This window comes from Stigmatopora nigra, chromosome 5, assembly GCF_051989575.1.
Source record: "Stigmatopora nigra isolate UIUO_SnigA chromosome 5, RoL_Snig_1.1, whole genome shotgun sequence".
Classification (NCBI taxonomy): Eukaryota; Metazoa; Chordata; class Actinopteri; order Syngnathiformes; family Syngnathidae; genus Stigmatopora; species Stigmatopora nigra.
This window is the reverse complement of record NC_135512.1, coordinates 5,815,608-6,061,219: the sequence shown is the minus strand read 5'-3', so window position 1 is coordinate 6,061,219 and position 245,612 is coordinate 5,815,608. Positions and strand designations below refer to the sequence as shown.

The following is a 245,612-nucleotide window of genomic DNA, read 5'->3' as shown; positions in this document are numbered from 1 at the left end:
CATAGGTACCTATGTCGTTTTCTCTATCAAAAACGACACAAAAACGACATAGGTACCTATGTCGTTTTTATTGAAAAAACGACATAGGTACCTATGTTGTTTTTTCTAAAAAAACGACATAGGTACCTATGTCATTTTCTCAATAAAAAACGACATAGGTACCTATGTCGTTTTTTCTAAAAAAACGACATAGGTACCTATGTCGTTTTCTCAATAAAAAATGACATAGGTACCTATGTCGTGTTCTATAAAAAATGACATAGGTACCTATGTCGTTTTCTCAATAAAAAACGACATAGGTACCTATGTCGTTTTCTCTATAAAAAACGACATAGGTACCTATGTCGTTTTCTCAATGAAAAACGACATAGGTACCTATGTCGTTTTCTCAATATAAAACGACATAGGTACCTATGTCGACTTTTCTAAAAAAACGACATAGGTACCTATGTCGTTTTCTCTATAAAAAACGACATAGGTACCTATGTCGTTTTTTCTAAAAAAAACGACATAGGTACCTATGTCGTTTTCTCAATAAAAAACGACATAGGTACCTATGTCGTGTTCTATAAAAAATGACATAGGTACCTATGTCGTTTTCTCAATAAAAAACGACATAGGTACCTATGTCGTTTTCTCTATAAAAAACGACATAGGTACCTATGTCGTTTTCTCAATATAAAACGACATAGGTACCTATGTCGTCTTTTCTAAAAAAACGACATAGGTACCTATGTCGTTTTCTCTATAAAAAACGACATAGGTACCTATGTCGTTTTTTCTAAAAAAAACGACATAGGTACCTATGTCGTTTTTATTGAGAAAACGACATAGGTACCTATGTCGTTTTTTATAGAGAAAACGACATAGGTACCTATGTCGTTTTTTTAGAAAAAACGACATAGGTACCTATGTCGTTTTCTCTATAAAAAACGACATAGGTACCTATGTCGTTTTCTCAATAAAAACGACATAGGTACCTATGTCATTTTTTTTAGAAAAAACGACATAGGTACCTATGTTGTTTTCTCAATGAAAAACGACATAGGTACCTATGTCGTGTTCTATAAAAAATGACATAGGTACCTATGTCATTTTTTTTAGAAAAAACGACATAGGTACCTATGTTGTTTTCTCAATGAAAAACGACATAGGTACCTATGTCGTGTTCTATAAAAAATGACATAGGTACCTATGTCGTTTTCTCAATAAAAAATGACATAGGTACCTATGTCGTTTTCTCTATAAAAAACGACATAGGTACCTATGTCGTTTTCTCAATAAAAACGACATAGGTACCTATGTCGTTTTCTCACTAAAAAACGACATAGGTACCTATGTCGTTTTCTCAATAAAAAACGACATAGGTACCTATGTCGTTTTCTCTATAAAAAACGACATAGGTACCTATGTCGTTTTCTCAATAAAAACGACATAGGTACCTATGTCGTTTTCTCTATCAAAAACGACACAAAAACGACATAGGTACCTATGTCGTTTTTATTGAAAAAACGACATAGGTACCTATGTTGTTTTTTCTAAAAAAACGACATAGGTACCTATGTCATTTTCTCAATAAAAAACGACATAGGTACCTATGTCGTTTTTTCTAAAAAAACGACATAGGTACCTATGTCGTTTTCTCAATAAAAAATGACATAGGTACCTATGTCGTGTTCTATAAAAAATGACATAGGTACCTATGTCGTTTTCTCAATAAAAAACGACATAGGTACCTATGTCGTTTTCTCTATAAAAAACGACATAGGTACCTATGTCGTTTTCTCAATAAAAAACGACATAGGTACCTATGTCGTTTTCTCAATAAAAACGACATAGGTACCTATGTCGTTTTTTCTAAAAAAAACGACATAGGTACCTATGTCGTTTTCTCAATAAAAAATGACATAGGTACCTATGTCGTGTTCTATAAAAAATGACATAGGTACCTATGTCGTTTTCTCTATAAAAAACGACATAGGTACCTATGTCGTTTTCTCAATAAAAAACGACATAGGTACCTATGTCGTTTTCTCAATAAAAAACGACATAGGTACCTATGTCGTTTTCTCAATAAAAAATGACATAGGTACCTATGTCGTTTTCTCAATAAAAACGACATAGGTACCTATTGTCGTTTTCTCTATAAAAAACGACATAGGTACCTATGTCGTTTTCTCAATAAAAAAACGACATAGGTACCTATGTCGTTTTCTCAATAAAAACGACATAGGTACCTATGTCGTTTTTTTTCTAAAAAAAACGACATAGATACCTATGTCGTTTTCTCAATAAAAAACGACATAGGTACCTATGTCGTTTTCTCAATAAAAAATGACATAGGTACCTATGTCGTTTTTTCTAAAAAAACGACATAGGTACCTATGTCGTTTTCTCAATAAAAAACGACATAGGTACCTATGTCGTGTTCTATAAAAAATGACATAGGTACCTATGTCGTTTTCTCAATAAAAAACGACATAGGTACCTATGTCGTTTTCTCTATAAAAAACGACATAGGTACCTATGTCGTTTTCTCAATATAAAACGACATAGGTACCTATGTCGTCTTTTCTAAAAAAACGACATAGGTACCTATGTCGTTTTCTCTATAAAAAACGACATAGGTACCTATGTCGTTTTTTCTAAAAAAAACGACATAGGTACCTATGTCGTTTTCTCAATAAAAAACGACATAGGTACCTATGTCGTGTTCTATAAAAAATGACATAGGTACCTATGTCGTTTTCTCAATAAAAAACGACATAGGTACCTATGTCGTTTTCTCTATAAAAAACGACATAGGTACCTATGTCGTTTTCTCAATATAAAACGACATAGGTACCTATGTCGTCTTTTCTAAAAAAACGACATAGGTACCTATGTCGTTTTCTCTATAAAAAACGACATAGGTACCTATGTCGTTTTTTCTAAAAAAAACGACATAGGTACCTATGTCGTTTTCTCAATAAAAAACGACATAGGTACCTATGTCGTTTTTTCAATAAAAAACGACATAGGTACCTATGTCGTTTTCTCAATAAAAACGACATAGGTACCTATGTCGTTTTCTCAATAAAAAACGACATAGATACCTATGTCGTTTTTTCTAAAAAAACGACATAGGTACCTATGTCGTTTTCTCAATAAAAAACGACATAGATACCTATGTCGTTTTTTCTAAAAAAACGACATAGGTACCTATGTCGTTTTCTCTATAAAAAACGACATAGGTACCTATGTCGTTTTCTCAATAAAAACGACATAGGTACCTATGTCGTTTTTTTAGAAAAAACGACATAGGTACCTATGTCGTTTTCTCTATCAAAAACGACACAAAAACGACATAGGTACCTATGTCGTTTTCTCTATAAAAAACGACATAGGTACCAATGTCGTTTTCTCAATAAAAAACGACATAGATACCTATGTCGTTTTTTTAAAAAAAACGACATAGGTACCTATGTCGTTTTCTCAATAAAAAAACGACATAGGTACCTATGTCGTTTTCTCAATAAAAACGACATAGGTACCTATGTCGTTTTTTCTAAAAAAACGACATAGGTACCTATGTCGTTTTCTCTATCAAAAACGACACAAAAACGACATAGGTACCTATGTCGTTTTTATTGAAAAAACGACATAGGTACCTATGTTGTTTTTTCTAAAAAAACGACATAGGTACCTATGTCATTTTCTCAATAAAAAACGACAAAGGTACCTATGTCGTTTTTTCTAAAAAAACGACATAGGTACCTATGTCGTTTTCTCAATAAAAAACGACATAGGTACCTATGTCGTGTTCTATAAAAAATGACATAGGTACCTATGTCGTTTTCTCTATAAAAAACGACATAGGTACCTATGTCGTTTTCTCAATAAAAAACGACATAGGTACCTATGTCGTTTTCTCAATAAAAAACGACATAGGTACCTATGTCGTTTTCTCAATAAAAAACGACATAGGTACCTATGTCGTTTTCTCAATAAAAACGACATAGGTACCTATTGTCGTTTTCTCTATAAAAAAACGACATAGGTACCTATGTCGTTTTCTCAATAAAAACGACATAGGTACCTATGTCGTTTTTTTCTAAAAAAACGACATAGATACCTATGTCGTTTTCTCAATAAAAACGACATAGGTACCTATTGTCGTTTTCTCTATAAAAAACGACATAGGTACCTATGTCGTTTTCTCAATAAAAACGACATAGGTACCTATGTCGTTTTTTTCTAAAAAAACGACATAGATACCTATGTCGTTTTCTCAATAAAAAACGACATAGGTACCTATGTCGTTTTCTCAATAAAAAACGACATAGGTACCTATGTCGTTTTCTCAATAAAAAACGACATAGGTACCTATGTCGTTTTCTCAATAAAAAACGACATAGGTACCTATGTCGTTTTTTTTCTAAAAAAACGACATAGATACCTATGTCGTTTTCTCAATAAAAAACGACATAGGTACCTATGTCGTTTTCTCAATAAAAAACGACATAGGTACCTATGTCGTTTTCTCAATAAAAAACGACATAGGTACCTATGTCGTTTTCTCAATAAAAAACGACATAGGTACCTATGTCGTTTTCTCTATAAAAAACGACATAGGTACCTATGTCGTTTTCTCAATAAACAACGACATAGGTACCTATGTCGTTTTCTCAATAAAAAACGACATAGGTACCTATGTCGTTTTTTCTAAAAAAACGACATAGGTACCTATGTCGTTTTCTCTATAAAAAACGACATAGGTGCCTATGTCGTTTTCTCAATAAAAAACGACATAGGTACCTATGTCGTTTTTTATTGAGAAAACGACATAGGCACCTATGTCGTTTTTTATAGAGAAAACGACATAGGTACCTATGTCGTTTTTTTAGAAAAAACGACATAGGTACCTATGTCGTTTTTTATTGAGAAAACGACATAGGTACCTATGTCGTTGTTTATTGAGAAAACGACATAGGTACCTATGTCGTTTTTTATAGAGAAAACGACATAGGTACCTATGTCGTTTTTTATTGAGAAAACGACATAGGTACCTATGTCGTTTTTTCTAAAAAAAACGACATAGGTACCTATGTCGTTTTTTATTGAGAAAACGACATAGGCACCTATGTCGTTTTTTATAGAGAAAACGACATAGGTACCTATGTCGTTTTTTGGGGGGAAAAACGACATAGGTACCTATGTCGTTTTTTTTCCCCAAAAAATGACATAGGTCTTTCCTTAAGAGATATATCAGCAAGACTTTCATTGTCATGCGTGCCAGCTGAATTCATTGAGTAATGGATAAAGGTTATATTTGCTAAAGGATGTTTTTACTATGCATGGTCTTGTTTATTTTAGAAAAAAACGACATAGGTACCTATGTCGTTTTTTTCTAAAAAAACGACATAGATACCTATGTCGTTTTCTCAATAAAAAACGACATAGGTACCTATGTTGTTTTCTCAATAAAAACGACATAGGTACCTATTGTCGTTTTCTCTATAAAAAACGACATAGGTACCTATGTCGTGTTCTATAAAAAATGACATAGGTACCTATGTCGTTTTCTCAATAAAAAACGACATAGGTACCTATGTCGTTTTTTTTCTAAAAAAAACGACATAGATACCTATGTCGTTTTCTCAATAAAAAACGACATAGGTACCTATGTCGTTTTCTCAATAAAAAACGACATAGGTACCTATGTCGTTTTCTCAATAAAAAACGACATAGGTACCTATGTCGTTTTCTCAATAAAAAACGACATAGGTACCTATGTCGTTTTTTCTAAAAAAACGACATAGGTACCTATGTCGTTTTCTCTATAAAAAACGACATAGGTGCCTATGTCGTTTTCTCAATAAAAAACGACATAGGTACCTATGTCGTTTTTTTTAGAAAAAACGACATAGGTACCTATGTCGTTTTTTGGGGGGAAAAACGACATAGGTACCTATGTCGTTTTTTTTCCCCAAAAAATGACATAGGTCTTTCCTTAAGAGATATATCAGCAAGACTTTCATTGTCATGCGTGCCAGCTGAATTCATTGAGTAATGGATAAAGGTTATATTTGCTAAAGGATGTTTTTACTATGCATGGTCTTGTTTATTTTAAAGAAAAAGTCTTTTAGTTTCCCCATACAGTGCGGAAAATACGTTGCTACAATACACTGAAGGAGGCTGAATGCAAACTGCAGCAAAGTAGAGAATGTGGCTGGCGCTTGACACCAAAGCATCGAAAGTAAAGACTCAGCGACTAACGGGCTAATATTTTCATTTCGATCATTTATAGCTCCTCAAATTTTAGAGTGGTTCACCCAATGTGTCTTGGCTCGAGGACGCTTGGCACTTTATGTTGCCCAAAGCAAACTGGTTTAGGTTTCATGGGAAAGGAAGCAACCATGAGAGACTTTTTTCCCCCCTCTAGTCTGTCAGGATGATAGATGGATCCATAATGCTGCGTCATTCACTGTGTGGAGAGTATGGCATGCTAAGGGCACAAAAGGGAAGCCTGGGGATGAGAATTAAACCCCTCTTGGGAAGGTTTGACACTATTTCAAGTTGGCCTTTCCGGGTGAATTGACTTAGCGTAGGTGCAAGTGAGGTTAACGTTACCTCCATTGTGGCTCTGGACATGGATTGGTTCAGTAGATACCACAAAAGCCGATAAAACAGATAAAATATCCAGGCTAAGGTTGGGTAAAAGTGGTCAGACAATGACCAGAACAGTTTTAAAGGCCGGTTCAAGGCCAGTTGTGGATAGACCGCTTATTCAAATCCACTGCCTGTGTGGCCGCCAGACTCCATATCATTATGGGATTTGCTTGAAAAAGTAATGCTTGCTTATAATAACGCCGAACAGAAGTGATATGCCCCTCGAGGTTTGAACAGTTTTGCGGTTTGCTCAAGGAATAGGAAGAAGAAAGCCTCCGAGGCAACGAGAGAATCATTACTAACCGTTTGGTAAATTACAGCCACACCGAAAAGAGTCAGAAAGGCTGTGCTCAGAACCCGAGGGGCTCTTTCAAACTGGACCTGGCTGGACTTGGACTTCACTGAAGTATCGTACAGTGTGAAGGATTGCGTCATTGGGTTTCCCAAGTGGTTGACTGCCAGCCTTTGGTTTACTTTTGTTTGGTTTTCAAAAATGGGCAAGTCCTACAGACAGTAAAAAAAACTATGGCGTGGCAGCTTGGTGCTCGGATGTTTGGTCGCTGGTTGTCAAATGTTCCCTAACCCTAACCCTTACCCTAACCATTTTTTTATTTAAACATACCCTAACCCTAGCCATTTTGTATTTAAACACACCCTAACCCTAAACCTTGGACCCTAGGACTCTAGGACCATAGAACAAATGTGAGAATTTAGATATAAAATGGGTTTCTACTTACGAAAAATCCAAGTTAGGACGCACTTCTGGAATGAATGAATTTCTGTTCTTATAGTTGGTATATGTGAGTCGTTTCTCCCACACTGTCAAGTTGAGCTATGGACCCTCAATGTTGTGTCGTTTCCGGCCTGTAGATAAAAAAGAAATAAATCATTTTAATTTATTTATATGAATGACTTTGGGCTTAACTGTATGCATCTGCACGATAGCTGATGAAGCCAAACAAAGGGGAACGTTGGCAATTTTCAATTATTTTTTATCTCCTTTTTCTCCATAATGTCTGTCTATGGAAATACTATCTAGGCAAGTCTCTATTAAAGGATTAGAGATCACTGATGCTCCCATCTCAAGTCGCTGGTGGACTTGATACGATAATAACGTAAAATGTGAAACACATTTCAAAATGAGAGACTATTCCCAGCCTCAATGGACTGAGGTTTTGATGTTGATGTTTGATATTTTAACGCATCAAAAATTTTAAGGACAACAGAGGAGGAGAAAATGGAGATGTGAGCTTTCCTGGGAACATCTGCCATCGATACGCTGTTATGTACTGTATTCAAAAAGAAAGGAATGTAATATCGCAGTGAGAAATAGCAATGTGGTTACAACAGGTTTTGGGTTTTGAATCCTGTTCCAGATCACTCAAGACCCAAAGAAGTACAATTGGCGTAAAAAGGCAGGGAATGGAGAAAATGAATTTATTGCTAATCCAGAAAATACTATGATGGCTAAACCGAAAGTTAAAGATGGATGAAATGTTTTCAAATTCACAGATTAATACCGCCATTTTTTCATCTCCCAGTTCAAGTTAACTTTCAAAAGATGTTCATTTAACTAAATCACAATTTTTTTCATATTTCGATAGCCAAATGCTAACAAAACTGATGGATTATAAAGATTTAAAAAACAATATTTCAACATTAAAATGCCAGACGTGTTGACAGATGATAAAACACTACTTACATATTGTATTTAAACCCTTTTGCAAAGAATAAACAATATTCTGGATTTGACGAAATTTTGTTAGCTTGATGCTAACAACATTTTTAAACAAAATTGTTGGATTATAAAGGTTTAAGCAAGCAAAATTTCAACATTACAACATCAGACATGTTGAAAGATCATAAAACACTACTTATATATTGCATTTAAACCCCTTGCAAAGACTAAACAATATTATGGATTCGACAAAATTTTGCTAGCCTGATGCTAACAACCTTTACTAACAAAATTATTGGATTATAAAGGTTTAAACAAGCAATATTTCAACATTACAACACCAGACATGTTGACAGATGATAAAACACTACTTAGATATTGCGTTTAAACCCTTTGCGAAGAATAAACAACATGTGGCTGGGTTAAGAGTGTGATTACACACCAAGGATATCTCAAATCTGAAATCTCCCCCTTAATTTGTGAGCCTTGGCTTAAGAATGCCAGACACCTGGGAGTTTTAATTCACGGAAAATGGCAATATGAATAAATCTGCGGCTTGGGCGATGAGGGGAATCTGTGGTTTCGGAGCCTTAGAGAGACTTATGAGGAATAAAATCCAAACATGGCCCCCTAAGAACAGTACAGGCTGTATCCACTACGCTCAGATTACTTAGTAAATGTTACTCTGTCAACTTTTGTGGAGAGCGTGCAATATCAAAACAGAATCCAGTCATCTTGTGGGTGTGCGAGCCGTGATGAATGAGGGTCCCGTAGAGCTTCGAAAGGGACTTTCAATCACGCTGTGCACCCCAAAAAAGGTGAAGCGGTTTGTAAATCAGACCACTGTCTTACCGTGTCGATTTAGAAGTTTTAAGCACCGCCAAGTGTGACTCACTCAAATACTTTGTTGCTTTATATACTGTGGGAGTTCAAAGTATCTGTACAATACTCCAAATTTGGGCTTTTTTGTATTTTTTTTGGTGAAAAATAATGTTGCTTTGTGGCTATGATAGCGCAGTATTGCCTAATATAATTATTTAGTTCAATATGCATGTACTTTTCTTTCTATTGTGCATTGTGGCGGTTTCAAGATTGTATCTAGCAAAACAACTAAGGAGAAAAGCTGCATTTTTTTTACTTCATAGAGTATTTCAGGTCATTCTGTTTATTTCTATGGCATGAGGTCCTGACATGTTTGGAAATTTCTGAAAGGCCAAACCAAGACAAGAAGGTGGTGACAACGGGAGGGTGAAACCACACACAACGCGAACTAGAACTCCGATCTTGTAGCTCAAGCAAGACTACATTTATATAAAGTTGGTGTATTTTCTTTTGTCAGTGACCAAAAGTAGAGATCACATCCTAACACATGTTCCAGATCAGCTGAAGAAGCAGAAAATGACTTCACTAGATCTTTCCTATGAGAGTTCCTTGTGTGTGTGTGTGTGTGTGTGTGTGCGTGTGTGTGTTCTTTAATGGAGAGCCCTCCAGTCATACAAGGCTTGCTGTTTAATATTCTTTCCCTCACTGGACCTCTCTGTGCGTTTGTTTTTATGGTGCCTTTAGAAGCCGTGCTGCTGACTGTTGACGTGTTTCATCTGCGTGCGTCTGCGTTGGCGCTACGGCACGGGCACGCGCTCTGGCGTGTGCGTTTGTACATAGCACCCTCACGCCAGAGCGTTTCCTAACAGGCTGCCGGTCTGTTGACAGCCCTTCTGCTTCCTGTCAAGTGCCAGAACAGCTCCATGTGTCGTTGAAGAGTCGATAGAAGAGGGATGCTCATATTGGAGAGAGCGTGTGTGTGTGTGTGTGTTTATCAGAGTCTACGGTCGGTCGGGTTATTATTATTACGAGACGCAGCTTGAAATGCTCCTCTGCCCACTTCTTGCACACCATCCATTATAGTCACTTGAAAGCAACATTTAAATCAACGCATTATGTTCGGCCCGACCTGATGACATCCACGTCAAATCAGACCCGTTCGTTCATTCATTTTATGAACTGCTTTATCCTGACTAGGGTCGTGAGGGGTGCTGGAGCCTATCCCAGCTGACATGGGGCGTGACCGGACATTTGGTCGCCGGTGACAGAGTTTACTGTTGAAACCAGCTCTCAAAATTATATTCATGAGAAAGAGTTTAATATCTAAGTACTGTTTAATATCTAATTACTGTTTAATATCTAAGTACTGTCTAATATCTAAGTACTGTCTAATATCTAAGTACTGTCTAATAACTAAGTACTGTTTAATATCTAAGTACTGTTTAATATCTAAGTACTGTTTAATATCTAAGTACTGTTTAATATCTAAGTACTGTTTAATATCTAAGTACTGTTTAATATCTAAGTACTGTTTAATATATCTCAATATCTTCAGGTTGCCGAGTAGGTAACGCCTCAGCCTCATAGTTATGTGGAGTTTGCATGACCTCCCGGGGCTTGCGTGGGTTTTCTCTGAGTACTCTGGCTTCCTCCCACGTCCCCCAAAACATGCACGCTTAGGCTGGTTGAACACTCTAAATCGCCCCTGGGTGACCTTCTCCTGTCATGTTGGCAGAGAGCAGATTTCCCGGCTGCTTCCTATGAAAAAACTTCATACGCGTAGAAGCTTTGATCCCAAGCAGTCGGCATACGTGTGCCATAAAAGCCCCTTCAACGAGATAATCTTCAAAAGAAGCATGATGCCCATCTTCAAAAGAAGCCCAAATCCCGACTTTTGCATCTTATACATGAGTTCATATGGGAGTCACGTGTGCAATCCACAGAACATATGCTATCGATGCTACGCTCTCCCCACCCCAAAGCTTTAATTTGCCACCGCCTATGCGACTGAAGTCATTTCTATGCTTCCTATTACCATAACATTATGACATAAATAGCCTCTATTGTCCACTACCAATACATATTGCAATGACAGGAGGGGAGAACATGATTACTCCTCCATATCTTTTCCTCAAAAAGCCGAAAGGTAAATTTGCTTTAACAGCGGGACGGCCCTTTTTCACTCGCCCGGCGACAAGCAGGAGGTGAGATACCCTCTTTACTTGTGGGATAATACAATTACTCACAATGGCCTGTGATCAGTGGGATTGAAGAAGAGCCATCATGGGGAACCCTTGCCATCCAGCTTTGATGTGTAGCTTCATTCATTCATCCCTGTATGAAAAAGAGGTCCAAATTGTATAAAGAGGAAAAAGCAGGGGGAAAAACACTACTATTATCAACCAAGCTAAGGTCAGACTTGGTATAGTGATTGTAATAGTACTTTTACAGTGTGTTCTGCTAAAAAAAAGAAGGTACAGTATCAAAACAGTCAACCCTTTTAATGATTGCAATTCTCCTTGATAAGTGATAATAAATCGTACAAATGCAGGTACATATTTACTCAGATAGGGCGTACTTAAAAGTTTGTTAAAATTTCCCCCAAAGTGGATGGGGCGCCCAATCAGTCAGTGCGCCTTGTGTATGTAAGAAATTCAAGATTAAGCTAAAAACTCAGTGGTTTATAAGGCGCTTTGTCGATTTTGGAGAAAATTTAAGGCTTTTAAGTGCGCCTTATAGTCGTGAAAATATAGTACTTTAAGTTTTTCTCCCTCGTACAAAAGTTGTTATACAGCGTACACATTGAAATTACCAAAAAAACATAAAATACTGCATTTTTTTATCATAAGTTGACAGGTACTGTGTTCAAAAAACTCATTTATGGTAGTTCTAAAAAGGGGCTTCTTAATGGAACTTAGCCTTTTTACAATAAACATTTTTTTATATATACTACTCTCACATTTAAATTTGACGTGAACCCTTTCTGATGGGTGTTTTATTAGCTCAATATGGCCACCACCACATTACGTTGGCCTAAAACAACACTTTGTGGTTTACTTTCAATAGTTGCTAATGAAACTATAACAAATACTTCATGTTATAGTATCCTGACCCTAGCATTGAAGTATGGGATGAAAAAATATGCTAGTGAGGCATTGCTTTGGAAAAGCAAGCCGGAGTTTGACCTCTGTCACTTTATCTCTTCCCTGTCCTGCCTTTCGTCATGTTGACCCCTGCAAAATGAAGATAGACAGACAGGCATCCTGTGTGTGTGTTGACATGCCCTGCAGGGCAAAATTGCGCTGGGATTGGGAAACTAACTCAATTAAAATCGTAGATATCAAAACAATTAAAATCAGCCTACAGAGAAGTTCAATTTTTAACATTTTAAAAATGTAACAGCATGTAATCAATCGTAAAAAGATCCCTTAATCAGGAGCCAGGTATCAAACCTGAACGTAAATGAATCCAAATGATTAATCAATGGTGTCATTTTTTGAAAAATATGCTATTCAGTGCATAAGGGTGGTTTATACTTAAAATAAAATTGTCAGAAACATTAAAATGTCTTTGTATTTCTTATTGTTTTGTTGAACTGTAACTTGTGAAATATGTACGAAATAACATATTAAACCACTCGGTTAGCGCAAAAACAGATGTTTTTGAGTTAAAAAGCCTCCAAATCAGCAGAAAGCGACAAACAAATAAGAAGTATCGTGGAAAATCCCTCAAACTCAATAGGAAATGAGCCAAAATGTACTGGAAGTGACCTGTGAGTACCCAAAATGGATAAATAAATTAATTCCTTGCCTGCTATTGACAATGATAGATGTCCAATTCACTTAAACTGGCTGTGGATGCTCATCTTTCAGTGCCATTGATAACATTTGGACTAGCAGGAACAATGGCGGCATGACTGGACGCTTGGTCACCGGTCAAATGAACTTAGATATTAAACAGTACTTAGATATTAAACACTCTTTCTTGGATATTAAACTCTCTCCCATGAATATAATTTTTAGAGCTGGTTTCAACAGTAAACTTTCTGTCACCAAAAGACTGGCGACCAAACGTCCGAGTACCCAATGGCGCCCATTCACGACCAAAACTAAACTGGTTCGGCCCACATGACATCTAGTCCACCTGAATACCAGTCAAAATGCATTGGTCATCTACTGCGATAATCTCTACCAATGACTACAACACACTGACAAAGATGTTTAACAGCTAATTATTTGTATACAGCAAAACTCAATAGATTTATTCTGAAGTACCTGTCTTCAGCCGATGGACACCTTGACTCCCATCCTGACACCGTCCTCCTCCTCCTCCTCCTCCTGGTCCGCCATGTCCAAATTCTCTCCTTTCCCAAGCTATCTGCGAAGGGAAACCACAATAACATTTCACCGGAGACTTTGTCAATATTATTCTTTGACATCTTCAAAGTGGGACAGAGGATATTGGAGCCCAAGCTGGAGACGGGTGGAGATAGAGTGTGTGTGTGTGTGTGTGTATATATGTGTGTATGTGTGTGTTTTCCTGCTGAAAAAGGACAGAGAGGCCGTTCACTTGGGCCGTCTCGGCAATTGGTACTTTCCCCGCTCAAGTATGGCTGCCTGAAGCTACCAGCCCCTCCTTTGGCATCAATCATCTCCAGCGTCTCTTTGAAGCTCTATCTTTGCACCCCGGGGTGAGTTAGCCACATATCCTCAATTTTTCAATCTGCAGCCTGCTGAGCTCTCCACTAGGGGGCCCCGTGCTTGGTACAAAGCAGTCTCATGCACTGTGGTTTCGAGGGTAATAGAAGAAGCGCCTCTTTCATGACAAGTTATGATTTCAGAGGCGGAGGCGGTGAGATACAGCCACATTTTTTTGAAAGAATTCTTATTCCGTATGAAGCTCGAATACAATAATATGCTCCATTTTTACCACCACATCCTCTATGTCCATTCTCTTATTTAAACTGGGGGGATTTTAGCAAACAGTGTGTTCTGGAATAAAAAAGGGCTATGACACATTTTTACAAGGGTACACCTTCTTTATCCTCTGCAAAGAATAATTTGTTTTGGCATCAAAAATTACTTAGTCTTAAGAAAATTACATTTGAAATAAAAGTGTTTTGATATATGGTTTTGGGCATGGAATGAATTGGACTTGCATCTCAAACCCTGTTTATGTCTGAATTTAAACTTTAATTTGACCTTTGTATTTAATATATATCATTTTTTTAATTTCATTTTTTCATTGTTGAATTTCTACGGATTTGCCTTGTTTTGCAATCTGAACTAGCTTTTGTCTAAACATTGTCAATAACACGTATTAATAACAGAAGGATTGTCAAAATGTTAACATTTTATGGAACGTTACATAAAAAGAAAAGGTTGAATTCAAGCACCCACACAAATTAAAAAAAAAATGTATTTTTTTCTAGTTTTTTTCTTCTAGTTTTTGCATGATGTGTCTCACTTACAAAACACCAGGAAAACATAAACTCTTTATTGCAGGTAATTACTCCCCACAGGAAAATTCTGATCCCCTTTATTATTCTTTTCAAGGCCTCAAAACCTAAGATCACTCCCACATTTTCTTTTTAATCAGTCTCCAGAAACTTCATCTTCTAGTTTGTGAATATTTGTCCAGTCCTGACCTTCACATCTCGGTCCTTCCAAACTAGTCAAAATTGCAATGGCTCCAGTTGGCACTCCCAAAGCCAAATATTGGTTCAAAGTCTTAGTAGTAGACAGGCTCTCTCACAACATCCAAATTTGCCCAAGTCAATGTTTGGTCCGTGTAATCTCCACAGCGGTCATTCCTGAATTTTGGTCAACAAATTCATGATCCTCGGTTTCTTCACTCTCTCCAGCAATTGTCTTAACGTTTGTGTTGTGGACATTTAATCTCCCCTGCAATCAGTTCTAACTTCCAAAAATGGGTTGCTAGCTAAAATCTTTTAGGACATTGTGGGCCTATATACATCTCTTTAAGCATAAGCCATCGTTTTAGTATATTTTTAAGTGGTTAAATAAAAAAATTATTGTATTTTTTACAAAATGTACGGATGTTTTGAATATATAGTGTTCCTTCTTGTATTATAACCAATTTGGCTGTAAATTCTGGTGCTTCAGAAAGAGCAAAAACACAATCAAAAAGGTCAAGACAAAAAAAATCTTGAATTACATAAATAGTCCATGACTGACTGGCGACCAGTCTACAATGTGTGCTCTATCTTTCACCCTAAATCAGCACAGATTGGCTACAGCACCACGCGAGCCTGACACGGACGAGCGTTCTTGAAAATGAATGAATGAGCCCATTTTAAAAAATATAAATTTAAACCTTCCCATCCTCCCAAACATGTGTTCGCTAAGTGACTACTTAATACCTACATTTTAAGTTTAAAGTGTATTTTAGTGGCTGGCTGGTACGCAGCATGTCGTAAGGTCCTGGAGCTCGTCCAGAAATCAACCAGCGGTTTTAGAAGCCCACTTTCTAAGCGGCCAAGAATGTACAAGGGCTCCTTCAAAGGAGCTAAGTGTGGTTAAAGCAGGTACTATACCCGAATCCACAGGTGCCCACATTAGAGCTGCCGCAACCACTAACTGTAAGCTCACACCTGTAGTAGAACAAGAACTAAAGTATGACCCAAAAAAAAGGCAAAGAATAAGAAAGCCGCAGAAGAACGCGGTTGACTTTCTGAAATTACTCAGTAAATGGTGCCCATTTACAGAGAGACTAAAGAAAAGGTGTCAAATGTGTGACCCGTGGGCACTTTGTAGCTCATTCATACTTTTGGTCACGTGTCAAAGTGGCGGCCCGGGGGCCAAATCTGGCCCGCCGTATCATTTTGTGTGGCCCGGAAAAGTAAATCACGAGAACAAACTTTCTATTTTAGGATCAAATTAAAATGAAGAGTATTGATGTATATTAAATTTCCTGATTTTTCCACTTTTAAATCAATAACAGTCATTTTTTAATCATTTTTTCTTGTGTTTTTAGTTCTAAAATAATTTTGTAAAATCTAAAAATATATTTAAAAAAAGCTAAAATAAATATTGATTTATGTCTATACAAAACTGGATATTCAGTGCTTTTAATCCAGTTCTTTTAATCAATTAATAAAAAAAATAATAGTATATCTAAAATGGTCAGATCTACATGAGATCTACTTAACACCATAACCAACATTAACCTGTAAATACATCAAAATCAGCAAAAACCGACAGACTGAAGAAAGGCACCCTGAAATGTCCCTCAAAATCTCTTAAAAATGATCCAAAATTGACCAAAAATATACAAAAATGTAAGCGAAAAAAAAAAATCTGCAAAATTAACCTGTCTGTGGATACTTATCTCTCAATAGCATAAATCTACCTTTTAATTGCCAAAAAAATAAACTGATCCGACCCACACGAGATCTAGCAAGCCCGCGAACCCTACTGAGTTTGACCCCCCCCTGGACTAAAATGTCAAGAGGTCACTGTTTTTTCTCCAGATTGAGACAGTGTTAAAAGACAAGTCGGTCAAAAGAACACGCAGTGAGTTTCACAGCGGGTCAAAAAAGACGCAAGGAGAACACGACCCGGGACAAAGAAGTGCTTGTACCACGTCCGTCAGCTTTCCATCCGCTGGGAGGGGGTCCCAGGGTCCGCCAGTGAGAGGCCTCTATGTGATAAATGTCCCCGCTACTTGAGTCTGTCACCGGGGCCTCGGCTGGGACAATGGCTGGGGTCAAAATGGAGGAAAAGGGGGTCTCTCTCGCTCTTTTTCTCCCTGACTGTTTATTCCAAAAGGGGGTCTGCTCCACATCAGGACTACGGCGGCGGAGAGAATAAACAAAACACTTTGCACTGTTGCCTTTACTCAAGCCTGTTTATTTGTAACCATTCATCATCTCTGCGTGCTAGCCTGGCTTTAACGCCGCCGGCGACCAGTCAAATGCTAACGGACAGAGATGAATGAAAGGTTGCCGTGGAGGAAGCACACGACAACGTTTGATATATGAATTATTTACGTTTGGGGAATGCCTTGCAATAAGTAAAGGGCTCATATATCGTAAGCATGAAAGTTATATATGATGATGATTGTGAAAAGTCGAGATAAAAACCTATTTTTAGACTTTTTCTGAATAGAATTTTGGGTTGGGAAATCAAAATGACTGTAATAAAGTGGCTGTTTAAGTGGGCAGAGTCTATAACAACTTGGATATTGTGTGGGTAGGTTCACAATTGCCCTAATAAAATGCAAACGTGTGTTAAATGAGAGTTTGGAAAAAGCTGGCACCTTTTCGAGTGGATTTTAATCATTTTCAGGGGTTCTGAAATATGAACATTGATGGTTCGTCCTTCCATTTTAATGAATTGGACATTTAGCAGCTTGAATGGCATGGAATGAGTTAAATACTATTAAAAAATACACTTTAAGACTAATACTCTGGGCTGTTATTGTGTTTAACTTTATTCATTTAATTATTATCTTTGTATGAATTTAACTCATATAGAATACAATACATATTTATAATAAAAATAATAAAAACTATTATTAACCATAGCTTTAATTAAAACTAATCTATAAGTCATTTTTCATTGTATTTACGCTGTATGAATTTATAAGCCCATTATGAAAAATTATTAAATAAAATACAATAATTTATAATAAAATATAATCAAACTATATGCTAAACCATCATTACAATTAAAACGAATCTAAGTCATTTTATTTATTAACATGAATTATTAAACTTATGAAAAATTACGACACAAAATACAATGATTTATAATATAAAAATACCTAAAACTATTAACTATAACTAGCCTCATCAACAAGACATTGTAATATAATTAACAAAAAATAGCCACTTGCTCCCCCTCCCCAAAAAATACTTAACCAAAAATGGGCCAATTGCTCCTTTAAAAGGTTAACTGCAACATTTTTCCTGATATTATGAAAATAAATAAAATTATAACCTGCCTTCATACACATGGAAAGGTTAAAAGTTCTTAAAATATGAAATCCACCACATTCAGAGTTTACAGCAAAGCTGTCATCGCCCTCTTAACCTGCACCCACTCGACTCCCCTCTTTTAAAGGAAGAAGAAGAGGTGGGGTGACGGTAGGGGTGGAGGGGTGGAGGGGGGGGTCCGCCCCTTCCCACCCCTCCGGCGTAGACACGCTCCAAACTTGTTGAGCGCACCGACAAACTTTCCAAAAGACTTTGCGGCGCACAGACAGGAGAGGAGAGAAGACACGTTTTGGGGGTGTTCAAAGCAGGGTAGGGGATGGCGATGGTTGCACCCACGTGCGGCTGCTGTTGTGAGGTGACACAGACGGCGCTGTGAAACACCAAGAAAAGACAGACAAGAGACCAGAAGAGAAGAGAACAAGCTGTCCGTCAGCTGGACACTATGTTGCGCGTGCAGGGGCTGAGCTGGCTGCTCTTAAGCGCCCTGCTGTACCCCGCGGCGCCCCGGGCCACTCGGCCGGCAGGCAGACCCAGGCAGTGCGACCCCCCCGAGGCGGTGAGTGCAACGCTTTTGGCAATTATGACCATTCTTCTTTAAGGATGGACATTTGATTTGGTAGTAATAACATCAGATAGGGGGAATTTATTCAGAGCACTATTATCAAATAGAATGGGATTGTTATGATGTTCATAATTGCATCTATGAATATTGATGATGTATTGTCATTACCTAAAAAATATATAATATCTACCTGTGATATCATTTGGTGAGGAAGACTAATGATTTTTATATGAATTTTGATTTTATGGAAGAAAATTAGAAATAAATAGGTATGATTTATGTAAAAAAGTTTAGAAAATGTATGAAGTAAAAATTGATTTTGCAATAATATCTGTATGGACTTGTGATGAAATAAATTTGATATAAAGGGGATTTGAATTTGAGAAGCATAAACTTCATAAAAAGTGATTTCATATTTCTGTATGCATATATATATAGTATATCTATATTAAAAATATTGTTATTGTAAGGGCAAATCTACATTCACAAAAAAATGAAACTTTTATTTTCTATTGTGTCAAGCAGCAATTCAAAAATTGCAATAAGGCACCCCCCCCCCCAAAAATGCGATTTTTTTAAAATTGGGAATCACTAAATCTATACAATATCTTTACAACCCCAACAAAAACCTGCAACAACAATTACCACTGTACTGCTATTATTTTTAATTCCAATCCTTCAGACTGTAAATGTTATCCCATTCTGTCAAATCTGCACAAATTCTCATCCAAAAAACACAAAACTCATTCATCCCAGTTCAAAAAAAAACTGCTTAACTGACAAGTGCAACTGGTAAACTTAAATTAATTTAGAACAATGTTTTGTTCATCTTTCAGAGACATTCCAGCTCTGTGTGGCTTATTTACAAGAAAAACAATAGACAGACATATTTGTATGTTCCGCTCAGTTCATTCAACTGCAGCTGTGGTTAAAAAAAAAAGAAAAAAATAAATAAAAAAGACAAGCCCTTTCTCCAAGTGGACACAATTCATCCAAGATGATGATGAGCTTTAGGAGCCGGCGCTCCATAACTTTGCACGACTTCTAACGCACAACGCCGCACTCTGGTTTGTGTTAAGAGTAATTACCGCCATAAAAAAAGGAGCCCAAACGCGTCAAGCCTCTGCGGAGAAGTCCAGCACATAAGATCACCACTTTTCCATGTCTTTAAGTCTTCTCCTGCAAGTACACGATTTATTTTCCCCTTTACGTACAATACAATGACGAATGGCAACGAAAATAATGAAAAAAAAAAAAAAAAGCGTGCCGTAATAAAAATGCCACTCACTTTGTCTGAAACTGAAAAGGGAATTCAAATTGTATTTCTGCAAGACGTTCTGGATTAAATAAAGCGCCCAGGATTTATTTTGTCTGGGTGGCAACCGTGCCAGATATTGCGATGTGTTCATCACACTTCATTTCGAGGATAAAAAAGCAAGCCCCCGAGAAAGGATTGGACTTATTTTTTGGCGGACGTTCCCACCCGAGGACAAACGGGGCATTGGCAGGGGCGCTATAATTGGAACTGAAGGAAACCTTGGTCCGATATTTTTTTTTTTTTTTGAAGTGCGCAATTTCAAAGAATAACTTGAAATCCGGGCAACGGGCTTGATCCCTCAAATGCCTGATTACACCGTGTCTCCGAAGCCAGAAGATTGTTTATAAAAGCCAAAAACGGCCACGGTGCCAATAGCAAAGTCACAGCACATGCGCTCACGCCGGGTGCGCTTAACAAGAACCATATTCAAAACGCAATATGGCTTTACGCTGATTTAATTTGCTGTAACATAAGCGCAACAAGTCACAAACAATGCAGTGAGTATGGCTGTCAACGGTCGAGGCCCCCTATAGTGTCAGAAATGTCACAAACCGATTTTTTTCAAGCCGAGAACAGGCTCTTTTCAGCTTTTCGGACTTTATGAGCTTCATTCAGTATATTTGCAGTGCCGTTTTCAAACGCTTCCAGGTTCCAGAGGGGCTTTGGCCAGCCAGCTATACCAAGCTCGACAATAAACGGAGGTCTGTTTACAGCCAAGAGGGCCTCTCTATAAACGGCACCATGGCAGCGCAACCTAACGGGGTGCCATATCGGCTTTGCGTCCCCCCCAAAATGATATATTGGGCTTATGTAAATGCATGGGCATGGCAACCATACAGCAATGAAGACCATGCTAAGAATAGAAAACGGAATTTCTGGATAAAGAAAAACAAAAGTGTGGATTTTGGGACACAAGGTCATGTCTTAGTAATTTCAGGTCACTTCTAGTTGATTTTGGTTCACTACCTGTTACAGTTGGGGCAATTCCAGTTCACTTCTTGTTATTTTCTGGGGTACATTCTTTTGATTTTAGGTCCTTTTGATTTTAGGTACTTCTGACTTTAGGTCCTTCTGACTTTAGGTCCTTCTGACTTTAGGTCCTTCTGACTTTAGGTCCTTCTGATTTGAGGTCCTTCTGATTTGAGGTCCTTCTGATTTGAGGTCCTTCTGATTTGAGGTCCTTCTGATTTGAGGTCCTTCTGATTTGAGGTCCTTCTGATTTGAGGTCCTTCTGATTTGAGGTCCTTCTAGTTTGAGGTCCTTATTATTTGAGGTCCTTCTGATTTTAGGTCCTCCTGATTCTAGGTCCTTCTGATTTTAGGTCCTCCTGATTTTAGGTCTTTCTGATTTTAGGTCCTCTTGATTTTAGGTCCTCTTGATTTTAGGTCCTCTTGATTTTAGGTCCTCTTGATTTTAGGTCCTCTTGATTTCAGGTCCTATTGATTTTGGCAACATATAGGAAAAAAATGTGTTTCTTTGATTCCTGTTGATAAAAGTTTGATGGGAATGACTTTATATTTTAAATATAGGGGAGACTTTTAAATGAAAACATTTTGAGCTAGTGGTGCGCTGCTTGAATCCACCTGTCTTATTTATTTATTTTGATCTCTGCTTCTTCCACAGCAAAGCGACATGAACTCATTCCTATGGAAAGTAAAGCGCCCTCCCCCACACCCTCCTTCCTACCTGTACGGAACCATTCACGTACCTTACACCCGAGTGTGGGATTTCATCCCCGACGTTTCTAAGCGGGCATTCCGCAACAGCCACAATGTTTTCTTCGAGCTAGACCTAACCGACCCGCTGACCGTCTCCAAATTGACCAGCTGCCAGCTGCTCCCCCACGGGGAGAACCTCCAAAGCCTTCTACCTCGAGACTTGTACCGCCGCCTAAAACGCCACCTCGATTACATCAAGCACATGATGCCTTATTGGATGACGGCGGACCAGCGAGGCCGAGGCCTCTACGCCGACTACCTGTTCAACGCCATTGCGGGAAATTGGGAGAGAAAAAGGCCTGTGTGGGTTATGCTGATGGTCAACTCTCTGACCGAGTGGGACGTGAGGTCCAGGGGGACGCCGGTGCTGGACTTGTTTTTGGCTCAGGAGGCCGAGAGGATGGGGAAAAGGACGGGGGCGGTGGAACGAGTGGAGGAGCAGTGTCACCCCCTAAATGGTCTTAACTTTTCTCAGGTAAGAAAAGATTTGATTTGTTTTGTACCTGTGGGATGATAAGAAATGCTTGTTTGCAGTTTTTTTGGTGGTGGGGGGGGGGGGGGGGAGTAACGTTTTTGGTCCCTCTACTTACAAGTGCTTTAAGTTACAAATTTTTCAAGTTGCGGAATGCTCAAATATATATGTTACTGTTCCAAAAGATGATCATTTGTCCAAGTTAAGATCATCATATAATTATAACAAGGACATACTGCAACACACGCCACTTTTCTAAAGCTATAATTTTTGTACTTTTATCATTTTTAAAAGGTTTATAGCATTAAAATATCTGGAACAAATTTTGCCAATTGAATTCAAATTGACCTGTATTGCATTCAGCAAAAGAAAACTAGCTCAAACAGGTTAAAAATACTAAAAACACAAGCTACCTTTAACCGGTTCAATTAAACACACTTCCTTTCTTTTTCTACCACTTAAAACTTTCTTATTATACAGGATTTATTCCACAACTTGCGTCATTTGAGGTCCTTTTAGGAACAAACAAAAAAAAACAAGGTTTTGTTGTAAGCCAAGAATAGTTCAGATCAGTTGTATTTAAGTCCTTGGATACTAGAAATAGCTTCCAGGATGTCCCCCGCAGCCGGTTTCATTTAGTATTATGAAATATTAGTGCCATTGTTCATCATGGCTTGTCAGAGAAAAATGTCTCAAGAACATATGCTTAAAAAGACACAGGGAGTTCATCTCAAGTTTCTTAATTGCAGCGATCCTAATTCCTCAAAACTTTGAAGGCCCCCATGGAAGTTGTTCTACGGCCGCCATATAACGGAGCAGCTTAAATTTCGTAAAACGCACAGTTTAGCCAGACTATCTTAAATCAAAGAACCTTTAACCTAACCTGTTCAAAAATGATGATGTCAACTAATCATGATTGCCAAAACTTCTAAAACTTGGTTACATTTGATTTGAATTGACTAACATTTTAAATATTAGGCATGAATCGAGGTTAGAGTTGATTTGCTTCAGTGTTGTCAGACATTGTCTCGTTTCTATGACATCAACAAGAAAGGATTGCCTCATTTCTTTAAACATGAATCTCCTCGGGCAATATTCTAGTCTCCTCACTGTGGAATTTCTGGTGGGAGGCGCTAGCATGTAAACAGAGGAGCGAGGGCCGAGGAAGTCGCAATTAGATACATGAGATGAAACCTGGAAGTCAGCTATTTTGGGTTGAAGTGGCCTCTTAACCTCTTTACTTTGGCAAGGTCTAGCAGTCCTTTAAAACCTGTTGGCTTATCAAAAGACTCACATTTTCCCTGATTGTGGGTGATGGTAACAAACTTTGACGTAAACAACTTAAACGTGCTAAAGGTTGCAATGACATGTTAGACCTTTAGAGGGCATGACAAGCAGAAATGTTGCACTTTTCCAAAGAAAAGTAGAAGGAAAACTTTAGCAGTGGAAAAAACGTGTAAAAAAGTAGATGAGAGCATCACTGTTTCGGATTTCCTTGCACCTGCGTCGGCTAACGTTCAGATCGTTGTCAGCAACAAATCGGAAAAAGTTGAGAAGAGAACAAACTCTTCCCTTTAAAGAATGCAGATGCATTCCCCTAAATTTTGGCCGGGAAAACTTGTGATCAACAACCCGAACAAACAACATGAACAACACATCAATTTTCTATTCATCGTTTCGGGATGAACAAATTAAGGGTGGGTACTTTGAATTAAAAAATGAGCAATGCTAATTCTAAAGTATTTCTCTCGTGGGAGGTCCCATAAAAATCAGCAATCAGCTTTGACAACATGAGGAAGAGGCTGCGCTGTAATTTATATTCTTGCTCTTTGATCTGCACAGACGGGGAGAAATATCCCAGTCATGCAAGTCTCCCAGTCCAAGACAGATGCTTTGCATGCACACCACATAAACAGACACATACACACACATGCGACTCTTTTCTATTGCTGAATATGTAAGGGCCTCAACCTCCATGTGATAGGTCAAAGGGGATATGGGGGTTAATTTTAGGAAAAAACACGCTCCAAGGGTCTTCTTGGCTTTCAAAAGACCCTCCTAACGACGCTGTCACAGAAATACTGTACGGCAGCCAGGAAGATTTGCAACATACTAAATATGCTCAAATGTCCACACCATTGCAGGTTCTACTGTTTTATCGACATGAGGGGTAAATTTAGTGCAGTTTTAAGACGAGAATATAGACAAACATATTATGGCAGGGAGGGTGGAAAGCAGGGGTCGGCTACCTTTTTGACACAGAGAGCCATAAACAATTCTTATTTTCAAATTTTAAACCGAGACAAATTTTTGGGGGGCATTTGACCACTTTTAAAGTATTAAATCAATTCTTCGGACAACACTGTTACGTAGTTGCTAATACTAATGCTAGTGCTTAGATATTAAACGGTAATTAGATATTAAACAGTACTTAGATATTAAACAGTACTTAGATATTAAACTCTCTCTTACATATTAAAATCTCTCTCTTAGATATTAAAATCTCTCTTTTAGATATTAAACTCTCTCTCTTAGATATTAAACTCTCCCTCATGAATATAATTTTGAAAGCTGGCTTCAACAGTAAACACTGGCACCAAAAGACCGGCGACCAAAAGACTGGCGACCAAAAGACCGGCGACCAAAAGACCGGCGACCAAAAGACCGGCGACCAAAAGACCGGCGACCAAAAGACCGGCGACCAAAAGACCGGCGATCACTTGCTGCCATTGACAGTCAAAATAAATAGCACTGAAAAATGGGGATCTACAGCCAGTTTAGGCCAATCAGACATTGATCAATGTCAATAGCAGGCAATATTTAAATTCTGCATCACTTTAGTTTTTGCATTTAGGGTACTCACCTGTCACTTCTGGTCAATTTTGAATCATTTCCTTGTGAACATCAGGGACTTTTTCCGGGATGCTTCTTTTCCGTTTGTGGGTCGCTGATGATTTTTGGGTATTTCCATCTTATTTCAGTGGAACAGTTGATTGAAGATGTCCCAGATTTCCAAATATGTAAGAGCGAGCCCAACTGAAATGGAAACCATTATTGTCAATTATAATAATTTGTGATTTAATCTGAAGACTTTGCTTGATTGTCTCGCCTGCACGCTTTACTGTAAAAGGTCAGAGGATAAACATAAAAGTAGTGAGTGGGAATCAAAGGGAAGAAAGCGAGATAGAGAGCGACCGACGACGCTTGTGTGGTCACTGCTTGAACTAATCTGGAACATGAGCTACGTTAAAATGGGAAATCCGCGTTGGGATTGCTTCCAAACCGTGCCGGCCAACATGTTATTTGTTCCTAATAAAAGCAGCTTACAATATCCTGTAACTGACTTTCGCCAGAGCCTCTTTAGAAACTTGAGTCGAAATCATTCATCAAACACAAGCACCTGGTCTCCCTTCTGACACTATAGACCACCGAGGGACCGGCAAACTCAGAGGAAGTCGTTCTTCCTGACCCGTTGGATTGTTTGCAGGGGCCAATCGCCGGTGTATCAAAGCCGTCGTTGTGGTCTAAAAACGGCTAAATAAGACGGAAAAAAGCCAAAACCTGCTATAATGTGCAAGCACAAATTGATCGTTGAAGTTCCTCAAGACGTTATTTTTGGAGATTCCCCAACATACTCGAATATTTTGTCCATACAGACACCGGAGCCGTAATTTGGCTGGAAGGTTACCGTATTTCCGCACCATAAGGCGCAATCAATAGACGGCAGTGCCAACTAACAACAAATTTAACTTTGTTGAAAAGTTGACTTATTTTGGCAAGTACCAAAAACACCATTATCTTTATATAATTATTTCGTCACTAACTTTTTAAACCTAACCAAGGTAAAATATTTAACATCCCCATGTTTCTTGCAAGGTATATTTTTCTCTGGATATCATCCATAAGAACTGTTATTATACTATGTAAAACAGTACTATACTAAAGTACTATTTTGCCCAATAAGAAACAGCGGTTAGGACAAATGACTTGTATTTCCATTCAATTCAATGATAGATGATTAGAAATATCACGGTTTTTAGTCATAAAGTATTCCACTATTGCTTACCATATCACATTGTAATATTTAAATCTGAGCATTTCAAAAAGATCTTTTCCATAAATAATACTGTACGGATAATGATTCTACAAAATAGTTGGTGTATTTCCAGTGTGGCTCCAGTTTCTGGGCCTCCCACCAAATAAACACCTTTCCTTGCTGGGTCACGTTTCAAGCTGAGGCCACTGGCCCGTGTCCAGGAACAAAAAAACAAAACAAAACGCATCATATCTGTGGCGCCTGACTCCTGGACAGGGGTTCAGGGGTCGCGTGGAAGGTGGTATGGGAGTCAGCGGGGCAGAGCCCAGCGCCTACGAGACTGGCAGTCTGCCGGGGTCAGCCTGAGCGGTGAAGCAAGCAGGACAAACCTTTGAGCAAACTTCACACCAGTGGGGACATGGAAAAATGGGGCGACTTGTTGGGAGACGAGTGCGGGTGTCATCCTACTGGGGCAGTGGAGCTCAGTTTAGAGATTTAGATGAGCATCGGCTTGGGGTCATGGGTTCTCTGTGGGATCAACAGCAGAAAGCTGGAGTCCAGAAAATAATAGATGATGAATTGACATTTTTTGCTCTTTTGATGATGTTTTACAGTAAGAGTGTCAGACTCAGACTTAATTTCACATGGGCCGGCCCATTTTAGATATAATATTTAGATTTCATTTTTTATAAATGGATTAAAAGAACTGGTTTAAAAGCCCTGAATTTTCAGTTTTTTATAGATCTAAAACAATGTTTATTTTAGCTTTTTTAAATATATTTTTAGATTTTACAAAATGATTTTTGAACTAAAAAACACAGAAAAAAACTGATTAAAAATTACAATGATTGATTCAAAAGGGAGAATATCAAAAAAAATAATATAAATCTATACTCTTCATTTTAATTTGATCCTAAAAGAGAAACATTTGATTTTTGCATACTCTGACAAAATTCCATCAATGTGTGTAAAATTTGTGATATTGGGACTTTAAAAAAGGTCAACATAAACCACTCTCATATCTAAGGGCAATTGTAATAAATACCATAATGAGTTTTTTTTCTTTCTGTGGACTGGCTGGAGCCGACAGATGTCATTAGATTGTTTGATTGTTGTACCCAATGACGTGTGTGATGAGTCAGGCTTTACAGAAGCAACAACAAAAAAAAAACACTGAACTGAACCTCAACTTCTTGTGGTTCCTCCATCATTCCGTCTGACATGTCCCCAGGCTGGCGTTGTCCCGCCGCTCACCCTCCGCTCATCCGCACACATCAACACGTAGACGCACACTGGAAAAAAAAAGGGGATGACAGAGGGGGAAGATTAGCTTTTAAAGTGTGTAGAATGACGTGTCTCCTCCTGAAGCGGGACGTCTGAGGGTGGTTCACATCCAAACAGTAATTACTGTAGCAAATATGTGGAAAAGCTGAAAGGCAGCGCGTATCAACCCCCGATCACCTGCTTGCGTCGGCGGACAGACGGCGGTCCCACTGTTACGCTAATGACTTAATAGGTGCCCTTAATGACCAAATAGCCCGTTGCCATCCAGAAGCACTTAGACAATTACATGCTGGCCAGGACTCGGCAGGCTATCCGCGAGATGGAGGTGCTGAGAAAACAAGGGCCCCGATGCTAAATCACAGGCTTTTCACATGAATTGTAGAAAAACACCAGATTGGTATGAAAACAAAGCCAAAGCCAGAAAAACCTTTGAATGCGGGTATTAGAAATCAGTGGAGCATCAAGGAAAAAGTCAATTTGCAATTTTTGGTATTGGGAAAACAACTTATGGAAAGTCAAGAGCTCAATTAATAGAAAAATAGTGAGAAGAAAATAGTGACAGAGTTTACTGTTGAAACCAGCTCTCAAAATTATGTTGAGTGTTTAATATCTAAGAGAGTTTAATATCTAAAAGAGAGAGTTTAATATCTAAGTACTGTTTAATATCTAAGTACTGTTTAATATCTAAGTACTGTTTAATATCTAAGTACTGTTTAATATCTAAGTATTGTTTAATATCTAAGTATTGTTTAATATCTAAGTACTGTTTAATATCTAAGTACTGTTTAATATCTAAGTACATTTGACCGGCGACCAAAAGGGACCAAAAGACCGGTGACCAAAAGACTCATGGCATCTGTAAAGCTGCGACCAGTTAAAAAGATGGCAAAATGCTCTCATATTTAGCGCCACACAATGCTTCAAATATGGCATAAACATTTTAGAATCACTTTTTTTACACTTTACAACAATATTTAGGAATTTCAGTATTTATTTCTCAATAGGTGCTAAATTCTAAATTCAATGGTAAGGATGAATACAATTTTTTTTCGATAATGTAACCTACTCCACAGAGCTCCGCCTGTCTATTATTTTGGTACTTCTCGATGAGCATATTGTCTTTTAAACCGAACACCCCATATTTTTCTACAGTTAGATTCCAAAACCTTAAATTCCCCTCAGGATTAAAAGCATAAGCATCCATTATGTACACTATCTTTCTGCTTTTCTAATCAAGGTGACACATCAGCCAAAAGAGGGTGGTTGTTTTGGGATGGAAGGCCAGGTAGTTTTCCAGAAGGGTTGAGGTTAATCTCAGGTTGTCTGGGCCACAGGCTGATTGATCACAGGCTGGAATGTGACTGACTGGTTTCTTCCGAGACCTACTTGGCCCCTCTGGAATGTTGTTGTCTTCTGGGACATCAATGTTTTATAAATTTAGTTCATCTTTGGTTGAAGCAGATTAGTGAGGTCCTAACCGAGGGTAGCACCGTTTGATGTGGGTTTATGCGTGGATTTTCTCCAGTTATGTGTGCTTTTCTCACAATGTAAGAAACAACAAAGCAAACCTTGAAAATGTGGACACTTAAGTGGTTCAACAGAATAGCATAATGTGGAAAGAACCCAATTTAATTATGTAGACACTCATTCCATGGTCTTTTTAGCTATTTTTTTTTCTTACTATCCTCCACCAGCTCTGTCTGGACTTTGGTTTCTTTTAGCCTATATATATATATTACCACTTTAAGAAGTAACATTTTGTCAATCTGCATTTTGATCGGTGGTTTTGATATGATTAGGATTTGGCATACTAGTTCGTTAACTTACTTGACATTTAGTACATGTACCATATATTTCAGACATCTGGTTTGTTATATTTTACTTGACGTTTAGTACATGTACAGTATTTTTTGGACAATTAGTCGCACCAGCCAAATAATAAACAATGAAGAGGGGAAAAAAATCAATAAAAATCAATATATAAGTCGCACCTTGCATTTTTCGTCGACTTATGTGTTTGATTTTGTGTCTTTCTCATGTCCAAGGTAGCTAAAACTTGACAACTGGAATTAAACTTATTCTATTTCCAATATTAATCATGTGAGAAAAGATGAGAAAAAATCCACAAAAGTCAGACAAACCTAGAATTTCAGGGTTAATTTAGGCTTGTCAAAGGCAAACAGCGTTTTGAGCCCTAGTAAAAAAGCGTGTGCACACCCATCAGGTGTGTGACGAAAGAAAAAAAAGTTTTCCAGTATGCCTCGGCATGCGACTTTCCATGTCACACACTTGTTGGTCTCACATGAACTCAGCGTCCTAGTCCCCGCATAGTAACCCACCACACTCTCACTCTGGCACCCACGCACACAGACATTTACCGGCAGTCATAAATAGGTGCCAGCAGAGAGTAAGTGTGTGCGTGCACGCATGTGAGGCAGGCTTGTCGAGGATTAAGTGGAATTAGCAAAGCCCTCTCACTGAACCCACTTCTAATGTGACCCATGCCTCTCTTGTGGCCCTTTACGTTGTCCCCATTATACAAAAGCCAGTGGAGCGCTTCAGCAACACTTTGCTCACCTCTCGACATCGTTTTCACGTTCAAATTGTGCAACCCTAGTTGCGTCACAACGTTTATTTTTAGATAGCCAGTTATTTTGACTCGGAGGTCTGCAATCAAAACCTATTCACATACCGATGCAAGTTTCAAAACCATGCAAAATCCATTACGTAAATTCATCACGATACATTTTGATGAAAAATTATACCACGTTTACAATTGTCATGTTCCCAAAAATTCCAAACACAATATTAATACCAGGTCGGAAACAGGTTAATTTTGACGATCATTTTGGAATGTAAGCGAAACGACGTATTGCTCTATATTGAAGCCTGCCTCCAGAGGCCATCACTGGTACAGCAGTACCAGCTACGTGCCAATCACAGGACAACAAACAACAATTCTTACAATTATACAGCAATTAGAGCCAATTACGGTCTGAAACTTTAGATTCAGTGTTTCTTTTCTATGTACAAGCAAGTGAATAGTAATAAAGAAGAATGCTCTAGAAGTACAATACAGAGCATGTATGACACGGAAAAGTGAGTATCTAAGATTTGTGCTCTTTGAAACACTACGAGGCCGTGTGAAATAATAGAAAACACATAAAAAACCACAAAAAACAAACAAATCCAAACCAGAAGCCAGCTGTCTGTAGTAGATGCACTGCCTCACATTACATCACCCTTCGCTAAAAACCGTCTGACCCCATTGGTTAACGACTATATTTTTTAACGCTTTACCCAGTGTAAGATGGAAAGGACAGGAGTTTTAAAAATGTGTCTGGTGAGAACCTTGGTTCAACCTTTAAAATTCCCAGAACTTTTTCTCAGTCTGATTGACCGAAGGGGGCGGTCGCCTTCATCGTTGTCCTCGGTATGACCCCACCATCCCTTCGGCTAAAGCCACAGTAGCCCCTTAACTCTCCCTCTCAAGCAGCTCAATGTGCAACGACACCGACCTGAGCCAATTAGTCTGCCTAGATGATGTTTAATAGGATAAGCAGGTGGGAGAATAGGATAAGCAGTGTTGAAAGTGTAAGAATGAATAAAAGCAAAGGTAAGTTGATCAATGTGTATCGTGAGAGGGAAGGAATTGTGAGAAATGAGGAATAGAAAGGGAAGTAAAGGAGGACAAACCAACACTCAGAGATTGACAGGCCCTTTGAATACCTGGTAAAAATATGATATTACATGAGTGGACTTTTACATTTACGAATCTCTTAGGCAAGGGTGGTTCGCGGGCTGCATCTGGGTCAATCTGGATTTGATATTCTGAAGGATGAGTTTGTATAATTCAATGTTTTAGTAGAATCCTACAACGTGGTTCTACTAATTAAACTTTTTCATGGACATATTTGTACATTAACTACCACTGAAAACAGCCAAAATGACTATGAAATATTGGGAAAAAATAAAATTGGTTTCAATGTGGGATTAAAATCAAGAGCTGACCTTAGGGAACTGGGTTAGTACAATTTAGCTTCTCATAGTCCGATCTCAATTCGCTGGTACGTAAAGAAAAACATGTTACACACCTCGACACATGTACAGTGTGATGCCACGCTGGTTTCTGACTGCGTTCTCTTTGTCGCCCAATGTTTTATTTAAGGCCATTTTCTCCCCTCGCCCACCCTTACATCACGCTCAATTTCACCTGTCAGTCGATAAGGGAGGCTTTTCCAGCACTGGAACAGTTTAGACGTAATATCGCACACATGGCAGAGTTTACTAAGCGCAAATGAGACGAGGAATTAAATGTACTTAGCGAGTCGTCTCCGTTTTCCGGGAAGGACAGGCGAGAGGACGAAGATGGGAAAGATGAGACGGTGGACGATGAAACTCGGTGGGTGGCGCACCTCTCATCTTTCTCCATCTTGCGTCACTTCACGCCGACTACCTCTGTGGACCTTTAGCCTTTTGTTTATCAGGGATCGGTTGGTTTCACATGAAGCCGTTCTTTCCACAGAACCATTCCAGGAGATTATTTGTTCTTTGTGATCCTGTGCCAAATGAGGACGTGTGTTTTAGTGGGGGTTTTACCCAAGAAAAATGCACATCTTGATAACCTTTTCCATATATGCAGTTTGGCGACAAATAAGACCTACCATATGCATGTACATCTGTATATGTATGTATATGTATGTATATATGTGCTTATATATGTAAATGTATATATATATGTATATTTCAGCAACATGCTTATTTATTTATATATTTATTAACTTACTTATGACCTATCTATTTATGTCTAAAATGCCTTTCCTATTTTTTTCGGCTATAATTATAAAAAAAATGTAAATATGTTACATTGACAGATGCTTAATTTGACTGTTGTTTCCTATTACTTTAACATACAATGTAATTTATACTCCAGTGCAACTAAAATATATTTTTCCCTTTTTATTGTGCCTTCTTTGGATAATGCGACTTACACTCAGGTGACACATTCGTTTTTGCCTTTCATGCTGAATTTTTTGGCTAGTGCGACTTATAGTCCCAAAAAAACATGGTAATCCATTTCAACTGCAAATGATCACTGCCAAATAAAATTGAACGTTTTGAACAGTTAATTATAAATGCAAGTTTACCAATGCGGACCAGTATTGACAATTGAATAAAATTTCAATGCATTACACAAGTACAATAAGCTTTAAAGCTTCATCTTTAAAGTACCTACACATAAATAGGCCTAAAAAAAAAAAAATTATAGCACCGCACCACGTGCCCGAGCGTGCGATTGGCCAGCGGTTCGTGGCAAAGTTGTGCAAACAGATTAGCGGCAAGCATGTCAGCATGCCGAGGCTCCAACCAGATGAATGCATGCGCTGTGGCGTTCACACACGTGGGATTGTACGCTTCTGATGGGGCGGAAGGCGCATGATTGACGAGCAGGTAGGGGGTTGAGGTGGGGAGGGTCTTTAGAACGTTTACTGTCTTCGAATAAAGACGCGTCTATTAATACGCAAGGATTTTAATAGAGGAGCGTAAATCACGTGGCGCTCATATTCCACCGCGTCTCTGCGGTTTTGCGGCCTTCAGACAGGCAAGAAATCACAGCCTGGAAGTTATGTGCAAAAGGTCTCCGACTACATGTTAAAAAGCGCTCCTGTGCGCTGTGGTACCGACACTCAGCAGCCACTTTGTTAAGTCCACCTGCACAATGTAAGGCGATGCCGATTGGTAAGTGAGCGCCAAGGATGGAGCTCCAATTCCTTGTTTTCTTTTAATAAAGTGGCTTTTGTTGACACTGCCAGAGGTGGCAATAATTCTACTTGATGTTCATCAGCGAGTGGCGAATGGGTGGCTGGCCATTGGCCTGTCGTCCCCACAGAGTGGAATTTTATGGAGCTGTTTCAAGTGTGCTGCCAATGTAACGTAAGAAAAATAAGAGTAACACCTCAAGTCTGTCCGAACTGTAGTGCCGCTATAAAAATATGAATTTTTTTATAGACTAATCCAGTCTGAAAAACTGGTTGTCAGTGATGTTGGCCCAAGACATTGCTGCATTTAAAAAAGCTGGGAAGTTCCAACCTCAAAGCGTTCCATGAGACAAAAACCATAGTTTGTGAATAGATCATTTGAGTGTCAGCAATGTTTGGAACCAACTTATAATTAACTCTTTTTCACTTGCATTTCACTTCAGGGCTTAATACAGAAACAACATATCTATATAAAAAATGTCAAAAATCAGCAACGTGCTTATTTATTTATATATTTAGTCATGTATTTATTAATTAACTTATTACCTATCTATTGATGTCTAAAATGCCTTTCCTATTACTGCATCCTCACCCTCTTGCTACTGTGACAACGAAATTTCCCGAATACGGAATGAATGAAGTTATCCAATAAAGTTATCCAATCCAATAACAGTAAAATTCATATATCTTTATATCTGATAAGGTATAACCCTAAAGTGTGACGAAGGAAATTTCCCGAATACGGGATGAATAAAGATATCCAATCCAATCCAATTTGGCAGTAAAATAATCCTGGCATCCCTGAAAAGGAATTTCTTGCTATTTAAAGGAGATGACAGGATCCTTTCTGATTGGTGGCGGATGGAATCGTTAGATTCCTTACACCCTTTTTCACTTACACTTTCCCGTGTGAAGGCCACAAAACATGAGGCACAAGAGCAGGACAGTTTAGATTTTTACGCCAGAAAAATAAGAAAATCGAGTCTCTGAACGCTCTTCCAATCCACTTTTCCTCAACATTATCTTTCTTTCCAGTTTTGTGGAACAAGGGCGATATTCTTGCAACAGTGAGGACTCCTGGTCTACAGCTGAGTAGACTTGAGAATCTGAGAATAGCAGATCAATCAAACCATCATTCCGTATAGTTTAACTTGGCGGCACGCACATGCTTTTTACTTCTTGATGCGTATGTCAAATCGCTGTGCCGGACCACCCGCAATACAGTCCAGGCAATATCCCATTGGGTCATATTTTAACCGCTGACTCCTTTGGCTACATTGTACGTGACTTTCTTTTCCAGTGGGTGACTGTCAGGTTTAGCTCAAAGAATGTTTATGTGATCCAGAATTTCCTATTAAAGTTAAAAAGAAATTATTATTTTTCTTTGACCGAATCATAACATAAAACTGAAAAAAATGTCATTGAGTTTTCATGTGTTTGAGAATTAAATGCTAAGAAATACATTCGTTTTCTATAAAATTGCATGTTTTAAGGTTCATTTCAAATATGAAAGATGTATATTTGTCCAAATTTACGTCACAATCAGGAAAAGTGTAGATTTTTTAAGATAAAAAGTGGTATCATAGTTTTAAACTAAAGTCGAAGTAGAAGAAGAATATGAAAGGAGCAGTTTATAAGTATAGGTTACAAAAATAATCAAATAATATGCCACATGAGGACTTGGAAGAAAGTTTTTCCAAATAAAAACATTAATATTTCTGACCAAAAACATTTATCCTGGCATTTTTCCATCTTAATTTTCTATTGTGACTATCATAAATAGAATAACGTGCTCTATCGCACTATACCTTTGAAATTATGCTGATCTGTAATGTATGTCTGGAAGAAATCACAGCTTTTCCATAGAATTCTTCTCCCACTATTAGTTGATTGTCAAAGATAATGGTTTCAACACATCAGGAGACAAGATGCAGGCGAGCGTGCTATTGTTGACAGCCAACAAAGAAATAAAAAAAGAATGTTCTTTGTTATATAAAAAAAAAAAAAGTTCACATGGGAAATGAATGTTGGAGTGGAAACACAAGTGTTTGTCATCAAACTGTCATCGTGCAGAAAGGTGGCGAAAACATGAAGGTTAGCAATTTGGAATTGAAACAACGTGAAGTTACACTAGACTTGGGGGAGATGTTGGATTATTGCACTTTGCTGTACATTGGGAGACCAAAGGATTGGATTGGACATCTGTTTTGGCCTTTGAGGAGTTTTTTTTTTGGTTTTTAAGTTCGCTACACCACAAACGATGGCGCATGGTTGTCTTCAAAGAAGCAACACTTGTAGTACTACGTGTCCTAAAACAGTCATGATTGAGATACATGTTCCCAAATTGATGAGATTCTACAAATTCGCATTTTTTTTTGCTTTGACCAAGCATGCAAAAAATCTTACAAACTATTTATCTGTCATGGGAAAACATATTTAAGGAATTTTGTGTTCTAAGCAAGGTGAAAAAACATTGTATCTCAAGGCATTTCTCTAGTATGACCTTTACTAATCGCATGATATACATTTTTTAAGGTTTAAATATTTTAGCATTGCTGAGATGGCACCAATAAACTGAAAATTTCAGTTCATGAATTGCTTGCACAGTAAATTAAAGTATTTCTGATAGCCCAAGTCAATGTTGATCAGATTGTATTGAAGTGGTGACAATATTATATGATTTTTAATTTGTATTCTTGCCAGAAGAACAGAGGTTAGACGGATTGCAGTACTACGTTAGTACTTCTGGCTCACACAGTAGCCGATGTCTCCGTGGCCTCGCAACCACAAACAAACGATTGCTTACAGTTTCTTGGAAGAAGAAAGAATGAAAACATCCTTGGGCAGTGAGCCACAAACTGCATCAAGTTTGAGAGAAATACATTATTATCTGATGACATTGGACATTTCCATTTCAATTGATAAAGGCTTGCCAGGTTTAATTGGAGGCAGACTAGATGACGTATGAATGTTCGCTAATAGCCAAGTTCATTGGGGTGGGAGATATGGGAAAGAGTGATAAAGTCCTGGCCTACTTGTAATTATTTCCCGTAGAACATTAAAAAAAAAAAGAAATTAACCATTTGTTCATTACGAGTAGATTTTCCAACCATTCTGAGGACGAGTGTCAAATTGTGAAAACCAAACTGGAAAATGCTACCAATTTTGATTTAGGTACCGTATTTTCCGGACTATAAATCACAATTTTTTTCCACATTTTTGCTAGGGCTGCAACTAATACTCCAATGTGATTGTTTGTTCTTCTTTTTCCAATTAAACAAAAAAAGTGCCCTCTAAAAAATGCAATTTATACTTCTGTGCAACTTGTATATATTGTTTTTTCTCTTCGTTTTGTATTCATTGGCTAGTGCAACTATAATAGTTAGAAAAATACATTAATTATGGAAAGCTTTTGGGGAGAGCATACTATATTTCCCAGATAAGTGTGGCTTAACTAATGATTTTTCCATGTAAAAAGTGACTAGAACAGCATCACCATGGCGGAAGACCTTAAACCCAACATTTTCTTTGAATTGAAGTCCCTTTTTCGTCAGTGCCTTCAAATTTTACCCACAAAGCTGACACATAGGACGACTCACTTATATGGAAATCAAAGCGGTAATTGCCTTCCCTGCTCTCTCAACACACACAAATGTAGATTTATTGACTGTGGAGAAATGAAATCCAACCAAAGTTTGAAGTTAAACATAAGATCAATGACAAAAATCTGACACATTTGCACTCTTGGTTTGTTATTGCTAGTGTTGGACTGATGTTTTAAAAGTTTGATAGTCCCAATAGTGAGATGATTTCCATTTTCCTACATCTGGTGAAAGATAGAGCACATGGCTTCCATTTTTTTTCTTCACTTTTCAAGCCATGTCCTCACACTTGGCTATTGATGGACAACTGTAAATGACGCTGTCTTCACATGAACGACTGACTGAACACGTTCTAATAATAGATTTAACAGCATGCTGTGTGCAAGTTTTTGGGAGTATTTTGACACCCGCGTTGCTTTTTCTTGGTTAGACTTGCGTTTTAGTGCCAAGGTAGCAAAGTTGTGTCATATTTATTGACTTCTGGATAATATTATTGTTGTAAAAAGAGTTGGAAATCTCTAATAAAATCACTTATGGTATGAAGACAAATATATATGCATGAGAACAAAAAAAATGAACTTTTCTTTCACGCTAAGTGCTGTTTGCTTCTAAATGACCTGCTTTGAACTGAAGAAATGCTAAGCATCACCCTTGGAAACTGAGACAAGGAAGAAAAAAATGATTAGGAAAGGAAAGAATGACAGAGAGAGAGAAAGAAAGAAAAAAATGACTGATCAGGCTGATAGTGTGAGGCTAATATGAACAGAACTTGAAGACAACTCAACATATGGAGACAGACACTTCTAGTCCAAATCTGACTAACTGTCATGTTCTCAAATTAGTACGATTTTGTGCAGAACATTATTGCACAAGTTGAGGAATTTCTCTCATAAAAAAAACCCAAAAATCTATCTTACCAGCAAGCTATTCCACTGGCTAGTTATACACGGCTTTGGGCTTCATATAAACAAGCTGGCAGTAGTAAGATAAAGAAATTCTATCCATGTCCAACAAATGGAATGAGATTTTTAAACAAATATTGAGTTTGTTTTTAAAGAGGTCATTTCCAAGGTAGAAAACCAACGTTTTCTTAGCGGCAGGGAAAATAACCTTAAAAGCGACGCCCGTCTGGAAGGGTCCTTGGCTATGGCAAAGGCATCAATGACTGTGGATGAAATCACTATGACGGATGTCTGTTCTGATTCGGCTCCACTGCGGCCCCCCACCCCTGCCCACCCAGGACGACGAGCCGCCAATGTGGCTCTTGTCCTTAAAAAGCAAATCCATTCCACTTTTTCCCCTTCATGGAGAAACACAAATAAATTCATTTTAATCAACCGTGAGTTCTTCAGGGGGCTCCTTTGGAAGGAATGTAATTGAAACTGAAGGTATCCCAACACTATTCTAACGCAAACAGGGCAACATCGATACCCCCAGGGGGCGATTGAGTGGACCTGATGAAGACGTGGTGGTTCCAAGTGGCTCTAAAGCAGCATGGTCAAACTACGGCCTGCGGGCCACATCCGGCTCGCGGGGCGTTTTAATCTGGCCCGCCGACGTTGTTCAAATTATTTTTTTCTATTCCTCAAGATGGCGCCGTCATCCGGAAGCCAGTGGCAGTAGCTCTGTCCACTCTTTTTTGTTTTTCGTCGTTTTACAGCCCCTCTATCTTTTTTAAATGAAATTTTAATATTTCTTAATACACTCCTTTTTACTTTACTTTGTACTTTATACTTTTTACTTTAATGATGAGAATGTTAATACTTTAGTCCTTTGTTCTGTTTACGTTTCATATGTACTGTTAACGGATGCACTTTTTTATATGTATCGTATCTTGTGCTGACCTGGCCCATCTGTCAAATTTTTAAAGTCAATGTGGCCCCCGGGCCCAAAACTTTGCCCACCCCTGCTCTAAAATTTAAACGCCAGTACAAATCATGCGCGATATTGCGGCAAATGACTACAATAACGAGAGACCCTCGGCGCTCCCTTCCTGTCTGTTCTCTTTCCTCCACGTGTTGGCTCTCGTCACTCCCTGGAAGTTCCTGATGCAGGGAAAAGGTTCTCCTCTGAAAGGAGATCCAAACCACAGGAACAGAAACGCCAAGCCTAACAGGCTCTGACAGCTCGTCGCACTGAGAGGCGCTTATGTGCGTTTTTAAGGGCCACAGCCAGTGGGCCAAATATCTGTTTGTATTGGTTATGAAAAAGGCAAACATCCCTGGAGGAGCTCATTAACTCACTTTTCCTTTTTGGGGTTTGTTTGCTGGTTTTCCACAAGCACGCATGTAGGAATGTCTCCCCCACATAAAAAAAAAAAAAAAAAAACAGTTGTTTGGTTGTTCCTACAGTCCGAATCTGCGAGAAAAGGCTAAGTGGCTGACTTTTCTATCTCATCCCAGTCCCTCATGGCCACAAGCAGCAGACTCTTTGTCGTGATGAGAAACAGATGGAATTTAGCAAAGTGAAAGTCAGAAACAAAAAAGGAGAGGAAGCGAAATAAAATGGACCCGAGTTAAAACGGACATAAGTCAAAGGAAGGCTGAAGGGTGAGCAGATAAAGGCAAAGCCAGGGGGTCGGGCAGGATGTAAGTGAACACGCAGCTGCTGAGACGACTACGATAACAATTTATGTGCGTCTATGTATCTGCTGCAACTGACACGCATGTGATGATACATGCTGACAGCATGTTGGCTGTTTTGCCAACACCAAAATGGTAAATCTAGAACCGTGAGTGTTTGCTGATACAAACCATCACAAGATTAACACAGTAGAAGATAGTAACTTGTCACCTGTGTTCCAGTATATGGTCGCTACATGGCCTGTTATAATTCGGATGGCAATTTTCGATAGTTAGAAAAAAAACAACATAATACAGTTCATATGAACAGTCATACTTACAATCAAAATGTACTGCTGCAATGTGTACATTTAAAACTAGAATGTTTTGTGGTGTTAGATTCATGCGACAAGTTCATAAGCATTATGTGAAATACTACATACGTAAAATGTTTTTGAAAGGTAAAAGAATGGGTTTAAAATTGGTATAAAATATCTTCAACTTGGTACACCCCTCTCTAACACTGCTCTTCGGGAAGAAAAACCTATTCTGATTGGGTTCTTACTGGACAAGAAGTGAAAAAAATTATATTTTCCATTATATTGGAATTGACTTTAACGCCAGTGTTTCACATTATATATTAACACAGTACTAGCTGAGCAACAACTTGGCCATGAACCTATACCGACAAGTTACAGACCTCGCAAAATACATTTTTCCTCGGGTGTTTATGTGTTTTATGCTATTGAGGTGTTGTGTGATGACGCATTGTAAAACAGCTGCTTAGTGGCGAGCTGCACCGCAACGCAAAGCAGGAACCGCCACAGGCAACTAGCAGTGGCCGACACTAGATCCCACAAATCCGCGAAGGGTTTGCTTATTTTCAAACAAAGCTACAGTCTGCCGGGGCTCCGTCAAAAATGGCTGTCTGACAAACAGTTGTCAATAATCAGATTTAACCAACAACTTTACCAATCAATCCAAAATCAAACTATGCCTATGAACCAGATAGAGAGATGTACTATGCATCAAATGTGGCCAAAAAGTGGTTATCTCTGAGCACACGTTTGAAAGGCTTCACTGACATCATTAACCTTAATCACTCTCAAAAAAAAGAACAAAAAAATATTTAGCCAAGCCAAACACTACAAAACGCCCACAATGACACACTAACTATAATCATGTCATGAATTTAGGGTATGCGACTGCATTTTTGTATTATTACCAGGAAAAATATCTCATCCACAAAGTGTAACGCCTTTTTAAGTTTTCTAAAAAGGGAGTTGGGGTGTTGAATATTGACTTAAGAGTATTTAGTAGCTGTTTGTCCAGTCACTCTCACTCCACCCTGACATGGAGGATGGGAAGCAAGGAACTCATTGTTGACTCATCCACCATTTTGGAGGGTTGCCATGGTCACTTTGTTAGAACCAGGTGGGGGAGAAAAGCGGGGGTGAAAGTAAAGTTATATTTAGCAGAAACAGAATGAAAAGCAAGGGAATGTTTTTGTTTCAGTGGCGTAAACATTCGGTCTAGTCTCACGCAGTGCAACATAATCAACTTTTGTCCCAACATGTGTGTCCTTCTGCGTTATTTCCTTTGTAATCTGGGCGTCGTGGCAGAATGTGTGAGTCAAAGTCGCGGTAGTCATCCCCTTTACATTCTTCTCCAATAATCCCCAAGTGTGCAAAGACATCTGTCAGCGTGTGCACATACTGTACATGCACGGTGGGTGAAACCACGGTCGCACACCCGTCACCCTTGGAGAGCATGTCAACACTCCCACTGTTGCGCTTGTTAATGTTGTTAATGTGGCTGCATTTCGGCTCAGTTGATTTGGGTGTCTGCGTGTGTGGTAGACATTTCTTTCTTTTTTGAAGTGACTGGCATGGAAACATTCCCACTACAGATGCCACTAGTGCCTAAACAGAGCTCCATTACAATCGCATTATCAATGAAATTTGGTGGCGAGATGTTAAGTGAGGGCTAGATATGGCGGAGAATGTATACAATGTTCACAGGAATGGATTCCACCAATTAAATAGAAGTGATGTAATGTATGGAGTTATAGTACATTGTCCTAAATTACTATGTTTTAAGCTAGTGATTTACACTGAAAACTAGGATTATATTTTTTTCTTAACATCTATAAACCACAAGTTTGAAATAAACTTAAGACTTATTTTTTTATACATATAATAAGAATAGAATAAGAAATGTAAGTGTGCATCAATGAGTTTTGGTATATTAGTTCGATTGTTTAGCCGCCATTATTGCTCCGAAATCCGTTTGTAGTTAAGGTACAAAAATGGCACATTTTAATTTCTTTACTGACATTATTGCTGATTATAAGTACTCATTTAAAAACCTCACTCTTCTTTTTTTAAGTTTTTGTATTGCAATCCATTTAAACGGAATCCATTCAAGTGTAACAATAACGTGAAGCCAACCATTCCAAAACAATTTCAACAAAGTTTCTTTGTGTTTAACCGACAATTCACAAATAACTTCTCACACAACAGCCATCATCCGTCTCAATGGCATTCCTTAGCATACGGTGTGGTCCCTCCAAAGATTTGTGGCCCGTTTAAAGGCCACAGTGATATGATGTGCTGACGGAGAGACCACAAAATCCTGAGCATGGCTACCCAAGTCTGCCCTTTAAGTCCCTGTGGAATCCAAATACTGGCACAAACACAAACACACTAACAGATGTGCGACTACACTCATCCTGAAACACACTCACAGCACTCTTTCTGACCAATTTTCTATTTCAGAAGTAGGCATTTAGCTGTGGTTTAGACCCAATGTTTGTCTAAGACAGTCTGGGTGCTAAAACGATTAAGGACAGCAACAATATAGTTGCAATTGTATTGTATTTCTTCAGAGCATGCACTTTCCTGGAAGACTATAGGGCTGCCATCTCGGAGATGGTTGCACACGTGTGTTTTACTGAAAGAAGGAATGTATAAAGGAGCTGGAAAAAAAAGCAACGGTAAAAGTTCAAACTTATTGCTCGCTGTCTGCCAAAATCTGTTTCATCTCTTTCCAAGAAGGCCGCCTTTGTCAATCCCTTGAATCGTAAACCTGTACCTGGCAGTACCTGCTTTTCTAAAACATAGTAGTGCAGCTGTATTTTGTAAGGTTAATCTGTCGTTCTGCTTTATTCACACAAGCCGAAGCAGACTTTTGTTGTCAATCTTTTCTAGACATCTGACTTTAATCCAAAAAAAAACAAACAAAGAGAAAAGCAATTCATTTGGACCAAATATTTGGTATTCTAGCATGACAAAACAGCACCAAAACAGCTAAAGTACAGTCATAAAAACCACACACACATTGTGTAGAGTCGATTCAAAACACGCCTTTGTCAGGCATCATCGTCCAACCACAAGAGAGCAACTCACACTCCTCCAGCCCAAATACAGTCAAAATTCTGCCATTTTTTAGTCCATAACAAATATTTGCAAAAAATTCGGCCTTCAAAAGCACTGTATCCAAGAAAGATTCTTTAGGATTGAGATCTAACTGCCTAAAGTGCTGACAAGAAATAATTACATGTGGAGTGCGGGTGTCCGAAGTGATGATCTCACTCTTCCCAGTCCAGGCCAAGAGAGGAAGTTGTATCTTATTTAAATCATTACACAGACACACCGACACCAGACATAGCATAGCAACAGACACACTAATATTAGAAAGTCTAAAGTCTAAAGGTCACTGATAGCAGACGAAAACATGATTGTCGACTGTTAATATTGTCATGTTTTAAGATGGCCAAAGTCTGGATGAACTTTGGTTGAAAAGAGACACTAGCCACACTGTTTTCAGTCTTTGTTTTTGTAGACGGCGCAATACGATTGCATGAAATTGGACATTTCTGTGGTGATTTGCCGTGAAATGGTGTGCTTGTGTGGGATTAGGCTGCCTTAGCTTCAGGGTCAGAGTCAGAAAAGGTTGTGAAGGAGATGTGGGTGTCTAGTCTTTTTGCTGCCCTTGTCACTCGACAATTAAGTGGGAGGTTTCACATTTTAACCAAAGATTAAGCATTAAATTACCTTAAAAAACGCAATATGGTACCACTTTGTGTTTGTAATCAATACGTTTTTAAGATGATAGTTGAAGGACACGTGAAATGTTTTTTGTTTTGCCTAGTTTTTATTGGAGGGGGGGGGGGGGTTGACATTAGCCATTAGAGTTGTATAGTACGTTGCTGTGTCTTAGTTATAGGTGGGCAAATTCTACTTTTTCTATGCAGAAATAGGGCTAAAGCTTGAGTATTTTCAAATGTGCATGGCCAGCTTGTCTCAGTTTGTGGTGGCTTGGTGGTTTCCTTATACGAAGCCTTGTTTCTTAGTTAAATATTTCTCAGAACATTTGGCTTGAACTTTACTGGGTTTCCGTTTTGTCTTTTGGCCAGCGAGTCGAGAAACACGCTAACACGAACAACGTAGTCCTGTTGGGTGTTCCACATTTTTCTCCCCAAAAAAGGATTTGACCAGAATTAGTTTGACACGCCTTGCATGACATGGTCCACATTGGGTTAGAGTGACTTAAGAGATGTTTGCCACTGCCGTGAATTTGGTCACATAGACCTTTTACAGAGGATTTAAATTTGTATGACACTTACAATTCAGCCGCACCTCGAAGGTGAACTTAACAAGGACAGAGTCATTCTTTTCAAAATGATTGCATTCAAAGCCATAAGCTCTAAAGTTAAAGGAGATAAGAGATAAGGCAATTTTGGAATGTCTGAAAAATGTGCCGACGTATCTCATCTGGTTTGGATAGTATCGCACACATTGCTGGAATCAGAATGCTTTTTTTTGTAGGGGAAAAAGTGGTTTGTGAAATGTGTTGGGATTAGTGGAGGCCACGTTCTTCATGACAGACTTTAAGCTTTAGGAAAAGCATAATGTCAGAGTGACCGAAAATGGCGTTAATAAAAGTAAAAAAAACAAAGACACTATCATTGAAATGCTTGCCAGTCTATATGAGTGCTTGGCTAGAGTCTAATCTCAGGACGACTTTTAAAAAGGTGTAGACGAGCCCTTAAGGGCAGCCCATGAGTTAAATAATGCCCAAGAAAGGGTTAAACATAGTGTTTTAAGTATTTATCATTAAGCCACAGTTTGCAGAATGTACTCGGGTATTTTGTTTTTCAGGGCCACCCAATAGCCTAAAATTCCTTCACGTTATCTTCATGCTAATAAGATGCCTTCTCTGATCCAATTCAAGTAAGGGTGTGCCACCTTTACCAGATGGAGGACTTGCTATCAAACGACATTAACGATTACCAAGATTTCAAACTGAAATTTAAACTTTTCTTTCCGACACACACACAGATACTCTACTTCTAATGCAAGGGACCAGCTGTGAGCTTTTTCTGCATGGATCAAGTGATACTTTACTATGTTCTCTGTTTTCTGGGGGTGGAGAGCAGGAAAGCAAGGATGACTGGCGAACTACCGGCCTTGCCAAGTCAAACAACGGGGTTTATTTGTAGACAAGTTAACAGAGAGCTGGGGCAACACCCAATACCCAATACCCCCTACTCATTCCTCTTATTAAGTGGAGAAACAAGAGGCTTTAAGTCACTGGAGCAAAAAATACCAATGGGAGACAAACAATAGAAAGGTGCATGTGGAGAGACGAGGTGGAGAAACAAGGCGAGTTTAAAATATAAGCAGGACGGAAGGGGAATAAAACGAGGCTTTGCTGTGAAAGCTTCGAGCAGCAGGCCTCTGCCACTAGGATTGTCCTCGCGGTAATCCCTGGATTTCCTACTCCGAGACAGAAGGTCGAGTAGGCACAGCAGTGCAAGTAAAAAGGAATATACTTGTATTTACATCAGGGTGTGTTTGCAACGGTGTTGGCATTAACAAGGGGATTGAGACGTTGGAAGGACCCGATGACTCAACGCCAGGCCGACGCCAGATGGGATGAGTTGAAAGTGCTGCTTACCTTCAAACAAGGGAGTCAAGTCCACATGCTTCAAGGCGCCAAGAGACAGTAAAAGTCTTCTGGTGAGGTTAACATATAAATGGATCCTCGAAAAAAAAGGCAGCTTCCACAAATCCCCCTGAGAAAAGAAACCCAAGAACCAAATGAGGACAAGACAAGAAGATGTCATGTAAGGCTATCTACGTTTTTGTTGGGCTCTTGGGTAACACCAGTTCTTCCGCAACTTAATGTATCCAAGGTGCTGTCTGAGTAGAAGATGAGACAACAGCAGGCTTTTAAAGCCCTCTTGCCACTGCCAGTTGCACATAAACACATGAAGTCATTTGAGAAAGTACAGGTTTGATAGTTAAGGGTTCATGAACACAATAGTAAGCAGTCCAGAGTTTGGGGTAAATAAGGCGCTTTGGATTATTGGGCGCACTACCTTTTGAGAGAATCAAAATCTTTTAGTATACAGTAGTCCCATTCAGTGGACATGTTTGTCTGGTGGTTTGATTTACAGAAACCTAAAACCATGAAACTATTGAATCGGATGACCTTTTGAATAAGTTCAAACTTTCATTGCCAAAAACGAGACGACAAGCGAAAGAGAGTTCTTTTTTTAAATTAAAAAAAAAAATTCTCAGCACAAATGATGTGAATTTGGACAATTTTCCATACACAAATGATCCTCTCAAGGCACCATGTTAGGAATCACTGGCTGAGTCTAAATGTATACTTGGTTTGTTTAGTTTCTGCTTCTCTACTGTGGTCATAATGGGAATGTACTGACACGCAAGATGTTTTGGAGCTGCTGGGAACCCAGCACTGATATCTCCTATTTTTGTGCTGCCCTGGATGTTATTTTAACTCCTTACCTAACGCCTGCCCTGCAGGGTGCTGCGAACCCAATCCCCCTATGCCTTCCGACCCCAGAGGGGTGCAGCGGTGCGTGTTATCAAGGTCAGGGGTCTGGAGAAACCTTTTCAAGCTATGAAACACAAGCGGGTCTCCGGGGAGTAGAGAGCGGCCGAGGGGAACGCACCGCCCTGTTTTTCTTTATCAGCGCCTGATTAAATAACGGCGTGATAAAGACAGAGTGAAAGGACTCACATTGAGTGTGGAGTGTCCCACGTTGGCATCACTATAGAGTCTGAATATATCCGTCATTATAATAACAATAATGAACTGCATCGATGTGATAGCGGAGCCTTGGCTTAAAATGAAGACCACATTTCGACTTCACGCTGTTGGTTTGTTATGAAGACAATAAAGATGAAAGTGTGGGCTTCATTTTCCCTCTACATCAACAACATGTAAGGGAACCTACGTTGTTATTTGAAAACAGAGCCAAACGGACCCACTGGCGACCCACATTGGCTAAATGTCCGGTAATTAAATTCACGCTTTTTTGTGTGACGATTCGATTTGGTACACACGTTTTACGCCGAATGCCGTTCCTGAAACAACAAACGAATGGTAAAGACAAACACCTGTACTGGAACAATACTGTTAAATATGCAGATGCCACCTTAGTTTACAAAATCTTCCAACACAAAGCTCCTTCTCTACTGCAAGATTTTGTATAAAAAATGCCAACACATCAACAAGGGCTGGCTCTAGAGGTGACTGTGTAGTTTCATTCAAAAATAGTGCATTCAGCCAATGCACCTCTGTCCACATACCTGGAACTCAATACAAATCAACATATATAAACTCCTGTCTCTGAACCTCTTTGCCAACCGTCTTAAAGCCTAACTGTTAAACGAACAAAATTGCTATTACAGTGCTGTCTAAAACTGTGCTACATATGTGTCTAGTATGTGTCATCATTTATCTTCATACACAAGAGACTAAAGATGGAAATTAGCCCTCGGCTACAATCTTAAATATTTACATATGTTCATTAACTTCTGATGCCCCTTATTAAATAAATCAAACTTAAACTCAATTGAACTAAGTCCACCACAAATGTCAACAAGGCACTTAAACCACTCAACTTTGTAGGATTATATCAATTACTCAGATCTCACTAAGAGTCCAAACATCAATTCAAAAGCAAGAAAAAAAAGCAAAATAAATGAGGGAATTTAGTTTGTTTTCTAACACCTGATTTATAATAACCTATATGCATACAAAAACTACCCACCCACTTGCTTCTCATGCAAGATCATCACCTACATCTGTGCAGCACATGCCCCTCAAAAAACAAGTCTTCCATCGGATTGTGCAAATCAATCATATTTGAATGTCTCTTTTACTGTTACTGTGGTCTCGAGGAAAGCATTTTAAAGGAAAGGCAATTATGTTTTGAAGCTTTTTCTCATTTGGGGCCTTGTGCAAGATGGCTAACGATATTCTGAGCCAACTCCAAAATATTTAATACCTTAAAGATCCAGAAAATAAGAATGCGAATACACTTTATTCAATAAATATTTGGAGATATGCTAATGATTTGTTGGTCTAAAAAACAACAACTTAAGTGTGCACGCCACTATCCAGATTAATCCCTTTAAAGCTTTATTTGACAACAAAAGGATTTTTGGACGGAAGAAGACTTGATGAAAGCCAGGCTGGAAAAAAAGGACCAGACGGAAAAGGACTGACACATGCGCGCACATGCATCACCATGACTAATAGCGTATTAAAATATAAGTGAAGTGGCTGTGCTTTTTGCTGTCTGTTTAAATGTTCATTTTCAACTTGAAAACAAAACAAACAGTCCACCACGTTCCGTTTTTTTGGGACATTGTCTTGAAACCTACCAAGTCAACTGGTAAACTAATTTATGTAACGACATTACCATCAAAAACTTGAATATCGCCAACAATAATTAGTAAGACAATTGTGGATATTGTGGGCAGGTGTATCCATCAAAACCGGGCCTTATTATTGGTTTCCAATGTGTTAATATTACAAGGTTGTTTCCTTCCAAATGCCGTGGCCAAGGTTTCAACTGTAGTTAAGGTCTGTGTTCCAAAGAAAGACAATATTGTACTTGTACAGCTACACTTTCTTTCAAAAGCACACAAAGCCTTCTGTCTTTTTTCGGGTGTTTAAGCTGTCAGCTTTGTTAAGAGAAGTGTTCTAAAGCATTTAGCAGGTGTTCTGAGACTTTCATGTCCTGCAACCTTTCAAGGGCTTTTGGTGGAAAAGGTTCCAACAATGACTCCCAACTTGGGAGAGAAGAGATTTGTCTAAAAGCGGCAACTTGCATTAAAAATATCTGCACTTTCTTTATGAGCGAGAAAAGTATAAACTGCAAGGTCGAGATGTTTTTTTTGTCATTTATGGTTTTGTTAATTAGCGGGAGTACATAAATTATAATGACTATGTTTTTCGACCAACATGACTGGGATGCAATTTGATATGAAACGTGCACAAAATGCACCCGAGTGTTGACTGCTTAATAACTACTGTTAAATCAAGCAATTTCCAATACAAGTTTACAAACAATTTATAATAATAATACGCATAATTTTTACACTGATCTGCACATCACATCCAAACTCCACAACTCACATATTATTTCCCCCTTGACATCATTTATACTTTGGCAAGTCCGTCTTATACTCAAGTATAAGTCCAAAAAATACGATATACAAAAATCTACTTCATTTGATCTGGGAGTTCCAGCAACAATTGAATGACCATCTATTACTGTCAATGGTATCCAATGATATATCTACAGTATCTCTGAATAGACGCCATGACCAAGAATCTTCAGTCAGAACAATTTCCCAGTTGGAACAAGAATGAAGTATGCACGTCAACCTAGCTAAGGTTTGTGGTATATTTAGAGGTTGAGCTATTGCTATAAGAATTATGAACATTTACTCGCATCTTTTTTCTATTTGCGGTAGTCCTCAGCTTCTTCCCCAGAAATTCTACTGTATCTCTTTTTAAGGGCACAATACTTTTGTACTGGTTCTCATTACATGGTGCAGCTGTACCTAACAACGTGTCCGGTGGGTATACAGTACGGTTGTGAAAGCAAGATGTAATTGTGTAAATTATGGCTTGGGGCTAAATTAGTTGAGCAGCTGTATCAAGCTGGAGCTGCTATGCTGATCATCTAAATCCCCCAAGTTGATGTTCTTGGACGGCTCTTGGCTTCCAAAGCCAACCGAGATTTGAAGTTATGACAAGATGTCATTTTGGCGTAGTCAAGTCAGTTTAGATGCAATGTAGAAGTGTGTGAAAGGGCTTCAAGTCGACCATCGGTTCGGGAAGGAACTAGCAAAAAATGGCCATGGATGGCCTCGGTCCATATGTCTGGTTGGTCACATGTGGCATGGCACTGCAGGGGTTGTCGGGGGGCGGGGTTAAGGGGACTTGGATTTGACCCGTCGAGCCAAGTTGCGAGGCCGAACGCCGGCTGCGTGCAGTAAATTCTCTTTAAAGAGAGTTTACTTTTGCTATTAATGACCGTTGTAGATTTACGATGCCCCGGTGACAGACGGAAACGTTTTAAAGAACTCGCGCCAAACCTTTTCCACCCTTCATGAGGAACTCTATGGCTGGCGTTTGTAGTGTGGTTTACCTGCAGTTGACCTCAATAGAAACCAAATGCTAATGACATTTTGTTAGTTTAGTTTTATTGTCCACGCGAGGTTATTTAAAAAGACCAGACGTTTTGATCATGTGTATTCTTTTTTATATCCTCTTGGAAACTGTTGCCATTTTGGTTTATTTATTTTTCAAACTCACTGATGTTATCAGGGGCATTTAGGATTAACGTTCAGTCTTGATTCAATGGAGGCTCAAATTGCTAACTGAAGGTCCATTATGTAGGACCAAGGCATCCTAGTTTTCCATCATAGTCTGGCTAAAAGAGAAGAAATATTCAATGGCGGAATGAGACTTTTGTCATTAACACCCCAAAAAATATGTGAGGAAATTGAGTCAGTGTCTTGGGTGAGTCATTTAAAAACTTAAAAACCAGTTTACTTTTTTTTACAGGTGCTGTTTGCCTTAAACCAGACCTTGCTACAGCACGAAGGCGTCCGAGCAGGCAGTCTGCAAGGCTCCTACACAACTGAGGACCTCATTACGCATTACAATTGTGGGGATCTAAATTCCATCATCTTTAATCATGACAACGCACAGGTTAGCAATATCGACATTTTTTTTCTCTGTATCTTGGTGTTATTCTACATCTGGCAATGAATAGAAATGACTTTTTGCTTGCATAATGATAGGTTTGTTTGTTTTTATTTGAAACTCCCAACAAATCAAAACAATCGTTATGATCGTTAAAGCATGTTTAAAAGCTAGTTTTGGATAAGATCTGGGTGGCCAAAGCAGAGAGTTGCTCGTATTTCTGTACAAGGAAACATCAACAACTGTTGGTCGGACATTTATGGTGCATATAAAAAAAAGTCTACACACCCCCAAGATTGTGTGATTTAGAAAAAAAGAGACCAACATAAATTATTTGAAAATGTTTTCCAATATTCTATTCCTCATTCATTTTCAACATCGCTTATCCTGGTCTTAGCCACGGGGTGCTGGAGCCTATCCCAGCGGACTTTCAGGCGGAAGGTGAAATACATGCTAGAATGGTCGCCAGACACTTGTAGGGCACACAGAGATAGACAAACATTCACACTCCAAATCACACCGCGACCGAGCGATTATCAACCCTACGGTTACCCACAGTGAACCACTACAGCATCAGTTAGCCCTCATCAAAACCATAATACCAGAAACTGGCCTATCGCAACTCATGCTCAACATTATTTTTGGGCTATTTTAAGCAAACACAAAAACAACATACCCAAATTTGCTTTCCTACATAGCAAATATAGCTCTGTGTATACCCACCAACTTCTCGAACTTCTAAATGAACACAAATGTCAAGAAATTCCAATAAATCCCCAAAGCATTGTACTATCGAAATAAACTCTGTGGTCTTTAGAGCCGGGTTCCTAAACTTGTAACGCTGACGTTTAAATAAATAATAATAAAGCACTCAACAGACATAAATCAAGAAGCGCTTCGGCAAGAAATCATGTTTTGACGAGGAACAAAATAGCTTGCAACATTTTACAAGACAATGCTCTTATTTCAAAGAAAACAGTAATTTACAGCTTCTCCAACCACCCGCACACAAACGATCGACGTACTCAAAAACTCGCAATAACTCAGGTTGGCCAGACACATTAAACCTGACACAAAATGTAACCTTAGCTTTTCAAGTTATTCACACTGGAGAGACCCCGAACGTGTGAAAGTCTTGCAAAAAAAAAAAAAGTCACAAATATTTTCTCTCTAGACCTCTCCTGTCACTTTTGTGGTCTGCATCCATTCGTCTTCCGAATTTAGTCGGCCCCCAGGAGCTTGTTTCGGCTCTCTTTTGCTTCGAGTGGCCCACTGGTGGCCCCATGCTCTTTAAATCAGAAAAGCGGGCCCTAATGCCATGACATGGAGTTGTGCAGCACATGCTAGAGGCATTCAAACACCTGAAGGTGCTAGCATATGAGAGAAAAGCAAAGAAAAAATATGGACTGCAAGTGAGCGGCTGATTGCAACCATTTTGGGGACCTCCAACATAGCCAGTTGTACTAAAAAATAAGTCAAGGATAAATTAGAATTTAAAAATGAAGTGGCGAGCGAGTATTCAACACTCATACTCCTATCATTTCACTACAAAGACAGCACAAAGTCAATCACTCACTAAGCACATTGAAAAAAAGATAGCTGCAACTTGGTGATATGATTTGAAAGTACTTAGTTAAATGTGTATTTCTGATAAAGCTATTGCTGGCCAACGTAAACAAAACTTCAACTCCTAATTATGAGACAACCGTATTTTGCTGTTTAATATATCCCCGCATTTAATATACACAGGTATATTAAACGGCAGGGGTATATTAAATGGAAGGGGTATATTAAAACGCGCACAAACGGGAAGGTACAATCCACTACGCACTCTTTATGCCGTGACGGGGTGCATCAACGTTTTGCAGACTAAAACTACTTACTGCTCAGGTTAAAACTACTTGAATAAAGTCTGACTTGGAATTTTGATGAACTTTTTAAATTTAATTTAAGTATCTATAATTATGCCCCCATGAACACCATACAAATCTTGCCAAAAAAGCGGCAGGGATATATTAAATGGCGCACTAACAGAAAGCTCAAAAAAGCAAAAAATTTAAACCAGTGTACATGCCTTTCCGTAGTATTTGTAAGTATTGTGCCAAAACAAAGAATATTTGTGTGGACAATGGTTTTTGCCTCTCCTATATATTTTCTTTCAACACGAAGTAAAAAGATGAATGCGAGCGAGCGTGACTTACTCACATGTGGTTCAATAAATCTCTTAACGTGTCAAACTCCAACACATGAAACACATCTGCACTCTCACCAAATGTTGTTCATCTTTCAGCAGAAATTCTATAGCATTTCATTTGTCTTCCTGAAAGATAGGGCCAACTCAATGCTGTACACGCCTTGGTGATTCACTGCGCTTAAATATCATAATAAAATGTCATGTCGTTACCGGTGTAGACCGTGACCACCCTTTGAAGTTTCACACCAAGACTCACTAGCCACTTCCCTTTGTGTCGGAAACAAGTGTTGCTAAAATCACCTTGCACCCCATTACCAGTCGGTAACCTCTAGATATCCAAGAATTCAATCTGTTTTTGAGACGGGAGGAGCTGTAATTTGTCTCGCAAGTCAGTTCGGACTCACAAAACACATTTAAGAAACCCATCAAAATGTTTTGAACACAATTACTTTTCACCAATGGGCTTAGAAGAAAGGAATCGGACATTTTTTTTTACTCCACATCCTTCTACGGTTTGATCTTCCCCCATATGGAAGATGGAAGAAACGGGGGGTGTGCAAAGTCCATAGATTTGAACATCTGTATGTGTTTCAGCCAGGCTAATAAAAAAAAAGTGCAATACCATATCTATGAGTTCATTTATAGAAATTTGCACTTACCATTTTCTCCTATCTGGTCAAAAAGTCTCTCACGAGTATAATTTTGAGAGCTGGTTTCAACAGTACTTAGATATGAAACAGTACTTAGATATTAAACTCTCTCTCTCTTAGATTAAACTCTCTCTCTCTTAGATTAAACTCTCTCTCTCTTAGATTAAACTCTCTCTCTCTTAGATATTAAACTCTCCCTCTGAGATATTAAACTCTCTTTCATCAATATAATTTTGAGAGCTGGTTTCAAAAGTAAACTCTGTCCGGTCACGAGTACATGTTTTCGAAAATATCAATTTTACCAATAAAAGACCCTCTTCTTTTCCTTCCTCCTTCAGTTACCCCACTTCATCAACAGCTCCCTACCGGCTCACGAGCGCAACACGGCTCTACAAATCGACAGCTATTTCCGGCAGGAACTCATCTACAAGCGGAATGAGCGCATGGCCCGCCGCGTATCTGCCCTTATGCAGAGGAATCCCAACCAGACCTACTTTTTTGCCTTTGGCGCAGGTGAGGATGCTGGATGGCTCTCTACAAATTCCATATTAAAAAAAATGCATATGAAAGCAATCTTACCAAGAGTACATTTAGTTTACAATAGAATCTCTCCGTGCCAATGTGTGTACATAATGGCGAATAATTCCCTCTGTTTGAAAGCATAACTGGAGAAAAAGACTGATGATAATAATACACAATAACTCCCAGAGCTCCAAAGTGCGTGTTTATACACCTTTGCGTGTTCACTCAGAAGTCTAAATTACTGCTTGTTCCCGCCTACAAAATCGAGAAACCACACACTGTTTATATCGATTTGCATTCCTAGATAATGCTGCTAATGTTTCCCTAATTGTATTTGTCCTTGGAAGGGAGGGGGGTTGCATATATGTGCATGTGTCTTACATAAACATTTGTGTTTCCACTAACAAGTGGTGGTTTCTTATGCAAAAAAATGGCAAAATTTTTAGCGTTAACTGAATTTGACATCCATCTTAACCTGCTTTTAAACTCCTTTAAAGATATTTATCGTGTCTACAACTAACTACATGTAACTAGTGAGCACTTTGGTTTTCCTAGTAGGGTTAAGAAGGCAACTATTATGTGAAATATGATGATTACTTGGGTCTGGGCGTGCGACGAGTGCAGCACAGTAATGTTCAATTGTTTAATGAAAGCCAAATGTGACACGAGTTGACCTTAGTCATTCTATAAGTGTGGTAAATTGTGCATATGTGCAAGACACAGACAGATTTAACATGAGTAAAAATCGTCATTTTGTCGACTACAGGCTCAGGGGAAAAACTAATGCTACGACTTGTGGCATTAAATTTTTACTCAATAATTGTAGCCTATGAGCATTGAGTAGAACCAAAAAAAACTATTTACAATTTGTTCTAATTGTACATTTTCACTGGAGTATCATACTGTATATCCAGGGCTCATTTGCAGGGGTCATAATTCCTTTTTTCAATAGTTTTGTTCCTCGGTATTATTCGTAAGATGACTCAATTGCTCCTTAATGGATCAAAAACTGACATTTAGTGGATAGCAAAATGTAGTTATTGACTCAGTAGACTCCCTCTGAAATTTGGAATGAATTTAGACATGGAAGATGTCCCAAACGTCCAGTGACCAAACGTCCGGCGACCAAAAGACCGGGCGACCAAACGTCCGGGCGACCAAACGTCCGGGCGACCAAATGTCCGCCGGCCAGGCCTTTAAAAAGTCTCCAATTGCGGAAAAGATACAGGACTTTGTCGTTTTTTGGCTTTTCAGAATGTTCTTGGAAAGGCGTATTTTTGCAAAAATCTGATTAGTAAGTGATGGAATAGGAACTGTTATTTGGAGAGAAAAAAATTGACGTTCTCCATATAGTGTCTTTCATTTGACTCTTTAGGACGTTAGCTCATCCCTTTACGGTGCAGTACGAGTCCCCCCCGGTTTATGTCTTTAACTATCCATGAAGTTTTATCATCCACTTGATACCACAAAAGTACCAAATGACAATTCAAGTGCACGTCCGCCAGAATGGCGCAGAAACAGCTGTAAAATTGCGTCTGTTGGTACTTAACTAACTTTACTGCATGGACCGCAACAGCACTTTGGGATTTAGGAGAGGAATTAAAAAGAAATGTCATAAGTATTGAGGCCTTAACCAAGCGTGCTTAAGAATATAAAACAGCGATGCACTAAGGTTTTTTTGAATCTTTATGGTCACTTTGGGTAGCCTCATTTCAAAAATTGTGGGAACGGGCAAGGTCTCCTAGTGTTTGATTCAGTATAAAAAAAAGTGTGCAATCTATTTAAATTTTCTCCAGGTTCACTTCTTGTCTGAATGATGGAATTCCAAATAACTTTGGACCATGGAGTAGAAATAAATATCTGTCAAATACATCTCACTCCAACCCTTGTCCAACATTGAGGAGCAAAACAAATTGATTAAAAAGAAGGCAATCGCACTGAATTTCACCAAAAAAAAGTATACAAGACGAAACTAGTCAAAAGGGATTTCATTTTAAAGGATAAATTCAAGATGCCCATTCATTTTTAAATGGAGCAATGCAATTATTAAAATGTAATGAAATATAAAACACAATAAAATGATTCCACTGACTGAGATTTTGTGGCCCGAGTTTGACACCCTTGCTTTAAACCCTTGAAAAATAAATCAATTCTACATGGTCACCGCTCTGTCAACACATTTCAAAAGTCCACCAACTGTAAATGAGTTAAAAGGAAAATACATATACTTGACAGTGTATGTAAATGTAATAGGTCAGTGGCGGACATGAACTTTGAGATTTAATGGTAATCTCCGCTCCACTTCCAAAATGTTATAAGAAACATGTGAGCCACAGGGAGGACTTGATTCAATCTCAGTCAATTATCTGCACAATTTGCAATGCAGTTGAAACCCATGGGAAGCTTACAGCAACAAAAAAAAACTCCCATTTTTGTACTCTACATTTCTGACAGGGAAAATCAAAACTAAAACTAAATGATTTGTATTATGTCGGTCCAACTCAGGTATTAAATTGCATTTGATTAGTATCAAAAAAGAAAGAATGTACGTCTTCCATGCACGTTTAGGTCTAAACTCTTTAACTAACTGAAAGGTTGTAGTTGGTACGACATTGTGTTTTCCCTGCTGTGATTTACTGTTCTTTAGGAAGAAAAAATAAGCAGAGGCGGTTGTTACTCAGTTTGGCCGTCCGCAATTTCAGTTCCTCACCAAGATTTTGGACATGATTTGTGTTGCTGTAAGTTTTATAGATTCTCATGTTTTGGAAGTGGGTGTCTCATAATACTTGAAAAGACTTGTCAAGTCATGTTGTCAACAACAATAAAGCGCCAACAAACAACTATAATAGAGGAGATTTAAGGTCTCCTTTCAAGTAAAAGGTGATCACCACAGGGTCCAAAACGGAATATGTAATACATGCACTTGAAATGTGCATATAAATCCAATTAAACTAGAGGGAAAAAGTCTGCTTTCCTTGATGCTGACGAACAATGCAAAATGTCATAGATCAAGGGTGTCAGAGCAAACAGGGTGTCAGACTCGGGTTGGTTCGCGGGCCGCTTTAACGTCAACTTGATTTTACGTCCATATTAGGTATAATATGTAGATTCTTTTTTTAAAAATGGATTAAAAAAACTGAATTAAAGACCCTGAATATTCAGTATATATGTTTATATTTTTAGATTTTACAAAATGATTTTGGAACTAAAAACAGAAAAATTGATTAAAAATTTACAATGATTGATTTAAAAGGGGGAAAATCAGGAAATTTAACATACATCTATATTCTCATTCAGTCACTCATTTGAATTTGATCCTAAAACAGAAAGTCGGCACTCATGATTTACTTTCTCGGGCCGCACAAAATGATGCGGCGAGCCAGATCTGGCCTCCGAGCCGCCACTTTGACACCCGTGGCTTAGTCAAACAGTGCCACTGTTTGCCGGGCAACACACCTTATGGAGAAGCACTACCAATTTTGTCATATGCAGTTTCAAAACACAAAAAAAGAAACACCAAGTTGTGTTTAACCGTTGCGTCGGGCCAAGCGGCGTCTTGTTCTTTGTGGTGTGCAAGCTCTTCTTTTGCCAACTCTCAGGCTGCCTCCTTATTGAAAACATCCCATGGAATTTCCTGATGCAGCCACAGCATAAGAGCTGGTCACGTGATCTGCATGTATTGCCAAGACGAGTTGGCACTCTCCAAAATACACATGTAGGTTTGTTTGTTTGAGCCACTTTCATTTCCCGTCCCAAGAATTGATTCTGGCACCAAAGTGCTGCCATGAAGGTTTTTGGGGTGACCATGGTGAGGGCAAAAAAAGGGCTTGACACCATTGCAATGTTTAAGTTGAAAAAAACATGACTGGGTTTTGTTCACAAATGTTTTTGTTTTGCACCAATCAAGAGAAATTGGAGAGTTTCTATCATGATTTTGTGCTGTCAATTTTTTAATTGATTAGCAATGAGTGTGAATTCATATGAACTAGCTAAAAAAAAGTCTGTCGTCTTGGTAGTGCTATGTCCAAGCATGTTTGCTTTTCTCAGCCACTTTCACATCTGTTTGTCTGTTTCTACAGTACGAGTTCATTTCACTTTGGAATCTCGCTGCCTCAGTTCTCAGGTTAAAGAGACAGTTGAAATAAAAAGTCTACACTCCCATGGCCAAAATAAATCCTTGTCTACGTCCAAAAATCTGCCCATATGATACATAATACATTTAGAGACTGTCAAGAGCATGCCAATGAGCAGGTAGGGCTATCCAATCTGATCTTTAAGCACATTTGACCAATAATCTTTGGACGAAGTTGTTTTCCAATGAATGCACAAAATTAATTTTAAAGAATTTATAGGAGATTAATATACATAGGCCCCACGAAACTTAGATCCATTAGAATTCATACTTTTAAGTTCTACAGTTGTGTGTTTATGTAAGTGCGTTCATATTTTGTCCAAGGTTTGCCTCTTCCTCTGACAATAGAAAATATTTTTATGGCTCAATAAATCATTATTCTCATGTTTTTTTCCCTCTTTTTAGCGTTTTTCATTAAAAATTGGTACGCTTTGATCATTTAAAAAGGCTTTTGTTGGTAGTATTGGTCCATGATGTAACGAGCTTGTGGACATCACATTAAAAATGTTCAATTACGGTCACACTTTGCAAGGCTTTTAGGACTCCGATTACTGGCAAAGTTCTTCGAGGACTTTACTAAACAAGATAATGGTTTGGTGTTGAAGTCTGGATTCCATGTTATTTCAGGTTTAAGTCATGATTTGAAAACACTTTTCTCCAGGCTAATGCTTCTATTAAGTGTTCTCCTCCCTTGGCCACAGTTCAAAACCAACAAGCATAATGTGTGGCTTCATCTTGTCATCAATTTTGTGGCTATTAATTTTCTCACTTTCTACAATATGAATGGTTTCACAAATATTAAGATCAGGAGTTGAACATCCCCTTTTTTGTAAAAACCCAACACCGGTTTAACATCGTGACCGGACGTTTGGTCGCTGGTCTTTTGGCCGCCAGTCAGATGTACTTAGATATTAAACAGTACTTAGAAATTAAATAGTACTTAGATTACAGTGCTGAGAATAACTTGAAAACATAGTATTTGGTGATTAAGATAAGTTTCTAATTTGCATATAATTTTGCTAAGTATTAAAGAGACAGTATGACGACTTTTATATGAGCGTATTTAGGAGAATATGACTTGATCATGGAAAAATGGAAAAAAATTACATCAGTGCAACCATTTTGTCACATTAGTTACACCCATAAACACTGATAGACTCAAACACAAGTGCATGAGACAATGTGAACTACACTAAAGTCACCAAGATGTCATCTCGTATACTCATTTGATTTGCCAAGATAATACCAACATTGCTAAAAATGTCTGCCTGCACACAAAAGCCGCCCCTTCCTGTAAATACTCACTTTATTTACATTTTTCGCACCTATTACCTATCAGAAAAATCCAATTCAATTCAGTTGAAAACAACATTCTTTCCACCGGATGCACATGATAAAAATGTTGTGTCTCTTTAAAGAGATTTAGTCTGGTGCAAGGGTGTCAGACTGGGGTTGGGTCATGGACCATTTTGGATAGAATATTTAGATATTTTCTATAAATGGATTAAAAGCCCTGAATATTCCGTTTTTTAATAGATCTAAAACAATGTTTACTTTAGCTTTTTTTCAATATTTTTAGATTTTACAAAAATATTTTTGAACTAAAAACAGAAAATTGATTAAAAAATGACAATTATTGATTTAAAAGGGGGAAAATCAGGAAAGTTAATATGCATCTATAATCTTCATTTTAATTTGATGCTAAAAAAGAAAGTCGGCACTCATGATTTACTTTCCCGGGCCACACAAAATGATGCGGCGGGCCAGATTTGGCCCCCGGGCCACCACTTTGACACCTGTGTTTTAATGAGAAGAAATAAGAATTGTTTGGAATTTACATGAATAATAAACTACAACTTTAATTAGCTCATAGAGGGGATACGTGTATTCATGCGTGGGTGTTTGTGTTGTTTGGATTTGGACTCGTCAAACAGCTGCTCCTCATACACTTCTTTTCCCAGCAGGGAAATACTGCAGCTAAAAAAAAAAGGGAAACAAAAAGCAAACAACAGGGGCATGTGTTTTGTTTCCCCCTATTTCAGCTCTAAATGTTATCAGCTTTCCTCTACCGGGAGATGATTGTAATCTCCTGCAAAAACATGGCGGTGTTTTTAGAGGCGAGATCTTAGGCAATTATTTTTTTGCAATTGTGGAAATAATAGGATAAGGAATGATAACTGTAATGAATATGTACAACTCTGGTGTGATAGGGGGATAGTAGAGTATGGCTTTTGTTACCGTGACAACGCTGTGGTGTTAAATAAGGGGTATTCACAGGGAATAATGTTGGAAACTAAATGTTTTGTGGTTGTTTTGGGGGGACTTTGGGAGGAACATTTTGGGAGTATAGAGGTATATTAAATTTCCTGATTTTCCCCCTTTTAAATCAATAAATGTCATTTTTTAATAATTTTTTTTATGATTTTAGTTAAAAAATCTTTTTGTAAAATCTAAAAATATATTAAAAAATAGCTCAGATACACATTGTTTTAGATCTATAAAAAACTGAATATTCAGGGATTTTAATCCAGTTCATTTAATTCATTCATTAAAAAAAAACCTAAATATTATATCTAAAATTATCCAGCCTACGTGAAATCAAGTTGACGTTAAAGCGACCCGCGGACCAACCCGAGTCTAACACCCTTGATTTAGATGTCTGTTCTATTAATATTCTTTCTCAAAACGCTTTTCAAAAAAAGAAAGTATTTAAAAAGCGGCCCAAAAATACTCGAGTTTGACATTACAAAGCACAAGCAACAAATTGAGATACAAACTCAGTACGACTTCAATTCATTAGAATAAAAAAAATCAGTTTTCCCAAAAGCTTTTAAAGGATAACTCATCTACAATTATAACAATGATTAGTTTCCCCCTTATGACAATGAAACTCGTGTCTCTCGGATTTAAATCTGTGAAAAGTCTATTTTCCACTAAACCATGCAACAATTTTAGGGACCCTTTCAAGTATCCAGAACATAAACCAGAACCGGACTGTTAGCAGCCGTCACTCACGTTGTCCCTTAGCATCAGTTTAAAAGAAACAAGTCAGACAGACATGATGCTGCCTACATTCATAGGAAATGAAGTCATTATGGAGATGAGGAATGAGCGTGGGGGCTGAAAAAAAAAGCCATCCAGACTCCAAACTGAACTGAGATGTGGAATTTTGCCTTTGAATCTGCAGCACCAGAGGGAAGTTTGGCAAGGCTCCACACAGCTCCGAGTGATTTATAAAAGTGGTCAAAGGCTAAGCGTAGATGCACAGCAAGGTGCATGGACTATGGGCCTCATTGAAATATTTGATGTACACTTCAGAGGCTGAGGCTTGCGCGTAGATCGGCGGGCGGCGCCGCGAGAGGGAAAATATGAATGTGTGGAAGGAGGAGGAGGAGGAGCCACTGCAGATGCTTTCACTTTTTAGGTCAGGGACTGTTTTTTTTCATTCGACGCACGATTCGGATGAATTGAAACATTCTGAGAGTATCATTGTGTTCTGCTGCCTGATTAAAAACACGCCTCTGGGGAGATTTTTTGGTTACTTTATGAGAAATAAGTGGAAATAGCTACATTTAGAGCTGAATATTACACCTGTATGAGATGCAGGACAAGAGTAAGAGGCTTTTAATTGTGATTGACATGAAAGTTTGAGGGTGGTTCACCTAAACCGGATTTATTTCGCTGTTGTGATGCCGAGTGGGAGAGTTAATTGTACGAGCAAGTGGTATTTGGAAGGTGGAGAGGAGTTATTTGTCTGGCTGTGCATTTGAGAGGAAATGTGTAGGTAGTGCTACTGTAATTCGATATGGGAATGAGGAAAATGTATTGCCCTCTTGTGGATCCAGACAAAAATCAGATGTTCAAGTTGGAGTATTTGAGCTAAATTATTATAGATTTTTTTGTGGTTGGTAGTTTGAATGGGAAATATTGCAGATAGATATCACTTATCACTCGATCTTTTTGTTATTGTAATTGTAATTCTATGTGAAACTTCGGAATGAATAAATACTTTTACAACTTGGAGGTAGTATTGCAAAATACCTAATAATAACTAAAGTCAGAAAATGATATTTATATTTTGCAAAAAAATTGTTAACTTTTTTTTAACCAAATGGACCGCAAATAAAAAAAAGCGCATATCAAACCTAATCAAAATATTAATAAAACAGGACTAATCTAAATGTATTTTCAATTAAATGGAGGTATATTCTAAACTAGAAAAGTTTTTCTTTTAAAGTTATTGTCAAGAAAAAAAATATTTTTTAGACCAAAATGCAAAAAATCCCTAAAATGTACAGATCTTTCTATTTTCACTGCGACCCTTCAACTCTTTAGTAACAACTATCACAATGCAAATCTATCAAATAAAGTGCCTAATCCTACCTGACTATGCTTGGCCAACTTTCAGGTCACTTCCTGGGAAATCACAGCGTGCTGGAAATCCTCCGACAAGACGGCTATGTGATCGATCATGTGACACCTGATGACCAGCAGCTTGGGACAGTGTAAGTATGCATTCTGTTGCAGAAAGAAGAAAAAAAAGGACATATTTCTTTCTGTAATGCGATGGTAATTGAGATTTGAGAAAAGACAGACTCTGCCTGGTGTCTTTCAACTGAGTAGTAAATGTATAAAAGTGGAGGGTAAAAAACTCTATCCAAATACAGATTTTAAAAACAAACAAAGCTTGGAGATGCTTTGGTATTTCATCAGTTGACTCCTACTTGATTTTGTACGCTCAGTAGCTACGGAAACGCTGATCCAAACACAAATGTTTATATGTGAAGACAGCGTCGTTGCGGTAAGAAGCAATTTTGTGAGGTGTGTGTTTTTTTAACGCAGAAGTGGCCCAATGGTTTACAGTTATTATGGTTGAAAAGCTAAATCATGGAATTTAGGGACAAAATAAGTTCAGAATTCAGTTTTCAGGCATTCTAAAAACATGAAATGCCTTTTCATAAGAGTTCAGAGTATAAATCGCATCTGCCAAAGAATACACAAGGAAGAAGGAAAAAAAACATTTTTGAAGGGCATTTTTTTAAAATCACAAACTAAAAATATATACATTAACATAACAACAGTAAAATATTTGTAAATAGTGCAGTTTTTTTAGCCTAAAGAAAAACAAAACGTCGGTAGTCTGAGAGAAAGAATAACAAATAATAGGCCGAGTCAAATAATGGAAAAACTTCAACTTCAGTTCAGAAAATATGATACTATTAACAATGTAGTATGTTTGGGTATAAATCTGAACTGTGACATACATTGAGAGGAAAAACAATTAAATCTTTTCTATCCTCTTGTCATTATCCACAAAATATCCATTTTTTTAATTAAAAACCATCAAATATCCATTTTCTGTCTGCCAAGATTTTTTTTAAATTAATGTCAAATGCTAAATTACAATTTGAACCAAAAGTAGTAAAACCAATGCACCCCTTGAACTTAAACAAATTTAAAAAATTACAAGCATTAACAGTGCAGTCACGCTCACAGAAGCACAAACGAAGGTGGCATAACGAGGAAACCGTATTTTAAAAATAATAATAATAATAATAACACCACATGGATGGCCGCAAAGTGTTGTTATCCCCAAAGGCGAGGGATGCTGTGACTGACAGGACCAGCAGAGCGGCGCTGGCTCGTAAGTTGCGCGAAAGCCAGACCACAGGCCTGGAGCTATCATCACCCTGACCAAGCCATCAAAAAAAGCTGCTTGGAGGTTTTCTAGAAGCTATAAAAGTAGAAAAACAGCTTTCCCAATGTGTTACAACCTTCTGAATGAGAGAGAAGGGCTGCAGGAAATCCCAACATGAGCATCACGTAAGCTCGAGTGGCTTTTCCAACACAATAGAAGCAGCACAAGGAGACATGGTAGCATTTTTTTGCACTTGTATTTACTTGAGGTTCTGAGTATAGAGATGAAGGAAACATCATTTTTTTTAGAAGCTTCACGTGCAAACCACAGAAAGAAAGGAGAGAAAATATGAGTAATGGCTGGAACAGAGAGGAACGTGCTAAATGATTTACTTCTGGGTGGTCCAGGTGAAGCCAAATTCACTTCCTGTGATTTGGAGGAACCTCAAAAAGGTTAAAAAACAAACCTATATCCGAATTTTCCCTTCAGGAAATTATTAAATCTAATAAATAAGATGTTAACACTCTAAATCATTGATTCACGGCAAGCTATGTTTTTTTTTTTTTTTTTGAGAGTATTGCAAAACACTTTCCCGCTATCCAACACCTTTGAGATAGTCCAAAACAAGACCAAGACTTTTTGACAGTCAAGACCAAGAAAAATGATGTCTTGAAACTGAATCAGAAAAAGAACTTTAGTACACAAGTGCCCAAAACAAGAATGATGTGCTCCCTATCACGTGTTCCAGTTAAAAGTGATTTCTAGAATTTAAACCAATAATCATGCTGGAACAGAAATCAATGTGATAATAATCAAGCTATGAATAAATTTTGCATGGACTGAAATTGTTCTTAGAATGCTGTCTATCTACTCTCGTAGTAATCCAGACAATGACCCAAGCATCAGCACAAGTGCGGCACCCTTTGCCAGTTGGCCCACCACTCTGAGCGAGATGGAACTGGAGGATCCCAGCGAGGACGAACTGCCCCACATACTCCAGCCAGACAGCCTGAGCCAGTTGGAAGAATTCGGACGGCAAAAGCGCCCACGAAAAGTTCACCGCGGCCATGGAAGGCCACGTTTCTTCAGTGACCTCTGGGTTCGCTTCGAAGATGGGTGAGGGTCGTGCGACTAGCATTTCTCTTTCGTAAAATGAAATCACCAGTTATGGAAATTGATTTCCAAATTCCAATCTGATGTTTATATTAAAGGGCGCATTGACTTTACAGTTCTGAAATCGAGAGTTCGATCCCAGGTTCGGACCATCCCGTGTGGAGTTTGCATGTTCTCCCCGGGCTTGCGTAGAATTTCTCCGGTTACTCTAGTGAAATCCCACATCGCCACAATGTGCTTTCTAGTCTGGTTGAACAGTATAAATTATAGTGTAAGCATGAATGCTTGTTTTTTTTTAGAAAATGGAACAATTTTCGTTGCAAAAAATACAGTACTTTCGGACTAACCACATCTCTGGCGCCACCTTGTGGCATTCATCAGCATGGCACAATAAAATCAATCTTAAAAAGCCTTTTTGTTCCCTATTCCGCAGCACTGTTCCGTCGCCTAACCCGAGAATCATCAACGATTACGTGACAGTGGAACCACCGCTCACCTACCCAGAAGATTCCGCCACGGACAAACACCAGAGCGAGACCTACTTCACGCCCGCCAATCCCACGTCAGCACAGCCTTCTTCTTCGACCTGTGGTGTTCTCTCATTAACATGCGCTTTAACCTGGTTGCTGATGTACGCACTGCTCAACTCTTGACTGCCACAAGCAGAAATACTGGCATGGCCACACCCTTCAAAAAGCTGCCAGGCCTTAAAATGTGGGTCAGCCACGACCCGTACTGTGATTGGACGAGAAGCGTCCGAAGGCCTTTACGCCACAGATGGGCGCTCGATGGAGAACTTGCCTATATAGCTAGCGCAGCCCCATGTTGCGACTATTAAACTAGTGGTTCTCAAAGTGGAGTCTGTGAGCTATAAATTAACGAAAAACTGATACAATAACAAATAAAAATCCAGTCATTATATCTAATCATTTAGAATAGGCTTTGGGAGGACAGCGCCATTGAAATAAATACAATATACGATTGCCCTATCCTACCTTATTTGGGCCAATGAAACAATTGGATAGCCGCAATTGAATAGCTAAACAAAAGGCATTTTTTTGAAGTTTTTTTTTGGAATCCTAGCCAACGTTCCAACAATTCTTCTGCCTTGACTCGTGAGAAACAATTTGCGCTTCAATCATTAAAAGGTGATGAACTCACCTCTCAGCAAGCAGCGGTTTGGCAGATGTGAAAATTCTTCCTAAAAAGAAGTTTCAAGCTGTTTATTACAACTCTCAGATGCAACTGCCAACCTACAAATAAACAGAAAACAGAGGAAATTACACACTTGGTAATAAAAACTACCACATGAACACATTTGAACATCTGATGATTAAACATAATTTGAGATAGGAGTGTTTTCAAATAGTAGGATGGTCACAGAATTATTATATCTGTAATCTTAAAAGATTTTAGGAGAACAATGGTATAGTTTTTCCATGAATCAAATTTAAGGTTTTAAATTACAAGATGAAATATATATTATCTAATCAACAATATATCTTTCTGACTGTGTAAAAACTCATTACATATTCAACTAATACAATTTCATAGAATTAACAAATGGCCATGCCCCAAAACTATAATTCCTAACATATTAAAGTAAACATTTTTTAAACCTTTTAATAATTCCATTTTGGACCCAACATACTTTTTGAGATTGTCCTTAGAAAAATTATTAATTCTGATTAACATTGATAACGAAAATAGACCCTATCAAGGGCTTTTCAAAATAAAACAGTTCAACAGTGATGTAGTAATGGTGCTCAGACTTTTATGTAAATTGTGCATTTTGTCCATAAATAAATATTGTATATTTATTATTTCTGAAAAAAAGAGTATATTTTCTTGCTTTTCATAATACATTGGAAGTAAAGAGTCTTTGAAAGCTAATCTTGTTACCAGAGTTTTATTTTTTTTCAATTCATGCTACAGTGGGTTTTGACCATTCAATAAGATGAAAATGTTTCTTAGTACCTTGGACAGCGACCGTAGATATTTGGCACACATACTGTATCTATACATAGAAGTGTATTATGTAACACTATGAAACACAATTAGAAAAACATTCACCCTTAAGACATGAAAGAGTATTTCCTATTTCTTTAATCCTTTATGTCATTTGATGTGTCTGTATAGTATTTTTGTATAGCTGTCCAGTTGTAAAAACACATATAGTAAACTGGACATGGTTGTTGAATAAATACAGGTCATATTTTGTCCATAATATGACTTTTGTTATTCTGTTGTAACCTCATTAATAAGGAAATAGTATCTGAAAAGTTTCCATTTCTATCTGGACTGCAGACTTTCCATTTTTACACACCCACCCACCGGATGGTGCTCAAGTCATGCAGCATTTTCAGACTGAGTCTTAGACATTTTATGCAGAAGAGGCACGGGTAAATAATAAATACAATAAAAAAATGGAAACATATTAAGTAATCCTTGACAATGGTCAGATGGTGCGGTAAGGCCTGCTGATATATATCTAATTGCAGGAAATATATTGACTAATTCGTTTTAAAGCTTTTATGCAGAAGAGGCACAGGTACATAATAATGATTCACTTCTAAAAGAGAGATTTTTATGTCAGTATCAAGCGAAACTTGAAGTTATCAGTGTAAATTAGTATTGAGGTTTTGCAGAGGATGAGACTGACATCTGTTGGGTGCAATAAGAATAAAATTCAAGTGAGTACATTTTTAGGGATTACAAACAAACCATTTATTTTTGTCATAAATATATACAGCTAAAAATGTGTTTTTCAAAAGGCATTTCTACAATGAAAGTCTTTTTTTTCTTCTAAGAATTGACTTTTGGAAGAGCTGTAGTTTGTATTTTCGACAGCAAGGGGACGCTAGTGTCATATAATAACTTAAACTATAGAGAGACTGGCCATATTGCAATTATGAGGCCCAGCCGACAATTTCAGGTTATGAACAAACGAGCAAATAATTCATTTTAAGAATATTTAGACCACGCCCACCTGCCAGAGACCCAATGAGATAAAACATTTAATATCAATTTAGATTTTTGCTACTTGCTGGTCATGGTAATGGGTAAGAAAATTTTGTAGAAGGGTTGTTCATTAAGCGTAACGCTAATATTAAAATTTGAAATCAAACATTATCAAAAACCGTTGTACATGCAAACAAATCATTTTTTACGGTAGTTGTAGCTCTACATTTGAATCCATCCGTCATATGTGAATTCTATAATAGTACTAGGACATATTTTGTGTCTTAATGTGAGTAGTTTAGTGTGATATTTTTTGTGTAAGGGTACAATAAAGTAGAGTAGATAATTTAGGTACTTTGAAATCTGCCAATACCAAACAGACTATCTTGTAATATTGCAATATTTGTAGGAATTGTAGTTCATGCCATTATGCTATTTTTATATTTATATTATTTTGTGCCCTTAAAATGAATTTAAAGCATTCATGAAAACTATAGTGTTAAAATTATATTCCCACCGGGATCAAAATGGGTTAGGCACAAAGTAAAATCAATTCGAATAGAAACCATCAATCAATCCAATTTTGTTAAAAAAAAAGGTTTTCCTTACATTGCTAAAATGTTTCAACAACAAAAGAGTAGCATTTTATATTCAATTACCTTCACTGAAATGTAATAGTTTTAAATATGTGCATTATACTGATTGAAATTTTAGAATTTCAACAAATACAATTGTTGTCCAAAGAACATATAATGTATCATATAATTGGTTATTTACACTCCTAATATTCCCCAATAGTATTCTTAATATTTTGAATAAACAAAGTTAATGTAATGCTAACACTGCAGAACAAAAGGCATTTTTATATGATTTTTGGGGTGTCAATTTCATTATATATATCCACATTTCAAAAAAAAAACCTAACCCTAACCCATAAAATTCCACTAAAAAGAAATTGGCCATCAATACATGTGCTAAACTCTTTAAACTGAAACAAATAGGTCACTTTTATAATAATAACGCATTGGATTCTGTCTCCATTATGTTTAAACAATTCCGGCGGCCTTGATATTTTAATGGAATTTTAAAACAAACTAGGGAAAAAAGTCTTAATATTTCCATAAGATGACCGACCCCATTAGATCCGTTTACATTTGATTGAAAGATTAAATTAATCAGCAACTTAAACAACACAGGAAGCTGAAAAGGTCTTTTTTTTTTCTTCCCTCCCAAACAAGCAGCTTTTGCGCCCCTTAAGCCGAGACAGGACAATATTTGCCTTTGCTACAATACCATTTTCCCTGGGCTTTGGAGCTGTTGTTTGAGCGACTGGAGGCCTTGACAGGCTGCTCTCGAGCTTTGACCCTCACTCTGCTGGGGACACATCGCCTACCGCATATAAATAAAAGATTACAGTGAAAAAATCAATTTCTGGGCAAACTCATTAAAAATGCCCCTCACCTTAAATGCTTCTCATTTCCTTCCATTCAACTTGTTAGGGCTACCTCCCCCGAACCCCGGTCTTTTCCTTCCTCCCTCCCGGTGGTAATTACTTGCACAAGTCGTTTTTCGCCCTTTGATTTGCGGCGCTTCACAAATGAAGGTTAAGTTTGTTTAACCGTGCTGGATTTGCCAGTCATGTTAAAGCATATAATGTGGCAGGCCCTTGGTTTCTCTTCACACCTCCTCCTCTTGAAGGTGTTTTGGGGGGAGGTGGGTGGGCTGGTGGAGGGGGTGGAGGGGGTGGGGGGATGCATTCTTAGGTCCAAGGTGAAGGCTTAAACGGAAGGAGCCCAGAGCCATTGATTTCGACTAGAAGAGGACGAGGAAGTTGTTAAAAATCTCCTCTGCTCAACGGATTCAATCTTTGCAGGGCTAAGGGATTATGCGTCAAGGTCTTGGTCAGCCAAATTACATGACGGTAAACTTCTTTTGCTACCGTTGATGGCCATGCAAGTCCAACTGGGAGGGCTCAGTGTTTTAGTTAGTGTCTGGCTGTAAATACTTGGTAATATGGATCAATACTTTTGCTTCAATATACTAATTAGTAAGGAAAATAAATCATTTAAGGGGTGAAAAACGAAATATTAGTGTGTTTTTAAGCCAAATGTATGCCTCAGGCAATGTTCCCTCAAATTTTTCGTTGGTCTGGGCATTTAAATACCTATTGCACAAATGCCTTTCTATACTTCCTCTCATCCCTTATCACCTCAAATATTAAGTTTATTCTCCTATTTGGAGTATTTCATTGAAACTACTGACACCTATAACAAATATGCTTGTAAGGGAAATCTTGGAAATTATCAGGGGTGTACACACTTTTTCCATACTGCTGAAATAAACTCAATATCAACACAATACTATTTTTACAGTAAAAGCTGCACAATAGTGGAAAGCACAAAAGGTTTTTTCGGCAAGGTTAATCGGTGCCTTCCCAAAATAAGTCACGAGTCAAGGTGAACCTCCATCGATCCGAACGCCGCCATTATTCTTAGTTAGTCTTTCAAACGTGGCGCTCTCCAATGATTTCTAGGATAACAAAAGCGAGCCAAACAAGAGACGACCTTCAACAATCCGCACAATGTTTTCATCGTGTTGTTGTTTACCACGTCTAGCTCTTACAAATTCAGCAAAGGCGGCAAGTTCCGCGTATAATTTCACGTTTCGGCAAAAGAGCTTTTAGTTATCCTCTCAGAGCTGAGTTAAAGGTGGCCGTAAAAGCTTTGAGGCAACACAATGTAGATGATAAAGATGCTCTTCTCTCTTTAGATAATCCTGCTGATAGCAAACACAAAGTTGGCTGTTTGGAGAGCGCTTGGACGTTCCAACTTAAAACTCATGTGTGTTTGTCCAAGATGAGAAATTATTATACTCCATTGTCCAGATTCTATTGGAAATTGGTGCCCTTGGCAATTTTTCACATTGAACAAGGGCACCTTAACTTCAGATAATGAGCCAAATAAAAATAAAAAAAATACCACAGGCTACTTCATATAACGCCCAGAAACAACAGATATCTACAACAAACTACATTTTCATACCAAGAATTGATGAGCTCATACCTGTCAATTTATACGTTTTTCCTGTGTTTTATACATTTTTTAATCAATTTCAAATACTTTTCACTTTTGTATGGGATGTCCATCTTTTGTAAAAACCTATCTTTTCTTTACCCATTTGCGCTCTAATCCAGATCGTTTCGGTCACTCTTAGCAAACAAAAACATAATTGTTAACTGCCTATTTCAGCCATCCGCCTTTTCACTCTATAAATATAGCGTGTCAGCAAGCAATGTCAAGCTGTCAGCGTCATACAGCGACATCTATAGAATCTATAATTTAGTCCAAACTTATTAGGCACCCTATCCACATAAAATTTTTAAACTTTTTAGTGTGCCCTATGTGATAAAATATATGCCTGTCAAATTTGTACTGTTTATTTTATATCACTTAATAAAGGGAATTGCAATCATTAATAAAGGAAGAAATTGCCCGAGATTGACAGGTACCCATGCATTAAAATGTTTTACAGATAAAAATAGAATCCTTGATGACGCACACATTACTTTATCTGTTAGCTTTTGTGATGTGCGCCAGTACAAACAAAAATAATCTTGCTTTTGCCGAGATGGGCCGAGAAGCTACAAAGGAGATAGATAGGTTGTTGGAGGACATGTGTTGCCACGCACACGGACGGATGCTAGCATGTGCATTAAGGCGGGTGCTGTTTCACAGCTTTTTGCCATGATATACTGCTTTATTATTCCGCACAAGGGGCACTTCACATGTGGAATGGGCTCTCTTTGATATCGACAGCAGCTTGAGGGAGAGAGTGCACTCAAACACAGGCGCAGGCGAATTCATTCTGGGGTGGGGGGAAAAAAACAGTTGTGTACTTCCCGGGCAGCGGTTGGCGAACAGGCGACGAGCACGCCGCTTTGATGCCACGGTGGTGACACTCCAAGCGCTAATGAAATATGGTAATTGCGGCCACATGAAAGCCCTCCCGCACACAAATGGACAAAAGGTATTAAAAAAGAAAAAAAAAGTAAAAACAAATATGACTTACCCACTTTGATTATTACACCTTTTTTATAAACACATTTTATGTTGTTCATCTGATACAAAGCAGTAGGCCATTGGTTGATTAACACGTGGTCAGGGAGGGGCAAAAGTGCACTGATTAGAAAGCCTATTGTTCCTATTGAATAGAAGACCGGCTCTGAGTGGGAGTTGAAAAAAAGAGACGACTGAATGTTGGGCTCTAAAATAAAGTACCTTTAAGATGACGTCATTTAGACGTCTTGTATTTGGATCAAGAAGTGAAATATTTTTGGAAATGATTACTTTTCTAAATCAGGTTATTGCTGAAGTAGAAAACGTAGTTGCAGAAAAATTGTGTTTGGAAAAAAAGGCACCCATTAGCAATGTTCTCTTTAATTTTTTGTTGGTCTGGGCAGAAAGGCAACCTACCTGAGAACACTGAGTACCAGTGTGAGCGACATCTATGGGCACACCAGTATCAAACCTGCCATAAGCAGGTGCATGTCAATGTTCCCTCTAATTTTTTATGTAAAACATGCTGTAAAACACGAAAAACATAAGAGTGGACAGAGCTACTGCCACTGGCTGGCACGTAAACGGCGCCATCATGGGGAATGGAGTTAAAAAAAAGTTTGGATTTTATTTACTACGCACCATATGATTGCTGCTGCGCAGAGAAGACGCATTCGGACAGCTTAGAGGGAACATTGCACATTAGTGTTCTGTTACTTAAAAATAAGGAATCCAAGGCTGAAATCATACAGGTCTTGACTATAGATCGGTCGATTATCGACCTCGATATTTGACAATTTTCACATATCTGCCTAATTTTAATGTGACCAGCCCATGTGAAGCAATCATTTTAAAACTGGGTTATTTTGGCTCATATGCAGCCACGCCTCTCTCCTGCCTATTGTCTTCTGTTCGGGCCTCACAAGAACAACCTGTCACAGCTGCGCGTCCAGGGATCTTTGATCTTAAACATATCAATAGACTTGCCGGTCCTATTCATTAAATTTGGCGTCCTTTGTTGGTGGCACACGTCTCAGCCGCCAATCCTTCTAAACTCAGGGCTGAGTGAGTATGAAAAACATATTCCAAGTATTGATGAGTTCACTACCATCTGCTTCCTTCAGTTTTTTGTTTCTCAGCATGGTCAAAAAATATTCATCATTCTGCTTTGGCACTGATTACAGTGTTACTTTTTTTTTGTTTTATTGGACAGAATAATTGCGGCAAGCTGAACCCCAAATGTGCCACTTAGGAGCAGAAAAAAAAATGTCATGTGAACCTTCTGTTCCTAAATGCTACTTAAAAGAATGAATTCATATTTTGTTACAAAGGATACAGCAAATTAGAGACACAAGACCACAACAAAAAGGCAAAACAAGAACAAAAAAGGGGTGAAGTAAAATAGTTTGAGCTCAATCTAAAATCATGACTTTACCCCAAAAGTCATTGCGCTGCCAAGTAAATGATGATTCATCTAAATAAAAATACCAAATCTGCTTTGGATTTACATTTTTTTCTACTTAAGACGTAAATAAACGCAATTAGCCAAACTCACACCAGGCACTTAATGTCAAGGGGGAGAGAGGAAAAAAAAGGAGGACAACGTGTTTGACCATCAATGTTTGCCCTTGGCCAGACGGCAAAACACCCCCACCCGACCCATTCACACAAAAGGCACAAACATACTTTCACCTTGCTGAATCCTCCCATGAGATGGGTCGCTGGAGGTCAGGGAGAAGGTGGAGGTCAAATGGGCCCTGATATGTCCAACTAATTGGACAGTGTGTGTCCAACTAACTGAGGCTAAAAGCTATCTGAACAAACATCCAATGCCATTCACACACACACATACACACGTACACACGCAACACTCATGAACGATGTATGCATGCGTGTGCACTCTTTAAGGTCAGAGCACGGGGTGAGAATGTTAAACGGCCTAGCTGGGGAGATGTGTGGGTGGGACGTCAAATATTTTCCTAGCCATCACTAGGAGGAAAGCTCTTGGTTGAGATGTAGCGGATAGGACACATATTGAGCAAGATTAGCGACATCTTTAACCAGTCACGAGGTGTGACACTTACTACAACACAACTTGCCAATTTACCCGCGTCTATTTTCAACGGTTATTTCCACACAACATAGGGCGTGCTAAAAGTCTAAAATGTTCCCCAAATTGGACATACTAATGCCAGATCAGTCGCTCCGCCTTTTGTATGCACTAAATTCAAGATTCTGTAGATGTCGTTGTATGACACTGACAGCTTGACTTTCTGTACATTGCTTGCTGACACGCTATGTGGAAGCAGAATGCGCATATCATGCTTGATGCATGACATTATTAGCAGTCGATGACGTTTTCGTTACCTACCATTAACGACATAGACGATCCAAATTAGAGTCGGATAAAACAAGATCGTTTATTTTTTTAAACAAAAAACGTACGGGCGCCAACGCGTAGACAGACACAAGACCTGCGTCTCGTCCCTATCCTGTGGTGGTGAACCCTCCCAACTCCTCTTATCGTTTTCCCTCAGGTGTATCCAGGTAACTCCAAGGCCAAACTGCTCTTAAAACCGCGACAGTCAAGGTAACGACTAATTGCGGGATAGTCCTCGTAAAAACACATGTTTACTTACAACTGAGCTCCTCCCCAATAGCATGGAAGCAAAGGCTTAGAAGATAATAGCTTATATTTTAAAGTCAAACATTCTTTTCACAGTTTTTTTTTGTCATGGGTGTCATGGTAGCCCTCCATTAGGAAAAGGTTAAATGAACACTGACCAGGTATTTGAAATACATATTTTTTGTTAGATATCTTTTGATTTGAATGGTAGCCTAAATGTCTTTTTTTTAAAAACAACATTTTTTTTCCATCCCTTCTTTAGCCATAATTCTCAGACGTTTACAACCAAACTCTGGCTCCCTCCCTCTTTTAATGTTTGATTCCAGTGATAAGAGACAACCGAGGGATGGTGGCGGTTAATGTGGTCAAAGGGCAGAAAGCTGTGCGCAGAGGGAGTCAAAAAGGGTGGCTCCAACCGGGCCAGCATTCAACCTTAAAACTGTGAAATACGGCTGCCGGCGCACACACAGGTATAGATAGCCAAGACCATGCTCATATCACAGCTAGAACGCTTATCTTCCTTTTAAGTCATTATCCAGCAGCCCATCAAGATATGGATCAAGAGTTTGTATGTCTCAACATATCAATGTACTTACCCTCTGCACAGAGATAAGATGTCGGCAATGAACTCCTGGTTATTGCTGGGGATCCTTTCCAAACCCACTTGGTACCTGAAATTAGAGAACACTTTTAAAAAAACAAAGCAATCAACCATCACCATTGCTTTATAGACTTAAAGAAGAGAAAAAGGAAAAAATAGAAATATACATACAAATATATATATATACATATGTATATATACATATGTATATATACATATGTATATATACATATATATATATACATATATATATATATATATATATATATATATATATATATATATATATATATATATATATATATATATATATATATATATATATATATATATATATATATATATATATATATATATATATATACATATACATATACATATACATATACATATACATATACATATACATATACATATACATATACATATACATATACATATACATATACATATACATATACATATACATATACATATACATATACATATACATATACATATACATATACATATACATATACATATACATATACATATACATATACATATATATATATATATATATATATATATATATATATATATATATATATATATATATATATATATATATATATAAATTATTTTCACAGTGTTTCTGTATAACACCTTCTTCAACAACTTCTATCATAAGGGCTTGCAACCATGAACTTAAAAAAGAACTTTACAGCAAATACATTTAAATACTTTTCCCTGTTCAGCATGTATTAATCTTTCCAAGCTTTATCCAGTCATATTTAAAAAATAACATTTATAAACATCCAAAGTAAAAAGCAATAAACTCCAACGATATCCAAAGCTGTTGCTTGTGGATGACAATTGGTCACAAATGCATGAAAGGCTACTCTGACTGCAGCTAAACTTGTGTGGCATGGCCCTAGCTCGTCCTCCACAAATCTATCTGATTTGGCTATTACGGATTCATCGTATGCGGCTGAGGCTGATTGAAGTGATGGGCTGATTCTTCAGAGCTTCCTTGATGGAGGGTGCTATAGCAAATAGCCCAATAGGTCTGTTTAGATAACACTGACCTCTCGCAAAACCCTGCCACGTCGGCAAAGCGGGCTTTGGAAAGACATACTGTCGCCTCTCAACCAAGATGAATCAAGGTTTATTGTCAGGTAAACACAATATAGCAATGAAAATTATTCCCCAGGGAAAAAAAACAAGATAACTCTTAAAAGTCAGAAAAAAGTCTGCTTCTTTTAGTTTAGTCAATGGAATAGTTGGTAAAAGATTTGTAAACCAATGATTTCTACATATATTGTATGTTATTGTAATGCCAGAATATTATTGTCCAAAAAGTAATTGCCCTTTGATGGCAAACTATTAAAAACAGGCCAAAAGTTGATCTTATTCTGCAACAATATTCCCGTTTCACGACCCAAACATTGCGACTCTTGTAATAAATAAAAATACCACTGCATTCTATTAAAACATGACTCAACAATACAAAAATGTCAGTAAATAAACAGATTTTTTTAAAAGGACTGTGTGACTTTTTGACTTACCTTAACTATGTCAGTATTATAGAAAGTCATTTTATTTGCACAATTGTGTTTTTTCAGTCATACACAATAATCCTATAATGACAATAATACTGTGCCTGTCTTTAATTAGCAAAGAAATGTATGTTTTGTTTTCTATTTTAACTTATAACAAAATAAATAGAGTTTAAATCTGAGCTAGTTTATTCCTTTGTGTAATTTTTAGTTTGCCTTCATACTAGGTCACATTTTATTTAGTTATTTTTTAAATGAATAGAGCAAAGAAATAATTCCAAAGCTCACAGTTTCATCCACTCACACTTCTTCCTTGAACAAAAGTGTCATGAACATGAATTGTAAAGAAGGGAGGTGAGACAAGAGGCCAGAGCCCCTGATCTGCATTCTGCCCCTGGAAGGTTACCAGGGTAACGAGTACAGTAAATCAGCGGGCGAGGCGGGTGAAGGAAGGGAGGAGCGTGGAGAGGGCACTCACCCCTTTCCTTAGAAATTGATATTCATGCTTTTGAGAACCAGGGGTTACAATCGTCTTGATTTGGAGGGAACATTTCAAAAAACCTTGAATTGACCAACAAAAAAGATGTGTATTGTATATGCTAAATAGCCATTTCCTCGAAAATTAAGACCCAAAAAGTAAAACTCATGAGGTTCATCCGCTATTAATGAAGGAACGAATGAGCTTCAGTAAAAAATGTGAACTGCAGAAGTAAAATCTGGTGTTAACTGCATTTTAGTAGCTGCTTTATGGTGCACAACAAAACACACTTAAGTGTGCATTTGAAAATAATGGCCTTTAATGTTACACAACACTTTGCACAAATGGGGGCCTGCTTTAAAAGTTACAGGGGGCAAATGCTATGGTTCATCCTTGAAAGCCATGGGCTGTAAAGCAACACTGTGACTCTTATGAGACAAGGTGTTTGACAAACACGCTTGTAAAAAAAAGAGTCATTGAGAGAGACTGAGCCATTTAAGATGGTATTCATAAAGAAGAGAGACCATCTCAATACACGCAGGCAGCATTCCCCATTGCTAGCGGCCTTAAGATAATGTTGTTTTTTAATTAAACTATCTCTTCAGTGCAGTGTTAAGTAGCAGGAGAGAGAGATATAAGGCAAATTTAGTCGCATGTCTAGTCTGGACTTAAGAGAAACAGGCATGAAAATGACCCCAGCAATCAATTAGGAATCAAGTGACAAACCAATTTGGAGTTATAAATACAGTTCAAGAACTAGAATGGTAATTCTAATCAGGAATGCGTCGACATCCAACATTATCAAAATGCAAATGACCGATCCAACATACAAATACGAGATCCAACTTACGAAATCTGCCCAAACACCTTTCCTGTATACATTATCTTGAGTGGTAACTCTAATCATGAATGCTTTGACATACAACATTTTCAAAATGCAAATGACCGTTCCAACATACAAATACGAAATTCAACGTACGAAATTTGCCAAAACGCGTTTCCTTTATACGTTATTGTATTTTTAAATTGACAATCTCCCAACAGTCCTCTGGCCTTTTTTGTTAGTTTTTTGAGTATGGTTAAAGCAACTTTGTTCAATTTTTTTTTTTGATTGCCTGACACAGTGCAGCAGCAACCTGAGCTTACACAGCCAATCTGCACTTCCTCTCAGCTCAAGTGCTGGTGGGGCAGATTGACTACTGCTGAGAGTTGAGTGGAATAATTCCGCTATCACAGTGCTGATCCGTGTCCTGCGGTTTTGTCCGCCTGGCCCCGGGCTGCTGCTGCGTGAACAGAAAGTTGGCTGGCGGTCCCGACGCCGCCGACAATTCCGCTACTATTCATTTAGACACAGGGTCGACCCGCTGCTGCTGATCTAGTTGACAAGAAGGCTGTATATGGGGAGTCAGTTTTCTTGCATTTCCCTTTACGGTCACTAGGAGGAGGTATGAATAAAGACTGGCTCCGATAGTTTACAGAACACATGCTGAAACCACAGCCCAAGTTTTATGTCTGTACAGTCAACGAACCGATATTTTGTCTTAAAATCGGCATTTTTTTTAGAGGTAATAATTTAGCAATGTTTAATTTTGTTAATTGTAGGTTATGGTGATATAGATGTACTAAAAAAACACAGCTTGAACATTGCAATGCAACGTTAATTTATTTTTTAATGGTTTGACCGAACTTGTCACTCATATCAAACCAATTTTCAACATTGCAATGAAATGATCCAGTAAAAAATCATTTGTTGCATTTTTAATTGAAGCCATACAAAACACCTACTATATTTCATCTATATGTGAAATACCACAGAGTATTTAAGTAAAGACCTTCAATAGTGTAAAAAATATATATTTTTATATTATTTTATATTATAATATTTTCCAAATTATGATATTCACTGGATTACCAAACTCATCATTAATAAATAGGTTTATTTTCCACTTCAAAGCGCACCAAAGTACAGGACAGATTAGTTCATCAAAATACAGCATTTGTGTTCTATAAATTTTCAAATTCTATATGTGTTTAATTTATTTATGGATTAAATGAATGACAAATGGCTGTCTTAAGTATTTTCCTGGAACGGTGTAGTGCAGTGAGGTCAGAATTTCTACACAAGGCGCACTGCCACTTTTTGGGCAAAATAAAGGATTTGAAGTGCACCCTAAAGTCCAAAAAATATGGTAATGGAGTCTCATTTGAAATTCAAGATTTGAATCGGACCAGCCTGAGAGCGACTTCTCACCCATTGTCCTGTTGGTCATCTCACTTAATAGAATGCAAATGTGGAGGTCTACATAAGCTGTGCTGCAGCAAGGCCATTGATTGGAGATGAATACAGTGGCTACTCACAAGCCCTTCACGGTTATTAGAACTAATAGAGAAAGGCAAAAAATAGTGGGGAAGGAGGTACACATGGGCCCAAATAACTCTTAAAGCGGCTGGCGGCTGGCGGCTACTCCGCGGGCCTCTTGGAGAGTTTGGCTTGCGATTTGCATTCCTTTGTGTGACAACTTGTAATCCTTTCCCTCTGCATGCCAAAAAGCACACAACAGATTTATTGTGCTGGTCAACAAATCGTTTAGGTCAGAGATTCTCAAATGTCGGGTGTCCAGGGGGCCCTTTTAACCTGAGAGAAATTTTTCCAAAAGATGCGCAAGAACACCCCGTAGTCTTAAAGCCAAGTAAACAACTATGATGTGTAACCCCGAATGGTATTGCAATTGAAATATTGCCTTGCTTTGAGCAAAAAAATAGTCCCACTGTTAAGATTAATATGGAGGATGATGCAAGAACAGCACCCCTTTCAGTACAAATAACTCACAGATGATGAATGAGTTGAATTCTGGTTAAGAAAAAATAAAACACATCAAGATAAGTTATATTCCGACAATCATTTCTACATGATATATAAATCTATGATATTATACTTAACTGCACCTAGTAATATTTTTTACACATCCTTTAGTAAAATGCAATAAAAAAAAGGTCAGATTATTGCAAATTATTTTATGATTTACTTTACTTTAGGTAACACAGGTGTCAAAGTGGCGGCCCGGGGGCCAAATATGGCCCGTCGCATCATTTTGTGTGGCCCGGGAAAGTAAACCATGAGTGCCGACTTTCTGTTTTAGAATCAAATTAAAATGAAGAGTATAAATTAATATTACATTTTCAGATTTTTCCCCTTTTAAATCAATAATTGTAATTTTTGAATCATTTTTTCTGTGTTTTTAGTTCAAAAATCATTTTGTAAAATCTAAAAATATATTTTAAAAAAAGCAAAAATAAACATAGTTTTAAATCTATTCAGGGCTTTTAATCCAGTTCTTTTAATCCATCTATAAAAACAAATCTAAATATTATATCTAAAATGTTCCGGCCCACATGAAATGAAGTTGACATTAATGTGGTCCGCGAACCAACCCTAGTCTTAAAGCCCTGCTTTAGCTCATCTCACAATCCTTTCCAGCAAAGACAGAGAAAGCGACCCCCCCTTCCTCAACCATCGCCGGCAAAGCGGCTCATCTCGCAATGGCAGAAAAGCATGCCATGGAGTCCATACGGCACGGAGCCCAGCGGACATGCGGTTTTCACGCTGCAGGCCCACACAGGCTGAGCAACAGAGACGCCGCGGGGCTCTAACTGCACGTTTGCGGAAGACGCCAAGGGCCTACTTGCTGCGGTAGAATAACTGCAAATTAGCTACACAACCCGCACAGCGCATTTTGGAAACTATTCAACACGCATCTCAGCGAAAAGAAGGCGGGAAAAATGTCGTGGCTTTCTTGCCGTCCCAAAAATAGCTGCTTCTCATCTCTCCCCTCCGTTTTTAGATGCAAGTCAGTTCATTTTGCTCTTCACGCTACAATTGCAGATGAAAGCATGGGTGGCAAGTTGAGCAAATCTTTGTGCTGCCTTCACATTGTTTTCGCAAAACACGGCCAGAGCGTGACAGTTCGGGCCTGTTATTGTGTTTGATGGGTTGCAAACCACATCCTCACGTGTCTACTGGGGAAAAGCAGGACTTTTTTCCTCCCCGTCTGGGATAGGCGTGGACTGACTGACCGATTTGAAGCTTCATAGTTGGTAGACACGGGAAAAAAAACGAATAACCAGGCCGGAAATTTGGTCCTCTTTGTCATTGTCATTAATGTTCGTGATAGTAGTGCTGAGGTAAGATGAATCAGGCTAGAAAGTTTCCATATTTGTCTGAAATAAAACACATTTCTTTTGAAATTAGAATTCTATTGAAGTAGAAAACTATTATGAGGAAAAGAACTGGGATTTTTACGAGAACAAAGTCATAAATATATGTCAAGACAGGCAGCAGATGGTGACTTAGTTGTTTTTACATTTTAGTTACAACCATTTAGAATAAACTGTCCTCATAACCTGTGCCCTACATTTAAGTGGCAACCAGTTCAGGGTATAAGACATTTTCAACTGGCTTTAATGGGCTCCAGAAACGCTACAAAGTCCCTCAACATACAAAGAGATCAAGTATTTCTTTATCTAGGGTCCATAATATCAACCAAAAGCTCAGAATCTGGAGAAAATCGGGGCATTTAAATGCCAAAACTGAAAAACAGTGATCTCCAGATACTTAAACTTAACTGCACCACAAACAGAAGAACTGTAATATTGTGCTGTGATTGCACTTTAGTTTACGTATTTAAATGTTTAGATAATAAGATGCGATAGACAGATTTTGCATGATTTAGATGAGGCAAAATAACATGCCTTTTTTTTTCGAATATATTGTAATAATCATTTGTTTCAGATGTACTGTCATTATTTTGTGCATAAAAATTGAATTTGGTGTTCAAAAAGTCTTGAGTCTTGAAAAAGAGGGAGTCGTCTTATAGTCGGGCCAAAACGGTATACATTTGTATATAAAATGTATAAATCTGATCGCATTACAACCATTTGCAGTATCATTATCGCCTTCACATGATCACGGCGAGGTGCAAAAACAGAGAAGTAGTGAAGTGGAAAGTCATTGAGCGGGCTCGTCTTATATTCGGCCAAAATGGTATACATTTGTATATAAAATGTATAAACCTGATGGCAATACAACCATTTGCAGTATCATTATCGCCTTCGCACGATCACGGCGAGGTGCAAAAACAGAGAAGCAGTGAAGTGGAAAGTCATTGAGCTGAATGAAAGTGAACTGGATTCACAGGAGTTGAACTGGGACTAACAGATGATGAAAGCGGTCCGAGGGGAGGGAGAGAGCGGGACATCTGCGCGTCTCGGGCCGACGCGGCAGGACTCAAACGCAGGGTCAGCTCACAGAAAGAAGCAGCGCTCTCTCTCCCTCGCCCACCAATCATCTTCCCACAAACACAACAGGCCCTTTGACTCGTTTGTTTGGACACACACATTCATGTCTAATTGTTGTTTTTCTTTTTCTGCCCGCCCCACAAGGCGAGCAGGCAGCACATATGGGGACCCAGAACTAGGGACCAAACCACAGTAAAAGACGCCGACTTTTGTTTTTATTCCCATCCATGCAGAGGAAGCGTCTTCCTTGCTCTTCTAGACATTTGCACAGCCATAATTATAACGGAAGCGGTTGTTCCTTTTCGGCATCAAATACGGCCTTCGTGTTGCAACAAGTCACGAAGCGCTCGCGAGAGAATTAAGGATTTTTTTTCCCTTTCCTCTCAGAATCTAATCGTCTGTTTGGTTTGTGCGGTAACATTACCCCGAGTGACTAAAAAAAAAAAGGAGTTGTGATTAGCTAAAGATAACAGTTTGATTTCAGATTGCCCGGCTAATCTAAATACATATTCCAATATTTGTTGATGAAATTAATCAGTCAAGCACACAAATTTAAAATGAAATTAAACACAAGAAGAATTAAACAGATGGTGATACTGCAGTCCCATTTTGGTTAAAGCTGAACATGACTGACTGCCCCATTACACAAATATGTCATTTTTGGCTTAAATGGGTGTTACTAAATCAGTTTATATTGTGATATATTTTATGATTTCAATGTATTGCTATTTTTCCAATTGAAATTAGTTTTTTTAAATAATGTTTTGGTGTAATGGTATTTCAATTTCTTTCATAAAATGCTACCAAGCCCAGGTACTGCTATATTAATATGTATGTACTATATAAAATGGTTAAAAACCAAGTATTACTCAAGTTAATTATTATGTTAACATCTTGCTAAATAAACTTCATACCAAATTAAAATATGGTCTATAAACTGCTCAAATAATTTAAGTCAATTGCATTAAAAATATTGGGAAGCAAATTAACCTATAATGATTGATGACAACCTTTATGAATTTTTGGTGTTAGGTTTGACCCAAAAAAAAAATCTGTCTAAGAACAGAATAGTATTTTTCCAGTCTTCTTTTTAATACTCAAAACACATTCTCTCAAAAATAACGAATCATCCAATAATTCTAAAAAAGAGAGTAAAAATATCTTATCCATGCATCTTCCTTAGAGACAACAACGATGACCTAATTGACATGCACCAAGTGCGAATACATTGTGCATCGTGTGCACATATGTGGCCAGTTTGTCTTTTGAGACACTTCCAACAGATTCAGCACGCGACTCCCTGTATGTGTGTGTGTGTGTGGACAATCGATACGCTGCTCAAAGCCTATTGAATAAATGCATTATTCAATGATTCTGAAAAGAATCGAACGCAGTGACGGGCAGATTAAGCGCACAAGCACATTTGCTGCCGAGTAGAAAATGTTGGCCATTTTCTTAAACCTTGCCAAAGTAAAACACGGTTCCAATTGTCCACCTGCCCTTTTTCTTCACCTGAGTGGTTTCTCCACGTCTTTTTAGGCCTTTTGATCAAAGCTGCTCGTCGGGGAAGCTCCTCGCCCTCACCTACAACAACACCACATGCTTGGGGTCGCTCGAACCCATACACACATCCACAAAAACGCACGCCCACATTGATAATCCCTCTCCCATTGTTCACTAACACTATGACACTATAACATTTCACTTATAAATGAACTGTCACTCACTTGTGCACCCACTTTTCCACGTACAAAAAAGGCAAATGACTCCTATGCGAATAAGTCAGGAGAGGGGTGGCGCGCCTCCTTTAGCGAACGCAAACAAGGGGGCCGGGGAATGTTGTGCAGAGTACACAGCATGCTCAAACTGAGCAAACACATTATGCTTTGGGAGCTGCATTTTCCACACACAAACAGACACCAGAACAAACAAGCACCACAGCTTGCGTGCATATGTACGAATAGGCTCTCTCGCACCTGTAAGCTTTTATCCAAAAGGCCCGCTGCCCTGGCTACTTCCTCCTCCGTTATTGACCTCAAACACTCCTCTCATTTAGCTTGTGTCGCCCCAATTAAAAGGGCCAAACACTTTGGTCTGCTCCGCACTCCAAAGACACCCGTCTCGGAGCGTTTTCAAATCCCCGATGCGCTACTAATCACGGTCAGCGAAATGTTTGTTGGACGATTTTCTTTTGTTTCGCTTGGTGACGGCTGGTGGGGATTTCTTTTTCAAAAGTGCAAAGTTCTTCTTCAGAACTGGAAGTCGAAACATCTGGTGATGACTCAGGCTAGCAAATCAGAAACACATCACATGCGATTCATTATCCTGAGGTTGGCCTGCAACCGGGCAAATTGGACTTTGTATATTTTAAGGCGGTCCCATACATATACATGGGACCCGGCTGCCATGACGCACCGGGCCGATGAAAGTGTTTCCAGTGTTTGTGCCTGACTTCAAAAGAGCGGATGGGTACCTCCGTTGGTGATGTGACACAGGAAGCACTCCGGGCCAATCCCATTCAATCTCATCGGCAACTCCAAACGCTCCCGTTACATTATTAAACCCGTATCCTCTGTTTGAGCAACACTGGAGATCAGTCAATAAATTACATGCCAATTCAACAATTACATACCTGTCAACCTCGGCCAATTGCTCCCCTTATTAATGAATGCAGTTCCCCAAACGTGATAAAAAAAACGTACAAATGCACATATTTACTCATATAGGGCTTAAAAGTCTAATATTTTCTCCAAAGTGGACGGGGATTCCCAATCAGTATGCACAAAATTCAAGGCGTGTGAAAGGGGTATGCGAGTAAGCATAACATACTTAATGCCTGACTATTAGCAGTCGACGATAACCTTTTCGTTAACTATCAGTGACTGAGACGATCCGAATTAGAGCCGAAATGGGTTAAATGAGATCGGTATTTACAAAAAACGTCATTGAAAAAATCCTATACAAGTTCTACGGCGTATACAATTTAAATGATCCAAAAAATGTATAAATACAGGAAAAACATTTAAGTTGACAGGTATATATACGTCAAATAAATGTGCTAAACACGATGGAAGCATTAACCATATACAATTGGTTAGGTTATGATTTGTCTGTTCACACTAAAATGTAAACAGAAATATGTTTTGCAGTTTTAACTTGAAATCAATGCTCTGCACGCGACTCGACAAAGAGTGATAAATAAATGAGTCTGAGTTCTCTGCTGCTGTGACATCATTCCCTGGCACATTGAACTCTCTGTTAAGTTATGTTAAAACAAGATCTAGCATTACAACTTCAATAAACAAAACTAACATATTTGGATAAGAGAAAATAACCCAAGTTAGTATCTTGACCTTTATTTTTACCTCCTCACAAAATACAGTGAGGTGGTAGTGTTAACTGACTTTGTTTAGCTTCTTTGTCATTTAAATGGATGAAAACAATGATATAAGAGTTTTTTCTTATTATTTTAGATGCCGCAAAACAAATGAGACTTCACAAAAGATGACTATGGTGATTTAGCATTATTTTACATGTAGAGCCAAAAGTAAAACAAATCTCAAAATGAATGTGCCTGTATGCTAAAAGTCAAGTCTACTTATCTTTCTGATCAAAGCTATTCTACACTCACCTGGCTTGGAGTCCTGAGAGATATATGAATATGATATTTTGGAACATTTAACACAAGTAAGGTCACAATGCCCTGCATGCAGATACAACTAGTACTTTTTCGAACATGCCTCTGTGAGGTCATTTCTTCTTTTTCTTTCTAACGGGGTCAAAGACATTCATACTACTTCCTTAGCCAGATGTAACTTTGTGACCCTGCAATTATGTACAGTAGCTTAGGTGTAGGGCCATTTCATATTTTAGATTCACATGAAATTCAATGCTGCAGGGTGCAAATGCTTTCCTTATGTCAATATTGTAAACACAGGTTATTTTTAGGCAGAAAGAGACGACACCTTCACGAAAATTACGAAATAAGTAATTGACATCTAACTTAAGGTTTTTACAATGTCATAAACTATGATCCAAAAACACTTGAATATCATTTTAACTCATTTAAAATTTTAGAAACAAGATTAAGATAAGATTACCCGTACAATAAATTGCTACCAGATGATATGACGTTCATGAGTAGGCTGCCCTTGCATTCTAAAAATATGAAATGTCACAAAATAGGATCATTGTTGTTTTTTTTTATCTAAAGGTTTTCCATACTATTTTTTTGAACATTTTAGATCAAAATTTATCAAAATCATGGTATTTCCAGACATAAAAGACTTTAGAATAGTCTGCATTCAATAATGGAATACCTAATAATACTAATAGTATTACTAATAGATATGACATTTTTTGTCATTATATAAATGTATTGTGTTCACACAGAAAAATAGAGATTGGACAAAAAGTGATTCCCAATGGATTTCTGAAACTAAATGAATAATCAAATACAATCCAAAGTAGTCTGGTAGTAAAGTAGGCAAGGAATAATATAAACCACATTATTTTCTACTTGTACAAAAGTACTATAATCCAACTCGCCATCCCTGTATACGCTCAGGAATCATTTTGAACGGTAAACCTTGGCACTGCTTGATGAAATAAAGAGGTAATCTAATCTAATCCCAACAGGTTTATTGGACACTTATCCTCTGCCCTTAAAAGGACTGTCTTTCCCCTCCTTTTTGCTCACGTATTTTCCTGGAGCCAGACGGCGACTCCCTCTTTTGCAAGTTCATCTAAAGTTCTGGAGTTTTAAATGGCAGCGTGACAGCGTCATCAAGAGATCACATCACCGCGACATGCCATAGCGGTTGGCCAAATGAACGAGGAATGCATTGGCTGCATTCAAAATGACTCTTACTATGCTAACTAAGTGATGTAATACTTGCTGAGTGAGTCGCTTAAGCGTGACGATGTAATTATCTCACCTTTTTGGCATGGGAGTCTTGGCTATTACGACTAGAGGAAGTGAAAATGGATGAAAATTGCTGTTGGAGTTGGTTTTGCGCACAACAGCTTCCTCTTTTCATCTGGCAAACTTTCTTCAAGGAGTATGTCTGTAGGAATTTTCATCCATTTATCAACGAGAGTATGTCTTGAGTCAGTGATGGAGTGAAATAATGATTAACAATCCCTCAACCGCCCACAACTCTTGTCTTAATTATGGCTGTAGGCGAACTGGACCATATTAGCACTTTATGTGGATGAGGTAGTATATCAGAGTACACAGACAAACAACTATACATGGCCTTATCAACACCTCCAGATTATTTAGAAAACTTGACAAATCTAATATGCATCTTTTAGGAATGTGGGAGGAAACCGTGACAACCTGCAGACTCATAAAAAGAAAAGAGCCAGGACTAAGGTTCCCCCCAGAAGACGCAGAACTGCAAAGGCTTTTTCACATTAGCACAATCCTTGAAACGTCCTTCGATCGCCAAGAGTATCGACCTGAAAGCACCTCAAGAATTATAACTTTTAACATTATGCCGTAATACACATCCATAACCATTGGAAAAACTAACAGTTGTATTTTGTACTGTTTTTCTTCTCAGTTTTATTGTCTTGGCAAACAACACCAACAATAGAGCCAATGGTAGCCAATGGTCTTTAACTGTTTTTAATCCAATGCATAACGAAGACATTGGAACACAACATTTAGACTTTTCCTGTTATCTTTATCTTTAAATATGCTTAAAAAACAGCTAACCCTATAAAATCGAAACTTTTAAGAGAATATATCGCACAATTGAAAAAATAAATCTGGATAAAACAAGACAAGAACTGAAACGCAAGACAACAACTGGGTCATCCTCTCCCAAATGTATCCAAGCATACCCTAACACACGCAAACAGACAATCCAGGGAATGTTGCCAACTGCCGTTCACATGCCTTCAGTGGCGAGCCTAGGGAATCTAGGAAGCGCCACCACCAGGAATTCCACATATCCGAAGCAATCGCTCACTTTCCTCCAAGCTGGAGGAATTCAAGCCGATCCTAAACATCTGAGACCCATTCGTCAACCAACACGGCTTACACTGACCGCACTCGAATAAAAAGGAGCCAGCTAAAACAAATGCTTGCTTCTATGGGCAGGTCGCAGGTTAACACTTAAACCAGCAGCCCTCTTATAAAATATTAGCCTCCGTGCTCTGACTCTGCTCTGACTCTACTCTCTCTCTGTCTCTCTCTCTCTCCGGCCTCTCCTCGGTCGAATGTTTCTTCTGGAACCGAGTAGGCCTGTCTGCATGCATCAACAAACACAAGAGGAAGAACCGGCAACTGTATTAACAGATGGCCAGAGTCAATAAAACAGGCACAAATCACGCCTCGGACACATCTGTCGTACGCGGAGTCCTCGGCTAATCTTTCTATGCGGCTCCAGTCTAGTGTTGGACACGTAGCGGGACGGAGAGATTAGGGGACGGGGTCCAACGCCCAGGGGACGCCAAGCAGCTTTGTGATGAATCGTAGCATGGGGATAAAGGCCAAGAGAGAGGCCAGAGGGGACATGTTCTAGTTGAATTGACTTGGGTAGGACAGATAAAAGAGGCCCAAATAAATCCTCTTCCAAACAGTCAACTCCCTTTATGGCCATTCGTTTAAGTTTTATTTATATGTTTCTCAAGTGAGGGCTCTAATAATTAACTATTTAGGGTCCTTGAGAATTTACTGCATATTGACAGACTGTCTAAATAACAGAGAAAATGAACTTGGTTGCTTTGATGCCTTCATCTACTCTGTAATTTTCTTTTGGTCGACATCGTTGCAGAGCATCCTGCTTCATGAAAGCGACAAGTTTGGAAACAGAAGCAAGATATTTAGTCTTTTGTTTGTTTTTACAGTTTTGTGGTCATTTAGTCTGTTGCGGATTACAGTGGGATGTGTTTTAAAACAATCTGTTGTGATAAGCATATATTTTAAGTAGGGACAAAATGTGTTATTGTGTGTTTATGTGTGTGGCCTATGTTAAGGATAGGCAATGTTGAAGATGGATGGAGAAAAAACAAAAAATCCCAATTTTAAGAAAGTATTTTGAACATTTAAAATCTGTAGCGGGTAAAAATTACTTTTTGGCCCAGGGGCCACATTGACTTAAAGAATTTGACAGACTGCGCCATCTTGGGAAAAAATAAATAAAAATAAATTATTTGGACAGCGTCGGCGGACCCGATTAAAAGCCAAGCGAGCCGTATATGGCCCACGGGCCGTAGTTTGCTAAAAAAAACTCCTTAATTTCATCATCCCTGTATCTCATTTTAGATTAGCATTGCATGCTAGATACATGTTACATCTTCTATTTTCATCTTTTTCTCTTATTTTTAGCTTCATTTATATTATTAATTCATCATATAGCAAAGCGGTACACGCAAAAAAGCAGAAATTATAATTTTTTTAAACTGATGTGTTATAAAAAGGGCATTCTGTGAAGATTATGCTTTCTAAAAGAATTAATTTTCCTCATCACCAATCAAGTACATTTAAACAAATTCCCAACCCTAAAGAGAACCAATCAAATATTAAATTCAAGACTTTTCCAAGGGTTTTTAAATGAGCTCATCATAGATTCCAAACTGAAAGCTTGGAACAGAAGCATTTGGTTATCACAATGGATATAAATATTTAGTAAGACTAACTCATTATGTGTGCCTAACAGTGCCATAAAAGAAAAATACTGTGGGACATTAGTAAACTGCTGAAGTGGAGTAATACACTGATTCCATGAAATATGGGTAAATATTTGAGTAACCCGGCAAAAGCTACGAAGCGCTATGACTCCTATCAAATCCGCGGTGTCTAAATCATTTTAGGAAACCACACGTGCAGTAACAGAAGAATGGCGGTGAGCTGGCCGAAGAATAAAAAAGCAAAGAAAAAAAAACGGTAAAGTTCAAACAGATGTATAATCAGATGAGCTGGATAAGCATTTGGGGCTCAGTTAATTCCCAACAAATTATCTAATCCAGATGTTGCACTCTCAGTGTAAACACAGTGTCCTGCAGAATCATAAAACAAATAAGCATGAAAAAGGTTTAAAGTTTCAAACGAGGCCTAACCTCGGACAGAGACCTCCCCACCAAAAAAAAAAAAAAAAAAAAAAAATGTTAGGAAGGAGGAGGAGGCCTGGTGGATATGAAAAATCGACACTACACACTCCCTGTGTGCTGCCTTTTTGAAACAAGAAATGTAAATATGGTAATATTTAGCACGTGTTTCAAAACAGATCATTTTTCTTCAGCAAAATCGGCCTCAAGAAACAAAGGGCCAAAAAAAAAATGGCCCACACACGAAAAAGCCTTTAAAAATTCTACCCATGTGACCCGAACAGATTTCGTCTTAACTTCTGTTTGCTCGCGAAACGTCACCCGCCGACACAAACTCCAGAAGACAAAAACTGTAATGCGAAGGACCACATTTTTCAGCAAACATTGGTCACGGAGGAAAACTAGCAGAAGGAAGTTTGATCAGAGTGAGAGAGTGAGAGAGGGAGGAGCAGAAATGGAAACATGCGAGACATATGGATGTATTTAAGGACCACCGGGGTAGGAAAACTTGCGCATTTTCGTATAAACCCTGATAAACTCCAAATATGTAATTACACGGGGGTTTAGGGCTTGCCTGTTGCCGATTCATTCAGGAATTCCTGCTTACGTCTCTCGGAGTGTTGAGCTGCGAGCGAGGCTCTTTGTGGTGCTCAAGTGGGGAGCCTTTCCACCAACACTTCAAGCCCCCCGAAACCCGTTCAGTTGAAGCACGCCATTGTACCCCCCCACAAGGCCCATCTTTTAAACAAGGCGGCGTGTGAAAGAAGAAAGTGGTTTAAAAGAAATATAACCGTATAAAACGGGAAAAGGAGTGTAAAATACCTGTAGCAGACTACAAGATTTTAGGGCTGACGTTTGGACGCATTTATAGCTTTTCGATTCCTTGTCATCGGGTTTGTAGTCAATTTGTTGCGCGCCAATAAATAGACGAGACTATTTATCGGCAGAGCACATGGCAGCCATTTATGGCACCTAACAAGAGGCAGATGTGTTTTTTTGTATATTTTCACATGCAGGTTTGACACGACGGACATGCCGAACCGGACGGCGGCCATGTTGGAACCCAGTGTTGACTTGAAGGAAGGCTTGTAAACATTTAATTTGTTTTGATCATGGTGTCCAAACTTCAGTTGTGTTCAACTATCTCTTCGCCGGCAGAATATTGGCAACAAAAAAAAACTATGACGTGACATACTGTACAATGACATGGATCATGTAAAGCGCACTTAAAATTTTGATATTTTCCACCAACATTGACCTTATGACTTAAATATTGCCAAGGTCTTATAGGTCGGTAACATATGATTAATAATAATTCTACTCTTTCCTCATCATGGATGATTTAACTGCTTTTTATATACTGTCTCTGTATTATATTGGACTGAGTTGCTTAACTTAGATCAAAAGTGTCAGTGTTGGTTCACGGGCCGCTTTAACGTCAACTTGATTTCAGGTGGGTCGGACCATTTTAGGTAGAATATTTAGATATGTTTTATTTTTCTGAATGGATTAAAAGAACTAGATCAAAACCCCTGAATATTCAGGTTTTATATATCTAAAACAACGTTTACTTTAACTTTTTTTAGGTATTTTACAAAATTCTACCAACCCCAGTCTGACACCCTTGTTCCAATTAAATCTACTATTAACATTTTCATCTTACTACCTAATATTATTAATGGCCAAAGTCATTTTTGAAGTAATTGAAGAAAACTGTACAATCTCAGATGGAAATTTCCACAATTTGGAAAAAAATATTCCAGCCTATTTTGGTTTTAAAATTAAAATAAAATAGTTAAAAATATCCAAGCGTCGCTTGATAATTTGTGGTCCCCCGGAACAAAAAAAAAACACCACTCCCCATCTCCAGATTAAACGCGAACCCTCCAACATTTCTTTGTATTCACATAACACTCTTTGATTCACACGCATGGCGCGTTCCTCTTTGTGCACCTTTCTTACTTCCTGTGAGGCCTGTATACGTGACGTCTAAACACAAACTGTGCCTCCAGTGTGTACATTCGAGTGTCTATTTATTGTGAGTGTGTGTTATGTGTGTCTGAGTGTTGCCAATTACCCCAGCTATAAATACAAGATCCCCATCCGTCACTGAGTTTCTGGGTGGCTTGCAGCGCCGCCATAATTGGTTGCAGATGGTCACCCAAACCTTTTTCCCGGCTCGCTGGCTCTGTGCTACAGCGCCATCGTCGCGACCGTATGAGAGTGAAGAAGCCACCGGGGAGAGCGCAAAGTGGGATAGAAGAAAAAAAGATGAGTGACAGGAGTGTGTAAATAGAGAAGAGGATAGAAAAGAGGAATAAACAAAATGTTGCTTTGGTCCTCAATTTTCGGCACGAGTATGCGAGGCAAGCAAAAAAAAGGGAGAATTTGTCATCTGAACTTGATACGAGCTCTCGGTTCGCCAACCACAGTTTCCTATCGGATGTAATTGATCACAATCAGATGAGGTTCCGGATATGTGGGACAGCTGGAATATGAATGGAGGTTTGCTTTTCAATGGGAAATTATTAACATTTTTTTTCAATAAGGCATGAGGTGGAAGGGGGCAATTTTCTCTCCATTGGATCTATCATGTTTCGAATTGCTTTTATTGATGAATTTACGCATAAAGTCGGTGCTCGGACGTTTGGTCGCCAGTCTTTTGGTCACCGGTCAAATGGTGACCGAGAGTTTACTGTTGAAACCAGCTCTCAAAATTATATTGATGAGAGAAACTTTAATATCTAAGAGACAGAGTTTAATATCTAAGAGACAGAGTTTAATATCTAAGTACTGTTTAATATCTAAGTATTGTTTAATATCTAAGTACTGTTTCATATTTAAGTACTGTTTAATATCTAAGTACATTTGACCGGCGACCAAACGTACAGTCACGATAAAGTCACCACCAACTATTCTAAAACAGCTAGAAATTTATAAAGCGAGAGTGTGCGTAAATACTTAGTGTACTTTCTACTTACATCTTCCTTCCTAGACGTACAGAAAACAACTTTTATCAATCAAAATGTATCATTTTCTCTCATCACCAAGGATTGGACATCGTTCATATTTAGTCATGGCTTATGTGGTGACTTGCGTCATCTTATGGCGTTTTAGAACAAGCACAAAAACCACATCTGAAGGGATTTCAGCTAATCACAGATGTTTAAAACTGCAGGGGGAGGCGAAATTATATGTTGAGGATGGCCGCAAATGTATTAGGAAAAATAAATTATTGTCAGAGATCATACTACAGTTGTTTTATTATTCTATGAAACCTTTGTAAATAATCGCGGCTATATATCTATGTAGCTCTATCAACCCAGGCAAGTTACTAAAATAAGCGAGATGCTTTTCCAATGAGCTTTTAATATATTTTCTTAATGAACGGTCTGTTTAAAGCAAGCTGTTTTACTTTAAGAGGTGATGCAGAGAGAGGTTGGAATTAGAGTCGCCCCATTTGCCGAACTGCTCCCAAAGGACAACTGATCAATGGACATATTAACGATAAATTAGCAGACTGGCCTATTGATTGGCAGTGTGTGACTTTGGGACAGCTAGTGAGTAATCTTACAAGGAAAAAAAAGAAAAAGGTTGGCTTAGAAGAACTCCAGCAGGCAATGTTTACATATGGTGAACACACAAATCAGATTTGAAATTGCCCAAATGACAGGACAGTTGACTTCATTATCAGTCAAGTAGGAAAAAGCACTCTGTTAAAAAACTTAAAAATCTCTAGCACCTTTTTAAAATCTTAATTAGACTCTTCTGCATGCATACTCATTGATTAGCAACAGTGAAATAATGTTCTCAAAAGAATTCAGACTTTTTTTTTTACTTTCCAAGTGGTGAAATGAATAATAAATCCTCACATTTTCATGTATTTGTTACTTTTAAATACTGAGTATGGCTCTCAAGGAATAATGTTTGAAAATATGAATTGTTTATGGTTCTCTTTGTCAAAAAGGTTAACGACCCCTGTGCTATACATTCAGAATGGCAAGGCAAGATTCAAATTCGAAATAAATCACCAAATCTATTGGTCATTCCCCTTTCCAACATCTGTCTTGCTTTTATTGGCAACACGGTGTCAATTTTGTGACGTGTTGTGATCAAGCAGACCTTTCTACTTAACATTGAGGCGGCTCACCAGTTATTACAGATGTTCCTACCATGCCAGGAGCCTGCGGGTGCACAGGAATCCGCCACTGCTGTAAATCTATTAAATCCCTCTCATTAGAGCGCGAGCCTCGTTCCTGCGAGGCGAGAGAGCCGAGCTCTGGCACGTGCCTGTCAGCATGGGCCAAGGCTCATGGCCATTATGAACTGAGCTCATCATTGCACTTCACCACATCGCTAATTACTTCCGTTCATTGGTCACTGCTAATTGGCACAATTGTAGGATAGGTTCTGCATGAAATGTTATAGGATCATAATTTGGCAGTAGCTCTGTCTAATATTATTTGTTTTCTGTGTTTTACAGCCCCTCTATCTTTTTTTAAATTACATTTTTATATTTTTTAATACATTCCTTTTTACTTGACTTTGTACATTTTACTTTAATGATGAGTGATGAGTATGTTAATACTTTAGTCCTTTTTTTTCTGTTTATGTTTCATGTGTACTGTTAACGGATGTACTTTTTTATATGTATCGTATCTTGTGCTGACCCGGCCCATCTGTCAATTTTTTAAAGTCAATGTGGCCCCCCGGGCCCAAAAAGTTTGCCCACCCCTAATATCAACCAACTAGAATCCAGTGTTTCACATCCAATTTAAGATAGATGACATATGTAGTAACATGTTGAATTGAAGTCTCGGGAGATTTTCTGAAATTTCTTTATAAACATATTTCCTCCCTACAGTTTAGGTCAGACTCCAAATTCTAGGGTTTAAACTATAAACCAACTGCATTAAAGAGCTAGAAAAACAATGTGCAAGCGTGTAAAAGGTTCCCTCAGAGTTCAGTCAGAAAATGTGCGGCGATTGAAAGAGAAGCTGTGCTGAATGTAAGCTACTTTGTTGAAACTTTGCCTTCGTGCAAACACTGTCAGTCTGTACTGTGGAAAGCCAGAATGCATGAGGTGAGAGGCCTATGTGTCTCTCAAGTGGCTAACACACACAGATAGATGAAATTCAAAATAAACATGGCATTTCTCAGGTGAATACTACAGCTATCCAAAGTGTGGCCCACATAGGGCATGTCCAGCTAACTTATACAGTATTTCTTAACTAGCTCCTTTTTTTCCAACAATATTATTCTATTTCCTTACTCTATAGTATCACACAGGCTTGTTTTTATGGTCGAGCTGGGGAGCAAGTGAAAGAGGAAGCTAAAATAACAAAACCCACATTTTCTCCCCAGCTAATTTATTACAATTCAAAATATCCAACAGGATCTTTACTATGGATAGGAAAACTAAATCAGCTGGGTGCACAGTGAGCCCATGACACCCACTCTCCCCCCTCGACAAAACTTGATTTACACAACGGTCCATGAATCAGCATGACATTTTCAGCTGAATCCTGTTTTTCACCGTGTACTCCATACTGTCTCTCAACAAGTGATACTTCAGCGTCGGGGTGGATTAAGACACGGGAGAATTATCTTTTGCTGTTTGTTCACGTAGTTAACAACCGGGGTTGGACACCAACCGCATAGACGGGGGGAGACAATGGGAGGAGAAATTCACGGTGAGAGGAAAAGACTGCCAGAAGGAGGTGAAGGAGAGGACACGCGTCAGAAAGATGGCCGAGAAGGGAGTGGAGGCCATAGAGTGGAGAGTTGGCCCTTGTGTAAAAGGAGATGTACTAAACCTCTGCTAACCTGGATCACCCGTGATCAAATATTTATATACGCTATTGTGTGACGGCGCACGCTGCCGAGTAGAGCTGTAATTTGTTTTTCTCCACGCTAAATTAATTCCCTCCCTGTCATCAGCGAGGTGAACCCGCAATGATTACTGCCCCTACTTGGGCTGGCCCCTGGTGCAACAAACACTCCAAAGATTTTAATGGTGCAAGACCCTTTTACAATTGCACTTCATCTGCGCCATACATTTCCATACATTAAGAGGAAAAAAATGTAATAGGCTGAAACATTCCAGAGAAAGTGATTGTGCATCATCAAATTCAATTCTATAGTCCGTGATGCTTTAATAGCTTTACCATTACGCATTTTAACCCTATTTAAGATCAAATATACCTTTTAGATCTGATAAAAAAATATCCAGGAAGTTTTTTTTTTACTCTGTCTGAATTTTCAAATATTTGCTATATACATCCATATTTGCTATGAACTGCAGATTCCTGTAAAAACCCAATTAGATCCAGAGTTTTTCAAACAAACTTATGAGTTTTAATCATGTCGTGGAGTTTTGTGAGCAGCAAAACGGTGGCAGTTAGCCTGAAATTTATGAGGTGTCAAACTCAGCATGTTATCCCTGGGCTTGGGTTTTTGGTTTTTGGTATACCAGATTCCTCCCACATTCCAAAAACATACGTTGAGTTTACGGAACGCGCAAATTAGTCAAAGTATGACGCAATGTTTATATACTGGCGCTCTGCTGGTTGTTGACCAATCCACATACCTGTCAATTTATACGTTTTTCTTGAATTTTATAAATTTAGACTAGAGCTCAACAATGACCTTACTAAGGACAAACACAAGAAAAAAACTGGATGGATATTCAGTTACATCTCCTTTGTATCATATTCTCCTTAATCTTAGCAAAGGAACACCAAAGTAATGCTGCAAGTGCCATACCATGAACTGTTTACTCTCATGATAGAGGTACGCTATAGCATGAAGAGGATGTTTATATTGTATGAATGTATACGCAAACTGTGTATCCTCTCCTACTTTGAATCAACGCATAAACAAGATGAGCAGAGAGAAGATGGCAGCATCATGGAAATCATATTAAATGATAAGCGTATGTAAAACACAGTCAGAGTGGCACACGGTGTGAACAATATTTGGAGCCTGGCGCAGATGGACACTGATTGCCATGCTATTACAGGCAAATAGCATCACTTGGTTGCCAGTCGCCAAGGCATAATCATTTGTGACTAACAGCGATAGTGAGAGGTCTACAAAGCGAAGGCAAGGCGGCGGAGGTGCAGGCTCTTTATCTCCCTCGCCTGCCATCTTCCTCATCTCTGAGTAGCCAAGAGGGGCCAAAAGAACACAATAAAAAGATGGAAGCCACTCATAGCACAGGGCAAAGATGCCCCTTTCATCTATTTGGAGACAATGACGTTGGCTGCGACATGTGACATTACTACAAAAAGTGCCAATCTTTACTTCCCAAAGAATAGAGGAAAGGCAGGCACGACTTCAAGAGCCGCTGGTGTGGAAAAAAAGACCACAATAATGACATATTTGCATCTGTCGTATCACCAAGGAAAAAAGTAAATAAAAAACTTTGCATCTGTTTTATAATTGTTGATTTTGGCCATTGTAAAAACGTTTTGTCTTGGCTGATGAATCAATATGGGGAACACTGTTTGAATTAAATGACAGCTAATAAACTACGTTATTATTATTGCTTCTTTCCAAACTCCCAGGTGTAGTAAACCCAACCAATTGGGTGTTTAAATGAAAATACTGACGTCATAAAAAAAATACATAAAAATTGATCGGAAAATTAAAAATCATTGACCATAACCCTAACCTACAGCAGATATTTGCACCCTCACCCTAAACCTCAGAACAACAACAAAGGTAAAACCCTAACCAGTAAGATGCAGTGCTATGCTAATTGACAAAAATTATTCACATGACACTTTTAGAGGAAAGAAGGGAAACTTTTCAAGGCATTTCGAGAAAAAAACAATTTTACTGCTGAAGTTTAAGTTTAAGTTCTTAATAAAACCAGATAAAAAAAATTTGGCCTATTATCTGAGAAAAAGCTCACAACACAGCATAGTCAGAGGACCCCAAAAGAAAACCAAAATTCCCTTTCCCACACACAGTACAGTCACTGTCTCATTTAACATTTCCAGTGTATTTCCTCAACGGCAGTGGGCCAGCCCTGCAGGAAATTTGCCAGCGCTAAGCCCAATTTCCTCTCATAATGCAAGTAAGTGGAGGGCCAAAGTCTTGCGCTGTTTTGATGGTGCTCCATGTGCCAGAATGAAAATTGGAACTGAGGGACAGTTAAGCTTAACAGTAATTAACCCCAGCCACCACTGCTGTTCCTACTGGATTGTCAGAGGAATCCCATTGTCGATCTAAGGAACAGTTCCATTGGGTCTACAGTTAAAAGCATATCTAGCCAGTGAAGGAATCCTTCAGATCATCAAAAAGTTAGCGGTGCCAGATATTTGGGTAGTTCAAAAATTTGGGTGTAACAGAAGCTCAGGGTTTAATGAAGACATTTGGAAAAACTAGCCATATCTGTGAGGGATGGGTAGAGGGGCATCGTCACACTATTTTCATTTCTGATTAAACTCATTTGAACCTGCAGTCAAAGCCACATTCGATGGCTGCTTTCCATCGCTTTAATCTTTCAAATCTACTTATTCTGCAAATGTTCATAGGGAAACATAAGAAGTTGCTGTTGATGGGTTTTGGCTGTTGTCAAAGTGTGGATGAAAGCCCTATTAGATTCATCATGGCACTGATACAGAAGCAGGCTGTCTGACATTGGTGAATAGTAAACGATTGACGAGATTGTATTTTATGTAGTTTAATTTCAACTCGCCTGGATGAATTTACGGCCAGAATTCCTGTACAGATTGTGATTTTGTCTTCAGAATGTGTAGGGTGAATGACAATTTCAGCAAAAGAATCAAGTCGTGTCTATACAACAAACGACAAAAAAAATGTACCGAGGTCTAAAATGTCTTGTGTGTCTTGTGTCTTTCTTGCTACTGCAACCAAGAAATTTCCCGAATTCAGGATGAAATAATGTTCAAATCTAATCTAATAAAGCACCACAGTAAACAACAAAATGGAAGACTTTCAATGTAAGGATGCCAAGATGCAGGGTGTTAAAAATGGGTTATTTTCCAACCCTGAAAACTTTGCATACTTTGCCTGAAGATCAACTGACAACAGAGTCATTAAATTCAGTATCTATTGTTAACTACTTCGTCTACTGTCCTGGTCAAAATCTCTCCAGAAACTCCTGCACACATGTGATGGAGAAAGAGGATTCTATAGACTTTGTACTCCCTTCCCCATCACCACTGTTTTGCAGCTGCCCATCAAAAACTAATATCCTAAATTGATGCTGGTGTTGTCCTTTAAAATGAGAAGGAATCTGTGTCTAATGCTGTAAGCCAAACCTGGCTGCTGTGAGCTCCAACCTCTTTTCCCTGATCCTCTTCTCCATCTCCTCAGGAATTCTCAGGGACCAAGAGGAACACCCCGGATTAGAGTTCTACAACCCCCCTTTCTCCCTCTCTCTCCCTTTCACATTGCATCCAAGCTTTTCCCTTCCAAACTCAAGTCATTTTTAAATATGGTAACACAATCTGGAGGAAAGCTGATATAATCTTTTTCTAAACGATAAAAGTCAGTCACCCAAAGAAACATCTGCATGGTCAAATTTAAAACAAACTGTCGGGGAGTCTGGTGTCCCCATAAAGACAGGGGCGAGCAAGGGGGGGAGAAGGCGGGGTGTGGAAAACAGTGGAAGGAGTGAATGATGCATTTTAAGAGGAACTTTTAGAGCTTTCCACTTGGCTTTAGCCTTAGGAAAACACTTGCTACTCCAAGCTACACTGCAGATATAGATAGATCAGTCCTCATTTCTAGACACCCCCTATTAAACAGCCCATTGACAACTAAGGAACCCGTGTACTGTAGATATAGATTTTAATGACTGGCAGAGTTGGCTGGGTAATGTCCAATGGTGGATGAAGTTCAGTGGATAAATAGAAACGGCTCCTCAAGTAAAATAAAAAACTCTTCTGGAACATAAGTATGCAGTGGCAGGTGTCAAGACCTCATCCTTTTATATCAAAGAATGCTCATTTGTTGGAACTGAGCATGAAAGCTACATGTGATCAATGGGAAATGTAAAGTCTGCCATACAAATAAGGTAAATATTAATTGAAAATTGGTTTTTGCTTTAGGTCTGTATTATTTAATTGTGCAGCATAGTCGTTAAAACATGAAGAAGAAAGTTTCTGGCTTCCAATCCCTGCTCTGTCTTCCAATGTGAAGTTCAGCACTAAACTGGATGTGGTGGAAATAGTTCAAAACACAATTAGATCTACAGCATGCATTGCCATGCCCCATCTTGGTAAAAAAATATATATATCACCTTAATGTACAGCCATTGATAACAAACCCCTAATCTGAAGATCTCTCTCCAAATGCTTACCCAATTACATAACCAAACCTTTGAATATTCTATAGCCCAACTCAATCTACAAGAACTAAATGTGTAACAAAACAAATGGTTGAATCGTTTTTTTCCTGAAAAAGGCTTAAACTCAAATGTTCCTCTACAGAAAGGATTTTTTCTCCCCCAAAATGAGCATAGCTCAACAATCCAACGCTCTCTTGTCTAATTCCAATGGGTGTTAGGTTAGAATGCCACTGGAGTACATGTTGAACAGGAGGGCACAGTACCTCCTCCACTCTGCCCTCTCAGTTTCTACCCGAGTGTCGAATCGGTTTAATTGATTTAATGAGGGAGCATGGAGTCACAGCCATAGACGGCAAACACTGGCTACCCTGGCCAAGTCAAGTATGTTACACTACCTCAGTTTCAACATGGATGGCCCTGAGTCAGTTGGGAAAAACGGGCAATAGCGGTGACACCTGACAAAATAGATACGACTAGAAAAAGCCATACAAATTGACGCCCGTTCCCTACTCCGAACAGCGTGTTCCTTTTAACGGTTTGACTAACACCCAGAGTGGTGTGATAAAACCTTTGCAAAATGCGTGTTTGCGTTGACGCACGGTGGCTGCAGCCTGTGCTAATGCCTCACGATGAATGGTGTGTCTAATTACTTGGCCTAGAGATAGCTTTTAGCTAAATCACCCACCTTCTGAAGAGCCTGTATCAACAGTGACAAGGGCTTGCACAATTACATTAGCTCTCTAGCCATCCAGCGGGTCCAGCACTAACAATCAGTGTGATTTGCGGCCGCTTCATTATTGTCATCTCTCTCTCAGTGACAATGATGTGTTCCCTGTAAGAGGGACAGTCAGAAGGGGGATGATGGAGAGTCCGTTATTGACAAAGAACAAGGGAGAGATTGCAGAAGAGAGCGTCCTAGGAAGGGGGTATTATGAGAAGAGAGAAGTATGGAGGGGGAGTTGGGGGGGAATTGTCAGTAGAGGTCTTACTTATGCTAATGTTTGGCCTGACTGTGTGTTGCATGCAGCAGTGAGGATGGCAGCAAGTGGCAGTGAGCTGGTGACTGTAATTGATCATAAATATGTGCAGATATACATACTCTGAATGCAATACTCCCCCAAAAAGTGTTAAAACCAACTATTCACCGTCTATTTAAGTAGAAAGGTTGAACAATTTTGAACCAAAAATTACAAAATAGAGACAAAAACAATGATGATGGGGTATAAAAACATGTACTAGGCATTTTTTTTTGTGGCGATACTTCTGTTGTTGCTCAATGTGTGGGCAATTGCAGAATGTGGCTATGAATAATATTTCATACTTTAATCAAGCACAATTCATTGCATCTACCAAGCCTATCATTTCCACTATTAATCAGGAAAGTATTGTATGTCAATGTCATACCATTATTTTTCCATGAATTGATACTGTTTGCCTGTCCTCGGGTCACATTATTTTTTTGTCCATTATAATCCTAAATCTAAACTATCAAAAGTACCTTGGGAAACAACTAGAAAAAACTACGGAGAAAGCAAATTTCAAATGTCGGTCTTGACCATAAAAAGTTTGTGAAACTCTATATTACTTAACACTCCCTTAAGTGGTACCATTTCTCTGGCTATGGTACATTCCACCTTTTCATTTTCTGGCCTTGCGGACACATGAGGCGCACACAAACACATAAAAATCAAGCCAGTAGTAGTCCCCAGAGAGTAACTTCACAGTCGTTGAGAAAGTAGCATCGATGGAGCAACGGGAAGAAGGAGTTAGAGAACTTGGGGTCAGCTGGCGACCTCTAAACTCCAAGCCATGTCAAAACTACCAAGAATTGTGGGTGAGCAGAGAGTTGTAAGGAATGCCATAATACCTTGGAGACACTAAACAACGATAGTAAGTTTAAAGAGGGGAAAAACATATCATGAAGAGAAGAAACTAAATAGATGCGATTAGGGTACAAACGGGATGAGGACCAGAGTAATGCCAAGTGGGGTTGGATCACTCGATAATAGCCCGTCCAATTCGATTAGCCTCTGGTCACCCCTAACTATAACTTCTGCAACAAAAAAACACCCCCATAACCACTCCCCTAGCACTATTCTTCCAAATGTGGAATGGAAGCTCCTTATGTGGAGGGCTATGCATATTTTATAGATCTGCTGCTCAATTGAAAAACTGCTGCAGATTTCTAGTGTGTGGGAAACGTTAATTGAATTATGCTTTGGGGCCCAGTTCAGCAATAAATAGTGCTAACACAATGGACTTGAATCCTTTTTTCCCGGTAAGGTTTCCTCCGAGGATGTTTTAGGGACGATGAATTGAAGGTTCTTAATTTGACAGACTATACAGCAACAGTAGTATGGAAATGCAATAGTCAGGAAATGCAACAGAGTCAAAACTGTGCTTACCTGCATCTTCTTGCCTTTGTCCTCAGCTGATGACGACTCAAACAGCTTTTATTAATTTATTTTTATTCTGGGCAGCAGCACCTGTGAAACAGAGATCCAAGTAAATATTAAATTCCTAGAGCTATATTATTACACTTATGTATATTATCAGTCTAAATATCATTTCTCTTATCAAAATAATTGGTTAGAACCAACTATTGTGGAACTAAAAATAAGGCTGATTTCAGTCGGTACAAAACTGAAGTGGATCTGATGTTATTGTCTTGTATTTCAACGGTGTGGAACAAAGAGGGTTTTATTTTATTTTTAACTGGTACATTTACAGGTCACAAGAGGCTGTTTTCAGCACAGCTTGAGGTTAGCTGGTGCAGGGTCAGAGCAGAATTGGGTGGGACTAAGGAGTGAAAAGTGGAGAACTTGGAGCCTCCTGGTGTTAAGGAGGTGCTCACAGAGGGGCAAAACAATGGTGCTAGTCAACAACAGAAGCTGAACTGCCTCTCATGTTCGCTTTTTTTGCCACACAAAGGCTTGTTGGGGCAATAGTAAGGTAGACAGGATCAGTGCAACATTTTAATCATAGTGGAGAAATGAGAAAAGGTGGTGGGTGGGGTAGGGCAGCATTGACACAAAAAAAAGCATAGAGAAGTACAAGCAAACATGCACACACACACGCAACGGGGTAGCATCATTGTCAAGGGCTTTTTACCTGAATGATTGCCCCCAATTAGATCTAAGCTCAAAGTGGTTGAGAACACATCAGATACACAGAGAGTAGAGGGCCAGGGTTGAAGCTGGCAAAAAATATAAAAAAAAGGAATAAAGGAGGAGGTGAATTTCTCCTTGCCACTTTAAAATGGGGGTGCTTAGGAGGAACAGAACTCACCCAGTGTAATGGAGTTAATGAGTTCATCTATTCAAAATTGCGTATGAAAAATGGAAAGGGAATTATTTCTTTCCTTTTAGTTGCTTGAGGGTTACAAGGGTGTCAGAGCCTATCCTAGCTAGTTATAGACAGTAAGCAATAAATCCCTTCCAGGTTTAAATGGCCACAATCAGTAGTAAAATGCATTTTAGTATATCTGTCCAGTAAATAATAAAAAAAACAAGTATTTTTGGTTCAGTAGTGGCTTATAATCAGAAATTTAGGGTACACACATAGCCAGAACCTTTGCACACTATGCTGATGGGGTGCAGGAACCTATCCCAGTTCACTCTAGGCACCAGATGGGGGTCACCCTGAATCGATGGTCGGCCAATCGCATGGCACAAGGAGACAAAGGACAACCAATCATACCTAAGGGGAATTAAGAGTGCTCAAAAAGCCTACAGTGCATGTTTTGCTGTTGTGGCTCACGCAAAAAAACACACGCAGAATGACAGTTATGTACTATAATAAAATATATGATATATATGCAGGTATAAGTTTAGGAATAAAAATTGCCTAATTTCTGATGATGGATGACTTGAGGCTAAAATGTAACTACGTATATTTAGAGGAATTATTTTTTTGGCTTGGAAGATGCTATGAAAACCTTGAATAGCACCGAGTTAGAGAAAAGAAGCCATTGTCTCAGTTGGAGGTCATTAACTTTGAATTGTTGTTTACTTATTGTGTGTAAATGTTTGAGGTTCACTGTGCAGATTGATGAATGTGCATAAACTCTCTTTCTGGCTGTCTGGAATGTTTACACCATACACTTGCTCAAGGGGGTCGAAAAAAAAAACCTCTGAGCAAACAATGAAGCTCACATATTTTTTTGTAAGATTTATAGCTTTACAAGATGAAAAAAATAAGTCCAAAATTCTATTTTAAAAAAAGGATCAACAATAAAACAAACAAACATTCATTTTACACTACATTGTTGGTTACAGTACTTAAAAATACACGATAAAACACTGGATTAAAAAGAAATGGCAACTATTATGTCTCCCCAAAAGAAGGAAAAATCCTTTCAGGGTGGTCTTGCACTTTGGTGTGCTTTCACCACAATTGCTTGACATTTAAAGTCAGAAATGAAGTCCAAAATTCATTATAATACCACTAATTGAGTCTGATATCTCACCTTCACACATGTATAAGACACCTAACATTCAAACCACTGCCCACTAAAACCCAGTGTTTACTCCGTTATGTTTTTAATCAAAGCAAGACCAAACCCTCAATGTAATTAACCCCTCCCCCTGCATATAACTAAATACAAACACAGACACGTAGAAAGATACACAGACAAACTCGGGCGTACAGTACGGCACACTCAGGTCTACAATTACCCCTCAATTAAAGATAATAACATGACCACTTCCTGACCAATCACCTGCAGTCTTACTATGACTCACACAGTGCCTAATCTCGCCCTTCCAAACACACTCACAGGGTCAGACAGTTTATAAAGTTAGTGGTAGACGTAGAAATCACTAGTTATTTTCTCTGACCACCACGCTTTGTGATTGTCAAGGCAGGTGGAGCAAAACTTCCTCTCTTTTTATGGGAGTAAATGTTAGCTTTCTGTGGTTTCCTGTATATACCAACCGCTGTCAAGGCACTCACACACACACACAAGGGTACAATACGTACACATTTTCTGGCACAACCGAAATAACTTTGTCTCTCCCTCTCATGGTTGAGTGAGAAACAGCAACTTTCCAGCCGCCGTTACATTCGCTCGCATCCTCTCTCTACGCCTTCCCTTGCTTTTTTTACACGCGCCGTCATGGGATTTTCTTCCATCCATCCGTCCGACATCAGGGCGGCTATAGTTAGCAAAAGCCCCACCTCAAATGACAGACTGTGCTCAAGTACAGCACTTATTATTTAATAACTGGACTTAGTTCTATTGCAATCATTTCCGAGTAAAGTCATACTCCATCTGGGAAACCTGGCAAAGTACAACTAGTATTTAGAGATGAATTTTTACATGGTGTATTTCCTCAAATAATGACCAGGGTTTACTCCAAAGAACAGCAGGCTTAAACAGTATGAGAAGGAGAGCAATTGGAACTTGGATTAGAATCAGAATGGAGGATTGATTCCCTTCCCATTTTCTATTACTATTTATTTATACATTTATTTATGTATTTATTATCAGTACGTTCAGAGACGAATTTCACTTTTGTGCAAGTGGATATTGATGTGTTTGTTTGTTACACAACAAATAATATCATCCTGGTTGAATTTTCAAAGTTACATAGGGCGCACTTAAAAGTCTAACATTTTCTACAAAATGTACGGGGTGCCCAATCAATATGCCTTAAATTCAAGATTCTGTCTGGACTGTCTGAGTACATTGCTTACTCATGCGCAATCAAATATGACATTTTCGTCTGTTACCAGTGCCCGAGACGTCCCGGATTAGAGCCGAAATGGGGATGACAAGATCAATTTTACTAAAAAATAACATTTTTTTCCTGTAAAAAAAAATGTTATACGTTGTACATAACTTGAAATGATCAAAAAACGTATAAAACACAACAAAACGTATACGTTGACAGTCATGCTAGAGCGAATAATGCAATATAGTATATTACTAAAGTTATCATATGTGTGATTGACATTTCCATGTTGAATATGAAGGTCGGACAAGAATACAACATGAAGAAAGCGGCCCTATAAAGCTAAACTGACATTTTTATTGCATTTGGCGTTGAGTCACATATTCACGACAACTGCTAGACTGCTTGTGCACACACAAAATAAACAATATCATATTGAAAATATCACCATGGCTATCTATCCTGTCATTTGCCCAGTATGGGAACAGGTGCAGGAGGAAAAGGAGAATACTTGAGGCTTACTGTCTCCTTGGACTCCGGTCCGGGCCTTTTCCTGGCTCAGAGAGGCCTTCAAGTGAGACAGCGGGGGGAAACGCCAGCCCCAATAAATCACTACAAACATGTAGATGCCACCAAAGCACATTCCGCTAAAGAGCAGGAGGCCAAATGGTTACAAAGTTCCTTTCTCTTTCTTTATCTGTTGTTTTAAGACGAGCCCCCTCCTCCGACCCCAACACATACGATCCATGCCTGTTTTTGTTTCCCTCTTCCTCCATCATTCTCTCACTCTCTTTTCCCCCCAAGAAGCTAATAGCATAATTTGAGGAAGAATGTTCTTGGGAGTTTCCTGTGAAATTGACCGTTTGTCACCCATACGACCTCTCTAACCCTATCTTTTTCCCCCCCTTCCGTGACTTAAAAACGGCTGCTTGGGGACAAGGGGGGTGCAAATGGGAGCCAGGATTTTACTGTTTGTATTTGTTAGGATTGCAGCACATTGTCACGTGTAGAAAACACAGTTTTATTTAAATTTCCAATTCAGCAAACATGAGACACGTCCTGCAAATTAGCTGTATGTAATTTTACAATATTAGATGGAGAATCTCTGAATTTCCAAGAATACAAACACACAACTAACTACTTAAGGCCAATTTATTTGTGACCACTTATTTATCTTGTCGACTACTTATTTAATTATTACTTATTCATTGATTATTTACTATGTATTGATTATTGTGACACCATGGAGACACCATAAGACCAACAAAAACTATTTTTATTTTATTTAAATTTCTGGTTAGGTGATAGATGGGTGATATTTATCAATCAAATAAAGATATGATCTTACTATATTTAAGCTAGATCAGGGTAAGTCACCAGCAAACATTTTCAACTTTAGTTGAGTTTGTGCATAACGACACAAAAATGTTTCTGCACATTTATTGCTGAAAATAAGTTATTATCATTTCTAGTAAAAAGAAACAATGGTTTAAAGATTTATAAAAGTTGCCCAGATAGCAACAGTAACTTTGCATGTATAAACTAATACATCAACCATGTTGTTCACATGAGTAGGAATGTTCTTTTGTACATGTGTAACCTTTTAAATATATTAAAAAAAGGGGTTTAGGAAAAAAAATTGTATACTGGATTCATGAAAATTCGAAACTGATGTTATAATGATGCCATTACTTTAGTTGGAAAGAAACCATTCAATGTGATGATTCTAATGTGCTGTTTACAGTCATTTGGGAACCTTGATGTCCTGTGATATTTCTACTAAATTGTCATTCAAACAATGATGCTGATCAGAACTACGAGATGAACAACACACACACACCCACACACACACAGAAACAAACATCAAAGGCCATCAATCTCCTGTAGTACAGGGGGAAAGGCAAATATTTAGAAAAGGCTTGAGCCACCATAAATCTGTAGTAGGAAAGAGAAAGCGAACATGATACCCACCATACACCTCCAAACATCCAGCACCCTCTATCCCTCCCCTCTCCACCTTCATCCCCAGTCCCTCAGCAGTGTTATGTCTTGACAGCTAAAGGAAGGTCTGGGAGGCCACAGGAACCAGAGAGGAAGAGAAAATGAGGTCTGTGGCAACACGGCTAAGAAAAAGTACTGGCCAGTTTGAATAGCCAGGAAAAAAAGAGCGCAAGGCCACCCTCCTGTATTGAGTGGAGAGTTGCACACTGGGTCAGTCAAACAAAAACACACTCTCCTGCACTAATAGAGAGCTCACATACACATACACACACACAGCAAAGGCACAGTGGTGGGACTTTTCATATGCTTGACTTCTGATTTACTGCAACTATTGGTTCCACTCCAGTGGGACTCTGAATTTTACTGGGTATTTATGCTCCTTTTTAGTTGCACACAAACATGACTTTCAGGAGAGAAAGGGCCGGTGCATTGAAAGGTCAGGGTTGGAAGTTCACTAGGGGAACACATTTGGGGTCATTTAAAAAAAATCTGAAAGAAAAACGTGAGCTAATTTTATTTAAATGGTATGACGGAAAAAGAAGGAATCGGCTCCAGGGTTACCAATCTAAAACACAGACTTAAACCCAAATCTGGCAATATTTCAAAGAAGCAGCTTAATGGAATACTTAGCATTTTCAACTTTTGTTTTTGTTGTTTATAGCTTTAGGTCATATTTTTGGAACAATTAAAGGACTAATGTTAGAAATCTATTCAATGGTGCCATCTAATAAACCGTTGTTTTGTTATCATATTCTCATTTTGAGAAAGTCAATCAATCAAAAGCAATAATTCTATTTAAAAAAAAAATACATCATCCAAAATGTCCTCCATAAAGTAGACAGACATAACATGGAAAAAATGCTCATTTTAAATATGTGAAGTTTGCACAACCATGAATTATAGCATCAAGTCTATAGAAGTTGGTTAGCGAAAAAAAAATATCTTTAGGGTTGAACGTTCTGACTTTCCAACAAGCATTTTAGCCCATGAGACCACACTCCGAGACAGACTAGAGACAAAGACCTGCACGCAACAGTCAGCCGTCAATGCAGTACGAGGGATTCGAGAAGCTTTGTATAGATTTAGATGCCCCCACCAGCTAAGCAAGCGAGTCCTTGGAGGGAGAGCGAGCCATTGATCCCTGTGCAGAGAGCGTGTCATGCTCCCCTGACAGACTTGTTGATTGACTTTTCAGGCCCACTGGGAGCATTCACATGCAGATAGAGACGTATAAATGCCTTAACACCAGTGGACTTTGCTGAGGTAATGCATACACATGCAACTGAGCGAACCAACGCGTGAGGACACGCATACATTGCCCATGTAAGTCTTATGGGCATACATACAAACAAAATGAGACAGATACTAACTATGCAGACCCGTAACACCTTTACAGCTGTCACCACCACCACCACCACTCTGCCATATTCATTCATTTGTATGAGCTGCATTATCATAAAACAAATCCGGCCTTTGTCCTGCCCTTTGTTGGCTTTGCTATCTCTCTCTGTCAAATGTCATGTCTCTGAAGGACCCTGTATTTTGAGCCACAGTGTCAATAATAAGACAAGAGCATTATGGAAGCTCTACATCCCAATGCACAAGGCATACATAGAATGTCCCATCTATTGTTTTTTTTTAACCTATCGCCGGTGATTGTAAGAAATGTGTTTGGGCCTTTTAACAAAGACCAGTTTCAGTGTAAAGCAACAATTGTATCAACTTGTTTTGATCTGAGATCATATTTTTATGGTTGGATTCAGTTTAAAAGGTGCACAAAAAACCCTCCATTTGTTACTGTGGTTTAAAGTTTCCTGTTCAGTCCTTTTTGAACACTAGTTTCAGTTTAAAGTTGCATGACAGTGTCCTGCTGTTGTCATTCCTCTCCCTAAAACACATTGCATGGTTCTGGGGGAGGAGAAGGATTGGGGATGTGCTGGGAATGGGCACCTAATTGCTTCTTACTGATCCAAATAGCACATCAGAGGCAAAGGCACTTCAGAAGACCTCCGAAGAGGTCTGCTGGTTCGGGCCTGTTCATTACCCTGCTGACCCCCCAGCTCGACCCCTAATGCGCCCAGATATTACCCACACACCTCCACCCCTTCACCTACCCCAGCTCATTGTCTCGGGGGTTTAATTGGAGCGATGTTCCCCATTGTGAGCACGCTCAATGGCGGTGGAGGACTCCATTGTGGGGCTGAATGAGGGCAGGAGTGTTCATTAGGTGAGTCTCTGAATAAGACCCTCTGGAGGTACGCTACAGAGAGAGAGACCAGGCCTTCTCGGGACGGCAGAGGTGAGTGAAACTGCGTGCTCTTCTCCTCTCTTCTAGCCCTTTGCTTCCCTGCTCCTCTTATGTGGTCTTCCTTCCTCAACAGCCTGACGCTTGGCCCTGAAAGGCAGCTGCATTTTTTTTTTAGGTGTGTGTGTGTGGAGGGGGGGTATATCGCCCTTTGTGTGCACCATGAGGATGAATCATAGCGCAGAAGAGAGAGGTGGATCAAAGACAGCCATCAGTAAAGGCGAGGACCACCTCCTCTGATGGAGTGAAAAAGGGGAACTGATGAGAAATTTCATCATGAGCCAACACAAAGTACTTAATAAAATAGTACTGTAAAAGTGATAGGTCATTGATGCTTGTTGGGATTTTTTTTTCTTCTTGGCCCTATTGCCATCTGCACACAGACACTTTTCCATGGCCGACACTCAAAAAGCTCTTTACCCTTCTGAAATAGTAGAAATGGTCTTTTGCCAACAGCTTGTGGTAATGATTTGAAATAAAAATGGGACTGAAAGGGGGGTGAAATGCCTGGCAGGATGGATGGATGGAGGCAACAATATTGACGGGCCAAGGCCTACCAGTTAAAAACCAGCTTCGGCCTTTTGTGCGCATATTCTATCCAGCATCTGCAGTGGTTTTCGTGGTGGGTTAAATTAACACTTCGATTTGACCAGTAGTCCGAATGGTTGATCTGTTTGACCTGCAAATGCCTGGAAAGTTTTGGAACAACACTAAAAGTTGGGTTTTATGAAGAAAAAAAACATTTTCTTTGGGAAAAAAAACATTATGTACGATTACTAACATTGAAATGTGCAGCATGTGGGTGTATTCGATTCAACTCCATAATATAAACAGTGCTTCTGATTTAATCTAATGTATCATGATTCTTTTAAAATGCTCAATAATGGGATTAACAAGTAACTGGGTCTTTTTGTTTTATATTTCTATTACATGTGCATGACTTTTTTAATACATATTCAGTTTAATTGTGATATCCAGTAATGTATTGTGCCCCTTTTCTACATCAGTCATTGCCCTTTCTGGAAAAAGCGTCTAAAATGACCTGGTAATGGATTAGAGTGCCACCTGTTGCTATGCCGTGTGCTTGACATTTTACAAATGTGTTTTTATAATGTAGAGATATTTTCTAGAAAGAACAGTGGGCTAGTATTTCTTTTTTCTTTAATGAAAGCCGAGCGGAAAAGCTTTCAAGTGTAATGTGAAATCCAATGCCAAAATTAACTACGATTGTGACTCTCAGCCTCCCATGCTGCAGAGCTTAAACATTTAAACTGCCATGGAGCTGACAGCTTTTGGCAGACCACCATCAGTCACTGCTCAGTCCCATGCCAGTGACGGACTTCTGAGTGCTCTATTGTGAGTCTGGCGTTCATGTAGCAGTCTGACGTTTGTGTGACAGACTCGACTTCACACTGACCAGAGCCCTTTCACTCACTGGCTGCTCTACCGCCAATGTCGTCATCTCCTTTGCCACACAAACATACACATGCATGGGGAGTCTCTGCTCTTTGATACTTCCTTAGCCGCTACCTTCCGCTGTTTACATTTCTGTTGGTCCCCGCAAAAACAATAGTCGACATGGCATTTGCTACATGGCACACAAACGCAAAGGAGGCCTAACTCTCGCTTAATGCAAATCTGACATCATCACCGTGGTGTGTAGGGTTACACTGGCTGATGTGTACATACAGAGCCAAGTTCTGGAACTGTGTTATTGCTGCCACACACAAACACATATTAACGTTTCTTAACAAGGGCGCGTTCAGGTTTCTGTCTATAAACTCCACTCTGCAGCTTTCTGACTTCAAACAGACTTGCCTTCCTCTCCTCTACCGCGGGCAGTATTTATTTTTCTGTCTGAAAAGCATGCAGAGAACCTAGCATGCATGGACAGTGTAGCGGCACCGTCTGCCCAGATTTGTCCAATTGGGAAAACGGTAACCCACAATGAATGAATGTTGCTAAATATGAACCCAAATAAATTTTGGGATTCGTACTGACAGATATTTACCACCCACATGAAGACCGACATAGGAGGTGTTTGGGTGATGGACTCACTTTGACGTTGTTCTAAATGAGCAATAGCTAACTTTATCCAAGCTGACAGGGCTTGTGGAAATGGGTCTCCATTCAGATTCCCTAGTGACAGTCTCTTGTCCCTTCCTGTTTAGCCTGGGCGTCTGCCGCGCATAAACACTCCGGGGCCTCCTTGGTACCATGTGGACATAAGGGGTGGAGGGCAAGAGTCATGGTCTCAATACTGTTGAAAGGCCTGAACATAGACAGCACAGGAGCACTGAGGATGGAAGGCCCCTTAATTCAATGTTCCTCACCACCAATTGCTTCCGAGAATATATGTACAATAAAAACTTGCTAGAACAAGGGTGTCAGACTGGTTCGCGAGCCGCATTAACGTCAACTTGGTTTCATGTGGGCCGGTCCATTTTAGATATAATATTTAGATTTTCTTTTCATAAATGGATTAAAAGAACTGGATCCAAAGCCTGGAATATTCTTATTTTTATAGATCTAATACAATGTTTATTTGAGCTTTTTTTAATATATTTTTTAGATTTTACAAAATGATTTTTGAACTAAAAACAGAGCAAAAATTGTTTAAAAAATCACATGCTCTAAAATAATAAAGTGCTGAATTATCAGGAGGGTCTATATTAGAGTTTTTTCAAGATTTTTTTCTTGTCATTAAATTTTCAATGAGCACCTGCCTAACTGATTCATATATTTTGTTTCCATCAGGAATTCTAAAAGTATTGATGTTAACAAAGTCACCAAACTGCTTGACAGATTACTGACGCAGTTTATCACTCTAGATTTGCTGCAGGGAGTGAATAGAGTTGAACTATTGCATTGATGCCTGTGAATATTCTCATTCATCCGGGCAATGATGTTTGCAGAGTGTTCGGAGGGGAGTGCTTTGAGTGTTTATAAGGTTACTGTATAATATGTGGGACTGTATGAAAAATCTACCCTCCAAAATTAATTGACAAAACAGTAACCGCAAAAAGACAAGGGTTTTCTTGACATTCTGATACGTTTGATCAACGCCAGCAGCACTGTTACAAACAAAATGGAATATAATCCCTTTGCATTGAATAAGCTAATTTGTGGGTCATCAACAAAGATTGCATGTTTAAGAGATGAACAGGAGGAACGACTTTCCGGTACCGACACATGCTCTGATCACAGGAACGGATCTGGTCAGCCGTAATGTATTCAAGAGCACAAAGGCAGTGTTGCCGCACCCAGGGCGCTTTCATCTCAGACATGGACGGGAACCATTATGACACCATATGCAAGAGCCACAAAAGGGACCACACGCAGGAGCCCAAACCATTCTTCAGCGTGAACATCTACTTATGGTCTGACAATGATAAGACGTTGTGGCAAACGGCTGTCTCTCCTCCGTGTTTATGACAATAAAAACCCACGACAGCCATGTGTGCGACTGTAACGAGGACAGTTTTTTTTTTTTATACCGTATTGTTATGCCTAGTGTTTGTGGAAATGTATCCAACCACAAAGAAATATGCCTCAGGCACCAGGATTTAGCTCTGTGTGAAGCAAAAATTGACATGATCTCACATTGCTGGACACACGCAATCGCAAATCAAGTTTTATTCTTGTATACCGTCTATATACAACCAAGTTAACTTGGCAACTCCTGTCCAAATGTATTACTGTGAGAAACCCTGAACAGGCAAGTGCATGAAATTGTCCAGTTTGTTTGTTTACTTTGCCTGTGTACCATAAAAGCTTGGGGACGGTCCATTGGCGCTGCTCTATTTACATGCCAATTGTGTGACTCCAGAGAGATGAAGGAAAGTCAGTCTGGGGAACAAATGTTTCCTCATGCTACCTCACCGCATAGGAGGCACAGATTAAAGCCAAGGGAAGCCTTATGTGTGAACAACTTGCTGTGGTCGGACTGGACTAACACAGGAGAAGAAGAAGAAAAAAAGACCATGGTCTGCAGGGCCAAATATTTCCAAAGATGTCCAACTCCTGAAGAAAACCTCAGGATAACCACAACATGGGCAGAAACAAAGAAAAAAAATCAAAAGGCACAGGAAGACCAAAATAGAAGGATGCTAAACACAGCCGCCATTGGCAAGTCTGTTCCCTGAAGGTGTGCCATCTGTGGTTGAGTATTACAAGAGACGAGCACCCGAGCCGGGTTCCACAAGGTGGGAGTCCAGCTGGGTCCTATTAGGATTGGACCACATGTGTCTACAAGGGAGGGGCAATGGACAGAAGGGGCAACAGAGAGCAGAGAGGGCAGTGTAGAGGAAGTGCTGAGAGCGATGGGCCTAGACCCCGTGAAGCTTTATTAGCCCCATCGTCTGCTTTTCTCAACAGAGACGAACCCAATCCTCGCCGCCCTGTATCAATCCCCTCCACCAGCCCTGGGGCAGCGCCGCGGCACAACAGAATAAAACTATTAGGGGGGGGGGGGTTGTAGGACCACCCAGACATACACACACACAAGCATAATAGCTACCAGGAGAAGACCTCGGTAGGAGAGCTACAGCTGGAAAGGGAGAGTAGGACACATGTGCAAGCAAAGTGTTCAGACTTTCAATCATGTCACACACAAACATCTGTGTCACTTCTTTGTTGCGATGATATCATACTTGGACACTGCACGACTGACATTTGCGGTAGTTACTTTTGTGAAATAAGGTCTCCAAACACCACTATTGACGATTATATCCAGTTCAGGGTGATGGCCTACCTGCTGGATCATCTGTTCACCACCCCATTCCTTCAACTCCCCATTGTGGGACCCTCCCCAACTAAAGGGGATGTGTGAGAAAAATCATGGCGGGAATCTGATCTCTTTCTGAAATGTTGACCAGTCTAGTTCGTGACCGGATGTTTGGTCGCCGGTCTTTTGGTCGCCGGTCAAATATACTTTGATATTAAACTCTCTCTCTTAGATATTAAACTCTCTCTCTCTCTCTCTCTCTCATGAATATAATTTTGAGAGTTAGATTCAACAGTAAACTCTGTCACCATTTGATCGGCGCCCCTATTAGATTTTTTTACCCCAAATTTGGCAATTGAAGTAGTAGCAAAGGGGACTAAAAACAACAAAAATGCATTCAATCAGAACATCCTATATCCAAAACAGGCCTCTTCCATATGTGGATTAAAGAGAAAAAAGAGACATCAATGAGAGTCAAAGACTAAAGTCATTAGCTATTCCCCAAAGTTAAGCATTTTGAATAAACAAAACATTTGAAAACAAAATAGAAAAGTATAAATAACGCACTGGAAGCAAAAGCTTAAAACTTAAAAGTCCAAGGTTGCACTCTACATAAAAAGGAACTAAAAATACTTCGATTTTTACCCACAGAAGAAGAAAAAAATGACAAAGGACCTCTTAAAACGCTAGAGGGAAATAAAAAGCATGCAATAAAACAAAATAAAAAGCATGCAATCAAACACCCTTTGCCTCCTGAATATACCTTGTGTTTGAATGGTTTTAAGAGTTTTCATTTAGAACTACTGATTAAACTGCAATTTCCACTCTAACGTAAAGATTTACTAAGGCAATTGCTCTGCCAGGCTAAGTTTATAGCATCTAATGTGTAACTTTATTTACTTGTGTGCATATGTCCCAGTTAATTGCAGCTTTGACAGCACTCACCTGTGGTTCTCACCTCCCTCCAGGCAGGACAAGATCCCACAGTCAAAGTTACGAGCTTTAATACTTCAGCCATTCAATCATTTAGCCTTTTATTTTTTTCTCTTTTGCTGCTTGTCTCCGGACTTCTCCCGCTCGTAAAGAAAATAATATTTGTCTTTCCAACTGCACTGTGGACCACAAAGTCCTCATGTTTTATTTGACTCTGTGTAGTAAAAGTGTGTTCTCTTCCACCATAAGCTGTTGTTCTGAAACTGTGTATGGGCGTAGAATGTCTGTCAAAGCACTGGAGGAAAGTGAAAATATCTAAAGTGCAGGTCAAGGCCAACTGAGATTTCAAGAGCAGATATTTTATATTATGGAAGCATGTCATTTTTTTTTAAATGGTATCAAATGCTATTGATTGCTAAAGTAGTATGTTTCATTTAAAAAGAATCTAATTGGCAATAGTGTATAAGTGTGACCATTTCTTCATAACAATGAAGTAAAAAATGTCAATTGCCGTATTTTTTGTACTATAAGTAGCGCCAACCAAAGAATACACAATAAAGAGGAACAAATATACCTAAAAACAAAACAACAGGCTAAATAGGTATCTGTTAATATAATATTATAATAAAAACATATGCAAGGCTCATGTCAGTCAAAGGCCGAGAAAAACTATGAAAAATAGTACGACTTATAGTCCAGATAATACAGTACTTCTTCATAAGGGAAGACTTTCTAAAGACAACCATCAACCTACTACTTGTACTACTATTGACGTATTGACCAGCTGTTTAATGTATTTGATATTTTACTTTAACTTAAATAAAATTCAACAGGAGAATAATATCTACAGTCTCTCCTGATGCAATTTCTTAACATAGCAAATTATTGATTCAAAAAATATTCCACACAGCAAAAGACAAACCAACTAGTCTTGGAATAATGATGTATGAAACAGACTAATTTGTCACAAGTACAAGTGCAAAAGGGCAACATTAGCTAATCAAACCAGAAAATCAGACACGAGAAGAGAAACTCATTAAGCAAGAGAGAAGTGGGAGAGAAGAGTAATCTTTCAAATTATCTTCAATAGTTGTCTTGCTGTCCATGCCATAGCATAAACTTGAGATTAATGAGTGCTCAGGAATCGGATATATTTTTAAACATCCATTGTGAATAAATTTGCTTGAGGTCAAAGTTGTGATTTACAAATTATTCATAGAAGTACTCAACCTGTATCAGTGATTTGTATCATTAGTTTCTAAACACTCTACAAAAGCTGTTAACCTTCTTACCGACAAATAAAAGTGGTAAATTTACTAGAAAAAAAGCAATATTGTATAAAACACCAAAAAATAAACTGTTTATTTACTGAGTAATCATCTTATGCTCATATTTTTAAACAGCGTTGGAGTAGTATGCAGGGACAAATGGATAGAACATGTCAAAAATCATCCTTGTATGGCCTTTCATTGAAAAGGGACAATGCACATTAGTGACATGTTACATCCACAGAACCTACAATATTATAAGCAATGTGTCATTCTCTGATATTGTGAATGCAATATCATTTCTGGATAAGGAAACGTCGAGTATATCAACAAAGATATGAATCACATTGTGACTAAAGTAAATGTTATTTTACGGCTTAGCAGGTAGCTTCACTGTCTTCAGCATAAAAATCAGAAGATTTTTATTGTGATTAAATATTAACTTGTGTTGTTAATTTGACTGTACCATCATTACCCCCCATGTCCTCTTTCCACTCCTTGACATGAACTAAGCGTAGGAAGATAGCAGGGCTTCAACAAGTGCAGAAATACACAAATTTCCCTTATCAGATAGTTAGTTATACAATAAAGGACAACAAACCTCAGCTACTGCAAAGTGCATCTTATTAAAATGATAGTTGACGTAATCCCCGCTATCTTCACTCGCCTTAACTTGGCACTAAACAGCATTGCATTCCCAACTACAAGAACATGGAGGTCAGTGATATAATTCTGTCTACATAATAAACACCAAGGACCTTATTGTTGCCAAAGATTTGAAATGATGACAGAATATAGCCCTATTCCAGAAGATTATCTGTTGGTGCCAAAACTGACAAGTGAAAATGGGAGTAACCCAAAAGCAGGAAAATTATGTACAAGGCATTTAGTTGAGTAGAGACCTCTAGCCAAGACTCATCAATTGTGAATATTGTTTGAAATTCTGATCTTTTTCCAGTTCTGTGGAGTCTTACAATAGATGAGAACTATCACAGCCAACAAGCATCTTTTTCCCATCTGCATCCGGTTCTTGTACTACAATTCCACATCAGCTAGCGGCAAGGCAAGAGCAGCACGCTTCTCATCAGCAAAACCAGCAGTGAAAACAAAACAATAGCGATATAACTTCATAGGTTTTCTGTAAAAATGGATTGAACTTCACTCATTACTCAGCCAGCAGCAGTTTGGCAAACATGAGCAACTTGAAAAATAAATAAAGATGTTTTAAGATGTTTGAGTCGATTTATTACCCCTGGCCCATTAACAAAGAGAAATGTTTATTCTGTATTTCAAACAACTAACAACTTTCCATTAAATGAGATTTTCTTAATAATAACAACAAAATACACCACACACACTGCATAAAGCGTGTGGCCATATTTAAATGGTTTGAGTGAAAATATATGAATATGAATGCTACATCAATACAGGTAAAGAGGTCATATATTCTTTATCATCTGTTAGATACAATTAATATTCATCCACTCTAGGACACTTGTGTCAAAGTGGCGGCCCGCCACATCATTTAGTATGGCCCTGGAAAGTAACTCATGAGTGCTGACTTTCTGTTTTAGGATCAAATTAAAATGAAGAGTATAAATGTATATTAATTAATAATTGTAATTTTTTAATCCATTATTTCTGTGTTTTTAGTTCAAAAATCATTTTGTGAAATCTAAAGATATATAAAAAAGCTAAAAAATTTTTTTACTTTAGATCTATAAAAAACGGAATATTCCGGGTTTTTAATCCAGTTCTTTTAATCCATTTATATAAAAAAATCTAAATATTATATCTAAAATGGTCCAGCCCACGTGAAATCAAGTTGACATTAAAGCGAGAAGAATTTGAATGATATTGTTTTAAAAACATACTAAAGTAAGAGGACCGTAAAAGTCAGAAGACCAGAAGTGGTAAATCACTGATATACTATTCAGTATCAGAGCTAGGTTAAAAAAATAAAAAATCCCCCTTTAGAGTACTGTCAATGCTGTCAATGTTTCTCATGGTTGTGAATTAAGCTAGGAACAGGAGCTGGCATCAAGTCTGTGCCCAATCCAGTGAGTTAAAAACATATGGAAGCTGTAAAAAAATGACACTCATGTTTGGTGGGAAAAAGCATGCGGGACCAATTGTGTCACTCCTTGGCCATCTGAAAAGAATGTTCTTGTCTCACATCGCTTGATCACGTCTTAAGTGATCTGCCTGAATCAATATTCAATACTCAGCGGCTCAACTTTTGACTGCACGGGTTTGACAGTGATACCCCCGAGAGCGACAACACGATGAGTAGAAGAGAAGATCAAAGAGGGGTGTGAACAAGGGCAGCATCAAAAACAAAACGGGCCAGGAAAGATGGAAAATGTTTAGGAAGCTAACACCAAAGGAGTAAGAACACGTGCGTGTGGTTAACTTTGGTTTGGAGACTCGATACAGCCGTAGTGAAAGGGCGAAAGGGTACGAGATTTGGGGCTGTGAGTGTTTAAATTTCGCCGCATCTGATGACTTTAAGGCAAGTTTTGACGAGATGCACTGCTGCCTTAGTATTGTAAGTATTGCAATACTTGTAAGGTTGCATGCCAGCACCAATAGATACACTGTGGCAAACACATCCTTGTCAAAGTATACATTTTTTGATCATTTCAAATTGTGCACAACTATTGTACGTGATTTTTTTTTCAAGTATGTTACTTGGAAAACCGATCTCGTTTTACCCATTTGTTAAGTTAACACCCCTTAATGTGAAATTGATAAATCTGAGATGCACATAATTCTAAAAAGCATTATAATTAAATAAAGTTTTAGCCACTCTGTAGTGCTCCTTGTTTTTCTGCCAAGCCAACAGAATTACAATAATAACTTCCAACTGTAAGTTCTTTTCGCGCACTATAACGTGAAGCTTTCTCATTGATGTCATCATTCAAAATCCTTCAACTGACTCTTGCGTGTATAAAAGCTTTGTATTCTGTGTTTTCCCTACAAAAACCCCCACACAAATTTCTCCTTTTCAACTTTCATTGCCTGATGCCCTTCTTTATTATCCCCATACATTAACTGAATAGAATGAATTATATTAGCTAAATACTGCCTGTTTTGTTAAGACCCCTGTGGCTTCTCGATTATTGTAGCCATTGGGGTCTACACCTCATTCCGCAGACCGTAAAGACGGAAACCTCCGAAAATATGCATTAGTAAGCTAAACATGGAATAACAATGACGAGAATAGAAGCAGTAGTCTGGGGTGAGAAGACTGATTGAAAAACAAGAATAGAATGGAAGGGGGCAAGCATCAAACGGCGTTGAGAAGGAAATATGAGAGGCATTTGATTATTCCCATGGCTGGATACTTAGCATAGAGAAGCCCTTTCTCTTTCTGACTTTCATGCACATACAGCTATTAACACACACATAAACACACAAGCAGTCCCGATCATGTTGACCACCCAGCCAGTGCCCCCTGGCCCCCCACCTCTCACCTTGCTCAGGGGCGCTCGAGCTGAGAAAAACTACACCATTCACTTCCTCTAACCACCACCCCACCTCCCCTTCTCCTTTTCCTCTCATTCGGTCTCTCTGTGCTCCCATTCATGTTGTAACAACTCATAAAGGAAGGAGACTTTGACCTACCTCAGTAAAGGTTGCCATTCTCCTTCGATCGTCTGTTGTGTGGCAGATCTTGGGAAATTTGCAGTAACTGTACGAGAAGTGTGCCTGTCTGCCATCTAAAAAAACAAAAAAAAACATTGTAAAAGATGATTGGATTAGATTGGATAACTTTATTCAAGTGGTATTCGGTAATTCGGGAAATTTCGGTGGCACAGTAGCACGAGGGTGAGAATACAGACACAGCAAAAGACATTTTAGACATAAATAGATACTTATTAAGTAAGTTAATAAATAAATACATGAATAAATATAAATAAATAAGTGTGAAAATACACATCCATATAAATTATAAAGATACAATACAGAAACATATAGATCATGTTGATATATACATAAAAATATATTTGCGACCCGTTAGCCAATATTCACCAGTATGTTACCACGAGTACCTTCATTCAACAATTGAATATAATCTTTTTTGTGGTTTTATTTACCTATCGACTAAATCCTGATGGTCAACTATTTCAAAGCACAAGAGAACTTGCTACAAAGTCCTTTGCCTTTTGCAAAATATACAAATGAGGCAATAAAATATGTTATATTGATCGTCTGAAACTAAAACATAATCCAACAACAACAGTACAATATAAATTTGATTTAAAACCTCATAGAAGGTTAAATCAAAGCTGTGTTGCAAAACCCATGTGTGAAATGTAGATTTTAGACCTATTTATCATCACAGGATGACACCACTAACTGATAAATATGCATTTTCAAATAGTCTACTCTATTTTAGGTTAATGGTCTTTGGTGTACTTTCAACTACCCCCCCCCCCCCCCCCATAATAAAAATTCAGTATCAAATTCACAGCAGCAAAACTTTGCCATTTTATCAACCTTTCGTCCACTATTACATCATTAAAATGTTTGAACTAATTTAGCATTCAATCTATAAAACACTGTCAACTATTTTCAACACAATTAGCATTGAAATATCATTACGTTACATATTGGGACATGCACAAGAGGAACGCTAAAATGTGAAAGCGATCCAGATGTCAGTGAGAAAACAATATTACCGCACAATTTGTGGAAAATGTTCCATATTGAGCAAGGAAACACAAATAGAACAAAGATGGAAACATTGAGCGTGCCAAGCAGAGTGAAACTATCCAAATAACATAATGAGTTTCTGCAGCAAATTGATTGACTTTTCTTTCTTCAATGTTTCAATCTGTAAGGAATTGGTATATGAATATGTATCCAATAGTTTGTTTCAGACTTCAACTCAATTGCTGCAGCTAATTGCTGGTAAGGCAGTTGATTTAAAGCAAATAAGCAGGCTATTGAAGAGAGACAATCAGTCAGGCAAACAGACAGTCAGGTCAGTCACTAGGACCTGCACACAAAGAGACAGTGATAAACATGAAGAGAGTCAAGGCAGTCATTTAAAGCCACATGTGGGAGCAGTAGCAAAGAAACCAAACTCAGGTTAGAGGTCATGGAAGATTTGGGTTTCCTACTTCTACACCCTACAAGACCACAACTAGCTCGTCTTCTTTAACACAGACTTTCAAGCTTGAGAATTGTCTGTTCTACAGCCGCCATTAGTTGTACCAGACATAGGCAAACTACGGCCCACGGGCCACATCCAGCCCGCTAATTTTTTTTATCCAGCCAGGCGATGTTGTCCAAATAATGATTTTTTTTCCAAGATGGCGCTGTCACGTGGAAACTAGTGGCAGTAGCTCTGTCCACTCTTATTTGTTTTTTTATGTTTTACAGCCCCTCTATCTTTTTTAATGACATTTTAATATATCTCAATACATTCCTTTTTACTTTACTTTGTACTTTTGACTTTAGTGATGAGTATGTTAATACTTTATTCCTTTTTTCTGTTTATGTTTCATATGTACGCTTAACGGATGCACATTTTTATATGTATCGTATCTTGTGCTGACCCGGCCCATCTGTCAAATTTTTAAAGTCAATGTGGCCCCCACCTGACTTCCCTCCACTTATTTCAACATTATTCAAGGATGTACCAGCACAGGCAAAGACTTTACAGAATGTAAAAGGAGATTTGTTTTGTTGTTTCTCCAGAAATAAAAAAAACATTGTCTGACATTGCTTCAATTCAAGTACCTGTAAATCTTGGCAGGTGTCTACGACAACTGTTGCCATTAACAGTGTCAGACGTTTAATCTATTTCAATGGGTGGGACTAACAATGATCATTCACAGGCATGGACGTCCTAGTTTAAATGGATTGCACGTCAACGGCAGTCAATGAGTTAACGAGTGTGTTTATACCCAACGACCCTTGATGACACACACTTTGACCTCTCGGGGGTTTTCACTACTTGCATTGATTTTTTGGGGTTCAAATTTTTTTTCACGCTTTTTAATGTTCAGTATTGTCAACATTAGTTTTCAGAATATTTTTTTAAAATTGCTTAAAAGACTAATTTCAAGACATACATACTGATTTTTTAAAAATGTTACTTAGTTATGTTTACCAAAACAATAACACAAATTTTGGCAGTCAAGGAACAAAACCATATTTACAAGGAATCAGTCATTTTCCTGCCAAATAGGAGTAAATTGAAAAATCTAAAAGTTACAGTCACAGCTTCATCACAACATATTTCTGTTGCAATGCAGCTTGCCCTCAACTACCTGTCCCCCACATGTCCCTCTCCTACATACGTCCATCTGTGCATTCATCTCATTCCATTGCTTTCATGACCCTCATCTTGATGCACGTGTTTGGTGTGTCCAGCTCCCACTGCTACGCTCTTTATAAACACATCAGTTGGGCTGACAGTACACAGCGGGAGAGAGGGTGAACCTGGAGACGGCCAGGGACAGCAGTCTCATAAAATCAAGGGGAAAAAAAAAAAGAAATCACTTAATTTATTTCCCTCCAAATTGGAAAATGCACGCTCACACCTGACTAAATCATCACACGTCAAACTGGAGACGGCCCCCCACCGCACACGGACGAAACCCAATCCCACTTGTGCTGCGTGCACCCAAGCCAGCGCTGGCAGTGAAAACACAACGTCACACACTGCGTACAAGCTTCCTAATGCTTTTGGCAGATGTGTCGTCCCCTTCCAATTCATGTACCCCGTGTCTTCCCTTCAACACAAGTCGCCCGTCGCCATTTTTTGTGGCTTCCATGGTTTCTGTGTAGAAAATTGCTTCTTTCTCCAATATTTCCCCTTTCTGGGTCTAAGCTTCTGTCAAAGTCTTCACTTTATTTCAGTCAAGTTCTACTTTTCATCACTATCAGGGCCAGGCCTTTTTTTAGTAGACTTAGAACATGTAGCTCTCGAGCCGCATGCGGCTCCAAAGCCAAAACGAATGCGGTTCTAAGCCGCAGCAACATACACAGCAGTTGATGTGTTCATTCTGAGTAATTTGAATTTGATGTGATGTGTGTTAAAAATATCTTTAAAAAAAATGAAGAAGTACGAAACCCACAATAATTAATATCAGAGGTTTTTCAGTTAAGGTACGTTCTCCATTTTATCGCAGCCACAAAAAAAATACAAAAACAGACGCCAACCCCATTCACCCCAACAGGTGTTTTCATTTACTTTGATTAGAGCTTTCCTTTAAACATCTTATTCCCAGCACCCACCCGTCCGCCACGGTGGGCTCCCACGGATGGTGGGGCTTGTGGTGCAAGACCTGCATCTAATTTGAATGGGTTTCAGGAGTAAAAATAATGAGCTGCAAATTGCCTTTATTTAGAGTTCACACCAAATGTCAGGTGTAATTGGTTCTCGTGCCATGATCTCCACATCCAGGTGACAGTTGATTTGTTTCAACTTTGCCCTCTTTTCTTTCAGGAAATGCACAAATCACATTGCAACAAAGACGTGTCATTAAAAGCATTAGCATTCTTTTGAAATACTTAAGTTTTGTGGAACTAATATGACAGAGAACATTTCACACAGGCCCGAGGTGAATAGAATTTTGGGATTGATTGGCAGCTGCCGAGTTACGACTACAGTAGCAACATTTTTATTTATATCGATACATATATTACTATTTCTGAGAATGTGTGTGTTTGTCCATTAACATCGGACAAAATGGAGACAAATGAATGTGGTTTTGAACAAAAAATTGCAAATGTACGGCTCAATTTTTGAATTTGGGCCCCAGTTTTTAACAGCTGTTATTAACGCGTACATTTTTTTAAAAACATTCATAATCCACTCAATTATTCATTATCACAAAACTGTAGGTCATTTTCAAGCTATATTTTAACACTTCTTATGCCATTAAAAGTGTCAAAAAAGTTAACGACTACTCCGAGTGGGAAGTAAAAACTATAACAAAGTCTTTTTTTCTTCAAAATCTCAACAAGAAACAAGAACAATATATAAATATTTCAAAAGTTTATGCACACTAGCAAATAAAAACAGGCTAAAAAGGTGAGTTGTCCAGAAGCACATTACGTAACAGAGGAAGCCGTCTGTCAATGTTGCGACGTCGAATGACACTAACCCCATTTTCTTACTCTCCGACTTTCAGATTCCATTCAAAAGAAGGACGACAGCACCATAAGCATGATGTGTTTATGCAAGGCTAAATCAGTTTGAGGGTAGTAGTAATAAGTGTGTGTGGGGAGATGTTCTCCCTAATGATTCATGACGGCAAATGATCAGCCGTGAACAAACAACAAGCAAGCCACCCGCCTGTCTGCACAAACAAGCAAACAAACACAGACGACAGACAAACAAGGCGTCAAGAAGTGTGACGGCGGAGTTTTGGGAAGATCAATCACGCGCCGAGTCCAACGAAAGCGCTCGGGGGCAGAAATTGTCTTACAAGGTTATGCATCTATAATAACCGACTCAGTACTTTTTTTAAGGGCAGTTTGTTCCAGTACTTGCATGCACATCCAATCATCCATTGCGTGAACACATGTAGTTTGGGTTGTCTTTTTGTTTTTCTTATGTGTGGTTGCTATTGTGAACAAGTATGTGTGTACTTTTGTGTGTGTCTGTGCGTGGGATGTAACCCAAGCCAGAGCGGCACAACACAGCAGCTTGTTCAAAGGCCTGTTTGTATTATTACAGCTTGTCCAGCTGCTCAGGACAGACAAACAAGACTTAGTGCTTTAGGCTGCAAAACAGACCTCCCACCCTATTGTCGATGCCCCCGTGGCCCAGCCTGACGTTTTTGACTCAAAAACGGCCAAATAGACCCTTACAAAATGTATATACAGTATACAAATAGCCAAATGTGACGGAATCTATCGCCCAAAACGAGCACATCCTCTCCCAATATCAGAAATGTGCATTTTTTACAGCTTTTTCTGAAAATATTCTCTTCATAAAATGGATACGCCAATGTTTGTTTAGGAGCGTACTCTGTACCTCTCCGGGTGCCTAAGCGTTTGAAAAGTGCTTATACATTTTTTCAGCCAACTGTAATGAGTAATTCTACCTCCTGTCAAAATAGCCAGTCTCCATTCCACATTTGCTTTTTGAATCCCACATACTTCCACGAGCAATGATCCCGAAAACAAAATATTGCTTTATATACACAGTGATCTAGTTGGAGGGCCGATGGAAATTAATGCTTGTATTTTTAGCGCCGACGTTTTTGTCGACAATATTTCTTTCACAGTGCACTCTGTTGGCCTCTGAGCGGCTCCCTCCTCTGGAGATCTGCCAAATGGATCTGATCGAGGTGATTAAGATCAGGGTAAGGCAACACTCTCTCGCTCCCTCGCACCTCTGTCTCTATGCCCCCCATTTTATCCTTTTCACCTCAATTTGTGCCACTCTTCCCGGCTTTCAACCCACTGGCGTTCCCAAAAAAAAAAAAAAAAACCTCCTCCATTCTCGCATCTATCCTCCTCCTGGTCTCCTCCATCCCCTCCTTCACCCTCTCTGACTCAGGGTCCCTGTGTGCCTGTATGTAACATCAGTAAAGCTGTCAGGCAGCCAAGCCAAGGTAAACAGCCCAGCGCTAGGTTCAGGGGTGACGGGGGCTTGAGATGTTTTTCCTCGGGAACCAAGGGACCCCCAGGGGCTTCTGGCTGGGGCCAAAGAGGAGGAGGGAAGATGATCCCCTTTAGCTCTACCTCCCCGACACACACACACACACACAAGTATGAACATTGAACGTCTTCCCCCTTTTGTCTCTTTCCTCCTCATCACTCTCTGTGCGTCTTCCTCGTCATGCATCTGTGTACACAGAACTCTTGGGTAGCAGCCCCATTTCACATTTACATCATCCATCAACATCAGCACACTTGTATTCACGTACACACCAGCAAATCCTGGTTAAAGTTGCAGTACAACTTTAAAAAAAAAATTATAAGTCAAGGGTAGGGAACCCATGGCTCGGGAGCCATGTGTGGCTCTTTTGATGGGTGTATATGGCTCTCCGCAAACCTGTGTGGTAAAATATGGGAACCGCTGGTGAGAGACCTAAGTTCCGAATGTACCAATGGAACTGTGGGCTGAAACTATCTCTGGTGCCTTTTTTAAATCATAATTTTTCTTCATTACTCGTCTGCATGCATTTTCTCATTGATACTCATTGATTAGCAACAGTGAAATACTGTTCTCAAAAGAATTCAGACTTTTTTTTACTTTCAAATAGGTGAAATGAATAATAAATGCTCACAATTTCATGTATTTTTACTTTTAAATTCTGAGTATGGCTCTCAAGGAATAACATTAGAAAATATGAATTGTTTATGGCTCTTTTCGTCAAAAAGGTTCCTGACTCCTGTTATAAGTTATCAAAATATGGCCAAGGAATATCATTGGTTTCCCATAGCTTACTCGCAATTTGAGACGAGAGTAACAAGCATTTGTTGAGCTTGCTTTTTAATTGACTTGTTTTTTTTTTTTTTATGCCGAAAAGAGAGATGGATGAGATGAAGCTTTTCATAGCGACAAATGAATCAAAATGCATATCTGTCCTTGGCGGGATGTACAATGTGCCATCAATCATAGAGGAAGAACGGAATGTACACATAGTCAGCAACGTTTCGTCTGTATAGAGACTCCCATCCCGGGCACACCCAGTAATCCTCCTCTTGTACTTGTTCTAGCCAGCCTTCTGGTTTTAAATGCATTCTAACCATCTCATTTTAGGATCTTTTGTCTTCATGATCTCACATCTAAGATAGGTCCTTAACCAGCTAACTGGCCTGGAGGCTGTGTACTATTTCATGGCCAGATTGACAAAAACATAAGCAAATAGTTTGTGTGAAATATGGAGAATTTTTAAATAGCCTAATAAAGTATGTTTTTTGTGGAAGGAAATATATAATAATAAAACACACACTAGTACAAGGTTTAACAAGCAAACCATTAAGCTAACTTGATAAGTAATATGGCATTAAACACCTTTTAATGCTTAAAAAAGGGATACATTCCTTTCCAATTACTTAAATATTTGCATCAAACATACGAGTATTTGTACAATAGTTAAACTTATTTTTACACTTCAATTGTCATTAAAAAAGTTTTTTTGAAACTCAATGTAAACTTTTATGGAAATTCTGATTTTACAAAGGTCTCAACCTTGATTTTTTCCACTCTAGTTTATGAATGATGATTTTTTTCCTTAAAAAAAGGAATTTAGGATACTCAGGGAATGGCAAAACAAAGTAAATGGAGAATAAGTTGTGACTTTTGTGGTGACTTGGTAAAAGAATAGAAAAAAAAACAGAGGGAAGTGATATTGCTAACCTGTACATGACCCCTCTCATTCCCAGTAAGCTGCTCCCTCTGATGGTGGCTGATGGTCTGGGATGAAGAGCAAGACAGTCTCCTAACAAACCAGAGGTAGCAAATCAGACAGAGCAGTAAAAAAAAGCAGATCAAGTGGGACGAAGGTGATGGTGAGTAAAAGGGAAAAAAATACAACTTTTTTGGAAGCAAAACTATGCTTTAAAAAAAAAACAACGTGAAGAGTGATTTAACGGGGGAAAACAAGAGAGAGATTCTTTAGAAAGAAGTTACTCTAGCCAAAAAAAGCATGTAGAATTGAATTAGGGCACAGGAAACACAACCAAGCAAGTAAGTAAAAGAAGAGGGGAAGCAGGGGTGCATGGAGAAAGAGGAGGCCCATTACCTTTCTTACATTAGCCGTTACATCCCTTAGCGACCGTGGAAGGGTAAAAAGGGAGGAAACATCACAGGGTGGGAAAAAGGATTAGGATAATTGGGGGACTGTGAAAGCGAGAGCAGCTTTATGAGGGTCCATCTATATTTGCAAATACTATCATTTTTACAGGATATGAAGCGGGGAGGCCTCTTTGAAACATGTCGCCTAATACGTAAAACGTTCAATTTCAGCCCATGTACCAGAAGTGACGGGTATTTTTCCAAGATAACACAGTAATAAGAATAATTCAAAGACAGAAAATGCAAGAAACATTTTACATTGTTTTTAGTTATATTTTTTTAGAGGAATTTGCCAATGTTCTCTTGCTAAGGACTCTAAAGTCATTCCATCACTTCATTAATGATATTTATTGTTCTCCAAAGACTTTAAGATATGTATGCTATGTTATTTCACCGTATGCAATTACTATTCTTTTCCTTGTTGTAACATTTGCCTGTTGCTATCATTCTTCCTGTTCTGTCGCAGTGCCACATCAATCACAAAGTGCCACAATGGTTGGTCACGGAACTCTGACACTGGTGACATATTTGCATTGCAATCTGGAGAGCTTGGACCCACCAGTATGACGGCTCTCAAGAGGACGTGCATGCATGGGCGACCCTGGCCAAAACATCCCTCTAGACTTAGACTTAATCAGATAACGGTGAATCCATGTTCACTCCTATGGGTTTTTATCATTTTTATAATAATACAAATTGAATGGATGAAGTAAAATAGTCATTTGTAACTATTGTGAGTAGTCGTGATGTTGCTGTCTATGTATACCATAACGTTTCTATGCAATAATGATAATGCTTATGCATGATGACGTTATCATAAAATGGGATTTTTTTTTTTTTTGTCAAGTGAATGACCCATCATCTTACACTTTTATACCCAAAAATCATTAGAATACTTTTTTTTTAAATCCTAATATTGGCTGGCATGGCCGAACAAAACATTATATACAAATATGACATTTAAAATTGCTATTTGTTAACAACATGAAGGCATGAACATCAAATACAACACTTTTGAACCAATGTATTACAATCCATAATTTACAATACATACATTGTGAATTGTTGTTATACTAGCCAAAAAAATCGCAGTTTTCACATATTATTCTAAATACTTCATATACATCTGCTTTCTTATGTTTTTCTGAAGATATCTGCAATAACGCTAGGTTGTAAATACAATATGAAAAGAATGACATAAAAAAATCGATGTAATGCAATTTGGAATTTACAAATACACTATACATAAATACAAATGTCCCCCTGACTATTTTTAACCTTTAATCTGACTAGTACAACAAGATCGAGTCAAAAGAATAGACGATCGAGGGGCTTGATGTGTGATATTAATAAAAGCGATACATACATCATTACTATAAACACAAGTGAACCACGTTGGCGTTATTTCGACAATGTCAAAAAAGCAAACTTACCAGCAAAATAGGAAGATCGGGGATGTAACTCTTATTTCGAGGTCTTCTATGTTCCCGTAGTTTTGGTCGAAATCGCGATTTATTCATTACAAGTGACTTTTAAATCGATTTATTTGGATTTTGCGTGCTTTGCAAGGGACGCTGAGTGCATGCTGCATGCATACAATCAAGACAACTGCGTCAACACCTGTCAAACAAAGTCACAGGAATATTTTTTATTTAATTTAATTAAAATATTTTAGTGAAAATGCACAATATAACACACTGAAAACGTGTTTTTTTCCCATAAAGATTTGTGCTCAAGGGAAAATATACTGTAAATATAAAACCTCACCCACCCTTTTATTTTTCCAGGTTACAGGAAACAGAACCAGGTAACGATTTTGTTTCCACTAAAGTTATTTCAAATTATTTTTTAGCTTTGCATGTATCACAAATGTCATCAAAATGAAAGTCAGTGGCCCAAATGAGGTTTTGGGCTAGTCAAAAAGAGTATAATCTCATCTTCCCAGTGACATATCAACCCATTTTCTTCCTTGTTTCATCATCTGGATGTGACGGCCGTTTCATCTTCTATTTTCAAAATGAGGAGAAAATGAACCTGGAAAATGACACTTATACTTTAACAACAAATCATCGCTTGTGCTTGCCAAGCAACCTGTTGCTACGGCCACCAAATTCTGAAAATCTGTAGGTTTTGAGTTAGTGGTTACCACATCGGCCTCACAGCTCTGGGGTCCTGGGTTCAAATCCAGGTCCCGTCCACCTGGAGACAGCTGGGATTGGCTCCAGCACCCCTTGTGGGTGACACTAGTGAGGATAAAACGTTACAGAAAATGAGATGAGAGATGAGATATATATTAGTAGTAGTATTTTCTCCTGCAATGGAAACACTATTAACTCATCACATTTTGGTTTGTTAAGCATCCATTGCTCATCTCATCAATTTTCACGTTAGTATTGTTACACGGCCCACTATGCCAGGGGTAGGGAACCTATGGCTCGGGAGCCACATGTGGTTCTTTTGATGGGTGCATCTGGCTCTCCGCCAACCTGTGAGCTAAAATATGAAAACCGCTGATGTCAGAGCTGAGATACTGCGTTTTTTTTTTTATCTGCATTAGACTCTTCTGGAATGCATACTATCATTGATTAGCAATAAGAACACTGTCAACGTTGTTTTCCACTTTAAAAGTGGTGAAATTACTCAAAACAAAGAAACCCATTTACATGTATTATGGCTCTCATGGAATAACATTGGAAAATATGAATTGTTTATGTCTCTCTTCGTTAAAAAGGTTCCCGACCCATTCACTATCCGAATATAGAAACAAAATGTTGCTATCCTATTTGCATGGTGGAGGAACAAAAGAGCCCTGCAATACAACAGATTTTGAAATGAAAATGTGCCACAAATACACCCAGCCACAAAACTTGAGCAAGTGCTTACATGTGTAGCCTCACTTTTAACTCTTCTCCTCATACACTTGATCTACTTAGATCTCCCACATCTAACAGCCACTTAACCTCACTTTCTCTATTCACCCATCTGCTCGCCCCCCTTCAGTTCTCAATCCATCATCCAGCTGCGCTCTGTGTAATGACTCTATAGTCACCAACAACATTAATCCACACCCCATCCAAACGCATACACACTCCCACGTCATAAAATAGTCTTTTACCTTTGTTCAGAGTGCAATCTTAGCCTCCTTCACCGTTACATCTGCCAGTCCTATAGTGTTGTTTTTCTCCTCTGCTGTCCTTTTTTCATAGGTGGCATTTCACGTCTTGAGTGGTCTTATCATCTATGGCCTTTTATTTGCCTCAAGCTTTGAACTCGTATCTTCTTCATGTACCACACGGACTCCATGTGAGAATCGAAACTTGTAGGGGAAACACGGTTATGAATAGGTCCTTGCAGAGAAGCATGTTTTGTCAATATGTTGCACCAAAAGAAGATGAGAAAGTCAAATACAGACTGACACCAGGAGGGTTTATAAATCTAAAGCATTGACATACATATTTTCCGCATCTGTTTAACAGAAAAAAAAAGGAGGCAAGGGTGTGTACACGTAAAAAAAGATGAATGTGCACGCATGGGACCTCCCTTGTTGAAGTACAGTAGAAAAGATGCATGCAGGGAAACAATAAATCCACTACTCAGTATTATATAGTATTATATCTAGTCTTTTATTTGCCATAGTGGTGCTTCTTTATTTTAGACTGTCGCCTTTTTTCAAATCTTGCGGTACCTATGTTTTGAAAAACCATATAAATCTAAACTGTGAAATTGTAAGAGTACTAGGGTGAACTAGAGAGCATAACAGCCAAGACAAACGGACTCAAGGACAGTTTCTTCCCAAGAGCTGTCACCAAAGTTCTGGGCCTAATCAAGACTTATTGATAGCCACTTTAGTTTTTTATTATTAAGACCACTTATTTATCTATTCCTACTAATTGATTATTTATTTATCATTACTCTATATGCATGATCTATGTAGTTGTTGTTTGTTGGTGAGTCCATAGACTCACATCTCAACAACTTGAACTGAACGTCTCCAAAACCATAGAACTCATTCTGGACTTTAGACATAACAAGGCCAAAACGCTTTGCTGATCTCATTTGGACTACGTATATACTCATTTCTTATTTATTGATCATTTATTTGTCTGATAATTTTTTGTTGTTATTTGTGCACTACGTGGTGAAAGCTTTACATCTCTTTATACTTGTATAAAGACAATAAAAGCCTTCAATTCAACCTGCACCAAACTAAATTATTTTGTCTACCCTAGAAGTAAAGTAAAGTAGCTGTCAAAGTTGGGGACCCCTGAGAGTGTTTATGTTCATCATTATTTTGGTGATAGTGGTGGGTTTTATCATTGAGATTTTTATCAGATGGAAATGTTTATAAAAGTTTATTTTTGGTGTCATTCTTGAATCATATATCTAGCTGAATCTAGATTTTTTTTCTTACCACCTTCAGTCCATTGGAATGTCCGACATGACCTCTTTTCTATCCAAATCCCGAGTTTGTCATTTCACAACACACAACTAAAATAGATCCCTCTTAAAAATGTATTGTTTATTTCTTTCCGGCATTCAAACAAATCCCCAGCGAAGTTTTCATAAACAACTTCATGAAAATTGTGCCGTCAGACGAACAAAGAACAAACCAAAGTGAAAAACACGTTCTCCTCTGGGAGCTGGTTAAAGTGTCCTATGTGATTAGTACTGTCAAGTAGGATGCTTGTATTGTGCATTTGTTGGTGTGTATATGTGTGTATTGTGTACAGTGCTTGGCATGCCTGTGGTGCTCCAGTCTGGGCTTCAGATCAACGTTGGTGGTGAAGGAGAGGTGTTGGGAGACCCTTGTGTAAGTTGGTGAGAAAGAGAGAGAGAAAGAAAGAGGGATGTTCACCTAGAAGTGGACGCAATGTGTAATGGCAGTTCCAGCTGAGAAAACACAAGCACCCGAGGAACACTAAAACCTGAGGGGTGAAAAATATGCGAGGCCCAGCGATAGGTCAGATTCCCCCACCGTATCTAATTCGATTTTACAAACTGTAAGAAAACACGCTGCTGCTCTCCAAGCACTAGTGCAAATATTTCAATTTTTTACACGTTTTTTTTTTTTTTCATTGATTCCAAAACCTCTGTGGCCTTTTTTTCCTCAAAGCACATCTGCTTTTTACTTACAATATGTCCATAAATAGTAGCTGAAAGAGATTGTTTACTCAAATACAGATGAAGGAGGTATCTATTAAAGCCGTGTGGCACACATTATTATGGAGATAGGCTCATATTTTATGAATGAATGTGAAATTTTTCAAAACACTACAAAATATCAATATCGCAGAAAGAATATGGAATAACGATGGCCTAAAATTATTATATTTTATTATAGTAGTGGTCACTATATAGGTTAACATTTATGATTTGGAATAAATAATCTAAGACCAAGTGAAATGTATTCATTTGGCAAAATATGGCATATTGTTTTAGAAATATGAATGCTTTGAGATGCAAGTTTAATTCGTTCTTTGACCAAAAGCAGAACTAAAAATGCTTTTATGTGAAATCTTCTTAACTATTTGATTTTATGGAAATGCTGTTAAGACATTCATACATTTACATATATACATTTTTGCTTCATGACTTCTAGAGCAGAAAATACAATAATTGAGCTACAGTTTTGATACTGTTCTTGGGAATTACCATATCAGATTGCACATCCGTCGTAATACCTTGTGACACATTCACCAACATAATTTGACATACTTTGTCATAAATAACAGCGAACAACTGTATACACACAAAGTGAGTCCCCAGCTGTCATCTGTTAACCGGAAGAGCATTCTGTGCATTTCTTCTGTCAAGAACAAAAAAAAAAGAAATAAAGACCTTCCAGGGTATCTCAAGGTGTTTATTTTGTAAACTTTACCCAAAGTAAGCACTACGTGAGAACATATATTTTACGTTTTCTCCTCTAAAAGATGTCTACGGACCTAGATTTTTTTGTCCGCAATGATTATTTCAATTGTAGCTTCAGGAAGTCTTCTAAAATGTTTGATGTTGCACGTTTAAATTTTAAAGAGGCATGCAGAGATTAAGCGAAAGGCCAGTTTAAAAAAAAAAAAAAACTCCTCTTTGGTGCCTCATGCAAAACAAATCATCAATGAGAACTGATGCTTTTTATTAAAGTGTGAGCCTTGTCGTTATTATTTATCCGGGACAGTTTCAGGCAGGCTGCAGCGGAGATTGGTGCGTGCCCGGTGGTCCACGCAGTCAGGTCTGGCAAAGACATTAGAACGGGGAGTCCCATAGACAGCGCTCACTTCTCTAAATAAACATTAGTCTTAAAAAGTTTGGCCCTACGACCTCGCCATGATCACATTTCAACTCTGGATACAGTCCATTTTTATCGCAAGGTTTGCCTCTTTTTTAAAACACACAAATTCACACATATGCTACCTAAAACTCACAATAGAAAAAGATTAGATATCAGTTTAAACAAAGTCTTCAGGAGTGTATAATATGAAAAAAAAACTATGGATATTTAAATGCACATTATTTCTTGAATTCAACTTTAAAGGCAACTTGGCCCATTGCTTCATCAACATCAGACCTTTCTCTTTTTTCACCAAGTAAGTTCCATTTTGAAAAAAATCAATCAGAAACAGCAGCATTTTTTACCGACAATGGAAAATCTCAATTGGAAAATGCTGGTTATTTTTTTCATAATGAAATATTATCTAACGCCCGCACTAAAAGGTCAAAGGGAAAGTTCACACACACACACACAAACACACACATTCAAGTAGCAGCTGCACCTCTCAAAATATAGACAGAGGGGTCCAAAAAGGTGTCAGTGATCTAAATTCTATCATTACAAATGACCTCCGTGCATATTGACTAATTATCCACTTAACTTAATATCAATTCTATTCAATTGAGCTCAACGTTCCTTTGAATAAATATACATATTTTTAAGAATTACACTCTGAATTAAAAGTCAATATTCCAATATGTGACTTACATTTTACTATACCTTAAATATTGTCCTACACAGTCACACTTTTCATACTGATGTGTTCATTTTTCACATATTAATTGATCATTTCCATTAATGCAGGATACTAAACAACAAAAACAAGCATCAATCCAGTGAATATATTCAATTTGCTGCCTCATAGAATGAATCACCTGCCTGTGTTCTCCGCCCTGTCTATTATTTTTCCAACTGCAGGTGCTCTCTTCAGTCGGTGTGTCTTCCAAAGTTCATATTAAGTTCTGGCACATGGGGGAGTTTGACTGTCCGGGGCTCTATTTACTCATTCTAAATTAATTAAGCGCCGGGATTCCATTGTGTGGTGCAAAAACAGAGAGGATGAGAGGGGGGCTTTGCATGGTGAAAGTGGAAGAGTGCTGGCCTGGGGTGCGGGTGTGATTTATCGAGGTCGGCCCAGGCAGGCCCTCTCCTCTCCTCCCCGGCAAGCGCGTCAAGCGGACCGGGCCAACATTCCTCCGTGCATGATGGCAGCAGCAGAAGTGTCTATTGTATATTTTACTTAGATTGCTTTTGGATGTAGTTCAAATGCAATATTTTGGGTTTAAATGCGATTTATGGGTGGGGGAAAATGTGCACATATGATTTCGGTACCAGGCAATCTAGCACCAAAACACAAGGATTTGAGCAAAATTAATGGTACACCATCCAATAATATGCTGAAATTGATTTTCTCCTTTTAGCTAATGTGGGTCGGTTTGGATCGACACTTGAAAATACTGGAATCGATTTATTAATGTAGTTATTTCAGTGATTGCATCTTGTCTTACGGGTAGGTAATTAGAGGAAGCTAAATATTTGGGACAGCTCTCAGTGTACTATAATATGCCAGATTGTTGAAAAAAATACTACATCTTAATTCAATGCCTCTACATTTTGAATGCAAGATTTTATTAATTGGATGGAGTTTAAGTGCAGGTGTTACTAATAAAGTGAAATATAATGTTATATTAAATTGTATTATACTGTATTGTATCGTATTGTTGTGTTTTATATTGAATTGAATTGTATTTTATTATATTGTATTGTATTGTATTGTATTGCATTGTATTGCATTATATTGTATTATATTGTATTGTATTGTATTGTATTGTATTGCATTGTATTATATTATGTATTGTATTCTACTGTACACTGTTACGTTACATTACATTACATTATATTGTATTATATTATATTAGATTCGATTATAATATATTATAATATATCATGCATTGATTAAGCCTACAAAATGTTTAAATTATCATTTTTGTAAGAATTCTGAAGATTGTAGCAGACCAGGCCAATGCACATATTTTCAAACAATAGTGACACACACACATGCACACACACACACGCACACACACATGCACGCACAAACACACACACAGATACACACACACACACACACACACACACACACACACACACACACACTGCCCTTTCGTCCTTCAAGTCTAACTAAGATGCATCGATCAGGGATGCAGGTGTAGTGACAAGGTGGTGATTTGGGAAATTGGAATTGAGAATAACGATTTTAGTTAAGCTCCCTCTCGTCCAACATGCTCAAATATAGCTTTCTTCTAATGATATCAATATTGCGAAAACTCCTGCAATATACATAACAAAAAATAACAATGCAATTGCTTCCAAAGCACATATGGAAGCAGTTAGCGTGAGGGAGTAAAAAAGTATAAAAGCACTTTTGCAGTCATTTTGGCTGTCACATCACACATCACTCTTGACTATTCCTTCAGACAACGTCACACAAAATAACGTCTGACTCTCCTCGAGGGTAGAGCTGTTTCGTGTGGGTGGTCCCGGTATATGTCTGACATGCATGCAGTTAAAAACAAAACAAAAATTATAGGGAAGATGGTCACCGGGTGTGTGTATTGTTTGTTGTGGTGTTTTTTTTTTATATAGAAAAAAATAGATCTATTCATACACACAGTATAATATTGTAAAATACACCATTCGATTGTGTATTTGAATCGATGTTTTATCATTAAAGAAATAAATTCTTGATCATTTGGGTTGTCGTTTTAAGAATACTAAAAGTTGTGCAAATTTTGAGGACTTTTATTTTGAAATTTCAATAATAAAGTAATAAGGGGTGGTAATGTTTTTTTATTATAAGTTAATTAAAAAGGAATCATTTATTAGTATTCATTGCCAATAATGGTTTAAATTATTGCCAAAAGTATTGTATGTGTATTTAATTTTGTATACATATCCCTTTTTGCCCTTTAATACATAAATAGGCCATACAGCCCATGAAGTAGCTAAATATTAGAAGCATCGTTATTTACAAAATAAACATAAAAGGTATTTCAAACATGACGTTGTTTTTTATTATAAGTTAATTAAAAAGAAAGCCTTTATTAGTATTTATAGCCAATAAGGGTAAGATTTATTTCCAAAGGTATGTAATGTGTATTAAATTTTATATACATATCCTTTTTTGTCGTTTAATAGATAAAAAGGCCATACAGTCCATGAAGGAGCTAAATATTAGAGGTATCGTTATTTAAAAAACAAGCATAAAAGCTCTTTCAAACACAGTGAATATGTTACAGGTCACAAATTCCAGCCATGCTTCCATAAACAGTACTATGCACTATATGCACTGGCCTTCTTTGATGCCATAAGCAAGTTCTTATTTCATAATTGATATCTAAGAAGGTCCTAATTGTTTGCTACTGGCAGAATACAGTCTTCAAATCCTTTTTTTAAAATCTGCACAGTCCTAAGAACTGACATTCATTCATCAATTCGCTTATTAGAAATGTATTGATTAAAAAAATACTATAAGTTTAAGAAATTGAAACAAGAAAAACATATTTAAGTACTTTGTATTTACCTTTAACTCGCAAAATTGTCTGACCAACTAAAATAATGCAAATTAAGACCAAACAGCAGGCCATATTGTTAACATTTAGGTATAGTTAAATAGTTAAATAGTTAATTTATTAAGTGTATTATATTGGAAATTTAGTTTGCAAGATGTGCCAGCAGAAATGATTGAAAACATCACATCTCCCAGGTCGATTTTTCCCTTTTGAGAAACCCAGCATCCCAATTCAGAGAAAGCATATGTTGGTTTTCGTTTCAAAGCCTTTGAAAATCACTGATGTTGCACGACAAGACAGACGAGGCAGCTCATCCCTCCCACCCCTTTCATCCCCAATAATCACGTGTCAAAACACCCGCAAACTAATTTGTCTCTTGCATTTGCGCACAAAGCCCCCCAAAAAAGCTCGCCTGCATGCCCCCGTCTGTCCACAAACATGCTTCGCTCCAAAAAGACCACTGGGCCTGTTTAGGGGGTCCCCCACTGCTTCTCTTTTTCCCCATGTTCCGTGACAACCCAGACGGGATGAAAGCGGCCCTTTGCAAAAGCGAGGGCCCTTTGAGAAGATGCTTTTCAGGCTCCTAAATGCGTGTGGCTGCACCGGGCTCGCCAAAGGACGACCCCTTGCTGTGCACGTATTGAGTCCCCCCAGCCCGGGGGTCCACGCTGACAACGTCAACAAACGGCCCTGCAATGCGAATTACACTGGATTAGCAGCCCCAATGAAAATGCTGCTACAAATTAGCAACGAAAGCCCCCTTAATTCGCTCCACAAAATCTAAAGAGCTTATAGGGATATTGTCTACTTTCAATTACAAGCCACCAAGTTTTGCACAGTGTGTAGTTTAAGGTCCTTTAGAAAAAAAGGGGGTCTTTTTTTAGAGCCACACATGGGATGAATAGTGCCCCCCACACCTTGCAATGTAGGGTCTTGTTTTAGATTGGTTTGAATGAAATGCGATGGAAAGAAAAAGCTCGCTTCGAAAATCACAATTCATATGAAATTGCAATTTTTAATTTAACTGAAAGGATTATAAGTAGCGTTTCTGTTGTTTTTTTCAAATGCACAAACATTTATTTTGTCATTACAACCGAAAAATGACCTATAATGTACACATACGTTTTGCTATTGGCAACACATGACATAAAACTGGATGTGAAATACAGCCATGAAACACGTTTTGATGGAGGTAATGTGCTTTAAAAGATGAATAAAATCACAGGGGATTGGTAGGTTGCTATGACTTTTCATACACACTTGCATGTGCTTTTTTTAAGTTAAAAACCTGAGTTGTCTGTCATGTGTCACCTATGTCACCATGCTTGTACTAAATTTAAAAAAAAGATGTAAAAAAAAAAAAGTCCTCCCACACAGTGACACATTTATCTTTCTTTATCCAGGTGTTATTTTGCTTACAGCACAATGAAGGCCAGGTTATGACCTATTAAATGAATAATGGTTTCTTAAAAAGCATCTATTTACAAAGCTTAAATAAACCCTCTTAAGGGCCAAAACACAATACTTATATTTTTTCCACCAATAATGTTCAGCCTACCTTCACATAGGACGAAACCACATTTGGATTTTTATTCAAAAATATGTTCAGTTGAGGGCTTTTTTTTCCCAAATGTTTTTTGTTATTGTTCTTATTAGTTCGTTTTCTTTTTAGAAAGGACAAGTGTTCAGGTTTTTGCTGGGAAAGCTTTGCCCCGGCTGTAATAAGTCTTGTGACAGGCTCAAGTGGTTGGAAGCGGAGGCCAGGGCCGGGCTGAGCATGGCCAGGATATGCGCTTGTCCGCCGGGCTGCGCACTGTAGGACGACCCGGTGGGATTAGCCGCTCCGATGATGTTGTCAATCGAGAACGAGGGCCGACTCGGTGCACTCGAGTCCGTCTTGAGAGGCGCCAAACTCGGGTAGAAGGGCTTCCTCAAGTCGGCCCCCACGGGCAAGGGTGGAGGTGCCCCGGGGAAGATGGGAGAGGGAGGCAAGGTGCACGGCACATTGGCGAAGGGGAAGGACCCCCCAGCGTGAGGGTGTGGGTGCGAGTGCGGGTGATAGGGGTTGTGCGAGGCGGCGTGAAAGTTCTGCAACTGGAGTCCGTAGCTGTAGCCGTAGGGGCTGTATCCGAAGCCGGGGAGAAAGCCTCCAGCGTCCCGCAGGATGTCGTTGCCCTGGTTCCTCTTGAAGCGCTTCCTCCTACGCAAGAAGCTCCCGTTGTCGAACATGTCTGCCGAATCCGGGTCGAGCGTCCAGTAGTTGCCCTTTCCTGGGTTGCCAGGCTCCCGTGGGATTTTCACGAAGCAGTCGTTTAGCGAGAGGTTGTGCCGGATGGAGTTCTGCCAGGCTGGGAACTTCTCGCGGTAGTATGGGAACCTGTTGCTGATGAACTCGCAGATCTCACTGAGAGTTAAGCGCTTCTTCGGGCTCTGCAGAATGGCCATGGTGATGAGAGCGATGTACGAGTAAGGGGGTTTGACCAGGGCGCTTTTCCTCGACTTGTCGCCCATCATGACGCCACCGGGGTCCGAGCCGAGCCCCGTCGGCTCCGTCGGGCACTCTGAGCTGTTGAGCCCCGGTGAAGACGCCCCTTCCTCGGCGTCAGCGTTCTGAGAGTAGTTATCATCGGAGTCCAGGTTGAAATCGTGCTGCGTGTACTTTCCGTCCTTCCTGACGGACATGTCCCCTCCGACCACGTCGATATCCACATCATCGGACAAAGCAGAGCTGTCGGACATATCCGTCCCTAAAGTCATCCTTGTTGTCCAAGCCCTCCCTTCCTTCGTCCCGAGATGGTCTCCTCCTCGAGAGCCCCTGACACACACACACACACGCACTCTAGAACCGCTGCAGATCTTGGCTGCTCTCGGTTCCACGAGCACGTAACGCACGCATGGTTCTAGAATGGGAAAGTGGGGGGACAAAATCTTGCAAGTTGGACCTGCAGCCTTTGGCGTCTCCCGGAGCTTTGGGTGCGTGTGCGATTGTCAGTCATCCAAAGTGAAACTTCTGCTTCTTTCTCTCGCCCTCTCTCTCTCCCTTTCTCCCACTCTCACTCGCCTCAGCCCCTCTCTCTCTCGCTACTCTCTCTTTCCAGGCGTACAAGTCAATCTCAGATCAGCTATCGTCCACCAATTTGCAAGCCTTGTCATCTCATATGTGAAACTCACACACGAAGAATGAAGAAGTTTCAAAAATAATGTGTGTGTACTGTATGCAGACAAAAAAGCCCAACTCACCCATTCTCACTTACTTTTCAGCATTTATAGGAGCACCCTGGTCACGTGGTGTGTGACTCACACAGGAACTGGAACTAAATTTACATAGAATTTACCATTGTTATTATTATGATCATTTTTTTAACCTAAAAGCTAAAGCACCATTGCACACTGTTTTGAATTCAAAATGTATTTAATGATGTGTTTTTTTCTTGCCAGGTTTTGTATAGCAAAATAGGAAAAAGCATAAACTTGTTCAAATCCATTTTTCTTTCGTTTTTAAATATTACTATAGTTGACTATTAGTATTGATGACATTGACTTCTGATTGGTGGTATGGGGGATTATGACTATGTGCAATTAAGATTTACAAATACTAATGCACAATAATCATCAATGGGTTTCTTTGTTGTTTTTCTTGCAATAATTATATTATTGTTTTATATCTTGAGATGCACTATTAATGTGAGGCCTAATGTATTCCTCCCAACATGGATTTATGTGGTTAAGACGCCCCCTGCTGCTGAAAACATGCTCAAAATGCCATGCAGTGCAACGTTTTCTTTCTGCTTTTCACCGGTAGATAATTTGAACAATGCAGCAATGCAAACTTCTAGATTAAATATAGTGAATTGATATAATGCAAGTGCAAAGCCAGTTTTTGAATGGATGGATAAATCTTTTGAGTTCAGAATGCATTGTTAGAATAAAGGCTTACCTTAAAGTTAATCTTGCTTGTGTATCATTTCATTTTACATTGTTACATGCATAAGATCAAAATGGTTGGTTTGAGTTTGTCATCTACGTACCTTGCAATTAAATTCCAATGGCAAATAAGCAGTTTTGACGTCACAGAATGCTTAATTATTCAGGTACTTCCCTACATTGTACTTCCTATACACCCACTCGACAACAGCCAATCAGAGCAACGAGTTGAAATCTGTATGTTGGTGTGTTTTATGGCAATACTTCACAGTCTTACCTATTTAAAAAAATGTGCCCACTTTGCAATTAAATTGTTGATTTTTGTGAAACCTGACAAACAGCAGAAAGAAATTTTGATATCTTTACTTTATTTTAGATTCGTCCCTATATTCCATTTATATGGAATTTTCACTGTAATGTTCTCATTGGCAATAATATTTAAAAACACATTATTGAAAGTATTGTATAGGCTGCATGTGACTTAACTAACCCTGGAAGGAATCATGTCGTAAGTCAATAAAAAATCTTAAAAATATCCCTGAAAGTGTAAAATGGGCATTGGTTTTGCAGAGAAAATGTTTAAAAACGTTGACTCTGCATTTTCGATGACATACTAGCATAGACGTCCAATACATTTTCCAAATCATCCAAGAAAAATAGTCTTAACACTTATTTAATAAATGTTAATTTTATGGCCGAACTGACTCAAAAACTGATATACATAAATCTTCGAGGTTTTATGACTGGAAATACCAAAAAAATGTTTTTTGAAAATGCATTTATTTCAGATTATTCCACTGTTAAAATTACGAACAACATAATCAACATTAGACATCGAACTTGATGTAAACACCCTTAAGAAAGTCTGAAAAATACCTAAAACTCTGAGAGGCAGTCAAGGAATGTGTCAAGATTTTTAAAAATGGCTTTGTAAAAAGAGGAATGTTTTGATCACAAGGCTTGATCCCTTTCTGTCACATCACTTTACGTAGATGAGAAAATTATTCAAAAATCCGTAATATTGAATTCTGCCCATAAATCGGACAGTCACATGTATCTTTCCAGTCCCGATGCAAAGTTTGCCTGTCTCATGTACGAGTTATTGTAAGTGTTAACCGGGCCCGAGAGGCCCAGAAGCTGCTCCGCGTGTTCCGCACAGGAGCTCGGCCTCAAGGCCGGAAGAGAGAGCCTGTTTCCGGGGCAATACACCTGGGAATTCCCGGGGGAGAAACCAGCCTGGTTCATGCCCGACAGGTTTGGGGGCGAGGTCGGGGAGGAGTAAGGATACGCTGGGGTGAGGTTGGACGAAACGTTGTTTCGACTCGACATATTGGCGGACTGGTTGACGGCTTGCGTCTGGAAACAGGCCGATGGATCCACTCCGGTGACCGAGCAGCTGGACGCCATGACGGTCAGGTCGCCGCCGCCGAGTCCCTGGAGAGCCTGGGGGTTGAGTTCCCCGACTGTCTGGGGGCTGATGATATTGTCGATGCTGAACATGCGAGGCTGTGCTTGGCACATTCCGGCGGAGGTCTGGTAGTGGTGGAGCATGGCTGGGTGCGGGGAGGGTGTCGTCAGCTGGGGGCCGTAGCCCGAGCCGATTCCCGCGTACAAGGTGTTCGGGTAGGAGGGTCTTCCCATCGGCGTGGGAGTGAAGGCGCTGGAGCTCTGGATGTAGCCCGGATAGGTGCTGACGTCCGTGCGTTTGAATCGCTTCCGTCTCCGGAGGAAGCTGCCGTTGTCGAACATATCCTCGGCTGCCGGGTCGAGGGTCCAGTAGTTGCCCTTTCCTGGCCTGCCCGGTTCTCGGGGGATTTTCACGAAACAGTCGTTGAGGGTCAGGTTGTGGCGGATGGAGTTTTGCCACTTTTTAGAGTTCTCCCTGTAGAACGGGAAACGCTCCATGATGAACTTGTAGATACCCCCGAGGGTGAGTTTCCTCTCGGGGGAGTTGGCGATGGCCATGGCGATGAGGGCGATGTAGCTGTAAGGGGGTTTGCCCCGCTGCACCGGCCTCTTCCGGCGACGGCTGCCGGTGGGCAGGTGCTCCGGGTCTGTCTGTCCCAGCATCACGCCGTCCTCGGTGTCCGGGCTGGCCCCTCTTGGCTCCGATTTGATCAGCACGCCGTCCTTCGGTCGAGACGGTAACATGAGGGGGGGAAGCGGTGAGTCCAGGCTGACGTTGGGAGAGAGGACCACCGGGCTGACTTCTACCGGGGAGTGCTGGGTCTCGGCGGTCATGTTGCACATGCCGGCGTAGTACGAGTAGTTTGCAAGATTCATTGAAACAAAGATGTGGACAATTGATTTTGGAAAATGTTTTTAGAGCCTCTGCTCTTGCTGTCCACGCGAATTGGGTGCTGTGTGTCATTCCAGGTGAGATGCAGAGGCGCTGACAGTTTTATAAGGGTGTGTGTGTGGGTGTGTGTGTGGAGGAGGATGGGGGTTGTTCGTGACGCAGAGTAGCTCCCAGATGATGATGGGGCAGCTTCACTGATATATTTTTTTGCCCTTTGCCTAGTTAGTCTTATAGAAGTGTACTATATTTATTGAAAAGTCATTTAAAAGTCTTTTAAAATGATCTCAATGAGCATATCAAACTTAAAATTAATGTTATTATTGTTTTAAATGTTAGAGAGCTTGCATAATAATAGTATTAGTGTGTTTTTTCATTCTACCACTCAGATCTAGGCTGATCTCACTTGGACTACTACTTATTTATGTATTTCTTATGTATTGATTATGTACTTATTTGTTGTTATTTGTGCACTATGTGGTGAAAGCTTTAAATCTCATTGTACTTGTATAAGGACAATAAAAGCATGCAATTCAATTAGATTTGGAAAATAAGAAGTTATTCACATTTAATTAACAATATTGGTATTACTAAGTATACATATTACACACAAATTCTAGCTGATTATTACAATTCACTAGCCCAAAATGTATTTTTAATCTTATGTTACAATACTAATACAAATAAAATATCAAAACATCAATGTGCTGCCCTTTGTTTTTGTATTGTTGGAAAACAAAAATATTCCTCTTTAATTTAGCCAGTGGTTGCATTATATGGAGTAGACAGTCCAATGTTGGTCATTTGAAAAAAATGGCAATAAAGTGCGAAATAACTTTAAACTTTGGAGTTCTTCTCCCTTTGCTGGCGGCAGTATATTCAGAGCAGAAACAACACTCTCGGAGCTGCTCTGTGCTACTGCAAACCCGACGGACAATACGGCAATTGAAAAATAATAACAAAGCACTGAAAACAAGCAATTGAGCTATCAAAGCTATTGGGGAAGAAAAGTAAATATCCCACCATTTCATTTACATTTTCCGAAAGTGATCGTCAAACAGTGTTCTAGTCGGAGACGAGAAGTGTTGTCTTATGGCTTTTCAAGTAAAAACATGGCTCTGCATACAACTGATATGCAGACAACAGCCTTGAAATGCGACAGTGAAACAACACTTGTCGTTGATTATTTAAACAGAAACAAGGATGAAGATAAATGCATGGAGTCAAGCTCATTTGAAAATTACTGGTGGAACAACATCAAATATGTAAGATACTTAAATTCATTGATTTTCTTAGTTAAAATACTTCACTTTGGAGAAATTTCACGAAAACAACAAAAAACTTTATTATTCTACTTGTTTTCAAATTTCATTGGATTCAAAGTTGTTCTTAGTATAATGCTCCTTGCTGTTCGGCAGTGCACATTTGACTTTTTGCATGCAATAACCGTCTCTTTACGTCTTTTGGAAATAGCTTCATCGACTGTTGATTGCATTACAAGAAATTAATACATAAGTCAAATGCATAACGCTACTCACTACAACACAGAAGGCCAAATTACAGTTTTACTGATGAAAAAGTGATCCAGAAATATTAGAAATGTTGTTCTGATGTCTGACATGACTCATGGAATCCCTCTTAATAGCATATTGGTGCATAGCTTTGTGGGTTGAAAAGAAACGGAGAGTGCAGAGGTGCAGAGAGGTACAGGGAGGCTCTGGAGAGGGTGCTATGAGAGAGGGATTAGCAAGAGGCTTCGGGCCCCGAGGCAGAGGGCCCGTTTCCTGGTCTGAGCCCCTGTTTGTCCTGGCTGACCTGGCAGCTCTGGGGGCAGATCCTGCTTGGATACTGTCCTGCTCCCACGCCTGTCTGAAGCTGTTAGCCACTGGCTGTGAGTAGCTAGCTGGGCTTAGTGTTGTCTGAGCAGTGGTCCAGTCGGGTGGGGTCCAGTCATCTCTGGGGTGTTACTTTGTGTTGGTGACAGAGGATGACGGGGAGTACGTACCTATACTGGAGCAGTGGGGATGATTCATGGTTCTAAAGTCCTTATTTAGTATGTACACTATTGTATATGTTATCAGTGCATACATCATGTTTAAAACCTTAGCGTTTTCTACAAGCAAGTACACTTAGTCTTAGAATTGATTGCAATTCCAGCATCATGAAATATGGGTTGAAAACGAAGTTTGTTGACAATGTTGAGAAATTTTAATGTTTGTCTAATGGTGCTCGGTGATTGGCGGGCCACCAATTCAGAATCTCGCCCACCAGGTGGCCATAATTGGCTAGCATAGGCTCTAGCACCCTCTGCTACCCTTGTGAAGCAGTATGGAAAATGAATGAAACTTCACATCCTCTGTTTTGAACCCACCGCACTATGTCTCGCGCAACTATGAATTTTTTAAATTACTAATATTGAAGGACTACTTTTGTCCCTATAGGCAATACTTAATTTCCACTAATTTAGACTATTCCTCCAGAATGGACACTTTGACTTGTGATGCGAACTAGAACGTATTAGTCAAAAGTTGCTGAGTTAACACTTGGGAGCCATTCATTCGCAAAAGTGGCTCCAGGGGATGAGGGGGGGTTGATGAGAAAAAGAGGGTGAATAATAGAGCGAGAGATAGAAAGAGAATGACATGGGGAGAAACACACGAGAGAGCGCAACCCTTTTCTTGCTCAAGCCCATCAAGTACGGGCCAGGGCTCCTGAAAACGCGGGGATTACCAGGGGAGCGGGGGCAGCGCTCGCCTGAGCTGCCTCTGCTCGCTCCTGCACTGCACGCTACACTGCTCTGCTAAAGCTCTGCACATGGTTCTCACACATACACTCAGATAGTCATGCAAGCTTGTATGATATGATGCTCATCTGTGATGGGAAAACTTGCTGATGGAAAAACTGTACTCACAATGCAGAAGAATTGAGCATTACTGTTGTCAAATTGAAGTAGTATTTCCTGCTCATGTGGCATTTTAACCTGGCAACTTGTTGCTTGACAGATTTTATGGGGCTTAATCAGCCACACAAATGTCATTAATGGCGATTATTATTGTTATGACTTGCATTATTGTGATCATTTTATCTTTTGGGGTTAAATATTCAAGCAAAAATGTATTTCTTACTGTAATGACATAAGCATTGTTAGGTACTAAAAAAAACAAATTTGAAATTTAACATTCAGTCATTGAAAATGTGCCTTATAGTGCGGCAAATACGGTAAATTAAAATGAAATAGCCTAAAGGACATTCTGGGATCTTTTCTTAAGTAGATCAAATTACATTACACTCTAAAAAATGAAACATAATGTAAGGCCAACTTTAAGATTAATATCCCACTGAATTATGCATGAAATTTTAGTCTTATTCAATCATAAGTAGTAGGTAGGTGTGTATTGGCGGAAATAGTAGGGAAGTCGCACCATCGACCAAGTACATCTAGTTTTGACCTCTACTGACATTATTAAAGATATGCCTAGTCATTATCTAGTTTCTGCTTGGAAAAACACCCCCAGGTGAAATCCCCTATGACCCCCAAGAGGTTCCAGGATCAACCGTGCGGAACGAACGTCCAAGCGAGGTGACAACTTTCGGGATAAGCTGACCAATTACAATATTAGGAAATGAGTGTCACGTGTGTGATGTGGAAAAGATGGCTTTGGGGCATCTAAACAAGGCTGTGCTTTCGGGACTAACTAAGCTTCTAATAGAAAACTCAAATTTTGTGAACCTTACTAGCTTTTAGATACTGTACATTCATTCACAATAGCATAAAGGACAACCACTAGATGAAATATATGACATTAAAACATTAAAAAGCTACATTAATAAACAAACAAAAAACAAACACAACATGGTAGGACAATGCAAGTGGTTGTTTTTTTCTCTCCCTCACATACGGCAAGCATTCCGGGAAAATGATGTGGACCAGACGAGCAGACTGGACAGTGATGAGTAACTGCTTTAGGGGTCTCGGTATAAACATCCACTGTTTAATCACGTACACGCGGCTTAGATTTTTTTTTGTCAGGCTTTAAGTGGACACCTATGTAGTCTACAGGATTTGAATTTTATTATTGTTTTTTTAGATGGTGCTGTTTTATGTGTGCAACATTTAAATATTCCAGTTGAATATATAAAATAAACTACAGAATCTGGAATATATGCCATCATCATCCAGTCGTTTTACGCTGCAAAGCAGAAAGAGGTTGTGATGGCATTACCTGGTGCTGACAGATGACTCGGCCTTTACACAAATGGTCAACCTTTAAGGGAGAAATTCATTAAGTTGTGAAAGGTCAAGCTGAAGAGCCTCTGTTAACTAGTGCAATTCATCATACACATCAACATAATGTCATACAATGTCCTCCTACTTATTAGTTAGACTCATACTATAGTGAAACCTTTTCTATAAGCATTAGTATTTTTTTTAAATCGGGTTTCCATGTAGTAGTTTTTTTGTAATGTGATAGAACAAAGCTTGACGTTTTATCTAATTCATTCAATTTAAAATTCAAGCACCCAAATATTGTTTTTCCAATGTAACAGTAAAACAAAAATAAAAATACAATTATAATTAAATTCTTTAATTCCAAAGACCTCATTCTCTTTCATGTAGATTGAAGGGTTTTAAGAATCCAGCTCATTATGACCCATCCCATCTCACACCCGCTTGTTTGCCATTGTCTTTATGTTGTCCAAGAGCTGCTCAGACAAATGAGGATCAGCACGCGGCTTGTTTCTAAATACTTGTGTACATATTGAGAAACAGCTAAGTATAGTATATCCACATGCTTGGGTGGAAATACACCCGGAGAAAATCCACCCAGGCAAGGGAGAACATACAAACAATTACATCCATCTAGTGGTTCCTACTAAATTAAAATGCATTCTGTTTTGAAGCCAGCTTCCAATACTGAAGGGTTTTAAAAGACTTTGAACCTTTAATTTTCTAGAATTTGAGGTTACTCTCCACAAGTTGTCTATAAATAATTTTTATGAATTATTTTTTCTGTGTAATTTATTTTTGGACTATTTTTTTTCCCAAATAGTATTTGTTTTTAAGTTAGATTTCCCCAGTTGAGACCTTTTTTTTTTTGCCATAATGAGTAGCTTTCCATACAGTCTATTTAGCACAAACAAGTTCTATTTTAAAATGAAAGTGAAGACGCCAAATTAAAAGAAATCTAAAGTAAATTATACAGAAAAATGAGTTTTAAGAATAATGAATACAAAAAACAACCTCAAAACTAAATTACTTAATTGCCAAACTTTTTTTCAAGCAAATGCAATACGTTTCCGTGCAATTTGAATGTCTACAAGACTAAATTGGAATTATTCAAATGTAATTCCCAATAAGACATGCACCAAACATTTATTTATTTGCTTTATTACTACAAACTCTCAGCAAGTGAATGTTGTGCAAAAATTAAAAAAATAAATGGGAACTAATAAGAGCTTCTTGTTTCTTACCGACGAACAAATTTCAAGGACAAGGCGGCTGCGTTCGAAAAAAACAAAACAAAACTCCTCAACATGGCGTCCGGAAAATCAACAATCCCTTCGAACGCCACAAAAATTACAATCACCGATCCGAAAGGGTATGTTATTGCGATTATTTTGATCTAAAAAGCGAAATGAAATGTTTAAACGTATTATGTCTGTCTCTTGCTATTCTTCTCCAGTTTAAAAAGTAGAAAAACGTTCCATCAGCCAGCTTCTAAATGTAAGTGTTGCCTAAAATAACTGTCAAAATATGATGATGTGTTTAGTATTATTTAAATGATTTCATTCTCATTATTTAGCAAATGGAGTTGTTAGCCAGTCTCGAGAAATTCAGGCTACTGAGAGGGCATCCGTTTCAAAGGTACATTTTATTTAGAATTGAACATTCTGATTTGGGGTTGTGCCTGTCCAACGGCATATTTTTTAAACATATTTTTAATGTATACATCATGCTAACTACTTCCAACTACATTTACATGTTTTGGCTTGATTATGACCAACCCATTGAATATTGTTTTTCTACTTTCTTACCACAGAGACACAACTCTATACATTTTGAAGTTGGCACAGATCTGCGAAACTCAGTCTTTGGAAGACGTAAGTACATTTTTTTCTTTCTTTTTTTTTTTTTAAGGGGATTTGCAATTTTAAAATCCATTTTAAAATAAATGAAAATTTTAACATTTAGCCAAAGGAACTGCAGTGCAATCTCGGTACATGCAGGCTGCTGAGAGGGCATCTATTTCAAAGGTAACGCAGTGCATTTATTCTTTCAACGCAATGTATTAAAAACCGAGAATAATGATTTATTAACAAATATTGATGTTGACACACTGCTTATAAGTACATCCGCTTGAATATACTTTTTTTCCACAGAATAAGACTGCCAACAATGATTCTGGGAGTAAAGCAAAAACATTCTTGTCACCTAAACCCAGCACTGTCAAAATAAAAATTGGCATCTCCCCAAGATACTCTACGGGCACACCAGCTTTTGCAAAATGTATGTAATAAGATTCAAAATAGTTTAATTTGATCGTAAAACAGAAAGTCGGCACTCATGATTTACTTTCCCGGGCCACACAAAATGATGCGTAGGGCCAGATGTGGCCCCCGGGCCGCCACTTTGACACATGTGCTTTAGAACAAATTATACTTGGATTTGCTCATTTTCCTATATTTATTCACCTTTCCTCCCAAACTCCAGCTAAACAGTCACATCTAAATGACACTTCACTGTATGGAAACTTGGACTTGCAGTCAACCATCTCTGATGGACACAGCCCTCGGCCTGATTTAGATATTTCAAACATTGAAGGTAGTAAACTAACATCGTATGTTCTTATGAATGAAACTGTCCTCTTATGATGTTCTGGTCAACCATTTAGGTAAAACTGTGCTCAAAAGTGCAGAAGAAGCTGACAGTTGCCCACAAGATAAGATGTGGTTGGATATGCAAGCATTGCTCCTAGTTTTTATCAATGCGAAGGTGAGTGCATAACAATATTTCCACCAAAAGTATTTGAATTTGTGCTTTGAGCAAAATGGGAATGATTAGTTGCATTTTTCTTAAGGCGGGACATAACACAGCCAAGCTGAAGGCCAAGGCGGAAGCAAGGCTATTGCACATTATGGAAATCGAGGAGATGGTGTACAATGAGATGATGGAGAAAAAGCGGAAGTACCTTCTCATGGAGAAGCAAAGGCAGGCCAATGAGCTTCTGGATTTGCAGGTCAGGAAATCAATTGACTAATGTTGTAAAATGCTGTTATCCATTTCTGTTGGTACAACAAAGGCTTTGGTGAAAACTGTATGAAAATAATGTAATTTTGCTCCTGACGGATGCACTGCAAACGCCGTAAATGAAGTTTAGTGTAATTGTCAACATCTGATTATTCCAACAGATTTCTGCTTTGACTCCTGCGGCGGAAGCTGCCAAACCGTTCACAAAGTCATACAAGACTTTGGCGTCAGCTGTTGACGCCAGCCGACATGAACTACCTGTCAAGAATTTCCACATTGCTGGGGACAGGCGGGAATTTCTAAGTCAGTATGGTCTTTTATTATTATTATTATTTTTATTTGTGAAAAACGGGGCTCCAACAAGTGTAAAAAATTTAATACATTAAAAAAAACGTATATATTTTTCTTCTTATTAGGTAAAGCAGAAGCCTATTTGCAGGAGAGTGAAGTACTTCTGAGAGAACACACAAAGAGCAATTATGAAGAGAACCATGTGGTTCTGGAGTGCCTTAAAGGCATGAAGAATGCCTCAAAAGAACTAAGGCAGCAGTTACTAGGGTGGGTACTCCAGCCAATACAGTACAATTAGATATTATTCTACTTTAGTCACTGGTTTCAAAGTGGAAGTGTTTTGTAAATCCTTCCCAATATTTATAACCATAATCAATGTTCCCTCTAACATGCTGTAAAACACGAAAAACATAAGAGTGGACAGAGCTACTGCCACTGGCTGCCGCTTAAACATGTTTTATTTTACCCCAATTTAGGGTGAGTTCTGAACTGTTGGAACTTTCGTCGCTGATCTCTCGTCACACCGTCCTAACGCAGCAAGCTGCAGAGGAGGAGCTACTTGGCCCTGTCAGAACCCTGGAGCTCTTCTGCCAGCAAAAATAGTATTGCCATTTGAGTGGGCATCGTACAGGCACTTTTGGAACATCAACTTAACTCTTTTGTCTTATGTTTTGATGCTTATGAGCTTCTTTTCTATGTTGCTGTTTGTTTCAATTGTATCATTTTAGAGGAGATAAAACAAAATGAATAAAATACATTGTTAAGCATTGAAAGTTGTTTTTGTCTTGTATCCGTTCTAGTTCAGATTCGTAAAAACGAACGAGTTTGTACGGTTTTTGCTATGAGTTCCAGTGTTTTACATGTGTTTATATATATAATTTTTTGGTGAACATATTATTCATACTTGTATAAATCAAGTGTTGATTAGTAAGACAAAATATGAAAAAAGTGTAAGGTTATGGACAATTTATTGACATGTTTTTCTGGTTCTATTAAATACCGTAAAATATGGGTATTAGCGATTCAAATGTGATGGGTCAGAACTATAAGCCAGTATTGCGAATAGAGTAATATGCCAAACTTGATCAATAGGTGGCAGTGTAGGCATAAAAGCAGTTGCTACATGCAATAGGAAGCGTTGAAGAAGGCACCCAGGCAAGTGCCAATGCAGTGCGGGGGCGGTCCTCATAACAAGTAAGTTGGAACAATATTTACAGTTATAAGCGGTGTATACAACCAAAAAGATGTTCATTTGGAATCTAATAAACCATATTCATGCACATGTATGAATATTTTGCATGGAGATGTATGATGACTTGAATGAACGACAGTTTTGCAGGAATAGGAGTTCCACCGTTTACAAGCTTGAATACAGCTACAGCTCGTAAAATTAAAGTCAAGAATAGCCTTCTTTTTTAAATTGGAATGTGCAAATGTTAAACATGGATAGGATGTAACCAATTTATGTAAACATACATGAAAATAAATAATAGACGTCATAAGGTGAAAGGAAAATGGCGTCTATGTAACAGTAGATTTATGGAAATTACTTGAATAATAATTCTATTTCAATTATGAATATTGTATTCATAATTTTTGATACAAATGTCGCGCTGTCGAGAGATTAAAGTTTCAAATACCCTTTAAGCCCTATCAGAATTAACAAATTAATTTTGCTGCCAGGGTTTGTTAGGTTAATTTAGTTTGAGATCTTCGAATGTGAATGGATAGTTGGATGATAAGAAGGCACTTTAAAAAAAAAAAAGGATGTTGACTATGGTGTCTCAAATCTTTTCTTGCCTTTACAAAACAGTTCCTTCCAGCAGAATGATGCACCAGGAAGAGGGGAAAGAAGATGGCGGAACCGAGGACGCGGGCGAGGCCGTGGTAGATCCCACGTGAAAGAAGATGTCAGAGTCGGGCATCCTGCCGACGATATCGTACCCATTGGCGTATGCCAGACCATGTGTCCTGCAGAGGAGATGCACAAGCGGGAGTCCCAGAATCGCCTGCACCGCTTCGAGATGTTGGCCGGCACGGAGAAAGACCGTAGACCCCGAGTTGACCCTCAGCGTATTGTTAAGGAGTATTCCAGGCCGGCTGCTGGAAAAGACTCAGCCAACTCTGCTGAACTGCGTCCCCCTGCCGTGTTGTTGAAAACGGTGTGTTATCTCATTGATGAGGTCGCTACATCTCCTCAGCTGCATCCTTGGAATGAGGTTAGTAGTCGTTTTTTAGGGATCTAAAACAATGTCTATTTTAGCTTTTTTTAAAATATATTATTAGATTTTACAAAATTATTTTTTAACTAAAAACAGAAAAAAAAGGATTAAAAAAGGACTTTTTGATTTAAAAGGGGGAAAATCAGGAAATTTAATATACATCTATACTCTTCATTTTAATTTGATCCTAAAACAGAAAGTCAGCCCTCATGATTTACGTTCCCGGGCCACACAAAATGATGCGGCGGGCCAGATTTGGCCCCCGGGCCGCCACTTTGACACATGTGCACTAAAAAAAATTCTGTTATGTTGCAGGTATACAGCTTTGTTTTCGATCGCCTGCGCAGTGTAAAACAGGACATGATCATTCAGAGGGTGCAAGGAACAGACTGCGTGGCTATTTTGGAGCGGAGTGTGCGCTTTCTCATATATGCTTCTTATCGTCTCTGCGGCGAACCCTTGCAACGTTTTGACCCCCGCATCAATGACACGCACCTTCAGGAGAACCTGAGCTGGCTGCTGGACTGCTATGCACACCAAAATGGGCCACATCCAAACCAGGAAGAGTTTCAGACACTCTGTTTACTTTATAACTTAGGTGGGTTTCTTTTTCCATGTTTTCACCCACAATCCCAAAACATATATTATTATATTATTTCTCCACATGAACTTATGATGGATGCTTCATTCCTAATGCTAGCCCAGATATGGGCAAACTACGGCCCGCGGGCCGCATCCGGTCCGTTAGGCTCCTTTATCCGGCCCACCGACGTTGTCCAATATATTTATGTATTTTTAATTTTTTTTTTTTTTACCCAAGATGGCGCCGTCACGCCGTATACTTTTTACTTTAATGATGAGTGATGAGTATGTTAATACTTTAGTCCTTTTTTCTGTTTATGTTTCATTTGTACTGTTAACGGATGCACTTTTTTACATGTATCGTATCCTGTGCCGGCCCGTCTGTCACATTTTTAAAGTCAATGTGGCTCCCGGGCCGAAAAGTTAACCCACTCCTAATAGCTCTCCCACCATCTTTTTGCTCAAACACTCCAGGTTCCCATCGCGCTATGCAGCACATCATGGACCTTCCAACGCCGCTTCGACACGGACCCGCCCTCACACTTGCCATCGCCATCAACCGCTCTTTCCTGGAGCGCAACCCTGTGCGACTGCTGCGCTCGACGCCCCGCCTGAGCTTCCTGCAGGCGTGCGCGCTGCACCAACACATAATGGCAAGCCGCAAAGATCTACTGCTCATATACAGTCACGGCTACAATTCTCGAAATTGTCGCTTCCCATTGGACGCTCTTTCTAAACTCCTCGCCTTGGATGAAAGTTTGACAAGCACGCTCTGTCAAGTGTGTGGCGTGGAGGTTAACGCCGAACAGCAGGTGGTTTTCTCCAAGGGTGCCTTTTGTGAACCAGAACAAGGGAAACTATGCTGCAATTTTTATCACAATATTGTGGCAGAGAAGCAACATCTTGCACTGAGTAACATTCTTCACGGTTGGATTTGACAAAAGATTCAAATATATCAGGGCTATGTCTGAATGTATTTTTTATTTGTGATGATGGTATTTGTACAATTGCTCAGTTAAAAAAAAGTCCAAGATTAAGGTTGTTTCAATAAAAATTGTAAGAAAAAAAGACTGCAATGTTGTCATTTGGAAATGAATTTAGGCCCACATGAAATCAACCAACCCGAATCTGACACCCTTGAACTAGGTTTTAAAACCCAGTTTAATGTTTATAATCATCCGCAAGATGGCAGCATTTTACCACAACCCTTTTTTTTTTACCAACTAACAAGAATACACAAATATCTACTTAACCACATTGACCTTTGTATTGACCAACATATCTTTGAAAAAACGTATCTTTCCGGAGCAATTTTCTTGAATCGAGTGCATTTTCCGTCGCAGAATCAACTCAACCCACCCACGGAAGCGCGTGTGGGGAATAAATAGTGAACACACAACTCCCAGTGAAATGTTTGGATGTGCATGTGCGTGCATACGCGTGTATGCATGCGCGTGCATGCGTGTGTATTGCAGTCCCTACGTTGCAGAGTTCAGTCAGCCCACAGCAGAGAAGCAGTGAGGACCTCTAGTTTGGGATTGAAGTCGATTTTCGCGTCTTTTCTTCTTTATTTTTCACACTTTTTTAACTTACATTTATTTATTTATGTGGGAGGACGCTGGCCAAGTTTGTAATGCTAAGATCTGAGCAAAGGGAACCGGGGCGGCCAAAGAAGCGAAGGAGAAGGCACATGGGATAAGCGGACCGGACGGACCGACGCACGCACCACTGATGTTGCGATCGAGCTGTCAAATTCATTGAAATCTTAACTTTTTTTTTTTTACGTGGAGAGGAGTGAAGGGCACATCTGAAAATGTTGCGTTTGACAGCTTTAAGTCTCCTTTCCTGGACTTTGTTCCTGTGCAAAGTGAGTACGGCTGTTGCTCAGGATAAAGGGTAAGTAGCCAAAAAGCTTTATTATCTCCAGATGACCAAATAACCTGGGTTCTAAAAGGGATTGCTTGTGTTCGTGGGAGGCCAATACAGTAGCTATAAAGTTTGCATGGAGTTTTGCTTGTGCTTAAGTGTATCCTTGGGATTTTTTTGTGGAAAACTCAGGGTTCATGGAGGACTGGGTTCCAGTCGTTTTCTGTAACCTCATCATTAGGTTGGATGGTGAACTTGGATCTATGTTTGCTGACTTTTGGTGGCATTCTGGAATGTTCATTTACATGTCAAGATGGAAATTCAATCATTTTCTTAAGCACTTGTTGTTATGAACTCATTCACTGTAATTGAATGTGATTGCTGCCAGTCAAAATTGATGGAATGTCAATCACTGTCAATGGGAGGTCATTCATTAAATAACAGGTAAAAAACAGTCGGAAGATTGTTTTTTTTCTTTTCTTCAGTTTGATGTCTTTTGATGGTTGGCTCAGTGCATGTCGGTCTCGCAGCTCTGGGGTCCTAGGTTTCATCATTCATTTAAATTAATTAGGGTTTCGGATAGCCCCCCTAACCCTAAAGATCCACCTTGGACTGGTCACTACCCAATCGCAAACCACACACATCAACTTACTATTCCCATTTTTCATGAATCTATCATTCCCAATTTCAGAAGTTATCCACCAAAAACCCTTACATTTGATTATCGAATCCAGAAAATCTTGAATTCCTACTGACCACCAGGCTCCTGTGTTTTGCCCTCTTATGTTAGTACTTAGTCCAAATGTGTGTTGTATTAAGGGGGTCAAAAATTCATGAAGCTTTTTTTTTAACCCATGTGTTCTCAAATTTGGAACCAAATCCTGAAATATTTTTTCCCAACAAGAAAGCCACGTGATCTATATAAGCACCTGATTCAGTTGGCTCATCCCCGCCTTTCTTTCTTTTCTTTTTCATCCATTGTGGATCAAACAAGTCCATTTCTTGGTCTTTCTCCCCCCTAACCCCCTTCCAAAGGATTCTCTCATGACTCACACTTTCAAGCTCTCAGGAACTACACTTGCCTCTGGCTGTAATGCCGCAGAGCTGTAATGCCAACCACCTGATCCTTCTCTCAGGCATGCAACAGGGTGTGCACACTCCTAATTTCAGTGAGTTTCAGTTGGGGGGAGCAATGTTCCCTCTAAGCTGTGCGCAATTGCGCACTACTCTCGTCTTCTCTGCGCAGCAGCAATCATATGGCGCGCAGTAAATAAAATCCAAACTTTTTTATAACCCCTTTCCCCATTATGGCGCCATTTACGCGTCAGCCAGTGGCAGTAGCTCTGTCCACGCTTATGTTTTTTGTGTTTTACAGCATGTTTTACATGAAAAATTAGAGGGAATATTGACATGCACCTGCTTATGGCAGCGAGCAATGATGATGTCGTTCACACTGGTACTCGGTGCGCTCAGGGAGGTTGTCTTTCTTCCCAGACCAACGGAAAATTTGCAGGAACATTGGGGGGATAGAGTCGGTAGGTTTATCGGACTTAAGGAATAAATTTGGAAGGACTAATATAAAATATGAAGCGGTGTGTGTTTTACGTCGGAACAGGGTTCTGGAAATAATTCGGAATTGACGGACACCCAGTTAAATAGAATTGACATGGGCAATGGTACACATTTTTGGGGGTGAACGTTTCAATGTGAGTCTCATGAGCTTATTTTCTATGTAAAATAGGATAAATGGGTGGAATTCAAGAAGAAACGAAGAACAAGGAGATACCAATCACAGTGCCATCTGCTGGCTACGCTATTATTAGCTTTGATGCAAAATCGGGATTGAAAAAGTCACAATATACCAGATGGCGCTCAGTCTTCTATTGAAATACTTTAATTAGTCTGTTTTTTTAACAATCCTGCCTGTTTTTTGAGCATCAAAGCTCGACCTTTGCACTGTGACCCCCGGTGACGGGCCCCCTTCCTTCAATTAAACGTCAGAACGAGTGTGTGGAATCTTAGTCGTTACCTTGTTCCAAACAGACTTCAAGGTTGCGTTGCGGGGGGTATGGGGGTGTACCGGACCACCCATAGGAATAAGGGTAGAACCAGTGGTGGCATAAGTACTCTCATTCCTTATGTTTCAGTAAAGATAATTGTGTAAAAAAATACAGTTTAAAATACTACTGATTAAGCTTCTTTACCCCCCAATGAAAAAAGACTGACAGAAAGAAGAGAACATGTAATCAACATTTTTGTTATATATTAGTACATACTTCCATGTTTTTACACCAACACTGACTGGCCATTGTTTATATTTTCCTAGGGGCTATTTAGTGGCTGCCCCCTCAGTGTTCCGAGCAGGCGTGGAGGAGGCCATCAGTGTAACCATCTTCAGAGCCAAAGCAGAAACCCGTGTGCAGGTCCAGCTGTCCATGAAGGGCCAGGTGGTAGCACACAGCCACGGCTCCATCCTCGGTGAGAAATGATCACCGTTCTTCCCTCACCTTATGAAGTCGCATAACTTGGCACACACCACCCATTCAAATCTCGCGGTTATTTTGAAATGTCTTCTACTAACACTACTACTATTACTACTTCTACCTCTACTACATTTACTTCTACCACTACTACATTTACTTGTACCACTACTACATTTACTTGTACCACTACTACATTTACTTCTACCACTACTGCATTTACTTCTACCACTACTACATTTACTTCTACCACTACTACATTTACTTCTACCACTACTACTACTACTTCTACCACTACTACTACTACTTCTACCACTACTACTACTAGTACAGCTCCATTTAGTGGATCTCTAACGCAGTCCACTACAACTACTAATCCATCTAGTGGGTTTATACCACCCTCACATTACTACTACTACCATTTCATCTTGTGTATGGATAACAAAATCAAATGGATTGAATGGGAATGCACCTTTATTCAGCTTGGCCCCTAAATAGAATGATTTTACATTAACGATAATGTAGTTTTTTCCCAATTTGAACAAAAGGTAGAAAGAAACACAACTGCTTTTTAATTGATAATATGGTTAAATGGTCATTTGTCATCTTTTTATGTGTTTCAGACAAAGGCACAATCAAACTGAAGGTGAGTTCAACACTTGTTTAAAGTCCTGCAATATCTGTAATAACTTTATTTAATGCTGCAAAGGTTCCAATTGATTGATGTTTTATTTTTAAGTTTAAATTGGTGAGGAAATGTGACAGAAGTGCTGGTGTTGAATGACACGTGAATGATCTTTAGCATTCACACAACAAACACTTCAATCCTCTGCCCATTGACCTCATTCCCTTTTGGTAATCCTGTGTTATGTGTGTGTGTGTGTATTTGCCACCAGGTTCCCTCTGGGCTGAGAGGCCAGGCCCACCTGAAGCTGTGGGGGAACCGTCACCTCGCAGAGGGGGGCTACATCTTCCACAACTACACCACGGTCACGGTGGAGAGCAAGGGCACAGCTGTTTTCATCCAGACTGACAAGCCCGTCTACAAGCCCAAACACAAAGGTGCCTCTCTACCACTGTCACCAGAGCTTTCTAATTTAAATTTAAATTAGAATCAATCGCAACGTGTGTGTTAAAAAGATGCAGTCAAGTAGAACTAAATTAGGAGGTATTTGGTAATTGTATGCTCTTGCATGAATGGAATGTAGCAAATTAAAGACTTGAGTGGGCAAAGTATGGCCAGCATTGCGATCTTTTTTTTTTTTTAATCCAGTCCACCGAGTTTTAATATTTTTTAGAGCCAGATAATATTTGTTGTAGTCTGTACTATTGGTGACAAATTGCAATTCAACATTAGTATCGCATTTTTTAACTATAAATCGTAGTTTTTTTATTTTCTACTACAATTTATACTCTGGAGTAATTTATGTGAAATTATTAAAGTAATGACCCAACTGAAATGATATATTGGTTCTATAGTACATTCTTTATTTGAAGTTGGCAACTTATTCCTGCTTGAAAGCGCATTATTCCGATTTTTTTTAATTTTTACATATAATGCATTCAAATTTAGTGTTTTCTCCATTCAGTTTAACACTCAAATTAATCAAAATTTGTCAAAATCTACTTATAAAAAATTCAAAATACGAAATTAAATCACGTCCTGTCCAACTTGGCCCAAAATGTTCACTGGCTTGTTGTTCAGAAACAGTACTGGAATTTAAAAAATGCTGTTTGTAAACATCTCCCCTTTTGATTTAATGTTAATGTCATCTACGAATGTTCTGATTTATCTGCCACTTTAAAACAAACAAACAAATGAGGCCTTGACTGCAGGCCACCATTCCGGAATTCGAGGCCCTGCTGTAAACAATATGGGAGATTGCTGACCTAAACAAGGACATAGCATACATATTTACTTACTTCTTGTATTTCTGTGTCCTCAGTGTTTATCAACGTCTACACAGTCACGCCTGACTTGAGGCCGGTTAATGAAAAGGTAAAGTTCATCTTTTCATCGACTTTTCTTCAACATATACTTTGTAAAAAGAATTTTTCCTTGTGTTAACTCGACCACGTGACGTTTACTTTCCCACCGCTAATTGTGGGGGATTAAGCGCGTTGACCTGGGGCTGCCCGGGTGCAGAGCATGCATATACAGTACCTATTTACAGAAGCCCAGCTTGGGTCGTTTCTCCTGGAATGTTAGAACCAAATATACTGCGTGTCTCTGTTTGTTGATGTTTGGAAATGCTGTTAAAAAGTCAAACTGATACAGCAGGGGTGGCCAAACTTTGCTGCTCGATGGCCAAACTCAAATTTTTTATAACTGTATCTTTCCTATATGAAATAAAGCTAATAGCTATATATTTAGATGTATGTATATATGTATGTATATATGTGTGTGTATATATATATATATGTATATATGTGTGTGTGTATATATATATATGTATATATGTGTGTGTATATATATATGTATATATGTGTGTGTATATATATATATGTATATATGTGTGTATATATATATATATATATATATATACACATATATATATACACACACATATATATATATATATATATATATATATATATATATATATATATATATATATATATATATATATATATATATATATATATATATATATATATATATATATATATATATATATATATATATATATATATATATTCTTGAACACAAAGCACCAATCTTACATATTTGCATATATAGTATGATCATTAACATATGTTAATTTGAATGTGCTGTCCCTTATTAAATAAATCAAACTCAAACTTTTCCTTCCTCTAAACTCATAACAAGGGTCTTCTTTTTCTTCTATACTTTTTTTCAGATGGAGGCATACATTTTGGTGAGTGGAGTCAGGTGGGACCACCCAGGGCTTGGCACTGGAGGGGGGTTCACGCATCCGTTCAGGGGCGCCACAACGGAAGATTACAGAGCAAAAAAGCCCGGGAAGCTCACCTAGATAACTGGGTGCTCTGCTGGAAGAACGCGAGGATAAACACAGCATGAAATAGAAGCCTTGTCTTCACCTCCCCCATTGACACATTGTATCAGCCGCTCCCATGTGAGCTGAGCTGGTCTCTCGCTTTCCGGAGACATTTCCACTGCGGGGCAAATAGTGAGCTGCTGCTCCGTTGTCTTGTGTTTGACCCCGTAGCACAACAGACACACTCTAACTCTAAATTTTACCACACTCTGGTCCTATACCACCCAATACAAGAGCATTATCTACAAATTCCAGCTTTAATACTTACTTTTAGAACACATAGCATCACATTTTGTTTTGATGGAAATATTTTTTGAACAATGCACACATATCATGGAGGTAGAGGCAGAAAAGAACATTCATTCATTTATTTTCTGAAGCATTTAGGGTGGGATCAAGATTTCAAATGTAGGTGGGTCCTCATTGTGTGGAGTTTCTATGTTCTCCCCGGGCTAATGTGGGATTAATCTGGGTACTCCGATTTGCTCCCACATTCCAAAAACATGCATGATAGGCTGATTGGACTCTCTAAAATGCCCTTAGCTATGATTGGTTGTCCTTTATCTCCTTGTGCCCTGTAATTGGCTGACCACCGACTCAGGGTGCCCATAGTTAAGCTGGGATAGGCCCAAGCATTCCCCGCGAGCCTTTGAGGATGCACAGTTCAGAAAATGAATGAAGGATATACAACAAAAGAGAATTAACATTTTCTAATTGCGATGTCTGTTTGTCTTTTTTAGGATCCAAGAGGATCCAGGATGGTGCAATGGAAGGCCCTCAAACCTATCTGCTGCGGTAAGACACTTCTGGAAATTGCTTTACTAATAACTCTTGTCTTAGATTTAAATCAGAATTCCTTTTTTTTTTGTTTTGTTGCAGGAATTGTCAACATGAGTTTTCCTTTGTCCGACCAGCCCGTCTTTGGCGAGTGGTTTGTCTTTGTAGACGTGCAGGGACACACGTACAACAAATCATTTGAAGTTCAGAAATATGGTAAGCCTTCTGATTATATAAGAGAAAGAAAAAAACAAATAACATGTCTAAATGAAGTCTACTGCTTCTTTTACAGTCATACCCAAATTTGAGTTAATAATTGATCCTCCCCGCTACGTCCGCGACCTGAACACATGCGAGCAGGCTACTGTCCGGGCCCGGTAAGTTACAGATTGGAAGAATTTCCATTAATATAACAATGGCCTATGCACATTACTATTCATAAATATTTTTAGAGAACACTTTGCATGTGTGTGTTTGGCAGGTACACATTTGGAAAAGCAGTGTCAGGGAAGTTGAGTGTAAACATGACCGTGAATGGAGTTGGCTACTATCGTCACGAGATGGGTCATCCTGTCGTCAAGAACATGGAGGTCAGTTTTGTTCATCATTTTCAAGTCTATGAAGTTCAATTTTGGTCAAGTTAAAGTTTCACAACAAGAATAATTTAAGTTCATGATTTTTCAGATGGATTACAAAGATTTCTACCAATAGTATTGTGGATAAAACCAAATTTGAGTGTTTTATTAGCAGTATATTTTCCTTTTGTATGACAGTTTTACCCAGAAAGGATTTAATTTAGGAAAAAAAGTGGTAAGGTAACCGATATCACCTGTTGAACCTATTTTTTTTGTATTAGGGTGATATTATTACACATAAAATAAAACTAGCCGTTTTTTTCATCTCATATTTTTATTTTTTAGTGCGCCATCCCATATTATGGCTGTAAAACCTTCCTTTCACAGAAATACTTTATGTATGGGAAGCATAACAATGATCCATCCCCTGCAATTAAATCTAGCATCCCTCACAACCCTTGTGAGGATTTAGAAAATGGATGAATACATTCAATTGGACTAAAAGCCAAGCAAAAATACTGCTAAAATGACACATAGAGAAGGATCCGCACTACTCTACCAGAGTTCTGCTTTTCTCTGTCCAGATGAAAGGTTCTGCAAACTTCAGCCTATGTGTCAAAGACATGATGCCCTTGGATGTGGCTGACCACTTCCGGGGCACGGTGAGCATTTGGGCCACGCTAACCAGCACGGATGGCAGCAGACAAACGACCTTTGACGATTCTACACCAGTCCAGAAGCAGCTGATTGACATTCGCTACTCCAAGGACACACGCAAACAGTTCAAACCTGGCCTGCCTTACAAGGGGAAGGTAAGACAGATAACAAAAGGCTTTAATTGCAATCAGAGTGGCCTTATTTTAGATTTTTCTATTCATTTTTCATCACTCCTGTACTTAGATTGAGGTTACCTACCCTGATGGAAGCCCTGCTGATGGAGTGAGGGTCCGAGTTAAGGCTGAGTTGACCCCCAGAGATAACCTCTATACCAGCGAACTGATCTCCAAGGACGGTCAGGTCACCTTTGAGATTCCATCCATCCCAACCGTGGCTCAGTTTGTGTGGCTTGAGGTGAGTGGCTTTTATATCGTTTTTTTTCTTTTTGTTGACTATTACTAATTGTTTTTTGGCCACACAGTCATTTAAGTTCAACACATATTTTGATTGGCTGTCATGCAGACAAAGGTCACGTCCATTGAAGGCAAGGTAGTTGGAGACCAGTACTTGCCAAACTATCTGTCCATCAGCAGCTGGTACTCTCCCAGTCGGTGTCACATCCAAATCCAGAGCCCTGGGGTCTCACTCAAGGTTTGTGCCTCGTCCTTCATCTACATAATGAAGTTTTGGTGATATTCCTTCACATGTTGAACAAGAACTGACTCAGTGCAGGTCGGACAAGAAGCGGAGGTGTCCCTCAAATCCACATGTCCTTGTAATTTCACCCTACATTATGAGGTGGCTTCTAGAGGAAACATCATCCTCTCGGGTCAGCAGCTCGCCAATCTCACGGCCTCACAACGGGTTAAAAGGGCCACGGTCACCTTTGACAAAAACATTCATACTACAGCGTTGCCGTTAGCTGCATCAGGTGAGAACGCTTCATTTGTTGGATTACATTTCACAACTACGAGCTGATGATGTATACTAAGAAGTTTGCCGATGTTGTGTGGCAGGCGCTTTCGCACAGACAGAAATGGACAGCTGCGTGTCGTACCTGCGCTTCACTGTCACTCCCAACATGGCGCCACTCAGCCGTCTCCTCGTCTATTACGTGCGGGAGAACGGCGAGGGTGTCACGGACAGCGCGCAAATCTCCATCCAGCCTACCTTTGAGAACAAGGTTAGCAAGAAAATCTATAATAAAGTCAAGTCCTTCACAGAATTTGCCAGAAAAGTTCAAAGTCTTACTCTCCTTAAGTTCACTGCCAGTAAAATGTGGATATCCTCCCAAAAACATGTATTATAAATCCACAATTAGTGGAAAAATAGATATTTTATAAATTAATGATGTTTGCTGGGAAAAAAAAGATGGGCGGCACGGTGAATGGGTGGTTAGTAGTGCATTGGCCTGTTTGTTAGATGATTTATGTTGGTGTGTTGGACAAGAGCCCGTGCACCAGCTCCGTGAGCAGCGTAAAGCCAGTAAACAAACAGCTGTGCCGGCCGGGGAGAGCTGCAGTAGGTGAAGTTTACTCCCTCAGGTATTTACAGCTGGTATGCCTTTACAACACTCGGCCTGTTCGGGGGAGGGGGTGATGGTGCGGAGATATGACAAGATGGAGGCCGTTCTTGGCAGCAGGCGGATGACAGGAAAAGTTGCGAGTGTTGAAAGGAGGTCGACAGATCCCGATAGTTGTGGCTATTTTGTGACCGTTTGCCAAGGAATTGTGGTATTGATATGGAGGAAATTTACAGTCCACCACTTGGAGGTTAAAATTAATACATTTGACCGGCGGCCAAAAGACCGGCGACCAAACGTCCAGTCACGAAATTGGCCACATGACAACTAATCTCTATAGTATTTGTGAGGTTTGAGCTCCTTTGGGATTTAGTTTTTCTTTTAATATACCCGTGGGAAAGTATTTTGTAGGCATATTTTGTTGGGCCCAAGCATCTAATCCATGTTATGTATTATGAGTGTACTCCGAGAGACATGTGTGTTTGTATATCAGGAATGAGATGAATTTACTATAAGTTGAAAATTCAGCAAATCTAAAAGCCTAAAAGTTGACATTTATTAATTACATTTCTCCATTGCAGGTGTCTCTTTCTCTGTCCACCAACGAGTCCATGCCAGGTGACCCTGTGAGCGTTCATGTCCGTGCAGAGAGAGGCTCCTGTGTGTGTGTGGCCACTGTCGACAAAAGTCTCTACTTGTTGAAGCCAGACTTTCAGCTTAGCCAAGACAAGGTTGGTCCTTGACAACAGTGTGTCTTAAAGCTGCAGATTTATCTCACTAAATCAGAATTATAGGTAAAAGCTTGTTAAAGCATTAAGAATCATTAACACAAAAACGATGTTTAATAATGCTAATTCTGTACATGTAAATTTAGTTGATTTTAATATCCTGTTTACTTTCTTGACTACAAACCTATGGAGGTAAATCAAGGCCATATAGAATGCAAAAAAATATGTTTTGAAACGGAAAGTTTAAGGTTTGCGCTGGGCTTGGTTTAAAAAAAAATCTTTTGATACAAACGGAAAATCACATTGAGATTATATATATATTTGTTTGTTTCAATTTAGTTTTTCGGTAAAAAAAAATTAGACAGCCTATCACAGGGTCTGAAAATGTCATGAATTAAACAGCGTAAAATGCATTTTGAATTTACAAGATCTTTATAAAAAATATGCCCTTTACAAAGCCGGGTTTGTCCTCAGGTGTTCAAAGAGCTGTCCGATTTCGACCTGTCTGATACCTTCAGCATTCAGAAAGACGATGGACATTTTTGGTGGCCCGGGTTATCTTCAAAGAGACGTCGACGCTCTTCAGTTTTTCCGTGGCACTGGGACATCACCAAGGACGCTCGCTTTGCCTTTACAGTGAGAAACTGTAGATTTTTTTTTTGCATATTTCTTGGCTTTGTTAAGTTCTGGGAACCTGAGTTGGAGGTGAATGTTCTTGGTGTGGAGGCAGTTCGTCTCATTCTGTATGTTAAACACAGGAAACGGGGCTCATCGTGATGACGGACATGGTGAGTTTGAATCACCGGCAAAGTGGGGGGATGTACACCGACGAGGCCATCCCCGCTTTTCAGCCACATAGTGCCACCCTGGTTGCTGCAATGCACTCTCGTTCGGCCATCAGGTACCCAGTCATTTTTTTTCAACTAAAATCACTTTGTTTTTGCTTTATTTTAACAGCAAATCCATCGTATTTTATGGAGTATAAGTTGCACTTTTTTCATATTTTGGCTGGGCCTACTACAAACACTTAAGTGTAACCTATGTTAGTTTTTTTAGTTTGTTCTTGGTTTTTGACCAATTTTTATTCCTCTTCATTGTGTATCCGAAAAATACGGTAGTTATTCGGATAATTGTTTTCCTGCCAATGGAGAAATAAACAAGACGGCTAGAAAGAAAGCTTTGGAAGGCAACAAAATAAACAGTTAACTGCATCGTTAATAATGTTTGGCAGAATATATTTGGTTTTATTAGCCTGTTGTTTTTGCATGGCTGACCTTCCATTATGTAGTTGGATTAGTAGCCTTTATTTTTTTTCATTTTAAACCACAAATATAGTTCTTCCGATAAATGATCATCTCTAAAAGGAGAAATCCATTAAATTATTAGAATGAAGCCAACAAAATAAAATCGTCAATGACAATTTCAATCTTATTTGACAGAAAATCAATGTTTTAGAGTTATTTTTTTATGACTGAGCCTCCATTAGTTGGAAGGCAAAACAATTACTTCATGACTTTAATAACAAACATCTCAAGAGTTCAATCAGCACTCGGAAACGGACGAACGGAGAAAAACAAAAGAATTAGAATGTGATTGCTCGTCCCTATTCCGTGCCGACATTCCTTAATGCTACTCATTGCGGTGATGAACATTAAACACATGACGTGACTTAGCAGAATGTCAGCGTGCAAATCCCAAGTAAATCATTGGCCCTTTTATGGTGTTGTTATATTGTGAACAGCTGAGGGTTTTTACTTTGCTCGCAGGCCGGAGAAGCGCAGGCGAACATTCTTCCCGGAGACGTGGGTGTGGCACTGCTTCAATGTCAGGTATGTGAATCCCGATCAATTTTGGATGGGCGGAAAGAAATTTCCAGGCGAGGCCAGGGGAGGAAGGTTCAGCGATGATAGAAATTTAGTGTTGAGAGGAAGATGGGAGGCAGCTTCCAGGAGCTGTTGCTGTCGTCTTTCTGAATGTGCCTCTTTTCAATGGAGCCCATTTTGGATCGGATTGTCACTCTCTCACAACTCCTTCTATTCATTTCCAGCCAATGTAAAGGAACAGCCTGTAGATGTCCATGTGCTTAATTCCTTTGGTTTTTCTATCAACTCCAAAAAAAAGTTCACATTTCCCGTTAAGGACTATTAAAGCAGACTTTGATCAAGCAAAGCAAACATGTTTTTGACTATGAGACTCTCCTAGCCAGCCAGCAGCCAAGATTCTTTTAATTAGAGACTGCCGACAAAGTGTTCCTTCATTAGATTTCAGATTTTTTTTAGGGGGGGAGGGAACATATGGTTTACAGGGATTGTTGTTATTGTATTTCGACATTGCATTGTATTTTGCACTCATGTTGTACTGCCTTAAGTAGGGTTTGCGGACCTTTTCCACTTAGAGAGACATAGACAATTCATATTTTTAAATGTACCGTATTTTCACGACTATAAGGCGAACTTAAAAGTCTTAAATTTTCTCCAAAATAGACAGTGCGGCTTATAATTCAGTGCGCCTTTTATATGGAAAAAATGTCATTTCTTGAGGGTGCGCCTTATAATGCGGTGCGCCTTATAGTCGTGAGAATACAGTAATTAATTGAGAGGCATACTCCGAATTTAAGCAAAAATAAATGCGTGCATTTTTTGTCCTTACAACCAATGTTCCCTCTAATTTTTCATTGGTGCGCCTTATAGTCGTGAGAATACAGTAATTAATTGAGAGGCATACTCCGAATTTAAGCAAAAATAAATGCGTGCATTTTTTGTCCTTACAACCAATGTTCCCTCTAATTTTTCATTGGTGCGCCTTATAGTCGTGAGAATACAGTAATTAATTGAGAGGCATACTCCGAATTTAAGCAAAAATAAATGCGTGCATTTTTTGTCCTTACAACCAATGTTCCCTCTAATTTTTCATTGATCTGGGCAGAAAAACAACCACTCTGAGCGCACCGAGTACCAGTCTGAGCCACATCATCATTGCTCGCTATGGGCACTACCATTGGTCGATGTAGCTGATATAGATACAAATGTCTTGAGCTTTTTCTGTTGTGCCGACAGTGCCGAAACAGGTGAGGCTGAGCTACGACTGGACGTGCCAGACTCCATCACGACTTGGGTCACTGAAGCCATGGGCCTATCCAAAGACAAGGGTCTCGGCTTGGCCAAGAGAGTGGAGCTGCGTACCTTCAAGCCCTTTTTTGTGGACTTCACACTGCCTTATAGCTTAATCCGAGGGGAGCAAACCAAAGTTCCCTTGACCGTCTTCAACTATCTGCCAACGTGTGCTGAGGTAAGTCCTTGAGTTACTTCTGTCTGGAATTCTTAAAGGGAAATCACTTTTTGGGGGTCATTTTTAGTTTAAAGCACATATTTAATTGAGATTTTCTAAATAATTTAAACTATTAAAGAGACTTACTTGGGGGGAAAAAGTCAATCAAAGTGGTCTTGGATGTCATTTTTATCTGAAAGTAAGATTGGTTAAGACAAAAATTGCTTTTAAAACCATAGAATACTTTTATGTTGAGCTATAACACATATTAATAATAATATTAAATACCAACGAATAATAAGTATGATCTCATGAAGTCAATGTTAATTGAAATGAACCTTTTTAAATTGAATTGAATGCTTTTACTGTCATTATACAAGTATTATGACACTTAAAGCTTCACCTCAAAGTGCACAAAAACAACAACAAATATATAATCAATAAAAAATAATAAATAAATAAGTAGTCAACACAATATGTCGTCAACAACATAATTAGGGAAGTTCACAAATAATAAAAACAAACTCCTTTTTGGTTGCTGCAATAACAACATTTTTCACTTGGGTTTTGACATATTTACAGATCTCTATTTGTTATTCCTGCAAGGAAATTCATTCCAGGTTTAGACCAACCCGAGACATACTTTTACAAGATCTATTGTGAAAACAATCACGTGATTAGTTGTGTAAGAAAAACAATCGCATTCTCTCGTAGTCAAAGACAATCTTCAACAACATGTGCGGCATTAGTTAAACTAAATATCAAAGGGTGGCATCCTAAGATTGACCATCGTGTGACTTGAGCCCTGAAGGATAAGCCATGCTGTTGTCCAGCCCAGTTCAAATGTCCTCGTGTGTGAACAAACCTTTAGAGGAGCTCAAAGTTGGCCTCAAAATGGATCCGTCCTTCACTCTAGAGAAATGACATCATAATCTTTGCAGATGTGCTTGATTTGGTGTTAGATGAAGACGCAAACAGGCGGGCCGCTTTCTCTTTCATGTCCATTTGGGCAACATGCGATTCCTATATTTTTTTTGCTCTTTTATTTATGACTTCTGGAGTGTGGATAAAGGGCATTCCTCTAACAGGGCTGGACAATGAGCAGCTTTTAATCCTCTTGGGAGCTTGAGAAAAACATCAGGCACTCGGCATGAAGAATTCAAAGACTTTCTTTCAAAAATATTCTCTCTTGTGAAAATACACTGTATGAGGAGGGTGGGAATGTGAGAAAGATGGTTTACTTCCTTTTTTTTCCTACCCTTTCTTTCTTTTTTCCTTTTTTTTTATAGGTTCACATTAAAGTGTCAGTTCCAAAGGGTATCAAGTTTATTGGTCATCCTGGAAAGCATCACCTTACTAGGAAGAAGTGCGTAGCTCCTGGCGAAGCCGCACCGACCACCATCGTGTTGGCTTTCAGTGAACTGGGTCCAGCAAATATCACAGGTAGCCATGCAGTCCAATTGGAACGGTTTCGTACAGTTCGTGCCGTTTTTTTCTTAACTGAAGGTGGACCGTAAAATTGTTTTCACCACTGACTAAATAATACTGGTGTGCTGTATCCGTAATGTCCTTTGAGGTCCGTTTTGGGGTCAAAAATGTTTTTATCGTGAGCTACATTATGGTTCCGGATGGGAAGTCAATGTTTTGATGATTTTTAGAGGTGATTTAACTAAAGTAAAAACACTGGACTTTTAGTGTTTTATGAGCTGTCAACATTGTTGACTAAACCCTTCATTTTTTGGGGGAGTTTTTGGATGGACTGTTATATTTGTTAGATTGTTAGATATGGTTAACATCTATGAGTTTTTGAATGATTTTTTTGTTTTTGTTTTTAGTTTTCTTTGGCTGTTGGGAGGGTGGTTTCATCTCAATGATTGCAGTCATTTTTTTTTATTGGTATTTACTGTCACCCAAGTTTTGTTTTAATTTTTTTCAAAAGACAAAATGAATTATTTGGCGTTTTACAGGGGAAGTCAGTTAACTAAAGTAAAGAAAAAAGCTATTTAATGAGATAAAACCCCACATTAAAATGTGTAGTAAAAACATCAATCATTCTAAAAATAATACAAATTAAAAAAAAAATCTAATATAGTTTAATCAATCAAAAAGAAAAAATGCCAATTGACATGTTATTATTATTTTTCTTATTTTCAAAACTTCACATGACATAAGTTGACTGATATTTTTATTTTTTTACTAACCACCACAAAACACTGAGGATATTGGCTAGCAGTGAATGAGTTAATTTCATAATAACTTTTGAATAGATGTCAACTTTTAGTGAACACTGTGCCTGTGAGAATTAAAACCTTTGAAGAGGTCAATGTGCAACTTTCCAAACTTCATATAACACAGCAACAGTTCATGTGTTTCTTCACTGGTGGTCTCCATGTAACTGAATCTGCTTTTCAGAGTTCCAGGAACTATTAGTTCCAGGTACTCGCTACAGTAGTTCTTAATTGGCGTGTCAGCCTCAGAACATCGGCCCTCCTCGGCATGAGGCCCCGCGATTGGCCCCGCCCTGGTCGGCGTTGCGCGATCCGCTCACCCACCTCGAAGTACAAACGTTTCTCGACCCGAGCGCATGTGAGAACAAAGCAAGCCATCAGCGGGGGAGCCGCCACAGCTGTGCTGTGACACTCAGTGGCATGTTGATGAGTTTGCAGGTCGGCGGAGGTCAATAGGCCCCCCCACCCCTGGCCCCTTGTGTTTCCCTCTCACTTCACACACACAAAGAGACGTCACTGGCACGGGGCCACGTTTCCAATGCGAGATTCCTGGAGCAGACGTGTTCGTCTTTTAGAATGCAGATGGATGCTGTACACCGCGTCCTCGAACATTGTTTAGACTAATGGATTTGTGTGTTGATTTCTGATGTCCCCTTTTTAGGCCAAGGCCATTTTTAATGTGGGCTTATCAAGGACATAGTATTACACATTCATGTTACCAATGGAATTCCCTAAGGATTTTTTTCTTCTTGGTTTATTTGTGATATTCTGAATGGAGGCATTGGTACGATAGTGGTAATCTTACAGTTCTTACAGTCTTATAGTTCATCCAGGTGGAAGAGTGGTGAGCACACACAGTTCTTGTATGAAAAATGCAATTCCTGGTTGGTTCAGACCTTTCTATGTGGAGTTTTTATGTTTTCCCTGGGCCTATGTGGGGTTTCTCTGGGTACTAGTCTGGTTGAACCCTCTAAACTGCATGAATGTGACCGCAAATTGTCCAGTGGTTGGCAATCAATCCGTTTTTTACCACACCTGCTGCCCATAGTCCACTACTGATAGGCTCTGGCACCCCTCATGAGCCTTGTGAGGATACAAAGTAAAAAAATTGAATGAATAAATTCATGGTGATATCCTGTTTCAGTTTATGGGTGGAAATGCCCACTATCCCAAATTCATTCCCAACAATTGCAAAAAAATAATAATAGTGCTCCAGGAAACATTCAGACAAATCCAGTAAATAACTGAATGCTGCTTTTTCTGGTTGGTCTCCACAGCCCGGGCCATCGCCTACACTGAAACCAGCTGCTGTTCAGACTCACTCAAGTCAGGCAAAACAGGAAATGATGTGGAGGAAAGAAGGATACCCACCGGTTTGGACTTTGTGCGTAGGACGGTCCTTGTTGAGGTGAGAAATTTATCAGTATGTCATACTTACAAAGTAATACCGAATGCATCATTTAACTTGTTTGTATACCTTTCTTCCTCCTCCTTGCAGCCAGAAGGTTTGCCACGAGAATATACATATAGTGTCTTCTTCTGTCCCAATGGTATTCTCTTCTATTATTATATTTTTGAGTACCTGAATGAATCTCTGAGAATATCACTTGTGTTCCTAGAGAGAATCCAGATCTCGACACCCAACAAATATGAATATCAATACGTGAAGAAGCCGGCCAAGGCCAGTGAGTTTCAGGTGGCCGTGAAGACGCACAACGACGCCCATTTCGCCCTCTCGCCCACGCCACACGACAGTGCTGAGATGATAGAGATCGTGCTAGGTGGACGCCAAAACACTCGTTCCTGGATGTCATTGGGGAAGATGGGCGAGCCGCTCGTTAGTGTCCCTACGCCGGGCATACTATCATGGGATGAGTTCCGTAGTTTCTGGATTAGCTGGAAGGAAAACCTGGTGCAGGTAGAAGTCTCCTTATGTGCTTTTGTCATTACAACAACAGATACAAAGCTATGCTATGTTTTGATTAGTGTTCTTGGTAATATCTTTGGTTTTATCGCTTTCCTTTTAACCTTGACCTTGTTAATTTATTTGCTTTAGGTTGGCCATGGTTTACATCCGTCCAATGAATCTGTTATTCTTCAGTGGTCTTGCAAAACCCCTTTACAGGTTTGTTTGTTTTTTAAAAAAATAGGTCTAGACAATGGGTGGCAAACTCGGTTTGGGTCGTGGGCTGCACTAACGTCAACTCGATTTTATGTGGGCCGGACTATTTTAGATATTAGATTTCTTTTTCAAAAAATCGGAATAAAATAACTGGATCAAAAAACCCTAAATGTTCAGTTTTTCTTTCCATCCAGGTCCGACATATAGGCTTCTCTACAGGATGGGGCTCAGTTGGTGAGTTTAAAATCTGGAGAAAGGAAGACTCGGATGAGAACCACAATGAAGCTTTTACACTGGGGGTCCCTCACAACATGGTACCTGGTTCTGAGCGAGCCTCCGCCTTTATGATCGGTACGAGTTCACAGCAAGATGAACCATATCTGAAACCATGTCAATGACTGTTGCATCCCTCGCATTTTAGGAGATGTAATGGGGCCCACATTGAACAACTTGGACAAACTATTGCGACTGCCATTCGGGTGCGGGGAGCAGAACATGATCCACTTCGCACCCAATGTCTTTGTGCTAAAGTACCTACAGAAGACACGACAACTCAGCGTCGAGGTGGAAAATGAGGCGACCGATTACCTCCTGCAAGGTAAAGCCTAATCGAAAATACTCCATGGTGCAGTGTTGTTGTTTTTTGGTGTTTTTTCCCATCTGACTTGATCCAAATGAACTCAGTGGTGGTGTGATGGCAAGTACGAATGGTTTTCTGTCCCTAGCTGGACCCTAAGACTGACTAGCGACCAGTTCAAGGTTATACTAGTCTGGATTTTGCCTGAATCTTCCATCCTGAGGATGAAACCTGCCCTTTCATGCCTCATTGACCTTTTACAAGTGAGGATCTGCAGCTGTTCAAACTCAGGAAATGGGAGCGACGCTTCTCAGAGCGTTCCTCTCAACAACCAAAATCCCTGGTTGCCCTGTTGTGTAAAAAGAGGGGAAGGAATTGCCTGCAAATTGTGTAACGTGGTCAGGTTTTCAGGAAATTCCTCTATTGACATTTACTTTGCGTTTGAATGGTGGGTTTGGTCAGAGGAACTGCTGGGATCTTTGACCCAGTTGGCTAGGAATTCTTTGGGATTATGGACTGGAACAGGAGAACCCCTGACCGTTCTTTCCGCCACCGATGTGGAAGATTTCAATCGCTGTCCAACATCTCGTGACTGGCTAAACCCGGGACAGGCTCTGGATCTCTTGAGTGGATTGTGCCAGTTTGTTTAGAGAGGATTTGTTCAATGGGCGTTACAGTAACCATGTCATTTCCAAGAAATTCTACTCGCAAAAAGCTTAGCCTCTCAAGCTACACGTGCTTTGGGAAGTATGGTGGGACCCTTAAGGTCAACATGACCTATTTGATCGGGTTTTAAAATTGTTAAGGGGGGTTAAACTGTGGGCAACCTCTTGCATTTTGGGACAATTGGTGAAGGTTGAAAAAAGTAACAAAATGGCATTTACCAAAATTTGGGGGGAATAATACAGATTTAGATCTCCCTTATGAAAAGTATACCAACATAAAATTGACTCAAAGATAATCACCAATGAAAACAGACGTATTTTCTTAAAAAGAATGTAGGAGGTTTCTTTGTAACAGTTTATTGGGAAATCCAATGCGGATGGGCACAACACATGGTGTTTTTCTTCAACTTGATCACATGAAATCTTTTTGTTTTCCATTCTTATCTAGGCTACCAGAGACAGTTGACCTACAAACGTCAGGATGGCTCCTACAGTGCTTTCGGAGAGAGGGATTCCTCAGGAAGTATGTGGTAAGTACCTTGTCAGTCAGTCAATTTCAGACAACTCTTGGCGTTCAATATGAATTTCAGTGCTTACTGCATTCTTCAACCTTGGGCCACACACCAACAGCCTACAGTTAAAAAAAAAGGTTTCAATAGCATCTAAGCATACGTGAACAATCCCAGTGATCATTTCCAGTCAGTTTTTACTGTCATTTTGGAACCGGCAGACAGAACAGAGTCAGCATCCCTTTATATGACCATCTAGGAACAGATCGTTTTGGTCATTATATTCGAATAGTCTTAAAACTTGAACCCAGTTCAAGTCATGTTTAATCAAAGTACTGCAAAATAATTTGAAAGTGTTACACACATGCTATTTTTTTTTTTTTTTTGGAAAAAAAGTTCAGCTGAACAAAATCTTTTCACAAAAACTGACAATTTCATACTTTTGCTTGGCAAAACTCTTCCATTGATTGGAAACCCCTTCGTTTCGAGCTTTTTAAAACATGTTTTTACCTTTGCTGTATTAAAAGAGAGGAATAAAACAGCCATATTAAAGTGAGAAATTCCGGACCGTACCAAGTTGCTCATAATAAGCGGCGCCTAGTGTATTTGTAAACATGACATCACTGTCGTCCACGTGGCAGCTTCTGCGTTTACTGTTCACGGCCGCCGGTTGATTTACAGGCCGAGGTAGGCTTCGTGATGTATAATCAAGTCAGCGTTGTAAAACAGCAGGCCACATAAACAACCAAGAATCGTAAACAAACTGCATAATTGGTTCTTGGAATTAAGCCAAAGCTGAGAACTTTACCTGCGGCATCCTCGTAGAGACAGACTTGTGAGCCATTTTCCTGGATGAGAATGTCGATAAATAACTCGTCACAAGGGTAGAGTCGGAAAAGTTGGACCGATGCCTCTCGTCATGGAGAGGATGTGAGGATGTAGCAAGCACCCCCGCGGGTTTTGGGCATGAGACAGATGGTGTTTGGGTTGAGTTGAGTGTTTATTTGAAATTTATGACTTTTTTTTTTGTCCTGCATTGCATTTTTCTGTTAAAAATTTGAGTTGTTTTTTTGGTAGGGCTGATTATGAAATTTGGACTGTAATTTAGCATCAATTTGATTCCTAATTGGTCTTTAAGACAGACATCTTGGATTTTCCTTGATAAAACTTGTTATGATCCTGTGTCATTGAACTTTATGTACTTGTTTAAATACTGATGAAATAAAATCACCAAAAATATGTCATTGACAGAAAAGAGTCCCTTATAAAATGGTTTGGCCATGACAAATACCTATTTGTATTACATCATGCCAAAAAAATTAACAAAACTATATGGAGACATAAACAATAACAAAAAAACAGCCACATGTCTGGATGTTTTTCAACACCCACGGACACGTCCCAGGTTTTCAACTGATGTACCTTGAGATTGTTCCCGGAAATGTGTAAATAGGACTTTGTTTGGGAAGATAGGCAGCTTCACTCTCTCATGTTATGGCTTCTCGTATAGTTCGCCCATTTTTCTCGCTTTGCCACTTTGAATAGACTATGAATAACATATTTCTATTTCTATTAACTGTTTTGACATTGCTCAACTTTGAACATTAAAAACCAATCAGGGAATACTTTTACCATAAATCCCATTTTCTAAAATACTTTTTTCATGCTAACATTGGCTTAGGCAGTGCCATATGATAATGTAATCAAGATATCCATCTTTAATAACCAATATTTTCCCCCTTCTGCTTATTCCTCTCTCTTATTTCTCCAAGCTGTGTTTAATCAACAAAATCATTTCAGATCCTTTCATGAATTATTATAAATAAGCGCATACCTAAAAGTCCCAAGGGAGGTTTTACCTTTTCAAGATTTGTTTTTTTTCCTTGTTTTCCCCAACATTCTTTTTTCTAGAAACCTCCTTTTTCTGACAGATTGAAAGATTGTGACTAGTTGGACAAACTTCACACTTGGCCCAAAAATTGTTTGCTTTCAACCTCTTGAAGTTTGACAGTTGAGCATTTTTTGCGGAATTTGCACCATTTTTTTAAAGAAATACCTCTCCACCCACCCTCCCTCTCCACATCTGCACTTCCTCCAGGTTGACAGCCTTCGTGCTCAAGTCCTTTGCCCAGTCGCGGGGTTTTATCTTCATCGACCCCGAGGAGCTCCAAGCGGCTAAGTCATGGCTGATCCGCCATCAGAGAGACGATGGCTCATTCCCGGCTTTGGGCCGGATTCTGAATAAAGACCTGCAGGTAGATGAATGAATGTCTATGTTGTGGTTTTACCGCCTTTTACCAAATTCTCACAGATTCAAACGAGAAAAAAAATTCTAAAAGTTGTATTTGTACTCAACATAGAGCAAATTCAACACCTCTGATTACATTGTAATAACTGGATAAACCACAGGTGTCAAAGTAGTTACCTGTAGCTTCCTAGAATGATAAAAATGAATGTTTTCTTCTGTTTACAGGGTGGGATCCATGGGAAGATCTCTCTCACCGCTTATGTGGTGGCAGCGCTTCTAGAGACGGGGATATCAGTTGATGTAAGCACAAGCATATTAAGCATTTAACTACGTACATGTTGATTATGTGGAGAATCAATTTTTTATGCAATTGGTGGATGTATTTTTATTACAATGTTGATTGGATTATCATTGAAAAGTACAGAGGATTTGTTTTAAGATAGGTTAGATATTCTTGTCTATTTCATTCTCAGTTTTTGTATTGTTTTTTTGTTGTTGTAAATTTGAGAGAATATTTCCAGAGCAAAGTAGTACGACATTTAGTCTAAATGACTTCGACCAGAAATATATGCCAAATAATTCTTATTAATTAATGAATGGATGATTATTATTTTCTCTGTTCATTTTTTTTCTGCGCTGAAGCAGAGTTAAGTTCTGTCCTTTTGGTTTGGAGGACTAAACGACGTTAAATGTCTTTTACAAGCCTTATAAAAACAAACACACCTTTCCTGTTTGCTACATCGGATGTAGTGCTGATTTTACGGGTTTCATTTCATTTCATGGTGTCATCAAGGGCAACGAGAGGTGCTATTCCGCCAGCTGTGGGAGCACATGGTGAATTGCTGATAGCTGTAGGGAAGGATGTGCTGGCGCTCGGCCCACTCACATTTGTTACGCCTCCAGTCAGAACTGCAAATCTGATGAGCTTTTTTGCCACGTCAAAACATCTACGGAGACCTTTTGGTCTTGTGAAGGACAATTTACATTCCTTCTCCAATCAATTCTTGGGTGGTGTTCAACATGCGGAGCGAGGACCAGATAGGGGTACCATCAGGCCCCCTTAGTTGAAAGATTTAGCTGGTCTAAAACATATTATTTCAGTTGTACAAGTAATAGGCCACATTAATGGTAGAAAAGGCATGAAGTATCCACTTTATATACTATTTTTATATCTGCCATGTTAGCTCATCTTTCAAATTGTTGATTTTGGGGCAACACTTGGATGTAGAAATAGTTTTTCAATGAAAATCTGTGTGGCTGATAAAATATATTAAATATCCTTGTGTGCTCCAGGTAGAGAAGTTAGCTGTGTCCAAAGCCAAAGACTTCCTGGAGACTAATACCTACTCGGCCGATGACCCCTACACAACGGCCTTGTGCGCATATGCTTTGGCTCTGCTCCGCAGCCCCTTTGCGCCCCTGGCACTGCGGCGCCTCAACCACATGGCCATTACACAAGGTGCGTATGCTATAAGTCATCACAATAAGAAACGCCATCCGATGTGTTCTCACCTTTGTATGTAGTAGCTTAACATAGCATTTTGATCAAATAAATATGCATTATGCTACCTTACATTCATTAAAATTTAAAGGCAACCAAGTTCAAGTATGGCGGCTCGTTGCCAAGTGGTTATCGTGTCGGCCTAACAGTTCTGGAGTACAGGGTTCGATCCCAGGTGTTCGCTTTCCTCCCACATCCCCCAAATATGCATGCTAGGCTCGTTGAACACTCTAAATTGCCCCAAGGTATGATTGGTTGTCCTTTTGTCTCCTTGTGCCCTGCAATTGGCTGGCCAGGGATTAAGGGGTGACCCCTAACTTGGGCCCGAAGTCAGCTAAGATAGCCTCCAGCACCCCTCACGACCTTTGTGAGGATGTGTGGTATGAAAATTGAATGAATGTTTGAAAACTGCCTTTTAAGAGACTGCATTAAAAAATGTTAGTTTTTTAAAAGAATGCAAGCATAGAGAAAACATGAAAAGGTAAATTTGTGAATAGCAAAACATGAATGGGATTTTAACAAAGCTAATTTGACTCTCTATATGTGCAGATGGACTCACCCACTGGAGCCTGACCGGAAGCGCGATGACTGACGAATACACTTTCATGGGCTTCAGCGACGGCCTCTCTCAGTCAGGTAGATCTACTGGTGGTCTACATGACATCCACAGAATGGAAAATTCCTATAGAGTGCCTGTCTTTTGTTCCTAGTGGTGTCAGCAGAGGTGGAAATGACTGCTTACGGTCTTCTTACCTACACCCTCCTTGGGGATGTTGCATCAGCCTTGCCTGTGGTCAAATGGCTCTCCCAGCAGCGGAACGCCCTCGGAGGCTTCTCCTCTACACAGGTAGGCCTGTGGTAGAGACTGGGACTGATGGGATATTTGTATTTAGTTCTTTTTTAAAAATGTAATAAGTGTTGCAGTATTAGCACAATGAATTGAATTGGAATATTTTACATTATAATGTTGCTAGGACACATGCGTGGCGCTGCAAGCGTTATCGGAGTACGCCATCTTGTCCTACATTGCGGGTGTCAACCTCACCATCTCATTGGCTTCCACAAACCTGGACTTTCAGGAGACCTTTGAACTCAACAAAGACAACAAGAAACTCCTTCAACGTGCCAAGGTAACCATATTAATACTTTGACTTTTTATATTTTTATATTACTTATTTATATTTTTTTTACTGGGAAAACACACTTTTTGGAGTAGCACCACCAATTTTGGTATACACAGCTGTGCATGATGACAATAAAGGCTTTTGATTTGATTAAAATGGCATTCATGGTTCTATAAAATGAGTTCTGTAAGAACCATTGCTGTGTTGTATCATGAAGTGGTCAAATAAGCTGAAAAAATAGTTCAACCTCCACTTATTGACGGTCTCTCCCTTGGCTCAGATTCCCAGCATTCCTACGGGCCTTTTTGTCAGCGCCAGAGGAGAAGGTTGCTGTCTCATGCAGGTAACGAACACAGCACGACTCTCTCACAAAGGCACCGGCGCGTTGGCCTTTTTTTCGCACACACGCTTCCCTCGTCAGCTCGCGGGGAGGAATTTGTTGGCAGCCGACAACTTGTTGTTGCTCCTTTTTCGAATGCGCAAATGAATCACCGGCAATTGGAGCAATCTGGTAGAGTTTAGGGAATTGCTCTTTTTATGTGCTGAACTCCCCAGGACAGGATGCTGATATGCTGATTACGTCCTGCCTTGACACGGGACAAACAAAAAGTCTTTTTATGTCCTGAAGTAGACTTTTTTTCAATTCTTAATCTCTTGTGTCTTCTTATCACTCAATCCTAAGTGACTGTTTAGTCTCTTAAAAATGCCAAGGATGTTAAATGTGAGGATAGGCTATTTGAAAGTGGCATCCAAATTGTCTAGTGTTGTTTTCCATTGCTGTAAACAACACAATACAGAGCTTTGGGGAAAAGTCTAATGACAGATGTGCAACAGCTTGGAAATTTTAATCAATGGCGTGTGCACATGCTGTATCAATAGTGATGCATAGATACCTTTTACTTGCTATTTTTATACATTTACTCCAGTGTTTAAGTCATGTTTCGTACATTTAATGAGATGATCAGCCTAAATGTACATCATATAAATACTATCGAGTTTGGTATGCTTGGAACCAGGAAACATTAGTGAGGCCAAAATCAGACAAATCAATGTGCGATATTGACAAACTACCTGAGAAAACACACAAAAAAATTGAATATTTAGATCTTTTTTTTTATAAATGGATTTAAAGAACTGGATTAAATGGCCCTGATTATTCAGTTTTTAATAAATCTAAAACAATGTTTATTTTAGCTTTTTTTAAAAATCTTTTGATTTTACAAAATGATTTTTGAACTAAAAACATAAGAAATGGATTAAAAAATGACAATTATTAATTTAAAATGGGGAAAATCAGGAAATTTAATATACATCTATATTCTTCATTTTAATTTGATCCTAAAACAGAAAGTCGGCACTCATGATTTACTTTACCGGGCCACACAAAATGATCCGGCAGGCCAGATTTGGCCCCCAGGCCGCCACTTTGACACATGTGCTTTAGGAAAAACATCTATGTGCAACTAGCAAGGCAAATATTTAGGAACGATCAAAAAAATTAGTGAACTGCACACCACACAAATGTATGAAAGTAAAAATAATGTGTCCATCCTCCATCCAGATCGATGTGTCCTACAATGTACCCGACCCCGTATCCAAGCCGGCTTTCCAGCTCAAGGTGAACCTGAAGGAGATTTTCCCCGGCCGCCATCTGCAGCCCCCTCTTCCTTCTTCGTCCTCCTCATCTGGCCGTCATCCCGCCGCACGACCACGCAGCCGCGCCGACAACCGCTCGGAGCTCAAGCGTAAGCGCCGGGCGCCGAGCGACGACGATGACCCTGCAGCTCACCAGGACAAACTGGACTTCCACATTAGCTTGGAAGTCTGCGCCAGGTGACAAAAAAAAAAAACCTTTCATGAGGCTTCTTTCCAAAGCATTGTTGACCTCACCTGTATTTCCAGGTGGCTTCATTCGGGCGCCTCCAACATGGCCGTCATTGAAGTCCCCATGATCTCCGGTTTCCGAGCAGATATTGAAAGTCTCGAAAGGGTGGGTAGAATCACACACAATTCTTTTTTCTATATTTGAAATACTTTTTTGCACTTATTTCAGGACAATTTGGAACTTTACTGTTCAAATATACATTTTGACGATAAATTCCATTACTGGAATATCAGAGGAGTGAATATTACACTCAACAGCCTCAGTCTGAAAACCTCCACCTCAATTTTTTTTTTTTACTTAGATGTTACACGCTTTTATCCAGATTATAATGAGTTTTATTTATTTTATTTAATAAATTCTGGGGTAAACGGGGGTCCTTGGTAACTTCTTATGATGAGTTTTGGGAGGAATTTGCATAATTTGCAGCAGCAAACATTTTAATGGGTATACATTTTAGGCCATACATTGTTACATGTGAAAACTATGTTTTTGTTAAAAAAAATTGCAAATATTATACGTATGTGCAGAGACATTTCCAAAATATATTGCATGTCATCAACATTATAAATGAATTACCTTTGTAATCCAGTACATTTCACTGTGCAATTGTTGTTTTTACCTTAAACAACACATTTTTAATTCATTTATTAAAACTAGTATTGGAACTTATTTCTGCCTTAAGTACTGATTGTTAATACTTAAGCCACTTTTGTCACAAATACTGGTAAAAGTCAAAGTAGCCATTAAGTAACTGCATTGCATTCACTTAGTTTCAAAGTAGTTTAGGAGCGCATATGGTTTACATTCAAGCAGATTTTCAATGAAAACCATATGATTGGACTTTGATTATTTTGTACGGTGTACAACATAACGCAATGTCATCAGGCTTCGCTAATGGTGGCCTTTAAGGATAGTCACGGGGCGTGCTCAAGGATTCTTTGCAACATTATTTTTTTAGGCCATTTTGGAAAGGCTCTGTTCAATAAAAGAATTAAAGCTTAGCTGGAGCTGTCCAGTCCCCTGTGGTGCTGACCGTTACTGCCCTTACTAATGCAGTGGAACCATCGGTAACCAAATCTGTTTCCTAGTGATATGATTACCACTATGAAGCCTAAATGCTGGAGTATTTCCATGAGTGTTTAATTTTATGTCTTCTGCCACAGCTGCTGATGGACAAACGCGTGGGTTTGAAGAGATACGAGCTCAATGGCAGGACAGCGTTTTTCTACTTTGATGAGGTGGGTTTCCAACTTCCATTCATGTAAATGGGCAAAATTGATTACATCAAAGAATTTGTTTTAAAATTGCCAAATAATTTGTTTTAAAATTGCCAAATCTAGTAATACAAACAAGAAGGCATGCCTACAGTGACAAGTACCTCAGTAGTGTCAACAGTACTATAGTACTATGCGACTATTGATGTTGGATGATGTCAGTCTAGTTCATATGCATGTGGATGTGCCTGCATCTCAGATTCCCAGCCAGTGCATGACATGTGTGGCCTTCCAAGCTGTCAGGGAATACATTGTGGGCAAGACGGCGCCTGTTCCGGTCAAGATCTATGACTACTATGAACCTGGTAAGTGAATGTGGTTCGTTGCTTTTTTATTTTCTTTTTTTATTTTCATCTACTGCCATGGGCATGAAATCGAGTTGACGTTAACCAATAACACCCCTGATTTTATAGCCTTCGAGGCCACCCGGTTCTACAACGTCAGCGAGAGCAGCCCACTCGCCCGAGAACTATGCGACGGACCAACTTGCAACGAGGTGGAAAGTTCGTCCAATCACTGGACAGGTGAGACCTCAACCATTCATGCCATGATCACCCCCCCAAGTGTCATCATTCTCCTAAGAATCGATTTCTGCAGGTTTTGTGCAGACCAACCAGTGCAACAACGTGTTTGGATGCTTGGAGGAGGAGCAATTTGAACGCTGCATGTGCTACCGGGACTGCGGCTACGACGGGGAACGCGTGTGCGGGTCTGACGGACAGATCTACCAAAACCAATGCCAGATGGAGGTGTTTGCCTGCCGGAACGGGACACGCGTCAAGCAGGTTCCCGCGTCCCATTGTCCTCATAGTAAGAACATTCTCAAAGTCACAATTGAAGAGCATTTTACTCAGAACAGTGTCTAACTTTGGGAGTTAAATATTAGTACAGAGAAGGGCCGAATAATATTCATTATTAACCTACTGCGGCAAGCTTTGGAACCGATTAACCACAATAAACGAGGTATTACTGTAATAAGAACAATTTTGCTGTGATTAGCCAGCTAACACAAGTACTTATTTATTCATCGTTGTCTTTGTCATTGCTATCTTGTACTACAGTCTGGTGAATACCTTCATTCTAATACTGAGGAATCTTAATGAAACAGAAAATATCATATTAAATATTATAGGAGGACATACTGTGGTCATCTTAAACTGCACCTTTAAACACGAACCAATCCATGAAAATAACTACAGTATTTTCTCGCATATTAGCCGCCTCCGCGTATAAACTGTACCATAAAAATTGCCTTAAAATCATAGAATATCACAATTTCTCTCATATAAGCCGCTCCCTGATTCACATTTTTCACCTCCATATACATGGATCTAATAGGGAGTACAAATGTCCTACTTTGAAATGCATTGTCTTATGTTATGCCGTTTTGTGCCTGTCAAGTCCAATTTATGCTCATATAAGCCTTACCCTTATTTCAGTCTTTTTTTGCGACAAATACGGCATATATCCAAGAAAATATGGTACTTTAATCTTAGCAGGTGCTTTTTTTTAATGCAACAGGTGTGCTTTTAGCCACGTGTGTGCAGACGTTAACCACTCGGTCGGTGTATGTTATGCGTGTTCAAGTATGTTTGTTCTCATTACTTTGCGCCATGATCTCACTTGTGGCAACAGCTGTTCAGATGTTTAGCTGATTACTGAATTTCACACGAAAAGGGTTTTGGGAGCAGGGGGGCTTCTAGCTTCTCGCTCCCCCCGCGTTGTATTCGAGCGCTATGTGCAAATGACAGACTGCTTTTGTCCGTGCCTTTGAAATCCTTGCCACATTCCTTTTTCCGACGCGCAGCCCAATAACAAAAGGAGCCATTTACGATCAGAGCAAACAAGACTGAAAAGGAAGAAACAAGTTTAGCCGCCATAAACAAAAATTAAATGCGAACTTATTTTTCGGGGGGGGAGTGTTTGTTTGTGTACGCTCAAGCGCGGTAAGGGGTCATTAGCCCATTTTGAAGGGAAGGGGGCGGGGGGGAAAGATACAAACAGATCCAATTATGATCATGCTGCCGACCTCTTGGCTGGGCTATTTTTGGGAAGAATTTGAATGCAGGCCTCCAAAAGGGGATTGTTTGGCGCTCATTGTTTTGACAAAACGTGTTGCTCGGCGGAGGGGATAAAAAGCTTAGTGAAAAATGTATTATTGAAGATTGGAAATTCTTGCTTTTAACTAAATGTGTGTTTGTGTTGCTGTGTGTTTTCTAGTGGAGGTCAAGGCAGAGGATAAGCAGCCAATGGTGAACCAGGAGACGGAGCAACCATCGGTGCCAATACATGCAGGTAAACGGGCCAAATATAGGCAATTTTTTGTGATTTAAAAGACTTAATTAGTTGTTTGACTTTGGTCCAAAATGATCATTGTCAATCAATCCTCCTAGTTCAAATGAATTGGACGCCATTCGCCGTTAATATACAAGCAATGTGTTGAGTTTAGATGAAATCTTTACCAGCTAATCTGCAGTAGAAGAATAAAGTTCAGTTCCCACTTCACATGAGATTGTTTGAACGTCTGGCGTTCACTTTGATTTGGTTATTTTAACAATACTATTCATATGGTATTTTTATGATTAAAATGAGAATTGTCCAACTTTTAACACATTATTATTGTTTTGGCACTTTTAAGCTCCTCAAAAATGTCATATAATATACATATATTAATTCTTTATGCTAAGCAATGCATCTATTTAACATACAATACATACTAATATACTTTAACTCATTTAGTCATGTCATTTAATAGCAAAAATATGAAACTGGGACTATTATTAGAACACAGAATGGTCACATTTAACATAATGTGGCAATGTTAGCTTCAAACCCATTTTTTAATGAAATAAATCACTTGCTAAATGAAATAAATTATATTCAAATAAATATTCTCTCTCAGCATAAGTCATTAAGATTTTCCCATATTAGCCAAAAATGCCTTTTTAAATACCCAAAACAAATTCAGCAATTGCGAAATGTTTTAATCTGTATGTGTTCTACCTATTACTAATAAATCTTCCAGATGGAATATACTTTACTTGCTCCTATTAAATTCCAAAGAGTGTTATGAGATTGTAAAATGGAGACTTAGGGAAAGAAAAAAAACATTCCCACCTTAAGAAAAAAGTTGATGTATAGGTTGTGATGAGTACATGCAAGAATGCATGCTCCACATTCCCCTGCCGTCACATCACGTCTACAATCAGATAAAGACAACGATGGACAAGCCCGATTGCAACGTCCACCATAGCTTCCAAAAACATTCCTCACAGTCTGTTGTCGTGTTACTTTTGGCACGCCTGGTATGAAAACACCTTTCACTGGATACGATAGCCTGAAAAAAAATCCTAACGTAGATCGTAAAGTCAATGCTGGCGTTGTGTCGTACAGGTGTGCTTTTGTCTGAATTTGAGGCCACGTGCCCTGACTTGTTGGCTCCGGGTCACTGCTCTTAGTCAAAGGTCTTGTTTGAACCAAGGATTTTTACTGCAATCAATGTTGTTGTGCTCCTCCTGCGTGATAAATAGTGGTCAATGACAGAAAGTGGCTTTTTAGATAGAGTTTGTGATGTTTTTAACTTGGAAGTTTCTTAAAAGATTTTTATCCACTTGCGTATCAATGAAAATGTTTGTCCAAAACAATTAAAATCTGTTATTTATATAAGGTATCACATATAGATATAGCATTTGGTGAAAGAATAACAACAACAAACAGATAAATAGATGATTATTTATTGATTTATTTATCCGTTTGTTTGTTGTTGTTATTTGTGCACTTCCCCACCTATTTATGTTGTTTACTACTTAGGTTGAGTACCTATTTATTTATTACTTATGACTCATTTGTTGATTATTTAATGTTATTATTTATTACTTATTTGTTGATTATGTATTGTTATTATTTATTGACTATATTTCAGCTTCTTATTTGCTTTAAATCTCATTATATTTGTATAATGACAATAAAAACATTTAATTTAATTTAATTCAAACAATTGTCTACAGGCAGGATTATCAAGTATTTTCAATCATATTTGCGGCAGGTTATTAGGCTTAAATTTCAGGTCACTTAGTATGTTTGTGTACACTTAGATTCCACTATGTTGTATCACGTTACTATAGAGAATTATTACTGTCAAGCGTAGTACTAAATAACTCTACTTGTGTGTCCAGGTGAAGAGGAGCAGGGTTCAATGGCCGACGTGTCTTACTACTCCTACGATTACGATTCAGACGCCGAGCCTTTTCTAGCAAACTCTGAGACGCAAAACCCCAATTTCGACATTCCCCAAACCGACCTGGACGCATCACAGAGAGTCATCCTGCCTTTTAACGTCCAAATCCCCGCAGCGGATGCTGGGAACACTCCCGAACGATGGTAGGATATGATGAGGTGACCTTATCTCAGTGTTTTCTGGCTGTTTTTGCTTTTGTTTTTGTTATTTGGAGTACGAATACAAATTTTGGAACCCGTAAAGTAACGTATTCTGTCTTAAGTGCTTCTTTCCTTATTATAATATCATTTTGTCTTTCACAGAAAACACCAGAGTGAAGCCGTCCCCACTTCTACGTTGTACATTATTTGTGAATATACTCATAAATGGAAAGTGAAGCGAGAAGCTCCAAAGGATGTAACATGAATGTGTGTGTATGTATATACAGTATGTGTGTGTATTTACTCTCTTTGTATTGTCATAGCATTTTTTTTTGGTTGTTATTCACCCTACTGCTTCTCTATAATCACGAGAACCACATATTCTGTACCTTATTTTTCGGACTATTAGTTGCATTAGCCAAATAATGCACAATGACAAAAACAATTAGACGTACGTTGCAAGCTTTTATTTGATAAGAAACCAAGAAAAAACATACTTGGAAGTAAAACTAAATTAAATTGAAAACAGGCTAAATAGGAACCTGAACAGGCTTTTGCTGGTCAGAAAGTGCACCTTATAGTCCAGAAAATGCGGTATTTATGTTTTGATATAAGTACAGACGACTTTAAGCACAACAATTGTGTTACATTTTCTATCTGTGGTATTTATTTGCTGCCAGACATCATAATCATTGTTCTTTTTCTCCATTAGACGCCCAAACGTGTTGACGTTGGGGTGAAGTTGCTTCAGTTGAGCTGTATTTTCTTATGTAATATTGACTTTTGAAAAATCTTAATTATCAGCTGCCCATTTTGACCCATTCAAAGTTTTCCTTGAAATGAGAACGGTCTAATTTGCATATGGCATAAAATGAGGCCTGGCCGGTCTTTTGGTCGGCGGACATTTGGTCGCCAGTCAACGTCCGAGGACCAAAATTAGGTGCCAAGTTGTTGGATGCACAGCACCATTGTCTTCTGATAAATGGCATGTTATTAAATCAGAGGTGAAGTTATCAACCTACAAATATAACACAGGTTTTCATTGTTTTTGATTGCGCTAACATTTCTTTACAACCCCTCTATAGAATGTGTTTTAAAAGGTTTGCTCGGAGACAAGTCATACTTTAAAATAAGGTGTCCAACACTGTAAAATTCAAACAAAACCATAAAATGCTTAACTTTCTACAAAAAAATTCTGAGAAAGTGTTGCTAAAGTCAATCTAGACTAAGTTTTCATTTCAGTTTTTAAAAACTGAAAACAAATCAGATTGATAGGGATCAAAGTCCCTGGAGGACTTGAATATATATATATATTTTTCTTTTTTATTCCCATAACATCACTCAAATGACTTGTCTTTCCTAAAACCTGCTTTGAGATTTGATTGTACAGTTCATAAGCTATTTTATGTTCAATTTTGATTCATGAAGCAATCAAAGAAACAAATCAACATGAAGTTTGGTTTTTCCCAATTGCTGTACATTTTCTAAATTAAGACACATATACTGTTATTACATATCAAATACGGAGATTTTTCAAATAAAAGTTGCAAAAAATATGAATGTAAAGCACGGTTGTGACTCCCTGCATAATTTCAATCCAATCTTTTAAAGTTTTTTGTTCCAAAAATGGTGAAATAATCATTTTAGTGTAATATAACTTGAACAAATGTATTATTTTAAAGTGTTTTCTTTCATGTTTAGGTGCCTTGGTGATTTGCAGTGCTGTTTTTGACACCAGTCAGCTGTAATAACTGAACTCTTTCAAGTACACACTCAACCATCTGGATTGGAATTGTGAAGCTTTCCCTGATGATTGGTCGCCATGGTTCAAGCAACCGACAGTTGACCTCCTCCTTTCAAGTAAAAAAAAAAATCCCACCAATCGTGAGTTGAGATTTGATACAGAACCATTTTAATTATTTTAAACAACCGCATACAACAAGCAAAGGGGGAAGAACACTTAATATTTACAACCTGGTTGACTTTAACAGATAAAAAAAGACAAAGACACCACTAAGTGGTCCAAAATATACAACGTAAACATAAGAAAACTTGAAAGTGAATTAATAGAACCAGGCTATGTTCACCTTCTATAAATATAATGCAATACATTTGATCATAGTGCTACAGATTGAGAACAAAAATTGAAGAAAACAGTTGGTCTACGCTGCTATGCTGCACGTAAATTCTTAGGGAGTGGTCTTCTGAATAGCAAAATGTGAGGTTCTGTAGAGAGAAAACATGCACACACACAAAAAAGAGATTAATAACTGCTCCATGATAGAATTCTTTGAAGCCTAACTGTAGCAGCATGTGCTTTTATCTTGAATTCATCCTCAAGGTCAGTTATTGCCCTTTAATCAGGATTTTGCCCCTCTGATCAGTTAATAAAAAAAAAAAACTTATGATGAGAAAAATGTAATTGGCTTCAAAAAATATTGTTTTGAAAGTTTTTCTTGTTTCTCGAAAGGCTTTTAGAAGTACAGTAATTATCCAGTGTATATTTTTTTACACATACTGTATTTCTATTTGACAACAATTTGTTCCTTTAAAAAAGCAATTTTAACCTTATGACCTCGTGTGCAATTTAATAAACGCAACGTCTCCATATACGTTTTTAAACTCCCATCTTCCCAAAAACACTTAATACACAATAATTTTAAATGTACATATACTCTGCTATTTGTTTCTTTTTAAAACTAGCCTCAGAGCGACATCCACTGGACACATTTGGCATTCACAATAACTGAAAAAAGCAGGCGTGTCCCAAGCTTTTTTCCACATTCCTAGAAATAATTCGTCAAGGAACCGAGCTGGATCGCCTAAAAAATGTATGTCTGAAATCTCTTTTTCGAAACTAACCATGTTACTGACCTGGTTTGTGGATCATGTAGTGGATCCAGCCTTTGCTCTGCTGCACGCCGAGGCCTCGCCACTCCTCTTCGGTCATGAGATGCGAAGCGGGCACCAGTTTGGAAATTTGCTTTGGTAACACCACATGCCTAACCGAACAAAAAAATAACCATACAGATCAGTTTATGTTACATCGTCAGTTGGGTACTGTATTTGGGTCCCATAGAAAGTATGGTGCGACGCACGAGATGTTAAAAGTAGTTCGCTTATCTTTTATTTACCTGTATTCAAAGGCGTCGTCGTTGTATTTATCAGAGTAGTGAATTTCTTTCGAAGACATGGCTGATTGAGATCAATTTATAACGTTTGATCAGGGGGGAAAGTGATGATAACCAACGTCTGAGTTAGAAGTATAGCTGTCTAGACATTAAGGAAGCTCGTATTTATAGCTTGTGTTTAAAAAGTAACGCCCGCGTGCGCTCTTTCATCTGATTGGTTGAGGAGGTGATAGAAATGATACAATTAAGGCTAGATGCGAAGCGTTGGAGTCAGCGGCGTCAGAAAGCGACGGCCCTCATAAAGCAGACTCTAAGCATTTTATAGGATCATTTGCTTTTCAAAAGTGAGTTATTTTTGTCATTAAAAGACTGATTCCTCGGCAACATCGAGGTTTTGGTTCATGACAAACGTGTCTATGATTCAGACTGGCTGGATGTTGGGAAAACATATTTGTGTTCATGTTTGCAGTTTATTTACTATATGTCTTACTTATATTTGAGGATGAAACAACCTGAGTGAAAATCAGTTAAATACAGCAATTTCTGCATATTTCAAAGAACAGAAGCTCTTGACTTTAATGGTTTGATATTGAATGACACTGATACAACATGTCAAAATTCTCCAGATGAACTACAACTAAAGAGGAGAGGCTGATTACATTGACAAGCACCAGGTGACTGACATTTACTGATGACAATTGTAAGAGAGCAGATTGGTGTAAAGGTGTCTGTGAGTTTTGAGTTATTTAGAGGTTTATTTGTTTGTTTTCTTTAGTATTCTTGGCTTTAACCCACATGCATCCGGAAACTTATTGCTTTGTTGGAATGAAATCCTGCACCCACTGCGGCCCTCAGTGGAATTGTTTGGAGATCCCTGGTCTACAGCATGCAGCATGCAGGTAGTAGTCATTTCCTGTTTGCCTTGAGCTACTGTATATATGTATTCAATTCTGTCTCTTTAAAGTGGAAAACAATATTAACACACTGGCAGAATCCACTAGGATTTTGGTGTAAAACTTGGGTTGGTTTGCAGGCCGCATTAACGTCAACTCAATTTCATGTAGACAAAATATTTAGATATATTATTTATTTACTTTCTCGGGCCGCATAAAATGATGCAGCGGGCCAGATTGGAGAAGCAGTCCTTTTTTTGTTCTATTGTCACACATAAGGCAAAACTGTTTATCTCCAGTCATCATCTAATGATTCCATCTGGTTTATTAGTAACTTCTTCTATACTTGGACAAACAAAGTTGGGATTGGCTGTTTCAAAGAGGGTGGTACAGCATTAGGGTCCTTGTGGTTATGTGTGTGTGTTCCAATGTGGCCAAATAAAACTGGAACAGCATTTTATCTTGTTTTAGTTTGTTTTGGATAGAAGTCAACAGGATCGGGGTTCTCTTATTTCTCACAGATTTACATAAAAAGGTAAGATTAAAGAAGTTTATATATAGTTGAATTAAGATGACAATGGTTCGACTTGACAACAGTAGTATAAAAACTTTTTAATGTTTTTTTTTTTAAATCACAAACTTGCTAAATACTATATATCCAATTAACAGAAATTACTGTATTTTTTTGACTGGAAATCACACCATCCAAAGAATATTGTATTTTGGGAGGGCATTTTTTTCATTTTATCACAAACCAAGAACATACAAATGTTAAGGTAACAATAGTCAAATTAAGAACAGCCTGAAGAGGCATGTGTTAACATAATTTTTTCCAGATATTGCCTAAAAATAAAAACACAACCGACTGTCAACAAACAAAAAACGTATAGGTCGCACTTGAGTATTAGTCAAACTATGAAAAAAGTGCGTCTTTTAGTACGTCATATGAGTGTGGACTTGAGCCTGAGTGTTTTGCGTCTGCATTGTGTGAGAGGGCATGCCAAGGCGTGACAGTTTGTCATCGAGTGTGTACGACTGTCTGCAAAGGATTGTGTGTGTAATTTTTCGTGTGCAGTATATACACATGGGTTTACGTGTCTGTGTGTGCGGCAAAGAAACAGATGTGATTAGCTAATGCTGTCAAAGAGCATGGGCAGGGCGAACAGAGCCAATGACATCATCCGCAGAGGGAGAGAGAGGGTGAGAGAGCATCCAATTCAATACAAGTGAGCCAGCCCACTGAGAAAGGCAGTTTGTGTGAGGAAGGAAGACCGCTGCGGTGCTCACACATGCACAGGAGCCAGGAACTCCGCTCCATCTGCATGGCACGAGTGCCCAACCGAATCCCTCTAACCGACTCAGACACAAGACTCCGCCCGGAAAAAAACCTTCTCCTGCTTTCCACCCCTCCCTCCCCTCTCCCCCCCTCTCCCTCCCCATCCCTATTAGCGAGCTCCTTCAGGTGGATCCTCCGGGCATGCTCCTTAAGCCAAAGTATGACCGCTTTCGCAACGAGTCTGTGACTTCCTCCTCCGATGACCTGATGCAGAGCTTAGCCATGAGCGGCAAAGTCGTGGCCACGCCGGTGGTCTCCTCCTCGGCCCCAGGCCTCCCCCTGCCTCCCCTGGACTCTAGCGCTATTTCCTCCGGAGCGGCGGCTCTGGCCGACTCGCCCTGCTTGGACGGAGAGGCGGACGGGACCACCACCTTTTGCATGCTCATCCCCAAGATGCCGCAATGGAAGTTCTCCAACTCCTTGCTCAGTCGAAGCCCCTCCAACTCCAGCTCGAGTTCCAACTCCAGCAAGGACTCCAGTAAAGCCGCCCACCCGGGGTCCCTTACCACCTCTTCCTCGCCATCACACAGGCACAGCGGGGTGCCCTCCAGCGGCCCCGTGGCCAGTCTGGCCGCCGTGCTCAACTCCTGTGACCCGGTGTGTGTCACCCCGTGTTCTCTGCAGGCCATCCGCGGGCAGAGAGTGGCGGCGGTCACACGCTCTAGCCACGGATTCGGGGAGGTCACGGCGAACCCCGTGGGGTCCGACTGCGGAAATTCCAGATCTGGAATGAGTCGCAGGACAAGGGTTGAGGGCATGTGGCCTAATGGGGACGCAGATTTCAGCCAGAAGGGCAGCTTCATCCACAAACCGTCTCAAGGATGGTTGCATCCGGACAAGAAAGTGGCAGGACCGGGTGCCTCTTACATTGTCAGGGTGAGTCCAACTGATTATTTTTCTTGGTGTGCTTATTGTTCTCTTTAATGCTCATGTGTCAAAGTGGCGGCCCGGGGGCCAAATTTGGACCGCTGCATCATTTTGTGTGGCCCGAGAAAGTAAATGATGAGTGCCGACTTTCTGTTTTAGGATCAAATTAAAATGAGGAGTATAGATGTATATTAAATTTCCAGGATTTCACCCTTTTAAATCAATTGTAATTTTTTAGTCATTTTTTCTGTGTTTTTAGTTCAAAAATCATTTTGTAAAATCTAAAAATATATAAACAGCTAAAACAAACATTTTAGATCTCTATAAAACTGAATGTTCAGGGATTTTAATCCAGTTCTTTTAATACATTTATAAATAAAAAAAAACATAAAATAAACTAAATATTATATCTAAAATGGTCCGGCCCAAGTGAAATCAAGTTGATGTTAAAGCGGCCTGCCTAACAACCCGATTCTGACACCCTTGCTTTAATGCAACCTTTCTACCTTATTCAATAACAGGGAAATATGAAAAATGATGTCATACTACTTGATCATCACAAAATAAGAATGAAAAAAAATCAAACTGTGCCTTCCAGTTTGTTATGCTGAGCATGTGGCTGCTCTTGAAAAAGACATCTTTCATCCAGATTGATGACTCGGCATCCGAGCATCTCCCGGCATGTGTTTAGCACAATTGCCATGCATCAAAAAATTGGTCCACACTTCTTACAAATGTCCACTTTGATCACCTTACTTTGAACTTGTGGGAGTGACGCCCTGGGATTGTTTACATTCTTCTGTAGATAACAGGATTAAAGAAAAATCCCTGCAACTACTTCTCGTACCTACAGAAACACAGACTCGTTCAACATCATAAATACAAACTCAATATTATTTGTCAATTTTAATTGCTATTATTTTTGTTTTTATGGTGTCCTTGGGTGTCCTGTAAGATTTCTTTGAATGGAAATGAATACTAGCTATTTTTAGTAATATTTGTCATAGTCTGTTGTCTGGTTTGGATTTATACTATATGGGTTTCCCTGTGTTCTAGTTCCTGTCTTGTCTGATTAGGTTTTCATTTCCGCCTGTCCTAGACAGCACCATTCTCGGCTTCCTCCAACCACGCATGTCTAGTCGAAGCGTTCCTGATTGTCATGTCAATTTGTCTATTACGTTTGATGGTGAGCTAGAAGGAGATGACCCAGGTATCGGCAAAAAGGCTAATTTTACAGAAAATACAAAAAAATAACATAAAAAACAAAGCACAGACCACTTATTTTTTTGGACTATAAGTTGGACCAGCCAAATTCAAAATGAAAAGAACAAAACAATATGTCGCACAAACATCTGCTAAATTAACAATAATAAAATGGATAAATTAGCTATTGTAAAAATAATGTTTTTCAGGCAACTGGAGCTTACAAAAAAACATAACTGGCTATTAGTGGTCCCAGGAAAGAAATACTTATAGAAAGCGCATTAGAGTATTAGCTAAACAATGAATAAAAGTGCGACTTATTGTCCAGAAAATCCACTATTTAAACTTTTATGTGGAGATCATAATATCTTGCATGGGCTCGATTTTGGGAGTCATTTCCTTCCATGTCGGGATCAATTAACCCGTATAAAAACTACCAAACGGGTTTATCCTGCCTCCCCACAACCCACTCACCCCTGGCCACCCGCACAATTGCTCTCCTCCCCCTTACACAACGACACGACTCCCAACGAGACCGTGAGACTGACTGGGCTCTTTAATGGGATTACCCCATTCATTCCTATATTCAATTACATTTAATCACTGTCATTGGCGACATGTGATGTCCAGGATGGAGGTTGGCACTCTTCGGCAGGGGTTGCAGGCTTCCATCTGCCATCATTGTGATGGTCTTCTCCTCTTTTTTGAGGGAGTATGCTGTTTTAGGTGCAAAGCACATGTAGATCTATGCATGTAGGGATACTCGATGCATGAGTTGGTGTCAAAGCGACATCTTATTTCTGCTGTGTCGGCCATTTGTCAGGGTGTACGCTATAGCTCTCTCACACCCAAACAAGGACTCACACGTGCACCACAGTGGTATTTATTACAATAAAGCGAGGTTTTCACGTGACTAGTTTTAATGCAGTGCACTGCAGCGACATAAGCAGCATATGGGAAGGTTTCATCTAGCTGTAACCTGTCAAAAATAAACTAAACTGCTTCACATTGAGACGTCCTTAAGCTTGACATGATGGAATAATCAATGTTAATAATAATACATATGTTACTGGCACATTGCTAGATTATTCTTCCACCATGATGGAAGCGGAGTGTAACAACATAAAGTCAGAATTATGTTATTTACACCGATAGATGTTATGAAGACTATTTTGCAACGAATCACGACTGATAAATTAATTTATATTATGCTATATTATAGGTAATATAGTATGTGTACTCAAGAATAGTTTTTTTTCATCCACCATCATCAGCATAGGTAAAATATAGACAAATATAGTAATATAAATAAATAACAGGACACACAGCATTGAAATACAAGTTAGGTCATCATTCATGTTGTTGTTGTTCTTGTGGACACTGACTTTGAAATGCTACTGCTCCATCATTAATGAACCGATTCTATTTTAAATCGGGTAGGAATGTAGCATGGGTCAGTATATATTGATCCATGGAACCCAATTTTATTGTTTTGCATCAGAGCTGATTAATTAAAGAAACATTAGGTACAATTCAAACTTTTTTTTACAATTATTCATTAAATGGCCCTCATGTAACAATAGACATTAAAAAATAGGTTTTTGGTTATTAATTTAGAATGAAATCAGGGCAGATTAATTATTTGAGATCTTATTGTTCCCTGTATTTTAGTAGTTACCCAGTAGAGGGCGGTCTGCAGTCTGTCATTGTACGCTAGTATTTGTTTTTGACAAACAAAACAAAAACAAACCTGTTAAAAATTGTATAGCTACGTTATTTCTTTTCCATTGTGGTGCAAATACTCTTTAATAAAACAAAATGCCATCCATCATACGAAGGTATGATACTTTTGCACAGCATTTCCACTTCAAACTCATTATTAGTCAATAGGCCACTTCAGTCCAACAAGTTGTTGTATAAGAAAGACACACAAACACAAACATTCGTAAAAGACGCCATCCGTGACGCAAGCCGTTTAAAAGTGGATGACGCTGTTATTAAATTTCCGAGGGGTTTCTTGGAAAGTTACAGTCCCTGAAGTCTAAGAGATGGGGGCAAAGATAGGCCGGATGGAAGACGTGATGTGTTGTATCAGCAAATGCGTGTGCAATAAGGAATTAGTGTGTGTGTGTGCATGTGCGTGTGTACTGGTGTAACAATGGAGGCATTCAGTGAAGAAGGGGGCGACAGTCAATTTGCCTGATGGAAGACTTCCCCATCTACAAATTTGGTCTTGAAGCTAATTAAGCATTTGGGCTCAATGTCTCTATTAACCCTCTTTTGGATTATGTCACAAAAACACAAGATCAAACTTTACTCCTGAATATGTTTATGGTGCACTAAAAATGGCCGATTTTTTTCCGTCACAAACAAACTGATGTATGCGACTTACTCTTGATTTATTAGTTAAAAAGATAAATGTATTTTTGTCCTGCAGAAGGGTCTTTATCATCTTTGAAACTGCCAGACATCCCATTTCACTGACAGATGGCATGTCTATCACTGTCAATGAGTCAACTGGTCGGCCTGTCATTATATGTTGTGACAGAGATGAATAAAGATAGATTATTTAATCAATCGGGGACCAGCTAAGTGAAAGTAGATCGAATGGTTGGGAATGACTGTTTACTAGCACCTTTATGAACATTAGTAGGTTACATGAGGGGGCATTCTCACACGCATAGATAGAGGAGATGCTACCGATGTTTGGTGCCCGGGAGCTTTTAGTGCTTCTAATCCAGTCAAAATGCCATTAGCACCTCAGCCTGCCATCCATTAGGATGCTACCCAGATGGCTGTTAGCCACCGAAATACACTCGGAAGCTCCGTTCGCGGATTTAAGATCACACGGGGTTAGAAAGAAACTTCAAGATGAGTTACATTGCTCAATGTTAGTTTTTCAAGTCAAACTACCCACTCTCAAGCTATTGTCAAACTAAAACTTCATTGTAATCACTCATTTTTGCTTTGTTTGTGTGTTTTTGCAGTACATGGGCTGCATTGAAGTACTGAAGTCAATGCGCTCCCTGGATTTCAACACACGTACTCAGGTGACCAGGTAAAATGCTTAAAAAATTAACTCTGATCTCATGTGATCTGTCATGTTTATTTTTTGGCCCAAAAAGCATTGACAGGGGGTCCGATCCGGCCCACACACCCTATATTTAATAGCAGCACTACATCATAGGCAAGAGGAGCAAGATGAGACATCAGTCATCATGATGTCACATTGCTATTAGCATTTCATGTAAATTGCACTTGGGAAAATGATCATATGGTCTAGATTTCAGGAAATAGGCTACCGATACTTAAATTTATAGTAATAATCGACTGCTAAATTCTCTAAATTAGATTTACCGTATTTTCACAACTAAAAGGCGCACCCTCAATGAATGACACTTTTATTTTTTTCCCATATATAAAGCACACTGGATTAATAAGGCGCCTTGTCTATTTTGGAGAAAATTTAAGACTTTTAGGGGGCCTTATAGTTAGGGTTAGGAAAAATAAGGGAATCCCCAAATTGGATTTATTATGTCCTCTAAAGGAAGTTGAAATTCAGTCAACACTTAGCAACATGAAATTTGGGAAATGTCTTTTTTTTTTTACTAAGTATCAGCACACATTAAATATTACACTGAAATTTAAGATTCATTTTTATGAACTTTATTACTGTTACCAAATTAAGGGACACCTTCATCCAAATATTGAATACACATGTTACATACAAATTTCCATGCATGCGACAATAAATCAGGTCCATTTTTATTTTTATTTTTGGAACGTTTTCCATCGAGTTGTCCATTTATGAATGCATTTTTCTGTCCCAAAACGGGTCACAGGACAGACAATAGGACAAGATGCTGTTGTGTTTTTGTGTTGGACACACACATTGTGTTATTGTCGTAAGGTCTCGCTCTCTCAGGAGCCACAGTCGCTTCCCCCCTTTCTACCTCCCTCATTTTCTCCCACCCTCATCTCTTTCCCTGAATCGATTGACAGTAATGTGAGCCTGCTAGGCTAAAGTGAAGGGGGGAGGATTGGGGGTAGTCGTGATGGAGATACAGTGGGGATGGAGGGGGAATTTATAATTGATGATGTTTACTAATGACTGTGGAAAGCTGCAGCCTTCCCCCTCGTTGAACCCGATGAACGGGAGGGAGGAGGAGAGTATAGTCAACCAAACAACAAAATCCAACAAATTATAGAGAAAAAAGTTAACAATTTCAACCATTATGACTCTAATATTTCAATATAACTCCCTTCTATAACGTTTTTTCTGATTTTTTTTTATTACAGACGCTCGGATAATAAACCTGTTTCGTATATTATTTGTATCTGAACCCTTAAATCAGGTCAAAATGGTCAAAATTCAAAGTTTGAGTTAGTTTTTAAACAGGTTTATTCTGATGTTATAGACTGGAGTTTCAATGTAAAAGTTGGCAACGATTGCTTACATTTACAAAAGTACCTTTTTTTAATCTACTTTTTATAGCGTTATTTGGTTTTATCAAATTTCGCTAAATCCCAATTGCTATTTTTTTCTATTTTAATGCTCGTGATTATTTTTTTATTTGGAAAATCAAAATGCTCTATGGAATAAAGCAAAAGGTCAAGCACAGCTTCTAAATGCCAATTGAATTTGGCCCGACCCAATCAGACTCATTTAAACAAAAGAAAGAAGAAGATGGCGTTCTTTTCTAAGAAAACAAACGACAGCATTGCTGACGCATATGTGAGAAAATCCATCTTCCTCAAAATAAATAGAATCAAATTACAATATACGTCATTGTATAATAGAAAACGGTTTATCTCAGATTAGTGATCCTGATTTCATTGTGATCAAATAAATATTTGTCATTTTATAAGTCAAAAATGGGCTCTATCTATCCCACATGACCAAAAGTTAAAAAACTGACTGCTTCAATCAACTTTTTCCTCCCAAATTGTGATATCTCAAACATGTACTTCATTTTCCCTGAACGTCATCATCCAACATTGCTTTCTTTGTTGATGGCGTTAAACAGCAACACCCGCTTTCTTATAAGAGTGCGCGTGTAGACAAAAAACAACAACATTGGCTGTCCTCACCAGTGTGAATCATCAAAACAGCATTGTTGTGTAAGAGGGGGGTCGGGTCTGAGACCTTTAGCCAAGACAAAGCCTGGGACTGCTGCTGCTGCTGCTTTTTAAATATTTACGAGCCACTCGATAGGGGCCGTGGGGTTCTTGACTGCTGTCCCCGGCGTCCCATAACAGCAAAGCTATGTGCCTGCTTCCCACCCACCACCTGACACAAGCATACATTTGCTTGTCATTGCTAAAAATGCTGAAAATGCTGAAAAAAAGCTACAACAAAACAAGTCACAGTTGCTCATTGAGCTGTTTAGCAAGTTGTGAACAAGACATTTTGTAGTACGTTGATAGAATCAACATTTATTAATGTGTTCTTTGTTTTAAATCCATATTTTTTGATAATTATTCCAGGATTTCCACTTTTGGGTAAAAGTCGGAGTCCTCTCTATTGTTTTTTTTTTTTTGAATAATTAAAAATACTAAAAGATGATGACTAAGTGGTTAGTGCACTGGCCTCACAGTTTTAAGACCGAGGGTTCGATTCCATGTTCAGATATTTTAAATCTCATTATTCTTGTATAATGACAATAAAAGCATTCAATTCAATTCCACTTTTAGCTAAAAGTGGGAGTGGTCTATTTTTTGAGGAATAATTAAAAATACTAAAAGATAATTAATTGAGTGGTTAGTGCATTGGCTTCACAGTTTAAAGATCAAGGGTTCGATCCCAAGTTCAGACATTTTTTGCTCATAGTTATCTGGGATAGGCTCCAGCACCCCTCCCGACCCCTGTGTGGATAGGCGGCTCTGAAAATGAATGAAAAAATGTCTAAATATACCCTAATTCAAGGAACATTAGTAATCTACTGACTAGATTTTTTTGACTGTGACTTTTTTCCACCCCACTAATTAGAGAGGCCATCAACAGGCTGTGTGACACTGTGCCAGGTGGAAAAGGTGCATGGAGAAAGAAGGTGAACTTCATCTCTTATTCATTCCATGCGGGTCTCTGCTGAGGAATTTGACATATTTTCGCTGTTGTCAAGAGTTCAACTGATTGTCATTCTATGCAGGCCGGAAACAAAGCTCTTCATTCCATCATGGGCAAAAGCAACCTGAGATTTGCCGGCATGAGCATCGCTGTCAATATTTCCATCGATGGACTGGGGCTTCTCATTCCTACCACAAGACAGGTATACAATATACATAGTCATTTACAACCGCCATGAGAAATTAACTCATTGAACTTAATTAAATACTGTATCTTTTTAAATTGATTCGCACCAGTGAGCAATAGAACAAATACATTATTTTTAACTAAATTGCAGTAGGAAATTGAAAAACATTTAAATGTGTATTTATTGTAAGAAAATAGAAAAAAAATCAAAAAGTTAATTAATTTGAAACCTTTTTAAGTTTGCATTGTTATTAAAAACATATTTAAAGGTATAAGCATATACATTTATTGAAGTAATACTTACTGCTTTGTGCTTGGATGAAATCATATAACTACACTATTTTGCAAAAGAATAATCGTATTTTCCAGGGGAATTCCTTGAAAATAGGCTATATTTTGATTCTTTTGGGAAATAGACGTATAGACTGTACGGTAGTTATATTTAATTTACGAAGACAAATACAAAGAACCTCTGGATCGGATCAACTAGCTTTACTATTAAAAAATATTTTTAAAAATGTCATAAACAGTGACCTTTTCTCTTCTACTGATTAAATCTTACAGATGTTAGCACACCATCCAATGCAGTCCATCTCATTCGCATCTGGTGGAGACACAGTGAGTCAAGTATTTGTGATGTCATCCTCATCGGCTTTAACATCCTTCTCTTAAGCATTTCTGTTTCATTTTGCAGGACACGCCCGATTACGTGGCTTACGTGGCCAAAGACCCCGTGAATCAGAGAGGTAGCGTGTCTCCGTATCCTCAAATCACTGAAGGAGTAGAAGATTTGAAATTGAAAATGGTGGCTCTTCTCTATGCCAGCATGTCATATTCTGGAGTGCTCGGACGGTTTGGCCCAGAGTGTCATCAGTACCATCGGCCAAGCCTTTGAGCTACAGTTCAAACAGTATTTACACAGTCCGCCCAAAACTCTGACATCTTTAGACAGGTAACCTCTATTAAAGTATTAATATACATAGTCTTTATCCAATCCAATAAAAAAGCAAATTAATGCTTGTTTTCTCAGGTCCTTCAGGCCAGACGAGCCAGTGTGGGGAGAGGATGACGACTTTTCCGAGCACGACTACTACAACAGCATCCCGGGCAAGGAGCCTCCGGTCGGGGGGGTGGTGGACTCCAGACTACGGCCAAGTAAATCCCAGCTACCTCACATCCACACACAGCCTCAAAGCAGGGCATCACTACAGGTAATTGAAAGCTGAATTACATACCTGACAACTTATATATTTTTTCCTGTATTTTATACGTAAAATGTACTCAAGTGTACGCCATATGACAACTTTGGTACGTGATTTTTTTGTAAATCCGGATCGCCTTGGTCACAAATAGTAGATGAAAATGTCATCAACTGCTAATATGTCATGCTTTAAGCATGATATGAAGACAAGCATTACCCTTGCACACGTCCACCTTTTCACTACATTAATATAGCGCGTCAGCAAGTAATGTACCCAAACAATCAAGATGTTAGCATCATACAGCGACATCTTCAGAATTTTGAATTAAGTACATACACCAGGCGCACCGACTGATTGGTCGCACCAACCACGGAAATTTAAGTGCGCCCTATTTGACTAAACTTTGTAAAATATGTACATTTTTTATCCGTTAAAAGGGAAATAGGTTATCATTAATAAGGGGAGCAATTGGCCAAGATTGAAAGGTATGGCATTGTTAATTTGGTAGTACAACTAATAGTCACTTGACTGTTATCATCAATAACCCTGATAAAGTCCAATTACGATGGATAGCGTACGTTGAATAAATTGTTCTGCTGGCTAATATACAGATCAGAGACATTTGCAGGAAATAAACAATCTGATCAACTGTATACTTCCTAATTGGTTGGAATCTACTAAATTCAAGTCATCAAAGGCCAAGATAAAGAAATTCCTTTCCGTCTGATGCCATTCAGTTGAAGTCGCTCCCGCTATAATAACAAGCAGACTCCCCCGCCGTCTCGGCTTATGATGTTGCCACACTTTAATTGCTCGGAGATAAATGTGACTTGGCAAAGAGGCTCGCTTGATTTGTTGGTTGACCTTGCGAGAGAGGAAAAAACATGGGAACATACTGGGTGGGGGCTTGGGTTTCAAATAGAGTGCCTCCAAACTACATTATGTGTGGTGGCGAGATGAGAAATGCTCATGCATTATTAAAGATGGAATGTTGTTGTTGTTTTTTGGAAGTTGGATTGTGAGTGTGCGTCTATGTGTAGATGGGCTCACCAGCGATAAGAGAGCAAACAGCAAAACATGCAAGTCAGCTGTGCTATGAACTACACTGGGACACCGATGCAACCAGTGGCTCAGGTGAGACACCCAGTGGTACGGAGGAAGCATCACTCACAGTGGATGGTTGTCTTTTTTTATTTATTTTCTTGGATTCAACATGGGTTCATTGTTAAACTTTTTTTATTCCATAAAAAGTGTTTTTCTTTAACAATTTTGAGTGCGTTTTGAAGGAAAATATGGAATTATCTAACCATCATATTTCATTTGAGCTCTGTAGACAACAGATCAAATTTGGGAAAGGCATGATCTAAGCAAGATTTTCTGCTCATTTTTTCAAGTGTAAACATGAAAGGAAGCCTCGATTGTCACTTATTTAAAACCTCAGATGACTAGGATTTATTCCAGGAATCAGATCACAGTTCCCAGTTAGGAAAAAAAATCTAGAGGCATTTTATTGTGGTTCCTACTCTCCCAAAAAGTTTACTGTCCTGAGAAAATCTTTTCCTCAAGGCTTCTCAACGAGTGAACAGAAAAAGCTTGAGAATGATCTGACCTGAACTCATGCAAATATTACAAATCCTTATCTCTCCAACGGGCAGATAGAGCACAAGTTAATTTGTGTTGACCAAACAGCCAATGTTTGCTAATTTTCTGACAACACCATTGATTTTAAGAAGTGTAGGCTTTTAAAATGACTTTAGATTTGTTATGAGTTGTTTCAAAAACTCTTTTTTTGGTAGGTATATTTTTGCGGACAATTAGAATTGCAGTACTACGTAATTTAGCCGTGCTTGCGTTAAGTAAAACCATACAATTAGAAATCAATTTTGTATTTTTTTATGATAGATGGTTACCTTTGTGCTGATGGCCAACCACCTGGCCACAAAGACTATGAGGAGCACCAGTATGTGAACACGCAAAGTTTTGAAAACTTGAACGTTATGGCTCAGGGCCATGATGGAAACGTGGAGGCTCGTGGGCCAGAGAGTCCTAAGAAAGACCTCTTTGATATGAGTAAGTACAGATATTTCACATGAATATTCTAATAAGAAGTACACTGAAAGTCAATCCTCACCAGTTTACGGCTCAACCCTTGCAGATCCACCAAATATACATGAAAAGTTTATAGTGTGGAAACAATAACATAGTTACAATTAGTGATTATTTCACGAAGCACTACAGGGCAGTGTCTACCTTAAGGCACAGGTGTTAAAGTGGCGGGCCGGGGGCCAAATATGGCCCGCCGCATCATTTTTAAATCAATAATTTCCATTTTTAATCCATTTTTTTGTGTTTTTAGTCCAAAAAGTATTTTGGAAAATCTAAAAATAAATATATATTATTAATATTTTCTGTTTTTCACTCTCTTGCCTTAAAGGGTTAACTAATAGTGCAAAAAGTCCAAATAACTTTAAGTATACACCATAAAATCTCCCTTGCATCGATGTTATTTAACAATTGCGGCAGGTCTTGGTAACAATTAACCGCGATAAACGAGGTATTACTGTAGTTTTTTTTCTATGCTAAAACTATTGGATACATTTTATAAAAGATCCACCCAGTTTAAACAGATTGGACATCTATCCATGTTAGAGGCATCCTAGGTTAATCTCGTACAATGTGTATGAGACATTAACTATTCGGATAATCCGCCAATAAAGCGTAAATTGAATAAAATGTTTTTTAGAGGCTCAGGCCGAGTTACTCCCTTCTGCAGGGCCCTTTGAGGACGCGCTAAAACTGCACGAAGCCGGCGGCGCGACTGGAGCCGAAGTCGGGGGCATTCAGCGACTGGAAGATCAGTGGCCCAGTCCTCCACGACGTCGGGCCCCCGTGGCCCCCAACGAGGAGCAGCTCCGACGGGAAAACTGGTACCACAGCCGCATGAGCCGGAGGGATGCCGAAAAGCTGCTGGTCCGAGACGGAGACTTCCTTGTGCGGGAGAGTACCGCCAACCAGGGTCAATACGTGCTGACGGGAATGCACTGTGGCCTCCCCAAACATCTGCTCCTGGTGGACCCGGAAGGAGTGGTGAGTACACTTGCTCAGTATTGGGAACATTGTTGAAAAAAAATTGTTACATTGTAAAATACTGGCGCTGAAATGATGTGCAAGCCATTTATTTTTGCTTTTTCCTCGCATTAAGGTCCGAACTAAAGACATGTTATTTGAGAGCATCAGCCACCTTATCGCGTACCATCTGAAGAACGAGTTACCTATCGTGGCAGCCGAGAGCGAGCTCCACCTAAAGCAAGTGGTCAGGAGGAAACAATGAACCCATCTTCGCACCTCCCTGAATTCAGACTGCAAGCATTGAGGTACGAGATCATGATTAAGCACATTTGTTTTTTGTAAAATACAGTAAATGCTTTTTCATTTATTTTGAATAAATCTGTGGACATTCACCTCGTATGGGTGCAATTGAGGGAGAATCTCAAGTGGACACTTTTGTGACAAATGTGAGGAAAGAAGGGGAATGACAAAACAACATCATCCTTTATGAAAACTCATATAATCAAACTATTGCCATTATTGACAAAAATTCTCAAGCTAAACAAGGAACCTGAACCAGGAAGAAGAAAAATTAACAAACAAAAATCTGCAAGAAAAATTTTGCTGATCAAAAGCATCAAACAATTGAAAGTATCAATATAGATATAGTTCACTCATGCGTGTTTTGTATGTGTATCATCAATTCATATCACTTCATTAGGTATATCTAGTCGCACCCAAGAAAATACCTTCTAACCCAGATTACCTGATGTACAACTACGGTAATATAATTTAGTTTTTGCAATGGTAAAAACGATACATTTTATTGTGGTTCTAACCGCACTGTTCCCAAACATTCTTGGGTTAAAATAATTCCAATATTTCTACTTCAAAACAAATACATGAGACAACTGTGTTAAAATATAAGTAATAAATTCTTACCTAAGGCACCACTGTTGAAAATTCACCTAAAAAATACTATATACCGGATATAAATACATAAAGAATACGACAACAATTATTTAAGATTTACGATAAAGAAATGCAACGATGAGAGCATGAGGAAATAACATTCATTTAAATCAATTACCAAATGTAAAAACAACAAAAATAGCCAGGGTTCTCACTTTGATACATTACGCTTCTATAACTACAGCACAAAAGCAACTTATTTTCTTTGTCAGACACAAAACTGAGCATTATTTAATTTGTGGGGACGAATTTTGTGTACTATAGGATAGACTTAGGTTGTGTAGGTGTACCTAATGAAGTGACCAACTTCAGTGCCTTATTATAGACTTGTTTTTTTTCTGCAATGCCAATGAATGACTGTACAAAAATGAGGATAATTCTGTTCACGTACGTGTAAATAGGAATGTAAGTTGCTCATTTTAGGGTTCACAATGTCTTAATAATGCCTGATTTTGGGACTTGTGCCCCAAATTGCTCTAATCCTTAAGGTCAAGTCATATGAATGTGGATTACAATATGACATGTTTTCTTTATCCCAGGCTCAGGAAAACCTGAATTTGTTGTATACATAATGGTACAATGTCGTTTCTTTTACTGCTCTTAAATTGAGCTTTTGAGGTAGTAATATGGCATTTTGGTGTCATTGAATGCAACACTTTTAACAGCCTTATGACAGTTCGCTTTTTCCTTTATTTCTCAGGAATTTCTTGTCTTTGCTTGATTTAGAATATGCTTCTCAATAAAAGTCATGGAAAAGTAACCTTCCTTCCCATCAAAGTCATCAATAGGTCAGGTATTTTCAATTCGTATTCTAGTATTCTAAAAAACACATTTTTGACTTCTATAGAAAAAGACAACACACAATTTACAATTATGAGCATGAAGATAATACTTTTATTGCCTTTAAAAAAATCAAAGTATGTTTTTCTTAAGAATGAATGGTCTGTTTTTTTTATGCAACAACAACAAAACATTCGTCTGACTTTTGACACCATGCACCGCCCACATTGGATGGCGTGGGTAGGTGTTTCACAATGTTTATTTACTAAGCTAAGGCACATTTTACATAACACAGAAAAAGTCCTATAATCAAGATACCCATGTTAGATTACAGTACGTCTCAATATATGTTACTAGCATGGATAGAATACTTGTCAAATGTTAGCTCCACCATCCATCAGCTAAGCAGTACATTTGTATACTTGATTTAATGAGCTAAAATGATGTCAAAACTGAGATTTTATTGACCCTCTTGGCTCATCCTGAGAATCTGGAGAAGAATACGTTGCACCTCTTCATCCATACGACCCTGTGGGATAAACATTTATACTGTGTTCACGTCTCACTCAACTTTCAGATTTCTTTGGAAGTTATTTTCCTCATTATGAAAGTATTTTTTACAAGTGCTGCCAGACACACTCACCTGAACAGCAGCCAGTAAATGTGACCGATACACAGCAACCACTTGTTTGTGCTTTCGTTCCCAATCCTAAAAAGCGATGAATTAATAACAACAATTAATAGAAGAAAACACAAATATTATCACAATATTGACATAGCTGGAACGATACGTTAAACATGAAGAACGGCGGAATAACAATTTGATAATCATTGTATTGTTTCCTTTTATAGGTTTCAAACAACATCCCAAATTCAATTGGGCATCTTTTTAAAGAAATGATTTTTTCCACACCTGGAGTTGTTGGTTAAGAATGGAAATCTTGTTCTGTTGGGCCACTTGTGGTCCTGGATTCCCATGTTGTGTCTGTGTACTGGATGATGTGATACCAAGAGGGGGTGACAGAGATCCAAGTGCTTCCTTTAGCCGGAATACCTCCTTTGACAGCTCTGTTATCTGCAACCAGGTTTTTGCTTACCAATTTTTCAATGAGATCCAAAATCTAACAATCAAGAGAATACCAAGGGTTGTTTTATTATAGGTTGCCTTGCCTTGCGGTCTTTCTCCCTGACCAAGCCTTGCGATTCTTGGATGTTTGCGTGAAGTTCTTGAATGTGACTAGACTTTGCCTGCAGTTCCTGAAACTGCTTCTGTACAGCGGCCATCTGAGTTTCCGCCGCCTGCCGTTCGCTCTTGTTGAAGAGAGCCTCCCGCTGTACTTGGAACACCTACAGATCAGGGTAACAACCACTGTGTTACTGTCCCAATTATGTCAATGTGAACTTGGTGTAACTCTCACGGTTTAACATTTTGGCTCCTTGACTCTCACTGTTTAAAACTTTGGCCCTTTGACTCTCACAGTTTAAAACTTAGGCTTTTTGACTCTCACAGTGTAAAATTTTGAGTCTGACTCTCGCAGTTTCACATTTTGACTCTTTGACTCTCACAGTTTAACATTTTGGCTCTTTGACTCTCATAGTTTAACATTTTGAGATCTTTGACTCAAAGTTAAACATTTTGTCTCTTTGACACATTTTAAAAGTTTGACTCTCACTTGTTCACCACCCTTGATCTACTATCATGATACTCTAAATTAAATCCTGTCTTGACCTTGTTTTGATATTGATATTCTACTTGATCATTTGGAGACTGAAATATATGTTAGACTATAAGATTAAAAAAGCTATATAATTAGCAGTCGTAGGTAGTGAAAGTCATCGTATCAGTTACCCTGCACAAACTCACACTATACCACTATGCTAAACTAATACTCAAGTGGATAAATAATACAAAGACGGGAAAGAGATAGGTGGAACATGAGTCTCAATGCACAGACACAATAAAGACTAATTATACTTTGATGGCTTTGTTAGAATTCACAGGAAACGGCATATGCCTACCAACTGCTCACCTCCGTGCAGGTCTTCTCATGTTTACGCGTGAGGTCGTTAAGGCGGGCTGCCATGGCGTTGATCTCGGCCTGCATGGACAGCCGCAGGGTCTCATGATCCTCTTTGGAAATAAGGCCCTGTTGGGCGGCCTTTTGGGACTTGAGCTCCCTCAGCTCAGTTTCTCTGTCACTCAGAGCCTCCTGAGCAGCTGTTGCGCTGCTCTCGCTGGCCTGCAGGGAACGCTGGAGATCCGTCTAATAGGACACAATAGAAATGACAGCCATTGTCAGCCAACATTTTCTAGTGTTTCTTAAATGTTACAACAGGAAAGTTGGAGACTCAAGTGTGTTTGACCACCAACCTTAACCTTCTCGTACTCTTCTTTTGGTACGGCCTCACGCATAGCTTCAAGTTTGCCCTCTAGCATGGTCACCTTCTCCTCAGCTTCTGCCCGCTGCTGTTGTTCCTGTTGAAGTTCCTGTAAGGTTTGCGCCAGCTGCTCCGACACAGCAGACAGTGCTTCTTTGTGTTTTGAAAGTGGAACAGCATCCTTCAATTGCAGGGTATCCAGGGCACGACTTTCCCGCTCGGCGCACAAGCAATCGAGAGCCTGGGCTGCTTCCTGTCTGGCAACTTCCAGCTCCTCACGGACGGTGGCCAGCGCATGTCTGGAGCGTTCTGATTAGATGAAACGAAACAGAGAGGTAACCACTCTTCCATCATACTTTGCGACAAATCAACTCCATTAAATTGGCTCTTGTTTTCCAACCTGATGCGACGGAGAGCTCCGAGCTCTCAGAGTGCTCCTCTTCCTCATCCTCGTCAATCGCAGGAGGCCTTAGTTTCTCCAATTGGAGGAGGGCATCATTGAGCCTCCTGGCCACCTCCGCTCTCTCTCTGGCCAGTTGTTCGCACTGGAGGCCTAGCGTTACCCGCACTTCCTCCAGGTGCGAACGGGGCACACATTTCTTCAGCTCACCCTCAAGCTCCCCGACACGCTCCACAAGTCGATGAACCTCAATTCCATTCCGCCCTTCTTGCGCCACCCTGGCCTCCAGCTCGGCCCCAAACTTCACTGTTTCTGTTTGGTCTCCCCCACCCGAGTTTGTCCGACCACCTTCACTGGCAAACTTATTCTGGACCAGAACACTTTGGAGTTGCTCGACTTGTTCTGTCAGCTGTTTGATTCTGTCAGCGTCCTGGGAGCTCCGGGTGGCCGCTTTGGCATCTTTCTGAGTAAGCTCCTCCTCTAGCTTGTCCACCCTTGCCCTCAGCTGCTGGGCCTCGGGACCTGGAACCTCAATGGCATCTGCTGCCGTTGTGTTCCTTTCGCTATGTTCCACGGAGAACACACCGAGACGCATTTGCTCCTTTAATTGTTCGAGCTCTGACACGGAGGAGGCCAACTGGCCCTGTAGGCTTTGCAGTTTCTCTTTCAGAGCTTCCAGACTCTCTGATTTATCAATTTCCGATGTCTTGTCGCCACTGAGGACCAACACAAAGATCATTCAACAGAAGGGACTTTATATTTTCCTATTTTAACCAATCTTACCATTCACCCGCCTCACTGGAGATTCCATCGGATTTCCGAGCCTGAGCAAATCGTTCCTGCAGGGCTTCAAACTCCTTCCTGATGGTCTCATACTGTGCTATGGGGACAAAATCCGCACCAGGGCTTTGCATATCAGTGTCGTCCTTCTCAAACATCTCCAGCATCTGTTAAAAGGAAAATATGCTACAAATTCACTGCTCTCTTACATTTCTAATCTACATAAAGTAAAATAATCATCACAGTATAAAATATGGTATGCCTGCCATGTTAATTAAAAAAATCAAGGATGCCAAGAGACTTCTAAGAGTGTGATGTCATAAAGTTCTTTGTTACATCAAAGACACTTACTTAAACATGACATAGGGTACTCGTACTACTACTATTACTATGTGTGCATGTGTCTTCTATGTGTTCAAACCTGCACTTTGAGAACCAGCTCAGCATTCTGTGACGTAAGCTCTTCTATTTTCTGGTGCAAGTCTTCTGCAGTTCTACGATTAGCAGGGCCTGGAGATGAGCTTGACGATTCTGCTTCTGAAAATGCCTCGTCACGTGCAGATGAGTCTCTGGAACGCTTGGAAAGCAACTTCTCTGAAGAGCATATTCAATGAAATGTAATTGCCACCCATTCTACGCGGATGCCTGATGAAATGCTGTCCATCTTTTCCCCGCAATGTGAATGTCTCCACATACTCCAAGGCAATTTGGAATGACAAATGACATACCTGGAAAGTCAAACATGTCCTCTATATCCTCAGAGTCACTTGTCCCGACACCATTGACTCCCTTAAGGTCCTCAATCAACTTGTCCCTCTCAGCTTCAGCCTCCTTTAGACGCTGCTTCAGTTGGGAGAGCTAGTTTGCGCAAGTGTTGAAGCTTTTTAGCCATTTCTAAAAGACAGTGCGTCAGTATTGCGTTATTACCTCCTCCAAGGCAGACAGGGCACTTTGTTGCTGCTGCTCCAAGGATTTTATCTTCTGGAGGAGACGACCTCGCTCAAGACGGAGACGTCGAATCTCCTCAAACACCTCCTCATCTTCCACCTTGGACCAAGATATGAGATGTCATGTGAATTCTTCAAGCCACTTTGGATGTAAAAATATATGTGACCTTCAAAAATATAAACCAGAAAGAACCTGGGGCGAATGAGATGAGTCTGAAGGTCGGACAGAGGGTGATTGACCAGGGGCCTTGGGCGAGGGAACGGTCAAAGTTGGACTTCGTGGGTGAGGGGTGGGTGGCAAACCCTTGGGAGATTGTGAATGATAAAAGACAGAAAATTCAAAGCTTGCTTGGAATCAGGTTATATCTGAATTTCTAATTTCTTCCCAAAAATGTAGTTTTGTCGGATGTAAAGGAATTGCAGTGGCATTATGAAATTTATTTTCATAGTACCTGGAGAGGTGAGCGTGGTGGAGGAGGGGCTTTTCTTTTGCGTGGGACACTACCACTTTGCACCAATGAGGACCGTGAGTGGTTCAGGGGTGTCTGGATTGGTGGAATAAAAATGAACAAGAGGTGTATTAAGGTAAGCCCAAGGAAGGAATTGAAAGGAATGCATAGTAGTACATATAATGTTGTCACAGTTGAAAACATGTCAATTAAATAGAGGCTAGAGAAAACCAAAGTATTATAATGTTGCAGTATTACCTCCTCGCCTTCAGACACTACGTATGCATAGACAAAAAGAACATTTCTTCATGTTGAGATGCATTCAAATAAAGAATATGCACACACATATACAAATATTAACAAGTACCACATTGAAAAGTACAATTTACTGATGAGAAAGAAAATTCTCTGAGACTAATACCATACCAGGTGGTGCTCCATTTTGCAACATGTGCCCAATGTGATGGTTTTCAGAGCAATAGTCATCCGCTTTGTTTCCCAGGCCATCGACCAACTGCGTGTTGGCCCCGCCTCTCAGCAGAGCAGTCACCGTCTCAGTGCTGTCACTCTCGCAGGCTAGCATTAAAGCCGTCCTGATAAAACACAGCACAGTAATACAACACTGGAAGACAGCAGCTTCAGCAGGAAAGCCCAACCTTTCATCTCCCCAGACACTTGGTTCATGACCGAGCATTCCATTCGTTGTCTAAGGGAGAGCCCAGAAACTATTTTTTTATATTGTCAATACAATTCTGGCAGGGATTGGTTCTTATCTTAGCTAAACCACATCTCAACAAAAGCCCTATGCAAGTCTTTTCCCGAAAACGACTATTAAAAGTTCTTGTGGCATACTTACACCAAAAGACATTCATGTCATCGGCCTTTGAAAAACATAAATAATTTACACCAAATGGACGGGTTTCATCTCAGGGCCTTAAAGTCCTAAAATGATTGAATTATGTATATTTTTTAAGCTAGTGAACCAACTGAGCCTGAATCAACATGTTTACTACCTCCCTCCAACATCATATGCAAGTTGTTAATCCCAAAAGCCTTGAACTACCACCCTTGAAATCTTATCCAAACTCTGCAGACTTCCTTCATGAATCTTGGCTCTGTTCGGAGCTGCACAACCCCACTGCTTAGATCATGGCCCAATAGAGGTTTGCTCCACTTGATCCATCAGGAATTCAGCAGCTGCCACAGCCAGGCTGACAGACACACACAACCTCTAGCCGACGAACTGAGAGTCGCTATACAGAGGAAGAGTTGTGTACCTCCCTTGGTTGTCCTGAATATTTAAGTTGGCACCTCGACCAAGCAAGAAGACGCACAGTTCCACTCGACTCATCTGTGCTGCCAGAATTAAAGCAGTGGTTCCATCCTTAGTAGAGTGTAAAAATACATAAATTGATGAAGGAATAATGCAAGTATAGTATGATGCTTTTTTTTTTAAACGTACCCCATCCTGGAAATCAAGATCTGCTTTAAAGTCCCATAGGATTTCAGTGCATAATATGCAGCCATTGACAGCTGGGAAGCAAATTATTGATTAATATCATGTTCATGGTATGCTATTAGAATTGATTTTTGTGATGAGTAGTTGGGGTTTTGTTATGGTTTGTATGCTTTTCCCCTATTGTGTCTGTCCCACATGGTTTCCCTTCCCTCGTGTGACCAGGTAGGTGTACTTTGTAATCAGCCATTGTCTGTCTATTTAAACCCTGTGTGTTTCTCAGGTACATTAAGTACCAGCATGAATTGTATCTCAATTTTTTTAAGCTTCTAATTTTTCAGAAGGTACAAATTGTATCAGTTCAGTACCTGCATGGTGAAGGGGCGTCCTCCCAATGGCATCTATACAATCTACCTCCAGTCTTTCCTGTTATGGAAAAGGTAGGACATAATTTACATATATGTATTTGGTATTTATCTCAACAGAAAATGAACCTCCTAAATTACCTGTAAAAGTCTCTTTAAACACTCTGCCTGTCCATTTTTGGCCGCAAGGTGAAGGGCGCCAAAGCCTAGCGGTTAAAATCAGTAAATAACACATGAATTGGAAATAGAGGCCTTGGCGCGTAAAAATGTGATCACAAAATGACAAACCAGCGCGATCTGTGACATTGAGGTCAGCTCCATGAGCAATGATGACCTCCAGACAGTCGACATGTCCTTGAGACACACACAGATGGAAGCTGCCAGAAGGACATGGGTATTTTTTAAATATACTTATTTCTAGACCTCAATTTTATTTTGTTTTGTCTCGCTCCACCAAAGCCACAGATAGAACAATGACCCACTTACGCTGACTTGCCCTCAGCATCCAACTTAGTGGGGGAGAGACCCTTTTTAAGGATGAGGGCGGCCACTTTGTCAGCTTCGTTTTGCTCCACGGCCTGGAGGAGCCTCTCATCACTTCTGCTCCAGGCTTGATTCTGTTGGGATTCAGCCCCCCAACATTAAAAAAAAAAATACAAACAAACAAGGCTAGACAGTAAAACAAAGCTGTGCTAACTGGTACAAAATATTCAGTACACAAATCAGCAGCAGGTTGAGGAAGATAGTTTAGCAGCCACCCATAAAAAGGCATTCATTATGTAATAAATCCAGATAAAAAATAACTTCCATCATATTAGCACTAAATGTGTGCCTATTAACAACATGTCTTAAATGTAGTTCCTACCTAGCTTAGAAATTTTATGCAATCTTCGTCTATGAGGTTACAGAAATGGTTAAAAAGTATACAAACATGAGTTTTTTTTCCAATTGCACAGAGTTGTGGATTTTAATTTTGCATTTTTCATATTCTTGTGCGTTTGTGTGTGTGTGTGCGACCGCGTGTGTGTGAATAATTGAATGATATATGAGCTCTACTTGCCATTTGGATTGTGCTCTAGCAGCAGTTCAGTTGGACTCGCTGCTGAGTTGATACTGAATTCTAATGCCCACCCCCCAACATAAAAGTTACTCCATAAACGGAAAACAACTGAAAAGGAATAACAAACACAAACCACTCCACTAACTTACCTCATTCTTTTTAAACTTGGCCTTCAGACTCTTCATTTTTACTCTCTTTGACAGAAACACTTCACTAAAAAATCTTCAATTAATGTAGAAAATACAGCAGATATTAGCAAAAGATGGGAATAATCCAATCTTGAGGTGTGGAGATTGGGCAGGTAACCCACCACTGGCCCACCTCCAATGCACTCAGGTAGTCGTGTCAGGTACTGGCAGGTTTGACTTGAACTGTACCGCTAGCTCCACCCAAACGAACAAAGCCACCAATAAGATCGTTGCAAGTAACCAGATTAAGCATTTGATTGGCTGTTTTATAGCCGTTGGTTTTGTATTGCGCGGGAAAGGTGAAAAGGCTGCACTACTATTTAGAAAGGTACACTAATTTAAATCCCACTTTCTGAAAGCGCTAAATTTTAATATATTGGGATGCATATGACAATACATAAGGTTATTTTTAAATTGTCCCTAGATACGGGGGTGAGTGTGCACCGATTCAGGGTATCCCCCGCCTCCTGTGACCCTAATGAGGATAAAGTGGTTCAGAAAATCAGTTTTAAATTGCCTTGGTAATACCAAGTGTTTGCAAAAAGGGGGCAGTATATACAAGTGAGACAAACCCATCCATTTTCTGTGTACATCATATTCCAAGGCCAAATTGGGGAAGAATAGGCCATTCAGACAATTAGTAGCTGTTATTTCTAGAGCATAGAAGCAAAACACAACATACAAAAGTTTGATGCCAAGATATAACAAAACCCAATTTATCCCTTCATAATTTAGAAACTATTAATTTTCAGGAACAGTTCCAAATGACTGTGTTGTCTCTGGGTAATGCAATGAAATTGTTGGCATGTGTTTGTCTTCTTTGCTGCCTGCTGTTCTCTATGATTATCTCACAGTTTATTTGATCATACTTTTGTGGCAGTAGCTCTGTCCACTCTTATTTGTTTTTTGTGTTTTACAGCCCCTCTATCTTTTTTTAAATTACATTTTAATATTTCTTAACTCATTCCTTTTTACTTCACTTTGTACTTTATACTTTTTACTTTAATGATGAGTGATGGGTATATTAATACTTTAGCCCTTTTTTTCTGTTTATGTTTCATATGTACTGTTAACGGATGCACTTTTTTACATGCATCGTATCTTGTGCTGACCTGGCCCATCTGTCAAATGTTTAAAGTCAATGTGGCCCCTGGCCCGAAAAGTTTGCCCACCCCTGCTTTAGCCAATAGTGAAAAACTGTGTTTTCAGGTTTGTATACTGCATAAACACTGATTTAAACCGTAAAGCTGAGTCTGGATTAACAATCCTGAGCCCCAAGTGGCTTCAGATTCTCGTCCAAATGTTCTGTCTCATGATTAAAGCCAGGAAACCCTGAAACACAGTGAGCCAGAGAAGGAAGATGTATTGTAAGGGGTCTGACGTCGATACTTATCTTGCCTGGTGGAGGCTGTGTGTGAGCGAGGATTCCAGTACAATGACCTCATCCCCTTTCCCGCCTGTAGAAAGCGAGCTCATGAGTGTCGTAAAGAAAAACGGCATTTGCAGACTTTAACGGGTGTAGCTGGCCCAGTTCGCCCTGGTGGACGATGGAGATCGTACCTGCGAGAGGAGATGGAATATGTTTTCTAATCAAGATATGCAGGTCTCAGCGCTTCTCGCCACTTCTTTTATACGAGACCGTAAATGTTTGGACTGCTGATTAAAGTTTAAGCTTGTAGCTCTGCTTGCTCAACAGCATTGTGATATTTTAACATTAAATATTAACATTATGCTTAACATCATAACATTTAGCATTCTAAAGTTTTTTTTTTTTTTTTGCAAAGAGGTTTTAGGAAGGGTTCGATCCGAAGGTCACTCCTCACTGTGTGGAAATTACATGTCCTCCTTGGTTTTTGTGTGGGTTTTCTCTGGGTACTCTGGTTCCCTCCCACATTGCAAAAGCATGCACGGTAGTCTGATTAGACACCGTAAATTAACCCTATGTATGAGTGTGAGCGTGAATGGTTATCTGTCTCCTCGTCCCCTGTGATTGGCCGGCCACCGATCCAGGGTGTCCCTCGCTTTGTGGCCATAGTTAGCTGGGATAGGGTCCAGCACCCCCACGACCCTTGCGAGTATAAACAAAAAAATGAATGAATGGGGTGTTGATAAGCCCTATTGATTTACTTTCTGCCACTGACGACGATAAACGTCTAATCTGTTTTAACTGTGAGGGATTTCTGCAGAGAATGAGTTAAAAATGAGTCAATATTGAATCAGCAGACCTTTTTAAAATGACTTCACGAGGATAAATAATGCACATGCACGCACCGTGCTCTTGCCGACTGATTTGACTTCTTCTCTGGTATTTTTAGAGGAAGCTCCCCATGTTTGCAGATATTTAAATGAATGAACGCTCCAGTGCGCGTGCAAGAGACGCCGATGATAATAGGACGGAGTTTAGCTCCTCCCCTTTAAACGCTTTGACTTTCTCTCTCTTTCCCTTTAAACGTGAGCTCCACTCACTCGCTGTTTCTCATTTGGATCTTTGCCTTCAATCAAATCCACGCCAGGTTCTTGTTCCTGGGTTTTTTGATCCCTCTTTTGTTTGAGTAAAAACGCGTGGAAGTAGTTTCGTGGGCGGACACGAGGGAAGACGGAATGAAGCGTGCAAAGTGGCCGAGGGGCTGAACACAAAAACACGCACTGTGGCTGGTGAGTGAGTCCATGTGGTCTGAGGCTTTCTTTTTTTTTTTAAATATACAATGTTTGAAACCGAAAAAGGTTAATTTTCTTAGGAGGAAATGAATACCTGTTGGTTTTACTTTACTGGTGGTATTAGTGGAAGTTGATTGTTGATATGTTTTGTTGGATTGTTTGTTTGTTTAATTTTTATCGGATGTTATCTGTTCAGCTTGTAAATATTACAACTTTGGTCGCAGCCCTGTGCAAAGTTCATCTAGGAAATGATGTTGTTTAAAATTTAAATGCGTACCCTTTTCCAGGTGCTGTACTTTATATTTTTCATTCATTTGTTAATTCAACATTATTTGGGATGTGGGAGGAAACTGGAGTACCTGGAGAAAACCCACCTAAGCCGGGGGAGATCATGCAAACTCCATACAATTGGCTGGCATTAATATTGATATACGTTTCATCTATTTTGGTTGTGAGGAACTAATATCGCTCAATTAGAATAGATAAGACACCCATACAATGATAAATTAGTAATTTTAATTCACAGAAGAAAAATAAAACAGCCAAATGCGGCTTTAGAGCCGCAGATTACCAGCTGTTGATTAGATGTCTATCATCGTCCATAGAGAGCCAATCCGCGATTGTTCCAAAAGTTGCAGTGATTATATACTTTGTAAAAGGGAAAAAATATGAACCTTTATTTGAATGTGTTTGTCAGTTTCACTTTCCATTGGAAAAGTGGAAAGCGATTTAATTTGTATGCGTCATTATAAACTAACTGCCATTGACTGTATTTACGATGCGACCAATGCCCAGCTAATGTGTATTTTTCCTCACTCTAAGTCGTAGAACCATTTAAAGTAATGTATAATTAGCACTTTACCGGCAATGTAATTAAATCAGTGTTTAATGTACTTGGACAAGTGTTCCTGCAAAACTTATTTTTCCCTTAATGAATAGTTTACTACAGATTGGCTCATTTTCGCAATTCACGGCATACATTAGAATGTAGGAACCATTAGGTTTTTCTGCACAACACCCAATAATGTTTAATAACCAGTAAACTGTTAAGTATTCATTTTGACTGGAGGGTTGACCATAAAAAAATCACTATAGATACACAGAAAACATGATAAAAATATTTCAATTATTGATTTAAAATGGGGAAAATCAGGAAATATAATATACATCTATATTCTTCATTTTAATTTGCCACACAAAATGATGCGGCGGGCCAAATTTGGCCCCCGGGCCACCACTTTGACACCGGTGGTCTAAGTGTTATTTCTCTGTTGGGAAACACACATTGACTCATAATGTAACAATATTTCTTCCAATAAAACTCATGAAAACAATTTAAAAAATGTCATAACCTTGTTTTTATCCATCCCATTTAGTCTTTAGCGTCACACTCAGTTTCCAAACAAAGCCGCTATGGCTAAGTGGCTCAAAGACTATCTGAGTTTCGGCAGCAGGAAGGTACCCCCCCAGCCGCCCACGCCGGACTACACTGAGAGCGAGATCTTAAAAGCCTACCGCCTCCAGAGGGATCTGGACTTTGAAGACCCATACGAGGACTCGGAGAATCGGCTCAGGGCTGAATCCGGGACTTCGGAACCATCCACACCGGTTTACGGCTCGCCCATGAAGTCCTTGAGCACAGATGTCAAATCTCCCAAACACAGACTCATTAAAGTGGACTCCCAGGACCTTGGACGGACCAAGATCCTGCTCAGTGCCATCTCTTTGGATGACCAGCAAGAACCTGTGAGTATATCGGAAATAAAAAGATAAAAAAATACCTTCCATGTAGTGTCGGAATAGAAAACAGATGAGTGGTGACCAATCAATAACCTTTGTATTGTCAACAACTATCATTCAAGCCTTATTTCTGCAGACATAACACGCTCTCTCCCTAATATTCAAGTCGTCCGTCTAATCACAGTCCGGAACTGTCATGTTGCCATAAATAAACAGATTTAATCAAACCTGAGAATGTGAAAATTGTTAGGATATTTAAATTATAGTCAAGTTAAACTTGTGACTGCTGTTTATCTGTTAAGAGATAAAAAAATTGGTGATCAGGTGTGCATAATGCAAGTCAAAATTCGAATTCATTTGTTCTCATTTCAATTTTTTTGTGTAAGAAAACCCCCACTTTCCTATCGATAATTTAGACAACAATACAATATTGCCCCTATGACATATAAATCCTACGATTCAATCTATATTTTTACAACATTATGTACACGTCTAGCATGGTTCCTTTTCCCAGAAGAAATTAAAAATACAAAGAAATGTTGATATTCCTTGCTGGAAACTTTCAGATATTTGAATAAAAAACAAAGTTCTTTTTACCAAAACAGCTATTCCGATTAATTGCTGTTTTCTGTTTTAATTGAGGTATCAATTCAAATTAACGTATACTTAGTCCTCATACATTTTGACAGTCGATAATCTACTCAACTATTATCACGTCGATTAAAATAAATTAAAAAAATGACCTAGATTTGAGCAAAAGTTGAGGACAAATTGTAGCAAGTATTTCAAGGTTGAAATAGTTATGTGAAAGGTCTTATTTTTGTGTTTGTGGGTCTTCAGTTTGTAACTTGTGCTGTAGAAGCCTGAGGAGAATTCGAACTAGAAGGAGGAGTTGAAGGGGGTGAAAGCCCACTCCAATTCATTCTTGTCTCATTCAATATCAGCCTGACAGCTTTATTGATCGCACTCAGCAAGCAAATGTGTGTCACAAATGTGTTTGCATAAATTGGAGACGGCTTGGCCACACGGCTATCTTGAGGGAAAGATGAGATAATAATTGATGACTTGAGCTGTGTGTAGAATTAGAGGTGGTCGCTTGTCCCTTGAGTTTAAAACCTTCTATAAATTATTAATCCGGTTTGGTTTTGCAAGCTGAGAGACCCCGAAAGAGCACATGTTGGACGACGCTGATGTTGTTTGGTAGACACAGATTATATAGTGCAAGGGTGTCAGACTCGGGTTGGTTCACGGAACATGTTAACGTCAACTTGATTTCACGTGGGCCGGACCATTTTAGATATATTTAGATTTTTTTTTTTTATAAATGGATTAAAAGAACTGGATTGAAAGCCCTGAATATTCAGTTTTTTATAGATCCAAAACATTGTTTATTTTAGCTCTATTTAAATATATTTTTTGATTTTACTAAATTATTTTTGAACTAAAAACAGAAAAAAATGGATTAAAAAATGATTGATAACAAGTTATTGATTTAAAAGGGGGAACATCAGGGAATGTAATATACATTTATACTTTTCATTTGAATTTGACCCTAAAACAGAAAGTCGGCATTCACAATTTACTTTCCCGGGTCACACAAAATGATGCGGCGGGCCAGATTTGGCCCCCAGGCCACCACTTTGACACTTGATATAGTGACTTAAGGTAAAGTTTTTCAAAAATGTTCCTGCTTATTTGTGTCAGATTAATTTTAGGTGATTATACTGTTTCAGAGGCTAATCAATTTCATCTCTCTTTGGGGTAGAACTCATTCCCTTTGGAGAGGTTTAACTTCGTTTAAAAAGTCTACATTTCCCAGACTTTGTGTGAATTTCAGACAATTGTTTGTTTGTTCCCTCATTATTTTCCCAGTAACTGCAGGAAAATCTGCTCTCATTAAGACAAAAGATTCCTCTACATCGATAAACAACATAATCAATGCCGGTGCTTGAATCTAGCTTTATTTTTAGGCTTTGTTTGTGTTGAAATGGGAATTGGAAGATAAACACAGCCAAGCAGATTGCCAAAGAGGGATGGTGTATGGAGATGGGCACACTTGTGTGTACGTGACCACACTGTCTTTGACCTGCATCATGAAGTATTAATTGAATACAGAAGTAGTATTCTTAATATGTGACAAATACACTTTCTCCTGCGACCAGGTGGAACTGCAAAAAAGAATATCCTTAAACATTTTGAACCGGGAGCACATTTGCATTGCTACTAAATATAACATCTGGGCCTTTTGTGGCAGTCTAAATATTGTGCAAGTGTCACCGTATTACCATAAAAACAGCAAGAGATCATCTACTTTGTATGCAAGAAATTCAGCAGGGGATTTATTTTCTGGCAGAATTCATAAGCAATATTTTCTTGTTGTTCTACAAGTCAGGAGTACTTTAAAAGTCAATGTAGTCAGTGTTGTATAACTTTTATTGAGTCAGGATATTTTTTTACTCAACAACAAACTAGTTGAGAAAGGGTATATAATAAGTTAAATAATTTACTACATTTTTTTGCAGCAAAACAATGCAGTGCATGGACGTTTGGTCGCCGGTCTTTTGGTCGCCGGTCTTTTGGTCGCCGGTCTTTTGGTCGCCGGTCTTTTGGTCGCCGGTCAAATGGTGACAGAGTTTACTGTTGAAACCAGCTCTCAAAATTATATTCATGAGAGTTTAATATCTAAGAGAGAGAGAGTTTAATATCTAAGTACTGTTTAATTTCCAAGTACTGTTTAATATCTCAGTGCATTTGACCCGCGACCAAAAGGGACCAAAAGACCGGCGACCAAAAGACCGGCGACCAAAAGACCGGCGACCAAAAGACCGGCGACCAAAAGACCGGCGACCAAAAGACCGGCGACCAAAAGACCGGCGACCAAAAGACCGGCGACCAAAAGACCGGCGACCAAAAGACCGGGGACCAAACGTCCTGTCACGAACAATGCTTCTGTTGTATTTAAGTCAATTAGTCGCTTATATGTTTAAATGATCTAAGTGATTTTTTTGTCCTTTTTCAGGCCGTGCCATCTGCTCCACTGGCAGGCGACACCGATTATTCGGACCCGTTTGATGTTCGCTTGGACCATCGACCAGAACCAGATATAAAACCAGTTCCATCTGAGAACAATGGATACATGGAACCGTATGAGGCCCAGCGAGTCATAACGGGTGAGTGGACATAATTGCCATGGTGATATAGAATGCAAATTGGCAACAGATGTGAATGGAAGTAACATTTTTTTTTACATATTTTTTTCCGGCCACACATATGGTGTGATCTAAACATAAAGGAGTGCTCCAATAAACTATGCAACAATCTGCCATTCACTTTCTGTACGGTCTGCTTAGATGACATTAGATATTCAAATACCATGAGATATTTATTTATTATTTTAATATTTTGGGGGGTTAAGATTGCAATAGAAAAAGATAATGTTAGAAAAGTGTTTTGAAATACAAGACTGATCTTAGACAAATATTGGAAAGTGGTCTTATACTGCTGGGGACGCTCATTTCTCTCATTCTGAATGATGCCTTCAATGAAGCATGGTTTTTGCAATTCCCCTCAGAAAACTACCCCTTTTTTTCACATTTATTATTCAAGCAATTTTTTTTTGTATTTGATATGCTGCTGTTTTAATGACTAAAATGATGAATGCGCTCCTTTTTCCAGCATATCTTTTCCCAGAACAATGATCATATCTTTGTGTTTCTCATCCCTTTGGAGTATTCCACTACCGACCCTTCCTCATCCCCTGTGGTTCCTTCCATCATCATCTCACTCATGTCTACTGTTTTCCATTTGTTTCTCCTCCTGTAACATTTCTGTCTGGCCCTTCCCAGCATCCCATCTCTGCCCCATCCAAGTCATTTAGTGTAAAAGTGCTCCCGCTGCTTGCCCCACTTCTCGCCTTCCTCCTCCTCCTTCTCCTTGTTCGTCTATCTGGCTTCATCTTAAGGGCTCTCCTTAGTCCCCGAGGGGAGTCTGGCTGTCTCAGTAATCTGTCTTTTAGCAAATTATTGTCTTGCTCTTTCTATGATGCCACTTCCATCTTGGGTGGTCGAAGATGCTGATAATGATTTAATGATTATGCACTCCTTTCCTCGGCTGTTCTTGTAGCAATTGGATGGAGACAATGGGACAAGATGAGAATCCTAAAATTGATTCTCTTGTCTTGCCAGAATCTGTCATAAGATCAGACTTCATACACAAAAATATGAGTTATAGTTCATTGTTTACAGGTTGTGTGTCGATAAGTTCTCAACATAGGTTATAATTTTATTTCTACAACGTATATGTTCGAGTTGTCCTTTTCTTTTGAAAGATACCATAGTTTGGAATCAAAGCTGTAGATGACAAGGACATATTTTCCAATACTTTTCTTCACTGAAGTGCTTTTTTTAAGCCTCTACACAAAGAAATACGACCTTGGAGCCATCCCATTTCTTCAGGTCTCTAATCTTGAATTGTTCTTACGTGCGTTTTTTTTTATCTTTATGTCAGCTTACTTTAGTTCCCGGCCTTACTCACCTTTCTGTCAGATTTCCATTTTCTCTTTTTCTCTACACTTGTGTTTCCCGCCACCACCTTTCCAATGAATTCCTCATTTTATTCCCCACAAGCCTGTTTTCAATTCCCCGCCTTCATCTTCGCCATCTCCCGGCGGCCCCCGCTGACACCTCGGGTTCCCGGCGCAGGTAGAGCAGCAGCTTGCGGCGCTGCCGTGCTTCTGTCGCCATGATTTAACATCAAACGCTGACAGATCTCCCACATGCGTGCTCAACAAAAACCACCCCCGCCCCCTTCCGATTTCCCTGTCCCTGCTCCTGGCAGGCTGCCTCCTACTCCCCCCCCCCACCCCCCCCCCCCCCCCCATTTTCCTTCTTCCGAGCCTCTGGGCCTTCCCTTAGGGCCTCCACATGGTCGCCATGGTGATTAGCAAGGAGCGCAATGCTCCTCCTGATGTGGTGTGAAGGTTGAACATTTTCCCCACCTTTCACCATGAAATGGTTCTCTTAGGCATGCATTACCATATTTTCACAACTATAAGGCGAACTGCATTATAAGGCGCATCCTCAATGAATGACTAATTTATTATTTTTTTCCATATATAAAGCACACTGGATTTAAGGCACCATGTCTATTTTGGACAAAATTTAAGACTTTTTAGTCCGCCTTATAGTCCTGAAAATGCGTATTTTATTTTTGGTCGCAAAGTAGGCCTAGGGATGAATAAAGTTAGCCAATCCAAACCAAAATGTTCATTGAGTACTTATCGTTTCTGACTCCTGTTGATGCGATGCAGGAATCTGATTAACTTCTCTGGCTTGCGCCAATAATCTTTTTTTTTAATCCCAAGGCCATATTTGACTCCCAAGAAAATATTCCTCAGCGGGGACCTACTGAGAAACTGATGAGAATTTTCTTGCGGGAACAAGGGCGATGTTGTCAGTGATTTGCTGCGGGGGGTCATGCAGATGAATGCAAGTCGTGTGCATTTATGCTACTCGGCAGTGGAGCTCCAAGCGTTTTTAAGCTCGGATATGAGATTCTAAGCTCCGCCGCAAGCTGAGCAAACATCATTTGTCGAGCTCTTTTTAATTCTAGTCATGTCAGCTCTCAACAGGCACTCTTGGTAACAAACAATACCCGTGTTAATATTATTGCCACTGTGATCTTCTGCATGCTACACAGCATGCCGTTTTCATGGTTTTTCCTTATCTGCTTTGACAGAGCTGCAGCGTGGCCCGAGTGGAGGACGGGCACGAGGCGGGCTACAGCTGTATGACACCCCTTATGAAGACAAGCGATGTGTCCAACGTCCAGGCTTTGCATTCGGAGAAGCTCAAGAAGAAGGCAAGGAGGGCAGCAGGCTACCGCAAGATGACGAGAGACCGGCGGATGAATATGACCAGCCTTGGGAATGGAAGAAAGATAATATCTCCAAAGCTTTTGCAGGTAAACTTCTGAAAACGGTGAAAGCAAAACACACAATTTCTTGCATAAGTGGGTTATAGAAGTAATGAAGAAGGAAGAGTTACTTTTCAGTGCAGTTCTAGTTCTAAATATTCAAAAACAGTAATGGCATATCAATATATATGTACATATATAAATATACCACTGTGTTTTTCCTCTTATCGGGGACTTGTGCAGGGATAAAAGGTAAAAACAATTAGTTTTGTTAGTCCACGTACAGGATGTTAAATCTGAGTGTTTCTAAAGGCTGTAACAGTTTTAATGTGCCAATTGGGTGTTTAGAATATGGCCATTGTGCTTGTTTGTTATTTATTTATTTGTTGTGATGAATTCAGGAAAGTTTTGCATTGTCCAACTGTCTTTGTGATGCTCCTTTAAATAGGGAGTCATCCATTACAGTCAGGAAGAAAAACAACAAATCAATAGCTGCTCCAGTGGGTAGTGAAAGAGTTTTCTTAGTCTTCATGAAAGTGTGCCTCTGAATTAGAGATTGTTCAGTGTGTGGGTGAGGAGTGCTAAGCCAACTCTCATAATGAGCACTTTTAAAGGGCGGAAAGCTGCCAGTGGGTTCACAGAGCACTTTTGTTATTCTACATGATGAGACTCTTATCTAATTGTCCCGGTCTTATAAAGGTCATTATCCACCATCACCACATATACAAATGTTTGATGCACAGAACAGGGAACAAAATGACCTTCACTGTCAAATGACCCATCTATCTTCCCTTTATTCCCTTTTTAAACAACCCTTAATGAATATTGATTCCGTTCTTTTTACTCGTTTGACTGTTCCAAATTATTCATAACAACCTTTTGGGTTTACAAAGTGTCATGAGCGACACAAGTTTGGATTTTCCCGATGCAGACTAAAAAATGGGGCCATTTTGACACATTTCAAGTTTTTTTCTCATCAATTCTCGTCATCTAGTTAATTCTTCTTTTGATATATTAATGAATATTTCAGTTGATGACAGACTTCACATTTAAGTTGGTGAAAATTTTGAAAAATAATATACAAATAATGGTCATTTACTGGTTGTGGTGGGTGCTGGAGACTATCCCCCTATCATAAGCAGTGGTGGAATGCAAAATAGGAATGTAGTCCGTTCAAGTGGATCAACGTTGGCCACTAGAGGCCAAGCTGGCTTAATTGAGCCGCATCTTTCAAGTCAGCAAGGTCAAGGTGATGGGATAATAAATCAAGCGTGCCTCGTCGGCACTCTCCTCCATTCCCACCTCTTAAGCCCACCTCTGAATGTGTATGAGCCTCCCACACCTCAGTTAATTACATGTCTACACCAGCATAACTGATCCAGCGCTAATAAGAATTACGGCGAGAAAGACGGCAGCTCAATTTGTGCTAGAATTGCATTAGTGCAAAAAAAAATAATAATGGCGCAGCAGGTGTTCTGCTGGTCATTGATGCACTCCTGCTATAACTCCCATTATTTTAACCATGCATATTTTACCTCTTTATTTATTAATATTGGGAAATTAGTAAAACACCATTATTTCAAAACACATTTTCAATCTGCTGCAATTAACCTGGAAATGATTAAATCTGACGGCCACGAGTTAATCTCCGTGACTCCCGCCGAATACCCGGAAATTGAACTTTGCACATATGCCATAAAGCGGGTATTAACAATATTCAGTTTCCCCCTTTTTTTTCCAATTATGTAAAATGCTACCACAAAAAAAAAACTGGTTAAGTACACCGTGTCAAAAGCAACTGTATGGCCTCAAATTATAAAGGTAATATGCCTTCACATTACATCCACTCAAACGCCATAGTTACACAGCAGCAGAAAGGGGGGAAAATGCTTACTTTGCTGAAGTCCTTTGACCTCCTGTCATTACCATTTAGTGTACTCAGTGCTGCTGCTGGCACATTTTGCCATCCGCGATGCACCAAAGCACGCAAGTGTAAACAAACAAACAATTTACCCCCTCATTTTTACCCTTAATCAATGTTCCCAAGGCTACCTTTCATGGATAGAAAACAGCTGGTGAAAAGGAAAGTGAGGGACACTGCAAAAGGTTTCATGAGGGAATAGAAAGGTGTGATGGAAAAGGGCCGCGAGATATCGCATCCATGGATAGCTAAAGAGGAGGAGCTTGGAGATGAGGAACAGCTCAGGGCTGTGTTGGGGTTGGGGGTGTGTGCAGGGCCATGATGCCTGCTACCATCACTCATTTGCGAAGACATGATCGCACTTTTTTTTTCTCAGTGGTGACAAGGCTGTCGCCATTGCCCTTTTTCCCAGCAGATGTGACACGCTCCCTTTGGAATAACCTGCTGGAGGGGTTGAAGGCGAGTGTTTGCGTGTCTGCATGAGTGGGTTTGCAAATATGTGCAGGTGGGTGGGTCGCCATGGTCTTCCCTTGTCTCATCAACGCTGTTACGAAAGGCAAATGTACATTCTGTACTGGAGCAGCTTTTATCACTAGATGGTTAAATGAGGAAGGAGAGGATGTGGTGTGCCAATGGTCCCTATGTTGGTATAAATGAGTGCGTTGGTGTTAATGCCTTGGGAGGGGGAGGACTTGTGAGCACTAATGATGAGGTTTTTCCTCTTTTATTTGTCTTTACATTTCTAACTGTTAATAGTCGCTACTTCTAGACTACGGGGTATCTAATTTGTTTTCTTTGTGGACTAGTTTGTACTTATGGTTGGAGTAGTTACATTATTTTTTTAAATTGTGATTAGAAAGTAAAAAAAAACGTACTTGTATACTTGGAATAAAGAGGTTTTTTTTAAGCAGCAATTTATTATTGATAATATCGAACTGCGACTTATACTCAAGTGCAATTTACAGTCCGAAAATATGGCAGTTTGATTGAATATTAATGGACACTATGCAAAATGAGGTTATGCGTATAAAAGAGGGAAGTCTGAAGAGTATGTTAAAGATGGGAATAAGGCTGCCATGTTACTTTTGTGTGTAAGCTGTAAAGTGGGTGTAAAGAAACCCTTGCTAATACCACACATTCTAAAATAAAACTGTGGTACAACAGGTGCTCCTGCTAATGAAAATAAAACTGAGCCTAATTGTAACAAGGCATTTTATAGTTTTTGTCGCTCGATTCCCTCTTCAAAGGTTTTGACTTTTTTTTTATTGGCCCAGTCGTCCATTTCGACAATCTGTATGAGTCTGCCCCAGGCCTTGAATTTGACGTGGCTCTCACAGGGTTATTACTTTTTTAACTTCAGTCTTTGAAATATGTCACCAGTCTCGCTATAGCAGCTCAAATTACAGCGCTCATTAATTCACGGACATCAACATCAGTGGGAGATTGGCCCTGCAGCTGCTCAACACCAATCAGCAAGTTAATGGAAGGCAACATCTCATTAGCCCTCTTATGGCTACACCTAATGAATAGATGAATTATAGAATTTTCCTGTATAAGGTTAATTCCATATAACCGCTTTTGTTTATGTAAAGCAACCCTCATAAAACTCACCACATTATTGATTTAAAAGAAAAAATATTTATTTTTCATGGCAAAATATCTTCTCATCTTTTTGATGGGTTCTTGTAATTTTATAGCAATTTATATTTAACCTCAGGTAAGTCCTTTCAAACTGCAAATATAAGTTCCAAGAATGCTAGAATAAAAAGTCAAAAGTCACGGTATTTCAATTCCTAAGTTCTTTTTTGTGTGTTATTGATTCGAGAATTTTTTTCTGAAATGATTTCTGAGAGCGGAATGCTGCAGTTGTACTGTATTGTGTTGCTATGGAAATGAGCTGGAGTTGGCTGCCACTTATGATCACTAATGGCCATGTCTTTAGACATGGTGAAGCAGCATTTTATTCATTGCCCAAGGTTAATTGCATATGCTGTATATAAGGATCCAAATAACAGTTTGTTGGTCTTTAGGAAACTCCCGATTTAATATAACATCCCATTCCTAGCATCATTTCTCTCCCATTTCACTAAATGAGGGAAGTTTGGGGTTTTCTTTACATCTATAAATAGGAATCATTTGGGATGCCACATTGTTGTAATATTGTTCCCCCAATGCTGCTCTAAAGGAAACGACTAAACATTGCCTTCAAACATGCACATTGAGGTTAAGGTTAAAAAGAAATGATGAAAAGATGTTCAAAGTAGCTCAGTTCAAAGCTGCAAGAGTAATAGTAGCAGAAAACCGAGACGGAAGACATCTGTGGTCTTGCAGGATTTGCTTGTTTTCGGAAGAACTGGGGTCATTTGACTTCACTGAAAAGGGTTAACTCGCTGTAATTCCCTTTTAATTTGAAGACATTAGATGGCTCTATGCTATTGTGAGAACTATTTTGTTTACACTTTTGAATTTATTTGGAGAACTTGGGTGACACGGACAAAGAAAAAAAATGGCTCTTGCAGATACAAAAGATTCAATTTCTTTCCAATTTAATTTCCATTTTTCCTGTATTTTGCCAATCCGGTAACAATTTACCACTGTACTACCTTGACAGATGGTAGGCATGTGTGTGCGTAGATTCGTTTTTGTGTGTAAGCGGTGTCTGGATGTGGGATTTCTTGTCTGAGTGTGTGCTTGGAACAGTTGGAGCCTGACTCTGTTTTGTGTGGCTGTGTGCATGGAAACAAACACGCCGTCAAAGAGAGAAAAACAGAAAATGAGATTTGCAGTGCGGTGCTTTGTGAAGGCCCCACGGGCCGTCATCACGGAGCAGCCTCTTCATCAATTTAGTGGCGCCTCGGAAGGACTTTTCCTTGTCACGTTTCCTCCTTCTCCCCCATCACTTGCTGCTTTTACTTCTCCCCAGTCGTGACCTTAGCCTGACATCAATGGAAAGACGTGTTCTTTTGTGAATCATTTGCGGTTAGGCTGAGTTGATGGAAGTCAAGTCGAGTACTTGGAAAAAGAGCAGGCAAATACAGTAAATCGTTTGGTTTTTGTGCAATGTAAGGCTCGAGCAAAAAGCAAAGTTTTGGAATAACAGAACACTTTTTTCCCCTCATCTCATTTTCGGAACTGCTTTATCCTCACTAGGGTAAGGGGTGCTGGAGCCTATGGATGGTTGAACACTCCAAATCCTAAATTTCATTTTGCCCTGCAATTGGCTGAAACCCGATTCAGGATGTACCTTGGCCATTTCCCACGGTTGGCTGGGAGAGGCTCTAGCACCACTGGACCTTGTCCAAAGTCCATTTGCAGTAACCTGAGCTTGAAAGACCAGACTTCTATTTCATAGCCTTTTTGTCCAGCTCTTCCCAATGGGATTCCAATGCTTTACCAGAGCCTCTTATAGGTGGATTGTACCCAAAATACCTCAGGAGTTTCTCTTGGAAGCATTCTAACAATATTGATGTCCAAGTCACCTCATCTGGCTCTCCTAAACGCAGGAGCGCAATGACCGTTTGGGTTCTTTACAAAAAGAAAAAAAACAGAGTAAAGGGGATCAAGATCAAGGCATTATTTCCATCCGGAATGGATTCAATACTTAGAATTGATTAGCTGTGACCAATCTGCTATAAAAGTGTACAAATATGCGTTTCTTTGCACCAAACCGACATAAGGTGTTAATTATCTTGTCTTTATGGGGGGGGGGGGGGGGGGCAGATTGTCTATGACCAGCAGAAGGCCTTTATGGGTGTGTTCATGCCAGCCCCTTTTAAAAAAAAAACAGATGTCTTCATTAGTAAACCCATTGAAGCTGTCTTTGTACCCCCTCTTCTCTTTTTGGGGCATACTGCACCAAAACAGCAGGTGTGCTTGAATATGTACCTGTCACTCAACTGAGGCAACATGTTCTATTAGCCCTGGTCTCTCCTTTCCATAATTATGAGGGCATGGGAGTTCCGTGATGATGTCAGATTTGGCCAAATTATTTGATTGCTCTGATTTCGCAAATTGAGCTTGACTGGGAGATAGAAATGAGGGGAATTTAAGTAGAATTGACAAGGTTGTTAGCATTTAAGTGAGCACGCCCCTTTTGTCTGAGAGTCTTTGTTTTCATGGGAGGCTTTGTGCTGTATCGGAGGACAAAGCAGGGCACACGCTACTTTCAGCGCATGGCACATAATCGGGTTTGTGTTGTCTATGGCAGCCAGACATTCCCTGCTAGGGTGCATGTGTCGTCTGTCTTATCGAGATGCTTTGGGAGGGTGTTGTCAGCAAAATAGATGGACTAGCGTTTCAATTATAATCCACTGAAATAGAGTATAGAGGAAAGTAAAGACAAAGTTTTTTTCATTATGAAGTGCTTGGATTACTTTTGACTCTGATGAATTCAAGAAAAGATCATTGGAACTTTTTGATAAACTCATTAAATTGAATTTTTTCATTGAAGAAATATTTTGTGGAGAGATGAAATGAGTTGAGTTGCAAAGTTATCAAAACTATGACAGTACTTTTGTAAACCAGTCCCTCCAAATTTAATCAGTACCATCCTATAGAACCCCCCACAAAATCCAGATTAAAAATAAATCATCCTAAAAATTATTAATCATCCAATCCTACTCAAAATAAATAAAACATCTGAACTAAAAAACTGAGGATTAAAAACCTTATGATTACTTTTTCACCCCCTTCACAACAGTTTTAGTTACACAATACATTTGCCATCAGATTCGTGTGTGTGTGTGTGTGTGTGTGTGTAGCTCGTGGTTTTCAGGGTTGCTGTTGACCCAAATCACTCCAAATCCAAGCAAAAGAATCTTTTAGGTCTCATACATTGCTGTTTTATTCATGGATTTGAGGTAAAAAGGACAGCGGAGTGACTGGCAGGTGTTTTCAGTGTCAGGTCTTTACATGAGCCGGGTTGTGAGGTGCCAGGCCATACTTTGGTCCTGACTTTGGTGACATTACGGCCTGTTCCAGATGGGCCCATTGTACCACCGCTCCATGCATCAATAATTCACAGAGACAGAGAAAGTGGCGGAGTGTGTCTGCCTGCTCAATAATTAACCAGTGAGGGGTAGGGATGCATGTTTGTACAGCCAGGTCCTTTCTCCCAACGCCCATTCAAATAGCCTTTGAAGCAAACGGGCCTGGAGGGAAGAAAGCGAGCTAGATGGTGAGGATCTTTACATTTATCACCTCATTAAAATATCTTTTTACCTTGTATTTGTCTTAGAATCCTTTTAGCCCAAGTATTGCCTAAAACCTGCACATCCAAATGGCATAATGTGCACTTGTGTTAGACTACAGAGACCACAGATTATTGTCTGCTATAGTAGATAATGAGCTATTTTCAGCTCTGTCTCACTGTGCACTCCATCACCCCCCATCTTCTCCCTCTACCCTAGGTAGGGCAGTGGTAGAAGCATTTTCACAGTCCCTGCAATTACTCATGGTACACACACCAAGCCTCATTTTGGTCCTGGTTGCTGATGCGGCCATGCAATTCCTCAGTGTCAGATAACCGTAAACAATACAGGCTCTGAGTGTATATTTTAAATGAGCTCCTTTCTCTCCCGTGATGAATGGCTGCTTCTAGACGATCTGTTGTATATGAAGGGAAATATGAGTTTTGAGATGTGTCAGCGGAAAGGTTGAATAAAATGCGCTTTATGATAGACATAAAGGTCAGATTTTAAGACCTCCTGCAGGATATAAAAGCAATGGAGGTCATTCTTCAAGGTAGATCTTTGAGCTGGTTACTGCTACCAATGATTCTAGTCTATAAATAGTGCATACTGCATCCTTACTTGATTTCTTTGGCATTCTGTCTGTCACTAATTGTGTCCTTTTGCACTTTCAACACAAGAGTGGAACATCCTGCCACCATATCTCACTTCTGTTTGCTTCCTCATTAAAATCTTGCACTCAGTTTGAATCTCACCAGTTTGTCATCACCGCCTCTCTCACATATCTGCTTTTTGTTGAAGCCATCTGTGCTTTTCTCACTCTGTGGCTCTTGTTTCTCTCACCTGATAGCGCTCCCTTCCCCACAAGCCCAATCACTCCTTCTTCCTGTATTAGAGATGAGAGAGTTGTCAGAGGTGTCCTGGCCTGCCCCCACTGGGTCAGAGGGGGGCAGAAGCCTCTGCTAAAGAGCAAAATGACCTCTCGCCCTGAACACGACCCGCCATTTTCCAAACATTTGCTCCATCGTCACCATCCCTTCCCCCAAATGCAAACATCTGCAGTCACAATGACCTCTTTAACTCCATCTGTTGCTCTACACCTGCTCTATATTTAGCTTCAGATTCTCAGACATTGAAGTTTAGAGCATACTACATACATTGGCACATATATCAATATCACATATAGCTATATCAACATCAGATTGCCTTAAAAAAATCAATAACAAGAGGGTGAAGTTTATCAAGCATGTTTTCACAAGCAATTTATTTTTATCACTTGATGCTGGGTGTTGATTAGTTTTTTTTCGATCACTTCCCCTAAAAAAAATTCAATTTTATTCAGATAATGAGCCACCTATTTTAAAACTGAGATGAGAATTGCTTTTATTCTCATATTTAATGTATAGTTATCTTATTCCTTGTCCTTAATTTTGGAACTTTAGGCTTTAAATAATACAACTTAACTTACATAAGATTAGTAGGAATACAATTTCCTTAGAAACATGACACATTAAATATATATCACAACAAGATTATTATGGTCTTGAAAGAAATATATACTTTTAACATATGTATTATTACCACAAATCTTTACTTGCTTATAATCATTTTTTTAAAGTAACAAACCTCCAGCCGCCATTGCTGTTTGCCACCTTGAGAAGCAATTAGCTCGACTTTCTCGCTGCCAAAAGTCTGTCATCACCCGGTTCTCGATAAATTGGGGGCAGCTGAAACTCCCCTTTTTTCCCAATAAAGGGCGTCAAAATGACCGTGTTCTACATCAAAGGAAAGACTTAACAAGCAACTGTGTAAAGTCGTTTGTTTTAGCCGAAACTGTCAGCACCACACTTGAATCTGGTCTAAGTGACAAATATTAAGACTGTCTTTTTCCATCTCTCTGCCAACAGTGCAATTCGACGGCCCCGATTGGGACCGCTCGTCATCACCTACCGAGCGCTTGCGTCCTCCAGGGCCACGGTCCAGCCCACTATTGGGTGGCGGGATGAAATTTCGAATGCCCCAAGAAGGCCTCACCATGGTTGGAGAGAGAGTGGACCCAACACAGCCTCTGGAGAAGCAAGTGTACGTATTGTAAACCCTCCTTTTGGAAGCACATATCACTTTCAAGTGAAGTATCGGAGCAGAGGCCACAGTGCAGTTGACATTTCATTAGATTAAGAGGTTGGCTTGATTTCATATTCATCGCTCTTCTGGCCATTAGTTTAATTATCTCAATCTAATAGATGGCAACATGATAAATGTTTCGCCGTGGTCGCACTGCTGATGCATTTAACACTAACTGTTGTTTAAAGATATCCATAATGCTATGCAAAAGGAATGAGTATTGTGCGACATCCCGAAAAAAGGTAATTTCTATAGATTTATTTTGATTAATCATTTTATTTTGTCATTTATAGACAATTTGGGCCATTTAGCTGACTTCATTTTGATCCTTTTAATAAGCGTAGACGATGAAAAGCATTAAAGTGGCGTCCAGCTGAACTCAAAGCGCTGTAAAACATTACAATAAAAACTAAATGGGTCTGAATATGAGAACTACCAAACAAATTCAAATTAATTACTATGTTAATTCATGCTATGATTTCAAAGTATTTTCCTATCCCATCTGGTGTCTGACAACCAGCCTATACTTGCATATAATACACGTATTATACGTATATGATGTATCGTTGCATCATATAGTATTTTATACTCTCCCCGGCCTATTTTATTTCAGTCTAATCAATTATTAAAATGAAAGTTTCCAAAAAACTGAGCTTTGAATGCCCAATTACCTTTTAGTGCCTATGTATTGAATTATTTGCTCTATTGTCCATTGCCACATACAGTTTATTAAAAGTTAAATTTGCATGTAAATGTATGTGCGTGCCTGCATGAGCACACACTTGGAGCCGGCACTCTATTGGACCACATGAATGAGGATGAGTGAGTAAATATAAGCGGGTATGTTGGGGTGTTCGTGAGAGCGTGTGTCTGAGTGTGCGCTCAACCTTGTGTGTGCTTGCATGTATGAGTGCCTGCGTGTCGTTTTATGCGGGTGTGTTGAGTGTTATTCAGCGTGGGGTGAGGATGCAATATGAGCGTGGGAGAGTTTGTGTTGGCAATCATTGAGTGCTTGAGAGAAAGAGAAAAGTCAGAGAGCAAATGTGGGAATGACCGGCAATGACGTGGTGTTTTGTTCCTCAGGTGGTACCACGGTTCGCTGTCTCGATCCGAGGCTGAGTCGCTGCTCTCGTTAAGTAAAGAGTGTAGCTACCTGGTGAGAAACAGCCAGACCAACAGATGTGACTTCTCGCTTTCCCTAAGGTACACCACCAACACACAAACATGTTCATTCAGAGGCAGGTGATTTATAAGACCAAGAGTTATGGAGGTCCAGCTCCATCCATTGCATTTTTTGAAACAATTCTAATAATTAGGCTTGTTTTTCCATTAAATTAACTGATTGAATTGCATCTATCACAGATGTATGAATTGGTTTATTCTAAACTGTTCAATACAGTATTATTGGTCAAATAAACTGGGAATTGTATTTGATTAAATGTTAAATAATGGTTATTTGGGTTAAATATAATGGTGCAATATACTTTCTAAGTATGCATGCATACAGTGAAAATATACATTGTATTTGATTAACGTATAGTTATATAGGTTCAAATAAGTTTTTAGGTACTATACTTTCTAGACTATAAGTCACAATATTTTTCATAGTTTATCTGGAGTCCTCAAGTATGACTTAGATATATATTTTTTATTTTTATTACTCTGACTGACTACACCTTATGTTGTGATTTTTAGACTACAAGTATCTCCAAAAACTAAATAGCTACATATATATTTTTATCAAACTCATGAAACACTTAAATATGCAGTTTTAAATCCCGAAAATATTTCAGAATAATCACAATAAAACCAGTAGGAATCATATTATAATGCAACATTTAACATAAGCATTTGGGTTGATGTTTATAACGCCTCACCTACAAATCCTTAATGACATATAAAATTCAAATATGGCCTTCAAGCAAAGTTCCTTCCCCGCTGTTCTAAACCAAGCATACTACCTGCATGCTACTGTCTCCTGCAAAGTCTGTATGGCGACACTTGAATTGCCTCGCACAGGCGATTGCAGTCAGGCATATAGACGCCTCCATCTGTCTGAACCCTCCTCCTTTCATCCATCACCCAAACTTAGGATCACTGCCACACGGCTTTCCTCCTCCACTCCTCATTTGCAGGCTGCAATAATGCTTATCTGGTCAAATCTCTCTCTTGTAATTACGACCATGATCCATCGCTACTGCCTCCCATCACGCCTCTGTCCTTGTCTCCCCCGTCTCACCCTCTCTACTCACCATATCCCCCTTCCGTGGTCTCAAAGGGCCCCCCCTAAGTGGTAATCAAGCAGGTAGCGCACACTTCAGTGCACACATCATCCTCTCCGTAATCACTAATGAATATGAATCGCCTTCTGCTGGCCACACAAGGAGGGAGCTAACTCACTAGAGAGATGGGAGTAAGAGTATGGGGAAGGCTGCACGTAAACAACTTTGTGCATTACTCATACATTTTTTGCACACTTCCTGTCGGTCAGGCTGCAAGGTCGAAGCTTTAGTTCTACGTCTGGCTCTCGTCAAGTCGGTAGAAACTCATTTGAGCCAATATGGCGTCTCGGGATACACTTGAGATTTTATTAATTACAACCTCCAGGATGACGTTTGATTTTCTGAGTGAGTGACTTGAGATTTTGATTATATTTAGGGTTTCACTTCCATGTGACATTTGAATATGTTTCTTTTGATCTATTAGTCACTTAAATTTAATAATAAACAGACTCAGCCAGTGGGATAATAGTCTCAATGTATGACCAAAGCATGTGATTAATTCACTTTAATCTCTTTAACCTTTTTTATTGGACGGGCATTTGGCTTCTAAAAACAAAGCTCGTTTTAATCTTCTTCAGGCTATTGTCACTACTCACTGAGTTTCAGCCTTGACCCAAGCATTCCCTCCACTTTTTTAGTTGATAACAATGAGAACAGAACGACCTTTGTGCCAATAGCCAAAAGAATGTCAGGGTTCGAGTAAGTAATCGACAGTAAAGCTCTAATTTCGCTGACCCAAGCCTGGTTGGCGCATTGTTTTGATTCGGAAGCGATTAGCACATCAATTATGGTAATTTCATTGTGGAAAAACCAATTCCTTGATGTTACGCTCTTTATGCTAAGGCGTGTTTGACTAACTTTACTAAAAGAGCTACCTGATCCTCACAGGAAGACATTATTGATGTCATTCGGTAGAGCGTATACCTCCACCCAGGCTGAACCAATGTAAACATGTCGATCTGCATCGCTCGTCAGCATGTTCCACTCTAGGACTGGTGGGAACAAAATGTCTGTCACTCCTAACCACAACTGAAAATGCTAAATATACTGGGAGCCTGAACAGGGTTGATCCGAGTTTTCTCATTCACTTTGGTTTAAGGTGCATCAGCCGCCACTATTCATTCTGAAGGTGAAGGGCACATTACAATTACTGTATTTTCTCGCAGATAAGCCTTATAGTAACTAAAAAAATGACTAAATCAAGGGTACTGCTTTTATGTACACATATTTGACTTGACACAAAGATGAAACGCCATAACGCAAGACAATGCAGGGTATACGGTCATTTATTTCAAAATAGAGCAAAGATAAACAAATAAAGTAAATATTTTGACTTCAAAACCGCCATATCAACTTTTAGGGGTAGTTAAACTAGACTCCCCATTAAAACCATGAATATGGAGGTTCAAATTGTGAATCAGGGGGTGTCGTAGACGAGAGAAATTGTAAAATTCGATGATTTTAAGGCTATTTTACAGGTTTATACGCGGGGCGGCCAATATGCGAGAAAATACGGTACATGGCAGCAAAATGAGATTACACTCTAATTGGATTTTTGAAATGAAGAAGTGAAAGGGTCTACACTGCAGGGAAAAAATGAAAACATTCCTGGAATAGGTATCAGAATAGAGGATGTGAATGTAGTTCCTAATTTAAGCCTGGCATTTCTTGATACATGAACAATGGCCGTTATTCTCCAAACTATTGAAGTGAAGTTGACCACGGCCACACGGGACCTGCATAATTTTCCTTCACCTTCATACTCCAACGTGTTTCCCTTTCTCTTGTTGCTTCCGCTTGTACTAATCCTCATCCATCATCCATCATAATAATCCCTTGCTCCCCCGATGCAGCATAGAGTGCACGACTGACTCCCAATTTCCCCCTTTAAGCGTGACTCCACCGTGGTAATTTGAGATCGTTGTTTTGCTCCCAGGAGCTGCCAAGGTTTCATGCACATCAAGTTCACACATGGCAAAGACGGCAAATACGTGCTGGGACACAACAGCCCGTCGTTCGACTCCATCCCCGAGCTGGTGCATTTCTACACTACGCACAAGCTTCCCATCCGTGGAGCCGAGCACCTGTCGCTGCTCTTTCCCGTTCTGGTTCAGACGCTCTGACTCTTACAAAGTTTTTTTCCTTTTTTGAGAGATTTCAAAGTCCTTTGTCTGGGGTTTTTTTTTGGACTGGACCTTCCACTGCTGTTCTGCTTGTGCCAAACGTCCCTAACATCCGAGAAAAATGGATTCCCCCGAAAAGCCAATACCCGAATTCTTCTTTTTCCTCTCGTTCTCTCAGTCGTATCCCTGGTGAACCAGGCGTGGCAGACTGCAGGACATCAAAAATTCTCATTTTCATTTCTTTTGGGGCCATGTCTGTCACAGCCGAGGAGGTTAGTGGAACCACGGAAGAAGTAGGCCAAGGTTCCCTTTTGCAGAGGAGAGGCTGCCGCAAATTGAGATTCAATTACTGCTGTTTCACCAAAAATAGCCACCTCATTAGCACTGGTTGAATATTCCTCTTGTCATATTTTTCACATTTATACTAGGATCAATAAATGGAATTATACAGGATGATGAGTGTGTTTTTTTATTGCATTGGTAAATGTGTTTTAGATGCTGCTATACGTTGTGAATAGGTACTTTGCTACGGATCACTCAGGCCATAGCCTTGCCATTTTTTACATCTATACATCTATACATCTATACATCTATACATCTATACATCTATACATCTATACATCTATACATCTATACATCTATGCATCTATACATCTATGCATCTATGCATCTATACATCTATACATCTATACATGCTACCTAATTTTATGTAGTGTTGTAATCTCATTGTAGTACATTTACAGGCTACATCTTTGTCTAATAGAAAAGAAAATCCTTCTATCATTTGCAATTTATAGCCCAATACTTCACATATTTTGGCTACTATATGAATCACATGTGCTGTATTAGTACTTTTTCTTACTTGTAAATTTAGTACAAACCATACCAAGATTCTAACATAGACACTATGATTGTGAAGCACCCTCATGCTGTACTGTTCCACCTATTCTAAAATACATGTTGAGTTTCTCCTAATGACAGGGCCTTTTTTCCTTTTCATGTAAATCCGCACTCAAACCTTACTTCTTTGTTGACAATTTTGGCTTGGCTGGAAAGAAGCGTCTCTCTCTCCGCTGACTTTAAACACCATATTTGAAGGCTGCAGGCTAATCAGGAAACACTTGAAAGCGCCGTCCCTTTCTCACACTAGGTTTGATTGCCGATTGTCCCCCCCTGCCAAGTGATTTTTAGAAGCTGATTGGTGTGAGTAAATTCTTGCCATCTGGAGTTTCATTTTTTTTTCTCCTTTTTATTTATTTATTAAAGCTACCATTTCAGATTTGCTGTTAAAACTTTTATTGGCTTAAATTCACAGGGTATAAATTGAACCTAAGTACATATTTTTCTGTATGGCATCAACAAATTTGCATTGGTTTTTACCACAAAACAGCTAAATGAGATTATACAAATTTCAGGAATTGTAAACAGTGAATGAGGGAAACAGTCACAGCCAAGTAAATAAACTAAATTTAAATAGTCATTAGATTGTTTGAATGCCTGTATTGCGCATTCACAGGGTGTTGCATGTCCCACTTGGGATTTTTTTTAATGAAGTCACATGTAAAAAGAGAAGAAAAAAAATACAAATTGCTTTGCATGCTTCATTTTTAACATGGAGTAAATTGGGAGACTACAGAACACAAAGGAATATTGAGAGGTGTGGGGGTGTATTATGCACAACAGTTTATTGGACCCAAGAAATTACAGTAGTCGCAATGGGGTAGTTATTAATTTGCAATATAGGTTACACGTAACCACTCAGTTTTTCATGCATGGCGTTGTACCAGAGTATTAATTAGAGAAATAAATCACAACGACGAAGAGCTGCCGATTAAATTTTATTTTTTTTCTATTTCAATAACACATCACCGGATAGAAAAGAGACTGGAACACTTGGCAAGATTTGGTGCTTCAGTCACACGCACACATTTGCTCTCTTCCATCCATTAACAGCATGAATTGGGTGGAGGGGCACGCAATGGTGTGGGTGGGGGGCAGCTCTCATTATTTGGGCCGCGCTGCAGAGTGAAAAGCACTGGGATTGCTTTCATTACAGAGCCAAATGAAATAGCGGAGGCTGATTACCCGCGTGACGGAGAGACGAGACGAGCCAGATCACTCTGTTGGGAAGGGGGGGCGTGTGGAGATACTGTAAAGAAAAAAAAATGGTCTTAATGTGCAAGTGTGTATGGGAGAGAGAGACATTGACATTGAGGATGGCAGGGGGGTGTGGCTAGAGTCCCAGTTTCCCCAAGTGCTTCCGTAGGAGAAGGATGCAAAATGTAACAATGGTCACAATGGTCACAGTACAGCATGCGGGGGTCCAATAGCTATCTTCACTTCACTGCATGGTTCTCTTGGCATTACTACTTTCATTTTCCATTTGCGGAAATCACAAATGGAAATAGAAATGTTATTGTTTTTCAACACGAAACAATGGCAGATTTGTCATATTTTTATTTAGGCTCAGATTGAACAAATCTGAAAATGGGCCATGTGGCTGAGTTGGATTTTGATGTTTTGTTGTTAGGGATTTCCAGTTTTAGGTAGATTGGCTTATTTACTTGCACATAGGACCATATTTTCCATACTTTAAGACACATTTTTTTGCCTCAGTTTGGCTGGGCCTGCGACTTATACACAGGTACCTATTTTTTCACTCTGACCCCAACAGTTTATGTTGTTTTTTAGATCATAGTTAATCAAAAACTCTTGCTTTGTGACCTCAAGCGGCGCTTATTTTTCTGTTTAAAATGGAACTTATACTCCAGTGCAACGTACATATTTTTTACCCCCTTCATTGGCCATTTTTTGGCTACTTTAACTTATACTCTGGTGCAACCAACTGTTTGTTTCGGTGAAACAGGATTCCCCACAGCATAGCTGGCGATCTTCCTGGACCAAAACTCCATTTTGTCACATACAGCCCCATCAGTATTGCCTTTCTCTCAAAATGACTGAGAAATTGTGTTCACACAGCTGTCCTGGCTTTGAACACGTCTGTGTGTATAATGTCAGGTGTGGAGGTGGGTGTCAATCATAAACCACCGGTGGCAGCTCTTCATCCGTCACAGTTCGTATGGTGGAATGAGCACCAACCATAATATTCAAATTTACTTGTGAATAATGCAACTGGAGATTGAAAGTAAAAATGGCTTGGCTATTTGAAAGTGCTTTTTGTAAAGACATATTGGGCATTTGGGCTGTCAAAGTTGTTTCCATCACTTTGCTGTATTGAACGGCATATTTTGGAGTATAAGTCGCACCTGAGTATAAGTCGCACCTGAGTATAAGTCGCACCTGAGTATAAGTCGCACCTGAGTATAAGTCGCACCTGAGTATAAGTCGCCCCAGCCAAAGAATACACATTGAAAAGGAATAAACAAAATGCAATTCAAATTTTTGGAAGGCTGCTTTTTAGACAACAAGAAATAGTATATGTTAAAGTAACAATAGTTAAAATTGATAACAACAAAATAGGCTAAATAGACAACTAGGAACATTTTTGGGTAAGTGTAGCCTAAATCAAAAAGCAACATAACAGGGAGAAAAATAAATGCATATTTAGGTCGCACTCAAGTATTAGTCGGGATGGACAATGAAACGTAGTGCGGTTCATAGTCCGGAAATACAGTAGTTCGTCATCCATTCCATTCAGTTTTAATGGAGGAAAACACTTTAATGTAGAAAGAGTTTCATGTGGATTAAAGAGTGAAACTCTGACCCTTTATTTTAATGCATTGACTGTCATGAACATTCAATTCACATGAACTGGTAGACCATGTTTGTCTTTTGCGGTTGAGAAGATGAGATCATTTCATGACCAATTTACGTCTTTGCTAAGCATTCACGTAGGGTTTTTTTCCACAACTGTGTGTATTTATATACACAAATGTGCACGTACACCTCACACACAAGATGGTGTTCGGCGCCAAAAGTGTGAGGCGGCACACACGTCAGGCTTAAAGCCCGTCGTGCTCCAACTCACATATCCCTCGTCTGAGACACGCTAAACCCTGCACTTGTGGCAGGGAGGCCTGGCGGACACAGTGTGGAGGTCACACTTGGTGTGTGTCTCTTTCTTTGTGCATCCGTGGTTGACTGTCTCTTTGTGTGTGCTTGGGTTTCTGTTTGCGGATGTGCATTCATGTGTGTTAGACTTTGAATGTGTGTGTGTAGTTTGGAGGTTTGTTCTGCCCATGTGTGTGTGTGCTTTGCTGGAAGATTGCAATCAGAGATGGTTTGCAGGGAAAGAAGCAGCTGCTGTTTTGAGGGATTTGGAGGGGTCTGAGGTTATTTTAAGGAAGAATTTGTCAGAGTTTCACTTCAGTGTAGGGCATTTGGCAAGAGACTTGCTAGGAATAGAGTTACTTGAGCATTACCTCCAGCAAGTACGAATTATGGAAGGCAAACAGTTGCATTTCTCTTTTGTTAGTTTAAAAGGGTTTTGCAAAGATTGGTTGATGCGTGTACTTTGTAAGCAAAACTGTCTACAGTTTGTCTCCCTTGTGTATCATTTCAGCATAATATTATAGTTATGTAAAATAATTGGACTCCATTTTTTTCCCTACAACATTTTACCCCCAAAGAATTAAACTTCGATTCTGTTAAAGTATATTAAAGTTAAATATCCCTCATAAGTTGTACGCTGCATTCTGTACCAAGAAAAAAAAACAGAAAATAGAATTTTATTCAATCCATAAAAGACATGAGGATGTCTTTTAATTAAATTTTTGTATACACTCTCACATTACTCAAATTTATGTTTTCTGACAATTTTAACTCCTCAGCAGAATTTCATGTATAACACAAATCA

General features: G+C 39.1%; 10 protein-coding genes, 2 long non-coding RNA genes and 1 other non-coding gene across 14 annotated transcripts; 7 read left to right on the top strand and 6 right to left on the bottom strand.

The window, feature by feature from the left end:
• Positions 1-4,814: 4,814 nt before the first annotated feature.
• On the top strand, positions 4,815-5,055 carry LOC144197321 (small nucleolar RNA SNORA53). The gene has a single exon (XR_013326541.1). It is a non-coding gene; the product is annotated as a small nucleolar RNA SNORA53 (small nucleolar RNA).
• Positions 5,056-7,279: 2,224 nt separating this feature from the next.
• LOC144196999 (uncharacterized) lies at positions 7,280-45,532 on the bottom strand. The gene is made up of 6 exons (XR_013326451.1): positions 45,384-45,532; positions 27,401-27,508; positions 25,044-25,216; positions 13,426-13,528; positions 11,398-11,485; positions 7,280-7,515 (listed from the first exon to the last, which is right to left on the bottom strand). It is a non-coding gene; the product is annotated as an uncharacterized LOC144196999 (long non-coding RNA).
• trabd2b (TraB domain containing 2B) lies at positions 18,332-66,607 on the top strand. Its single transcript, XM_077717523.1, has 7 exons — positions 18,332-18,666; positions 21,614-22,183; positions 50,325-50,471; positions 53,648-53,822; positions 62,372-62,468; positions 64,481-64,717; positions 65,148-66,607. Exons 1-7 carry the CDS (start codon positions 18,553-18,555, stop codon positions 65,365-65,367), a joined length of 1,560 nt encoding a protein of 519 aa, XP_077573649.1. The 5' UTR covers positions 18,332-18,552; the 3' UTR covers positions 65,368-66,607.
• Positions 66,608-74,950: 8,343 nt separating this feature from the next.
• LOC144197193 (uncharacterized) lies at positions 74,951-130,970 on the bottom strand. Its single transcript, XR_013326485.1, has 5 exons — positions 130,771-130,970; positions 128,900-128,981; positions 121,189-121,283; positions 103,059-103,139; positions 74,951-75,027 (listed from the first exon to the last, which is right to left on the bottom strand). It is a non-coding gene; the product is annotated as an uncharacterized LOC144197193 (long non-coding RNA).
• A 9,047-nt stretch (positions 130,971-140,017) lies between these two features.
• On the bottom strand, positions 140,018-142,407 carry foxd2 (forkhead box D2). The gene has a single exon (XM_077717157.1). The coding sequence runs from the start codon at positions 141,926-141,928 to the stop codon at positions 140,840-140,842; it is 1,089 nt and encodes a 362-aa protein (XP_077573283.1). The 5' UTR covers positions 141,929-142,407; the 3' UTR covers positions 140,018-140,839.
• Positions 142,408-143,958: 1,551 nt separating this feature from the next.
• foxe3 (forkhead box E3) lies at positions 143,959-145,456 on the bottom strand. Its single transcript, XM_077717329.1, has one exon. It carries the CDS (start codon positions 145,376-145,378, stop codon positions 144,143-144,145), a length of 1,236 nt encoding a protein of 411 aa, XP_077573455.1. The 5' UTR covers positions 145,379-145,456; the 3' UTR covers positions 143,959-144,142.
• Positions 145,457-150,858: 5,402 nt separating this feature from the next.
• On the top strand, positions 150,859-153,683 carry haus8 (HAUS augmin like complex subunit 8). The gene is made up of 12 exons (XM_077717422.1): positions 150,859-150,991; positions 151,076-151,116; positions 151,196-151,257; positions 151,433-151,493; positions 151,585-151,646; positions 151,773-151,899; positions 152,104-152,214; positions 152,285-152,385; positions 152,471-152,629; positions 152,802-152,943; positions 153,057-153,198; positions 153,408-153,683. Exons 1-12 carry the CDS (start codon positions 150,927-150,929, stop codon positions 153,532-153,534), a joined length of 1,200 nt encoding a protein of 399 aa, XP_077573548.1. The 5' UTR covers positions 150,859-150,926; the 3' UTR covers positions 153,535-153,683.
• Positions 153,684-154,011: 328 nt separating this feature from the next.
• On the top strand, positions 154,012-156,775 carry sac3d1 (SAC3 domain containing 1). The gene is made up of 4 exons (XM_077717199.1): positions 154,012-154,125; positions 154,745-155,150; positions 155,469-155,751; positions 156,210-156,775. Exons 1-4 carry the CDS (start codon positions 154,097-154,099, stop codon positions 156,671-156,673), a joined length of 1,182 nt encoding a protein of 393 aa, XP_077573325.1. The 5' UTR covers positions 154,012-154,096; the 3' UTR covers positions 156,674-156,775.
• A 401-nt stretch (positions 156,776-157,176) lies between these two features.
• Positions 157,177-190,697, top strand: cpamd8 (C3 and PZP like alpha-2-macroglobulin domain containing 8). Its single transcript, XM_077717103.1, has 44 exons — positions 157,177-157,631; positions 159,928-160,079; positions 160,705-160,727; positions 160,978-161,143; positions 162,028-162,080; positions 162,943-162,960; positions 163,842-163,896; positions 163,981-164,094; positions 164,171-164,255; positions 164,360-164,468; positions 165,038-165,265; positions 165,354-165,524; positions 165,633-165,761; positions 165,843-166,041; positions 166,127-166,293; positions 167,214-167,363; positions 167,835-167,996; positions 168,119-168,261; positions 169,127-169,189; positions 170,417-170,648; positions 171,917-172,070; positions 174,133-174,263; positions 174,354-174,405; positions 174,475-174,773; positions 174,912-174,980; positions 175,172-175,328; positions 175,399-175,575; positions 176,668-176,749; positions 178,827-178,983; positions 179,202-179,276; positions 180,270-180,435; positions 181,027-181,113; positions 181,188-181,324; positions 181,452-181,607; positions 181,882-181,944; positions 183,163-183,434; positions 183,504-183,591; positions 184,650-184,724; positions 184,960-185,065; positions 185,174-185,284; positions 185,358-185,570; positions 186,981-187,055; positions 188,936-189,140; positions 189,300-190,697. Coding segments are annotated over exons 1-44 (5,610 nt in total). The 5' UTR covers positions 157,177-157,548; the 3' UTR covers positions 189,301-190,697.
• Positions 190,698-191,026: 329 nt separating this feature from the next.
• cks2 (CDC28 protein kinase regulatory subunit 2) lies at positions 191,027-192,438 on the bottom strand. Its single transcript, XM_077717102.1, has 3 exons — positions 192,272-192,438; positions 192,012-192,139; positions 191,027-191,363 (listed from the first exon to the last, which is right to left on the bottom strand). The coding sequence occupies exons 1-3, from the start codon at positions 192,328-192,330 to the stop codon at positions 191,308-191,310; spliced, it is 243 nt and encodes an 80-aa protein (XP_077573228.1). The 5' UTR covers positions 192,331-192,438; the 3' UTR covers positions 191,027-191,307.
• A 1,163-nt stretch (positions 192,439-193,601) lies between these two features.
• Positions 193,602-207,974, top strand: shc2 (SHC (Src homology 2 domain containing) transforming protein 2). Its single transcript, XM_077716699.1, has 13 exons — positions 193,602-193,696; positions 194,611-195,373; positions 199,555-199,625; positions 202,557-202,617; positions 202,717-202,836; positions 203,385-203,438; positions 203,515-203,566; positions 203,646-203,772; positions 203,851-204,031; positions 205,063-205,156; positions 205,925-206,092; positions 206,796-207,109; positions 207,225-207,974. Exons 2-13 carry the CDS (start codon positions 194,639-194,641, stop codon positions 207,351-207,353), a joined length of 2,106 nt encoding a protein of 701 aa, XP_077572825.1. The 5' UTR covers positions 193,602-193,696; positions 194,611-194,638; the 3' UTR covers positions 207,354-207,974.
• A 939-nt stretch (positions 207,975-208,913) lies between these two features.
• Positions 208,914-216,843, bottom strand: ankrd24 (ankyrin repeat domain 24). The gene is made up of 19 exons (XM_077717009.1): positions 216,808-216,843; positions 216,085-216,215; positions 215,887-215,975; positions 215,740-215,804; positions 215,602-215,659; positions 215,240-215,310; positions 215,055-215,161; positions 214,199-214,370; positions 213,309-213,428; positions 213,110-213,239; positions 212,803-212,975; positions 212,385-212,548; positions 211,602-212,317; positions 211,194-211,510; positions 210,853-211,086; positions 209,993-210,169; positions 209,736-209,897; positions 209,466-209,531; positions 208,914-209,351 (listed from the first exon to the last, which is right to left on the bottom strand). The coding sequence occupies exons 1-19, from the start codon at positions 216,841-216,843 to the stop codon at positions 209,283-209,285; spliced, it is 3,057 nt and encodes a 1,018-aa protein (XP_077573135.1). The 3' UTR covers positions 208,914-209,282.
• shdb (Src homology 2 domain containing transforming protein D, b) lies at positions 213,632-241,249 on the top strand. Of its 2 annotated transcripts, XM_077716698.1 has the most exons (8): positions 213,632-213,913; positions 214,280-215,673; positions 220,881-221,250; positions 224,264-224,414; positions 226,981-227,205; positions 236,175-236,349; positions 237,475-237,594; positions 240,610-241,249. In XM_077716698.1, the coding sequence occupies exons 3-8, from the start codon at positions 220,918-220,920 to the stop codon at positions 240,794-240,796; spliced, it is 1,191 nt and encodes a 396-aa protein (XP_077572824.1). In that variant the 5' UTR covers positions 213,632-213,913; positions 214,280-215,673; positions 220,881-220,917; the 3' UTR covers positions 240,797-241,249. The 2 variants fall into 2 exon arrangements, with proteins under 2 accessions (XP_077572824.1, XP_077572823.1); XM_077716697.1 differs by lacking the exons at positions 213,632-213,913; positions 214,280-215,673 and adding an exon at positions 219,252-219,501.
• Positions 241,250-245,612: the final 4,363 nt, after the last annotated feature.

What these genes read in the sequence shown, in the direction of transcription:
- trabd2b (XM_077717523.1), top strand. Translation starts at nt 18,553, where the DNA reads ATGTTGCGCGTGCAGGGGCTGAGCTGGCTGCTCTTAAGCGCCCTGCTG. An exon ending in AGTGCGACCCCCCCGAGGCG is followed by an intron (nt 18,667 to 21,613) that starts GTGAGTGCAACG and finishes CTTCTTCCACAG; the next exon opens with CAAAGCGACATGAACTCATT. An exon ending in CTTTTTTGCCTTTGGCGCAG is followed by an intron (nt 53,823 to 62,371) that starts GTGAGGATGCTG and finishes GCCAACTTTCAG; the next exon opens with GTCACTTCCTGGGAAATCAC.
- foxd2 (XM_077717157.1), bottom strand. Translation starts at nt 141,928, where the DNA reads ATGACTTTAGGGACGGATATGTCCGACAGCTCTGCTTTGTCCGATGAT.
- foxe3 (XM_077717329.1), bottom strand. Translation starts at nt 145,378, where the DNA reads ATGAATCTTGCAAACTACTCGTACTACGCCGGCATGTGCAACATGACC.
- haus8 (XM_077717422.1), top strand. Translation starts at nt 150,927, where the DNA reads ATGGCGTCCGGAAAATCAACAATCCCTTCGAACGCCACAAAAATTACA. An exon ending in AGAGGGCATCCGTTTCAAAG is followed by an intron (nt 151,258 to 151,432) that starts GTACATTTTATT and finishes TTCTTACCACAG; the next exon opens with AGACACAACTCTATACATTT. An exon ending in ATGAGCTTCTGGATTTGCAG is followed by an intron (nt 152,630 to 152,801) that starts GTCAGGAAATCA and finishes TTATTCCAACAG; the next exon opens with ATTTCTGCTTTGACTCCTGC.
- sac3d1 (XM_077717199.1), top strand. Translation starts at nt 154,097, where the DNA reads ATGCAGTGCGGGGGCGGTCCTCATAACAA. An exon ending in AGCTGCATCCTTGGAATGAG is followed by an intron (nt 155,151 to 155,468) that starts GTTAGTAGTCGT and finishes GTTATGTTGCAG; the next exon opens with GTATACAGCTTTGTTTTCGA. An exon ending in CTGTTTACTTTATAACTTAG is followed by an intron (nt 155,752 to 156,209) that starts GTGGGTTTCTTT and finishes CAAACACTCCAG; the next exon opens with GTTCCCATCGCGCTATGCAG.
- cpamd8 (XM_077717103.1), top strand. Translation starts at nt 157,549, where the DNA reads ATGTTGCGTTTGACAGCTTTAAGTCTCCTTTCCTGGACTTTGTTCCTG. An exon ending in ATTTGAAGTTCAGAAATATG is followed by an intron (nt 164,095 to 164,170) that starts GTAAGCCTTCTG and finishes CTTCTTTTACAG; the next exon opens with TCATACCCAAATTTGAGTTA. An exon ending in GACCGATTACCTCCTGCAAG is followed by an intron (nt 175,576 to 176,667) that starts GTAAAGCCTAAT and finishes ATTCTTATCTAG; the next exon opens with GCTACCAGAGACAGTTGACC.
- cks2 (XM_077717102.1), bottom strand. Translation starts at nt 192,330, where the DNA reads ATGTCTTCGAAAGAAATTCACTACTCTGATAAATACAACGACGACGCC. An exon ending in GACGACGCCTTTGAATACAG is followed by an intron (nt 192,140 to 192,271) that starts GTAAATAAAAGA and finishes TTGTTCGGTTAG; the next exon opens with GCATGTGGTGTTACCAAAGC. An exon ending in CTACATGATCCACAAACCAG is followed by an intron (nt 191,364 to 192,011) that starts GTCAGTAACATG and finishes TTCTCTCTACAG; the next exon opens with AACCTCACATTTTGCTATTC.
- shc2 (XM_077716699.1), top strand. Translation starts at nt 194,639, where the DNA reads ATGCTCCTTAAGCCAAAGTATGACCGCTTTCGCAACGAGTCTGTGACT. An exon ending in AAGGTGCATGGAGAAAGAAG is followed by an intron (nt 202,618 to 202,716) that starts GTGAACTTCATC and finishes CATTCTATGCAG; the next exon opens with GCCGGAAACAAAGCTCTTCA. An exon ending in GAAAGACCTCTTTGATATGA is followed by an intron (nt 206,093 to 206,795) that starts GTAAGTACAGAT and finishes TCCCTTCTGCAG; the next exon opens with GGCCCTTTGAGGACGCGCTA.
- ankrd24 (XM_077717009.1), bottom strand. Translation starts at nt 216,843, where the DNA reads ATGAAGAGTCTGAAGGCCAAGTTTAAAAAGAATGAG. An exon ending in GTTTAAAGAGACTTTTACAG is followed by an intron (nt 215,660 to 215,739) that starts GTAATTTAGGAG and finishes TTTCCATAACAG; the next exon opens with GAAAGACTGGAGGTAGATTG. An exon ending in TTCTTAACCAACAACTCCAG is followed by an intron (nt 209,532 to 209,735) that starts GTGTGGAAAAAA and finishes ATCGCTTTTTAG; the next exon opens with GATTGGGAACGAAAGCACAA.
- shdb (XM_077716698.1), top strand. Translation starts at nt 220,918, where the DNA reads ATGGCTAAGTGGCTCAAAGACTATCTGAGTTTCGGCAGCAGGAAGGTA. An exon ending in TGGATGACCAGCAAGAACCT is followed by an intron (nt 221,251 to 224,263) that starts GTGAGTATATCG and finishes GTCCTTTTTCAG; the next exon opens with GCCGTGCCATCTGCTCCACT. An exon ending in CAGCCTCTGGAGAAGCAAGT is followed by an intron (nt 236,350 to 237,474) that starts GTACGTATTGTA and finishes TTTGTTCCTCAG; the next exon opens with GTGGTACCACGGTTCGCTGT.